This window comes from Amblyomma mixtum, chromosome 1 (assembly GCF_055824585.1).
Source record: "Amblyomma mixtum isolate Tamu chromosome 1, ASM5582458v1, whole genome shotgun sequence".
Classification (NCBI taxonomy): Eukaryota; Metazoa; Arthropoda; class Arachnida; order Ixodida; family Ixodidae; genus Amblyomma; species Amblyomma mixtum.
The window spans coordinates 5,717,917-6,006,274 of NC_143012.1; the positions used below are offsets into that span (position 1 = coordinate 5,717,917).

A 288,358-nucleotide genomic window follows, 5' to 3' on the forward strand; every position below is an offset into this window, starting at 1 on the left:
CAGGTGAGGTGCGGCAGTGCGAAGCACTGATTACTGGTTGTTATGTTAGACAGCTTCTCGAATGACGAAAAATATCGCACACCGGTTGCGGGCATGTTTTACCGCCCCTCCTCGCATTAAGAACGCACCGGCATAAAATACAAGCATCCGGCCCCTACGTTAACCATTAAATTTTTATAAGGTTTGATTCCCTGCCGAGCAAATTGTATCCCGTGTCATAAACGCACCTAAGGTGTACTCTTCTGTCAAAAAATGCAGTGCTAACTTGGAAGGCGACCTCCCAAATATTAGGACCGATTTTTTTTTTTGTGTGTGTGTGAAAAGGTGGATTCATTCCGCGAGTAAATGGGCTATTTTTTCACAATCTGCTGATGCTGCGGCCATTTGCTGGAACGACCCAGCTTCTTCACGGCTAAATCATTACCAGTAAAAACAAGCACAGCAAAGAACACAAACGGAGATCCTGGCATCCCGCGAACTGACCGGCGCCCGAGTACACGCGGGACCTTCCGATAACCTCTACCTGTTCCCCCTTCTTTCAGATTCCTTCACGCCAAATGCACTGCTGTGCCGCTGTGCACAGCTTGCAACGCCACCACATCCTATTCCCCCCCCCCCCCCCCCCCCCCCCGCACCTTTCAACCACCGCCTGCGGTGACCCAGAGCCACAGCAGGATCAGCAGCCCTTATCGCATAGCACGTCCCGGGAACGCACGAAGGACCCAACGGGCACGTGCAGAAAGGTGGGGGGGGGGGGGGGGGGGGGGGGGGGGGGGGGGCTGAGCCTCACTGTTTTAGACTGCGCACCCCCTTCCTTACACTGCAAGCCCAAGCAGGCATGCGGCACCAGTTTCCCAGTGCACGGTACCGTGAGCCACGCGTACCAGGACCCGGCAGTGCGGGAGGCGCTTAGCCGTCGCCCCGCCGCCGCCGCCGCCGTGGCCTAGTTAACCCTTGCAGCAGTTCCTCGCCACCGCGCACTCCTTTGCCACGACCACCTCGCCTCCTCCGCCGCCGCCACGGGTCATTTCCCTGCGCTGCCGAGCGACGGCCACGAGCAAGCAGCGAGGAAAGAAAGCCAAGCAAAGCCAAAAGCAGTGCGCGCTCGTCAACAAAAATAGACAGTGGAGGCAAGTGACTGCAGACGGGGCGATAGAGAGAGAGAGTGATAAAAGAAAGACCGACAAGAAAAGAAAGGAAAAAAACTAAGAAATGAAGAGCTATCCCTCTCGTCTTCGGCGAAATCTGACCGGCACGTCAAGAACCGCTACGCCGCTGCCGGAATGATGCGAGGCTGGCCGAACCCGTTCGGGGACGAGGGAAGACGACTTCTCGCCGTTACAAAGCGGCCTGCTACGTCGCACACATCGGTGGACCGTTATTTATAGCTCGCAGCGTAGTACGTGTATACCTTTCGTGGGCTGCGCACTCCGTCTTTGAGTACAGTCTGCCGCTTGGCTGTTTTACGTTGCTTCCTGTCAGGCCCGATTTTTGTTTCTTTTTTTTTCTTTCTCACTCGTAGCTCTCAACTCTGCTTGTGCTTGCCGGGCCTGCAGGAAGCGGCTGCCCAGTTCGTTCGTTCGACCGTTCCTTTTCTCAGTGTGTGGCCTGCTCCCAGAGGGCATTACTGCGTGTTTTACACGAGCCACGCGGGACGACGTGTGTGTACGACTTTGGGTACTGCGCCTCCTCGGCGTCGTAGTCGCCGCGCCGCGTTCTTGTTGGTCCCACAGTGCACGATGCTTTACGTGCTGCGGTCACATTACGATCGAAGTTGCCGCTCAAGCTGAGATACCACTGTGCAGAAGGTTTCCGTTTACAGTCCATTTCTCTTTGGTTGCCGTGTTACAGTCATACAAAGGGAACTTACTCATTCGATGGTTATCTCGTCTGTTCTTTCGTTCAACAATTTGTAGATTCATTCATTCATTCATTCATTCATTCATTCATTCATTCATTCATTCATTCATTCATTCATTCATTCATTCGTTTGTTCGTTCGTCCGCTTATTATTTCATCATTTGACAACTAATACACCCCGCTTTTACAATAATGCAGCTCGAAATGCATCTTATATTCGCTGGGCACTGCACATCATTCATTCATTCATTCATTCATTCATTCATTCATTCATTCATTCATTCATTCATTCATTCATTCATTCATTCATTCATTCATTCGTTTGCTCGTTTGTTCGTTCATCCATGCAATCAATCAATCAATCAATCAATCAATCAATCAATCAATCAATCCATTGACAGTTCGTTCAGCCATTCATACGTCCGGTAGTTCATCTTAATTATTGGCAGATACTGCGGCCTCAAGGAGACCAAGCAGGTGAGCATGTTTGTACAAACATTTCATTTTCATTGACATCGAAGAATACATAGTGACAGCAAAACCGCAAAGCAGTACGGGACAGAGGCAGGCGACAGCACAGGGCGGTACTGACAACTGAATATTCATTAAAGAATATATTTAGTAATCCATATAAGCGTTGCTGTTTTTCAATAAATGTTAAGTCGTCAGTACCGCCCTGTGCTGTCGCCTTCCTCTGTCCCGTACTGCTTTGCGGTTTTGCTCCTCGCCATCTCCTACCAGCTGCTCTACAACCCCGTCCTTCTAAAGAATACATACGCTCTTGTGCTCGACATATGCAACAGACAACTGACAACAAAGCCACTGCACCACACATTCTTCAACGGAGGCATTGCAGGTCGGGGAATCACTTCCGCTGCTGACTCGCAGCATGGCACCCGCGGGCAGAGTCAACACCACCTAGATTACTGCAGAGTGGCCTCCGAGACTTCCGACTCAGGGCACACTGATCCCACAACGCTCACTACCCGCGGGAGCTGAGTCACGTCCTGCAAAAAGTCCCTACCCAGGTTCTTCTAAAGGGTCACCGCGAGAAAGCGCAGCGAAGGCAAAACAGCACCGAGCGTTTACGAAAACCGCAACGTGCTCGTGACAGCGACAGATGTGATGCAGGGTTGCCATATTTTTGTTACGTGCTTCGCTTTATATGCTGGCGTCCGCGTATTGTTCTCAGCTAATGGCCTCTGACCTCCACCTTTTCATAACATTAACCTGAAGGTGCCACGGGAACCATCACTAACACCTGTCGCCATAAAGGAAAGAAGGAGATGAGAGCCGTCGTCCGTAAGGGCAGACGCGGACTGAATTCGCAACGACTTAAAACTACCAGTTGTCTTGAAGACAGATGCATGTGGAACATGCATTCGCCCCCTGACGAACGTTATGTAGTACATACAAATGGGTGAATGGCAGTCACCGTTACGTGGGTACAACCATTTTCAAAGGCACCTCCCATCTTGCTTTTCGCAATACGTGCGTGTACTTTCTAACGCATTCGAAAAACGAGGTTGCCGTTTCGCCGGACGGCGCTTCCATTGAGGCGGCCGAGGAGTCCAGCGGCACCGCGGGGACGAGGTCAACGACACGCAGTGCGCTGGGTCTTTTCGACCGTCGGACAGGCGGCCGTTGTGCCATAACCGTTTCTCCCCTCTCTTCATTGTTTCGGGCGAAAGCGGGTCAACCACCGCCCGCTAGCCGGTGCCGAGGGAAGCCTTGTCTTTCTCACGATACATGCCAAGATGTGTGTTTCTTTCCCTTTTGCTTCCCGCTATTTCCTACCGCTGTCTGTCCGACCGCGCCGGCCGTCCGTCACCACTGCGGAAGTGCTCAGTCTAGCGGCGAAGCACGACCTCCTTTTACTCCGCGATACAAAATAGTTCGCGCGTTCGTAGACACGCGTTGCGAGCCCTGTGAGTGTAACTCCATCAAGAAAAGCATCATATACCAGGTGCTTCTGTGACGCTGATCACTAATTTTTTTTTAAAAAAAAAAGGCCTTTAGAGTTATGAAGACGGCTTCTGCGGCAGAATAATACCAGTGCCGGCGGACATCAGCAAGCAGGTGAATAAAGTTGGCTCGTTAGCCGGTTAACATATTTCTTATAATTAACTTTTCAACTATCACAGTTACACGCCTGGTTGCAATTAGAGATTTGTAGCTGGTCGTTAGTAACAGCCATATCTGTTTTAATAATTTCGAAAACGCGATTACCCTCGCCGCTATGGCTCAACTAATTTTACTACATCGTGCTAAATACACGCGTTTTAGAAAAGCATGCAGGCAAAACAACACCGCCAGCGTACGCAACTAGTCGGAATAAACATCCTTTGCGGTAACAGTCTGCGCCACCTAACGCTACCCATGACGTCTTGGCTTGTACCCCAACGCCATTTTCAGCTTTGTGTCACGGGGTCAGTGCCGTACAAGCCCATGTCTGGGTCTGAGTGGCTCCCAGTATGAGCAAGTCAAGCCTAGCGTTGTACGCCGTTGCTAGTGTGAAGGACTTCACTTCATACAAACTCTAAGTTAATAAGGGAGTAATTACTCATTGACATCCACCCGAGCGAACCCCGGACCAGGACTATTTTTTCAGTAACTACGAAGTTTCTGAGAAAGCTGTTTAGCTTTCCTCTGTAGCCGCATGGCTGCGCTCGGGTGGATGTCACTGAGTAATTACTCCCTTATTACAAATCTACTCCACCTTGGGGGATTCCCCTAAACATTTGACCAAACTCAAAGTTAATCCGCTAATGCTCAATGAGCCCAATGAGATCGTCAGTTGGAACGCGTCAAGTGAAGCAGACTAGCGAGTCCTTATATAAAAGCCGTTTGCCGGTTCAGTCCTTTAATAATTTAGTTTCATCGAAGTACTGTGTGTTGCTCATACTCATACGCGTTTTGGACAAGCGCATTTTTAAGCGGGAAATACCTTATAAATGCAATTTTTTTCATCCATCGTAAGGTAGCACCAAAGCAATCAATATATGCACATATCCCCCCCCGGCAGGCTTGTATCTTTTTTGTATTAACGTTTTTGCTACCGTCAATAACGTCTCCCATTGGTTTTCTACTGCAGTCTTAAAGGGGCTGCGAAACACTACCTGGGGGAATACCGGCTATACTTCAGGGGGGTTCTTTATGTCACACAGATGCTGACTTAAAAAGAATTACAGGAATCGATGCACAGGAACGGGAGTTATTCAGTGAAGAAATTTCAAAATACAAGCAAACAAAACGCTGCCCTCAACTCGATTTTGGCGGGGCTTCCCACTCCTATTTCGCTCTCCCAATGACGGCACCTGGCGCAACCAATCAAAACAGCCAGCCAGAGCACGTCGCGGAAGTTTGTACTCCATGGTTGCCTGCTCTCTAACAGACTGGCAGCGTTGTTTCCATGCCAGAGCGCCCCTGGTGGTGTATTTTTATTTTACTTCCTTTGCAGGGCTTTTAATCTAAGACAAACAAATTGTTTTTGTTGATCTAATATAAAACGCAGACAGGTGACAAAATGTGTCTCTATTTTTCACACAATTTGCAGTATATTTACTGTTTGTCCGGTCATCAAGCTCGCGCCAGGTGATGTCATATCCGCTGCTAAAAACCCGCCACTGTGTGGCGACACCATCAGAGCCATGAAGTTGTTTTTGGGAGGACATTAAAATATTAAAAAACGGAATGTACGCGGTATTACCGACGCTATTAGCACCATTATAACACACTGTATGCAATCAACAGGCAAAACAGTTAACTAAGATTGTGTTTCTGGGCCCCTTTAACTACTCAATGCGAGCTGCGGACAAACTTTAAAATAAATATTTTGCGACGCATCGGAAGAATGGACCATTCCTTTCCACATTTCCATAAACATAAATTCCAATATTCCAAGGTTGGGCCAGAATTAAAATTCATGTTCATTTGGAACCCTGGACTTGGCCACACCTTGGATTCTTCCGATAACACGATGAAAAACAGATGCGCAAAACACTGCCGACACAGTAAACCTATTAGCGAAAACGCCGCAGCACCTTCACTGCCGCTAAAACGCCTTAACTTGAAGCTGCGGCCTTTACCTCAGCAGCAGAATCCCTCCACCGCTGTCGTTTCCTGGCATTTATGCGATAAGCAGAAGAACGTAAATTGATATTGGGGAGTTGAGTCCTTCCGTGGATCTACTCATCATCTTTGTCCTTTTAGAAGTTGCTGTTTTGTTTGCTTATTGCCTTGATGCAAGCTGTACCGAACCTCTGGCTTTTGGCTTCGGAGATCGCATCTTCCGAATTATATCCCACATTATCATCGTTGTCTTCAGTATCGTGCATGCCACTTATACTGCGCCCCTGGGCGCACCTAATCACAGGCCATTGCGTAAGGCTCCTTGCCTTTTCCGCAACTCATTTCTTCAGGTGCGTTACCGTTGCCAGGCTGATGGACAATCTGGTGTGTAGCCTGTAGTAGACGGACCCCAGCAAATGACAGCACGCAGAAGAAGAAACGACGGACATGCGCTCTCTTTGCTCAGCTATATACCTAACGACACGCCCGCTACTGGGAAGAAGGAAAAACAGCAGGGGTCGGCGGCGTTTCAAGAAGACAATAAAATAAACGAGCTTCATCTTTAAATGCAAAAAAAAAAAAAATTAAGAGGCATGACGTCCATCAACAAGGGCTTATGCAGTCGGTACTTGAGCAGCGCATATAATAAGTTATCTCTGGATTCTGCTGTTGCTTCCTTGATGCAACTCGAAAGGCCATTGTCAGACCCCACGCCCCCAACAAAAATTGGTCCACGAACACTGGGAGCAACGCGGTGCCAAAATACACATAATCACGAGAACGAATGGTAAAAAACAAAAACAAAACAAAACATTCAACCGGGAAGTAGTACACAATGGGCCACTGCAGCTCAGCGGAAGTTCACACAGTCCCGAGTCGCTCCGGGCTCGCATGATTTACAGACACGTTTTTCTTCCTCAGAGGAAAGCTAGCCTTGCGCCTGTGTTGTCTTCTTCTACCCTGTCGTCCCTGTGTTTCTTAGCGCTACTACTATGTCCTCTCAATCGAAAGCTATACAGCCTTCACTAAAACTAAGCTGCCGGAACAAAATTCTTCCTAGTTCGGGGATCGAACCCCGGACCACCGCCTGTCCGGGGCAGTCGCTCTACTAACTAAGCTAATCAATATGGTTAGATAGATGGCAGGGCGAAGTCGATTTGGCCTAAAGCTCGAAGTAGAAAGCGCTGTTAATCCAGTGCGTTTGGAGCAATCCCCTGAAGCTATGGCTAGACTTGAGTGGATGGTTGTGAATATTACCCCGTTATTGCAAATTTACTCCGCCTTGGGGACTCTTCTAAATTTATGAATATTTTTATTGCTTATAAATTTTACATTTGTTTGAATTACATTTAATTTAAACCGCATTTATTATTTTACAGTATTTACAATTATTTGGATCGCGTAAGCTTGTAACGTGGCCCAAATTCTCAGTGCGTTCGCAGCCGTCGTCGGGCGCTTTGGGAAACCACGTCCCTCGTACGGCAATTTGGGAGCCGCTTTCACGTCGTGTACGCGAAGTACGTCGTTAAACACAGAGGTGAGTATAGAAAAAAAAATTAATCCCTGTGCAAAGCCGTCGACTTCCGCGGAAGCCGCTCCAGCGTCGCCAACTACTTCGCATCGGGGAAGAACGTTGGCGGGAGGAGTTCACCGCGAGCGTCCAACATGCATGGGCGTCGTTTATTTGCTGATTGCGCATGCGCGAGACGAGGAAAGAGACAGGAATGGGGCCGCCAGAGGGAAGGCAATGCTTGGGCGACGCAGACGAGTGCGGCGAGGAGCGGGTGGAGGCGCTCGTGTTCCCCATAAGCAAGAAATATGCGGAGGCATACTGCATGTTCTAAATGTATACGCTCGTGCGCGTGCGCATACTCGTACGCCGGCCCCAAGATGGTCGGAGATTAAGCCCCAGAGTGAGTTCTCTCGTTTGGCGCCCCAGCGCAGCTTCCTGAGGTGCGTCTAAGTTAATTAACGTTACGACGATAACGACGCCCTCAACGATGAAGCAAGGTAACGAAGACAGAAAACATGAGAAGTGGTGTGCGCACGTCTGAGCGCCTTTGCCACCCTGGGCAAATAGTGCCGTGTGGAGGGTTGACATTGCGTTCATTTTGAGGAAAATGCCATCAGGTGACGCTATGAAGATTATGGTTGTGGAAGTTGTTTTCCCCGCTTCAAACGTCCTTTTTCCTTTCTTTTTGTTCTCTTTTTTGTTGAAACCTTCCAAGCGTGGAAGTGGATTTTGCTGTAAAAATGACCACACATAGACGTAGTGTGGTCATTTTACAGCCACACTACGTCTTTTACAGGTCATTTTTTTTCTTCCTTTCTTTCTTTCTTTCCTTATTTCTTTCTTTCCTTCTTTCTTTCTTCCTTCTTTCTTTCTTCCTTCTTTCCTTCTTCCTTTTTTCTTTCTTCCTTCTTTCCTTCTTCCTTTTTTCTTTCTTCCTTTTTCTTTCTTTCTTTCTTCCTTTTTCTTTCTTTCTTCCTTTTTTCTTTCTTTCTTCCTTCTTACTTTCCTTCTTTCTTTGTTTCTTTCTTTGTTTCTTTCTTTCTTCCTTCCTTCCTTCCTTCCTTCCTTCCTTCCTTTCTTTCTTTCTTTCTTTCTTTCTTTCTTTCTTTCTTTCTTTCTTTCTTTATTATGAGTGCCTCAATAAACTACGGCGCTTTGTGGTGTGTGTCCTTTCTGTCAGTCCTCGTTTCATTCTCGTGCGCTCGGAAATTTTGAGGTCAATAAACTACGCCTTGGCAGCAACGTAGGCCACAATGAGCGCGCAAATGCTGACGAAAACAAGTACTAATCTTGCCCATCCAAAAGTGAGGCACCAAATTCAAAACGCTGTCCCCGTGTAAGCTCGTGATGTCACTGGCCGAGGTCCCGCCTATCCCGACGTCGTGATACTCCTACTACACCAGAGACGTCACAGGTGGAAGTGGCCAATCACTACAAAGGTGGGCACGAAGGCAGGGCCAGAATGAGCCAGGGCTGCTTACAAGAAAAGAAGAAAAGCATAATAAGAAATAGATAAATATATTGAACATAATAAAAAATATAGCAAAATTTGCGCTAAAAATGGCCCCCGCTGCCGACGACGAATCACTCGGAAAAGCGCTCCATGCGGGCCACGCTTTATTGGACGCTGCTTTAGATGTTCTCAATTACGGCGTTTTTGCTGATCGTATTACAGGGATTTAGCTTAGCGGAGACGTACCAGCGTAGACGTATACCGGTGCACCGAACACCGGTATACATCCATGGTAGTACGTCCCCGGTACGCTAAATCTCTCTATCATGATGCGCATTCGCGAACATGACTTCTTGCATCCTGTCTTAAGGCTGCGAATTCCTCACGCTAGCAGCATGATTTCGAGCGATAATTGACGCCTCCCCACAAATATTTTAGAACCTTGGCACACTGTAGCGAATACCTCATTCTTCGCATGAATTCTGCGTTGAATGGTGTCGGACAACCAAAAACGAACCAAATGTCGGAGTCGATACATCGAAGCCAGAAGAATTCGCAGAATGACGACTAAGCAAGCAGATCACTGGAAGCGCGCAGTGGCTTAGTAACAAAGGAGTCGTCATTCTAACAACGAAACAAAGTATTTAATTCCAAATGGCAAGTCTTTGAGGAATAGCGAGCGTAACATATTATGCGAGCATTCTGATAATTTTTTTAATATCAACACTGTCAGAGAACCCTGGCGTCGGGTACCCATAATCTATGGCTTTAGACCGCTGAGCTGCATTGAATACCGGCCACAGTCGCCACATTTCTGTGGAGACGAAGTCCAGAAGCGGCCTTGTACCAAGATTTTGAAGTTTGTACCTTGTACGAAGAGTAATTCAGACGGTCAAAATTCATCTGAAGCCTTCCACCAATACACCATACCTCACATAGCCGATAGAGTTGCTTCCATGGGTAAAAATTCTCTTATATGATAAGTCAGTTGCGTATCATAAAGTATAATTCATGATATTTTACCGATGCAACGCGGATTTGACCCTCACGCTGCGAAACTAAAGATAGAGTAAAAACTTAACTTTATGTAAAACTAAGCCCTATGGGTAATCCTCCGTCAGGCAGACCATTGTCGGTAAGTCGGCCAAAAACCAACAATGCAGAGGAACGGGAACAAGGCGACGGCGGCGCCCCCGGCCAGCAATCAGCAAAACTAAAACGGCCGAGTACATTATGACCTCCTTGTGGGCGTACAAAATCGTGGCGTCTCAATTAGCCCAATCTTTCACTCCTCCCCCGGATGCTACTCGCCGCCTAATTTCACCGCAGTCACGACACCAGCACTTCTTCGTTTACAGGAAAATACAGGGGCAGCAGCTCCATCCACTATCGATGCCAAAGTACGCTGCCACTACAACGAACATGCATTTCGCAAACGCTCCCTCGGTGTGCGCGTGCGTGCGTGCGGGGGGGGGGGGGGGTAGAGTTGGGATAAAGGCTCTCTGCCTTTCAGGTTGGGTGGTAGGCATGCAAGGCCGAATTCGGAACCAGCACGCTTAGCCCCTCGGCACGTTCTCCGCGGCCACCGGAGTACGCGCGGTTGTTCTCTCGTGTCGACGAATATAGCCACGATCTTTCGGAACGGTTGCCCCGCGGGAACCGATCGCACGCATTTTGGGTGCCAAGGAAGAGCGGATCGAAACGACTCGAGGAAGGGCGCTGTCTCGATTGTGGCGCGTGTCTCAAGAGCTCGCAGAAGGTTCGTGCATGCGTTGAGCTTGGAAGAGATCTCGACTGTTAGCGATTGCTCGTGTTAGAAGGGCAGTGGAGGCTAAATTAGAGTCAATTCTCTTGTTTCGATGATGACGGCGCCGCTGCTGAGCGTTTATCGGAGCAGGAGGAAAACTAAAGTTTAGAGATTGCCTACTGCGCACGGTGTCCCATGGACGAGTCGTGACTGCCTTAATGTTGTTGCAGCGTAGAGGTACGAGTCGGAAGGCTTTTGTTTTACACACGCACACACACGCGCACACACGCGCGCACGCACACACAATTCAGGCAGACGTTGTATGTTTTCGCGGTGTTTCGTGCACTGCGCTGCTTTTTTTTTTTTGAATTTCGTTATGCACAACGGAGAAGCAAAATTAGCATAAAAGGCCCGAGCGACAACAAAAACATCTGCTATGTCGTGTGAATCGTTCAAACATGGCGCTTCGAAACAACTTGCGACAAGCGCTCTCTCGGCGGCATCGAAAAAGGCAGTCTGGACAGTTTTTTTCTTTGGAGTGCGCATGTTCAAGGCCCCGCAGCCTAGCGCGCTCGAAGCACGGCCGCGACCGGCAGGTTCATTCTGCGAGCGGACGAGTTCTCCACTCAATGTAGGTCAACCAGAGCACGAGGATCCCCCTCCCTTCCTTTCCTTCTCACCCTCCCTCAGGTACCACCCTCAACGAGATGAAGTTGGTTCCCCTCTCAACGGGCGTGGTAAGTAGCAACCCTCCGAAACCGGTAGCCCCATCACACGAGCCTGCAAGCGCTCCGGTTGTTCCTCATGTTTCTTTTATTTTCACTGTCTCGTTGTTTTCGTCATCGTTGTGCAGTTTGTTGATGATGTTGCCGCTGTTGCCGCACAACCACGACGTGAGGGGGCTGCATGCGTGTGTACGTTTGCATGTCTCTTTGCGCGTGAGCTGACGTTCCCAACTGCAAAAAGAACGCCGCTCGGGGATGCTGCGGGAGGAAGATTCGATGTGAGCTCGGCTTACTGGCGTGGGCAGTATACAGAGAGACTCCTCAGGTGCGCGCTGTCCAGCTACAGTTTTTTCTTACTTTGTAGTTTCTCGCATTCGCGAGGTGGTTGGCGTCAGAAACAATCGCGTCAACTTTATGTTACAGACGACAATACTAAAGCCGGCGCAAAGCTTTGCCGATTGAATGGCGACGTTCCTGAGCCAGTGACGCCTCTAACTGGCCTGGCTTCGGTTACCTGCAACTTGCTATGTATCCCGCATCCAGACGAATACGATTGGACACCCACACTTTTGTCATATCCATTGCGTCACGTTACCTTGTTGCGTAATGACGTCATTTCACGCGGGCGACGACCCCGAGATACGGGAGAAAAGCGCGAGGGGGGGGCAAGCTGATGAAATGAATATTTCAAGACACTTTGTGAACGCGGAATTTTCTTGGGCACATTTCTGAGGTCGTTTCAAAGGCAGCCGTTGCATTTATTGCTGAGTTTATACCAGCATTTGTCTCAGAGCTGTAGCGACCCAATTTCCATTAACTTCGTCACTTTTTTCCCCCAACACTGCCACTTCCTCCACCTTTAACACCTTTATTGCCCACACCAATAATGTATGCTGTCCTCGAACTGCCAGTGACCTCTGGCCTATCACAGCTCCGTACGGAAAGCGAAGAGTTTGGCAGTTGTTCTTCCGGTCCACCAGCTCGAAAGCCGTATCGCATTTTAATCTTTATATCGTAGCAAGCGAAAACGACTCAAGCAATTCGAAAACAAGGGCATTCCATTGCGGCGGAAGCATCTGCCGTATCGCGGAGCTTCCCTCCGCGCACCGCAGGATTCGGCAGCCGCGCGCCTGGTGGGATTGCCGGGTCTTTCCACTGCCTGCTGCCTTACGCACAACAAGTGCGGGATCGCGCACGGTTCCCAGACGTGACTCGCAGCAGTGGCCGTGCTGTCCGCGTGAGAACGGTGTCGACGAGGCCAGATAGCGGCGCCGAAAGTAGCTGAACAGACGCGAGAGACGTACGCAAACGCAGGCGCTGATCGGACAAGGGTGCCAGAGGCGTGAGGGGAAGCACTGGGCAAGGAAGTGCGAGGGGAGGAGGGACTAATGGCACTCTAATTAGCATACAACGAGCGAGTTTGGATTAAGAAAGAAAGAAGGCAAGACGACGCGAAGGGCAAACGCGGACACTGACATCGAAAGAAAGGGAAAGAAGGAAGGAAAGAAAGAGAGAAAAAAAGAAAGAAGGAAAGAAAGAAAGAAAGAAAGAAAGAAAGAAAGAAAGGAAGAAAGAAAGAAATAAAGAAAGGAAGAAAGAAAGAAAGAAAGAAAGAAAGGAAAAGAAAGACGCGGTCTGTACGAAATGCAAAGCCCCGCGAGAGACCGTCACAGGACGGCCGAGCACGTGGCCGCTCTGACGCGATCAGAATGGTTCCCGATAAGCGTTCACCGTCTAGGCCTCTTGCAGAAATGCTACGTATCGAGCCAGGACACCAGCCTTCGGTGTTTTGCTCTTGCCCTCCAATTTAGTTTCCGAGAGCGTCTTTCCTCGTGCACTGCTTCCTCGCGGTGTGCTCTGGATCTCCAGCAGAATACAGGAAAAAAAAAAAGAAAACAGATAGATTAGATGCGCGTGACGTTCGCGCGGAGTCGGTGCGCGTGCTACGGTCGATGGGGAAGTGGCGAATCTTTCCACACAGCAGTGACTGCGGGGCTTCCAAGCAAAACAGGGCTTTCCGCGAGAGGCCTGAGATACACGCGATGTGCCCTGCACTTTGTTTCTGCGATTGTGCCCAGACGCGCTTCCCCATGGACGTAGGCGCCTAAATTTAGCCCTTCGCTCCAAGGCAAAAAAGGATAAAAGGCCACAGGGGTTAGTCCTTTCGGAGAGACTGCGCTGCCACAACCATTAGTCCCACATGTTTGAATCCTTCTGTTATAGGCAAGAACAAAAAAAAAAGAATTAAATGGGGTGAGAGAATGCTTGCCCTAGCAAGCTATCTCAGGCTTAAAGCGATTAAAAGAAACGAAAACGGGCTAAATAAAGGATAAAGTCCCTCAAAGGAGCAACTGCTACTCTCTCGAGGACTTTACTATTAAAAGCCAGCCACATTTATTAGTCTTTTTGGGGAGTAGCCGTTCGTCTCAAGGACTAAATGGTGCAGTTACTCCCATTTTATCCAGTTTAAGCTTAGAGTGTTCGTTTACTCTTTCCTTTTGCTTTGAACTAAAAGAGATTGCCCCTCTATCATACTATTTTTGTGCGATGTTGCCCCGAGACGGTGATTCGAAAGGAAGGCTCGGGGTGTTAAGGAAACCGAGGCAAAATGTGCTCTCCCTCCTTCTTGGTGCGAAGCACATCTTCGAGACGCTGGAGGGCAAGCCACGGGGTGCTAAAGTTGAGCGAATACGGTAGTGTTAGCTAGATTCCTTTTTGATACAGATGTAGCCCTCGGAGAGCGGAGTGGAGGACACGGGGCGCTAAAAGAGTCAGTACTGCATTACGGGCACTCACACTGTCCGAGTGCGAATTTCACACCGAGGTTGTTGATAGGAAGGGCACGGGGTGTTAAAATGGAGTAAATTCGGGACTATGTCAATCGAGCTTTCGTAGGACAATGTTGCCAAAAGATGGTGGTTCGAGGGAAGGGCAGGGTGTGCTTATATACAGCGAATACGGTACAACGTGCAACCAACTGTTGATAACCACATATTGCGTGCTTTGGATTCCCAGTTTGCCTGCTTTTTGTTTATTCGCTTGTGTCCATGGCCTCATTCGCAAGCAAACAACGTGTCTCACAGTGGGGCGAAAAACTCGCTCTACCAAGGGCGTCGATAACGGTGCGCACTCATTGCTAAAAAGGGTTACAAAGTTGCCAACTTGACTGCTTCGCCAAGTTGGAAAGCTGGGATATGCTTAGGCGGGCGGTACGTAGGACGGCAGCGAAATCCTCGCACAAGTACAGGCCACTGAAATCATCCGGAAGATCAAAGCTCACTGAAGTGGTGATCAAGCATACTGAAGCATCAACTTAGCTGCACGAGCAATAATCGCGTGGGAACCATTCGGTGCACACAGCCTAAGGGCCTGGAATCCCATTTCTCTGCAGAAAAGCTGGACTTCAGCGCGAGGCGTTCAAGAGGCATTACGGTTCGAACAGTCTCTGTGCGTGTCTCTCGCATGGCCTCCCGCTCTCCATATCGCACAGGCTCTTCAAAAGCGCCAGGTCGAGCCGTGCAAACTTTTCCCTTCTAGAAAAGACAGCGCACGACTTCGAGTGCAAAGCTCTTCTCTCGCGATGCCGCGGACCTTTTCGAAGTAGGTCCTCCCGTACGATCGCCACAGTGCTCGCCTGCATGCCTTCACGGGTCTCATACATATTCTTAGAACCCCTCTCTCTTGTATCTCTATGGCGAAAGCACCCCGCGCTCCGGACCGGAAGTGACCCCGAAGGCATTCCTGCTTCATGGGGGGAAACCCGGAAACAAGTTCCGGCCTCCGCAGGGTACACCCACCCCTTCTTCCACTCTCTCCCTCCCTTGCGCTTTGGTTCGGTCGGTTCCCCGAACTGTTGACACGGCCGAGATGCACGCGAAGGAAAACAGCTTCAAACGGAAGACAGGGAAAAAAGAACGTCTCTAATTTTTTTTTTTTACCTTTTGTTTCGTTCTGCCTCCTTTGCAGAGGCCACTGCTATCTTCTATTCAAGGCAAAAGAGAGCTTCGGAGAAGCGACGAGCTGGCCTAGAGGACGATCGGACGGCGCAAACGACTTGCTATATATGCCCACCATGGAAAAGAGCCCGGAACGGCCCGTTGGCCGAGTGACGAATGTCGGCAGCGGCCCGTCCCCTCTCCCCCACACCTTGGCCTCACACACACTTTCATTCGTCTTCCCAGTCACCACGTAATGTTCTGTATACCCCCCCCCCCCCCCCCCCCCCCCCCCTCACTTGGATCTAAGCGCACAAAAAAAGGAAGGCCGAAGAGTGCGCTCTCTCGGCGTCAAGTGACACTGATTCCGTTTTCCGTTTCTGGCGCATGGGCAGATCCTCATTTTTCTTCCTTGTTATTTCTATTTATTCCTTCGTCTGCAACTTTTCTTTGCGTTCAGTTTCGCTTTCACTTCACTTTTACTGCGCCTTTTCTCCCTTTGTTCCTGCCTTCATTTCTCTTCCCGTCACTCCTGTACCCCTTCACGAAGCTTATGACCCAGGAATAAAATCGGTCCCGCAAAGCGCGGCAATGATACAGCGAGGTCCTTCTTTGTTTTCCGGGTTCGGAGTCAAACCGCATCACATGCTTGCAGCGGCAACGCATTCACGGCTGGCAACGGGTTCGCCAACGCCTCTGCGCGTGTTGCCGCCGTCGCGATATTCTTATTTCCTGCTTGCCTGCATCGTCCTCTAGAGTTTTCGTTCTTATACATATCAAGTATGGAGCCCTAAAACGCGCCCTGAAACTGAGCTCGAAGGGAAATGCTGCAGCTCGACGGGACTACGCAGCGCCCAAGTGTACCGTGTGGGACGAAGTCGTTGGAGTTTAATGGGCTGTTTTTTCTGGACATTAACTGTGGCGTAAAATAGCGCATAAAAAGAGGTGAATCGCTAGGATACTCTCTAAAGGGTGATCTCGTTGGCGGAAGGAACGTAAGTTTCAGTGAAAGACGAGAAAAAAAAATGCACCAGTCCTTGCGCGACACTCAACCGTGAGCGTTTTATACATTTCAATTTGTTTACAGCCCATTTGCAGAATTAGGTACTTTGTACGCTTAATTTTATTTGCAGCTCATGTCGCACGATGACACGTGAAGGTTGATGCACAATGCAATTTGTTTACCGTTTAGCCTAAATCCTACGACGACATGCAAATGTGGATGCGCAAGGTGTGCCATGTATACAATTGGATTTCTATACGTTCTAACTCGCGTACAGCCTAAGGAGTGGTTCGATGACATACGAAGTTGTATGCAAAAGATGTTCAATGTGCTGAATTAGATCCTTCATACGGATCAGCTTAATTTCAGCCTCAATCGTACGATAGTACACGAACTTAGAGAAGCTGCATTAGCATTCTGTAATAAACAATCAATCGACTATGATTAGTCTAATAGACTTCAACTGCTCTGAATAATACGATAATCTCAGCCAACCCTTCTGTCCAATCGAGAACAAACAAAACATACGCAACTTGGGTTTGAACGTGTGGCCCAAGACCTTTCTTGAAACTGGCGGCTTCATTCACCGCCATGCTTAGCTAAAATAAATCGAAGGATGAAATTTTCATCTCGTGATGCACGACGGTCATGTTGCAAAGTTTCATAAACCATTACAATGCACCGACCGCGGTGGCTCAGAGGCTTTCCCAAGGTCGCGGGGTCGCATCCCGACTGCGGTCGGTGAAAGCGAAATACGAAAGCACCTGTGTGCTGTGCAATGTCAGCGCCCGTTAAAAGACTCCAGGAGTGGCTTAAAGGGGTGGAGACACCAAATTTTGAAGCTATAAAAAGCCTGCTATTGGATTCCTATGTATGCAAGGGCACTCACAGCCAGATGTTGGACGCAACAAACGTTTAAAAAATATTTTAATTCGCTTCCAAAGATTACCTAAATGCTCATTCTCACGATCTAGACCCATCGCTAGCGCCATCAACCATGACGTCACAAGGGGTAAAGAAAAATTAAAGTTTTAGTGACGTCATACCAAAATACAGTGACGTACGATGAGCGGGGCACAGCCGCGTGAGCGCAGTCGACGCACCAGCGAGCCGCGTTTGCTGCTAACCGCCACTCGCTCGGTTTGCGGCGCGCTGTTGCGAACAGCGTCGCAACGTCCGATCGCAGCTCGTCGCCTGCGTCCGGCCTGCTAGATGTCAACGGCGGGCCGCTCGCGGCAAACGCAACGACGGGAAGCGGCAGGCAATACGAGCGCGGAGAGCGGCAGCATCATGACGACGTATAGGGCGCACTCCTTGGAGCCGGGCGGCCTGCGCCAGTCTTCGTGCCGACCGCCGGCATCTGAAGAACGCGATAGTATTGTTTGTTCACGTTCATAGCAAACCCTGGGATATATGAATATCAAAAATGCATCGTTTCTGACGATCATTGGCAAATACCGAGTTCCTGGTAGAAGTGATGACTGCGATGCAAGCAAATTTCATCCCATAGCCGGTTCGCCTGCCGTCTGCTAGCTCTGTTGCTGAAGACGTCGTGGAAATCGAACATATATTTTATTATGGGACGAGTTCACAGTAAAGGGGTGCCGAGCGGAGCACGTTTCTGAGCGCTGGCCAGTCCCGAAGCGCCCTCAGCTGCGGAGTCAATGCGAAAGCAGCTAGGCCTAGCGACGACTAGGGCAGTCTGGGACCAGCGCGCAGGTCGTCGGCCGGCGTTGCCGCAGGCAGTGTCGCTGCCGAAAGGTCCACTTTTAGCACAGTCATGCTGTCGTATCTCGAATCTAGAAAGCATCCTTTCTGGTAGCATGGCTGTTTTGTATTTTCTTGTGCGGACGTGAAGTACGCCGAGTCTGCCGGCCGGTAGGTCAGCCTGGATACCATCCGCCGACGTCATAAAAGCGAGCTAAAGAGTGTTCTTGACGTAAATAATAAACCATGGGACAAGAAATGTGAAAAAAGTGTCATTTTTGAGGATCGCTGACCAATACTGAGCTGCTAGTAGAGGTAACAACTGTGATATGAGCAAATTTCTCACAACCGCGCCTAGCAGCTGCCGCTGGCGCGACGTTGGTGTCCGGCTCGCCTGGCGCCCGCTCGCTCCGCTGCCGAAGGCGTAGAGGAGATTGACCATACTATTATTTTATTGTGAGATGATTCTGTTAACACTACAGCTATTTGTGAAAAGTAGGCCTTTTATTATAGCGCAGGCGACTTCCGAAGCGCCGGCCGCTTGGTAAACAGGCTATAGGCCTAGCGACGACCACGGCAGCCAGGCAGCAGCAGAGCTCGTCGCCCGGAGCGCCCGCGAGTGGTGCCGTTGCCGAAAGCTCCCAACATAAGCAGACATGCTTTGTCGCTGCTCGAGTTCTGATAACAAGGCGATCTTGTCTTTTCTTGTGATATTTGTACACCATCCCAAGCAGCGCTCAGGTACTGCTGCACGGCAGCGAAGTGTGACACCGCGGTTGTGGGCGCAGTTTGGGTAGAGCGGCGCAGCGATGCTTACTGGCATTTTGCAAAGTGTTTCGCATCCTCACGCGAACCCGCGAAGGCGATATTAGCGCGCGAACAAAAAACAAAAGTCGACGTCCTCACTCATTGGAATGAGATCTGTCAGAAACCGAGCTGCTGGGACTAGACATGCAGTTGTTTGCTTTCATGCGCTGGTCAGCACGTGTGTGAGAAAGCAGACGATGCAGCAGTAGGTGCGTCACAACTTTTGTGGGCCCACGTGACCAAGCGAAGCAGTTGATCTTCCCCCTCTGTGACGTCACTGTACAACTCGGCGTTCCGAAACCGAAACCGAAAATCGTTCACCTAAAAATGCTATAATAAATTATTCACTGTGAATATATGAATCTTTGAGTGTGAATCATGCTTCCTGGAGCCATAAGAAACGTTTGAAACTAAGAACGCGCGAACCACAAATTTGGTGTCTCCACCCCTTTAAGCTAATCTGGAGCCTTTCACTACGGTGTCCTTCACAGCCCATGTGTCGCTTCTTGAAGTTGAAAACTCCACAATTCACAGAATACGTTGAACTGTTCGTCTCTTAACGGGGCCAGAGTTCATGTGTTGCGTGAGAACATGCACTTAAATATAACAATGAAGAAATAAGTGTGAGGCTATGAAAAAGGAAAGGCGCGATATAACAGTCTTGTGGGGGACACGTGGACCTCGCTTTGGATAAACGAGATGAAGGCGGAAGCCTATGCAAGACACCCTGAACAAACACGTGCGGCGTGCAACCAAGCGTTCCACATACGATCAAGGCGGCAAGGTTTCGTGCTTAGACGCTGCTATAGATGGCGCCACTGCGCCAAGTCGACGGCGCGTGATTGCACGCGAGAAAACGGTCCGTGCAATCTAGGGAACGATCGCGAATAACGCACGCGCTCGAACTGCAACACCGCCCAAATGCGGCAACCATCGTTTCGTACGCGCGGCACTCTATACGAACCACAGCTTCCCGGACACTTCCCGGCGAAGCGGCGGCAGAGAGAAAATGGCCAACGACTTTCTCGTATGCTTACGAGCTCGGTCAGCCCAAAGCTATACGAGTATACAGAGCTGGCCGGCTAACCCAGAGCGAATTAGTTTTCTTTCTTCTTCTTCTTCTGCAGCATCACTGTTTCCTCTTTCTTTCCTTCTTCGTTTCATCGTCGCCTTCGTTTGCTTGTTCTGGAGTTGCGCGAGAAGCTAAATGGCTTTGCGGCGAAGCAAGCAAAGTGACCAGGAAGAGACAAAGGAAGCGATATATAGAGACGGCCGCGGCTCACGCGTTCCCCAGGCGCATTTCCCCGTTCAGTGGCCGCGCTCCACTTCAGGAGGCAAGCGTCGGGAGCGAACAATGCCAGTCCCCTTTCCAAAGGCAGCACAGTTTATAACAGGCTCCGAGAAGAGCCAAGCCTTGTACAAAGACTTACAGGGAGTATGGAAGGAACCATGAAAGCCAAGGAGGAATAGACGAGCAAGATTCTGTGCCTGCGATAACGTTTAGCGAAACAGGGCCGGTTACGAGAGGCCGCTACTAGACAGGATGCACACTGCCCCGTCTCTGTACGCTGCACCTGTGCCCAGAGGAAGTCTGGAGTTATCGAATGCTTTGCGCTAGGCACACGAGGTGGACGCGAAGGAAGACGGTACGAGAATTCGGTGAAATGTTTCGTTGTGCTTGTGCGGTACTCCTATGTGTCCTCTTTCATTATCCATCGCAAGAGTCGATGCTCCTATACCCAGATACCGAACACCAGCGCTGAATGGTTGCCACACTTGAATTTCAGCCACATAGTACAATGAACGGCTGAAAGTGCGTAACGAGTGTCCAAGCCCCTCACTGTAGCTGTGGTCATCTTGACAGAAACCATTTGGTAATTGACGACGCAAACTAATTGGCAGGCGGAGGCCAGAAAATATTCAATTGTGCCCTTCTTCCTGTAGATGTAGGTACGCCACGCGGTATTCAGATATCGACAGCGCCAACCTCTTTAACATGATCATGTGTGAGGTCGAAGATAAGCTCAAAGTATCCATCAACCGACAGCAGAAACCAGTAGGTGACGCCTTCAGCACTCAACACTCGCCTTATCAGAGAATAGTTAGTAGGCAGGACGAACGACGAATTGTCAAACTGCCTTCCGTTGGCTTGGCTGTGACTGTCTCGTAGTGTATTCTTTGTGTTGTCTGTTCCTAAGTTAGCGCACCAGTAAGTCATTATTGGCTTGACGTCCATAGAAGGAAAGCAAACTCATAGACAGACGTATAGCCAATGTCTAGTATTAACAGCGCCACGGGATCATCGCTCAAGGCCGGAAGGAGTGTTATTGAGAGGCAAAAAGCCGTAAAACTAATCCCTGTAAAGTACGACGTAGTAAAGTATGACGGCCACAACGGCACATCTCTAACTGAGGCTGCCGTAACCCACAACTCGTTTTAGAGAAGCTGTGCAGCTAAAGCAAGCGACGAAAGAAAAAAACGCCTGTCCACAGCCGCGGCATCCGAACAAGGCAGCCTGAGAGGGAACACGTTACGCAATACCCAAGTAACAACTGCTCCACCTCGCATCTTCACCGGCCTTCACCGCAGACCTTATCTCGACATAGTTCTTGTAGTTAAAAGATAAGGCGGACAGTGAAACCGTAGATAGCTCTACACAGATATAGTCAGTCACGATTCCAGCAACCAAGCCAAAGAAGAAACTGATTTGGCAATACTGCTACATATATGTATAACGTAGTCTCGTCCCCGCGCTCCACACACACACAAACACACTTTCTTTGCAGCAGGTAACTTCGCATTCGGCACACGGGTGGAGGACACGGCCATTTTCCTCTGGCACCGGAACGGAAGAAGAATAAAAAAAATAATGGAAGCCCGATTTCTTTTCTTATCGGCCACCGCAACGGGACGAGGGCAGTCAGGAAGCGGCCGCTAATGGTGGCACCGGAAGTGTTCCACAACAACGGTGCGGCGTCAGTGGCGGCAGTTTCCCTCCGCGCAACCGTTTACTTCCGGACCGCGTGCATGGCGAGGAACTGGCGGAAGAAAAAGAATGAAATAAACAGCGAAGAAGAGGGGAGGGGGAAGCGGTAGCCGCACACTTACACAACAGGGCCGATAAGCCCGCCGGCCATTCAGCCAACCAGCCAGCCGGACACTGCAGGCGCAGCTCATCGAAGCGGCGGTTCTTCCATGCCCGGTGCACGAACGGAGCTCGCGCTACTCTCCACTCGTGTATCCTCCTCTTCCATATCTCTCTGGAAAGCGCTCTTGGAGGGCGCCGATCCATAATTCAGAGGAACGAAAGAGGGTAAGCCCCCCGCAGCGCCGAGCCGCTAGGTCCGGACGAGGAAGCACACACACACACGACCGACACGCTGGCCAATAACGCTCCCCCCACTGTCTGACTCAAGAGCGTTGTTACACGGGATCACGCAATCCGCTTACGAACGAAGATCGCGGACAGCGGTTACGCAATGTGTTCCGGTTCCGGCGGCGATTCTTCCTTCCGCACTTCCGCCGGCGTGAGCGGTGAATGCATGGACAGAGGAAAGTGGAGAGAAGGAAAATGGAAGGGATTTGAGAAAGAGTTTGTAGACGGAGTGGCCCACTTTCATGGCATTGTCTCAGCCGTTCTCACAGTATCCTCCGGTGCTTACAACAAATCTCCTCTCTTTATGTTCGATTTGATGGAGCTCGGCTTGAATGACGTCAATTTTCGACGATATTCCACTATAGTGGAGCAGGTGCGGTACGACTCCGACAGACTGCGGGACTGCTCTTGCCATTCGCGTGACTTTCCTTGATCGAGTAAGGCACATCCCTTTACTTTCGTTTTATTGCGAAAGCAATACTAGTTGCACTTTCAGCCCGTCGCGTAGCGAGGCCGGTAGCTACCAATGACCTTAGCATATTGGATTGGATTGGATTGTATAACCGATGCATCACCACAAGTCTAACCACAAGTACCACCACCAGCTACACTACCAGCTGAACCATGGCGTAGCTACGGATATTGCTTTCGCAATTACCGGGGCTTAACCAAGCTAAACCACAGCCATTTTTTTTGTTCTCTATTCATTCGTTAGTATTTGCCGGGAGAGAACGCGTTGGGTAAACCGGAAATTCGACTTGCGTCTGGCGCAGGCTGCGAGTCAGCCACTGCGCTGAAGTCTTGCCGATGGTGCCAAATATTGAATCGCGTAGTTCGCTGCTCTGACGTTGCTTGGAAATAGAACTAATCGAATTCTGATGTCAACAACATCTGAGCTTGCTTGTAGACTTATTGTTATTAGCTCGAAAGCAATTACGTTGTCGCACAAAAAAATTCCGGCTTCTCCGTCATGAAATTCCTAGGCTGGTTGAGAGGTAACGTGACCTTGTGACGTCATGATGACCTTCCCACCGCGGCAGTTAAATAATGATTGGTCGAAAGAGGTCACGTGACCCTGCGACGGCATCAGATCATAGCCACCGAGGCGCGTGGCAACCAGCCCACCGTCTTGTGAGCTACCTGTCCCCCGTGGCAATGAAATTAATTTAAATAAATTCAATGCAATTGCCACCTGCCCACCGTGGCTGCAGGCATGAGCCATACGGGAGCTCGGGAAGAGCAGCTTGGTTTGCACAAGCCCCGCCGATGGGTGTGTTTGAAACAGTTACTTGCCGGGGTGATGGCGCATCGCTTAATCGTTGCACCACAGCGCCAGCAGTGGTATGAAGAGCAAGACTTTGATTTGAGCTAGTTGGCTGTATACCATGACATGGCTTACGCAAAAAGTGTACTGGCGCTAAAAGACTGAGACAACACACACAAGACAGGACTGGCGCCAACTTCCAACTAAGTTTATTCATGGGGGGAAAAAAAAAACACTTAATAACCACACGAGCGGGCAAAAAGATAAAACCAAAACAGAGACAGGGTGATTGAACAAAGACACACGTGCCAAAAAGGACAAAAGCAAAGGTTATAACGCTGACAGAGACCCACTAAGAAAGCTACTCTCTTCATCTGACAGCGACACAGATGGCTAGCTTATGCAGATATGGCCCCTCTGCTTGATGTAATATGCTTCTATTATTTCACGCTCTAATCTGTCTTTAGACCTTGCAACTAATTTAGTGCTTTCAAAACCGGGACGGCATTTGCAGCTTTTGCAGTGAGTGGCCATGTGGCTGCAGCTATTTTTTTTTTTTGCTTTTGTCCTTTTGGCACGTGTCTTTGTTGAATCACTCTGTATCTGTTTTGGTTGTATCTTTTTGCCTGCTCGTGTGGTTATTAAGTGGTTTTTTCCAGGAATAAACTTAGTTGGAAGTTGGCGCCAGTCCTGTCTCGTGTGTGTTGCCTCTGTATTTTAGCGCCGCTTTTTGCGTAAACCATGTCATGGTACGAAGACTCCCCGCAATCTGTGAATGCGATTAAGAGGGCCGTGAAATCATCAACAACACGTGACCATCGGTGGCATCGCACTGTTTGAGAATCGGACTACCCCCAAAATTTGGAAGTTGTCCTACCCCACAAAAATTCTGGAAGTAGGCCCACCCCCAGAAAATGGATTGGGTTTGATTAGTGGGTGGATCAAGATGGAACCTGCAAAACGAAATCCTTCAGTAAATTCTTTTAACAGCTATTCAATAAATCCTCCTTCTTCCCACTATCTCTGCATCCGCCTGATTAATCAAACCCTTGAGCAATCCTTCAGCAGTTTACTTCTGGAAAAAGTTTCCACTAAGTTGATCCATGTCTTCCCTCCATCTTCACACATTTCTTCAATGGAAGCTTGAACAAATTATTTTTATCCGCCTCCCTTCGGAACTCTTGATAATCCGTCAGTAAATCTTCTTCCTCTCATTCCACCCACGTCTCGTATCACCTTAGGGCTATTCCAGGCTGTCCTCCTGGTTCATACACTAACCTTCAGCATTGTCCGTACGCACCAGCGGTTGCCGTACTACCGCCAACCCTCCCGTCCTACTTCTCTAGTCTAGTTAAAGGGACACTGCGAATAAACTGAAGTCGGCGTGTATGGTTTGATTACCGCGTTCGAATGACACACTACTACTCTCACTGAAAACGGAGTTCTTATAAGCTGCAAAAGGGCAAGCATTCAAATAGAGGTATCGCCGCCAGCGGCCGTTTTCACAAACTACGATGACGTCAGCACAGTTCTTTGAATGCGTATTCCCGAGCAATACGCCATACTGCCATTCGCCTTCTTCCTAAGTAATGGAGTCTCTTTCGGTATTGACATCACGAGTTTGAATTCAGTGGCGAAATAAAATGTTCCGGTTTAAAATCCAAGTTTCTCAGCAGTAAATGCATATTTCGATGCCGACCACACATCAGCATAGCCTTCAAAGAGGCAAACAGTTCACTCTGTCTAGGAGCAAAAAAAAAAAAAAAAATGCACGGAGCTGTACCCATTTCTTCTTTACATGGGTACAGACGCAAAATTTCGAACGCAAACAAATGATATAACTTGTTTCATGCGCGTAAAGAGATGCTTTCTAGCAAGTTTCATTTGCAGGCGTTAAGTAGAACATAGTTTAATATGTTGTTGGATGTTGTCCGGTGAGCCGCTCGGCATTTCTGATCGCGTAGAGTGACCCCAAGATGTACTTGCTCCAATTATTATGGCAAGTACACCTTTCTTCTTTCACTCCCTCCTTTATCCCTTCACATACGGCGCGGTTCGGGTGACCAGCGAGATATGTGAGACAGTTACTGTGCCATTTCCTTTCCTCGGAACCAAAACCCAGAGTTCCTGAATAAAGTAAAGTACTTTTTCTCTATCTGTCTCTTGCAGAACGGTGTTCTCAGTAAAGAAAACTTGCTACGCTGCGCGGCAAAAAACGCCAGATTCTACGACCAAATCGGGTCGTACCGCACGCGGTCTGAGTCGAATAACGCCGCTTGTTATACGGAGAGATGGACGGAACACACAGCGCGCGGACTGGACGAGAGCGGCCGCTTTTCCGCCCGCGCGAAGCGCCTGTTTCGCGCAGGCCGCACCTCGGAGATAGCGCATTCGGCGGGCTACCTACCGCTGACGGAGCTCGACAAGTACGCCCAAGACGAATGGAAAAGTGGGTTAATCGCGCCGACTGCGACCGCGGCGCACGTGCCGTCGTCGGGAGTGAACGACCCGCTCTGGTGCGTGCATGGGGAATGGGCGATCGAGCTGCGCGTTGTTCTGTTCTTTCTCCGCTCTGCCGAGATCGCTGCGTAGTGAAGACCACCACGAAGACCACGTATGGCAGTCCACGAGAGGACACTTATACAGGGTCATGGCAGTATAGGATGCCGTGCAAGGCGGAATTATCCCCCTTTCTTTAATTTCGCCCACTACATTACTTCATTGTTTTGTTTGTTCGGTTGTTTTCTTTCTTTCTTTCTTTCTTTCTTTCTTTCTTTCTTCCTTTCTTTCTTTCTTTCTTTCTTTCTTTCTTTCTTTCTTTCTTTCTTTCTTTCTTTCTTTCTTTTCCTTTCTTTCTTTCTTTCTTTCCTTCTTTCTTTCCTTCTTTCTTTCCTTCTTTCTTTCTTCCTTTCTTTCTTCCTTTCTTTCATTTCTGCATTCTTTCTTTCTTTCTTTTTCCTTCCTTCTTTCCTTCCTTATTTATTTCATTATTTCTTTCATTTCTGCATTCTTTTTTTCTTTCTTTCTTTCTTTCTTTCTTTCTTTCTTTCTTTCTTTCTTTCTTTCTTTCTTTCTTTCTTTCTTTCTTTCTTTCTTTCTTCCTTCCTTCCTTCCTTTCTTTCTTTCTTTCTTTCTTTCTTTCTCTTTCTTTCTTTCCTTCCTTCTTTCTTTCTTTCATTTCTGCCTTTCTTGCTTTTTTCCTATCACTCTGCCTTGTTTTATGTCCCTAATTTTTGTGGTTCTGATCTTTTTCTGCATTTCCGTTTCTTCGATTTTCTTTTTTTCTCTCTTTCACTTGCTGCTTAGTTTGTTTTTTTTTGTTTTCCTTCCCTTCATTGACTTCCTTCTTTGTCTGTCTGTCTCTTACTCTTTTTCTTTCTTTTCTGGGACCATTAGTACAGCAAATACCTCTCCCCTTGAGACCGAAAGGTCCTGAAAGATGAGAACGAGGTGTTTCCCCTCAACATCCAGAGCTTTTGAGCGTTTCCACAATTCAGCCACTACACGGTAGGAAAAAAAAAATGGAGGAGAGACTTAACTTACGCCTTAAAGATATGCCGCCATAACTTAATGGTTTAATGCCCACATATGTAGAATGACCATTCATTACGGAACATTCATACAAATCCCTGGGAGTCCTCATACTCCACAAACAAGAAGGAAGTCACCACAACCGTGTTGTCCGGTCTGTCGACGAGGTTGTGCACAAAGTGTATGCTAACACACATGCTCGCCACACATTAGCGCCCTATCGCTACAAGAACAGCAATTAATTAAATCCAGGGGACACACCTCTTAGCCGCGCGACACCCCACTCAGTACGTGCAGCCGATTCGCCGTTCCCGAAAAGCACCGCCCGGAGGCATCTGTAGGGCCTGTAGCTGGCTCACGCTTATTCTCGAAGGGCTCTGCCGAAGGAACGAGAAACGGCGCGTTTGTATATAGCGGGCCTGGGGACAGGGAAAATAGTCCCTCTCGCATGCCTAATAAGGAAGCTTGGTGCGTCGCGACGCCGTAGCGATGCAGCGGCGCGATAGCCGGAAAGCAGGTCTATAGAAAAGAAACGAAAAAAAAAAAACGACACAAGCGCGGGAAAAGAATTCGAGAAAAGAGAAACCAATAAAACAAGTAAATGGCGAAAGAGCGCGGAAGTGCTGAAGCCCGACGAAGGGGACGACTGTACGACGACAGCATCGGAGGACTTCTTTTTTTCTTTCCATCTTCGTATAATTTCTGTCCCTAGGCTTTCCTGCTCGGCTGTTTCTTTCCTCGAGTTCCGGGCCGCTAGCCGAGGCGCTGAACTCGGCTCGCTGCATGCACACCCCACCGCCTCCACTCGTAAGACTTTGGTTCCCTTTCCACTCCTGCGCCTTCACTTGCATCCACTGCACGGTTTCCGCCTACGCCCCGTGCCCAGTGATGCTGGGAAGCCGCGCAGATTTGTTTGTTGTTTCCGCCTGCAACCGGCCTGCATACGCATTGTACCGTACTTCCCCTTACCCCTTCCTTCCTCTAAATACTGCTCGCGGAACCACGCGTTGACCGGCAGCGGCGAAGAAACCGCAGTCCCATATACGCGTGGTGGTGTGCAGGCTGGAAATAGATTTGTGTTTGCGCCTTTGTTTAGAGAAGGGGAGTAACTCGTCCCGCGGTTTATGACAGGAAGGATTAGACTACTACGTTTCTTTGCGTCTGAGGTTGAGGAAGGGAAGGAGGGGCTCGGTCGCCGGCGCCTGTGTGAACCGGGGAGCACCTTTGGTGACTGACGAGCAGTGGGCGAAGTTGCTGGAAAAACAAATTCGGCGGAGGCGTTTTCGGTCTTCCCAGAGGTGGATCGCTGAAAGCTGCGGAGCAGCTCCGGATGCTGCCTTCGAGAAGATGCTGCAGAGGGCGAGCTGGAACGGGTTCTTCATTCTGCAGCGCACACCTGGTACTCTGCGGATGCGGGCAAATGCAGACAGAGCTCGTTTCGGTTGTCTCTTCTTCCAACCTCGCTGTGCGTACACGTGGCAGAGAAGAGGAAGGGTGAGGGGGACGACAGGCGCAGGGCTTGCGACGCGCACGCAACGGGCAACCTGTCGTCAGCGTCAAGCTACGCAATCCACCCGACGTGAATGTGGGCACGTTGACAGGCTCCACCGCACTCCCCATGTGTCACACGGCTTTATCCGCTGAGGAAAAGAAATACATTTCAATGATGTGTTTGTAAGTCCGCTTGGATCGGAAACGCGGCCACCCGACCGTCGCTGGCCGCACAGGGAAGCTCCGTTTCTGACCCTAGCATAGCGCAGGCGGTACGCGACGAGCTCCGCGGACGTTTAGAACATCCTCCTCTTCGCGCGCTAGGCCTTCCGTGGTAGCCTTCAGGGTCTTCTGCCCTTACTCCGTTTCATACATACCAAACCACGCTGCCAAAGCTAGCGCGCCTGTTCGCGCAGGCTGAGTCCGCACGCAAATAGTAGTTCGCCATACAACCAAAGCGAACACAAGCATATTTCGTTGCGACAAATCTTGTGTCGTGACTGGCACCTCCTGGACTTCGTTTTACCTCCTGCCAGATTTTCGTCCTGCGACTCGTCGAGACTTCGAGAAGCAAGGAGTACACGTGGCAGTATGATACGCGGCTGATAGGGTGAGTCGCCGCTACTGAATCCGCGCCCAAAAAGTAGTTCACACTCCGTAAAAATTATGGTTAGAGAGCCCGAACACTAAGCACCTCACAGCTTCGACCAGGATTTTCAATGCTACAACATCGTTTTATACCGCTCTTTGTATTCGTCCAAACAATGACCGGAGTTTTGAGAAGAACGAAGGATATGTGGCGGAGTAATACGATTTCGCGGACGCACTACTTCAGCAACCTCCGCAGCGTTTCCTGCTATGTATGAAACGGAGTACAGTTTTCTGCTGTTATTATTCTCAGAAATTCATATTGAAAAATGTGTCATTTTCGTAAAGGAAGCGGCACTTGCTACTATTACTAACAGCTAAGCAGGAACTTAGAAATAGGCAAATGAGTCATATTCGTATAACGTTGACTTGAAGAAGTTTAACACTTGACTTTAATAAGCATTAATTTAGGAATTTCTAGCCACGTTGTTTGCTAGAAGACATGGTATTTCGATGTTGCCTCGTGCACTAAGATTTTTTTTTTGTAATTACATGATAGCAATCGAATTCCGAATCTCTGAACGTACGTGAATGAATGATGAAATGCGGGAGAGCCCCTGAGAAACATTCTGCAGCTTTGTGCGCGTATATGCAGCGGATACAAGCTGAAGCAATTATTCTCAATGGAGCAATTATATTGGCTTTACTTGCCAAAGCAGCGCTGTGGGCAATTATCCTTAACTCGTTAATGAAGGAACAGTGCTTCGAGATCGTGGTAGATAAGTAGCCAGGAATACTAAAAGGGTTCTCGTTTTCAGAAGTGTACCATTACTATCCTGGCATTTAGTTTAAAATTTGGGTCTAGTTTGATCACAAAACGTGCGTACTTACAGACAATCACGCAGCGGGCATATAAGGAGCTACAGACACACATTGTGTAGTTAGCTGCTGGCCAAAAAAATACTGAAAAACAATAAGCACCAGCCTCCACCGCTTTTGCACAGCAGGCTACAAACTACAAAATAACAGTGAGGCGGAGGAGAAATAATAATAATGAGAATAATAATAAATTTATGTTTGCCTCAAAAGTACATGGACAGAGGAGCTGCAGAAAAAGCTGTCAAAGACAGCTTGACGAGGCCGCAGCCCCTATTTTACAAAGCAGCAGTAGCAGACAAGCCATGACTCAATCGGCTTGTAAACTTATACAAATGACAAAAGAAAAAATAAATCCCTGTCATTCTCTGATATTTATCTTGAACGAATGACTCGCAGATGTTGGTTTGGTTTTATGGGGGTTTAAACATCCCGAAGCGACTCAGGCTAAGAGGGAAGCCTAGCGAAGGGCTCCGGAAATTTCGACCACTTGGAGTTCTTTAACGTGCACTGACATCGCACAGTACACGGACCTCTAAAACGTCGCCTCCATCGAAATTCGACCTCCGCGGCCGGGATCGAACCCGCGTCTTTCAGGTCAGCAGCCGAGCACCGTAACCAGTGAGCCACCGCAGCGGCTCTGATGTTGTTTGTACGACTTCTGTGCGTATGCCCCCCTCTTTGCATTGAGCCTTCACGACACTGCAGGAATTGCAGCCTAAATGAATAAATAAGACATTATAGTCTTCTGCAAGCACGTCACGACACACCACATATGTCTACCTCCGCGCACACAGAGGTAGACATGTCTTGTCGATGCTATATACGGTAATGTACACAACCGATATCGAGGCCTGAGGCTCGCGCGGTATGCAGGGGAGGGTCTCCCCGATGCGCTGGCTCTCGACCGCGAGGGGCCTCAACCAGGAAGGAAGTACGGCTCCGGCGTCGTCTCCGGTAGCGCGACGACGACGAAGATTGTGACGGGCCCGCGGCGTTTCCGCGCCCGTCAAGCGACACACCCGTTAATAGACCGGCGCCTGCCTGCCTTCCTCACCGGAGAGGGAGGGAAGGTATCTCTCCGCGTCTCCTACGCCTGCCGTCGCGAGATTGTATCCCTGTCCTGCTCTCCTACATTACGTGGAAGTCCGGGCTAACGGGGCAGCCGTCGAAGTGTCCAAGCTGGACGCGAAAATTGGTCGTGGAAAAAACTGTAGTTTCGCTCAAAGGCGGCGCGCCCTCGAACTTGTTCTCGACGTCGTGTTATATAACTGGAGGAGACGCACTATATCAGCGTCGAATTAAACGCGAACAGCGAAGTGGGGAGATCGTAGTTGAGGAAGGCTGAATACTAGCTCGGCTGATTTTCGATTCGGAGGTGCGGAGACCATTTCTTAGAAGTGTTTTGCGGACCCCACCTTATTCCCTCTCCAGCATTAAATAACTTTTTTTTTTGTTTTCGCGTTCGTCCTGTTTGCGCATCATTTGGCGCTGATAGGCCCTTTGTTTTTGCTTATTTGTAGGGTTTTTTTTTTTTTGGAGAGCTTCGAGGTCCCCACGTGACCTGCAACGAGCGGGAAACTTTTGAAAGCGTTCAAGCTATACCGGCCTCGAGAGGTCCCAGGATGAAAACATTGCAAGGATTCGAAGTAAGCAAAAAAATAGAAAAAATAACTTAGCGACAACTATTGACAGCTATAAACACGTACCCACTGCTGAAGTGACCATGTACGGCTTGCACGACACAGACGAACACGTTCAATCGTGCCAATCGCATCTGGATGATGGCAACTTAAATGACGTGAAGCGCCGGTGTGCAGGAAACGCGAAGCACGGTTCCGCGCTGTCAGCACAGTTTCTCGTGACGTGCAAAGTGAGGTGTCACGACGCAAGCACGCGCAGCTTACGCAAACCCCGTGTCATCGACGTCGTGATCCACGCCGTGAGAGCGCAACTCCCGTATCGCAGCCACAGCTTATATTTAGGTCATCCGCGTGCGTAGCGCATGAACAGTAGCGGCGGCAAACAAACACGACACCGCAGTGTGCGCTGACACAGTTGGCAATACCAACTCGCACTCTGGATGGTGGCAGCTCGGCGTCATCCCTTCACACTGGGTCAAGCAGCTCACTCAGGCTCCGTAATAGCCGTGCTTACCACCTGATCACATCATCGTCATCCCACGAGTGTAAACTACAGGCCAAATGTCCCACCAATCAGATCTGCCCACCTGACTTCCTGCCCTTGCGAAAATTGCCTGTAGACAGTATATAGACCTCTTATGGACTACTACCTTCTTTTATATATTTATTTTAGTCTGTTAATAGTCGACAGAAAGAAGCGTACTAAAAGCGAATGGCCGTAGAAAGAGATAGAGAGAAATGAATTTTAATCAGAGGGAAAGATGGAGAAGTCGGCCGGTGGTAACATGGCCCTGGCCTGCTACTCCACACAGGGGAAAGGGAATGACCGTAAATCTTTAGATTTCCTATATTCCTATATACTGTCTGTGGGATTTGTATTGTGTATACTCTAGTTTGTAGGGTTTCTGTATGGTAAATCTAGACTTTCTATAAAAAATTTTTCAAGGCCTTTGCTACTTTTACCTTCAATTGAAAATCCATTGAACTTACCACCTCAGCGGTAATGAAATCAATGTACTTACATGTTCATGTTAAATAACCAAGCATCATGGTCAAAGTACTGCTTTGGAGGGTGCGTAACGTCCACTGACTCCAGTGCACTGTCTTGAAGTGCCGGAGGACCCCAGGAGAGCGAAAATGGCAATCTAATGCTGCTGACACTGAGTGACCAGCTTCAGATATTAGCCGAAATAACGTGACCACGGCTGCAACGACGTTAGACATGTGCCGGACTCGTTTCTATTCATGATGTTAATGAGCTCGCTGTCCACCCATTAACTATTAGTTGTGTACCTCGCTCTAAGTCTACACTTAGCGAAGGAGAAATAGGACTGCCATGGACGCCTAGTCTCTCTTTAAATACAGAATATTTGCGGGTGAACTAAGCCATCCCCTGCGGCTTTTAATTGCTTCGCCATGTCAACTATTGTTGACATTCTTGTTGCAACAAACTATTGGTTGTTACGACCAAACGCACCTACAGTTGTGAAGCGTGCTTATTGTCGTGAAGGGCTGACCGAGGGCGAACTCGGGCCGTTCCTCGGAACCCCATCCCCACTTCCGAGCCCTTCTTTACACCCAGCCTGCTCTTTGCGAATGCAAACGCGCTTTCGGCGGCCCCGGCAAAGGGGCGTCCACCCATGCCTGCAGGTATGCACAGCACAGCGCTTGACGAGAGGAGGAGTCCGATATAAAGGGAAAATGACAAGAAAAACAGGAGCAGACAGACACAAAATAATCGCCGCCAACTGACCCCAGCAGCAGCGGCAGCGAAGCGCGAGCGGCGCGACGGCCGCTTTCCGGTCCACTTCCGTGTCCCGACCCCCAGAGTGTGTTGTGCGCGGCGGCGGCCGCGAACCAGTTGGGCGCGATCTTCTTTCCCGGCCGGCAGCGATCGTTCCGCCATCCGCGACCGCAACACTGCAGGGGCGTGTTTCGGTACCAGCGCCGTTGTGTTCGAAAATATAAATCCAAATAAAATAAACGAACTTAGCCTGGCCGGACAAAGACACTTCGAAGATAGTGCCGTATAGCTCTCATAAGGCTTTCTTTTTCTCACAAAATATATGAGCCGCCTGATGTAACCGGAAGCGCGCAATTTTCCGTATTTATAATCACATCAAACTACAGCTAGGTTGCACGCTAAGTGAGTGGGCCTAGGCTACAGACCACTGATCATATTTACACGCTACAGCCAGCCTACGCAGATGACACTAAATCTGTTGCAATGAACCAGTATGAAGAGAAAGCCGGAATGTCGCTGGGCATGCAATCAACAAATTTCACAAGCAGTGTGACAGAATTAACGAACTTCGGAGCCTCCGGTTAGCCCGCGCTCTGTCCGAAGTGTTCAGTCATCGTCTGAGCGCTGACGTGTGGCACGGGTATACCCGTGCCACACGGACAGATTTAATGCCATTAAGTGCTTACTGCCTTAAGTTTTAATGGAATTCGTGCGGTGCCACACGCACAAATTTAATGGCATTAGCCTTACTGCCATTCGCGACCGACTGAGTTCGCCACAACTCATTCGCCCGTGCAATGTGCACTCTCGTTCCCATTCCACACGCAGAAAAGCATGCAGCTTTGTCAGTTACAACTGCCTAGCCCACTATAAAATGGTTAATTCCTAACTTTCAGCCAGATGAGGCACCTAAACCGCATTTTCGATGTGAAGAGCGCCATTTTAACCAGCCTTATTGACTGGTACTCTCGACTTATGTGCTGACATGCGAGTTTATGGCTACTTTTTCGACTTGTAAAGCAGCAACAGCCGTATTTTCTGGAAAATCGTTTTTACATTACATTTGAACATCATTCCCGATATATTCTGCTCATTAGGAATATTTATATTAAGATGAAACTTTTGACTACCTTGCAAGCGTTATCGTCATCGTCACTTTTGATAATGGCATTAAAAGTGGACGTGTAGCACAAACTCCGAAAATAATGGCATTAACAAACTTAAGGCCTTAAGCATTTACTGCCATTTCTTGTGCGCGTGTGGCATGGGAGACGCCGTAGTGGAGGGCTCCGGAAATTTCGACCACCTGGGGTTCAATTTCTCCTCCAAAGAAATTCTAGCCGCCGCGGCCGGGATCGAACCCGCGTCTTTCGGGTCAGCAGCCGAGCACCATAACCACTGGGCCACCGCGGCGGCGGAGAAAAAAAATGCCACCTGCTGGAACTCTTTTGAGGAACGGAATGTGCGCCAGACATCCGGCTACACAATGCTGTCAAAGCCTTCACATCGCAGCAAGCGATGCTCTTCGAGTGCAAGGAACTGCAGCCGGACTTGTGCCGCCATTGTGGCCGGACCCTCACTGTCACTGCCGCTGGGGAACTTCCTGAATTTCTTAGTACTAAGGATGGGGTCGCGATGGAAGGGTCAAACAACACCTACTCCGGAATCCCCTCCACTCTGTTTCTCACTACACACTTTTCCTTCCCTTGGTTTTTTTTTTTTTCTGCTTCGGAACTCCTGGAAATCCTTCAAGCTGTTCGGGTAAAATAATGCAATTCAACTGAATTCAATCCGAAATTAAATTTTATCTCTGCGTAAGAGGAGCAAGCGAAATACGAGTTATTCGCTTTTAGGGTGAGGAGGAGGAGAGTCGGAGAGGTTAGCCGGGACAGTTTTCAACTCTGCACTTCGAGAAGAAGCGAGGGGATATAAAAGCCGGGGAGAAAAGGGAGATAAGAGGAAAATGAAGTCTGTATGCGAAGTCTTGGCCCATTTCGGAAGCCCGAATCCCTGCACAGTTGTAAATATTGCTATCGCTCTCCTCTGTACTTTTTGCTATCCTCTCCCTGTCTCTTTATTTCCGCCGGCCGCAGCTCGGGTACTTAGCATATTAGATAGCAATTGCCGCGGCTGGCAACATCTTAATTCCTCCTTTTCGTGTTGTTTTTTGTAATAATAAACCACGATAGAGAGTCCGCCGTTCGGCACTGTATGCAGCTCATGCGGAGATATTGAATGCGGGGCTATCAGCCATGTTGCATTCAAGGCTCAACAACCAACGTGTTCTATAAATTTTCGAACAAACTATCCAACATTGTGCACGGTATATCTTTGCACAAATTTCGCATAATTATTTGCTTACCGGTATGACCAACTTTGAGCAAGTTTTGTCATCAAAAGGATCATTTTCGTCATTGTCCAGAGGGTGCTCGCGAATATTATCCAAACTCAACTGATATCAATTATGAACGAACGCTTCAACCGACGGTGCCAATACGTTTTGAGTTCACTTTACCTTTGCTTTTATTCGAGTTAAACGCTCCATTTGTCTTTGCCATCGGCATCCTCCTGTCAAGTGAAAACGCTATGTTTAGAGCCACGCGTTAAAGGCGCATTATTTCCACGCACACCACTTCCATAAGTATACACCTAACAAGTCGAACCGCATATGTTCTCGGATCCCGCTTTTTTTTTTTTTTTTTTTTTAACGGGATGCAGCTTGCCGCGTTCAGTCACACAAGTGATCGCTCGCCCTCCGGAGACGAAGAAATACCCAAGTACGCACGAGTGCCCTTCCAAGGTCGGGCAAATCGGCGTCCTGGCCCTGACACTGCCAACAAACGCTCGAGGCTCGTCAGTCAACAGCAAACATTTGGTAGGCGGTGAAGTTTTCTGAGAACCGATGTAAGCGTCCGCAATACATTCCGTACGCGTAGCCTGCAGCGATAACTGTCAACGCTCCATTCATACAGAGAAGGCTTGCATCTTGCACATAGTCCTCGATTGCACCTCCGCTTGGGGTACATTGGTAAAGAACAGACTGCGCACCGTTTGGAAGAGATAAGCTTTCCAGAACACGTGTCGCTTTTTTCTTCTTTTTTATGACAACCACGTTACTGTTCCAAGAGCTGTCGCATCGTGGCGCGACTGATTCGTATCTCCGCCAAGTCATACATCCATAAACACCAATGGACGCAGACAGTCGAGTATCACCCGGCTAAAGAACTTCACACACGCAACACTCACGCATAAATGCCGAAACACGTGCAGTGATTAACGCAAGCGGAAGCCAAGCAAGGAAGCCGCTCGGGGCACTTACCTCAGGGTCCTCGTCTGGACAGGTCCGCACAGTTGCAGCCTCATTGACGTTCTCCAGGGACATGGTCCAGAAAGACATGGTGGCAGTGAGATACGGACCGTGGAAATCCTCCGGAGGCGATTAACAGGGGCGGGAGGGTGGGGGGCAGCAGAAAGCACACCCAGCACACGACGATCCCAAAAGCGTGGAACCAGTCGCTCGCCCCACAATCGCAAGATAAGAAGCACCGTCGGGATGCACGCGATGACGGCGTATGTAGAAGTGGCGTCCACAAGACCAAAAGATCACACAGTGCGCAAGAGCCACTGCAGAGGGGTCGAAGTCTTCAATCACAGAACCACCACTGGCGGCAGCATGGCGTTGCTTGGCAGGTGCTGCTGTTGTCCGGGCAGTTGTTCGCGGGTGCTGCGGCGACGCGTTGCGATGGCTTCTAGCGTCCTGGAAGAGTCTCGCCTCAGCAGCCGGGCGGCCCGACTTTTCGGTCCGGGTCAGTCGGGCGAGGAGGACGCTCACGCACTCCCCCTCCGCGGAGCGCCGCTTCACCGCTTCACTGCTGCTGCTCCGTGGAGAGGGGGACATTATAAAACCGTGGAGAGGAGCTAACGGGACGCGCCATGCAAACAAGCAAAAACAAAACGAGGGCGCGAAGGGGGGTGCAGTGTGTGTACTGGGGTAGGGGGGCCACGGAAGAGAAGGGGGGGGGGGGGGCTACTCAGCAACCTGCCGCAGGGCCCTCACCGTTCTCAGCGTCTGGCTGCTGCTGCTTGCTGCCGTTGCAGACGCGGCGGCGCCGGCGGCCGCTACAGGTGAATCCAGCAGGTTCTTGAGGCTGGCTGACTCTTCCAACCATGGCCTCCGAGATCCGACGTGGACACGTTGCAGACCATGTCGGAGGCTGTTGCTCTTCTCATAGGGAAGGCGGCTCTCCTCTGCTGTGCTCTTTCGCTGTCTCCGAAATTCGCGTAGCCGGCACGGTCGGGAAGGTGCTCTTTACAGCGTTTGCTCTTGGCAGTAGCCTCAAACGTGTGACGACGGGCATGTAGGCTCTACCCTCGGAGGCCATTGATTTGCACTCTGCTTTCGTTCATAAGTCTGCTGTCCGTGCGTTCCGACGGAGCGCGGACGCATTGTCCCACACGATTCGATGGAAGTCCTGCGATCTTGTGCCCGAACTGCGATCTTGTGCCCGAGAAAACCTTACACTGTAATAGGAAACGATAGAAAGCACAGAGAGAGATGCAAAACTTCTCGTGCCTGCCTCACCGCTCTCTTTATTTTATTATTGCGAAAGTAGTGTGCCACCAAAATTAGTCTTATTACGCTGATTTCTCCTTCTGCTCAGTTCCGTTTGCCGCTTGCTTCCATCCAGAAGGTTTCAGGGATATGGACTTTCCCATCCTGAAGTGAACTGAAGTGAAGTGAAAATACATCGCTTTGCTTTCGATTGTCTTCTATACCACGATATAAAGGACACTAATGGCTAGGGAAAACTAAACAACGCAAAGGAAAAATCACAGAGTGGTTCAAAAATTGGCAGATGACAATTAATTTGGATGAAACTGTTTCTATGCCGATTACAAGGAAAACTTCTAAATCGATTATGCGTACTCGGTGAATAATGTGAATATTCAAGGTTCGACTGAATATCGGCACTTGGGCGTATTGATCCCTTCTTACATAAATTGGACTGTACATGTTCAAAGCCTCACCAGTGAAGCAATGGCCAAGTTCTTCCTTAAAAGGGCCCTGCGACATAAAAGATACGAAACTTCTAGCTTATGTCGCGCTTATAGGACCAGTCTTGGAATGCGCGAACATAGCCCAGTTTCCTTACACCAAAGATAACGCTAGAACACTCGAAATGGTGCAATGAAAAGCCGTGCGCTTTATCTTCACTCATGGTCAAATGTTTAGGGGAATCCCCCAAGGTGGAGTAGATTTGTAATAAGGGAGTAATTACTCATTGGCATCCACTCAAGCGCAGCCATACGGCTACAAAGGAAAGCTATACAGCTTTCTCAGAAACTTCGTAGTTAAAGAAAAATTCGTCCTGGTCCGGGGTTCGAACCCGGAACCACCGTCACACCGGAGCAGTCGCTCTACCAATTGAGCTAACCGGGACGGCAAGCTGATGGTAGGGCGAGAGCGAATTGATCAGTAACTCAAAGTGGGAAGTGTGTTGGTAGGAAGAGTGGATGCCAATGAGTAATTACTCCCTTATTACAAATCTACTCCACCTTGGGGGATTCCCCTAAACATTTGACCAACACTCTTCCCACTTCGAGTTAGTGATCAATTCGCTCTCGCCCTACCATAAGCTTGCCGTCCCGGTTAGCTCAATTGGTAGAGCGACTGCTCCGGTGTGGCGGTGGTTCCGGGTTCGAACCCCGGACCAGGACGAATTTTTCTTTAACTACGAAGTTTCTGAGAAAGCTGTAGAGCTTTCTTTTGTAGCCGTATGGCTGCGCTTGAGTGGATGCCAATGAGTAATTACTCCCTTATTATCTTCTCATATGACTTTTTAAATCAGCAAGCCTTCACACGCTGTCCAGCCGTGTTAAATTACACCATCTTAAATTTTTTATTTATTGTTAATAACTGATTAATGATTCTCTTCATGTTAATCATGGAAGTGCTACTCGACATAAGCATGCACTCACTCCTGAAGAATTTTTTTGCTCCGATAATACTATCCGATGTTCATTGGTGTTCATTTTTTCTACAAGTAGTCCGAGGTTGGAGCCAGTTGCACCCATCAATTGCAGTTCTGCCAACCGTGGACAAATTTACCGAGCTCACGTTCAAGCTCTCATGTTCACTTCGGCATGAATCTGATTTTTTAACTGCTCTGCTTTCTTGCAATGTATTTGTGATATAAAAGTGACATTCTTGTTTTATGACTGGATTCCTTCTTTGTCTGTGCAACATGTGTTGCATATGTGTCATCCCATTGTTAAGCTTGAAACTTCAATGAGTGAAACTGTATTTGTATACCATATGTTCTTGCCCACTCCTGTTAAAATCACAAAAAGGGACTGACAGTATTCCGACATAAATAAAAATAAGTTCTGCCTTTCTAATTTGTCATTTTGTATTGTTAGTGCTTGGACCCGCACTACCCGTCAGCTATGAGTCCGACTGTGAAATAAATTGTTAAATAAACTGTGAAATAAATTGAAATTGAATTGAAAACTCAACCTTCGTAGCGTTGGCATCAGTTTGAAGGTTATTACATTTTAGGGCAAACCTGGGGCGCAGCAGAGCGGACAAAGTCCGCCCCAATGCGCGCCATATACGTGGATGAATCGCGCAAGTCCTCATCCACAGGACGCGCTGGAGCGGCCTGCTTGCGGGAGCATATACAGGAGCACCATAGCCTGCACTGCCGACATATTTGGCCACGTGCGGAAACCACGCACATTGCCAAGAGAGGGCGACTGCCTGAAGCGCATCATGATGCCTCGAATTTACAAGCGTCCTGCACTACATGCTGCACTGGAGCGAGCCTCATCCCATGTCACCTTTCATGGCAGTGGGTCGGACACCAAAGAATCCGCGCCCAGCCCACTACCGTGGATATCCGCTGCCTACAGGATGGAATTATGCCCCGGAACCCTGTTGGCGCCTACGACACTTAGTGCTCGCAACCGTCCGGCGTCCACCGCCGCATGTGACCTCCCTCCCAACTTCCCTCAATAACTAGGCCACCGGGGCATCCCACTTAAAATAAAGGGTTCTAATCAATCCATGGTAAAACAGCGCGGAAAAAACACGAGGACGGAACAAACACGACAACACGAGCGCTGACTTTCAACTGACGATTTATTACGCACATGTGTACATATATAGCATTCCCGCCAAACACTAAACAGAAAAAAAAAGAAAAAAAACTGCAACATCACCGAAAATCTACATATCTACAAATGCATGCTCTAAAAAGGTGATTTCGTGGTTAGCCAGTGATAATGAGGGCTTACTAATGCATGCTGTACCCCCTTTGTCAATGTGATATGCCTCTACTATTTCCCTTACTATCTGATCCTTATGTTTGAAGATGACGGATGTCTGATGAAGCAATGGGGCGCACGTGTGCTCAGGTTGCCTGCAGTGAAGCGCCAAATTCGAACCGGCTGCCTTGTCCAAAGAATTATGGTGTTTTTCTGTGTTTTTTCCGCGCTGTTTTACCATGGATAGTAATAACCAACTTGCCCACCTTTCTGTACTTCTAATCAATAAAATTTCCACGAAGACCGAACAAAATGTATTACATTAGTTGGCTCCTTCGTCCCTACAACCTTCGCAACCACTTTCTGGGGAGAATGACCGCCTGTCTTGCCAGAAAAAAAAAAAAAAATTGACAAGTTTTCTTCGCCACACACAAAAGCGATTTTTTTTTTTAAAGGCGGACGACATGTTTAAATCAGTTTGTTTCGCTCCCTCCCCGCATTCTTAGCGCTTCAGAACCGATCGCGCGACGTTTGCGGCTCGCGAGTGTGAACTGGCCTTAATGGGGCTCTGAAAGGGGCACCAATAGAGTTGCGGTATGCCTGGAATGTTAAAGCAAGCCGCTTCACGAATGCTGTCAAGCAAGAATTTTTTGAATGCGCTCTGTAGAAGCTGAGTTATCTGTAGTCAGAATTTGAATTTCAGCATCCTTGCTCCTTTCTCTCTCCTCCAGCGATTATTTTTTTTTTTTTTTTGCGCACTGGAAGGTCGCCGCTGCTCCGCCGGCCCCAACTCCGTGAGCGGATCTTCCTGACCCGCCGGAGTAGCTGCCTGACGCCTGAAAGAATCGAACCAACAGCCACCTCGCAGGTGCCAGCGACGGAGGAGGGTGCGAGCATGAAAAAGTCTCCGGGAAGGGCTAACTTTCGCGCGTGATTGTGGGTTCTCTGCTGTGTGTAGAAGTGCATTACCTCGCTCACATTTACATGACAACACAAAGCAGTGATTTAGCGAGTTGATTTGCTCTACTCGGAACGTGTTTCAGAGCCCCTTTAAAACCGACGCCGACTGTACAGGTTCACCCAAAGACAACCATGCACGGAATATTGCTGAGTTCTCTACCAGTGCAGTTGGGCTTTTACTGCGAGGACTTATTTTAAAAAGCGTTAGCATAAGCTCCCATGAGCGTGTAGTCTCGCAACGTGACACGAATGACACGCGCGTTGATGCGTCCTTGCGATGTAACAGAGGAGATGTGCGAAGGCTTTTCCTGTTCACTTTTATTACTAACGACCTCCATGGGACGGAATTTTGTTCAAATCATGGATAATAGCTATTAGACGAAACAGGGGGACGACAAGTTACAAAGCAGAAGAGAAACAGCATGACTATCGGTGTGGCAAGCGGCAACGGCTTGCTCCGTGACAAAGACATTCCCTCTGTGTCCAGCTTTGGGAGCCGTACAAATGTCGGGAGCCAGCAAAGCAGCAAAATGCACGGTTCTCTAATTTGAGCGTGTTTTTCTCGGAATGATGTAAAAATTTGCAATTAAGGCATCTAAACAAACGAAAAATACTCCGTGAGCCTTTGCTTGTAATGCTTGGAACAAAATGTCCTTCCCTAAAGAATATCTGCTCCGCATGTGTCTTCGGCGGAAAGGACACATAAGGACGCATAATTTGCGCTGCACTGTTAAGCTACCGTTCGGCGGAGAAACTGCCTTAGCTGTTGGCGTGTCGAAAAAATCCCGATTTGTCAGAGTGTCGCGACGTCACACGTTGAGCTGTGTATTGAAAATGATTAAAACGATTGTGATCATGACTCAAATGTCAATATGACAAGCAAGGATGTAAAGATACCGAATTGTGATATGTCAGAGCACGTTAAAGATACCCAGGTGGCCTTTATTCCGGAGCCCTCCACTCCGGAGCCCTCCACTACGGCACCTTTTTCTCTCTTTCTTCTTTCGTTACCACCTTCCTCCCTTGCCTTACGGCGCAGTTCGGGTGTTCACCGAGATATATGAGACAGTCCATTTCTTTTCCTCAAAACTTAGTTGAAAACCCAGCCCATGACCGTTGCAGTGCCACAGCGCTAGCTTGTTTTAGGCCAGCGCTTTAAACGAGTGAGCAAAGCAAAATAGCAAGGCAAATTCGTGGGTTAATGTGCGACTCAAAGGCGAAGATAACGCCTAATGCCAGCACAGATGCCGACATCAACGCATTTGAAAGACAACGTCACAGTGTTCGACTTTCCGACACACATCCCAGTGCCGCACGTGCTGGCTTCAGCGAAGCTCAAAACGTGCGAGAAGTTATTTTTACTACTGCTCATTATTGACAAGAAACAAGCCTCTTTTCAGCGCTTTGGCGTAAGCGTCCTACAGCTGCTGTACGGAGAAAACCGGGTCTCAAGCCACTGCCTTTCGCACTCCTGACAGTAGGTCTCATTTCTCGGGAGCAGAATAAAGAGTCAAGGCGCGCTGAGTGGGAGAGGATAATCGTTGAAATGACTATGCAGAAACCAGGAGATTCCCCCCGCCCATCTGCCCACAGCCCGAAAACTGGCTGTTTCGAGGGTCGCGAAAACGTCTCCCTTCCTTCGCACTCTTGCTTATTTCTGCTCGGCAATTTCCTTGCAGTCACCTGACAGTCACCGGGCGTCGAGTGGGCTCGCTGGGCGAAAATCGCCGACTCGCCGCCGTAAAAACGCTCCATGTATTCCGTGGAATAATGAAAAAAAAAAAAAAGCCCAGCACCCTGTTGCTCTCGCAGGAATGCAAAAAAAAAAAAGAAAAAGGCGGCTGGTGTGGGACTGCTGTGGTCGCTGTGGTGTGGTGTGACGCTCCCCGAGGACGGGCTACGCGTCGTGGAGCCAGAAAGAGCCGAGCCGAGGTATATTCGGACTGTCTCGAGGCTCCAGTGTGAATAATCGATGCCAGGCGGAGCTGAAGAATGCCAGGGTGCTGTTTCAAAGCCGCCTAAGGACAGGCCACGTGGTGTGGGGACAGAAAAGGTCGCGCTTTCTTGTGGAGCTGTCACATTACGGACGCCGTACTGCTCCACCTCAGCTATCGACAGTGACTGGTCGCGTTTGATTCCTCCCTCGATATTGTTACGAAGAAGAAGAGGGCAATGGCGCGGGACGGAGCGCTCGTGCTAGGCCCACAGCCATTAAATCATATTATCATCTGTCATCATGTCGTCCTCTTCCTAGGCTTGCCACCTCGTAACATTTGGTGTGAGGTGCGGGTGCCTCCTCGTTATCCTGGTCCCTGGAGCATTGCCACCTTCTGCTCGCCTTCGTCGTTGGCCGCGGGGACCTGGACTCCGCCGCCGGCTCAACCCGAGCCCGACCAGACCAGAACCGACCAGTCGCTTTCCCCCGCCCCGTACCCAGCCCCGACCAGAAGACACGACGACCAGGATCAGACGCAGCATGACCCGACGACGACCCGAATCAAGACGGCACCCCCGCCCAAGCTGTCCGGCGAGTCCTTAAAGGTGCCCTGCGACGTAGATAAAGCATGGAGTCTTTATTCTTTGTATGCAGAGTAAGGGACATTGTGAATCCCGAACGCACAATGAGATCACCGAAATCTTAATACTTGATATTTTAATTTTCGCTAGAAATGCTTGTTTCGAGCCGATGGTGTCGTAACGCGGCGGCCATTTGCGGCAGCGGAAATGAGGTGGCATCCAGATAGGGCGCTGCCTTTCTCATTGGTTGGGCGTCCAGTTTGCATGTTGTTCCTTTATACTTGCGAAATGAATCCAAAATATTATGTCTCTGAGCACTGAAAGCTTTTCGCATGCCACAAAAACTGGAAAGAAGCAGGGAAAGCGAACGAAAACTAACAAGAATACAGCTAGGGGCGACACTTTCCATTCCGCTTCAAACCTTCGTGGCGGCCAGCGCTGTTCAAAAAACGTTGGCTCAAAACAGAAAGCGCGCGCGTCGAGACCGGCCGTGACCATACCAAGACGGCAGCGAAAAAAAAGCTAGTCGACACACCTTGTCCAGAATTGGGAAGAGAAAGGCCGGACAGGAGACGGGAGTCAAGTTTGGGGGGGAGGGGGGCTACTGCCGACAGCCTTCCAGTCCGACTAAAAAAGAAACTTCGGGGAGCTTCCTTTGTTGTTAGTCACCCCTGCCCTGACTATGGCGTCGCGTACACGGGGGAAGACGCCGTCAAAATGCGCGGCTGTGTACAGCCGCGACAAAGCAACAACTGCATGCACGCTTCCGCTGCGTGTGTGCTAGGCGCGGTACTGATTGGTCGCGCCCAATCTCGGCACTGGGTGAGTGAAATGGGCGAGTGAAGTGCGTTTTCGTCTGAGCTTTTCATTTCGAATTTTCAGAGTGGAATAACTTTCGTTTGCATGCTCCGATTTCAATAATTCTTTTTGTTCTGGTCTCTGGAAAGCATGACGAATCTATTTAATGATATTAACTGGTACTGAGAAAATCATCGCGGGGCCCCTTTAATCCCTGACCTTCGGCTGGGGGCGACCCACCGCTGGACCTCAAGCTCCAGGGACAACCGTTCATCGGATCATCTCGTTCATCTTGGTGGCAAGCCTTTCATCTTCTTCTATCCTTTGTGATCATGGACATCGCCACCTCATCATTGAAAATTTAAGCAATCGATCGGGACGATCGCTCGGAGGACCCGGGTCGTGTTACGAAGAAGAAGAGGGCAGTGGCGCGGGACGGAGCGCTCGTGCTAGGCCCACAGCCATTAAATCATATTATCATCTGTCATCATGTCGTCCTCTTCCTAGGCTTGCCACCTCGTAACAATATCTTGGATGTCCTGCTTGCGCTTGGGTGCAATCTGCGATGGTCCCGGGATGTACCTCGTGTGGCGAAAGAAGCTGTAAAATGCAAGTTGAAGGAGAAAAAATAATATAAAAAGGCCAGTTTCAGCTTCCTTCCAGTGCTGCTTGTCTATTAAAGGCGTTTTTTCTGTAATGCCTAGTCTCATCAAATGCCGCTGTCTCTTAGCGCTAAAACCAGATCTGCCTCCATTCCCGCTTTACTAGAGACAAGCACCCTCTGACAATTATTAAAGGGACCCTGAAATGGTTTAGTTAGTTAGTTATATTGATTTTAATGGCGCAAAAGCAACTGAGGCTATGCTGCGCCAAACACAATTTTCGAGCCACTGCAAGCAGCGACTTTGAGCAGCGACCATAACTACCGGTTATGGTACAGTGAATTGGAATTGTGGCACGGGCGTGCCGGTATCTGCCCGTACTGAGAATGACAGGAGCGGCCAAAAGGAGAGCATGGTGTGCATTCTTGCTCCCGCCACTCCCACAGCCAAATTCTGAAGTAAAACGAAAAAGTGCTGTGAGAAGACGGTTTTGGTTTGGTTTATGGGGTTTAACGTCCCAAAGCGACTAAGGCTAAGAGAGACGCCGTAGTGGAGGGCTCCGGAAATTTCGACCACCTGGGGTTCTTTAACGTGCACTGACATCGCACAGTACACGGGCCTCAAGAATTTCTCCTCCAAAGAAATTCTAGCCGCCGCGGCCGGGATCGAACCCGCGTCTTTCGGGTCAGCAGTCGAGCACCATAACCGCTGAGCCACCGCGGCGGCTCAGAAGACGGTTTTCGCTGTCCGTATGTCATGCCTCGAAACTAGCAAGCCTCTTCTAACTCGGCGCGAAGTTCTCACGCGCATCACCTTCGCTGGATGCTTGGATGGCCTGGCGAATTTACGGCAGAACCAGCGGAACCTGTCAAAACTAACGGCTGGATGCGAGAGTCCAAGGGTGGTTTGAGATGATCTGGGAAATTAGGGAAGCTGGAACGCGGAGAAAAGCGATCTTCCAAGCAACCTCTTTCCCTTCGCTGATAGCTGCGGTGTGAATGGGCTGGTCGCGGGCCAAAGGGCACGCGACCAAAGTCGCTTGTGACCAAGCAGCAGCTCGACAACACCGTTGTTCACACTTGCAAGCGCGACCAGAGGGTCGCTTTCTCGTTAGATTCTCGTTTGAAGCGAAAACTCTCGGGAATGACGTTGTTCGCGTTCTTTCGAGAGTTTCGTCTGTGTTGGCCGCGCCTCCTGTACTCGCGCTCGGTCGTCTAAACTGCTATTCGCAATGTACTGCAACTACCCGAACGAAGATTAGGTTGTCGTGACAGTTTTGATGTGCACCGCGGTCGTACAAGCGTCATGATGACAGAGGCGCGCTTCTCTGCAGGGTCGGCCTACCAGCCTGCAGTATGCCGGCCGCCGCGGCGTCAAAAAAATGCACCAATATTGCTCGTTCGCGTTCATACCAAGTCCTTGGGTACAGGAATGTAAAAAATGAATCATTTCTGAAGATCGCTGGCCACTACCGAGTTGCTGGTAGAAGTGATAACTGCGACACAAGCAAATTTCTTCCCATAGCCGCTTTGCTGCTGCTGCTCCATGCGGCTCGACTGTTCTTTGTTAGCCCCGCTGCTGAAGGCGTCGCGGAAGTCGAGCATGTCCTGATATTATTATGATACGAGGTCCACAATAAAGCGGTGATGAAAGCAGCATCTTAATTACTAGCGCTGGTCAGGTTCCAAAGCGTCCTCAGCTGTGGCATCGATATGAAACCGGCTAGGCTTAGCGACGACTAGGGCAGCCTAAAGTCCCTTTATGAGCTTTTCTAAAAAAAGCTGATCTAGGGACTTTAGGGCAGCCAGCTAGGAGCAGCGCAGGTCGTCGCCCGGCACGCCCGCGAGCGGTGTCGTTGCCGGCAGCTTGGCTCGCTCGCTGATTGGTTCAGCGGTTTGCGACTCGCAGTCGCGAGGCTGAAAAATCGAGCAGCGAGCGACTGGCCCGCGACTGTCGCTTTTCGACCAAAACAGTCGCGCGACCTCTGCGACACGCAAATGTGAACGGGCCTGTAGTCATCTCAAATCGCACGCTAGGTCCTGCGTTCTTAGTCGGCCATTCTTCGAGTGCTATAATACAATATAGCCGAAAAAAAAAAAAAATAACAGCAGTTGGTAACAATGGGCCGTAATCCGCGGCGTCGCGTATTACTCGCGTACCAGTCACAGTAGCGAATGAAATCAGCTTTTTAATGTTTTAATGTAACAAACAAATCCGAGGAAAACAAATTATTGAACTTATAATTCCTTCTGGTGGTCCGCCTCTTTTTTAGGTATAACAAGGAAAGCTTTAACAGCGGCCTACATTGTTTATTACTGTTTTCTTTTTCACGGATGAATTCTGTGTCGCGGTCGTGGGTGTGGGCGGAGCTTCACTGCAGACTTTTTGAGCACCGTTGCGTGTGGCTCATTTTATTGTTAGACATGCCTGGTTAGCGAAGTTAAGTTTCCACATTTTTCGTTTGCAGATGAAGATGAATACTTTTCCTTTGTTACAGTTACTATATGAGCGATAATTAGTGGTGTATATGTACATGGATGATTTCTTTATTTATGCTCTGCAGATCAATGAATTTAGACACTTTTTTAGCCAGCTCGGAAACCACGAGAACGTTTTGTTATGGAGGCTACTTCACTTATCTATTATGCTGCGTCGTATTGTGTGATAGTTCTTAGTCGTTAAAAGGGCCTGATTTTCGTTTTTTTAATGCTTATTGTGAGTTGTATTTGCAATATATCTGGTGTAAATGAAAGAACTGTTTTCAAGAGCCCTGCTGCTACGTCGTTGCAGTGATATTCAGTTTAAATTTTTTGCTTTTTTTTACACCTGTAGTACGCTGGGTGCCATTCGCTGAAGTTTTTCTGACAGCCATAAAAAGAGGGTATTCCTATTTTCTCAGACTCATCGAGGGACTTGTTCGTCAAACAAAAACAATTGTTCATCCGCTCAATTGTGTGTTTAGCGGTATTTTTAATTTGTGGAATCATTAAGAGACGCCTTTGCAAATAAAAGGCTACAAAGTCGCCTTTAAAGTCTTCTATCCAGAGGTTCATGAGTGTGCTACCAAATGAATAGCGCCAGCTCATAAATTAAACTTTTTATGACAGGGGCAGCTATGGAGATGAATCGTGCGGTTGTTTGAAGGTACACTGTAAGCAGAAAAGGGTTAAATGAGAGTAAGCTGTCTTCTAGCGCTTTTCTGCCCTGTACCTTCTAACCAACAAAGCAGAAAGGAGTAAAAAAGGTGTCAGATTCTTGTTGATTAGCACTTACTGCGTAAAGCAAGCATCGAACAAGGACAAAAATATTTTGACTCGCGATGAGGCGGATATCGGCGGACCTTATGCATGCCGAGGAACACACATTTGACTTAATCCAAATTGCAATTAAAGGAATACAATTGTGCAAAAGGATTGAAGAAGAAAACGCAAGAGGTGCGAGGACAGGACAGAGCGCATTCAAAGTAAATATTCTCTTGCTATTATTATTATTATTATTAAATCTAGCCTGGGCTCACGATAACATTCAGTCCCAACCATACTCGTGATAACGGTTTAACGGTTAGATACATATGATAGATAGATATGTTTATTTGAGTGTACCTCAACAGCCAAGTGGCCTAAACGAGCGCACACTAGGTCAGATATATCAGAATGACCACTTCAAAACATTTAAAAGCAGGTATGAAAAAAACAATTAGGCAAATATGTCCATGTCAATAAACGTTTTGTTATACAAGATTTGTAAACCAGTCATTGGACAGATGGCGTGCAAATCGGGATAAAATGTGTCGAAACATTTTTGCGGCTTTTGCATGCGGCACACGAAAATTCAGTGACATCAGTAAGGTCCCACAGTTAATGAAACCGCGCACGACTTTTTTATTGGGGTTTAACGTCCCAAAGCGACTCAGGCTATGAGAGACACCGTAGTGGAGGGCTCCGGAAATTTCGACCACCTGGGGTTCTTTAACCTGCACTGACATCGCACAGCACACGGGTCTCTAGAATTTCTCCTCCAAAGAAATTCAACCGCCGCGGCCGGGATCGAACCCGCGTCTTTCGGGCCAGCAGCCGAGCGCCGTAACCACTGAGCCACCGTGGCGGGTCGCACTCGTAATACAGTTGTTTAATGAAATGCATAGCTTGCACCGATATCTCATCATACGTACACAGCGTCTAAGTCCAGCGAAGGCTTTGGAAAGCTCGTAGCGATGTTTTAGCTGTACTTAAGTTTGCTCACTTATCCTGCCCTCGATCTACATGCATACAGGTTGCCTTTGTAATCGTTCGGAAAAGGCAACGCCAGGCGGCTACTTTCTTCGTACCTTGTCATTTGTCCGGCACTGATTAGACCGTTTTCGGCGCGAGGAGGAAAATAATTCAGGGGCCCCACTTTGGCTCTCTAAAGTGCTGCAAGGCGAAAGCGTTTCCTGGCGCACTGTTTGTTTTTATTTACTTTATTTTTCATACTCTTTATTTTTGCTCCTATCTTGTTTTTACTCTTTATTTTTATTTTGATATCCTATTTTATTTTGTTTTTGTTTTGCTTATTTTTATTTTCCTTTTCTTGACTTTAATCCTTTTATTTTATTTATGAAACCTATGCATTCACTAGATGCGCCTTTATTCATGCTGGAACCTTGAGCCTTCGTGGCGGAGTGGCAGCGTCTCCTCTTCAAATGCCGAAGGCCCTGGTTCGATTCCCACCCTCGGCGCAGTTTCTTTTTAAGCAGTGACGCCAAAAGGCGGACAAATCTGTCGACACGGCTGCCGACGCGTCTGTCGACATGGCTGCCGACACTCCTGCCGATGCGTCTGCTAAAGACAGTATGAGGCTGTGGAGGCCAGTGTTGAGGTCGCCCAGGAGGCGACCACGGCCACGTTTATTTGAGGCTGCCTTAGAAGAGGTAGCGACAGAGCAGCGGCGGCAGCGTCTGGCCAGGCCGAAGTCCAGAGCGTTCTCTACTGCGCGAGCCGGCGTTCTCCTGCGCGTGCCCACCGCTTCGTCGTCTTCCGCGAGCCGAAGCGGTGGCGCTACAGAGGCCCCCACCCAGCACGAACGTCCGGTTTGTGCGAAAGGGACAGAAAACACGAGAGGAGAGGGTGGAACAAAAGAAAAATATAAACTTGGAAAGAAAGGCCGGTGAGTTCAGGTCGGTAGTCCGGGAAGGCAGTCAGGCTGGAGAACAAAGCTCAGGCGGTCGAGCCTGGCTGCTTCGCAATGGGCGAGGGAGGCAGAAAGCGGAAGGCGAGGACAGGGGCAGCAGACATGAAAAGTCACCCAGTAAGCGTGGATCGTCGTCTAGAGCCGAAGCTTGTTGTACCGTGTGGGATGCACGGCGGAGAAGGTTTGCGCCGAAAAACTTGAAGAAGGCGTCCTTCAAGTCATCGTAAGGGTGTTCACCCGGCGGTGAAATGTCAAGCTGGGTAAAGAGATCGGCGGGCAACTCCCTTTTCACGAGGAGGTACCGCCAGATCTGTGATCGGACGCCGTTCACGTATAGCTGAGCGTCCACTTGCAGAAACCAAACTACAGGGCTGTGCGGGCGGAACGGCCACAGCTGCAGACGTGAAGGGTCGAGAAGCTCGGGTGGCTGCCACTCGTCTTGAGCCAGGTCCTTGTCGAGAGGGCAGGAGTTCGAGGGTGCGGTCGTAGTTGAAGCAACCGGGCCGGAGACGCTGGACTGGGGCGGAAGAGTACTGGCCAGTGACGGTTGCGGCGTGCTGTTTCTCGAGGATGCAGCCGAAGACGAGTGCGATGCTGGTGCGGGCGCAGGCGCTGGCGGTGGCAAAAGCGAGTCCGCCCCGTCATGGAGCGGCAGCGGGTAGTATGATGCGCCGTAGTAGACGAGTACGGCAGCGCGCAACTCGTCGTAGGGCCGGCATCCCGAGGCAGGGCAGGCAAGTCGGCAGAGGAGGTCAGGCGGGAGAATGTCGCAAAGGACTGCGTGTTTAAACGGCTGGATGGTAATTCCGTTCAAGTACATCGCAGCCTCCAGTTGGGCGAACCACCCGCCGACGCCTGCAGGCCGGAACGCTGGAAGCGGGGGGTTGAAATCCAGGTCTTGCCAGCCTGCCATGCTGGGACGCCGCTGGGATAGAAGGCGCGGCTCTCCGGGTCACCACGATGTGGAGGCCAGTGTTGAGGTCGCCCAGGAGGCGACCACGGCCACGTTTATTTGAGGCTGCCTTAGAAGAGGTAGCGACAGAGCAGCGGCGGCAGCGTCTGGCCAGGCCGAAGTCCAGAGCGTTCTCTACTGCGCGAGCCGGCGTTCTCCTGCGCGTGCCCACCGCTTCGTCGTCTTCCGCGAGCCGAAGCGGTGGCGCTACAAGGCTTTCGCCTTAATAGCCTCGAACCGGCGCGCGCGGCACAGCTTCTCCTTCCTCTCCTCCTGGTATGCGCGGGCGGCGAGGTACGCGTTGAGTGACGTTCGTGTCCTGCTGTCTTTTGCACGAGAAAACAGCCTTTACGTGTTTTGACGCTTACTGCGAACGTGAATCGTGAGCCGAGGTCATCAGGATACCATGCGCTGTTGTTGGTTGCACCAACTAATTCGCAAGCGGAAGAAACTAGCCGCAGAGCACAGCATGAACAGCCGCGGCGGGCGGCTGCGACCTGTTCCAGCTTGTCACCTGCAGACAAGCATGGAGGTCACAGAATCAGAGCAGTGGAAGTAGATAGTTCTGATAAGCAGAAAAACAGACCTCTCCAAAATTTTTGTTCCACGCTAAATATGACAAAATGATATGCGATATTACAGCACTGCCGAGTAAGCAATGTTGTTGCAGCAGTGTTGTGACCGCGAACAACTGGTCCTTGGCAGAAGCAAAAGAGCGTGCTCATTGCACCAGTCGTCTAGATACCAAAGCCTGCAAAACTTGTGTGAAGACGCATTGCGTGCTTAACAATGCATGGGCGCAAACGCGCTTGCTAGCCAAAGCACAATCGAGGAGCGGGTGGCGTGACGAATTTCTATTGCCGCGTAGCAAATACCCACGCAACCTCTAATCTAACTTTCATTGTTTAGTGCGACAGTTATTTGGGGCCGCAACACTCTTCTTTCGTGAAATGAAAAGTGGACACGTACGAGAAAAAAAGTGGCGAGGCAGCGAGAACGACCATTGCTCGCGCTCACTCGGTGGCCAAGGCCCCAAGCAAGCGACGGCGACATGCGCGATGTCAACTGGCGCAGACAGTGCTTTCGTTCGGTGCCTGCGCGCTCTGGCTTAGTAAACATTCTCGCACCTACCGCCTAGATCTGCTCGTAGGCGAGCATTTATCGCAAAGTGATAACCCACTGAAACGAAGAGGGGACACCAGGTATTGGCAGCGACAGGATTTTGGCAGCGACAGGGGACACGCTGACAGCTCCGGCTAAGGCAATTTTGTGACTTTTTACAGTTGGCATCGGCAGCGCTTGACCTGCGCGTAGCACCGTGTGGCCTGCTGCAGTCGGCGAAGCCATATCAGAGGACCATCGATTACGAAGCGGACTGACCTTATCATAGCCGTGGTGAAGCCTGCCGGGAGCCACGCCCACCTGCAACACGGACTATAAAGAAGACACGGCACGCATCTGCGGGCATTTTGGCAGCGACAGGGGACACGCTGACAGCTCCGGCTAAGGCAATTTTGTGACTTTTTACAGTTGGCATCGGCAGCGCTTGACCTGCGCGTAGCACCGTGTGGCCTGCTGCAGTCGGCGAAGCCATATCAGAGGACCATCGATTACGAAGCGGACTGACCTTATCATAGCCGTGGTGAAGCCTGCCGGGAGCCACGCCCACCTGCAACACGGACTATAAAGAAGACACGGCACGCATCTGCGGGCATTTTGGCAGCGACAGGGGACACGCTGACAGCTCCGGCTAAGGCAATTTTGTGACTTTTTACAGGTCAGTCTTCTTTTTCTTGTACCGATTGCGCGGCTTTTTTGTTTTTTTTTTACTTTGTGTGTTCTCTGTTGCTGCCAGAAACTTGTGCTGTAAACATGGGTGATGATTTGATATGCTTGACATGTTCAACAGAAATAGACAAGGATGAATCCTACCTGAAGTGTAATGAGTGCAATTATGTCTATCACTTGGGGAAATGCACTGGTATCGCCGAAGCTCAGTTTAACGGCATGAGGGAAACGACAAAAAAGGCATGGCGATGCCAGACGTGCCGAGTAGGGCGATCACGAGGTGCATCGAAGAAAGCTAGTTCCTCAGAGGCTGCAGATGAGACTAACGAAATGTCCCACATTAGTCTAGCTCTTGTGGACATACAGGAAAAACTTGCAACCCTTCTGAGCCTGAAGAGCACCGTCGAAAACATCGAACAAGCTGTGCAATTAATGTCTGACAAGTACGACCAGATTCTCGTGGACACAGCACGTCATGAAACAGAAATCAAGGAAATTAAGGCTAGGGTTGAAAAACTTGAACAGCAGGACACAGAGGGAGTGCAAACTATGCAAGAACAGCTAAATGACCTTGAATGGAGGAACCGTAAGCAAAACCTAGAGATTCACGGAGTCGCAGAGAGTGAACAGGAAAATCTGCTTGACAAAATCAACGCTCTCGCTGAAACAATTGATGTTCCAGAGTTAGCCAAGCATGAAGTTGTAGCCATTCACCGCCTTCCGGCAAAGCCCGGTAGGGTTCCTGGCATTATACTCCGCTTCGCCAGACAAGACACACGAGAAGAATGGTTTGAGAAGAGGCGTGCCTTAAGCACCCACTCATCACAGGTTTACATACAAGAGAACTTGACAAAGCAATCACGGGAACTACTTTTTGAAGCGAAGAAATGGGCCAAAGAGCACGACTTCCAGTATGTGTGGCACAGAAATGCTAGGATTTTTCTACGGCGCAGAGACGGAGAGCGTGCATGGCGCATCCAGGCTTTGAACGAACTGAACAAAGTTGCAAGAAGTGGCCCTCGATAGTTCCACGTTTGAGCTTTTATTTTGTTTCCCTCAGATTCTGCCATGGATACACAATATGTTTCTCTGAATAACTTTGACACATCTGTAGGCAAAGACTTTCACTCGTCCTTTAAAATATTTCATGCTAACATGCAATCTGCTCGAAATAAAAGCACGCCACTAGAGGTTCTGCTCAGTCAAATTAAGACCCAGTTTAATATACTCATGTTGACAGAAACATGGTATCGGCACGAAGATGAGGCACTTTGTACGGCGGAATATCAGGCATGTAATCTCAACCGAAGTTACGGCAGAGGAGGCGGTGTTTCCATGCTGATAAGGAAGGACATAAAATACGAATTGCTGACAGCTTTCACGGAATCAACAACAGATTTTGAGGTATTGTCTTTACGTTGCAACAAGATGGTTCTTGTTGTGGTATATAGACCCCCCGAAGGAAACTTGCCAGTTTTCTTCGATTTTCTTGAGTCCCTTTTTTCTTACGTTAATGACTGCGAACTTGGCCTTGTTTGCGGGGGAGATTTCAACCTAAACATGCTTGAAACAACTTCAGGTCGTATCAAAGAATTTAAGCTGTTGCTTGAAGCACAAAATATAAGAAACACCATTTACCTTGCAACACGAATTACATCCAGCACATCAACACTGCTTGACTTATTCTTAACTAATTACACAGCCAATAAAACTAAATCAGGTGTCCTTGTATGCGATCTCAGTGATCATCTTCCTATTTTTATATGTGTGAAGCCTCTAGAAAAAGGAAAAAAAGTAAATCGCGTAGTTACCTACCAGCAAATTTTACCAGCGCAATTAGACCAATTTCGGGATGAATTAAATAAGGAGGACTGGTCACACGTTCTAGAATCAGATGATCCTAATGTTTCCTTCTGCTTATTCACAGATAGGTTCAATGAGCTTTACAGAAAACATTTTCCTTTCCGAACTATTAGTGTGTCTAGGAAGATCAGGAAACCTTGGATAAACGATCACCTATGGTGTAAAATTAGAGTTAAGAATGACTTGTTCTATAGGTTTATACAGACCCGAGATATGGCTAAGCTGAAAGAATTTAAACAATATAGAAATTGTCTTAATAAAGAAATCAAGAAAGCTAAAAGTGCCTATTTTGAAAACTATTTTAATGCAGTCAAGCATGACTGCAAGTCTACTTGGCGAAAACTCAATGATGTTCTTGGCCGTTCATCAATTTCGGGCTCGGTTAGCGAGCTAAAGATAAATGGCGCGACGGTATCTGGCCATGCCTTAGCGGATGCATTCAACGACCACTTTGCCAATTTACCTGTACCAGCATTACCTAATCATGATCATGCAAAGTCCCTCAATAAAGAATATCCTAGTAGTATTTTCCTGAATCCTGTTACCCCCAATGAAGTGTACTTAACAATGATGCAACTAAAAAATTCAACCAGTTGTGATGTCCATGACGTGAAAATCAAGCCCGTAAAGTATGTCCTCGATGTTATATCACCTATCCTGTCATACATTTTTAATTTGTGCATAAGCTCTGGAGTCTTTCCTAATGACATGCAAATAGCAAAAGTACGAGCTATACACAAGAAAGGTGATCATAACAATCTTAATAACTATCGCCCAGTTTCTATTCTTCCCGTGTTTTCTAAAGGGTTAGAAAAACTTATTCTAATACGCTTTGAAACGTTTTTTGAAAAAATGAATAGCATAACTGATTCCCAGTATGGTTTTCGGAAATTTCGATCTACCCAACTTGCCTTGCTTGACCAGAAAGAATACATTTTAACCAATATAGATAGTAAAAGGTATGTAGTAGGCATATTTCTGGATTTTACCAAGGCATTTGACTACCTCAACCGAAATCTCCTCCTCGGAAAATTAAAAAATTACGGTGTTCGCGGGCTACCATTTGAGCTAATTAAATCATACCTCTCAAATCGCGTACAATATGTTGAGCTAAATGGTTATTCTTCAAGCGTGACTTGTACTAAATCAGGAGTCCCGCAAGGAAGTATCTTGGGGCCATTTTTATTTAATATATACTTAAATGACATTGTGAACGTGGATATGCAGACTAAGTTCGTCATCTATGCCGATGACACTAGCATTTTTTGTGCTTCCGATAAATGTACAGAATTGTTTAGCACTGCAAATTCCGTCTTAGCTAAAGTAAGTGATTGGGCAAAACACAATGGACTAATAATTAATAGCTCGAAATCAAAAGCGATCGTTTTCCGCGCGAAATCAAGACTAGTTCCGTCTGAGTTAAGACTTAAGTTAAATGGTTCGGAGATAGATGTTGTGGACGAATTCAAAACACTAGGGGTTATTTTTACAGAAACGATGTCCTGGAACAGACACACAGAATATATAGCCTCAAAAATCGCGAGTGTAGTTGGGATTCTCCACAGAAACAAATATTTTCTACCGAAAAATGTCATGATGCTTCTATACAACTCTCTTTTTCTGTCTTACTTAAATTACTGCATACTCGTGTGGGGAACGACCACAATGACCGGTATCCAGAAACTTAGCAGACTACAGAGTAAGGCAGTTAGAATCATTACACACTCTGCACATGATTCTAATGTACAGCCATTATTCCACAAGCTGGGCCTATTACACATTAAAGAGATGTACACGTACAACCTATGTCTCGCATTAATTCGAGAAAGGAGGCAAAATAGCAAAATACTAACAAAATTAGCACAACTAGCCGTTAAAAGTTCGTCAGGTCACTTCACAAGAAAACCAGAATACTGGAAAGTTGGCTCCTGCAGAACTAATTACGCTGCACAAACCCTAAAACACCGCATTCCTTCGGTCTTAAATTCCTATTTGTCTGAAGATGTAGACATTTTAGCGCTGAATTCTACGCAGCTTAAGAATATTTTTCTTCAATAAAATGCAAACTGTATGTAACCGCTATTAATATTGTATAATTCATAGAGATGTTCTGTTATTAGTCCTGAAATCTTATGTATCACTTTTTCGGTAACCATGTTCAAATTCCATGTTCAATTAACCATGTTCAATGTACCTTCCTGAGATTTTTTTTTTCAGTATCATGTTTTGTTGCCATGTATTGTTACAATAGGCATTTCTTCATTTAGTCGTGTCAAAACGACTGTTTTTCTGACATGCTTTTTGTTGTTAAATGTTTGTCAAGTGCCACCTGTCGTTTCCATATAGGGGGGCGGGGACCAGTCAAGCTGCGGTTGCAGCTTTTAGCCCCGTCTCCCTCCATCTTTTTTTTGATGGAAAATAAAGTTTATCTTATCTTATCAAGCGCCTGAATCTGGCACGACGCGTCTCTCGCTGAGAAGTGCACTGTAGTACCTGCCTGAAATTGTGAAGTGTATTCGAGTCAGCTTTCACGAAAGGAATTCATCACAGTGAGTGGTCGAACAATAAAGTTCGCGTCTGCAGCCCAGGCGTACTTAAGCAAAGTGAAGTGGAGCTAATCGGTTTGGTTGGTTTGGTTTGGTTTATGGGGTTTAACGTCCCAAAGCGACTAAGGCTATGAGAGACGCCGTAGTGGAGGGCTCCGGAAATTTCGACCACCTGGGGTTCTTTAACGTGCACTGACATCGCACAGTACACGGGCCTCTAGAATTTCTCCTCCAAAGAAATTCTAGCCGCCGCGACCGGGATCGAACCCGCGTGTTTTGGGTCAGCAGCCGAGCACCATAAGCGCTGAGCCACCGCGGCGGCGAAGTGGAGCTAATCATTCATGAAGTGACTTTGCTATGCTGGCCGGTAATTGTAGTCAACCAAACTCAATCAAATAGCACAAAAGAAGCTTGGCGGCTGCAAGTGTCGCTTCTTCGACCGCCGTCGTAGCCAGCGGTGCCACCGTTGCTGTGCACTAGAGCAAACAAACCACTCTTAAACAAATTTCGCTTACCTAGGTCAATCATCGGAACGACGGTGGAAGTGCCTCCGGCCCCATAATCATATGAAATTCCAGCCATCACTCAACCAAACGCGGCAGTCTTGCTCGAAAAGCTTTTCCCGTCACCCAGGCGCTTTTGTAACACACACACACACAAAATCAGAAGCTCCGAAACGTCAAATTGCAACACCGCCGCCCTGCACCGTGGGCATATCACAAATGCGCGCGCGCATATCGGTATGGCGCTAGGGACAAGAACAGAACATAGACGGCGCCACCTTCTTGTGTTTTTATGGGTGTGTCTATCCAGCCAGGGCACCTTTGGTAGGCGCCCGCCCGTTACAAAGGGAAGGCTACATCATCATCATCATCATCATCATCATCATCATCATCATCGACTTTGCGTTTTTGCTCCTTTCTGCACATCTCGCGCTTGCAACTCTCGCGTTATCTTTCATTTCTGAATCGTCACCTTTGAAAACGAAAAAGTGCTGCGCTCACCCAGCGTCGCCCTGATCAGGTCTCCAGTCTGTCGAGGATCGTGGATTTGAGGTCAACATGGGTACGTGCTGTTCTGTCGCCGGTTTGCTTTCGGCACAGCGCGGCAGTGTTTAAAAGCGGCTCGCTTGCCAAGGCCGACGTCTTCACTGAAGTCATAAGGGCGCGGGAATGTCGATTTAGGTTTAAGTTTTTGTTTCTTTACCGTGTTTACGTTGCCGTTCACCAGGCCCAGCTAGCGACATCAGCGCATGCGCCGCCATTACCGGGCCGCTAGCACTATACGGGAGCTTTTTTAGCGTTCGCTCGTAACAAGTAACAAACATGGCGGCGCACTGCACGGCTGCTTCGGACCAAATACAGCGTCGCCGCCGCATTCTTCGGAATGATTTCTCGCTATAAATAAAAGCATTAGCCTTTAATTCGCATAGTTTTCCTCATGCATAGAGGTTTCAGTAACAACTACCAATGAAAAAAACTTACATGGCCCGTCGAGGGCCCCTCGCCGGCAGCGAAGCAAGCCGTCCATGGCCCGAGCTCGGCCAACCAGCTCGGGCCGTGGTTGGGGATAGACATTGGCCTTGCACGAGCCGATCACCGCTTGCCGATGTCGGGCCATGCTCAGCCCTACGATGGCCCGACGATAAATTACTTTAATGCTAGGGAGTACATACGCTAGAATGGCAGCTGTACAAAATACTCGAAAAGTATTCGCAAAGCCTAATTTGCACTTTCTGTAATGAGACTAGATTTTTAGCCACCACGACTGCGTGACATGCGCGTGCCATGAAGGTCATACTTTCGTATATTTGAAAATTTCCTGCCGGCTGTTACATTGTGTTCAGAAAAGAAAAAACAGCGCTAAATTCTACACAAACCACACAGAAAGACGGACAGGACGGGCGCTGACTCCAACTAAGTTTATTGAAAGCCACATGTAGCATATATATGCTACATGTGGCTTTCAATAAAAAATGTAGAATTTAGCGCTGTTTTTTCTTTTCTGAACACAATGTCACACCAACTAGCCCAGCAAAAGGTACTGTTAAACGGCTGTTACACTTACGATCAAGACATGTATAAGTGTTTTCAGCGGCTATATATGCCCTAATTAATCACAATTGCCTCAAAATTTGCCCAAATTGGTTGGTGGCCAGCAGCGGCCCGGCGTCGGCCTGTGTTTGCGTGCCTACGCGTCGGCGGCCAGGCGTTTGCCAGTGGTCGGTTGTTTGCCTTCTGCCTATCATAGGCCGGCAGAGCAGTTGGCCAGCCGTTGCCCGACGCTGGCCCGAGCTAAGTAGGCCGAGCACATCGGCTACCAACACGAGACCAGCGAGTTACCAACCATCGGTCATTGGCCAGTTTCCCTTATATAGCCCATGTTCTTGAGATAATTTGGCGATTTTCGAGCAGTTAAGCCGAACTATATATATAGTGCTCCATCGTGTACACAGCCAAAATAGCAACGAAAACCTATAATGCCATAATTTTTTCTTAAAAAATAAAAACTGAGAATAAAAAGTTTGTCCAGCCCAGGGAGAGTTGACGCGCTTTGACTTACTACCACTAGATGATGCCACTGTGTTTACATCCAAACTATGTATCCAAACATCCATAGAAGCGACGCTGCAGCACGGCAAACAGAGGGGGTCGCAACGCCATTAAACGCAGTGAGGGCTGCGTACTCAAGCTTACTGAGTTCTACGAAGTAAAACTGTTAACTGGTCAGCATAGGCAATGTCCCTAGCTTCACAGGCGCATTTGAAGAGCCGCTGAGCCGGCTGTGTACGTCATTATACGCTCTGAGGTGGCAGCACCCCCCAAGCGCCCAGTTGCGTTTCGCCAGCAGTACGACAGATGGCAACACCTTTCCAGCATCGCCTCCATGATTGCCTCCATCGTGGTTCTCGCCGTTCAAGCTTTGAGCCCCAAGCCTCCACTTCGGTCATCTCGCCCCAGTAACGCCCTCACAATGCAAAAAACAAGATTATTGAAGTGCCGATAGCGTCTAACTGCATAGAAATGCTTGCAATACATCCGCATTTTTGTTTGCAATAAAACGGTAACGATATGCTATAACTCTCTATTGTTTCAGTAAGTTAAAAAAATGAAGTCGTGTACTCTGGCGAGTTGAAATAAGGCCATCCACCCAAGCGCAACCAACGGCTAAAAAGGAAAGCCATACAGCTTTCTCAGCCTTCTACAGCTTTCTCTTTCTCCTAAAAAAAAAACATTTGACCAACACTGTTCCCTCTTCGAGTTATTGATCAATTAGCTCTCTCACTACCGTAAACTGTCCGTCTCGGTTAGATCAACGTTAGAGCGACTGCTCCGGTGAAGCGGTGGTCCCGGGTTCAAACCCCGAACCAGTCCGAATTTTTCTTTAAGATGCGAAGTTTCTGTATAGCTGTATAGCTTTCATTTGTAGCCGTTGGCTGCGCTTGGGTGGATGTCAATGAGTAATTACTCCCTTATTTACAAATCTACTCTACTTGGGGTTCCCCTAAGAAAAAAACATTTAATCGCAGAGTTGCTGCTTATCCCCTTAACCGCCAAAATAATTCCAGAAGAACTTACCAAAATCGCCAACTTTTGCGGGATGTTTGCCTTTAAGGGTCAAATAAATGATGGTGTTATTCAACCGCCGCGGCCGGGTTCGATCCCGGCCGCGGCGGTTGAATTTCTTTGGAGGAGGAATTCTAGAGGCCCGTGTACAGTGCGATGTCAGTGCACGTTAAAGGGATGCTGAAAGGTTTCCCAAAATAATTGAGTGAAGAGATGCACTTTACAGTTTTCCACCCTCGGAATTCGAATTTCTCATCGAAATTAGGCAAAGGAAAGCGGAAACCTATTTTATTTTGGCGAAAAGTGCAGCAGCAGCCTCGGGCCAGCTCGCGCGCCTCGTTGCCGCCTGTGATTGGTTGGGCGCCTCGTGACGTGAACACTGGCGTTGGCTCGGTGAGCCCGGCTCGCTCGCCGCCGATGTAGTACATGAAGCGCGGCGCGCGGTGGTTCGGGCTGTTGGTTTGATGCTTATATCACGATGGAACACATCGAAGATTACCAGGAGGATCTTGGCGTCATCCCCTACATGTACGAACCAATCGCAAAGAGCAAACCGCTCCAAGGAAGCAACGATGCTGGCGCAAGCGGTGCTTTTGGCTTGAACGAAAGCGAAGTGTCAGCATCTCCACGTGTTGGAGATGTCCTTTGGTAAGCATACTTTTCTAGCCAAACTTCATTCAGAGATACAATAAATTAATTTTGAAACGAGCAAATGTATTATAGCACTGCTCCACGAAATTTTGCTAATGCAATGTAAGCGGTATGCGATCGTCGGCGTTGTTGTCTTGCCGCTTCTCGGTGCTGCCGCAAATCTGCTTGTAATCCACACAGACCACTGACATGCGCAAGAAGTTATCAGGCTCTTTTTGCACGCAAATTTTATGCTGGCATCGCTTCATGGTTGCTGCGTGCCGGCTCGGTTCATAACACACGCGTAAAACAAAAGTTCGCGGCGCTTTGCGGCAGAACTCGTCGAGGTGACAAACGTGCGCCTTCCGTTCTGCGTGCCAAGATGGGATATGGCAGTAAATTGAAATCCTTGTTTAGGAGAGTTGCTTCATACTGCAAGCCCTTGTAGGAATATCTCCATCCGTTTGCGGCCGCCTTTATCGTGCTGTTCTCAGATCAAGCGACAAGTGATTTTTTTTCACTAACTCGATGGCCTCGTGCTGCAACCGAGCAGGCCGAATCGCAAGGCTGGCTGTAGCACACGTGGCGCACAATTATATAACGTTATTATTAATGTATGAAGCTATGCTGCACTCGGCAATTTTTTACGACTACATGTGTTATTATAAATGTATTCCTGGCAGAACACTTTACTGGTACGTATTGGCTGCATTAGAACTTGAACAGACTTGTCAGCCTCGTCATCACTTTTAGAAAAGTTCGATGCAGGGTCTTCAGCAGCATCTGCCAGTGGCATTCGACTTGTTTCGCCGTCCTGATTTGTATTGCTGTTTGGTGTGCATTCTTGACTGTCTGGTGGGCAGCCTCCAGGTGTGATGTCATTTTCCATGCACTCTTGATTTGCACTATCGTCTGGTGTGCAGTCTTGATCTTGCAGCAGTTCGGCAATAACCTGAAAGGCATAAGCAATATGAAGTTATTGTTGCAAACAGAGCAAAAGTGTGCTTCAGTATGAGTAAAATCTTCTGGTTTATTTCATAAGCCATTTTGTTGATTGGCGAGCTCCGTGCAAAGTGAGATCATTTATTATATACCAGGTGTTTCTTTACAAGGTCCAAAATTTATTTTTAAAAATGGGTACCTAACTGAGAATTAATTTTATCCCCGGGGCTATACTGGGGGATATGGCAGACACCAGTAATAGGCAGAAGGCTTACATTAGCTCACTAAACTGCATATCTTAATTAAATTTTTATTTTCATATTATGTTGTATTTGCAGATTTGGAGCACCTCCTGCAAATACTATAGCCAAGCAAAAAAGATCTCTTTAAAAACTTACGTCCTGACAGACAACTTCACGCGCTAACACAGCGCCAGCGGGCGCGTCCGACGTAGATCGCTCAAAAAAAAAAAGTGTACGCTTTGGGGCCGGACTGCAAGCGCCATGACTGCGCACATTGGGCGCTGACGAGGCGGCTATCAGCCAGGCCCCAGGCGAATCCAAATTGAAAACGCATATCTGCAAAGAGTTTTCTCGGCGCTCCGAGCACGAAGAAAAATGTGCCGCGTACTACTCCCTATGTTCTCGCCACTGAGGGCTACGCATGAATCCTAGAATATCTGAGCTCCAACATAATTGAGTAAAGAGTCTGCATATAACGTCTTTTCACGTGCTCGCTTACCGAACGAAGTTCTGTGCTCACGCGCGGTGCGCAGTCTCTGGTTGTGAGGCGCACTTCGCGTCGCTCCAGCTCTTGCAGTATTAGTAGCAGTTTAACGATTTTTATTCAGCCAAAAAATTTAAGGCCGAGCTCTGATATGAGTAATCCTGTACGAGATGCATGATGCAATCCTGCAAGCAAAAAAGCTAAGCACTTATTTTGTAAGCTGCAGTTCGCTGCCGTCCTGACGTTCTCATTCCAGCGTCGTTCATCTCGCTACTTCCGAAAGTCTTGCATCCACGAAATTACGCGCCATACACTACACAGAACACCGGTTCGCGCAGTCAAATTCTCATAGAGTTAATACACAAATTCTTACCTCGAGCTTCCGCCTTTTCACGAAAGCTGGCCTCGGTGGCGGTGACGAGCTCCTGTGCGCGACGACAGACTGTATTGCGCCGGGTTTCAGTCGAGCTGACTTCGTTGACAGGCCCAATGAACGCATTATCGACAGGCTCTGGTTATAGTCTTCATCACGAAAGTGGTCAGAGCATAGCACTGTAATCTTTGAGGGCTTGAAATCCCTTCGCTTCACAGCAGCGACCCACCTCGCTGAAAGCTTCTTATTTTGCGGGAAATAATGAAAGACCACATCGTCGCGGCCGCTGGTGTTAGTGCAGCCGAGGACTGCGCAGAACGCCGGCATGATGGTCCACCGCTTCACTCGATGCTGCACACGTTTCTGTACGTCACCACAAACATAAAAACGCACAAATACAGGAACACACGGCAGCTCGAAGCAACTTACGATGGCACGCACGCAGAAACAAGCGCGGTCGCGGAGGCTGCGAGGCGACGGAACACCAACGTTTACGTCACCACCCCACGGTTTCCGGTTTCGGCTCGCATCGTCAGGGTCATCAGCAGCGCTCGGTGGACAGCGGGAGGCGGAGCTACCGCGCAATTTTAAACGGCGATTACGGCGCTCCTAAGTGATTAATCTGCAAAAAAATTTCACCCGCATGATTTTTAAGGTTCCCACATCCATACGTGAGCAACTTAATGAATTCGAAAATCTCTTCAGCTTCCCTTTAAAGAACCCCAGGTGGTCGAAATTTCCGGAGCCCTCCACTACGGCGTCTCTCATAGCCTTAGTCGCTTTGGGACGTTAAACCCCATAAACCAAACCAAACCAAATGATGGTGTTATGCTTTTGTTGTTCGTGTTTTTTTTATTGATTCCTTTTTTTTCTCCCCACCAATGTGAGTCATGTTGAATGTAATACTCCCCCCCCCACCCTTATGTAATCCCCCCAGGGGCCTTTAAGGGTCAAATAAATGATGATGATGATGATGATGAAGATCACTGCCGTCAGGCAAAAAACAAGCGTTAAAGGCACGGAACGCGTTTCATGGTCAACTACCGCCTCTCTAATGTTAACAATTGCAACCAACGCGACCGCGAACCATACCTCGTTTTTGGCGGTGGGAGCAACGCACCATTGGGCCGGATGAATATGACTCGGGTTTGGTAGTAAAATGGGTAGAGACACGAAAATTTTAGTAGTTTATTTTGTAGCGAGAGCTACATTGGCCACAGTTCCGCCGTTTCGCGTACCTCCAACAGGTGCAGCTCTGCGCATGCGCGAGGAGCCGAGTGACGTCACACAGCGCGCATCCGGCGCGCGCCTCGCCGCTCGCCTCGCCGCCGCTTCGACCGCTTTGCTTCGCCAGCTGTGCGCATGCGCGAGGAGCCGCGTGACATCACTACGCGCGCCGCCGCCTCGCTAGCTGTGCGCATGCATGGCGCGAGCTACAGCGCATTTGCGTCGCCATGTAAATGCAGGGTGATACAGCCGCGGGGTAGGGCCGCTTGCCATGGAGGAGTGTCGGGAAGCTGCCGAGCGGCGCTGGAGCCTGGAGAATCTCAACTCGTCCGACCAGTTTAACAACACTTACACGAACATATCCTTCGCGCTCTGCTCATAACTGGACGGTACCTTTCGTACGAACGACGTTTGGCCAGCAAATGCTCGCACATACTCCCCCCACTCTGTTAAACTATTTTCGTCAAAGTAAAGTTAATATTGAAAATGTTAATAAGAAAAAGATACATTCATTATTTCTCTCACAGATGTAATTTTTTTCTGGTTTCCTGCAGTGTGTTCCTCTATGTCTTTTTGTATTTTTGGGGCTTGTTACTATTCACAATTGCTGTTATTCGTTGATCATGTTTATCATTCACATTGTGCCTTTACCTTTAACACACACACAAAAACTGACTTATGTGTAGTAAGAGCTACAATGGCTGTAAATGGGCTCGTACAACTGTTATTGCACACACCTCGCTGTCTTGCCATGTAAAGGGACCCGAGCGCCGTCAAGTGAATTAGCGTTCACTTTTTGTCTCGGGTCCCTCAATTCTTACTGAAATGGAAATAAACTTCAAACTTCAATGACCTCGAGGTTGCGGCCTGGCGGCTGGCCGCCGAGAACAGGAAGAACGAACGGCGCAAGGCCAAGCGAGAGGCCGTCTTTGTGGCAATTGAGAAACAAGCACAACAAAATGTTTGGTCTTTAATGTAGCCACAATTAGACGTAACAGGGGGGGGGGGGGGGGTAGAAACCAAAGCTAAATGACAAGGTGTAACCAAGTTAAACCTGTACCTCTCGCGCCGTATTTCCTGGCATAGCTGAGCTAAGCCTCTGCCAATTTTTTTTTGCTTTCGAATAATACGTAAGACTTTATAGCAGGTTACAACAAAAGAACAGCAGTTGTTAACGCTGAGCCACAGCCCGTGGCGTACTGCATTACTCCGATAGCCAGCCAGAACGGTAAACAAAATCAGCTTTTTAAAAATGTTTGATTTTATTAAACAAGTCAGCTATCAAAATACTAGAGCTTATGCTTTTTTTATTGTGATTAGCCGCTTTTTTATGTAGGAAGAAAAGTTTTAATAATGAACTACTTTTTGCCGTGCAGTAATTATGTGCGGCGGTCCTGAATGTTGGCGGAGCTTCACTGCAGGCGTAAGTTGTGCCCGACTATAGTAAACATGAATTACCGTGTGAAATTCCCCTACGGTCAGTGCCCAACTTGCAGTGGAGTTTCGGTTTTCAGCAGTCGATAGACGGTTGAGAGGTCACTGGTGAGCGCCATGTCACGTGAGACATGCTAAAACTGCAGTATATTAACTCTTTGTTCACTTTCCTCCATTCTGTTTCTGCCGCAGTTTAACGTGAGAGTTGTAATGAATTAAAACGACAAAGCAGCGGTTATGCTGCAGTTTTTGTATGCCTCACGTGATATGGTACTCACCTGTGACGTTGTACCATCAGCTAGCAAATGAAACCGAAACTAAAGATAGAGAGAAAAAAAATTTCAGTTAGAAGTTAATCATTGAGTGCTGAGGAATTCGACGTGGTGATCAGTGTTTACTCATATCGTACACATCATTCAAGAGCAAAAACGCACTCTAAAGAACTTGGTGTATCCGCGCCTTTATTGGTGTGGATAGTGTTTGGAGACCCTTGTACTCACCGTTTTTGCGGCACGCTGTCGTCTGAACATCCGGTATCCTGATATTGGTCGGATACTGCTGATAAAAAAAAGTCCCGGCCTCAGGGAAAGAATAAATGTTGAGGAGTTTATACCAGTGTTTTTCTGAAATATTCTGAACTGTCACGTGGTATTAAAAAAAAAATGTCCACCCCAGCAAGAATCCTTCGAAGAGCAAGAAAACGCCGACAGTAAAAAAAAAAAAAAAAGGTTGGACAGTGCGCTTTTTTCCGAGTCCGATTATTGACATACTCGCGCTCTGATAAAAAAAAAAAGGTGGTGCTCGATTAGCCTACTTCAACTGAAATACTGCAGGGTGGTAAAATGCACAAAACCGAAGATCAAGAACAAAAAGCAAGCACTGACAATTTATGCAGACAAACAAAAATATGCCTCTTGCATAAATAAGAGGCAGCACTGCACCTGTTACAATAATTTTGATGTCCCAAGAATACAAGTCGTTTCTGGAGAAAGTAAAATAATGGCGCAATAATTTAAAAAAAAATTAATAGGTGGTTACATTAAAGACATTGAGAAATAATTGGTATCGTCCGGGTTTTTGTGGGCCAACTGAAACTGATGTGCAGAGTGCTAGAAACCACACATGTTGCGTGGAAAGCTGCAAAATATTTGCAAGAAAGATTTTTGGCTTCACCGATCCTCTCGTATTCTATATTGAACACAACAGCTGGCGCACTCAGACGAAAGTGATAACAGAAAACAAATCGAGTCCAAGCCGTAACTGGAACTGACCTTCCTCTGAACAATGCCACTGTCATCGGAATTCAAGCCTTACGAACTATCGCGTTGTGTAATTGCAATCAAATATATACACTCTGCTTCTCGTCCGTCATCTCTAGACTTGTGACCTCCCGGCTGGAGACAGGGAAAAAGTCGGCCGCCATATTTCAGCCCCACAGGTCAGCATACTGGCACGATTAAATATACACAGCTCAGTTCCAGCTGATTGTGAGAGGCAAATATTTGGTCTCATCACTGTCGTGAGCAGCCCAGCAAGGTCGAGATGGTGGCATCGATATCAGCGAGTCTCCCATGTTCCAGCAGCTGGTCAATGTTGAATCCGAACTGAAGGCAGTCGCCGTTTTCGATGGCCACGTCGGCGTTGTCATGGATGCTCAGCGGAGTGGCTTCCCAGGCGTTCCGGGCTCCGTCGGGGCCTTCCAGATGGTAGGCGAAATTCTCGGCCGCAGCCGCGGAGCCGATGAGCTGCACCACGGGCCGAGAAGACGCGGTCGCCATTTTCGGTGGGGGCCTTGCGCACGACAAGCATGAAGTCGTGGTCGAAGCACTGTTGGACGCGCACCCAGTCTGCGGAGGGTGACGAGCCGGCGGACCGCGCCCTGAACAGCATGCGCTCGCCTGCGAAGAGCGGTGGGGGAGAGAGCGGAATTCGAACGGTCGCGAAACCACAACATGAAGACAGCCTCGCTCGACAGATCGTCTGCCATGAATACGGATCGCCAGCGCTGGATCCAGTTCCATATCGTCGAGGACAGCGCAGAAAGCTATGGAAAGGACAATCATAAGGATTAGTGTGATAGGAAGACAGCAGGGTGAGGTTAGGGAGCCGGTGAGTGGTGATATCTTTGAAGGAAAAGAACTGGCGAGGACACTTATGTTCAGCCTTTAGGGTCTGACGCGATAGCGTAATGGGTCAATTCGCGTATATGCAGAAGGTCATTCTCTACATTCATAGATACCCGGGAGTCCTCATACCCCTCCTGGCGCAGTAATGCAGCGGTTAAGTGATACACCAACGATAACATTCTCCACGCAGCCATCCTCAACACTATGGCATCACTTGGAATGCCCTTGCATCTTTGTCGAGCAATTCATGCCTTTCTTTCGCAAAGAACATTTGCTATCCGCGTCAATGGTAAACCCACAGGCCACTTCATTTCTAATCGGGGTGTACCGCAGGGCTCAGTTTTAGCCCCAGTTCTATTTAACATCGCATTCATTCCTCTGGTACACAGTCTCTCCACCCTTCCTAATGTTCAGGTTCTGGCATATGCAGACGATATCACTCTCTGGTCAACAAATCGCTCAGCTCAGGTGCAGCAAGACTCCCTGCAAAATGCCCTCAATATCCTCCACAACTTTCTTGCCGACACTGGCCTCTCTCTCAACCTCTCCAAGTCTTGCTATGTCCATGTGGGCAATAAAGCTGGCCGCCGTACTTTCAAATCCACTCCGTTCGTGCTCACTATTGACAATGCCCCACTTCCTGAGGTGGAACATACCAATGTTTTAGGCCTGCACGTTCATTCTTCAGGCAAGGGCACGGCTTGGTTGTCAGCCATGCGCAAGAGTGCTCTAAACACACTTGGCCTCATCCGCAGGATAGCCAATCGCTCTGGAGGTGCCCGTTCTGATACAGCTCGTCGACTTGTTCGTACTGTCTTTCAGCCTCGGCTCCTATACCAGGCTCAGTTCCAACAACTTACTAAACGACAGTGGTCCACACTTGAAACACTCAACCACGAAGCCATGCGAGTCATTACTGGCCTACCTCGAGCAACTCCTATTTGTCTGTTGCAGGAGTATGCGCATCTCAACACACTAGAAGATTTAATTACCCAGAGACAAACAAATAGAGCGCGGAAAGTTTCTCTTCGTCCGATGTTCGCACCTCAACCACCTCCATGGGACTACTGTCACATCACATCAAACAAGCCTGCCCGTCATAAGAAGTCGGAGCTCTTCTCACCGCCGTTACCACAAGGTTTTTCTACGCAACATGACAGCTGCGCTCTTTACACAGAGGTCGCCATAACCCCAACAGGAGGATCAACTGCTTTTATAAGCCCGACACACCCTCAACTCTATGGCCGACAAACCTACTCTACTGACACTTCATCATTTCTTTCTTTGGAGCTGCAAGCAATATTAAATGCCATAGCAGCTTTACCTGACGACCCTCCTTATAACCAGGTGCACCTATGTACCCATTCCCAAGAAGCCGTGAAGCATCTAAAGAAAGTCCGCGGTACCCTTCGGGTTTCCCAGGCCATAGATGCTGCTTGTAAATCTTACCCGGTGCCTATACGCATTCAGTGGGTTCAAGCTCGCACAGATGTCCACAGCATCGCACCTGACATATCTCGTGAGACTGACACTCCACAAACTCCAACTGCCTCTTTGCCACCAGATCCACTTCTGACACATCTAACATCTTCAGCCTCCCTCAGGCAGCGTACACGTGCTCTTATTCCCCCGTGTACCTACCCCCTTCCCTCCAACCTATCACGGGTGGAGGAGGTCTCTCTGAGGCGGCTGCGTGTCGGAGTGGCCCTTACGCCTGCTGTTCGCAACCAGTGGAAAAGTGACAAGATTCCTGCGCCGCAAAAATGCCCTCACTGCGAGGCACCCGCTTCCGACACCAATGTCCACCACCTACTGTGGACATGTCCCGGAACTTCACTGGTGCGCGCTCGAGTTCTTCAAGAGGCAGGACTGTCTGCAAACAATGACTCTAGTTTGAACGTGTGGGTAACTAAAAACATTTACGCCCGAAGCTTATGTGACTGTTTACACGCAACCGGGCTTCATGCATTTCTGTAACTTATTCTACCTTTCGTGACTAACACCACGTCTTATGCCGCGCGGCACACTCAGCGTCACAAATAAATAAATAAATAATACACCACTGCTCTGCGATGACGGGTGCTCCCAGTTGTGGGCACTGTGGGACCCAGGTTGCTCTTCCCGAGCGACCAATATCCTGGGCAGGTTGCGATGACACCGCAAGGTCACGTGACCCAGGTGGCCCACTTGCCTCCTAAGTTGCTCTCTGGCGACCGCCTGCCAGAGCCATGTTTTCGCTCACAACGCCGACACCGGATTTTGTGGAAAACGGGGCTTTTACCGCTGTCGCGTTAAAGGTCTGAGGCGATCAATGCGATTCATGTGGTAGAGTATCTGCGTTAGCATTAATGCGTCTCCCACGGTGGTGAGATGCAGTCCATCAATCACCGTGTGACACGCCGTACTCTCTCGATCCAATACTGCAATCTCAGGGGGCCACGCAGTATACTCTCGGCAATCTCCCCACACCGCGACTCTGATTGCGACGGCGGTTTCCCTTTCGCTTTCTCTCCCCCTCTCCGCTCCCACTCGCCCTCACTATGGTTTGCATTCTCTCCTCCTGTGCTTCACATGCCGCCGCCAACGCCGGACACTTTTGCGCTAATGGCGGTTCTAATTCTAATAGGCACTTCTCATGCGGTTGCCGCATCCGGCCGGCGGCTGTGAATGCCAACGGTGAACAAGGTGCAGCGGCGAAGTTAAGAATTTCCATCGCGTCATGACCACCATCGGATCATGAGAGGGATATAACTAGAAGGATAAGAATGGGGTGGAGCGCACATGGAAGCTCCTCTCAGATCATGAATGGCAGTTTGCCAATATCTCTCGAGAGAAATGTATACAACAGCTGTATTTTACCGGTGCTCACATATGGGGCAGAAACCTGGAGGCTAACGTAGAGGGTGCAGCTTAAGTTAAGTACAACGCAGCGAGCTATGGAAAGAAAAATGATAGGTGTAACATTAAGACATTAAGACAGGGTTAATTGGAGATACATGGGAGAGGCCTTTACCCTGCAGTGGGTGTAGTCAGGCTGATGAAGATGATGATCGCCATACACGGCGCTGGCCCAGCAGATAGCACAGCAGGTGGTGGACCACGCAAAGCTTTCACATTTGCGCACGTAAGGAGACTTAAGTGCTCCTGGAAGTTTTTTCAATGCTTCATTTGATGTGAAGTAACCTTTGACGTCATAGCCACAGTTTAGTTGATCAGACCGAAGAAGCATTAGAGACAAAATCTATTTATAAATTATTTACGAGGCGTAGGCAAATTCTGGGTGTAATACATGTATACGAATGTCTTACGGAGCATTCCAAGGAAGAGAACACGGAACCGAAAATTCTGGGCTCATATCTCTTAAAATGCTAATCAAACTGAAGAGTTGTCTTCCTACTGACAACGGAACGTTTCTGCAATGCAAGTGCCTGCTTACAAATTTCGTGTAAGCTGAAGACAGGCCGCAGCTGTTGTCTCAATACTCACCTCTGTATGTACTGACGCGTTCGTGTGAGTTTTCTAGGTGCTGCAATATTTGGCAGTGTGGGCCACTCCACTCGCAGGTTCTTCCGGGGTACGGGCACGGAACGGGCCTGCGAAAGCCAACCAATATATAGGGTTTGCATAGCCTGCAGGAGCGCTAATGTACTCCACTTCGACTTTCCGCAAGCTTATTTTTCAGTCACATCTCGGGGCTTCTCTGCAGGTTACTATAAATAAAGCGCAGTGGTAATAGGATTGCAGCCATCATGGCCATTAGTCCTTCTTGGTCGTGTTCGGTTCGTGCTGCCCTTCTCGCGCTGTGAGCAAGCTCAAGATGAACAACTGTCTCGCCGAACAGCTACCCTCGTAGAATTTGTCCTCCGCGTGTACGCGCTTTGACCATAGTTCTGAAGAAGTTAGCGCAAAAAACGGACAGGGGACAGAGAGAAAGGACACAAAAGACATTCACGAGCCCTTTCTTTGTCTTTTGTCCGTTTTTTGCGCTAATTTCTTGAGAAAATGCATCACCAACCAGCCCGGCAGCTTGCTCTCCTGACCATAGTTAGGTCGGTATACTGACTCTTACAGTAATCACTGATGACCATTAAAAATGACTCAATGTGCTTTTCGCCAGGTATGCTGATGCATACAGTGTACGACGGACGCACACCAAGGCACTGTTAAGTGAACGATTGAAAAACATTATGGCAGCTGTCGCCGTCCTGGACAGGGTTTAACGTACCAAAGCGACCCATGCTATGAGGGACGCCGTAGTGAAGGGCTCCGGTAGCCGGAGCCACTTTTGCAGGTTTTCTTTCCTTTAGTGACTTATGCGCAGAGATGGAAGTTAAGGAAGACGATGGCGTGCAATGCACAGCGTGTGTGTGTGGCAGTGCAACACGAGACGCGATTAGCGAAGCTGATCTGTGCGCGCCGCCGCGGGTTCGAAACCCTAGTTGCGGAAATATTTATTTTATTTCTGCAGGTATCTGAGAGGCTTTAGACAACTATCGGAATTTTCAGGATTGCTAGTGAAGTAGTGATTTCTTTTTAATAAAATAACATTGTTGTAATGTTTCGGTGCTACAACATGTGGAGTCATGGCACATCCGCGGCTCACACAGGCGGCGATGAATAGAACTTCAGGAACGCTCCCCTCTGCGTACGTTAGTGCACTCCGCCACGTGCTAACAAAGGGAGAGCGAAGGCAACACCCCGCTGCTGCTGGCACACTTTAGTCACCCCTGAAGAAGGGACCGAGTTGGTCCCGAAAGGTTGGGCAAAATTAAAATATTGGTTGGTGTCAGTTTTTTCTCTCAACAACATAGGTTATTGTCGTCCGATAGCGTTGCTGACCCCGTGAAGTTGCTTCTTTTCAACAGCCAATGCCGCCAGTGGCTGTGATGTTGAAATGGCACGCGTGATCATGGCTGCTAATACGATAACACCGACCTGAATTCGCAGACGTCTTCGTGCCAGGCATGGTCTTGGAGAGGCAGTTTCAGTGAACATCCGGAATCCTTGTACTTGCACCAGAAGGACATCTTCTCGGCAAGTTTCTCCAGTTTAAGGTTGCGGATATGCCCTGCAAGGGCATGTGATTGTCAATAAACATAGGGCATGCCTGGCCCGTGCTTTTATGCCTCTCCACGGTGCCGGTGCTCACCATCCGCGATCCAAAGGAAAGTGGTTTATTCCCCCTCCCCGCACGCGCGCGCACACGCACACGCACACGCGCACACACACACGCACACGCACACATCATCATCATCATTTAATGGCCCTTAAAGACCCCTGGCGGGGTATTACATAAGGGGGGGGGCGAACATCGAAGCAAGTAATGACATTATTAGGTCAAAAAAAAAATACATATTCAAAAAAGTACAGTAAAACAGTGAAAAAAAACTGAAAAAAGTATACAGTGAAGAAAAAGTATACAGTGAAACAATCGTTGCTTGGAAGAAGAAAAAAAAAAGAAAAACACGTTTATAAATCAGGCAGACAGGTGCAGTAGTATATCAAACAATCATAACATAAAAATAAAACGCAAAGGCAACAGTTACCCACATTGGGATTTCAAGTGCAATGACAGCATTTGACGGAATTTCAGAGCATCGCGTTCAGTGACAATTAATTCGGGTAGTGAATTCCATTCATTAATGGCAAGAGGCAGAAATGACTTGTTAAATGCGTTTGAGGAGCCATGAAGTCTTAGGATGCTCATGGAGTTGAAAAGACGGCGTGATGTTCGGAGGGGAGGGAGCAGAAGGGAGTGTCGAAGTGAGGGAAAACAATAGTACAATTTATGGAATAATGATAAACGGGCAATTATACGCCTATGCGCGAGAGGCTCGATGTCGGCAGATAATTTTATTTTGGTAATGCTAGAGCGGGTGTCATAGTTGGAGGAAATAAAGCGGGCTGCACGGTTTTGGACGGCTTCTAGGCTGGCTATTAAGTAGGCTTGATGTGGGTTCCATATTGGGGATGCAAATTCAAGTTTGCTACGGACGAAAGTTTTGTAGGCTAGGCTGCGAATGGAAGAAGGGGAGAAACTGAGGTTGCGTCTGATAAAGCCGAGTGTTTTAGATGCATCAGCAGCAATCTTCGTGATGTGCTCGGACCAAGTGAGGTTGCTCGTGATATGGATGCCAAGATACCGGTATGATTCGGCTTTAGTAAGGATGGTTGAACTGAGTGAATAAGCGTAGTCGATATTAGTGCGCTTGCGTGATACCTGCATGTATTTGCATTTCGTTACGTTGAGCGTCATTAGCCATGTGGAACACCAGCTTTCAATCCTGTTTAGGTCGCTTTGGAGCAATTCCTGATCATTGTTAGTAGTTATGCGGCGGTACAGGACGCAGTCATCTGCGAAAAGACGAATTGTCGATGAAATGTCGGAAGGAAGATCATTGATGAAGATTAAAAATAAAAGTGGGCCGAGCACCGAGCCCTGAGGCACACCAGAGAAAACTTTTGTTGTGGGAGAATTGTCATTATCGATAGCAGTGAATTGAGAGCGATCAGTTAGGAAGCAGCGAATCCATTTTAATATCAGGGGATCGAGGCATAAGCATGAAAGTTTAGCTAAAAGGCGTTGGTGGGGTACACGATCAAATGCTTTTGAAAAATCAAGGTAAATGACGTCTGTCTGGAATGAAGAATCTAAGTTTAGGTTAAGGTCGGTAGTGAATTCGAATAGTTGGGTTTCGCATGAGTAACCGGATCGGAAGCCGTGCTGATTGGAAAAAAAGAAAGAGTTAGAATCAAGGTGAGATGCGGTTTGTGAATATATAATATGCTCTAATAGTTTGCATGCAATGCAGGTTAAAGAAATTGGACGGTAGTTGGACGGATCATGACGGTTGCCTGCTTTAAAAACTGGTACTACTCGACTTAGCTTCCAGTCGTCCGGAATTAAGCTGGTAGCAATAGATTGATCAAAGATTATTTGCAAAATTTGACTGGAGATTTCCTTGGTGCATTTCAGTATCTTAACTGGTATATTGTCTGGTCCCGGGGCACTTGATACTTTAAGTTTTTCGATGAGGCTTCCAATACCGTTAGCTGTTATAGTAACAGGCGGCATTTGCGAAAATGAAAACTTCGATACAGGAGGAATGTCTGAAGTAGATTCATTGGTGAAAACCGAGGAGAAATAAGAGTTCATTACAGCACTGCGTTCGCCTGATGCGACCGCAGAGCCATCCGGGTTAACCAAGGAGATGTGATGCGTAGACCTATTACCTGGCGTAAGGAGATTCCAGAATTTCTTTGGATTGGAGCGCATGATTTCTAGCAAGTCCTGGTGGTAAAATTTCTTTTTTGAGCTTCGCAAAAGTCTCGTGTATTCGCAAAGACACGCGAAATACTTATCCCACCTTGAGACACTGGGAGAATGCTTTGCAAGACGGAAAAGACGTTTTTTTTTCATTAAAAGTTTTCTGAGGGCATTGGAAAACCAAGGTTTGCTGGCATCACCTCGAATGCGTACGAGGGGTACATATAGATGAATAAGTGATATTAATTTTTGTTTGAAGAGCAACCAGTTATCATTGACGGTTCTTGTGGAAGAGGACATACGAAAGTGATGGAAAAACTTGTCTAGCTCAGCAATGATACTTGGAACATCGGCCTTATTATAGTCACGAATGAATTTAACTGAAGGTTGACGAGTAGCGATGGGTATAGATAAGTTAAACAACAAGGTACAATGATCGCTGAAGCCCGGAATGGATGATAATGACTGGACACATTCAGGATCTGAAACAAGAACAAGGTCGAGGGTATTGTTTAGGCGAGTTGGAGTGTGAACTGTTTGCACAAGGTTAAAGGTAAGAACTAAGTTTAGAAACTCACTCGATTGGCCAGAATGTGCGGATAAGTTGTACCAGTCAATATCAGGAAAGTTGAAATCGCCGCATAGTAAGTAAGTTGCATGGGGATAACGGGTATTAAGGTCGAGTAGTATTGAGTACAGTTCATTAACAAATGAAATGTCGCTGTCTGGAGGACGATAGCATGCAAGCAATATGACTGTGCTAGAAGGAAGCAATAACCTTATCGCAACGATTTCATGATTGCAGATGGGCAAAAGAGGAAAAGAAGGCGTGCTCGATTTTACAAAAACCAATACACCACCTCCTCTCCGCATCACCCTATCGCGTCTGTGGACCGTGAAAGATCGCGTATCGTGCAGCAGCTCTTCATTCGAGATGTCCGAGGTCAGCCACGATTCAGTAAATATAGCTATATCAGTATCGCTATCGTTTAGGAAGGCTTCAACGGCATCTTTTTTGGGCAGATAGCTGCGGACGTTGGAAAGTAGAACTGCTAAGGTTTGATAACTCGGGGCTGCGTATGTCACTTGTGGTGACTGACGAAGTAGGTGTGGCGGAGGCGGATGAGCGGATGGCAAACGCTATAACTTCACTTCTTGGACAGAATCTGTTTCAGAGTTATAAATAAATTGACGGTCATTCATCAGGAGCTTGTCGAAACGGATCTTAAATGTGGTGCTTCTTCCTTGGGCGTAAGAATAAAGCTTACTTCTGGCCATTCGCACACGTTTTGAGTAATCTTCGCGAATTGCAAAAGAAGTATTTTTTAGCTTCGGTCCTGCCGTTAAAATCCTTGATTTTTCCTTGAAACGGGCCAGTTTGACAACTATTGGGCGATTTTTCTCCTCTTGATAACGCCCTATCCTGTGCGCCCGTTCAATGTCATCAGGGCTGACGGTAAGGCTAAGTTTATCTGAACAAAAAGAAATAATCAGAGACTCAGACTGAGCCCAGGTTTCAGCGCGATCATCCTTAATTCCAAAAAAGATCAAATTGCCGCGGCGAAGGCGATTCTCTGCGTCATCATATTTGTCGGCAAGAACTTTAATTTCCGCAGAAAATTTTTCTACATTCGTTTGTGAAGTGCTAGAAGAATTGGGGTCGATTTGTTGATTCAGCTCGGCAATTTTTTCCAGTGCATCAACGCGAGAAGACAAGCGGCTGACCACACCTTCAATATCAGTTTGTGCAGCACGTATTTTTGCGAGTTCAGCAAGGACTATGGCTTGGGACTGTTCTAAGCGAAACAGTGTCTGCGAAATTGATTCAAGCGATACAGGTGTGTCCTCTTCTGTAGGACCAGGATTTAGTTCAACGTCACCCGAGAGGACAAGCAAGAGGCATACCAGGTGGGCGTTGAGACAAAAGTAACATGACAGGCACATTACTCTACGGTAGAAGTCAAGCAGGTCAGCGGGGCACGACACTGCGACCAAGAAGGGGTTGCTAGTACGGACAGAGTTGGCATGAGGTAGGTAACTAACCTGCGCAAAGAGTGGCGGTTTCATGACCACGTTCGTTGCAGTGGCGTGCCCCGAATGGCCCCAGAACGATAGCTGCATTTGTAGTCGAGGCGTGGCTCCTGTGGTGACGGTGGTGTGTGGTTGCCAGGCAGGCGTTTCGACTGTAGCTGGATGTGGCGGATGGAACGTGTCTTCTGCTGTCTTGGCGATGAACACGGGAAGCTGCGAAGCAGCCTCACCGAGGTGACGGGCAGTGGCGGGGTAGATGCTGCCAAGGCAGGAATTCAGCGCAGCAAAGATCCAAATCAGGAAGGCCTGCGCAAAGAGTGGCGGTTTCATGACCACGTTCGTTGCAGTGGCGTGCCCCGAATGGCCCCAGAACGATAGCTGCATTTGTAGTCGAGGCGTGGCTCCTGTGGTGACGGTGGTGTGTGGTTGCCAGGCAGGCGTTTCGACTGTAGCTGGATGTGGCGGATGGAACGTGTCTTCTGCTGTCTTGGCGATGAACACGGGAAGCTGCGAAGCAGCCTCACCGAGGTGACGGGCAGTGGCGGGGTAGATGCTGCCAAGGCAGGAATTCAGCGCAGCAAAGATCCAAATCAGGAAGGCCTGCGCAAAGAGTGGCGGTTTCATGACCACGTTCGTTGCAGTGGCGTGCCCCCACGCACACACGCACACGCACACACGCACACGCACACGCACGCACGCACGCACGCACGTACACACACACACACGACCGCGCGCGCACACACACACGCCCGCGCGCACGCACGCACACACACACGCACACACACCGTGTTCACAACATAGCAACGTAGACGTTTTCACTTGCCAACCGTGGCAACTGATGAAATTCAATGAAAATAATTCTCTAAGTAATTAAGGTCTCAACGCTGACACTGTAGATTCCACGCTATAATGAGGAAAGTATGGCTAAACCAAAGCTATAACAGCTTTTGGTTTTAAAAGCACAGCGCTGTGATGGCTTCCAGAGGCCTCATGTGCAGCCGGTAACTCACCCATGGGTTCCCGGCAGGTGGGGCAGTTATCGACTTTTTCGCGGCACGAGGAGCACAGCAAGTGCCCGTTCGGGCACTGTTGGATGGGGGGCCGCACCAGTTCCGAGCACACTGGGCAGTCCAGCAGGGTGTCCATCGAAAAAGGCGCCTGGTCCGGATCGTCGTACGGGTCCATGTTACTCCGGCGTCTGCTTCGCGTCTTTGTTGCGATACGCAGTCACCTGTGGACGGCAGTACACTGGTTTTAATGCGGAAGTACTAATGCGGAGGTTCAGACCCTAGCAAATTAGTATCTTGTATGTCTTGTAGGGTGTTTGAAGGTTTGAAGGTTTATTTTCCGCAACTGGGTGTTGCGAGGACAGCCAGGGAAAAAGCTGTATAGACAGCTTGAGAGGTCCTGGCTTCCTCTTACAGTGCAGCATTGACGGTGGCGGAATAGGACATCAAACAAAATGTGAGTAAAGTATGTTCGGTACAGAGAAAGAGACATGTACGTTCAATACGCAGTACATTGTGCTTATAAAAGAAAGAAGAACTACATTAGATCAAAGAGCCTATAAAGGCAAACACAGGGAGGAGAAAATAAATGACAGCAAAATTGACAGGTGCACTCAAAGTGGTAATAGGAAGAAAAAAAAAAAACTGGATGGCTACTCTGCAGAGTAGCCATCCAGTACACCCTTCTGGTTAACATCCCTGCTTTCCATCTTCCTCTTTATCTCTCTCTCTCTGTGAGCACCTCGAGGGCATAGAAAAAAAGAGGCAGAAACAGAAATCATATAAATATCCATAACTGGGAGTCGAATCCGAAGCGTCGTGAGTAGAGCAGCTTCAAAGGCTGCTGCGCGAGACTGGGCATTGCACATCCTTGCTTTCGCCTTGATTCGAATGTATTGTGGCAATAGCTGACGATATCAATAAATTAAACAAATAATTTGCGAGGGTTATGCTGGCAATAAAATGGGCATGATCGCACCACGTTAACTTTTTTATTGAACAAAGCGCCGAATGTCTTAAATGTGGGTACCATACTTAAATGAACATTGTTGAAGCAAATGTCTTTTTCTAGCGAAACTTTCTTATTTTTGATCTAAAATTAAGGGTGTTCGATTTCATGACATTAACCAGTAAGCCTTTCTTTTTGTGACCATTCGTATAATTAGAAAGCCCCAAATTCACTGTATCAGCTAACTTTTTACATCGGCTCCTGAGAAAAAGATACTCGTATCGTCAGCATATATTATATACTTCGGAGGGGTAAACGTGTGCACAATATCATTAATAAAAATGTTCTCACGAAAAGGGCCAAGTATGCTCCCCCGAGGAACACCTGGGCAAAGCGCTTTTATTTCTGATAAATACTCTTTATTACTAACAGCTTGTCTGTGATTACTCAATATAATGTATGAGAGATCCTGCGTGATCTCGGAAACCGTAACAATCAAGTTTTCGGATTAGTGGCTTATATTTCAGCAAATCAAAGGCTTTTGTAAAATCTATGAAAATTTAAAAGGCTATCCCATAACTCGAAATATTCTTCTCCCCAAAATATTGAGGGAAATTGCTTTCGACGGTGGTATAAAGAGCCATAAATTTTCGGGAGGAAATCAGAAAGAAAACAGCGCTAAGTCTGGTGCGCTTGGCATGGAATGAGCCTTAAATAAATTTGTTGCTCACGTGCAAGGACGTGTCTGTGCGAGGAGCCAAGCTGCGGGACTGTTACAGCCACGTGGTGTTCACTGACGGTCGGACTGATGGAACACCCGCGTGCGATCATGTTGAAGTTTGTTATCACTGATGGTTGTACAAAGAATGGTGCAATATTGTAACGTGGCGGCCAGCCGAAGAATGAGGCGTGGTGAACGATGGATAAGAGATGGCTTAATGGCAGCTGGCCTAACGCGAGCGCTCCGTCCCGCGCTACTGACAGCTTCGTCTTCGTCACACTACCCGGGGCCACCGAGCGATCATCCCGATCGGTGACGAACAGACGCGCGAAATGGCGATGGTCTTGAGTAGAGGGTTGAACAGTATGTACAAGATGGTGCAGTGCTGGCCGCTACGATGAGAAAGATGAGAGAATGTGTCCCGGTCCACGAAGCATCCGGGCCGTAGGGTGCCAGGAGCTGACGGCCGAGGCCCTTGGACGCACCGAACGGCAGGGGCAGGGGGGCGGTGTCCTCATGTGTGGGCAGAGTCTTGGGTCTTGTAGGTCTTGGGTCGGTCGCGTCTCGGGTCGGTTGGGTCTTGGGTCGTCGTGTCTTGTTGTCCGGGCGAGGGACGGGGCAGGGGTGAGCGTCGAGGGCGGTTCAGGTCGGGCGGGCGGGGGCACGGCCGTGCGGGGCGGACCAGGCACTCACGGCCGACGTCCACGGCAGGCGCAGGACGCCGAAGCTCTGTGACCAGGATGGCGATGAAGGGACCCCAGCACCTAACACCAAATATAACGTGGCGGCCAGCCGAAGAATGAGGCGGCGTGAACGATGGAGAAGAGATGATTTAATGGCCGCTGGCCTAGCGCGAGCGCTCCGTCCCGCGCCACTGCAAGCTTCGTCTTCGTCACAATATTATAGTGAAAGAGGTCCCGAAGGTAATACAGCATTGGGACCTCTTATCACGAATGCATAGGAAAAGTAAAATAGAAGCAGTCGGGCAGTGAGCAAAATCATGTGTCAGTAACAAAGCATACAAAATAACGCATTATTCAAAATGTCAACAAGGGAAACAGCATGTACAAGGAAGGGGAAGAAGTATGGTAACAAATATATATGTTCGTTAAGCTAAAGGAGGCAAATACTGAAGACTCGGTTCAAACTCGCAATACCTCATTAAAGGTGAGAACGGGAGAAGTTTTGGCAGGAGGGCTGCAGGCAAAAATATGCATTGAACAATGCGTCTTATACAGTACTATAACAATATGTGGTGATTGAAAATGTATTGCGTGAAGGATTTCCTGAAAGTTGATAGAGTGCGATGATTTTGTACATGAGAAAAGTTCATTCCATATTTTAATCATGGTGAAACTGTTCATCTTTGGTTACAGACGCGAAAAAAGACACAACATAAGGCAGAAAGACGGGACGAAGCGCCACTCACAACTGATTTATTCGAAGGCAATATGCACAAATGTATACCGTATTACATGCAAGGAACACTATCACCTTCAAAGTTGATATGATAGCGAACGGGTGAAAAAAATTGTTCTCAGCCTTATAGCAAAAATATAGACGCGTCGCTGACAGCTAAGCTTCCTTTCTTTGCAATAAAAAAAAAAGCTTCGATTAATTCCCTAGCTATTGTATCATTGCTTTTTGAGAGTAGCTTGTAGTGTCTACCTTCTTGTTCTGTGTTCTCTGTCTTAGCTTGCGCTGTTGTTCCACCATGAATCCACACCAACTAGCCCAAATGTCTGCTTTGCTACAGTTAACTTTTTGAGAGAATTCGCACAGCGGAAAAAACATGGCTCACAAGAGCTTGACGGGCAGGACCTCATATGCTTAGGGCATATTTGGGCCTTCTTTATTTTGCTCAATGTTTCTTCAGTGTTCCCTGATTCGCTCGCTAACGCAACGCCCAATTTGCCCTATATAGAAGCGGCCGCACGACAGGAGAATTTCATAGACAACTCCTTTAGCGCACTTCATGAACAATCGCCCATGTTTGGTGCCACACCCTCTCTCTTCTTTACGTTCTCTTTCAATACGAGAGCAAAGGCTTCCGAGCTTTTCAGGGGCTGAAAAAACAAGCGGCACACCATGCCTACTCGCGACCTTTTTCAAATTGTGGGCTAACTTGTCCACGTAGGGCACCACCACAGGTCGCACCGCCTCTTCTTGAGGGACATCTTCCCCAGCTCTCACAGCCTTTCTCTTCATCTTCTGTAGCAGGCTTTCGGCGACAGCCGTTACGAGCGAACGAGGGAACCCAGCTGAAGACAGCCTGGCCAGTTGGTTTCGAAAATTTAGATGCATTACGTGAGAGCATGATTTTCGGGGGGTGGATTCGAGGCAAAGCGAAGCAATGCTCCATTTTATTAGTTTGGAATGAGCAGAATCATTCCTTTTCAGCTTTTCTCAGTCAGCTTTTTTGCGAGCGGTGCATACGCCCAACAAACCTGTTCCTCACAAAACTCAATATTATGTTCTAAAAACTGTAAAACATTACCTTCAGGTATTTCAGACGTAAAATATAAGCCATTTCCATGCCGTCGAAATAAGGATAAAACATCTTGAACACTTTCTTCGAAGTTCAGACTTACGCTCTTAGTAAAAATGATTAAAAAATCGTGCACATATATGAACACTTTAAAAACTTTTGCTGGCCGGTAAAACCTGGTGCAAAACTTGATCCATTTGTGAAAGAAAAATATTGCACAAAATAGGTACGTGCAACATATCAGCCTATACATATGCCAGCTTTCTGCAGAAAACACTGCTCGTCAAATGTTACAAAGGTGGATTGTAAGTAAAACTATAAAATAGTTAAAAAATCTTCGATGGATACACCTGCAGTATTTCGAAACAAAATAGGGTCTTTACTTTCAATCCACTCTCTGAATGCAGTGAACAAGGCTTCGTGGGGAACAGAATAAAATACATCTACAACATCTACCGAAAAGGCGCGTCCAAACACCGCGATGCAAATTTAAGAATTCACAAACTCCATCGGATTTTTTGGTAAGGGAGGGGTCTTCTACATCAAGCTTACCCAAATTTTCCAACAAGAACCGGCTGAGCGGCCTCAGCCAGGACCCGTTTTCAGTAACAATAGCTCTAAAGGACATTCGTTCCTGATGCGTTTTTACCGAAAAGAACACTTTCAATGCATTATTCTTGCATTTGGGAATCTGTTTACAAGACGGACTAAACCTAGCTGCTCACACATTAGCGATGACAGCTGTCGCCTCGCTATAGTCTGTGCTCCCTGGCATTTTCCGCGGCCACTTGTGCCGTTTTCTTCACCCCGAACTCATATACTGACGTTCTCTACGTGGCAAATCATGTATTGCAACTTTCTGCGAACTAAGCACGCCGTGACCCTTCTGAAACCGCTCACAGAAATTCGCTGGTTACGCCTTGGTCGATCGAAGCCACTGACGGGGCTCGTGTGGCTCCACGCCACGGCCCAGAAGTGACACTCGTTATCAAGTTTGAATACACAGCCGCTGGGTGGAACTAGCTCACAATAAGTTTCGAGTTGCCCCTCACTTCGATTTATTTATTTATTTATTTTCAAAATACTGCGGACACAAAGACCAATTAGGGTGGGCGTAAAGGCTAGCGACATTACAAAGAAGCAACATTGCAATAAAAGGCACAAATAGCACTTGCTTGTTAGACCTCACGAATTAGGAACTTCGGTGAAATCCTTGAGCTTCAGACCGATTCGCTACTGCTCAGAAATGAACCTCTGCTGCCTCAATAGATTACAAAACCCGGTTTTGTAAACATATCTCTGGAATCTTTCGCCTCTCTATACCACTGGTCGGGTCTGACAGCCTGCAAGCAACGTCGACAGCCGGCTGCTGTTTCGAATACGCAGTTGACAAATGGCGAATAGAATAACCTAGAAAAAGTCTTCGCGAAATGAGACCTCACGTTTTGAATTTTAAAACCTGCTTTCTCGAGCCAGCGGTTTGAAATTGGCTAGAATACGCGGTCATCAACGATTCGGAGTGGCCGACTAAACATCGATAGAATAGCAGCAGCACTGTGAAGGCCAACAAACGGGGATATTTCAAATGAAGCGATGTTTTCTTCTACTTACCTCACAGTTGGCCGCATCCGCACGAGGCCATGGTTGCAGTTCACTCCGGTCGGCAAGGCACCGCACCCAGCAGCTCGCGGGCCGATGAGCTGTAGGCTCGTGCGCTGATAACATGCCGTTTTGGGCGCCTCGTAGCTCTCAGCTATCGCGCTGCACACAAGTTCCGTGTTGTGTTGCACATTGGCGCGCCAACGTATCGGCGCTATCGAGTGTTTTGCTATTTAGAAAGGGACATTTAATCGCAGGGGGTGCTTTAGAGGGGCCGCCAGCAGTGAAGTGCACAGAAAAGGGAAACAGGTAGCTGCTGAACCGATATGTGAACTGTAAGCATTCGAGTCTCCCACTATCCCCGGACGCCTAGCGCCAGCTAGGCGATATCACGAGAGCGAGAAGGTGAGAACCACGGCCACCTGGATCGGCGCGCGCGCGTGACCTGAGCGGCCGCGTGAAAACGGAGACGGGACTGGAGAGAGGGCGGCTGAGGGAAAGAGGGGAGCAGCAGGGAGAACGACTCCGACCGTCATGTGATGGAGATCATGTATCCGAGAATTGCTTTCAATAAAGGTGTTCAGTTGGAACGGGTGTGGTCGATCAAGGCGACCAGCGACTGACATGGCGACGAGGATTATTTAGCGAACCTTCAAGCGAACCTTCAAGCGGACCTTCAAGCGGACCAACGGCAGCCGAAAACGTTATACTGAACTCCGAGCAAGTGAATGAGAAGCTGCAAGTGCACCAGCAATGGCGACCGGCGGGGAGAACGCTTCAAACCCGAGAATCTCAACGCCGATACCGAACGAAGCTGGAAACGGCACACGGGAGTTGCAGACAAAAAAACCTCGGACCCCGGGTATTTTCGGAATGCAAACGCCGCTTAGAAATCCATCGGAAATCGGACTGTCGACAACGCCAGACGCACCTCGTACAGAAACAACGATGCAATCCGGAACTATAAGTGCAACGACGGAGCTCGCTGTGCTCAACACTACGTTACAGATGATGGCTCGACTCCTGGAACGGCAAATGACATCATCTAACCTGCTGAACGACAGCACGGCGCTGCAAATAACAACAACGCCTGATTTGACAGGAACGCTACCGACTTACTCCGGTACTGAAAGAGAAAACTTTCAAGATTGGAAGACATCAGTGGAGTCGATGCTAGATCGTTGCTCGTGGACCGATGCAGCAACATTGAATGCAGGAATATCACGACTCCGAGGGCGCGCATCATCATGGCATCAAACCACAGGCAACCAGTACAACGACTGGACAACCTGGGTATCGGCGCTAAAAGATGAGTTTGACAAACCACTACTCTTCTGCCAGTGGGTTGCCTCAGTTGACGCAAGAGCGCAACGAGAAAACGAAAGCATGACCGACTACATGTACGCCCGGCTCCAACGCATCAAACGTGGCACATATGGCCTTTCCGACGACGATGTGGTTGACTGGCTCATTCAGGGAGTGCAACAAGACAGTGCGAAGCCCATGCTCGCTGCCTTCCACGATCTCCGCCGCGGAACAATTAGTGAGTTCTTGCACTACGTTCAACAGCTTGATCGACGAGATGCTGGACTATCGCAGGATAACACCAAACACCAAGCCTCCCCCAAGACTTCAAAATTCCCTGAAAAAAATTCGGTGGAAGCCCCGAGTGCAACATACCCGAAGACCCAACGTCTACCGCCAGACACCTGCGCAAGATGCAGAACGAAGGGACATCGAGCCAAAGATTGCCCCCAACCAGACACGAGGACCGAAGAGCAAAAGAAGTCTGCAGCGCGCCGCAGAGAGGCAAGAGCAAGCGAAGAGCACACCAACTGCATTGTCAAAGGAGAATCACCAGGAAAACTAATTCTCCTACCGGCAAAAATCAACGAGATCGAAACGTCGGCGCTCTGGGACACTGGTTCAACAGTCTCCTTAGAGTCTCACGCATTTGCCAAACAGCACAACCTCGAAGTGGCACCAGAAAAAGACATTCTGCTCAAGGGACCTTTCGGAACATCCGACATACCAGTAGGCGTCACGCAAGCACGCATCACGATCGGGAAAACCTCAAAAACAATCGAGGTCAAAGTCGTAAAGGACCTACCCTACGGAGCAATTGTGGGAACCGATTGGCGCGAGAGTGTACCATATGACTACATTGAACGATGCGCAAACGGCATTCACAGCTTGGAATGGATTCCAAAGACGACAGTGATGGGAGCAGAAGAAAACGTCGTTCCGCAAAAGCTACCGCCCTATCGGACGAAAGGGACAAATACGACACCTACCGAAGACAAAACTGTCGAACACTCCGAAGCGACTAATGACACCTGCATATGCCCGACATCAACGACATGCGGAGCAGTCACGGACGTCACAACTGTAAGCGGCAGCAAAGAACTTCCATCCCGTGAAGAAATCGTTCAGCTCATCACGCAAGTGAAACCTGAAGACTTCACCACAGATGAAACAGGCAGGTTTCAAGCCATTCTACTTGACAGCATTGAAGTGTTCACAAACCCTGAGAATGACCTCGGACTGTGCACTCACGTGGAACACACAATCGAGCTCTCCGACGACAAACCCATTCGCATGCAGCCGTACACCGCCAGTGAAATCAACAAAAAGTTCATACGGCAACAAACGCAAGACTGGCTGAACAAAGGGATCATACGTCCATCGAAATCGCCTTATGCATCACCCGTCATCGTGGTTGAGCAACCTCATCACGAATCAACTCCTAAACGACTGTGTGTAGACTATCGCTTCCTGAATGCAAAAACTGTCAAACACGCATATCCGATGCCGAAAGTGGACGCAGCAGTCCGCAAAATTTCTGGATCGCGGTACTTCACAAAAATTGACGTGAAAAAGGCCTTTCTGAACATTCCGCTTCGTGAGGAAGACCGAAAAAAAGCCGCATTTGTGACAGAAGATGGTCACTATGAACCGACTCGTATGCTCTTTGGACTATGCACGGCACCCTCAACAATGCAGAGCGTAATGAACGAAGGTCTAAAGGCGCTGATGGACAAAAACCAAGTCATCGTCTACATGGACGACATCTGTATCTTTACGGACACGTCGGAACAGCACATCAAGACGGTGAGTCAAGTGCTGAAAACTCTACAGAACTTAGGACTCAGAGCAGACTTCAAAAAATGCCTATTCGCAGTGCAGTCCATCCCTTTCCTTGGTGCGATAATATCCCGCGAAGGAGTAACAATCGATCCGGGAAGAACCGCAGCTATATCGGGATATGGCAAACCGAACACAAAAACCGAAGTACGATCTTTCCTCGGGCTGACATCGCATTACCGAAAGTATATAAAGGACTATGCGAAGATCGCCAAACCCCTGACAGAACTAACGAAAAAGGACTCCTTGATAACGTGGACTACTCAATGTCAAGAAGCCATGGACAAACTTAAGGAATGTTTGATCAAAGCACCCATACTAGCTACCTTCGACCCATCACTTCCAACCGAAGTGCATGTCGACGCTTCATACACGGCATTTGGTGCAGTCTTGTCCCAAAAACACGGAAACGAAACACGCATAATCGAATATGCAAGCAAGAAAGTGCCGGAATCGGATAAGCACAAGCACTCAACAGAGCTTGAAGCAATTGCAGTGCATTGGGCCGTTACCGACAAGTTTCACCATTACTTACAAGTACTCGAGCACTTTGACATCTACACGGACAACTGGGCTGTCTCGCACATTATGTCAAAGAAAAATCCGAACAGACGTTTTGCACGCATTGTGCTTGACCTGATGTCTTACAACTTCAGCATCCGCCATACATCAGGAAAGACAAACGTAGTGGCCGACGCCTTACCAAGAACGCCTGAAGACGCGCACGGAGTTTTCATTCTCATAGCCGAGGATGATCGACTGAACAAAGCGCAATTCGAACCGATCCGAAACTTGCATCAGTCATTCAGCAAACGCAGCAGCCGCAGGCAAGCAAGTCACAGTACAAGCTTGTCAACGAGAGACTCGTACACGTGACGAATAACGGAGAAAAGGAGATTCATCGCATTATAATACCCGAATCGCTGAAACAAGATGTACTCCAATCGTACCACGACAACGACGGTCATGGCGATGTTACTCGGACACTGTCTAAAATACAGCGACGCTACTTCTGGGAAAACATGAAGAACGAAGTTGAAAACTACGTGAGAGGATGCGAAACCTGCCAAAGATTCAACTCGCAGACGGGAGTGCAAGCTGGTTCACTAAACCCCCGTATGCCATCCTCCAACCCATTCGAAACCATCGCAATGGACCACGTTGGACCCATCAATTCCCAGGACTCCAACAAATATTTTATAACCGCTGTTGACGTGACAACGCGATTCATTGTAACACGTGCCGTACCCGATAAATCAACGGAACATGTACTACGTTTTGTCGAAGAAGATATCGTCCTCACGTTTGGAACACCGAAGACCGTGATAACGGACAACGACAAAGTTTTCACTTCGAGAGCAGCAAAGAGATACTTTGCCGAGAAGAGCATCACGCACGGCCTGACAGTACCTTACGCTCCGGAAACAAACGGTCTTGTCGAAAGAGCAAACGGCAAAATCTTGTCCGCAATGCGAAAAAACGTGAACGGCGACATCGACCACTGGAGCGAATACATGAGAGAAACAACATTTCAAGTGAACAACCAACCTCACTTTGGAATAAAACTCTCTCCATTCGAACTGCTTTTCAACTACGTCCCACGCAAGCAACTGGACAACGAAATGAACATCCCGCAGGACCCAAGTGACGACATCGAAGCAAAACGTGCGCAAGCCAATGCCACATTAACGGCCTATCTACGCAAAATGAAACGGACGCACGACGCTAAACACCGCCTATCCAATTTCGAAATAGATGACGAAGTATGGTACCAAAAAGGAGCAAGAGATGCCAAGCTGGGACCTCTCTACGACGGGCCATACAGAATTCTTCATGTAAACAAAGACACGTTTACGATCGCTAAGGAAGAAAACGGCTACGAAGATACCCGTTTTGCCACAGCTAGACAACTGAAGCACTACCATGTGCAAAAAAGCGCGGTGACACCATCGCCTGAACTACCGGAAGCACAAGAATCGTTCACGCAAGACTCATCGCGCTCAAGAGAACTCGAAGAGGCACCGGAAGACTGTTCAGATCGCCGAACGCGCCTAAGGAAACCGCCTAAGTGGCTCGAAGATTATATTACCGAATAATACGCAGCAGCGACAGGGTCTACGCCATTGCGAGGACGCAATGTTTGGGAGCCCGGTCGTGTAAGCATTCGAGTCTCCCACTATCCCCGGACGCCTAGCGCCAGCTAGGCGATATCACGAGAGCGAGAAGGTGAGAACCACGGCCACCTGGATCGGCGCGCGCGCGTGACCTGAGCGGCCGCGTGAAAACGGAGACGGGACTGGAGAGAGGGCGGCTGAGGGAAAGAGGGGAGCAGCAGGGAGAACGACTCCGACCGTCATGTGATGGAGATCATGTATCCGAGAATTGCTTTCAATAAAGGTGTTCAGTTGGAACGGGTGTGGTCGATCAAGGCGACCAGCGACTGACAGAACTCTCCTGACTGCTGAACTGAGCAGTATCCTTTGGTCAGCGCCGATGCGGACGACATACCTCTAATTTTCTATTTGACAGCAAGCCAGCGCGTCTGGTCCTATGATGGGACTCTATACGCGCCTGTGGGTTGTTGTGTATAATCTCACTTTTTTTTTTCCACAGCGAACTCTCGGGTATTCTTTTTCATTTTCATTTCATTTATTTATACTGTCAGCCCTGATAACGGGCTATATATAACAGTTGTGGGTAATGTGGTACAAAGTACAACAATGCCACAAACATTGAAACCGGCACAAAATTCGGTACATAAAGCGCTCGCCGCTGGTACAAAAAATAAAACTCTGGCAGATAATTCATGTAGACGATAAAACATTATGCAGCTTATCTAAGAGTTTGCTAAGTGATTGAAGTGACAACAGAGTTTGGTAGCATATTCTATTCATTAATGGTTCTTGGGGAAAAAAACTACATTTAAAGCAATCATTCCGGACAATGTGCATTGGTATGTAGTACAAGCTGTGACGATGGCGTGATATTTCTCCAGTTTCAATTTGAAAGTACTTTGATTGGTTTATTCTCAAGCTGTGATTAATAATCTGAAAAAGAAACTTGAGCCTGTCACATTTCATTCTAAAACCGAGCGCTTCCAAATCAGCACGTTTACACAAGGACGTTGGGGAATTAGAATATCGGTACCTATTAAATATAAACCTTGCACCGAGACGCTGAATTTGTTCCAGCTTAGAGCGATTGAATGCAGTGCGGGGGTCCCAGAGAATTTTTCCATATTCGTGGATGGGCCTTATCAACCTCTTAAAAACAAGACAGAAGCCAACAGCCACAGAAACCAAGGGGCACAGGGGATTTTTTTTTAAGTTATTTATTTTGTGGTGTTGATCAATTTAGAATATTACTGAATATGTTATCGTTTAAAGATAACTGATTAGAAAAGCAGAAGAAAAAACAACCACCTGCCGCCGGTGGGATCCGATCCGATCCGATCTTAAAAACAAGGTGTTCCACCTACGGCTTTGCTCAATTTTTAAAAACAGATTTTTTGAGATACAAAAACACTTTTTCCGGCATTGCATTGTCAGCCGTGAGGTACAGGGTCGTCCACTCTTAGTTAGAATGCGCTAGCGCATAGCCGTGCTCTTTGGAGGGTCACTGCGTCCGAAGCGGCGGCGCATCGAAGCGAAGTGGTACATGACGCGAAGCACCACGTCCAGGTACACCTTCTTCCGCGCCACTTTGCTGCGATGAGTGACTGTGTCGCACACGGTGGCCCTCTGAAGAGTGCGGCCATGCGCTAGCGCATTCCAACTAAGAGTGGACGACCCTGTACATCAGAATACAGGTAAGAGGGGTCAACTAGCAGGCTGGTTACCAATATTGAATAGTTTACTTTCAACTATTAGTGTTGGCCTCCCTAACTGTTGAGCGCAGCCCACTGTAGCAATATCCATAAGTTTTTAGAATTTCTAAAATGCGGTCACCCTTGGCGCTGTGGCTGAACAAATTTTGGCTATTTCGACGAGTTACATGAACTGGAGAGGTTGCTTTGCCTGCAAGCTTCTCGAAAGCGCATGTATTTTGTTGCGATGTAACCATTCGGCCTCAACCCCCCCCCCCCCCCCCCCCTCTCTTTTCCCCGGCGTACTTGGTGTCAGTATCGCTTAAACTGCATTGTGCATTATCCCCTTCGGACAATCTGTTCCTCGCTATCTTCCTGGCAGAGTAGCTGTCAACACTCTACAATGCTAATACTGCCTGCAGCTGGATAAAAAGCCAAGAGTCTGTAGAGCACCGCACACGACATGCGGAGTTTGTGTGTTCGTCTTCCTCCGTTGGAATCATCTTTGCGTCAAGTTATCGCACATATAAACTGCAGTGTTGCTTCTCAGACCGCAAAAACAACAAAAATTCACCATTTTCCATCATTTCTTCCTCAAGACAGTTGGCTTCTTTCGTAACTATCCCAGGCAGACCCCATCGCTCCTATTCTTGTCCATGCTTCACCTGTAGCTAACAACTTATACTCAACATCCTGTTTTGTTCAAACCTTTCATCTCAGCGTAAAGTCAAAACTTTGTTACTTCGGTTCGCTCGCTTTAAAGGGACGCTAAAGGAAAATAATATACTTCGAAATATAGATAGAATATTTCTCGGAAACACTGACATTGTTTTTAATGCGAAACATTTAGGTTCTCGTCTTGCAAGAACAACCCCGTCTCTCGTTGACGAAATTCATTGATTGGTGAGTTGGGAGACGACATTATCAGGGTGAAGTGAACCCACATGAACCAATCAGAGAGCACCCCCAAATTTGAAATTCCGAAGGGTTCCCAAAATTTGGCACTCGGCAGACAGCACTTTGAAACTCGAAATTTAGAAGGACCCCCAAGATTTGGCAGTTGTTCGACCTCTGAAAAATTTGACACTCGGCCCAGCCACAAAATTTGCCCTTTGGCCCACTCCAAAAATTTTTCAGGGGACTCACCCACAAAATTTGCCAGGTGGCCCACCCCACAAATTTTACACTTTGTCCACCTACAAAATTTATCGATCGACCCACCCCAAAGTTTGGCAGTTGGCCCACCCACGCTCTTTCGAACTGTTTTCTTCGTCCTAAAACGCGACTCGGTGACAGTGCGGTCTTCGCGATCGACGAATAAGCGCACCGTGTGTCTTTGGATGTGCTCTCGTCGCTGTTTTCAGCAAGGGACATCGCGCAGCGAGCGAGTAGAATGCTTTTTTGTTGGACTTGTTTTCGCATCGAGCCCATTCTGCCACGTCAATTTTTGCAAGCCAAGAACGGGAGTGGAAAACTTGCCCTGGTACGAAACCGGCGTCTCTAGTGCAGATACGAGAACTTCCTGCGCCAGGCAAGAAAAAAATCATGAAATAAAAGAAAGTGCCAGGAAATAAGGTACATCCTGTCGGCGTCCGTTTGCTTGCATCAGCTCGCGTCTGACCCGTTCTTTATAAGTAATGGGCGCAAGCGAATTCGACAAATCCCGAGCTTGTGAAAGCTCGGGATACATCCCATCCGAGCGCATTTTGGGGCGTGCATGTAGTTTTGAAAAAAACAACAAAAAAATTCTCTGCCTCTCCCGTAACCGAGAGTAGAGTAAGCATGAAATGTTTACGGGCCTAATGTCATCTCGGTGGACACCCGAACCGCACCGTAAAGGAAGGGAGGAACGCCGCCACCCGTTCGGCGCGATGCCTTGCCCTTTGAACGCAGCGCTTCTCCCCCGGGCCCCTGTGCGGCTTTGCTTCGATGCGCGAAACCCCTAAGAGATCACGTACGACAACGAAGTGTATCGTGGCATTTATGTGCTTTTTGCACGCGTTATTAGAAATCGGAAATTATAATTCCGTGCATTATCAAACGCACAGATCGACAGATATCTTGATAAACATTGAGAAGGCTCTGGCAGCAGTTATTTTTTGTGACTCCTTTGGAGCCTGGATGACTGGAATTCAGTGCCCGGATGAGTGGATTTCAGTGCCCGGATGAGTGGATTTCAGTGCCTGGATGATGGCTCTCGGTCTCGGCGTGACGTCACCACACTGCCGACAACGGGGGCTAAAAGCATTTCATGCTTAAAACGTGATTATTTGGGATCATACAACCAGAGAAGCATACGCCGTGCTTGTCCGTTCGTCCACTATTTGCGGAATACCTAAGAATATTTCGTTCACCCGAAGTTGCAAACGCCGCCGCGGTGGCTAAGTGGTTATGGTGCTCGGCTGCTGACCCGAAAGACGCGGGTTCGATCCCGGCCGCGGCGGTTGAATTTCATTGGAGGAGAAATTCTAGAGGCCCGTGTACTGTGCGATGTCAGTGCACGTTAAAGAACCCCAGGTGGTCCAAATTTCCGGAGCCCTCCACTACGGCGTCTCTCATAGCCTTAGTCGCTTTGGGACGTTAAACCCCATAAACCAACCAAAACCGCAATTTGCAAACGGTAATAAATTTCACCGCTACTTGCATGCGGATGGCGTGTGTTCGTTTGGGTTTATTCCTCGAAATTCCATGGTCCTGGTGCTTTTTTTTTTTTGGTGTTCTCTTTCTTGTGGCCATGAAGACCTCGTCCTTTGCGCTGTGCATATCAGTGACTATAGACATAGACGAAAACGTCTTTTTTTTATGTGAATTGATGCTGCCCATCAACGCGGATTGGTGGCCAAATGCAGCTGTTTCTGAGTTGGTGTAGTAGCGGCAACACTTTATCGTGACCAGTCACTTTGGTCCCGTCCCTTCAGCCTATTGGGCTCTTTTCGAGAAAAAAAAATTCACTGAGGTGGCGCACCATTTCCGTGGGCGCCGAACGCACGTCTAAATTCCCCGTGAGGCAGCACTTGGGACGTGCTTGCTGATCTGCATACCAGCCTCTCGCACCACACGTTCAACAAAAAAAACTCTGCCTCTCCCGTAAACGAGAGTAGAGTAAGCATGAAATGTTTACGGGCCTAATGTCATCTCAGTGGACACCCGAACCTCACCGTACAGGAAGGGAGGAACGCCACCACCCGTTCAGCGCGATGCCTTGCCATTTGAACGCAAGGTTTTTTTGAGGAAAGGAAATGGCGCAGTAATTCTCTGCCATCTCGGTGGACACCCGAACCGCACCGTAAAGGAAGGGAGGAACGCCACCACCCGTTCGGCGCGATGCCTTGCCCTTTGAACGCAGCGCTTCTCCCCCGGGCCCCTGTGCGCCTGCGCGGCTTTGCTTCGATGCGCGAAGCCCCTAAGAGATCACGTATGACAACGAAGTGTAACGTGGCATTTATGTGCTTTTTGCACGCGTTATTAGAAATCGGAAATTATAGTTCCGTGCATTATCAAACCCACAGCTCCACTGATATCTTGATAAACAATGAGAAGGCACTGGCAGCAGTTATTTTTTGTCTCGTTTGGAGACCAACCGGCGCTTGCATGCCGGTCGCGTAGGAGGGCTTAGAGAGTCTCGTTAAATCTCGTTAAGTCTCGTACGGTGCCCGGATGTTCTCATTTCAGAGCCCGGATGACTGGATTTCAGTGCCCGGATGACTGGATTTCAGTGCCCGGATATCTGGATTTCAGTGCCCGGATGACTGGATTTCAGTGCCCGGATGATGGCTCTCGGTCTCGGCGTGACGTCACCACACTGCCGACAACGGGAGCTAAAAGCATTTCATGCTTAAAACGACGCTGTCGGTTCTCCGACAGTGCTTGCCCATTGCCGCCAAATTAGCTCTGAACGAGAAATCGAAAAAATCGTTTACAGGTGCACTTGCAGGAATCCATTAGTGGTGGAGCTATGTGTGCTTCATTTTTACGTGTTTTTACACAGTTTTCGCCCTTATCAGTGCTCTATTTTCAGTAACAAGGATATACTGTATTGTGCTCTTTTATCGTGAAAACTAACAATTTTTCCCGCGTTAACCGTGATCCCGTGTGCGGTGAAACTCTGCACGGAGCTTGGGTGTTGCGGTACATTTTGTCTCGTAGTAAGTCTGACAGCGGTACTTACCTGGCTTAGCCTACCTGGTAGGTCTAAAGTAGGGAATCAGCAGTCCCGCACATATGGGCATTAGCCTATAAGCGGATAATGCCATTAATAGCCACACACTTAACTAAGTAACTAAGGCGGGGCTTAAGTTTGATTTCACTGATCCCTGAAGCATGCTGAAGACGGCTGAAAACCGAGCCTCGAAACTAAACCGAAGTTTTGAAAACCAAAATGTTAGCGCACTGAATTCACATCGTGTCTGACCGCTCTGAATTGTCCGCAATTTTTTTCGTTCCGCTGCTAGGCTTCTGCAGTGGGTGGGGGCCTCGTGGATGGCAGGGGTACAAAGGTGAAGGTGGGCGGCGGTGAATGCTTGGGCATCCCCTAGAGCTCTCAAGAGTTGGCTGGTGCCTCTGGAGAGTGTAGGTGGGTTTCTACGTGGACACAGGCCACCAACCCCCGCGGGTTCGAGCTTCGCGCGAGACAAGGGCCCCGATCAGCCGTCACCACACACACACTGGGACACCGATGCGGTGCACTCAACCTCCGCTGAGAGGAGATGTGGTGGTGGTGGTGAAAAACTTTAATCAAAGAGAGCTTGAGGGTTAAAAAAAAATAAATAACCCTGCTGCATGGTCGGTATCCTTAGTCCGGGACACCGCATGACGAGGCCCCGTCTCGCGCCCGCTTGACCAGAGCCCTTTGGGACTCCAGTGTGGAGCAGTTGAGGAGGGCAGTCTCCCATGCCTCTCGGGTGGGGGTGGGGGAGGGGGGAAGGTGAGGATTCTGAGTACATGCCCACACCATGTGAAAGATATCGCAGATCTCTCCACAGTGCGGGCAGCGCCCATCTGTGTTCGGATCGAAGTGTTTTGCTATTGCAGGACAGAGAAGGGTTCCTGTCTGCAGGCGCCGCAGAGTTCGCTCCTCCGCCTTACTCAGCCCCTTGGCAGGTGCCGGGTAGAGACGGTGGCTGTCGCAATAATAAATTAGGATTTCGCGGAACCGCAGTAGCGGTTTATGAGCTTCTGAGCCATGAGAGCTAGGATGAGGAGCCCGGTGTGTGAGCGCTCGGGCGGCCGCATCAGCGGCCTCATTGCCTCGTAGACCCTGGTGGCCAGGAGCCCAGATCACTTTTGTGCGAGTTGGATCGGCGAGAGCGCGTCTTAGAATTTGCGAGGCCAGAGGTGATATTTCGCCTGCAAGATAATGTTCACAGGCCCGGCGAGAGTCTGTAATAACCGTTTTCGATTTTGGATCGGCGGCAGCGAGAGCTATTGCGACTTCCTCCGCTCGTGTTGAATTTGGGGCCCGAAAAGATAGCCCATCGACATTCATTCCCCGGTGGACTACGGCAGCCGTGAAGAATCCCGCGGGCGACGGCCCTGTGATGTCCACGTAATAGACGCCCTCTTTATACCCATATTGCCTCTCAAGCGTGCGAACCCGCGCTTGTCGTCTGCCTTCATGTGAAGCCATGTCCATGTTACGCGGGAGCGGAGCGACCAAGAGCATGTGGCGCCACAGCACCGGGATGTTCTCCGTCCCCTCTGGTATGCATGTGTGTTGGATGTGTAAGCGGTTTAGCAGGCGGCGCCCAGGCACCGTCTGCGATAGCCGCGTATATTGGTTCACGAGGTGGGCCTCCCGCAACTCCTGATAGGAGTTTACCACTCCCAACGCCTTCAGTTTGGCGTTGGAGGTAGCCACCGGAAGGTCCAGTGCTTGCTTTGTTGCCTTCCTGATGATGGCGTCAATGCGCTCGTCTTGTTGTTTGGTGGTGCGTAGGTACGGCACGGCGTAGAGGATCCGGCTGGTCACGAAGGCATAGGCGAGCCGTAGCGCGTCCCTGCCCCGCAGACCACCCCGCTTGTTGGAAACACGGCGGATCATGCGCCCTACCTGTTCACCTATGCTCTTGAGTTTCGCTATAGTATAGTCCGGCCTAAGTTTGTTATTGATGAACAGACCCAGGATCCGGAGCTCCGCCACTTCTCTGATGGGACCGCCTGACAGAGATATGTGTAGAGACGTGTTGTCCTTGTGGTTTGTCCTGACGTGTAGAAGCTCTGATTTGGCGGGAGCACATTGGAGACCACAGTCGGCAGCATATGCTCCGACTATGGTGGCGGCCTGCTGAAGGCGGTCCTCTATCTCCCCAAGGCTCCCCTCGGTGGTCCAGATTGTAATGTCGTCTGCGTAGAGTGCGTGTTTTATGCCATCTACCTGAGCCAGTCGGCCGGACAGGTGCATCATGGCGATGTTGAAAAGGAGCGGTGATAACACCGCCCCCTGTGGTGTACCTCGTGTACCCATAGAGTACGGGCCGTACTCCTCGTCCTCGATCCGGAGGAGTGCCTGACGCGCAGAGAGGAAGTCTCTGACATAGGCGAAGACCTTCGCCCCGCAGTTAGTGGTGTTCAAGTTAGAGAGTATGGTGGCATGTTTAACATTGTCAAACGCCCCCTTAAGATCGAGGGCGAGAATGGCCTTGTCGTTTTGTTGCATGGCTGTGGGTCGTATTATGTCCCTGTGTAGTTGGAGTAGGACATCCTGTGCAGACATGTGCGGGCGGAACCCGAACATAGTGTCTGCAAAGAGGCCCTTACCCTCCATGTATGGAGAGAGGCGATCCCGAACCATCGTCTCCATGAGCTTTCCCACACACGAGGTTAATGAGATGGGTCTCAAGTTGTCCGTAGTCACGGCTTTACCTGCTTTGGGGATGAACGTTACAAGGGATGTTTTCCATTCGAGTGGGAGCGGACACCCATCCCAGATCTGATTTATGTGTTGTAGCAAATGGAGATATGCACAGTCGGAGAGGTTCGCCAACAGTTTCACTGTTATGCGATCCCGACCCGGTGCCCCACCTCGGCGCATTTTAGCCAGGGCCGCCTTAAGGTCATGCAACTCAAAAGGGGCGTCTAAATCCTGATTTGGCTTGCCGGAGTACGTGTACTCGGGCCCAACCGGGTCGTTTGTGCGGCAGAGATACCTGTCGCACAAAGCGTCCGCAAGTTGCGCCGTCGTACCTTGGTACCCGTGCAGAGCCCGCCGGAGCTGTTTTTGCGTCTCCCCTTTCGTTTGAGAAGGGTCGATGAGGCTGCGCAAGAGACGCCAAGTCCCCTTCGAGCTCATCTGACGCGCTGCCGAGTTGCAGCTTTCTATCCAATTGGTGTCTGTGAGCTGGGCGGCATATGCCGCAGCCTGCTCCGTAAGTTGTGCAATACGAGCTCTAAGCTTGCGATTCGTCTTGTGTTTCTTCCATCGTTTTGTTAAGCTCCGGCGCGCCTCCCACAGATGCAGGAGGTGATTGTCCACTGCGGGGATCTCGTCGGTGGTGTGAAGTGTTTGCGTGTGTTATTTCTGTATGTTGGTGACCTGTGTTGCCCACTCCGCATAGCCGTCAGAGAATAGTACCGGAGGGACGTCCTGAATTCGAAATTGGTGCCAATTGGTTATTTTCGCCTGGCCCCATTTTTTACGGGCTGCCTTCGCCAAAAGCGTGATGCGGAGAAGGCAGTGGTCGCTGCCCAGGGTATCCCCCAGGTTCTCCCATGTGGCGTTTGTAGTGTTCCTAACCAGAGATAAGTCAGGACACGTGTCACGGGTGACCGAGTTGCCCACACGTGTGGGGCAAGACGGATCCGTGAGCAACGTAAGACGAAGGGTGGAGATGAGCTCCGCCAGCTTGCGTCCCCTGGATTTCTCGAAGTGATAGCCCCAATGTAGACTGGGTGCGTTGAAATCCCCAATGATCACCAGGGGTTCATTGTCAGCCGACTTGAGAGCACGATAGAAAATTTCGCTGAAAGTAACACGCGGCTTATGCGGGGGGCAATACACATTAAGCACATGTATTGACGGGTCGCGGCGCCTGAGAGGCAGAACCCTCACCATGGTGTATTCTTGCTCAGTCTCCAGATCAAGATCGACCTGAATCGCGGTGTATGCTTTATGCACCAGGATGCAGGTCGAGGGGCCCCCCTGAAACGAGCTATACCCAGAGAATTTAGCATCATTGCCGGGCTCTTGCAAAGCAAGAAGCGCCGGCATGTCACCAAGGGACTGCAGGTAGAGCTGGAGATGTGACCGTTTTTTGCAGGCTCTGAAACCCCTGCAGTTCCATTGAATGATTTCGAATTGGTCTAATTTTTTAGCTTTCTGAGAAGGTTTGCCAGCCATATTGATGTTTTTATTTTACAGTGCTGGGTAGCCACTCGGTTCGGAGGCCGGCGCAGCCCCAGGTAGGGGTTGCATCAACGCCGCGGCTATCGGCCCGGAACCGCTTTCTTCCGCTGCCTGTCGAGGAGCTATTTTACGTTTTAGCTGCGGGGAGTCGCAGGAGAGATAATTTTTTATTTGGGAGCTGACCCAGGGCTGCACCGCCTTAAGGACAGAGTCAGTCACTTGGGCCGCAATGTCGGGAAGCATTGTAGCAAATGCGGAACTGAACATGTCCTGAAAGGACTCGCGGACCGCAATCATAATTTGGTTCGGGAGCGCTGCCACCCGCTCCTCCAACTGCTCGGCTTTACGCTCCAGGGCCTCGAAGCGGCCGGCGTCCGCGGGGGCCGAATCGACCACCGTGTCCGCGGTTTGCCGCGAGACGCTAGTTAGGCAAGATGATACTGAGGATCCGTCATCACTATCCTCGGGCTCAGCGTTCTGCATGGGCTCGGACTGCCCGGCCTGCTTAGCTTCTAATTCTTGAATTTTACGGGCGAGAATTTGATTTTGGCGCCTGAGCTCCTCTACCTGCCGCTGTAGGGCGGATTCGGTGGGGGAGGGAGGGGGGGTGGGCCCAGAGACTAACCCACTCCAACTGCTCACCTGATTTTGGCGCGGTGATTCGCCGCAAAGAAATAGGCCTCCAAGTTCACCAAGGAGACGTTTATTCACGTCGTCCTTCAGCAGTACACACACACTCAATCGTCACCCCGTCCCGGGGGCGCGCGAGGAACAAGGCTCCGCTGCGCGCACGAAGTGACTCGAGTAATGCGCGCGCCGCTAGCACGCCGCTGCAGGAGAAAGTCCCCGCGGCAGTGCTGTGATCTCTCGTGTCCACCGTTGGGCCGGTTGCGAGAGAGAGTGGGCAATAAACGCAAGGTACGCCTGTCGGAGGTCGCTGGACCCCGCTGGACAGGCTCGAGCCGCTGCAGGTCAGAGGACACGTGCGGGCGAGCTCGAGTATATGCACTGGTCCGAGCGGCAAAGGCCGGCAGGGACAAACAGTAGCCTACGCACCTTACGCTGTCTCGGAGGGATCTCTCTCTGGGCCCCGCTCGGACGGTCGCGCGGTGCGCGGCCGCCAAAGCGGGTCCCGAAATCCCGCCAAAAGGCACCAATGGCAAAGGCCGTTTGGGAGCCGGGGCGGAGCTGTGGCCAAATGACAGTGATTAGTCACCTAGCCGCCTCTCCACCGCCTGAGACGGGAGCAAGGGAAAGAGGAGAAACAACGCGGGAAGCCGGCACAGCCGCGCAAAGGCAACGGCGGAAAGCCAGGATTCCCACACGGTATAAGGCTACACTTCAACAGACATTGGGGTGTACATAAGAGCTGCTTTCATAGTAACAGAATTGTTTCCTCGTAGTCACGTAATCCATTATCCAGTCCCCTGAAATGTGTCAAGGTGTGAGGGGACGTGTATGTATCCGCGGGGAACAACGTCAGGCGACTGGTGCGCGAGGCAAGTCTGCAATAAACTTTTCCCGATAACACTCGTCCCGTTAATTTCTGACCGCGGTAGTACGTGTTCTTTTATATAAAAAAATAGTGGCGGTTTAGCATTGTTAACAACGAAATATTGTGCGAAAGCTGTTTTTGCAGGCGCATACCAACGCCGCGTACCTAGAAGCGTGATTGAAAGTGTCTTTCCTTTTCTTTCATGACTTGCGCACAGAGGAATGATCATGAAGACGACGATAAGCAATGCACAGCGCAAGAGTCAGCCGCAGTTTAAGACGTGGCATGATCGGCTGCGGTGATAGCATAGTGCTCCTGCGCTGTCGCGACAATATTTTATTTCTCCGGGTTGACTAAGGTCACCCTCATTCAAAGTCTCGTTTATTTCTTGCCTTTTCCCGCATCACGTGAATAATTTCAGAGGCTTCACCACACACCGGCATTTTCCAGCTTATGAGGCCAACAGTGCTTTCGCACTAAGAAGTAATGCGTGATTGGGAAGACACTATAGCGCCCCTGCATTAATTGCGGCTACTTCACGCTCGGAGAAGAGGAAAAAGGCAGACCGGAGCCCGGAGGCTCGAACGGCGCGAGGAGCGAAGCACGAGCCAAGAACAGGCAAGGTTCCGGATGAACGGCTCTTGTGGGCCCAGGTGACCAGATTCGGGAAGCCGTCTTCGCCCGGTTTAGCGCAACCGGGGGCCTGCTGTCTCCCTCCTGCTGCCTCGGAGAGTTGCTGCCCGCCCGGGGACCCTGCCGGTGCTGCAGACTCTTCGTGCCTGCCGTCCCGTGTTTAGGGCCTGCTGCCGTGAGACAAGGTATCTCCCCTGCCATGCCCGGCTGACCGTCGACGCCCTGACGTGAACCGGCTTTAGCAGCAACGTATAGACTCCGCTGCGGGAGTTCCGCACCCGGTTTCCTGCCGCTGCAAGGTCAGACCTGCAGCGGTACTTGGCCCCGTCACCTCTCTAGCAAAGGACAGCTACGTCCCCCGCCGGGACTGCTCATTGGTCATCGGCCGCACTATATTAATCTTAATAGTAAGTGGTTCATTTTCATTAAAGCTGTGTTTCTTTTCCCCTCACAGTGATATAACGTGGTGTACAGCTTTCACAGTTGTACTGTCTCAGCAGAACTCTGGAAAATACGCACTCAGACGGGTTCGTGGCTAAAACGCCAGCAGTTGTTTTGCCGGTGACTTCTGATCCCTGGATGGTGTGGACCTGTGTCGTAATAAAAAGTTTGGCAAGTCGACTTAGTAAAGTTGTTTTTTTATTTTTTTAAGCTCTCTTTCACGGTGTGCACCGCGCGTTGGGCCACGGCGTTATATTGTGAATAGTATGGGGCGGCTTTTACGTGACGCACACCATTTTCTCGGAGGAGCCGCGATGTCACGGCGCTCGTAAACTGCGGGCCGTTATCGGATACGATAATCCGAGGGAGGCCAAAACGCGCGAAGATGCCCCGAAGTGCATCTGCTGTAATTTCCGCCGTCGAATTTCTTGTTGGCACCTCCTCGATCCATAGTTCGTCTGAGCGCCAACCAGGACAAGTGTCATGTACCCTTCGATGGGACCCGTGAAATCCATGTGTAGTCGCCACCAGGTTCGGTCTGATTTCGGCCAATGTGCTAGAACCTGTGTCGCGGGCATGGACATGCACGGTACACACTGCGGGCAATCTTTTGAGAGTTTCTCGATATCCTAATTTACACAAGGACCAAAAGACAGAGCGGGCAAGGCTCTTCATTCCAGTTATGCCGGGATGCGTGTCATGCAGCTCTTTCAAAACAGCTTCCAGCGCTCCTTCCGACAAGTCTAGGCGATGGCCCCAGTAACTCCGTTACGAACAGCTAATTCATGCCGGCGCATGAGAAACGGCTGGAAGTGTTGGCCAACCTCGCAAGACCCACGCCCTCACTTGTTGGAGCATATCATCATTGCTGGTGTGCTCTGCCATTTCCTGTGGGGAAAGCGCCAAATCGTCCAATGCCTGCGCATGCAGAACATAGTCTGCCAGCTCGCTGTTATCGCCCGGCTCCTGCTTAGGCAGAGGCAAACAGCTTAATGCGTTCGCATTTGCATTTAGCTCCCTTTTCCGATATTCGAAGTAGTACTGATAAACTGCTAACAACAGCGCCCAACGCTGAATTCTTGCTGCCGCCATATGCGGGACTGGTTTTTCGGGACCTGTCAGGGGCAAATGTTCAGTGAAGAGTGTAAATCTGTTGCCGGACAGATAATCCCGAAACTTGTTAACTACAAACGCTAACGCCAGTGCTTCCTTCTCTAGCTGTGAATAATTGCACTCTGCTTTCGTGAGCGTTGTTGGGCGAAATGCAATGGGATGAGCTATGTCGTTGATGCGATGGGACAAAACTGCGCCCAGTCCTACTGCTGATGCGTCGCACTCAAGTCTTAGGGGCTTCAGCGGATCGTAATGAACGAGGAAGTTCGCGCTGCACAAAGCGCGCTTAGTTTCCCGAAGCGCAGCTTCCTGAGCATGCCCCCCAATTCCACGAGAAACCTTTACACATCAAGTGGTGCAGTGGAGCCATTGTAGAGGATGAGTGAGGGAGAAATTTAGAGTAATACTTAAGAAGTCCTAAGAGCGACTTCAGCCGGCTTACCGTGTAGGCGTCGGCGCCTCCAGCACTGCTTCCAAGTTGTCTTGGAGCGGGTGAAGGCCTCTGGCATCGATTCGGTGCTCCAAGAATGACACTTCTTTCTCGCGGAACCGGCACTTATCCTGGTTTAGCTTCAGTCCGTTGTCTCGTAGCCGCTGAAACACATTCTGTAGAAGAGGAATGTCGTACTCTATTTACGCGACTATGATGTCGTCCAGGTATACCCTTACACCTGTTAGGCCCTGAAGGACAGCTTCCATGGGACGTTGGAACAGAGCGTGGGCCGAAGCAATGCCGAAGGCTAAGCGGTTGTAGCAATAAAGATCTTGGGTATTCAGCACCGCTAACTTTCTGGCTTCCTCGTCCAGGAGAAGCTGGTGGACAAGGCTGCAAAAATGTCATCAATTTTTGGGAGATGATACTGCTCAAGTTGTGTCGCTTGATTCACCGTGAGCTTGAAATCCCCGCATAGCCGAACTTCTCCGCTTTTCTTCGCCACAGGCACTATTGGTGTTGCCCATTCTGCTACGTTGATAGGAGATAGCACTCCGTCTTCAACCAGACGATTTATCTCGGCGGATACCTGTGCCCGCATGGCGTACGGCACTGTCCGAGCCTTGCAAAATCGAGGTTAAGATATAGCTTCACGGGTGGTCCTTTGCAGCACCCCAGCTCCCGAGGGAGCGGGGATAGGAAGACGTTTCTTGGTTGTTGTTGTTGTTGCTGCGACTGAGAAGGATGAAAAGGAAAGTGCACAGGCCTGCCGACTGGTTCGAGCAGAGCCACCACCGCTGCCACGTGCCGATAGAGGAGAGTTAAAAGATAAGAGGAAAGAGTGAAAGAAGAGACGCGCGTCTCAGCAACCGCGTCCGCTGAAGCGAAGGCGTTGATAACCAGCCAGCGCTTTTAAACGGTAGCCGAAGGAGAGAGAGAGAGAGAGAGAGAGAGAGAGAGAGGTGCAGGCGCTGTCATGCGCACGTGCCGAGCCGACGAAGCCGACGCACGATGATCTTGCGTGATAACGATGCAGTAGAACTGATTTTTTTTTTTTTTTTTTTGATCAGCGAAGTGTGAATTAGATTCTTGAGGGAACCTGCACACAAGCTGAAATCTTGGGCATGTTGGTGTGTTATTACAGCGCCGTTTCGGTGTACTCGTCTCGTCCTAGTGTTTTGAGCTTTAAGGATAAAGAACTTGCTAAAACTGACACTGTGCCCGGTCAGTTTTCCGGCAGCTGCCAACGTTGCAACAGGGCAGAAAGCTGAGCTAGTTGGTACACGTTCACTGTGAAAAATCCAGGCGCTAACAAAAAACGACACAGAGGGGACACTGCGCTGTGTCCCCTCTTTGTCGTTTTTTGTTAGCGCCTGGATTTTTCACAATGAGCTGCCAACGTCATTCCGTGCTGGAATTCGTTCTTTTGGAAGGCTCTGCTTAACTTTTTTTTTTTTTTTTACTTTGAAGAGCATTGCAAGAAGGCCGACATTTCTTCAGCTTAACTCGTCCATTTAATTGTAGTTCTTTAATGTCCCGATGACTCTGCTGCATCGTCATCATTCTCATTAACTAAGTAAACCGCATAGACGGCCTCTGCTAGTGATATCGAATTTTTCCTGTCCTTTTGCTATGTTATCCATGTTGTTTCAACAGATGGATAACATCGTTACATGCAACTGTCAGCACTCCTGAACTTTCCGCTTCTAGTGCCCACTGTGACATATATGCTGCCGCTATACTTTATGGGGTTTCTGGCAGCTGAAAAAAGTAATCGACCTCAAGGTGGTGTAACAGCAATTGCAGAGAATTATGGCCGCTAAAGCGGTGGGTGAACCTAGTTTCAGGAATTATCTCCCTTAATCAGGAATGTTTGTTATTATTATCCACCCCGACGGCAACAGCTTACTGGTCTAATTTATGTAATTCTATTCCTAAAGTGCATTCGAATCCAACCTGTGAATTTCGTTCTGGACCAAGCTGAACTCGCCCTTGCTCTCCTCGACCAATCCTGAAATTTGTTTATACTCATTTTAAATCTAAGCGAGTACACCGGCGCTGTTTCAAGCTCGAGTTATCCGGATCCCTGCGGAGGCATCGCGTAAGGGGATTCGACAGCTTTAGACAGGATATGCATAGGACCGATAATTTTTCTTACTTGCATGAAGGTAGCCAGGAGCAACGCTTTATATCAGGGTGGTAGTAGTAGTCAGCTAGCTGCTATTTCCGGTCGCGTCTTCTTCGAATCTGCTGTGCAAATTTTCTGCTCTCCCGAATTAAACTCCTCTCTGTCTTCTCCATCTCTATTTGACGTTTTTCACTTTTTGCAACTCCCAGAAAATCTTGGTTATCATTTGAAGAGCTCTTGTGCTTGGGGTTTGAGGGGAGTTGCAGGTGCTAATGGTAAGTTCTGTAGCTTCCATGTATTGCGCCCTCTTCTGCACGTGGCTTCCATGTATTGCGCCATGTATGTGCCGTCAAATTTTTCCGATATATTTTTCGGTATATTTTCGATGCTCAAGAAACCCATCCAACCACCAAATGATAAACAGCTTCCCCTAGCATCACTGTAAATAATTTCTTTTGTAATTCATCGGTTTACCTATCATTTTATTTGACTGCTAAATATTTCAAGATTCTCGAACTTCTTGCTCCTGCGAGCAATACGTCTCCTCACTATGGGATCGATGCTAGCACTTATACAACCTGAAAACCTTCTACACTCGCTTATCCGTGAATGGCACATATCCACCTAGCGGATATTTCGGCAGCTGCATATTAGGTGTGCAAGTTTTACTTTGACTCTAAAAGGGTGGTGCCTCACTATTTCTTCTGATTTACATTTCGAAACGTAACACTGCATTCTAGAAAGTTCAGTTCCTCCTGTATACGCGCTGAAATTATCTATCTTTACCGTGCTTTCTCGATTCTACTGCAGAGCCCTCTAAAACGTGTTGATACGCGCTGACCCCCCTTATCTGTGCTATCCTAAGGCGCAGTTTTCGGCAGTTATATTTTGTACCATTTTAATTCAGTATATGCCATTTATCATTATCGAATGTCCTTTTTCCTAACGCTACAATGCTCATACATGATCATACTTTTCTACTCTTACAGATCGAGAGCGCTCAACTGCGTTCCGTCGCATCGAGTGTGGCACCTGGATCACTCGATGCCAAAGTTACGTCACTGTTCAATACCTACACCTCGCGAGCGTTAATGCATGCAGAGAGTTCGACCCCCGTCGCGACCATGTCAGTTGTTTTCTCGACAGGGAGCGCAGTAAGTAAACGCCCTGTGCACTGAAAACGCCCTCTGTGACCGAGACGTACTAACTCATTTCTCTCCTGCGCGCGCTGCGTTGCTGCTGCTTTGCGCCCGGCTCCCGCACGATTGGCACCTGACAGGCTTAACTTCAGAGGGCGCTTCCTCTCAAGTTAAAAAGCGCTATAGCTAAACGGTTAAGGTCACGAATCGCAGTGTCCGCTTTCAAGTTTGAACGTACTATGTGGGCCACGAGTTTTCGACGTGGAAGCTCATAGGCTTGAAATGGGCTTTTCGCGTTTGTTAACTTGAGAGCGGCGGCTGTGAAGCCACAAAGCTAAGCTCTGTTATTACGTAAAATTTGACGGTCCGATTGGACATAATCGTCCCAAGCTTGCAAGCCGCTTCTCTTAAGTTAAGCGAGCGATACAATGGTGGAACTCTTTAGTACATAGGTGCGCTAGGTATATTACCAGTCGCGGTGTGCCGTTCTTTCTTATTTTTAAAAATGTTGTTGGAGCTGTACTGGATTCGATGATAAGTTCTTTCGTAGCATGCTCATAAAGCGGGACCGCTGTCACCGACTTTGACGCAGAACAAGGGAAACCAGAACCTGGGAACGACGACGAGAAAATAGACGAACTGGATCCGGTGCCTACACCGAAAACGACGGCAACGCGGCCACCTAATTGCGAGTGGTCGTACGAAGGTAATAACCGCCGAACGTGTGGGTGTGCTTTGACGTTTTCTTTAAAAAACGTGTGAGGAGTCGTACACTGAGGCCGGTTTAGGTGAGAGCATAGAACACGCACCGGAGCAAAAACCCAGCGTTGTCCAGAAAAACCTTGATTGGCTGGCAAGCAGTGACGTCATCACCCTCATAGGCGTCCCTCAGAGACCTCGAGCGCGCGTGTAGTTTCAGAACGCTGAACGCCGCTTAGCGCAGTGAGGAAGGAAAGCGGCATTGCGCGGCAATAAGGAGCAGTGACATCGTAACCTGAGAAATAATGCATTGAACTGCGCCTTGTGACGTGTTTGCCTGACGCGCTCTACGCAGGCGACGGACCCGCAAAGTGGGGAGACCTGAAATGCTTCGCGACGGAGAACAAGTGCGGCGACGGGAAGAAGCAGTCTCCAATCAAGATCGGGCCCGAGGGTAGCGTCAACCAAACCTTCAGATTCAAGCTAGAAAACTTCTTGATTCCTTTCACGAAGTTCAGCGTGAGCAAGAACCATTTCTGTGAGTGCATTACGAGGGCATCCTCGTGCAGTTCGGAGCACGGTCTGAGCAGCGCAAAGGGCCGCGCTATACTATGTACAAGAGCGCTTGTGGACTGAGCAAGCCGTGTTATGGTCTAGGAGGCCTTCTCAACCGCATTCTTAAAAATGAGAAGATGCGATAGCGTTTAGGTTGTCGCCTACAAGGACTGTATAATGTTCTTGAGATTTTCCCGCCAAAATTCTGGTTGGAACATTTCCATTGGCCTTGTATGGAGTGCATGAGTCACAGCCTTCTGAATGTTCCACTACCTCTCATCTGATAAGATTATACTAATTCGACCCGTTAATTCACCTTAATTCACCCTCTAAACCACTTAAATCCATTTTCTGGGGCGGGCACAGTTCTAAAATTTTTTGGGTCCTTTGGAAATTCAGGGCGTTAGCTCTACTGTTCGCGTTTCGAGCGTCTGTGTTACGCTGTTTCCACGGATAGAATCCAAGATGGCGACCCCCATTGCAACAACATTGTATTATAGAGCGTTAAGCTCTACTTCTCGCGTTTCGGGTCTCAGCGTTAAGGCCCGACTCCATCGACGCTTCTGCGTCCAGCGCGCCGTGGGCCGTGCCACGCCCCGACGCGCAAAAAAAAAAAGCTGTACACACACTCCAAGCGCGCGACGCGCTCCGCTCCTGAAGACACAGATGCAGAACGCCCAGTGATTGGTCGATGCTGGCGCGCCGGAATTAGCACGAGCACTGTCACAAGTAGCGCGCGCCGAACGTCTGGCACGTTGGATCCGAGCGTCGTGGACGCGCTCGGCGGCGGCCGGCGCGTCGCGCATGCGCAGACTTCCTCTGGCCGGCGCGTGGGCGCCCAAGCGCGCAGGACGCGCGCCGAAAAGGGCCCTTGGAGTTGGGCCTTTATGCGTTAATTATAGCACAAATCGTAACCCAGTGGTTGCCACTGTAACCGAGGTGGTTACAGAATGGAATAAAATACTCGTAATAACAGGCAACGGCGTGATGTCCGAGCACCACAACACGAAACTAAACTATGTCGATCCGGTATGCCGGGTGTTTCAGCGAACACTTTAAAAAATAGTATAGTAGCATAGTATTACCAGTGTTGGCGAACAGCAGAAAAACGATGAATCGTATTATGTAGTAAGCTGGTTAACTAATTTTTAATAATTGACTTTTTAACTCTTAGAGTTAGGCGCCTAGTTGCAATTATATATTTGTAGCCGGTCTTTGGTGATAGCCATATCTGTTTTTAGCATTTCGAAAACGACTGACTTGGCCTCTGTGGCTCAACAAAATTTGGCTTTTTTCGACTAGTTACGTCTACTGGAGGGGCTGCTTTGCTTGCTTGCTTTCAATAGCGCATGCATTTTTCGCACGATGCAGCCAAACTTGGTCGAGCCACAGCGCCAAAGATAATCGTGTCTTCGAAATTCTTCAAACTGATATGGCTATTACTAAGTAATGAAATTATTAAAATTAGCTAAGCATTAAATTATTGAAGCTAATTAAAACTAATTAATAAAATTAGCTAACCAGCTTACTACCTAATACGATTCACCTTTTTTCTGGTGTCTGCCAACACTGGCAGTACTATGCCGCAAAAGCCATATTTTTACCCGGAAAAGGCTATTTTTGAAAATTTTTCAAAAGTGTTCGCTGAAACACCCGGTATATGTATCCCTGCCTGGCAGGCGTTAAAGTCGGGCCACTTAGTTCCGACATTCGCAGAAAATTTGTGGGCCAACCTTTTGCCAAAGAATGTTCCGGATGGTGTCATACAATTCAGCGTTTCGTACAGCACAAACTTAGTTAAGTTAGAGCCTAGCTTGCGGGATGAATTTGAACCGGCGGCCTATGTTAGTTGTTTTAACGCTAGATAATTATTTGCTCCCTCAGCGTCTGCTCATTTTTTTGGGTGTGGGTAGCTTTAAATGTTGAGAGTCATCAGATTTTCCACGGGTTGGCCGCCTGGCTAAAGTTGCCACCGTGGGAACGTTATGATGACACGATGACGTCACAAGGTCACGTGACCCCTCCCGACCAATAGTCTTTTTCTCACTTGCCACAGTGGGCACGTTGCTCATAATCCGGAAGGCATTTTGCCGGTTGCCACCTTCCACGGTGGGCAGGTTGGTATCTTTATCGATTTCTTGAAAGCCCTCGACCGAATAAATCACACTACTATGTTAGAAAAACTGTTTTGTTATGGAATTTGAGGTATAACAGCTGATTTGTTAAGGAGCTATTTATCAGGAAGGTATCAGTCCGTTTGTGTTGACCGAGAATTATCAACTGCCCGCGATATTAAATGGGGCGCTCCCCAAGGAAGTACCCTGGGGCCGCTCTTGTTCATTATATACCAGGTGGCCCAGCTAAATGTAACCAAGCTTTTAAAAAACACGGGGTGTCCTAGCCGTCTGAAACCAAATGAGGGTTGTTTAGAGTCGCGTGACCTAGTCTGCAGTATTTTTCGTTCTTCAAGGTTGACTAATTAGTTAAGCTTAATTAACTAACCTTTTAATTATTGACTTGAGGCACAAAGTGTCAATGGAAAAGTTGTAGATCGCTTTGAGAAACAGCTCACTGAGACATTTGCAGCAAAGTAATATTTACGTAAGGTAGTTTTTTTACCGGCCTTTAACCATAGCCCGCCCAATAAGAAAAAGCTTCCACATGACAACTGTGCCGCTTCAACGCCCCAAGACGCGCCCTAAAGAATAAAATCCGTTTTTTCTGAAGTCCACTGTTCGATGAGTCTTTGGGTGCACATTGGGGCAGAGAAGTGAGCGAGCAGCTGTTCACGTGGCAACTTTCTTTTAAGGCCAATAAATGAAGCTACGTAAATCATAACTTGACGGAAACAGCACTACTAGCGGTTTTTCGAGGCGATCTAAAATTTTTCATTGGCACTTTTTTCCTGAAGTCAATAATTAAAAAGCTGGCTAATTAAACTTAACTAATTAATCAGCTTTGAAGAGCGAAAAAAATACTCAAGACTAGGCCACGCGACTATGAACAACCCTAAGTTGGTTTCACTGGACTAGGACACTTCGCCTTTTTTTAAATTTTGGCTACATTTAGCTGGGACACCCGGTATATAAATGATCTCGTAAACATTGAAAACTCCGATAATTATATTATTTATGCAGATGACACAAGTATCTTTTTAACAGGAACAGATGCTAATGACCTAATAAAGCGTGGAAATCTTATTCTGAGCAAACTTAGTGAATGGTCTCTCGGTAATTCATTACTAATAAATTGTTCTAAAACAAAAGCTGTCTTATTCCTTCCGAAATCTGTCCCACGTACCTTTGATGAGATGATACACTTAAATGACTCTGTTATTGAAACCTCTCTGATACTAAATCCCTGGGAGTAATATTTAATGGTTTGGCTTATGGAGTTTAACGTCCCAAAGCGACTAAGGCTATGAGAGACGCCGTAGTGGAGGGCTCCGGGAGTTTCGACCACCTGGGGTTCTTTAACGTGCACTGACATTGCACAGTACACGGGCCTCTAGAATTTCTCCCCCAAAGAAATACAACCGCCGCGGCCGGGATCGAACCCGCGTCTCTCGAGTCAGCAGCCGAGCACCATAACCACTGAGCCACCGCGGCGGCAGTAATATTTAATGAATTTATGCTTTGGGACCATCACACTGACTACCTGCGCACTAAACTCTCGAAGGCTTTAGGTATGCTAAGTGTATGTTTTTTTCTCCCGATCCACCAAAACCGTCTAATATATGTAGCCCTATTTGAATGACATTTGCGCTACTGCCATTTATACTGGGGAAATGGCACCATGAAGGCAATGTATAACCTAATAATAATTAAAAAAAAAGCTCTACGAGTGATTTCAAAGCAACTATATGATGCCCACACATTTCCATTATTCACTAAACTCAAAATCGTGAAGTTACAGAACCTGTGTGACTTTAAGCTACTGTCAACACTTAAATCTGAAATACGTAAAGGCGCACATGCTCTCACAACATTGGGAAATTTGGAAAGTAACACATCTTTACGCTTAATGAGGCACACACAACTGTGGCATGTTCGAAGATCTCGCACAAATTATGGATTTCAGATGGTTCAGTCTAGCATTCCGCAGATTTTAAATAAATACCACCTCGCTATAGAAAAATTGCGAGCACTTTCTAACCTTGACTCCAATTCCTTATGTGATAGAGTTGTTTGCATTTGAGGTCTATTGTTTGCAGACTAGCTTCGCAGTCGTGACATTTGTTGCGTGAATCTGTGCTACTCACCTTTGTCAAAGCGTCCGCTGTCAGTTATTGTGAGGTGGGGCTAGTCAAGCTACTAATGTGTAGCTCTTTTTCCACCTTCCCTACCACATCTCATGCATCATTTTTGCTTTGTGGTAAAATAAACTTCAAACTCCAAACAGTCCGGTGGGCTGGTTTTGGGAGGTCACAAGGGCACGTGACATCTCTCGACCAATCAGAAAATTTCGGGACAGAGAGGCCGGAATTTTTTGTGAAACGACAAGCTAATTGCTATCGCAACAATAAAAATTCCGGGGGCACTTTGTTCACCTAAAGTGCGGTGAGGCGAAAGCCTTAAGAGCGGTGTTGCTGCTTGTGTCACTGATATGTGGTTAAGATGTTAAGCTCCGCCTGTAAGAGCGGAACGCGACAGCGTTTTGCAACGCTGACAGAGATTCCATACAACGCCATCGCCCGTTCGGCTGTACGCCTTGCTCGTCGGTAAATTGGTTTTTGAGGAAAGGAAATGTATCTCTGACACCTAAATAAACCTCGCCGTAACGGGAAGGGAGGAAGATGGGAGTGAAGACACCGTATTCCACTAGGCGCGCCTTTGTTCATTCCAAACCATCGAGATGGCATTGCGGAGTGGTAGCGTGCACGTGTCGCACTCCGGAGACCGGGGTTCGATTCCCGAGCTCGGACAATTTCCTACTCGGTTTTATTTATTTATGTGATCTCCTCCGGCCCGGCGTATGTATGTATGTAAACATACATACATACATCTTGAGTATGTAAACCAACATAAGTATAATATCGTTCTTGGTGGTGACCTAAACATTAATCTTTTATCGAACAGCACGGTGAGGCATGAATTAGATTTACTGTTAAATGTTCACTGTTGTCTGAATGCTGTGAATGCGCCAACGAGAGTAACGAGTGAATCAGAAACATTACTAGATGTTTTCGTTACAAATATAAATCCAGCTCATCTAACATCCGCAGTAATCAGTTTACAAATTAGCGATCATCTACCCATTTTCCTATCTGTGAACCATACTCTTAATATCAAGAGAAGGCCGAAAGAATATTCTTACAGGGATATTAATCCTTCTACACTTTCCAACTTTCGTGAACATATAGCCGGCGCGGATTGGAGTGATGTTTTTTCTGAACGAAATCCCGAGGTAGCGTATGGTAAATTTATTACGATATTTCAAGAAATATATTCTACCTGCTTTCCACACAAAGTACACAATCCCCCCCGGCAGGCTCGCAAACCGTGGGTCAGTCATCAGTTGCTTAAACGGATAAAGAAACGTGACAAACTGTACAGCAATTTTTTGAAAACCAAATGTCCTGACGCATTGAAAACCTTCAAATCATTCAGGAATAAGGTGACAAAGGAGCTTCGAGTCGCGAAAAAACTGTATTATGAGAACCTGTTTCTCTCGTCGAGAAATAGTTGCCAGGCGACCTGGAAGAAATTAAGCTCAATCATAGGACGTACGCCAGAACCGTTCACCAAAATTACTCTTCACGGAGTAGATTGTGAGGGACCCGAACTGGCGAACGCATTTAATGACTTTTTTATTTCCATAGCTGAACCCTCCTCATCTTGCGAAGACTTGCCGCTCAATTATTCTCGCAATAACTCTACTGTTTTTTTAAATCCTGTTTCAGAAGACGAGGTGGTCGCGGCTTTCAACAGCCTTAATAACAGCAAATCTGTAGATAGTACAGGCATTCAGATAAAGCCAGTTAAATTTGTTATTCATGGTATATCAAGCTGTTTGACACATATTTTTAATACATGCATCTCAGAAGGGGTATTTCCACGCAGCATGCAGTCTGCAAAGGTGATAGTATTGTTTAAAAAAGGCGATAAAAACGACCTTGCTAACTATCGCCCAATCTCTATCTTGCCTACCTTCTCAAAAGGTTTCGAAAAATTAATTCTCACGCGTCTTACATCCTTCATCGACCGTCACAATATTTTAAACCCCGCTCAGTTTGGTTTCAGGAAAAACAGATCAACTGAGCTTGCCCTTCTCACGCAAAAAGAGTATATTTTAGAGAATTTTGAAGAAAAGAAACTAGTGCTAGGAGTCTTTTTAGATTTCTCGAAAGCTTTCGACAGCATTAATCACAAAACGTTACTCAATAAACTAGACCGCTATGGTATACGTGGCACAGCCTACTCCCTTATATCTTCTTACTTATCCAGTAGAACACAGTATGTTGAAATAAATGGTTTTTCCTCTGCAGTGCAGCCCGTCATCTCAGGAGTTCCACAAGGAAGTCTTTTAGGCCCTCTTCTTTTTATTCTTTACATTAATGATATTGTCAGCATAGATCCATCTGCAAAATACATTATTTACGCCGACGATACCAGTCTGTTTTTCTCTGGTCATTCAGGTATTGATCTATCGAGCCGTGCTAACACGACCTTAGGCAAAATTGATCAATGGGCATCTAAGAACAGTTTAAAACTTAATGTAAATAAAACAAAAGCTGTACTCTTCCACCCCAAAAACAGATTATTCGAGTTATCCCCACTCATACTCAACGACAGTCAAATAGAAGTTAGCAAATCTGTCAAAACGTTAGGCGTCTATTTTTCAGACAATATGTCATGGGATGCCCATGTAGAATACTTAGCCACAAAGCTCTCACGCACTATAGGTTCCATACGTCGACATCTTTCAGTATTTCCTCTCTCGATTAATATTCTCCTATACAATGCACTTTTTTCCTCTATTTTAAACTATTGCTCACTAGTGTGGGCAACCACAACTGGAGAAAATATCACAAGTTATTACTGCTGCAAAAAAGAGCAATCAGACTAATTTCTAAAGCTCCTTTCACCGCACACACAGGGCCATTATTTGAGCAACTAAAAATTGTTAAAATGACATCCTTGTATAACTACAGACTTTCCCTACTTTATAGACTAGGCATCACCAAGAAGGACGACACGCTAACATTACTAGCGGTGCTTCAACAACACATCAATACACATAACATCCGAAATCCAGAACGTTGGCATATCACTGGCTGTCGCACAAACTACGGCAAGCAGATGCTTCGTTATAGGCTTCCTGTTTTACTCAATCAGCACTCACGCAATAGTCGGAAAGATTTTACAGTTGTTTCCCTGAAACAATTCCGTCAAATGTTTTTGTGAACAGTTTGTCCATGTCCTCATTTAGTGCTATGTACATGATGTACTTTGATTTTTCTTTTTGTGCTTTTTAACTCAAATTTCTTTCAATTTTGATTTATTGATGTAAAAATTCAATCAGTTCATTTATCCTGCGCTGCCAAATGCCGTCAGAAAGGGGGCAGTCACCCCGTCAAGCTGCTCTCTGAAGCAGCTTTTTCGTGGCTGCTCCTTTCCTTTGTAAAAGAGGAAAAATAAACTATTATTATTATTATTATTATCTGACTAGAAAGGTTTATTAGGCTAATTGGTTAAGTAAGCAATTAACTAAACTCAGCCCCACTCACTTGGAGCATCACTATACGATCCCTTTAATTGGTTGCATGGTTAGTAGCCAAAGTACAATTGGCCCCGTTTGAAATTCGCGCACTGTGACGTCACGACAGTTTCGACCAATTGAAAAGCGTAACATTTCTGTCGACAACCCCTGCTTACAACGATGAGGCATTAAATGCTTCCGCCTTAGAATTTTCGCAAAGCGCCTGAAGGACGAAGGGCGTTGTGTCAATTCTGTTCGCCCTGCCGGGCCGGAGGAGAACGGTCACTGTATCCTGGACTACTTTCCGCGACCGATAATGGTTGCGAAAGAGTGCACACATCGCACCATCCCCTTCGCCCTAGCAGATCATCGCGAGTCGACGATTTTGACGTGGTGGTGGATATAACGACTGCGAGTGTTAGGTATCGTGAGTCCTCATTCGGCGACGACATCAAACTGCGACAGGCGTCGGTGGTGCCATCACTAGCGATGCTGTGAACAAGTTCAGAGGTACAGCTTGAGTCGACCAGGGTAAAATGCACTGCACCTATTGTTCTCTGCCCTAAGCTGTTAGCCCTGCCCTTGAATGAGCATCAGTTTTTCCTTTAGAGACTAATGGCTGCGGAAAGGAGGTTAGTTTCCAAAGGGCGAACCCTTCTAGCACATTTAGTCCTATTCCCATGAAAATGCGTAATTACAACTTTGTTTCACCTTTTTTCTTTCTAGGCTCATACGGCGTATTCATGTGATGCATTGTATTCTCCTTTCTTTAACCGCAGTACGGGTGACGTTTGACGAAAGCCTGAAGCGATCCTTTCACGCTCTGGAGATCAACGGCATCGCCCCTGCTAATTTCACCCTGAAGGAGTTGCACTTCCACGCTGGAAGTGACGAAGAGCACGGGTCGGAGCACGTTGTCGGCGATGTGCCCGCTTCCTTGGAGGTGCGTTCTGGACCGGCAGTCGGGAAGGTGTCCACTAGGTGAACACTTTCAAATGGGGCTGGACGCGACCTTTCGCTTCGAAAAACTGCAGAAGCCGGCGCCGTCTACTTCCGGTACAAGCTTCTGCTGTCTTTAAATCGAACACACGCGCTTGTTTCTTCTTTCGGATTCGTCGGCATAAGCTGCACTAGTCTTTAATTAATGTACGTTAGAATATAAAAGCACGTTTCTTAATATATGAAACCAAGCAACAGTCGCTGAAACCAAAGAAGCTTAGGCGAGTTTTTTTTCTTTTTTTTCAATGGGTGTATTTTCGGGGGAATAAGTAGCGGAGTTGTATGCTCCTTGATGGAAGATTGTCTCTAAAAATTGTTACACTACTTATTTACAACTGATCAACCCATTTATTAAAAGAAATATACCTCCCCCCCCCCCCCCTCCTCCTCCTTTGTTTTGCTTGGTTCCAGTCACTGTCGGCTTCTTTCATACGTGTACTGCAACGAGCCCTTCATTTTACTGTTCGTCTGCTCAAGAAGGTTTGGAATATTTCCTCCTGCACTACAATTATTGGTGGTGTGGCGAGTGCAGCTTGAACTGCGAAAATGTAATCGGGAAAAATCTACAGCCGCATGTCCTCACCAACGCTCCTACCAATAGGTGCGTACTGAAGTCGTCGACATTTCAGAATACGCGCGCTGGTCTCTTTGCCTGTGACGCCGCTGCAAATGGAAAGTAATAGCATCACTAAGACCACGTGACTAGGTTGAAAATTCTGAGAGAGCGCGAATTGATATGCATTTCGATTTGTAAATTAACGTTTCAAAGTCCAAGTGATAAAACTTTACATCTTGGTTGTTTGAGCGGCGTTGCTTGCCAGCTGAGAGCCGCTTGAGAGTGAAGTGGGTAGAGCACGGTCCGGGAATGGAACCGGTAACGTACAGGCACACACACAAAAAGATGATGACTCGTGTTTGCGCTCTGCTGTTCAACGCAATGTATTCAGGGATAGCTGCCGCGATGCTGCTGCCTGTGTTTTGCCAATGCTTAAGGCCTACAGTAAGGGCGCACGGTGACATGCCTGGTCCCGTGGCTGGCGCAGTGAGTCCTCCGTTACCGTGACGGGATCGGATGTTGATCGACAACACTGAGTGCATCGGGTAGGGCTCCGTGCATGGAGGAAAAAAAACTGAGGAGGGAGCGTCCGGCGACAACCTTGAAGCCTAGTCTTAACAAGTAAAGATATAGTAAAAAACAGAGAGTGTGTCCCCCCGTGATCGCAGCACGTGATAGCGTGCGGTAAAATCTAGCCTAGCTGCGCGCGCGCATGCGCAGATTAGCGCGGCAGACTGACTGTAGATCAACCTCCTTGCTGTAGACGCCCGCGCCGCGGGTCGCACATACGCGCCCACTAAAACATACCAGAATCAAAACATAGAGGACAGACTCGGAGAGCGAAAAACTGAGGGAGAAAACGGCTTCGTAAACACTCGGCTTGCGAACGCTGGTCGCGTGACGTCACGCTCCCTCCTTAGTTTTTTTTTCCTCCATGGCTCCGTGTAACAGCTCTCAATGTAGAAAATGAAGCTTCATACTCTTCAACCTTTCAAACTCGCCGAATTCAGCGCACGCATTGGCCTGAGGACTCACACACCGGGACCCCAATGCGGTCTCGTCGAGCAGAGAGCCCCTTCAGACGAGCGAGGAGCTGAACACGTACCAAGATATTCTTAGCCATTACAGATTAGGAAGACAGCCGAACCCACTCGCACTAAGCAGATGGCATCCGGCGATCCAAGACCCCAGGTGTAAACAGTGTAATGAAATAGCAGACATGATCCACATGGTGTGGACATGCCCTAGCCACAACGAACCAGACAGGAATATAGAGTCCTGGGAGGCTTTAATGGCCAGCCAGAAAGAAGAACAAAAAGAAGTCATCCGTCTGGCCCTGGACACCGCTGAATCCCAAGGGATCCCAGCCTGCTGAAAGGGGAGGAAGATGACGGCGGTCAAGACTCGTCTTTTTCGCCCTCTGATTCCTTGACGGGTGCAAATAAAGTTATTTCATCATTTCATCATCGCCGAATTCACAAGAAACGTTTCGCTGCGCTTAGCCCAGTATCCTGTGCAGCGATGTAGACTCTCTAGTGCACCGTTGTCAGCGCGGCTGCCGGGTCGAACGCGAGCGCATAGTGGTCAGAGAAAGGGAAAGAATGGTTGGCGAGGATGGGAGACTGTTCGCACCGCCTGTAATCCACCTCAGTAGTCCGTTGCAGCGCTTCCAAAGCCGAAATGACTGCATAAGGGAAGTTCTGACACTGCAAAATGCAATGCCAGTATAAAATGGCCATTTGGGACAGCGTACGCTGAAAAGAAATAGCGTGTTTCCTGTGCAACCTCCGTGAAAGTATACAGCCCAAGGGGTTTGCTTCTAAGCTATTTAGCGGGGCTCCCTAGCATATCTAGCAGTCCAAAGCTTGCGAGGATTGCGGACGCGAGGCCATTGCTCTTTCGAGAGATTACGGTTGCCGAGAATGCATAGCAAGGCACACAGCAGGCATCACAAGCAAACCCCTTGGGCCGTTACTTGGGCGGGGTGTGTGCATGTGCCAAGCATTACTTCAAGTCGAGCCTTACCGTATGCTCCGTTACGTATGCAATTTTTTGTTAGTTTAGCGTGCGTATCTCTTTGGTACGCCAAAATGGCGCCACCCTTCGAAGCAGGACCCTCGTTTCGGACTGAATTTACGTTGTTACTGCCGTTTTCAGTGCGAGCTGTGGCCGTTAATGGGGCATCTGGCTTTCACTTCGTCTCGTCTCGCTTATAACAAAACGTATGAGCGATAAATTTGCTTAATGTTTTATTTAGAGGGGCGATTCTGCCTCTTTTATGTCTAAAGAAGAGCGTTGGTTGGTTGAGAAAAATGGTTCCCGTTCTAACAGCCAGATGGCGCCAGTAGGCTGAGTTTATCGTTAGGTTCCAGTTTGCACACACAGAACTAAATGTTCGAGTGTGACGAATGGCGTAATGTACCGCAAAATGCTTGCGTTTAGCGTACATAAGCGTGCATACGCTCGTGGTACGCAGGTTGGTACGCAGGTAGCGTCGATTTGTACTTTTTTCTCCCCTTCTCTGTGCACGCCGCGTGCAGACAGCATGCAGATGACTAGACTGAGGAACACGTTTAACGCGCTCTCCTCATTGGCTGAGGAGGTCTCTGCCTCCCAGAATGCTGCAAGGAACCTATGAGATGGAGTATAGGATCCGGTTTGTGTGGGAGAGTGTATATGCTGCCGCCGCGGCTTACTTGGCGTTGATTTGCCCACTAACGGACCCGCCTGAGAGCTTTTTCTGCATTTCTGCTCTTGGAGGAGCATTCAAAGTCACTCACATGCGGGTTCTTTTAACTTGGAGCACTCGAGAAAAAAGCGCATATCGTGTTTTCCTAGCTCCTTTCGTAAATACTGTCCACTCGATGTGCAGAGTGGAGACACGTTCATTCTCGCACACAGGTCCAGCTCGTCCACATCAGAGAGGACAAGAGGAACCTTACCGACGCCCTCGCGGAAGCCGGCAGCGTGATCGTTATTGCCGGTCTGTACAAGGTTCGTGACCGTAGATATATGAATCAGCTGAGTACGTTGCCACTCCAGTTTGGAATCAGGCACTGACAGCTTAATTACGTTACTTGAACTGGTACACAATAAATCTACCCGCTTCATTATAACCTTGGCAAAAAGCTTTCGCCTCTATTTCCGAGAATGCACCACCGCCCGACAATGCATTCTCCTCCCTCACTGTGTTTCAGGCAATGACGACCACCACTGTAGGGTTGCTGTTGACTCGTATATAATATAGGAACTTTTCTTCGGGGTCTTTTTTTTCAATATCACAGGGTTATAATCGCCTCCCCCCCCCCCCCCTTACGCCGTTGCCATTTTAGATGACATACAATTTAAAAATATCGCGGCTAACATTTTGTCGCAAGTGTTATGTTGAAGTTGAAGTTGAATTTTATTTCTTTCTTCTTTGTGCACAGTGCCCTATTTATGCTTCTTGCTCATCGATTCCTTCCTTAAATGCTCTCCGCGGCAGCGAGTTTCTATGAAGGCGAAATTCTAGAGGCCCGTGTACTGCGCGATGTGAGCGCACGTTAAAGAACACCAGGGGGTAGAAATTTCCGGAGCCCTTCACTACGGCGTTCCTCATAGCCTCAGTCGCTTTGGGGCGTTAAACACCCATAAACCAAACCTTTAATGTTCTGGCCTGGAGGGTAACTGAATAAATATGCAGTAGGATTTTTGACGCCTATAGACCTTATGCAAAATTGCTGCCATCTATCGGAGAAAAGCAGAACCAGTGGAAAGCGGCCATGTTGGAGGATGACTGAAGCTCGTTTCGCCTCTGCTCCCTGGATTTAGGCCCGCCCTGCGATAGCTTCCTTACGGCTGCGCTGGCTCGAAAGCCCCATTTCCTTTCACTTGAGCCTGTAAACATGACTGAATGGTCAGTCGACCTGTCTCTGCTTCCCAAGTTTCCAACTGACTTCGCAAACACTTACTCGCCCAAAACACTTTCCGAACGTTTTTCACGGAGTCCTACGTCAGTCTGCCGATGCCGAAGACCAAGAAATGTACGAGGCAATTACAGTTTTCGTTTACGGCTAAAAATTTGCGCATTTCGGTCTAGTTTGAGTCAGCTTTTATTTGATTCGATACTTTTTGCGAACGGACGTTCCGCTTGAATTGCTGTTGTTGTGGTAGCGTTTTCTGTGTGTTGCGTCGGCGCCGAAAGCAAACGATAGTGAACCTCACGCTCATGTTGGTAGTGTCGAAAAAAGTGGCCTCTCAACATGCAACGCCTTTCATTTTCCTTGAAAACTTCATGCAGCATTTGTTTGTTTGCCCTAGTGCTTAAGGTTGCCTCGTGCGGCGAGCGGCCAGTTCGTACCAGTGGTGAGCAGCCTTGCGAAGAGCCTCGGAGTGGTGTGCTGCATGATAAGTGAAGTGAATCCTTGCTAGTGCTTCCGTCGAAACAAATATTCGCACTAAAACTAACGCATGTAATCGCTGCGGCGGATAACGCTAGGAGCGACGATTCACACAAAGCGCGACCCGTACCACTGAATAGCTGATCACGATTACTCTCGCGAGGCCGATAATCGCAGCACTTCACAGGAAATCGCAGGAGAAAAACAGCTTTTGTGTGATATTTTATTCGTACCTACAATTGCTTATTTCATTAGCTGCATGGAGATAACGAAATGCGTTGCGCGATGCCTCGACATGTAGCGACGGTTCTGCAACATTTGTGCTGCGGATGTCGGGGATCGCAGTCCAAAAATAGAAATGCGCTCAAATCAAGCGCTTTTTTCCCTGGACGTCTTTGTGACCCGTACAGCAATACACTGAACAGTATGTGGGCATATTGAGGACGGTGAAACTCGAGCGCGCGCGACGAGCGTGCACCGGTGTGTGCTGTGAATGCGGCGGCTATCCTCCAACATGGCGGATCGCGCGCGGCGACCGCTAGATGGCAGTGCATTTCGCATAAGGTCTATAGTTGGCGGTTTCTGTTTTAGTTCATACTTTTCACTTTAAGAGTCTCGATCAGTGCTCCTTAAAAGCAACATTCGCTTTCGAGAAGCTTGCAGGCAAAGGAACGTCTCCACTGCGCGTAACTCGTTGAAATAGCCAAAATTCGTCAGGCCAGCTCCAAGAGTAATCACGTTTTCAAAATTCTAGAAACTGATATAGATACTACTTTCGGTGAGCTGCAAGCCTTTCAGTAATTAAGGAGCCTAACGATTATATTTAAAAAGTAAACTACTCAATATTAGTTAACCAGCCTACTAGTTAGCACATTGTGGAATTGGAAAATTGTGGGAAATGTGAGGTGAAACTACCTGTATCCGCAATAAACTAACTCTACCACGTGAATGCGTTCGCATTCACAGCTCGTATGTGACCGCCGTAGCTTCTTGTGCTTTCATGTTTTACATTGCCAAGGCGCCTAGTCGATTCGCGGCACTGCTGAATCGCTGTGAAGAAAGATCCCTCTGCAGTTTGCGCTACGCTGAAAGCCGTATTCAGCTGCTGGCAGCTGACTAGGCACAGATATGCACTGACGATTCGTGGAATGTGAGCAGTCGCAATAGGAGATGGAGGCCATCATATCACGAGGCGCCTTCGCTCTTCCCACCGACTGGCTGAAATAGCTGCACCGCCAAAATTTAAAGATAATAGCAACACGGATAATAGACTTGGAGTTTTATAAAAGTTCACCTTAGTGTGTTTTTTTTTTGTTTTCCGGATATGTTTTTCTTCTCGGCCAATGGATAGGTTTGCTCGGGAACTGAAGTGTCAGTATTAATGAGGAACGACCTATTGACAGGCGGCAACAGTTCCACATTTATGTGCGTGTGTGAGTGTGCGGGAAGCAGTGGCTGTGTTGAGATAGTTAAGTGGACCACGATTTTCTTCTCCCTTGACACCTCAACGCTACGCGGAGGATGTTGTGATCTTTGTGTCGTCATGCAGCGCTCTGTGATTTAGAAGCTCCCTTTTTGCGATATTTAACAACAGATGGCGACACCCTACCAGTTATCACACCGAGATCCGCGCGTAAAAATTGATGTAGACGCACGCATTTTACCTGCGAAATCGGCCGGTGATGGCTAAGCGTGTATTTCGCTTTAAAGCGAAAGCTGGACTTCGCGACCGAAGCTGCAAAAGCTATCATATCGCCGAAGCCTGATCTTGAATCGACCATATGAGCCTAATGATATTAAATGAATAAAATAAATATTCCCACTACTGGGTTTCGAATCCGCGGCAGCGCTTACAGATGAGCTTCGCTGGCCTTTGCACGGGAGCACTATATGCGATCGCCGTAGCCTATCACGCCTCGTATTAAAACCGCAACACATTCACGCTGTGCATTGCACGTCGTCGTCTTCAGATATTGCTACTACCTAACAACGTCGCCAGACGTGCCGACGACCCAGCACAGCAAAACCATGGGAAAGCCAGGCTAAACACACGCTTTCGCAAGTGTCTACTCAGTTTAACTGCATTAACCCCCCCCCGCGCACGCACGCACACACACACACACACACACACACACACACACAAACACACACACAAACACACACACAAACACACACACACACACACACACACACACACACACACACACACACACACACACACACACACACACACACACACACACACACACACACACACACACACACACACACACACACACACACACACACACACACACACACACACACACACACACACACACACACACACACACACACACACACACACACACACACACACACACACACACACACACACACACACACACACACACACACACACACACACACACACACACACACACACACACACACACACACACACACACACACACACACACACACACACACACACACACACACACACACACACACACACACACACACACACACACACACACACACACACACACACACACACACACACACACACACACACACACACACACACACACACACACACACACACACACACACACACACACACACACACACACACACACACACACACACACACACACACACACACACACACACACACACACACACACACACACACACACACACACACACACACACACACACACACACACACACACACACACACACACACACACACACACACACACACACACACACACACACACACACACACACACACACACACACACACACAGTTTTTTGGTCCTTTCTGGCTTATGAATTCAGCTCTGCGTTTAGCGAGAATGATCTCTTTGTGATTACAGCGCAGCACAGTCGCGGGTAAAAAAGATTAGCACACACGACGGAACACATGAGTGCCGGAATGACAACGCGTGGCGCTGCGGGTGGCGAAGAGGCTGATAACGAGGGTGCCGGGCCGTTCCCATTCTACAGTATTAGGGGGTTCAGTGGACTGCCACGGACAGCAAAATTACTGGCTAAAAGCAGCGCTATCACCTATTGTTCTCGCGAGTTACTTTTTACAAACCATTGCGGACATAAAAAAACAGTAGTAAAAAGAAGCAATCTTTGCTCATGATAACCTAGCCAAAATAAATGCCGCAAGCACAGTCACGTGGGGTCGGCACTTCAACGCTCGGGCGGTGCACGCTTGATAAAGCTTACTTCCTGCCGTCCCCCCCTAGGCTGCAAACATGGAAGCGGCCCGTTAGGCAGTTCTGCGTACCGCAGCGCCGCGTGGTGAGATATACGAATTCCAATCGCCAGTGCTCTGTGCTAATATTTTTTGCTCGCGACTGTACACTGTATATACAGGGCGACTTCTGTTAGTCCCCAGTGTCCCTTTATTCCCAGTGTCCCTTTATGTCCCAGTGTCCCTTTAGGCATTGAACCGCGCCGTGTTCTCAAGACATGCCTTTCTCACCGTTTGGAAAAGACGCGAATGAGCTCGTTCTTGGCTTGCACTTGTGAAGTCGCTCCACTTGACGACTTCGTAAAGGCCGACAGGATGGCATGCAGAATGAGCGGGGCTACTAATTCCTGTATCTCGACAGCAGTCCTCGCCATCCTTTCTAATTTAGAGGATACTTCCCGTCGAAGTAGTGTTAACTCGAGCGCAAGCAATGAACCGACAGCAGCCGGTGAAGAAATCGCTTGACGGGGTGTGTAGGTACCAAGATTTTATCGAAGGTTATCATTACGTATATTTAAACTTCGTCTAATTTTGTAATCTTATCCAAGCGCTGTTCTCGGCCAAAATGACACATTTGCAATATCTCACATCTAATCTCTCAGCCCATGTGTCAGATGACCGAATGCTTTCCCTTAATATCTCTCTTTTGGTGGCCATGGGCGCAATGCCATTCCTTTAATTTCGGTGTTTCCTCGACACGAGTGCACAGTTTGCGTAGAAATGCGCAGACCTCTGCACCCCACGCTTACAGCAATTTCTTTAGATAGTCTACAGAATGTCTAGACTTGTTTTCAATAAAGTCTATAGACTTCCTATAGAGTATCCTATCGAATGTCTATATAAAATCTTTAGATCTATGGCCACATATTGAGCATACTTTTGTCTATAGAGTATATAGAAAGAAATATCTGTATTAAAGCTATAGATTCTATAAGTCTACAGAAAGTATAACTACCATTTCTATACTTCTTCCCAGGCTGCAACGGCAGGCGTGAACGCCAGTGAAGTGGACAATGCCTTTAACGTCATTTTAGACAAAGTCGGTGTTGAGGACGATTCTACGGAGGTAGGTAATGCATTTCTTAATCCATGCAGAAAGTTTGTCCTGGTTGTGTAGCATTTTTTTTTTTTTTTTGCAACGAAAGCGTTACACCAGAGGGAGAGACGCCAGGATGGGAAGAGAAGATATTTGTGAAGGTTTTCCTGCAATAGGGCTATAGTCAAACACCGCTGAAGACCGGAGTAACAGATGCTCCTCAATGGAGGCCCTCCAGTTAATGATGTGAACCGATTTTCGCGATATTACGGTTAATCCGATTAAGCTGTGGTTAATCCTTTTTCATCTGCCGTCCTCTGATGTGAGAGTACTGCAGGTACAAGGGGATTAACCATGGTCCACTGGCTGGCGGTTCTCCGTTCCATTCGTTCTTTAGTTGCATGCGACTATAGCTGGTTGAAGCTGCGCCCAAAAGGCATCTTGAACGTAATCTCCCTGAACAACATCAGGGGCCGGACAGAAAGGAAGACAACACGGGTACGGATTCTCAACTGTTGCTTTTTTAGTGAAATAATGAGGCGCGGGTATTTTATCCGGATATGTTAATAGTTTTATGAGAACTATTCACGAGTGCGTCATGAGTACTTTGTTGCCATACAGTCCTGCAGCAGGCTGCGGTAGGCCGTATAAGCATGGCCGTTGGCGCGTCCGATATCCAACCCAGCGGTCCTCGCTTTGATTCCAGGAAGGTACTCCCTCGGTTAGTTTTAAGGCGGAAGCCTTTAATGTCTCATCGTTGTAAGCAGCAGTTGTCGACAGAAAATGTCACGCTTTTCAATTGGTGGAAACGGTCGTGACGTCAAAGTGCGCGAATTTCAAACGGGGCCAATTGCACTTTGTCTAGTAACCATACAACCAATTGAAGGGATCGTACAGTGATGCTCCAAGTAAGTGGGACTGAGCTTAGTTAATTGCTTAATTACCCAATTAGCCTAATTAGGTTTACTAGTCAGGCCGTATAAATAAATAAAAGCGATTAAGAAATTCGTCGAGCTCAGCAATCGAACCCCGGTCTTCGGCGTGAGAGACGAGCACGCTATCCACTCCGCCATGCCAGCTCGATGGTTTGGAATGAACAAAGGCGCGTCTAGTGAATGCGGTGTCTTCTCTCACTCTCATCCTCCTCCATTCCCTTCCGGCGAGGTTTAGGTGTCCACCGACAAATGAGAGACAGATACATTTCCTTTCCTCAAAAACCAATTTACCGACGAGCGAGGCGTAGAACCGAATGGGCGATGGCGTTCTACGGACTCCTTGGCAGCGTTGCAAGACGCTCTCGCGTTCCACTCTTAGAGGCGAAGCTTAACATCTTAACCACACATCAGTGACCACACTTTAGGTCAAAAAGTGCACCCCCCCCCCCCCCTCCCTTGAATTTTGACGGGTGTCCACCGAGATATGTGAGACAGTTACTGCGTAATTTTCTTTCCTCAAATACAATTTTCATTTTCTTCATTACGGGCCATCTTCGTCTTTCTTCTTTCACTCCCACTTCCTCCGTTCCTCTACGGTGCGGTTCAGGTGTCCACCGTGATGACAGAGAATTACTGCGCCATTTCCTTTCCTCAAAAAGCGTTGCGTTCAAAGGGCAAGGCATCGCGCCGAACGGGTGGTGGCGTTCCGTGGACTCCCTGGCAGCGCTCCAACGCGCTGTCGCGTTCCACTCCTAAAGGCGAAGCTTAAGCGTCATTAATTAGCATTCAGGCATTAATCAGTAATTAACAATTAATTAGTGATTTGCCATCACTTAGTAATTAGTACTCAAATATATGTGACGCCACCAGTGCCACAGAAACAGCGAAGGTGGTGCGGAAAACGCTTCCGCCTCTACCCACTTTAGCAAGTCAAAGTGCCCCCTGAATTTTCTTGTTTGTTGTGAAAGCAACACTACGCGAGTCGCCGAGCCATTTCGCAGAGCTGATGAAAGGCCATACTGCGCATGCGTGAGGAGCGTGACGTAACACGGCGCACAGCTGGCGCGCCACCGCCGTCGCTGCGCAGGTGACTCAGAGGTGCCGCCGCCGCGCTCGCCAGTTGCGCATGCGCAGTAGCGGCGCATAGCTAGAGTGCCGGGGCCCGCCGACGCTGCCGCGCGCTCTCCATCGCCTCTATCTTTCTTCGTTGCTTTCGCAATCCTCCAGGTTTAACCAGAGCTCAACCACTGCCAACTTTTTTTTAACGCGTCTCTCCGAGGCTGCACAGCTGCAGAGTCCGAGGAAGTAGCCGTTGCTCTAGCGGTGGCGGAGGGCTATAGAACCGGGCGGTCACTAACAATACTTACGGACTCTCAAACAGCCTGCCGAAATTACATGAATGGCAGGATAGGTCGTCACGCGCTCCGTATACTCCTCGCAGCGAGTGACAGAATTAAAAACCGGGAAGAACAAAACGACAAGATCCTACACAAAATTGTGTGGGTACCGGGGCACACGGGGGTTGCAGGGAACCGAGAGGCCGACAGGATAGCTCGAGGATACATTACTTTCCGAGCTTCCGACGAGACCGCGGAACTCGCTCCAGCACCCAGGGAATACTCGGCCATACTACAAAACTATAGAGGCAGAAGAATGCGATATCCCCCACCGCACAAATCTCTCAGCAGAGAGGAAGCTGTCACTTGGAGACAATTACAAACAGGCTCTTTCCCAAACCTACATATACTAAACAAAATGCACCCTACGATATACACGAACAAATGTCCCTGGTGCGACGAAAAACCTACACTATACCACATCACATGGGCCTGCCAAAACATAGACGTGGTCCCCAAAATACAAAACCCGAGTGCGGAGCAGTGGGAGACTCTGCTGTCCAGCGACCGCTGCGAAGACCAACAAGGTCTGGTACAGCGAGCTCAACGGGCGGCAGTGGCCAGCGGAGCCCTGGACTGAGGGCAACCGACCACTGGTTAGAGGCGGACGACTTCGACAGAGAAGGCTCCTGGGGGTAGAACCAAGACGTCTCTGAAGAAGCCCCCAAACCGCAGAAGAACCATTACTGTAAATAAAGTTTTCCCTTCCCTAACGCGGTAGCTTCGAGGTTTCTGTTCTGCAGCAAACCGGGCGTCGTCGTTGGCATTGTGAGCGAAAAATTCTGGAGAAATAACCTAAGTGGCCCACCTAGGTGACGTGACCTTGTGCCCTTATCACAACCTGCGCACCAGATTGTGAGCAAGGTGGCCACTGTGGGAGGCAGCAGTTAATGACTGGCCGCGAGAGGTTGCTCGGGAAGAGCAAGCTGGTTCGCGCAAGCCTCACCGGTGGCAGCACCTGCCATCGGTTGCACATCGATTAACCACTGCGCCAGGAGCGGCACGGGCACTTCCAGGGCTTGATGAATGTAAAGTCTAGAATGACCGGTCCGCATGTGTGGGCATTAATCCATTAACGCGATCGCGTCATACCTTTAAGGCGAGCTTAAGCTTACCTTCCAATGTTTAACTTTTTGGTAGTAGTTGCGAATGAATGGATGCATTTTTTGTCATCTCTGGATCAGGGCGACGGCTAGCGCCGCTTAGCGGCGGTGGTTCGAACTCCTGGTCTCCTAGCGCCGCCGCGATGGCCCAGTGGTTATGGTGCTCGGCTGCCGACTTGAAAGACGAGGGTTCGATCCCGGCTGCGGCGGTCGCATTTCGATGGAGGCGAAATTCTAGAGGCCCGTGTACTGTGCGATGTCAGTGCCCGTTAACGAACCACAGGTGATCGAAATTTCCGGAGCCCTTCATTATGGCGTCCCTCTAAGCCTGAGTCGATTTGGGACGTAAAACCGCCGCAAACCTGCTCTCCTAGCGGGTGATTTTTCCTGGAGCAAACAGTTACTCTTTAAAGGGCAAACAACCTTGGCTAATCAGTCAGTCCCCAAAAGGACTAACCACGCAGCCCCTATTTGTCGCGCTCAATCTTAAAAAGTGTAATTAATGCTTACTGCCGAATACGCATTGTTCAGCCTACCAGACGCACTGAGAGAACGGACACACAATTGACCCTTTGTTCGATCGCGCTTAACTTTCTGCCCCCCTTTACCCTTTTCTTTATGGTCCCAAATGTTACACCCGTTGGATCTAACGCTTCCTACCAAACACGCACTTGCGGAAAGGAGTCAGTTTGTTATCCGACACGGCCTTCGTTTCTGGCCGCTCCTAGGCCAGGATAGGGCTAACGTGTGTGCTAGCGCTTGTGTGTGTTTCGTCTCTCTTGTCCGTGTCTTTGTTTGCGCTATAACATTTATACTTCAAGAAGGCTAACGTGCCGGGCACCGATGTTTTCAAAGCGGAAGAGACGCTAGTGCCTCTTCCTCTTATTCCGTTGTTAGTTTGGTAAAAATGCCAGCGTCTCTTCTGAGTGTGCATTTAAGCCTGTTTCGGATGGTGTGACGCAGGTTCTGAATGTACCCCACCTGTTGCTCGATGGCGAATCCGATCGAGTCTTCATGTACGAGGGCTCCTTGACTTACCCGCCGTGCAGCGAGGGCATTAGGTGGCTGGTGATGGAGAGAGTGTTCTTAATTCAAAGCAAAACGGTGGGTGGTGTTCCTATATGCGCCCTAATCAGTCAACCAGACAACTTTTCGAGGAATCTGTTTTCGCGTTGTTTTTTAATTTGATCAGGGCTTTCAGTGCGGATTAAAGAACCCTAGCTGGTCTAAATTAATCTGCAGCCCTCCACTACAACATCTTTAATAGCCCACGTCCAGCTTTTGGACGCTAAACAACATGCCATACGATATCTTTTTTGTTCATTTCATTGTTTTTATACATGGTACTTTACAAGGTTTAGAAGTGCATTGAGTAAGGTGGACAATACCGAGGTATCTAGAAGAGAGAATAATAATACAACATAAAATGCAACGCAAAAAGTAACAACTCAGCGCTACAGAACGAGGACAAGATAGAAGAAACACGAAAACACAGGACGCGGGCGCTGTGTTTTTGTGTTTCTTCTATCTTGTCATTGTTCATTGCTCTGTGTTAATCTGTTTCTTAAAGTATGGCTGCTCTCGGGTGGATGTCAATGAGTAATCACTCCCTTATTACAAATCTACTCCACCTTGGGGGATTCCCCTAAACATTTGACCAACACAGTTCCCACTTCGAGTTATTGATCAATTCGCTCTCGCCCTACCATAAGCTTGCCGTCCTGGTTAGCTCAATTGGTAGAGCGACTGCTCCGGTGAAGCGGTGGTCCTGGGTTCGAACCCCGGACCAGGACGAATTTTTCTTTAACTACGAAGTTTCTGAGAAAGCTGTATAGCTTTCCTTTGTATCCGTATGGCTGCGCTCGGGTGGATGTCAATGAGTAATCACTCCCTTATTACAAATCTACTCCACCTTGGGGGATTCCCCTAAACATTTGACCAACACAGTTCCCACTTCGAGTTATTGATCAATTCACTCTCGCCCTACCATAAGCTTGCCGTCCTGGTTAGCTCAATTGGTAGAGCGACTGCTCCGGTGAAGCGGTGGACCTGGGTTCGAACCCCGGACCAGGACGAATTTTTCTTTAACTACGAAGTTTCTGAGAAAGCTGTATAGCTTTCCTTTGTAGCCGTATGGCTGCGCTCGGGTGGATGTCAATGAGTAATCACTCCCTTATTACAAAGTATGAACCAACTGGCCCACACTAGAATCCTCTTAGAGCAAAAAGTAAAAAGGAACTATTGTAACGGCAAAACTTAAAAGCGAAAATATACGTAGGTACAAGGTGTTGAATCTTTTTCATCGTTTTTGCTGCCCAGTCAGCGGTCTTACAATTCGTCGCTGCCTGGGCAGTGAAGACGATGAAAAAGATCCAACACTCCCGGCCGCTAAATATCAGGGGTTAAGTTCCAAGGGCACAAGCTTCTGGATTGCTCTTGTCCTGACAAATCCAGTGGCCCAGTGGTTACGGCGCTCGGCTGCTGGCCCGAAGGACGTGGGTTCGATCCCGGCCGCGGCAGCCGAATTTCGATGGAGGCGAAATTCTAGAGGCCCGTGTACTGTGCGATGTCAGTGCACGTTAAAGAACACCAGGTGGTCGGAATTTCCGGAGCCCTTCACTACGGCGTCCCTCACAGCCTTAGTCGCTTCGGGACGTTAAACTCCAATAAACCAAACCAAACCGAATCCATCCACGAGCTTTATCTTGCAGGAGCGAATGTACCCATCGGAACCCTTGTAGGTCTCTAAAACTCGCTCTAGCTTCTGCAGCTGCCGTGGCACATTTTCTGCGTGCGCAAGCACGACGCCGCTGGTGCTGAGCTCAGTGGAAAGTTCGTTCTTGACATAGTGAGCAGAACGAAGCAGCAGGATATACTCCTTCATCCATCTCCTCCAGAGGTCGTCTATGAGGCGTAGACCTTGTTTTTCAGCAAGTGTCAGTCTGGATGAGACATTTAACACAGCGTTTTCCGCCACCCCTCCCGCTTGCAGCGTACCACGCACCGTAGGATACGCATGCGCACAGATTGACCTAAGGCGCCACTCGATAGGGTAGAGTGTACGGTAAGGGAGTGGATTCCAAGAAAAGGCAAACATAGCAGGGGCGGCAGAAAGTGAGGTGCGCGGATGAGAATAAGAAGTCTGCGGGGATACGGTGGCGGCAGCTGGCACAGGACAGGGTTAATTGGAGAGACATGGGAGAGGCCTTTGCCCTGCAGTGCGTGTAGTCAGGCCGATGAGATGGGATGATAAGTTTTTATGACTTCAGTTGAGATGTCTTCTTCGGGCATTACAGATTAAATAGGACTTGATACCCGCCCGCGTCTCGAGCAAGTCCTCTCGTTGCGTTCACTCATTTCAGACATTTCTTTAAAGGAGTCGTCGATTCGAGTCACTGTTTTACGTATTCAACGAGGGAACTAGGGGGAACTGGGAGATATAAAATTCAATTATTGCCTCAAAGTCTCAGTGAAAAAAAAAACAAAAAAACGCCGAGTTACTGTTCGGTAAAGCTGAACAGGCGAGTGTAATTATGTCATATGTAATACATTTTTAGTCCCAGGCACAACCAGACCATATGTGAGTGACTTCGCATTCACGTTTTCAGATACCCTCACTCTTCATCCCGGCGCTGTTGCTAGGCAGCGTGCAAAGCTTAGTTCCCAAAGCAAGATCCTAGAGGAAATAAGTTCTCAAGTTCACATTTCGTCAGGTTTATTTTTATTTTATCCTTTTTTTGTTTGCAGCTGAAACGTATTCGCGACGTCGTGCCCAAGCCAAGCTTCCGCCCATTCAGACTGCCACAGAGGGAGCACAACCTTGTCCAATGGTATATGCTGTAGTTCCATAAAAAAGTCATTCTCGCCGATTTAGGCGCTGGTTTTTCCGTTGCAATTTGTCGTGCCTCACGCCGATGCGAATTTAGACACCTTTTGCTACCGTTGCCGTAAGCAGAGAACCGGGAACACGCGCGTCGTCAGCAGGGTTGCCAGATTGGGCTATTAATAGCCAAATTGGGCTACTTGTTGTCCGAGTTGGCGTCAGAAATTTCGTTTTGGCTATGTGGCTACTTTTGGGCTACATCTTTTTCGTGCGTGAAAAAAAAAGTTAAAGTAGTTATAATGTGCTCTGTTACAATTATACAGTGACAGAAATAAAAGGCATGCTGGAATCAAAATGCAGGCTATAGAAGGTTAAAGAAATTGAACGCGTTTGCTACAAAATGACAATTTGTAAACGCTGTGTTCGAGAAAACTTCTACTTCAGGCGGTCAATGATCATGGCCTTTCGATTTCTAAAGAGTGGACACTACGTGAAAGTTGCCCCCCGGAAACACTTCACGGCCTATGGATTCCACTTAATCCGCGAACTAACGCCACCCCCCCCCGCGCGCGCGCGCCACCGAATATAGACTGTTGCCGTCTGCACATGTGAGCGTTCTCCCATTGACGGTGCACCTCGGGGGACCATGGCAACGATGGTACCAGAATAGAGAGAAAACATTAAGAGAACTTAAGTCTCCCTACGTGGTGCGAATGCGTAAGCATTAAATGCTACTGTTTCGCTTCTGTTGCCTGGTTTTGTGATCCTCACATGTTAACCGTTAACCGTAGACGTGGCCTAGTGGTTTGGGCGTCCGCTTCGGCTGCGGTAGGTGGCTGCTTGGAAACCCACCGGCAGGCATGTTCTTTTCTTGTATTGTTTATTCTGGTTCTGTGGACACATTCTGCTCAAGACACGCATGAGGCAAGTAATGCTTACGCGCATTAATAAGGTCTTTTTCTGTTTCTTCCTATTCTCGTGGTGGACACAGCAAGCGTGCCACTCGCAAGAGCCTACGCTTTTTCTGCAGCCTCAAGAGGCACACGTGCAGCCCTCGAGATTCATTGCAAGCGACGCGAGAGCGCCGTGTCCGTTGCGTAATCTGCGTGCACTCATGCGGAGCCATCCTTCGGCGCTGCGCGGATCCCACTATAACTATCGAAGGCGGCGGAAGTTAGTGGCATGACATGGCATTAGATCCGTCGCTACGAGAACTTTCAGAATGGGCAAGTTGGCGATGTAGGTACATCCGGAACTACAAAAAGAAATGGAAAAAGGAGCCGGAATTCAAGGGTAATTGTTTTTCTCATTATTGTGAACGTGCTGTTAGACTGAAGATAAAATCGACATAGATTATCATCTAATGACATATATCCTTGATTTATTCTGAGCTCATGCATATCGTAGAATGTAGCTTCAAGAAGGCGCATGCTCGATGCTTTGAGGCGACGCTCTCAGTGAGAACCTTTCTCTTAAAGCATAAAATTGAAATGTGAGGCTGCGTAAGTATACAGTAAGGTATTTCCACTGTCGATGTGTCTATAATCTGCGCGCGAACATTTAAAAGGTGAAATATCCCTAAACTAGAGCTGCAATCGCGTTTTTTAGCGCCGCCTTTCTTTTCCGCATGCAGACTGGCGGGCGTCACCCGCCTCAGGTGATATGGCCTACTGCCGCGCCTGCAAAGTGGAACTGCGGCTCCGTCTTTAGGACCTGGTTAGCCGCACCTGTTAGCCGCACTGGTTAGCGCGCATTACGGATGGGAAACGTAACAACGCAAAGAACATGCCGTGCGCACCCCCTCAGACATCATCTGCGGGAAATAAATCTAATATGTAAATATTCTTGCCGAAAATTAATTCAATATGCTTAAGAAATGTCGTCAAAAAAATATTTTTGGCTACTTTTGGGCTACGCGAAAATTTCGCCTTTGGCTACGTTTGGGCTACTACGGAGGCCAGTTTGGCTACTTGAGGTCGGAGCCATCTGGCAACCCTGGTCGTCAGTGCGCATACGCCGATCGCCTTGAAACCGCCAGATGGCGCCACGCGCCCTGCAGCTCAGGCGCTCGGCTTTCACGATCCTGCGGTGGACGACGAGGGAGACAACTCCAAGCACAAGAGCGAGGGTGTGCTGCGAACCAAGCGTCGACTGACTCTTTGGTGGCGCACTGTGTCTAACCGCGCGAAACCGCAGAGTCGGATGTGAACGCGGTCGATGAGCGAACTCCTTGCTTTGAACTTTGCGTTTTTTTTTCTCCTTTCTTGTGCGCTTTCATCTCGTTTTTGTTTTTTTTTTGTTTTTTGGTCTGGGTGCTCACTTTAGTGGTGCCCGCCCGTTACAAAGGGTACGGCCTCAAGTATCTATCTATCTGCGCGCGCCTGCCGCATCGGGACAAGCGCTCGTGCCCTGGCGGGGGGGGGGGGGGGGGGGGGGGGGGGGGGGGGGCTCTCGGTAACTAACACGGTACACACTATGCTAAAGGTGTCTGGTTTGTTTAGTGCGAGATGCAAGTGGCCTCAGGCATTTGCGCCTCACTTCTAGTCCCGATAAGCGTCGTTTCGGCCTACGTTAGTGCGCGGTCACTTAGCATCATGTATGGACATTTCCACTGGGGCGAAGGAGACTGAGACACGACCTCTCTTCAAATTGGTTCCTCGGCCGCTTGCACTGCACTTGCGTCAGGTGCGCACAACAGCCCCTCGAGCAGTATGACTGCTTCCAGGGAACCCTTATTGGAAACTGTGTACTATCGCTCGGCAGAGGTCTCGTGTTTTGGACATCCGGCGGGGAAGCACGAGGACGTCCATTCACCTGCTGGTAGACTGCAGGAGATTCATTTCCAGCAGTGTTTGATTACTCAGCATCTACCCCTTCCCATCGACCGAGCTTCGAGACAGCGTGACAGCCCAGCACTGCCCCTGCCGTGGGTGGTAACACCAGCGTCCACATCTGTCCATCCGATTGGACAGCGTTCTTCGAACTTCACTCATTTCAGACATTTCTTTAAAGGAGTTCTCGATTCGAGTCACTGTTTTACGTACTCAACGAGGGAACTAGGGGATCTGGGGAATCCGAACCCTATTTAACTCGGCGGTGAGTGTGGCCGAGAGAGACCTATTAACTCCCGTCGACTCCGGTTGGCGAAGAAGTTCCCTTCCACTGAGAGTCTCTCAGTCGCTCTTTTGTAAATAATTGTATGAAGTTTTCTTTGCCTTCCTCCTAACCCAGTCTCCCATCCTCCTCGTCCCATCACCGGTCCGGCCATGTTATCCGGGTCGCAACAGAGGTAAAAACTTTATTCAAGGCCAGCAATGAAGCCCGGTGAAAAGAGCACTTGCTGTGCTAAGGCATCTGCCGAGCCAAGCGAGGTAAAGGTTAACGGAAGTGAGGGGAGTTCATGGCAGTGTGAATGGTGTGAAGTGATAAATGAGGCCACCGCGGTGGCTCAGTGGTTAAAGTACTCGGCTGCTGACTCGAAAGATGCGGGTCTGCCCATATAGTGCGCGATGTCGGCGCTCGTCTAAAACCCGTAAGTGGTAGAAATTAATCGGAGCGCTGCACTACTGCGTCCTTCATAGCCCTAGTAACCTTGAGCCGGTAAACACCACAAAAACAAAGATTAACAACATGCATCAGTGCAGAATGTGTTTTGTGTCTGCACTCATGTCCGGGCAATTGGTTCTTGAGCTGTATCACGCCATCCTAATTTGCAGAGCATTAGTGGGGTGAGGGGAGTGTTTTACCGCTGTCACAAAAGCAAATTGATTGTCATTCAAAACGAATGTGATTAGCATCTAATGTGATAGATCAGCTGCTACACAAGAACAATTAATATCATTAGGTTCGAATTACGCTCGCCATCGAATGAGTTTAGGGAACTCCTTCGCATTCGATCTCGAACCGAATGTATACTCAGTGCACCAGACACGCAGCAGAGACAAACAACGCAAGAAAATAATGTGCATTTCGCCAAAATTAGAAGTTTTATTTGTTGAATGGTGCTAAATAAACAAGTAAAACTTGGTGTGTAACGGGGACTCTGGAACTTGTTCGGGAGGGGGGGGGGGGGGCAAGTATTGTCTTTGCTTCGTCATCATTAGCCGGACTGGACCCACTGCGGGCAAAGGCCGCTCCCATATTCCTCCAATTAACCCGGTCCTGTGCTAGTTGCATCCACTTTACTCCTGCAAACTTCTTATTCTTATTAATTGTTAATGTTTTAATTCATTGTAGCCGTTTCAATTTTACATAATTGCATCCTTGCTTATTCTACATTGGTATAAGAATGGTTGGAAATTTCATAATTACTGAAACCTGCGGAGACCGCGCAAGTGAGTAAAGGGGTTCGAAAGCTGCGAAAAAAAAAAAACATTAAGATCGGGAGGGGGGGCGCACGTTTGAATTAAGGGCATTTTCTTGTCTACTTAATCCTATTGTAACTCCGCTCGCCACAAACATGGCGCATCTGCTCGATTCTATGACCCCGCGTCATACATAGAATAAGTCGGGTTATGTGCGTTACAGTCAAACACGGCAAGCTCAAATACCTTAAGAGAAAGTATGTGCAGCTCTTGCGTCTGCACGTAACCGACCTAGCGCAGTGAAAGCTTTCACGCCGCAACATATTATGTGAAGTGCGTTTGATCAGCACCTCTCCGACTTCAATTAAACATTGAATCCCCAGCCTGGCCTTATCATATGTGGCGCATTATATCTCATAAGGGGAGTGGGTTCGTGAATGGCAGTATCATATTGTTGCTGATGAACTTCAGCGCAGCGCACATACAACGCCAAGATAGTGCTACGGCACACGTAGACCAAACAGCGTTACCATCTTCCGAGCAGCCATCTTGGATTTCGTCGCTAATATTGCACTCAAATGTTTTCACCGGCATTAAGAATATTACAGAACAATTTCAAACACCTTTTATGCGCACTGATGTCCTTTAATTGTAATTTTTTCACTCATTTTCAGTGCTATCATTTATTGCGAATTACACTATTTTTTGCTGTCTGACGACCAGACGGGCCGAATGACATACGGCGCATAGAACGCCATTCTACTCTAATGACATTAAATCGTCCAGTTCGACAGGGTTATTAGTTTGAACTTAGCGAAGGACTTGTGCTTGTTCCGTGTTGAATGATGGGTGGGGTGTGAGTATTTTGAGCGTTTTTCCCTGATGTTCTGGTAGTGCTTAGGTGCTTCCTCTTTGTGTACTGCGGCATCTTCCGTTGACACTGGATTTGGCTAGCGGATCGAGGGCACCCATACGTTAAAATCGCGGCCCAGGTGACACCAACACAGGCTTGTAGCCAAACGCAACCATAACATTCACGAAGCCGCTATAATGCAAGAGCACAGCACCTTTCCGCCATCCTATTTTAAGGCGAAAGCATTTCTTATGACTCACGAGTAGCGTGTACAGAACCTGTCGGCAGAGCGCGTGATCATAGTGTATCCGCACGAACTGTCAGTCATTCATTATAGGGGTAAATAATAGAATAGTTGATTAAATAAGTACATAATTGGCCAGAGGTAGATAACTCTGGACGCGTCCTTATTCACGCTATCAATCGTGATAGGCACCCTTAAGTAAGTCTAGTTCATTTTGTGAAGCCACTACTGATAGCCGACTGACACAAGTGTCTGCAGAGTTATGCATGTAATACGCTTCCATTATTTTCTAGCCTTGTCCTTGTGCCTAAAAAGAACGTCTGTACCAGAAAAAAAACGGAGTGCAACCACATGAACGACGGTACAGGGCGAGGTCAATGGACGACTTTGACGAGTTATTATCGCAGGTGCTGGAGCGTTCCTGAAACATTTTATTAATTCATCATCCAGTCTGACCAGTATACACAGCAGGGCAAGAAAGCGGAAACTTATAAACAACTACAACACTGCACGAAATGAACTTCGGGTGAGGCTTCTCCTGACACCCACCCGTTTTAACGAAGCTGGTTTTAACGAAACTGCAATCAGTCTTTACTGGGCCATAACTTATTCAGTGGTGCTTCTGAGAAGTTCAGTGCATGCTTGCATTGTTGTGCTGCCGGAGATCTTGAGTTAAAGAATAGCTGGGGCGGTTTCTGCTTAAGAGAAGACCTGGTGTCGTCTCCAGCATGGACTTCACAAGAGCATGGGCTTGTATTTCGAGTACAGTATTCCACTTATCTCGATGGAGTCACCTGTAGCAAAAAGAAATGATTATTCATTTTGACCCCAAAGACGAGATTTCTTATGTATAGCTTTCTGATAGAAGGACACAAAGTACTGGGCTTTAATGAACATAAATGCACACAGTACCTTCCACTTTGACAGTGGAACGAACGATTGAAAGCACTGAAATTAGCGCGTCCACCAGTGATTAATCCTCATGCACATTAATCCTCATGCACGAAGCACTGTTTCATGTATGAATCATTTAAATCCAGCATCCGTTTTTGTTCTTGTCTCCTTAGAATGAATCTCCTTAGAATGAACAGGCTAACCGAATTACATCGTCCACGAGCAGGTTGACGAAACTGAGGGATAACCAGATGAATGGCAGTAAAAAAAAATGAAAATTTCTTGCATGGTTGGTGCGCGAAATTAAAAAAAAAGAATGATTTTGACGTTTAGTACTTATTATCCACCACTAACTTTGCTTGATGCTCATGTCAAAACCAGCGGAAGGTTACAAGTATTCATTTTAAAAAAATAACTGCTGCCAATGTCTTCTCAGTGTGCATCAAGATATCACTCGAGCTGTGCATTTGATAATGCACGGAATTATAATTTCGGATTTATAAAAATCTCTGCCTCTCCCGTAACCGAGAGTAGAGTGAGCATGAAATGTTTACGGGCCTAATGTCATCTCGGTAGACACCCGAACCGCACCGTACAGGAAGGGAGGAACGCCACCACCCGTTCAGCGCGATGCCTTGCCATTTGAACGCAAGGTTTTTTGAGGAAAGGAAATGGCGCAGTAATTCTCTGCCATCTCGGTGGACACCCGATCCACACCGTAATTGAAGGGAGGAACGCCACCACCCGTTCGGCGCGATGCCTTGCTCTTTGAACGCAGCGCTTCTCCCCCGGGGCCCTGTGCGCCTGCGCGGCTTTGCTTCGATGCGTGAAGCCCCTAAGAGATCACGTATGACAACAAAGTGTATCGTGGCATTTATGGGCTTTTTGCACGCGTTATTAGAAATCGGAAATTATAATTCCGTGCATTATCAAACGCACAGCGACTGATATCTTGATAAACATTGAGAAGACACTGGCAGCAGTTATTTTTTGTGACTCCTTTGGAGACCAACCGGCGCTTGCATGCCGGTCGCGTAGGAGGGCTTACAGAGTCTCGTTAAATCTCGTTAAGTCTCGTACGGTGCCCGGATGTTCTCGTTTCAGAGCCCGGATGACTGGAATTCAGTGCCCGGATGAGTGGATTTCAGTGCCCGGATTACTGGATTTGAGTGCCCGGATGACTGGAATTCAGTGCCCGGATGACTGGAATTCAGTGCCCGGATGACTGGAATTCAGTGCCCGGATGACTGGAATTCAGTGCCCGGATGAGTGGATTTCAGTGCCCGGATGATGGCTCTCGGTCTCGGCGTGACGTCACCACACTGCCGACAACGGGGGCTAAAAGCATTTCATGCTTAATAGACTCCTCAATGTTTCTTTTCGGCCATCAAAATTTTATGCTTAGCCGCAAATCTTTCAGCGGCGGAAACATTGTTCTGCGTATGGAGCAGTTGGGAGGACTGAGGTTGTACATTGTAGGTAGAAATGGGACATTGTCCCGTCCCGTCTCTTGGTCTTGCCGGCAAGTAGCAGCAGGCGCAAGTGTCTTTTAGAGACATAACCACATGCGATTTAATTGTTAAAACTGCATATTTCTGTTCAGTTAGCTGGTATTACAATAAAGCGGTCGAGCGAAAGACCGCTAACGTGGAGTTAAGCGACATGGCCAACTTGACAATGTAGAGCAGTTTCTCGCCGATTAGTTTTAATTCTTGATTTCAGGCACGGTTTTGCATTCGGTCATTTTTTTTCACTATTTAGTGTGTCGCTCGCAGTTACTTTAACCGTATAGTCGTCTTGCGACGTTATGGTTCCTCGCGAGAAAGGGAAGTAGGTTTGTGCACATTTTTGTTTAGAATAAGACAGCCTAAATCATCTAAAATGGCGCACTGCTCAGAGGATTGGTCGCTGTTCTTGAGCTGAAAGGCGAAAAAAAAATCCACATAGTGAAAGAGGCACCCCTGCAGCCCTAGCCGTGTATCCTGTATTGCGCCGCTTTCTTCTCCCAGCTATGCTAGATAATTTATTTTCAAGAAAAAATTGTTCACAACACATTGACACCGGACAGTACCACCGATAGCTATTTTTTTTATTATCTTCGCAGAAAGAATTTTCCGTCGACGAGTTTCTTCGCCAGCGCAGAGATTCTAACTGTTTTGTTATTGCAAGACTGAGATGCTCGCAAATACAAGATTTGAAAATTGTTCAAGTTATGGCCGTATTGTGCAAAGTTTATTTCGCTAAAACAAAAATAGTTAGAAATAAACTGATAATCACGTGTCGCAGCTATCACCTGATCATACTCAACAAACTGGCAACATAGGCGATGCTGAAAAATTTCAGTGCACAAACCAACTGAGTGCTCGAAATTCAGAAGCTACGCAGAGGCGTATACAGTGCCCAGCGGTTCGCCACGTTCATTTTTCTTCGTGACAAGTGTCCGAAACGTTGGGCCAGAATCTTAGAATAACATTTATTTGCGAAGCTTAAAAGCACTTATAACTGTGATGGGTGGCCTTATATGTGTCTTTAATAGGTATTTTCATCATATTTATGGCATAATATCAGTGGTGCTTTCTTAATACGTATCCGCCGTCTACTGGTGCCACGCTTTGCTGCAATATTGTGCATGACATCCGCAACGCACAGTGAGCGAACTGCACATATAATTTCCGTTTAGTTTACCGTGTTTGCGCGAAAGCGCTACTTCGCTAGCAAAGCCGAAAAACCCCAGGTATGTGTGAAGCCTCAACGATTGTCAAAGCGTCAGCGGTTGAGGCCTTGCGCTCCTGCTCCGTCAACGCTCGGAACCGCCTCCCCCCACCCCTCACTGCGCGCGGCTGCCGATAGCGGCTGACGACCAGATCGTTCATGCTGGTGCTGGCGTTACCTCTGACGTTCATTGATTCTCCCTTTCAACAGTCTCCATGGCGTCATGTTTTTTTTAAATATAACTACTTTATTAACTTATCGATCTGAACGTCACCGCATTTTGCCATATCTGAGCGAGAACACTTTTTTTTCTCGAAATTTGGACAGCTTCAGATTTGTCGACAATACTTTGAATGAAAGCGTGTTTAAAGTAAGCACGCCACTTCCTTTCTTTCTTCAATCTGCACTCAGATATGTGGTGACTTAAAAGGGGTGGTTGGTTGCTCTTCCGTGAATACGGCATTCCGTCTTGAACGCGTACATGATGTGTGTCCTGAACAATTACGAAAAGAATATTTGCCTTAGGCATTCGTCTTAGCGCAGGACGTGCTCCAGCTACATTACCTTGAGGTTCCGTAGGGTACTTTTCTCGACCAAACGTAAAGGGTTGTTCGACTTGTTGAAAAACTTCCTCCGAGAACGCCGATTCGTTGAAATGTCGGTGGTGTTCCAAGCTATCTAACAAGGTTTTCAAGAACAGCTCCCACCGAGGCATGTAGTAACTGCAAGCGTCAAATGTCCCCAAGTAAGTATCACTCTCCAAAAGGAGGCAGTATTCACAGCTTGTTAAACTGCGATAGGACAGCTGTGAGAAGCGCAGGAGAGAGGACAAGATAGAGCACTCACATTGCCACTGTGCCCGCTTTCACTAGAATTAGTGTCTACGGAGCAAACGCCGCACCGTTTGCTCACGTCCTCTAATAAAGGTCAAAACTCTTTGCAGACAAAATGTGGACTTCTTATTCACTTTCTTTATCGCCCTTTCCCTGCCTCTACCATGACTTCACGAAGAAGTCTACAAAATCATTTCCATACGTATATTAAAAAAATTACATTTGCAGGCTACGTTAATTTAAAGCTGCCATAGCGTGTGTTCGCACCTGCTTGCGTTTAGTGTTCTCGAGATTAAATAAACGAACGCTAGCGACACAAAACGACATTTGTAATACACTCGCACGAATTATTCGCGGTCATAATTCACTATAGTGCTAGAATGTGGGCCTATAAAGCTTCTAGATGACAAAAAGAAAAACGGAGAGTCTGTCCTTCTAGCTGTAGGTGTGGATAAAGGCTCTGGACTTTAAAGAGGCATTCTGTTAACCTTCATCGAGCATACTTCATTGAGGCAACCGAAAGCTCCTTTCCCAAATAAATGAGTACCCGACTGTGGCGCACAGAAACACAGCGGCACAATAAAGCACAATTTTTGCACATGGTAGTCTCGTTTTCTGGCGGTAGACGGCGTCTGCAAACCCTTACAACGGGAACATTGCAAACAGTTACTATAGTAAATCTATGCAACAATAAAAACACAAAGACTGCCACGCCGCCTAGGCGACGTGCAGTGGCAATAATGAGTGCCACATTAACGAAGATGCATAGATTTCGTTGAAAATGCAGTTGTGAGCATTAAGTGGCTTTTGCACGTACTATCATAAATTAAACTTGCTGATTTCTACCACAGATACCAGAAACCGCTTTTGCAGGCGGCAGTGCCGTTCAGCAGCGTAGAGTAAGCCATGCCTTTCTGAACACATTTGAGGAGATGATGAGAATGCATGGTTAAACCATCCAAGAAACGGTGACTAGTTTACAGAGAAAAAAACTAATGCGCATTACGTTTCTACAACAGAAACAAGAAAAATAATGCGACGTGTCGCGCTCAGCCCAATTCATAAAGCGCCGTATATATGAACTCCAGACGACGTACCGGATTACTTTGGGATCCGCGAAGTTTTAGCAACCGCCGACCTCGGCGTGACTTTCTTTGCCAGTTTATTATATAAATTCCTGCCAAGACCGCTAGCCTCGCCTTCGCTGTTGTCTTTATAGGGAAAGATTTAATAGGCTGTGCCAATATTTTTATACTCCCCTTTGGCCGTAGATTGTCCCTTTAACACATATTTCATACCGGCCATTTTTGATGCCATACTGATTTTAAAAATTCACAGTCACAATCTCACAGCCACTTAGACATGCAAAACTGCATTTAGCTCGTTCACTTCCAGCGAAAACTGGAACCAAATCTCAGAAAGCGCGTAGATGCTATAGCACCCTGTGACGATATCTGCGTTTTTATAACGCGTCGTCGCTGGTAGCTGGCGGCAGGTTGCTGTGACCGACGGCTCGTATCACAGGCACAGATAGGCCGCTCCTCATGTCTATACTCTATCTACATTACTCCTGTAGAACTACGCTGGCGCCTAAAAATGCAAACCTTCAAGTATTCAGAGTGGATAATTGTGAATGGTAGCCAAAGACCACGCACTCTTTGCGTGCGTTTTAACGCCAACTGCGATCATGTAGCAATTATGCACGCGGCAACAACTCACCTGCGTATCAGTCCCGACCACTGCTTGGCCGCGTAGTCGCGGATCTGGAAAAGGATGATCATTACGCTCGCTAGCTTGCTCCAGAAGGCGTTAACGAAGTCTGCGATGACGTGCAAATTATACGAAGTGAACCAGCTTACCTCGCCTTTCGGACCCCACAGCGTTATCTGGTTGCGTGCGTTGTACTCATAGAGATCCGACTCCTAGAGCCCACGCGGAAAGGAGAACAAAGGGTTAAAGATATCGACCACTGACCAAAAGGATTCACGACTTTGTGGCAGCAATAAAATGATGGTGCCTCATGTTGTGAGAATTGAGCGCCAAAATTCCTTAGAAACGAGGATGTGTAATTTTAATTTGGCATTGAAAATTGCATAAAGTGCCACCTTTCGGTGAAATTAAGTTAGCCCTTATGAGCGTAGTATTAGTGGGACATAACGCGTCCACAACTAGGTATAATATCAGTGATTTGTTTTAAATGTAGTGATTTTTTTTATTTCACAAGTGCTCACCACATTTTCTTAATGTTTACGCTCTCTCCATTGCTCCCTTCACTGAAAAGCAACGCGCCCTTCTCGTAGACGAAGATGTGTTTTTAACTTCTGTCACCAGATGGCGCCACTGTTTCGCGTTTTTTTTTTCCCGAGATGTTTGCCATTAGGCATAATTAAAAGGGAAAGAAAGTTATAAAAAGGAATGCAAACAAGCCTCGCTTAAAAAGCGGCAAAAGTTCGCGATAAAGCGATTATGGATGAAGCGGCAACTACGCTCCTGATCGAAAAACTCTCGGCAAAAAACGTCTACAGCATTTCTAACAAAACCATCGCGGAATTGAGCACCTGGCACAGCGAGCTTTCCGTTGCGCCGAAAAAAAAAATTGGTGCCTAAATTTCAGTGTTCTATCCCTTTAATGGGCTTTAGAGCAAAAGATTCTAACACATCCCTGCCTAAAAATTACACAGCTGCCCATGTTAACTTCCATAAATAAATGATTTCATAAAACCCTTAACTACTTTGGCCAAATCTTTTAGTGAACAAAGCTCGTGCAGCTACAGATAAGCATGAGATTAACTTCAGCTGGGTGGGCTTTATTCACTTGTTTAAACCACAAGGTGCTCACACCCCACGTAAGCTAGAACGCTGAGATAATGGTCAGTGAGAACTCCATGTGGGATGCGATTAGAGTGAGAGCCAAGAAGAGGCACTTTATTTCGGCTTTCACTGAAACAGACCTATACAAGTGGTGCAGTCCTCAGTTGCAACAAATACCCTTTCACATGCTTTTGGAATAGACGCGTATCCACAAACGTGCTGGGCGAAGCGGGAAGGGAAAAAATTGCGCTTGTATTGCAACTGTCACGTGCTTACTGGCAGCTCTCGCAGGCGATACACACTGCCAGAGCAGATTGCTGCGCACGCGTCAAACGTTGCCACGAGGATGGCCACAAGGAATGGACAGTCTCATATGGCCGGCTGCCACCACGCAGAAACGTAATTCACTAGTAACGGCAAAAACGAGATTTTTCGTTTGCCAGGAAGAAAGAAGCCCTTATGGCCGATATTAACCCGGACTCCAGAGGATACGGCAGGCACCAGAGCCCAGTCTTTTTTTTTTTTTTAGCAAATGATGGTTTGTTCACCAGCAACCAAATTAATGCTATTATTCGATACCCCAAACTGCTCTTGCAATGGTCGTACATTCTTCAAGAAACCGTCGAAATTCTTCTTAAAGAACGATCCCCGACGAGCTTCGCAAGACCCTCAAGGTAGCTCCAATACCAAAAAACATGGATCCCAACCTTCATCGAGGCAGAAGAGAAGCGAGGGCCGAATTCATTGAGAAAACATACGCTCCTCAAGTCACGACCGTGTATACAGACGCGTCTTGGAGAGGAGGAGATACCAAAATCGCTGTAGCGGCGGTGGTCGATTCGTCTTTACGCGAAATGGCCAGCGCGTCTCTCCGAGGCTGCACAGCTGCAGAGTTCGAGGAAGTAGCCGTTGCTCTAGCGGTGGCGGAGGGCTATAGAACCGGCCGGTCACTAACAATACTCACGGACTCTCAAACAGCCTGCCGAAATTACATGAATGGCAGGATAGGTCGTCACGCGCTCGGTATACTCCTCGCAGCGAGCGACAGAATTAAAAACCAGGAAGAACAAAACGACAAGATCCGACACAAAATTGTGTGGGTACCGGGGCACACGGGGGTGGCAGGGAACGAAGAGACCGACAGGATAGCTCGAGGATACATTACTTTCCGAGCATCCGACGAGACCGCCGATCTCGCGCCAGCACCCAGGGAATATTCGGCCATATTACAAAACTATAGAGGCAGAAGAATGCGATATCCCCCACCGCACGAATCTCTCAGCAGAGAGGAAGCTGTCACTTGGAGACAATTACAAACAGGCTCTTTCCCAAACCTACATATACTAAACAAAATGCACCCTACGATATACACGGACACATGTCCCTGGTGCGACGAAAAACCTACTCTATACCACATCACATGGGCCTGCCAAAACATAGACGTGGTCCCCAAAATACAAAACTCGAGTGCGGAGCAGTGGGAGACTCTGCTGTCCAGCGACCGCTGTGAAGACCAACAAGGTCTGGTGCAGCGAGCTCAACGGGCGGCAGTGGCCAGCGGAGCCCTGGACTGAGGGCAACCGACCACTGATTAGAGGCGGACGACTTCGACAGAGAAGGCTCCTGGGGGTAGAACCAAGACGGCTCTGAAGATGCCCCCAAACCGCAGGAAAAACCATTCGTGTAAATAAAGTTTTCCCTTCCTTAAAATAGGTATAGGTAGGTATAGATATTGTTTTTTCTCTTTGCAGAAGGCCTGTTTTGTGCTGTATTTTGCAAAAGACGGTATTTGTTGTAGGAGCGTCCCGTTTTAATCTCAGTGATAGCGCGTGCCTCCATGCTCGGTAGTTCCTTTTCTTTATGTGCCGCCGCGGTGGCTCAGTGGCTATGGTGCTCGGCTGCTGTCCCGAAAGACGCGGGTTCGATCCCGGCCGCGGCGGTTGAATTTCTTTGGAGGAGAAATTCGAGGCTCGTGTACTGTGCGATGTCAGTGCACGTTAAAGAACCCCAGGTGGTCGAAATTTCCGGAGCCCTCCACTACGGCGTCTCTCATAGCCTTAGTCGCTTTGGGACGTTAAACCCCATAAACCAAACCAAACCATCCTTTTCTTTATATGGCTCCAACCAATGTGCGTAACTTAACGGCATTTATAAATTCGCCATTTTTGTTGAAATACAAATTTTATTGACTTTTACATCAGACTCAATCCTTACATACTGCCCTACTTTTGAGGCACCAACCTTCCAATCGTTTTTTGCTAATATCTGCCGCGCGTTCATCGCCACTGCCTTTGTTTCCTCTAAATCCTAGGGCCTCAGGGAGGATGACTGTGCCTGTGTCGACACCTGGATGGGTATACTGTCACATTCTAGTAAAATATGTCGAATTGTTTGTACGGATTTACCAGACACTGCACATGCGTCATCTTGAAATTTACGATTAGCACCACCGCACATTCACATCCATAGAAGCAGCCGATTATCACTGTAGGCACGTATCAGAAGCGCAGATGCTGTCGAGGCGGGCGCGTTGTTTTTCCCGAGGCACTTGCACTTCTTTTCGTTGGGGTAGCAAGAACCGTTTTGCTTCAATATACGGAAGTGTAGCACAAAACGAATTTAACCACTGTACCTGCGCAACTTGTGCATCTGTTAGCTGTCAACAGAATGTGCAGGTTTCACGAAAAAATTGTTTTCCTCCTGCGAGGCGGCCTGTTTACCGGATATGGCGCTTCAGACCATTCCTTCCTCACCTCTTCAGTGCATTGTAGTCTTGGTGGAGTTGATAGCTCTCTACCCAAACGAGAACCAAACCCGATGGCCTCTTAGCATTTGAAAATGGCCGCCACTAGGAACATTCTATCGTGGCTGTCCTAGAACTCCTATGTAACTGTGAACTCAGAAGTTCAAGCGCATGCGCATTGCGTTTTCGACGCTACCCTGCACCTGCACTTACGCTAATATTCAGGTAAGTCTTTATGGCTGGATATGCCTGCGCATAATTTTTCGCATAAAACAAAAAGAAACGAAATGCTTTGCTCGCAATGAAAACTATAAATACAGCTAGTGTGTTCCTCGGAGGAGAAGGTAGAAGAGGAAAGGCAGGGAGGTTAACCGGAAGAATAATTGGTTTGCTACCCTACACGGGGGGGAAGGGAGTAAGGGGATAAAAAAAAAATTAGAGAAAGGAGAGTAGCAGAAAATTGAAGTCATTCTAAAAATGGCTGAGGTTTAACTTGGTTAAGCCTGGAGAATGCGAAGCATCATCGTGTCGCGTAATTTGGAGGCGCACAACCACAGCGACGGCGCGAGGTGGGCCCCCGTTTCTCCACTGTCGTGACGTCATCGTGTCACATGGTGTGACGTCATGTATCACATGATTTGGAGGCGCACAACCACAGCGACGGCGCGAGGTGGGCCCCCGTTTCTCCACTGGCGTGACGTCATCGTGTCACGTGGTGTGACGTCATGTATCACATGATTTGGAGGCGCACAACCACAGCGACGGCGCGAGGTGGGCCCCCGTTTCTCCACTGCCGTGACGTCATCGTGTCACGTGGTGTGGCATCATCGCGTCACGTGGTTTGGAGGCGCACAACCACAGCGACGGCGCGAGGTGGGCCCCCGTTTCTCCACTGTCGTGATGTCATCATGTCACGTGGTGTGACGTCATTTTCTCCACTGTCGTGACGTCATCGTGTCACGTGGTGTGACGTCATGTATCACGTGATTTGGAGGCGCACAACCACAGCGACGGCGCGAGGTGGGCCCCCGTTTCTCTGCTGTCGTGACGTCATCGTGTCACGTGGTGTGACGTCATGTATCACGTGATTTGGAGGCGCATAACCACGGTGAAGGGCTGAAGTGGTAGCTAAAGTAGTATGCTTCGCATAAAAGTCAGTGTTCGTTCAAGTCACAGCCTGTCGTGCAGGCCAGAAGTTCGCAAGAAGCGGAGCAGTGCCTTGGAGACCTTCACCATTCTTCGAAACTAAGAGGAGAAAACATCGTGCTAATTTTCTACGTTGAAAGAATGAAAGAAAGAAAAAAGAAGGCCAAACCTCTTTCGTGGTTCCCCAGCTTCGTGCATCCCTTATCCATGTCCCAAGAAGAAAGTGAGAATCAGAAGCAAGTATAGAATCAAGGTCAAAAAACAGGTCTTTCATGAGCCACGCCAGTTTCCTGCAAATACAAAAATATGAAATTAAATTTAGGCAACCATCTTACAACATCTCAACTAAGCCCGATGAGATTGCGCACGCACACACACAAGAATCTTTAATGTACACTATGTTCAGAGCGTAATTATCGGTTTAAGCTCATATGCATGCGAAAAAAATTAAATACAAACACTACTGAAAACACATTCAGACGTCTTATGGGATATGAAGCCTTCTGTGGCATCGACTACTGCATGCTGAATTGCTCATATCCGTCTCTTCCTCTTTTCCACATTTGCGCGTGAGCTGATTACGGTCTAGCGGAGCTGGGTTATTTCGAAAGTCTGCATTTTTTCCCTTCCTCTGGGTCTTCGGGGACGTGAAGCAACCTTGGTTTGGTCCGGCGCTGCATACACGAATCATTTGTCATTGGTACGGCCAGCGGCCATGACTGTGAAGCTCGCAGCTATGGCCCGATGATTAAACCTAATTGGTGTCTTTGCTTTTAAGGGAAGGAAATGACAGAGGAATTGTCTCACATAGCTCGCTGGACACCTGAACCGCGCCGTATGGGAAGGGATAAATGAGGGAGTGAAAGAAGAAAGGAAGAAAGAGGTGCCATAGTTGAGGTCTCCGGAATAGCTTCGACCACCTGGGGATCTTTAAAGTGCACTGACATCGCACAACACACGGGAGCCTTTTGCGTTCCGCTTCCATCGAAACGTGGCCGCCGTGGTCAGGCTCGAACCCGGGTACTCCGGCTCGGTATAGACGAGCGCCTTAACCACTGAACCACCAGGGCGGTGATAATTAAGGGCATGTGCCCTAAATTTACTACGCTTAGGCATGTGCACATTCTGTGCAATCGGCTGCATTCACGCCGGTCCGCGGAATGAGATTGGGCCTCAAGGATGGTTAATATGAAGGCTCAATTACAAGTACTGCCAAACGTGACGTTTTCAGCATATCACGCTTATACAACTGGGGTTTGCTAGGTTGTGCACGCTTCTCGCGTCTGTCATCGTGCATGCTACTCGACCCCCTCCTCTCTCTCTCTCTCTTCTTTTTTTCTTTATTTCTTTCTCTCTCTCTCTTCCTTTCTTTCCTTCTTTCTTTTCTTTCTTTCCCTTCACCATATAACCAACCAGAGATGTCTTTAGCTTAACGCCGTCGTTTTCTTTCTCAATCTCTCTCTCTGGTTTTTCCTGGTTGACTGCACGCAATTGGTGCTGTACTCGGTGACATTTTTTTTGCGCAAAAAAATTGGCTTTAATCAAGTAAAAAGTATTAAAACTGACTTGCTTGGATGCAGATAAACGCATTGGATCGCGCAGCGATGAGGTGCGGTGTTGGAACAGCTCTAAAAACACCGAGGGGATGCACGCCTATCAGCTTACAGCTGTTCAAAATGAATAATTACTACTGAGGCTGATAATTGTACTGATAAGCTGTTTAATCTAAAGGTTCGCCTTTTATTTCTATCAGGCTGCCGTACGGCGAAGGGAATCATACTCCACATGAAATCATTCCATTAGGCGCTTCTTATGCAGCCCACACTAGATCACCTAAAAATATGATTTACTATGCTACATAACCATCAGCTAAGTTTGCATATCGCCAAAATAGCAGCTTTCGTCATATAGGACAGCCTTTCGATGACACAGTGCCTCATTAACTACGCGCGGAAAACGAACTTCTTCAATTTAACACATGCTTTTTGTAGCTTAGATGTACTGTATTACAAAGGATTTTCCTATAGAAGTTTGGTGACGTTAGAGAAAGAGTACCTTTTTCTGGATCAGTTAATTACTAACTAACGGCACTAATAACTCCGAAGCAGAAAAATCTCGTTAGGTTGCATAGTTTACAGTCGCGTGCATTTGCTTCACACCGGACGTTTCACATCAAGCAAAAGCCTAGCTGCGTAGACTCGCAAACCTCAAGCCTCGTTCTTGAGTCTCTCTCTAATCACTTACCTAAAGCAGCCTTCCATCTTCTTCCAAAAGCAGGCCCTAATTTCCACATAGGTGGTGTCGATGAGTAGTTGAAGGGACTGGCGAGTCACATCAACGAGGTCATATCTGCAAGGCGTCATTTTCAAACATATGTAGAAACAGACACATTACATCCGTCCTTCAGCCTTCAGCCCACAGTAGAATTGAGCATTAGCCGGTAAGGGGCTGCGACTGAAGACATCTTTCAATAAATTGCATCTCAACTGCCCTTTAAATAGTTAAAAGGACCGGCATGACGATAGTGCGTTGCTTTCGTGGAAAATGAAATGGCGCGGTAACTGTCTCACTTCTCAGTGGATACCTCAACTGCGCCGTGAGGGTATGGAGGAAGGTTTGAGTTACAAAATTGAGAAGGTAATAGGTGCCGCAGTGGAGGGCTCCGTAATAACTTCGACTTCCTCGAATCTTTAAACGCGGCCGGCCGCGCCTCTTTACCAATGCTGCACTGTGCCCGGCAGTACTTAAGCACTTCAATTCTTTTCTCAGGCGCGTGCCCGCTCTGTAAGGAGGAGTTTTCGGACACCTACCACATAGTGTGGGCATGCCCTTTGCCCTTCCAATCCTGCCTACCTTCAGCGCTCTTTCCTGTCCCTTCTTCGTTTCGCCTTCGGGCTTCTTTCGCGCTGTTTTCACTCATGTCACAATGAACCAACTAGCCCAGCAAAAAGTTCTGCTTGACTACCTACTCACCCCACCTCACCTCCACCCCACCCGAGAAGACTGGGAAGCTGCCCTGCGCGGCTGCTCCGAACTCCGTGCCCAACAGGCATTGGTAGCCAGAGCCCGGGCCGCTGCGGAAGCTACAGGGATCCCGGACTAGGGATCCCCCTAGTGTTTGTAAGGGCCAGGCCCTTCCGGCTCGCCCCAATGACCTCTCACTGTAAAAAGAGAGAAAAGTTTTTCCTCCTCCTCCTCCTCCTCGCCGCGACCTGGTTCGAACGCTGTACAATGGGTGAACTCTTGCACCGAATGGGGTAGCAAGAACATGATGTGCAGCTGGCGCTACGCAGTAAAACAGATCTATCACTGGGGACAAGTTTGTGTGGATTTTTAAAGCAGACCTATTGTGTTAGTAGACCCCTTTTTTTTTCTCAGGGTCTATTAGGGTTAGAACAGTCACACTGGTGTCATTTTAATCAGCATTTTATGTTCGCTTTATTGAATCAGAATAATTGTTTAATATCTGTTTGATAATTTGTTTTTTTATTACTGGACCGTACCATTTTTAAGCCAAAATCGGCCATAAACATCCTGTGAAAGAAAATTTCTTGCATTAATTTTTGTAATTCTGGTTCAGTAGACTTTTTCTTGTTTTTGTTATGTACTGGGCAAAAGTGATGTTTCTAGCGCTTGAGGTCCCTGAGGAAAAGGGTCAGATGTTTGGAAAGTTTGTTTCCAGATAATTGACTTTTAAGTGAGAAAAAACACCTTCATTGCAACAAACACATTCATTGCATTACCCTCAACAAATGCACGTTGATATACGAATTCAACAGCCATCAGCCAGGAAGTCATCTCCACAATTATTACTTTCCGCATTTATTTGCTGGCTTACGTTCTGTGCCTCTTTTGTGGTCAGCTGTGTAGACTTTTCCGCAAAGTGGTCATTGCCGGTCAGCCTCAAACAGCCAATACCCCATTTATCATCCAGGTGAAACACCAAATGACATGAAAATGTCCATTTGGGAAATGCAGCCACCACTAAAAGTTACCACAGCATTTTTGCAGCACGCTCGCAAACAAAACTGTGGGATACTCCTTTGAGTTTTCTTTCTTTCCATGGAGACATTCGTTTTCTCTTTCTCAGCCAGAGTATAGCCGCGATCAGTAAACACCTTTATCTCATCCGTATGTGCAGCTGAGAGCGAGAATTTCAAAGAACAAGAATTCGTGGTAGGCGCTAACCGTTCTCCACACAGGCGCTGTGCCCTGTGCCCTGGCGGCGTTGCCCGAATTCAAAAGAGTGATGGTAAACATAGGCTGATCAGTGAAAATTCATGGCTTTCAGCACAAATTCCTGGGCGTTTTTTAATTGCAGTAACCGTCAAACTTTAGGCCCAGAGCCGAAAAGAAATCTATACTGCTCGTGAAATAGCACCGAAGCAGGGTAAGGGTAATTCACATCAATCTAGTAGCAGTGCGCCTATAGGTAAATTTGGCACAAAACAAAATGCTAGGAAGCGTTTCTTCTTTTGCCAGATGAACACTAATAATCATTCTAAGCCTGGAGAAAATCAACATACATGTTTTGTTATTCTTTTTTTTTCCAAAACAACAGAGCCACATATCGTGGCCAAACTGGGCCACGGCTCGCCACCACCTATGTTTCTAAAAATGTCACTTTAGTGTAAAAAAAAAATTGTCTCCTCAATGAGAGATTGGATCTTATTCAGAAAAAAGGCGGCAATTTTAAACTGTGAAAAAAAAAAAAATTCAACTTTTTTTAAATTTTACCCTATACCTGTTCCTTTAAGGTGTCCGCCGAGCAGTGAGACAGTTACCGCGCCTTCCATTCATTCCCGGATAACCTTTTTTTTTTGTCCGTACTAACCAGGTGAACCACTTACACTTGCTACTCAGAGGCTTCACACAGACGGACACCGCTGAAACTCGGGGAGTGCGGCCAGAAGCGTTACGGCACTAGAAACACAGGCTTTACTGCCGCTTGCTCTCGCTTAATTTCGCGACTCAAACGGTACAGCGAAAGGATGGTCAAATATACTTTATTTATTAAGGCGGAAGCCTTTAATGCCTCATCGTTGTAAGCAGGAGTTGTCGACAGAAATGTCACGCTTTTCAATTGGTCGAAATCGCCGTGACGGCACAGTACGCGAATTTCAAACGAGGTTAATTGTACTTTGGCTAGTAACCATGCAACAATGAAAAGATGGTATAGTGATGCTCCAAGTGGGACTGAGTTTAGGTAATTAGTTAATCAGTTCGCCTAATTTCAAGTCAGACCAGACAAATAAATAAAACCGAGTAGGAAATTGGTCGAGTTGGGAATCGAACCAGGGTCTCCGGAGTGCGAGACGAGCACGCTACCACCCTGCCAAAGCCAGCTTTTTTTTTTCTTTATTGTACCCTGCCAAGCCAGCTCGATGGTTTGGAATGAACAAAGGCGCGTCTAGTGAATACGGTGTCTTCGTTCCCTCTCATCTTCCTCTCTTCCCTTACGGCGGGGTTCAGATGTCCACCGAGATATGCGAGACAGGTACATTTCCTTTCCTCAAAAACCAGTTTACCGACAAGCAAGGCGTAGAGCCGAATGGGCGATGGCGTTTTGTGGACTCCCTGGCAGCGTTGCAAGACGCTGTCGCGTTCCACTCTCAGAGGCGAAGCTTAACATCTTAACCACACATCAGAGACACAAGCAGCTGGTTTAGTGGTTTGGTTTATGGGGTTTAACGTCCCAAAGCGACTCAGGCTATGAGAGACGCCGTAGTGAAGGGCTCCGGAAATTTCGACCACCTGGGGTTCTTTAACGTGCACTGACATCGCACAGTACACGGGCCTCTAGAATTTTTCCTCCAAAGAAATTCCAGCCGCCGCGGCCGGGATCGAACCCGCGTCTTTCGGGTCAGCAGCCGAGCACCATAACCGCTGAGCCACCGCGGCGGCTGTGACACAAGCAGCAACACTGACACAGCAACACTGCGCTTAAGGCTTTCGCCTCACCACACTTTAGGTCAACAAAGTGCCTCCCTGAATTTTTGTTATCGACAGCTTTGCGATAGAAGTCTCCGCGCTGTTCTTCTGCATCAGTAGGCTTCAGCGGAGCTAGGACCTACTGAAATATTTTGGAGCGCAGCTCTCTGGCGCCCGTTCCTGCGTTTCGCGGCGTCGCCGTTGTCCCTCGTAACCAGCTCCGCAGCCGGGGCAGCGCGCTGCTCTAGCTGCGCGCGCTCCTGGCGCCATTTCTCCCGCACGCCCAAGCCGAAACGCATAGCCGCCACCGTTCGCCATTGCGTGTAACGTAAACGAGTAAAGAACTAATGTGGAAAACTCTCAATCGTGGTGGACACCTCAACCACGCTATAGGGGAATGTATGAAGGTGGTCAGTGCACGATTGAGGGCCCCAGGTGGGCGAACTTATTCTGTTGGCGCCGCTTTTTTCTGTTCATTCACTGCCACCTTCCTCCCTTCTCTTACGGCGTGGTTGAGGTGTCCACCGAGAAGGGACAGAGTTACTGTGCCTTTCCTTTCCTTAAAAGGGCATTAACCCACTAAATATATTATGCCACACCCCTAAGGCGAAGTTTAAGTGCCCCCTCCAATTGATCTTCATTGGAGTAAATAAAAGGCGATTCGTGCGTTGAAACATGTCTTTGTCTTTAATGATAAACAAAGCAAAACCAGAAATGTCCACGCTAAACATAGTAAAACCAACGATGTCCACGCTAAACAAGCAAACAATCAGCACGACTGTGTGACCAAGCATAACATTGCATTGCTTTGCTTTCGCAACCAACCAGGTTTAACCAGAACTAAACCACACCAATTTTTTTTTTGTTTTGCTGGGTCCCGAGCGACGGCTTCGGCGCGAAACCAGATGCTTTTTTACTGACTTATCAAATGCTACTTTAGCACAACGCACTGCTGTTCAAACTGTGTAACAGCGTACCGCGCATTACTGCTGTCATGTGCAACATGCGCAGACGCACTGATCTTCACTTCGAAAATTTCTATTATGATTGCTGATTCCTTGACAGCTTTCGCATAGGCGTAGCAGTGGCACAACACTCTGTTGGTAGCGTAACCCTCTTAGCCTAATTTCTGTTGTGGACTAAGGTGACAACGCAGGATTTAGTGGGTGTACAACGTCTGCCCTCCTGACCACTTTCCAGAGCAGATCTGGTTTGGTTTGGTTTATGGGGTTTAACGTCCCAAAGCAACTGAGGCTATGAGAGACGCCGTAGTGGAGGGCTCCGGAAATTTCGACCACCTGGGGTTCTTTAACGTGCACTGACATCGCACAGTACACGGGCCTCGAATTTCTCCTCCAAAGAAATTCAGCCGCCGCGACCGGGATCGAACCCGCGTCTTTCGGGCCAGCAGCCGAGCACCATAGCCACTGAGCCACCGCGGCTGCTCCAGAGCAGATCTGGCGAAAGCCAAGGTCGCACGCATGCGAGCGCAAGGTAATAAACTGGGTTTGAGGAAAGGAAAGGCATAGTAAATGCCTTACTTTCGGTGGACCTCAACCGCGCCGTGGAGGAAGGGAAGGTTTCTTTTTTTTTTATTTCCTTTCCTGAAAACCCATTACTTGAGCATCCAATGACGTAGCTCGCGCTTCACTTGGCATTTAGCTAATTTCTTTTGTTAGAACGCTGAATTGGACCGACGCTTTTACCCTCAGAAGGCCCTCGTGTTCTCTGCGATGTGCGATGTCAGTGCACGTTAAAGATCCCCACGTGGTCGAAATTATTCTGAAGCCTTCCACCATGGCACGTTTTTCTTCTTTCACTCTCTCTTTCCTTTCCCTAACGGCGCCTTCTTTCCTTTCCTCAAAAACCCATTTTCAGTTTACCCTGAGAAGGCGCCCGTGTTTCATCCATGTTCTACCCCTCAGCAGCATTGAAGGCGCGTGCATATGTGCCTCAACACCTCACGACACTCAGTTCTGTCTCCGTAAGCGGGACGTACGGAATGTATAGCTGCGCAGGAACGGTGCTGTGCAGCATCTACTCGCAGCGTGAGTCATTCGGTCTGCACAGTATCATGCGATTACACATCTGCCCTAAGTCCCATCCCGAGACAGCAGTGATCCACGCGCAGAAGCGCGTACGTACTCTCTCAACAATGGTCAAAGGCCGAAGTGCCTGAAAAGTGTAAATTAATGGAAGAATAGCCTCTGTCTTACCTATGGCCCTCTTGTGCAGTGCTTTCTTCAGGGCACTTGGTGCACTCCTTATAAGGGGGCGTAGATAACTTTAATGGGCTCAAATGTAAATGACCTTTGCTCGATATATAGACGAGAGTTCGGCTTTGAATAAAACCCTTGCGAGTAGCACTACAGTTTCGGGCTATTGTTCGTTATTCCACTGCACCGATAAATCCGTGATACCGAAGTGTACCGTTATTCCTCAGTATTTTCGCTGTTCAATTTTCAAGATGGGCGTTGAAGAGTCCTACCTGAATGTTGCTTGCTCCGCGATTTCTGGATCTGCGGCTGCTTTTAGCAGGTCCCTCCATGCCATGTAGACTTCTGTCGGATCGTACCACGTCTGAGTACCGGGGCGTGAGTGCCAATTTCATTCGGCATGGGTTAGTAAAAAAAATAGTTGAACAATTGGCTGCCATGTACATCCGTTTGGTCACACTGTATACAGCATCGTGATCAGTTTCTAACATGTCGAAGCGGCTCGAAAAGAAGTCACCGCACCGAACAACAGGTATTGCCAATTACTCTATTACTCTGCCGCAGTCAGAACGACCTGAGAAACCATAGATGTTTGCACTTCCTCGTGAAAAAATCATCACAAGACTTCGCACATTAAAGCACTGTGACCCTGTTTGGAAAGAACCAAACAGTTCAGGGAACTTCCTTTTCTAACGCAGTAGAGCAATTAAATATTTTGCCTAAATAAATAAGTGCCCTCATCACCATCACAATGGTAATAATCATGAGTGCCCTAACTTCAGTATATTTCAAGAGCCAGTGGTGACGGTTTTTATGCAACGCCACTTCCTGGAGTCCTCATCATAATGAACTAAGTTGGCTTTACTTCAATTATTCTTGATTTGCGTTAATTGCAGCCGCGTAATTCGAGGTTGTTTCAGAATTTGCTTCTGCAGTACGGTATTGCAGTTGCTTCACAAATAAACGAGTAAGCATTTAAGCTCTGCACGCTGGAAACCTTCACTGATTTCCACGTCGGATCAGAGTATGTGCATATCTGAGCTGCACTCGGAAAGCGCCACCGACGCTTGGCTGGGCGGTGTATCACGAGAGTGACCATTCAAGGCCATCGGTAACACGGCAGGCGAACTATAAAGTCAATAAAAAAAGCAGGAGCGATTATCGAACAGTATTTAATGTAAGGTTAGTTCTCCCAAGTTTGCGTCTTCATCTGGGTCCGAAACAGTGACTCGCTGCAATATTTGCCTTTTTGTCGTCCGTGATTATTTCAAAGTTATCTTCCTTATGAAGGCCATACTATGACGGCGTGCATTCTATACTGGAAAAAACCTTGAAACGTGTCCTGCTCGTGTGCAAATAAGTATTATCCGCCGACAACATGATGTACTGATGCCATGCACGTGAGCAGCAAGTCGTACGGCGCCAAGGCGTTTAAGCGAAGATATGGTTAGTGCGTAACTTCCCACGTTACCGGGAACTTTATTATCCCCAAAAGCATTGGCAGCTTTTACCCCTTTTTCGTGTTTTCACTGCGACTAACAGAAAGAAATAAAAGCGAGCAGTTCTGTCATTCTCGCCCCTCCACTTGTTTATAGGATTTCTTTGTGTGAATTATTTCACTCTGTCAAGCTACATGTAAAATAGACTCACCTTATTTTTGAGGTGAAGTGACGGTCGTACTACAAGTGTGTACTGACCGTGATCCTTGAGAAGGGTTTTAGGATCCAAGTCATAGACGCTCCTCTGGAATGGGAGGAGATTGCAATCAAATAATACTTCCTGTCACACGCTTAAATCGGGTTTTTGCATTTAAGTTTCTCAAGATCCAATCCAGAATTTCAACGTACGTTTTGTATAGGGTTTCAGGCACATCAGTAGCAGCAATGTGGACAGCAGGTTGGTTTCATGCACTATTGCTTTGAAATATCTAAACGCTCTTATTAGCTCACATCACTTATACAGTTATTTATTTGTTAATACCTTAAAGCCCCATTGAAAGGGTGTTACATAACGGAGTGGATTTCTGCCAACGCGATTCTTTCAGTGGATGATTGGTGAATTATGTTACGCGATTTATTTACGCGTAATGGGGTACCGTAGTAAAAGTTGAAGGCATCTGTTCGTGGAGAATGAAACCAGGCTGAACTCACTAATCAACAAGGACGGCCTGAAATGATATGTTCTCACCGCAAGGCGCTCCCATGCACATGAGGCGTTCCCGTCCTTTTTGCCGTATCTTCTCAGAGCGTAGTTGGCTATCCTGCGAAGTGTACCACGAAAATAAGCAGCGTAAAAGATGCGCATGATAGTCGGCTGTTTTCAGCTATGATTTGTCAAGTAAAGTGCGTTTCATCAATAGCAATAACTTTCAACCACGAAATTTTCCCAGAAATTACCTCGCGTGTTTTTTGGCCAACAGTAAAAGGGAATTAAAAATCTCTCTATGTGATTCACACTTGGAGTGCGGTAGCATTAGTCCACAATACCACCAAAAATGGTGGCGTGTGTGAGGAAATTAGCTGATTGGTTGGGAGATGTCAAGGGACCTTGTGACGTCGCCAAAACCTGCTCTCCGAAGCAGGAGGGAATGAAATGAATTATTGGTAGAAAGGGGTCGCGTGGCCTGGTGACGTCATTACAACCTGCTCACGAAAGAAAGGCAGAAGGGGGAAGAAGAAGCCCGGTAATTGCGAAAGCAATATCCGTACCTACGCCATGGTACAGCTGGTAGTGTAGCTGGTGGTGGTGCTTGTGGTTAGACTTGTGGTGATGCATCGGTTATACAATCCAATCCAAACCAATACAATCAAATCAAATCCACTCCAATCCACTCCAATCTAATCTAATCTATTCCAATCCAGTCCAATGCAATCTAATGTAATCAAATCTAAATCCAATCTAATGCAATCAAGGTCAAATGAAGGTCAATGGTGGTCACCGCCGCGGCACGGCAAAGGCGTGAAAGTGCAAGTAGTATTTAAGGTCAATGGTGGTCACCGCCGTGGCACGATGGTGGTCACCGCCGCGGCACGGCAAAGGCGTGAAAGTGCAAGTAGTATTGCTTTCGCAATAAAAGCCATGAAAAATGACGGGAACAACCGGGTTAGAAGCAGTCCTTGGCTTCAGCTACACCAAAGTAGCAATCGTGATCTCAAATGCTATTGGTTGCCAATCTTAAGGTACATTAAGTGTCCCGCAAGTGTTTTACGAGGCGGCAGCGTGTTCTTGATGCTGATGACAGGGGCAGGACAGAGATAATGATCCTGTAAAGGGAAAAAGGGCTCGATTTTCTGATAGGGACATGTCTCTTCCTTAAAATATAAGGACCGTCTAGAAGAGACAAATCTTACAGTTGTCGCATTGGGAGCCCTAATGGCCTTTGATATCGCCGTTGAGCTAACTGAGCAAAAAAATTTGAAGAATTCGATTAAGAAAATAGCTCTCACCAGTTGCTCACGTTGACGGGGGAACTTCTCCACGCGTTTTCATTCATGAATTCAAACATGACGTCATTCTGGTTGATTCCTTCGGGAGTCAAGCCGGTCCCTACCATCGTGGAGCCGTTTGCTTTCGCCGCAATAAACGGACCCTGAGGGACAAACACCCACAACCAAACCACAAATCGCATGAATTTATGGAGTGCTAGGTGTGCTCTGCTCGTGCTGGTGCCGTGGCATCGCAGCACGGAGGCGCTACAGGCGTTATCTATAGCGATGGCGATGATGCGCTGCCTCCACGTTTCTCAGCCTGCATTAAGTCTTAAAAACAAAAAGCACTCTAAGGGCAAGACTCAGAATAGACGGTACGGGCGCAGACTTGCAACTGTTTATTGAAGCAATGCCTCTTTCATTCATCACCAACAATGCGCATGCGCTCTATGCACTCACGGAATCTTCAGACCAAGAAACTTCAGTTCCTTCTGGTACAAGTGAACCGAAGCCTCGCTGACGCACTTTTCAGGGCCATATATTGCTATCTGCAAGGCTTCGAAAATTTCACGGCTTTTTTGTCCTTTGGCCTGCCGATTAACTTGGCATGCTTGAAACGTGGTGTGCATTTTTTGTCACAAGATTGACAATGTTTTGGCAAATGCCGCCTGCACCCAAAGAGTTGATGTGCTCTTGTATACACGCTTAATAATGCAGCGCCCCGTTTGTCTACAAAAGTGCAGTAGCTCTTTGGGTTGGTACTGCGGGCAGCATATGCCAAGACATTGTCAATCCTGTGACAAAAAATACACACCGCTTTTCAAGCATACCTAAATCATCGGCAGGGCAAAGGACAAAAAGGCACGTGAAATTTTCGAAGTCTTGCAGATAGCAAGACTTCGGCCTTCAGAAAGCGTGTCAGCGAAGCTTTGGTTCATTTGACCCCGCAGGAACTGTTTCTTGGTTTGACGAGGCCGTGAGTGCGTAGAGCGCATGCGCATTGGTGTTGATGAATGAAAGAAGCGCTGCTTCAATCAGCAGTCGCAAGTCCGAGCTCGTACCGTCTACTTGTTTCCTGAGTGTTGCCCTTAACGTGCTTTTTATTTTTTTAAGATTTCATGTTTCACCAACTGGCCCCCATGGCACACTCCCGGAAGCCTGTACATGTGGGACGACTTGAAGCGCCGCTCCCCCGAGTGTCGGAGCATCTTTGCTTTTGGATGAAATACATCCCAAACTTCATTTTTTGATGCCTCTCTAAGTCTTAAGAGGCGACTCTGCCGTAGTCAATTTTTTTTTTTCTTGAAGGACATGGTAAGAAAAACAAACGGTTTCTAGTTTCGGCCAGCAGTGTGCATCAGCTTCGGTCTGGACGGTTTGTACTACTTCGTTGAGAATGCAAGTACGGGCGCATTCGTTGAAATTCATTATAGAAGATATATACACACACGCAATCTTACCTCATTGACAGACTTCAGGGAGCCGTACATTCCCAGCACGCCTCCGTAATTGAGCAGCATGTTCCAGATAAACGGCTGACCGTAATACATGGACAACTTCTCGTACGCTGGTTGCCTCTCGGAACTGAGGTCGAGGACAAGCATTTTCCCCTGCAAGGTGGCAAATTAGGATACTACTCATTGCATCGAAAACTGAAGCCCTCACCCGTGGCTGCGCAGCTTAGGGGTTACTGCGTTACAAGGGTGTATGTTCGATACAGGCAGCGGCGACCACGTTTCAAGGTGGACTAACTTCAAGGACACCCCTGTACCGAGATTTCGGCGCCTTTTGAATTACCGCGGATGGTTAAAATTAATGTGGAGCTATTTGCTATAACACGGTCAGAACCCTCAGCGTAGCATTCGTACACGAAAAACATCCAGGAATCTTAGCAGACTCAAAGCATGCACTGAGTGAGTATACGAGAACAGCACCGCAGACTTCACAACACATAGTACTCCCTGCAAAGTTCGAGTAAATGTTTTAAGGCTGAAATGTGATTTGGCGCACTCGTTCATGCGAATTCTATTAGTGTGATAAGCACAAAATGTGGTGCGCAAAAAACAGCCCCACTCGGCGCTCTCCGCTGATATAGGGTGTAAGATATGCCGTCGTCCTGAGTACATCTGTCTCAACTCGAGCTAGATATGAAAGAAACAATATTCAACTCTTCTTTTATTGTCTAAACACACAAAAAAAATTACGCAGTGGCTAGTTTTGAACAGACTACAGACTTATTAACATATTAATAAGAAAATTTTCTAACCTGTAGTTGTGGCTTTGATAATTAGATTTCTGAGTCGGCACTCAGCATGACGTCGCATTGGACTGAACAGCACGTGTGTGAAAGTGGTGGTACTTATGGTGGGCTGATCACGTGGTCACAGGGTCTCTGACATCTGCACTGTGCATTGCCGTCAGGTCTCCATCATGTGAAGCGTGCTTTTTTTGTTTTTTGCAAATGGCGCGAAAATTTTCAAAAAGAATTTTGGCTGTGGCAGTCAGTATTTGGGGGCCGGAAGACTGTTCACACAATTGTCCCACTTCCCAATAACTTCGTGGACGCAATAACATTCTTGCGTAACGAGTGCCGTTACGCAGCTTTGTACTGTATCAAGTTTAGAAGTGTGGAAAAGCAGACATGTGCTGAACAAGAAACAAAAAAGATACTCTCGTAAATTCGTTACTGCTCTTCGGAGGAATGGGCATTGCGAAAATCGATAACGCTTTCGTCTGCACTGTTCTAGAGATAACAGAACTAATTGCAGTTTCGCGTTCTCGGTTTCATTAAACTTTGAAGGGATGGAATATATGAGTTAAAGTTTTACTAAAGGTGGAAAAAGGTGATCTCTAAAACTGCATACGCACGTATATCGGGCAGTTTCATCTCACCCGAGGCACACTTGTCAGCAGCGCTTTAGCTCTCGCGGGAGTCCAATACAGCGGATCATTTATAAACAGCCATCCTTGCATCACCCTGAAATCAGAAATGAATGAATGAATGAATGAATGAATGAATGAATGAATGAATGAATGAATGAATGAATGAATGAATGAATGAATGAATGAATGAATGAATGAATGAATGAATGAATGAATGAAAGGACTGTCTTGAGGGAGCCATGTTGTAGGAACCATGTAAGCTTACTTTAGTGTTTGGGATAGTGTGGTTTTCGATTATAGCACTTATTGTCTCTTGAATCTGTTTTATCAGCTTTATAAAGTGAGGGGACAATAATTTTGTGCCAGTCGCTAATACTGCTTTTGTAAACTTGTTCAGATGACAACACTAATCAAGTTGAAGGTGGCGCGTTGCTTGTTGAAGGGGAATGTTCAGCACTGTGATGCGAAGGCATAAAAAGAGAACATCAAAGAGCAGCAGACATTTCACGAGCACTAGGCAAAGATCTATCGAGGGTACTAAAAAGAATCTGGATAGGAGCGCTTTGTTTTATGCGTAGCTTGGGGCACCGTAATGAGCGTTGTTAAAGCCGGGTGTAGAGTCCGGCGCATGACGTCGTAAGCCTCTCCGCTCAAAATTCAGCAGTGACCGAAGTGACCGCATAAATCCTGGTGACTGAACTTGAATGTGTATGGAAGGAATCATTGCATGGAGGGACGGATGCTAAAACAACGCACAACAATCAGTTGACCGATCACAGCGAACAACCTGAAAAAAGAGGTAGCTTTAATTTTATTGCCACGTGAAACCTTTACCTTCCTGAAAATTTTGGAAGAAGTATTGCTGGTAGTCGTACCTGTGCAAACAGGTAATATTAGAAGCTGCATTTTTCTACACTTATGCTTTAAAGATTGCTGTTTCTCTGTGTACAGAATGTTACAATGTGGTGCATGTCATGTATATTTTTTTTTTGTGGTGCCCCTTATGAATACATCACTATCGTTATGCGCGAGGCTTGCATAGCTTGCATCGAACCTCAAATTTTAATTGTTTTATTTATTTTTTTTTGTCTATTAGAGAAATGTTTATTAAAGACGACAAAAGACACGAGAAGCAGTTATGAGAATACTGTGAGGAAAAAACAAATTCAGTGCAGACACCATTTTTTAAGACAGCAAGCCCTTTCGCAAAAATAATCCTAATGCGACCGTCGGACACTGACAGGCATTTTTCAGTAATTGCGGGAATCGATCTGGAAACAAGCGTACGAAATTCCGTCAGCCTTACCAGACAGCATCAGGGTCTACTTCGGCCAGAGCTGCATACACTGCTTTCCCGGAGTTCCGAACAAAGGTGACATTCCTGAAGAAGAGCAGAGTTTGGTTGCACGAACCGCAGAGGTAACAACTAAAAGATTGTCATGCGTCTAGCTAGCGAGCATGGAGTATGTATAGAATAAATATGACACAAATAAGAAAACATGCAGACAACTGATCTTCATTAGCTCATATCTAATAAGGACTTCATAGCAGCCGCTTCCATGATATACTGTTGAAATTTCGCACTTAATGAGTAATGCCTCTTAATTAACCCTACTTTTACTCCTGATCTTCCTCAATGAATCCGTAATGCTGTAGTGTGTCACTACAGCAGCGCCTATGGCGTTCGTCTCTACCTCGCCCTGTGTTTGCATTTTCCCCTTTTTGTCGTATCACTACTGCTATCACTTTTTGCTCGACGAGGAAGCGAAGTGTGGAGACTTTCCTGTTCCACTCAGTCATTAGTTGTGAAGCACGCAGTATTTAAAAGTACGAAAAAAAAGTAGATTTATGCATTTGCAATGCGATACATGTGCAAGTAATGTTTCTTTTTCCTGAGTGCAGATATGTCTCGATATAACACTTACAACGAAGGAGGGTTCAGCTCGTTGAAAAGGTCGGTGTTGTAGTAGTGGTCGGTGCCGAATTCCTTAATGTACTGAAAAGCCAAAACATCACTGTGCCACACATCGACAGATATAAATCTCTAACGTATACGCACAAGTTAGAATAGATATGAGCATATATATTGAATAGCAGAAGTGTTTCAACAAACTGTTCTGTGGTTTTCATGAGGACGATTGCTGAGGACGATTCAGGCACGAACGCATCGGCCCGACGCTCATCCTACTTTTCGTATTACAGTTGGCCCGGCTGTCTGGATCACTGTCACGGCTTCCCGGTTCGCCAACACGTGCCAACGACTGCCAAAGCAACTTGCTGGCTACTACTAACTTCGTCACACCGGGCCCAGTGGTTACTGCGTCGGCGCATGTGCGCATACTCCAGCTCTCCGGCTGTGGCGCACTGATGCAGCGGGGCGTATAAAAGCTGAACTCTTGGCCCTGGACGAACCATTGCTGAGGACGATTCAGGCACGAACGCATCGGCCCGGCGCTCATCCTACTTTTCGTATTACAGGTCTGTAATACTCTTTACTTGTACACACATTTTGTAGTTTGTGCCTGGGTCGTCCTGAAGCAATGAGTGATGATGAAGGGTCCGGTACCCCGTCTAACACGAAAGAAAAGAGTGAAAAGCTATTCGACAAGGCTCCAACTACTGTGAAAGAAGTTGGAAGTTTTCTTGTGAAGCTTAATAGCAAGTTGGAAGCCTTGGGAAAGAACCTGAACCATGAGCTTGGCACCCTGCGGGGATCAGTCGAATTTATGAATGAAAGTTTTGAAGAATTTAAGAAAGAACTGGCCGAGTCTCGTCGGGAGATAAGCGAGCTTAAGGAAGAGCAGAATTATCTAAAGCATGAAAACAGTGAACTTTCGAAACAGCTGCAGCGTACTAGAGCAGAGCTAACTGAACTTCAGCAGTACAGTCGGAGAAATAACCTTGAGTTAAAAGGCATCCCTACTACTGACAGCGAGTCACTGACAGGCATTGTCTCCGCTCTTGCCACGAAGGTTGGAGCAGAAATAACGGTGAACGATATTGACCTCGTGCATCGAGTGCCAACAAAAGACAGGAACAAATCAAATATCATCGTTAAGTTCAGGTCAAGTGATGCCCGTGATAAACTGCTCGAATCGGCAAAAAAAACTCGCTTAATCACATCGGACCTTGGCATTTCTGGATCAACATCCGTGTTCGTAAACGAACATCTTTGCCTTGAGTATAAAGTGTTGCTTGCTAGGGCTATAGCGGCGAAGAAACTTCACAACTGGAAGTATGCATGGGTATCTCGTGGCCGGATCTTGGCGCGAAAAGCAGACAACTCGGACGTGATCCGAATTTCTACAGAGGCCGACCTCGGCCTTATAGTCTAGTTCACTCAAAATGCTGACTGTACGAACCACTCATAAATTTTTCACGTCAAATGAATCACGCACCATACTGCATTGCAATGTAAGGAGCATAGCTAGAAATTTTGACGGCCTTTGTACGTTTCTAGCAGAGCACAGCTTTCTTTACGATGTTATAGCCATTACGGAAACCTGGCTGATGCCCGGTGAAAGCTATAACATTCCCAATTATGTATTTCTATCCCGTCCCCGCATTTCGAACAATCGAGGAGGAGGGGTAGGTTTGTACATTAAAAAGACCCTTGTACACTGCGAATGTCCGTTTCTTAACGCATCCGTTAGTAGCAGTTCGGAATTTCTATTTGTTGAACTTGAAGGTGTCATGGTTGGTGTTGTTTATAGAGCCCCCCACGCAGATCGCAGTAAGTTTGTGAATGATCTTGAATCTGTTTTTATACACGTAACCGATATGAACAAAAAAGCAATCATCGTCGGCGATACTAATATTGATACTTTAGGTGCCAACCACAGTGAATACACTGACTTGTTATTTTCATATGGATTTACGAATCTTATCTCTACTCCGACCCGAATCGCAGGTTCCAGCTCGACATGCCTCGACCATGTTCTATGCAATTTCGTGCCACCTAGTTATTTGGCTGGGGCATATGATACGGCAGTGGCAGATCACTTCGCGATTGCCTTCTTATACCGCGTAGACGATAGAGATAGACGTAGAACTTCTGACAGCACGTGCGAACATAGGAAGAAAATTGACTATCAAAAATGCGCACTCAGGCTCTCTGAAATGAGCTTTGCAGACCTCGCCGATATGAATGCCAATGAACACTGCTGCAGCCTTGTCGATAGAATTAAAGCTGTGATAAATGATTGTAGTTTTACGCAGAAAAAAACGTACTATACACATCCAGTGTGCCCTTGGATGACAGCAGCTGTGCTAAACATGATAAAAACGCGCGATCACTGGCACACCAAAATGAAACAAAACAGAGGGAACGCATATTATAGTGCTCAGTATAAGATTCATAGAAATAAAGCTGTTGCTACCATGCGTGTACAGAAGAAGCTATATTTTAGTAACCAAATAAACGCATGCGCCGGCAATTCTAAGAAACTCTGGGCTACAGTGAACTCGATAATTCAGCCTACTTCATCAAACCGAATACTTCCTGACCTGGCCCTTTCCGCAGATAAACACGTGCTATCAGATCAGTTTAACGATCATTTCTGCTCAGTGGGTGCTGATTTACGTTTAAGTATGGGTCTCACAGACGAACCTTCTCTGCCTGAGTATCTTGAAAAGACCTTCGGTTTTATAGAAATAAGCAGTGACGAAGTAATGAGTGCACTTAATTCAATGGATGCCACTAAGGCCACGGGTCTCGATGGTATTCCGGTTTCCATAATTAAAAACAACAGTGGCGTCCTAGCTGCCACCTTAGCCTCTTTATTTAATAAAGCGTTTCTGTCCGGCATCTATCCTGATATTTTGAAGCTCGCCAAGGTAGTCCCTATCTACAAAAGTGGGAATCCTAATGAACTCGGAAACTATAGGCCGATCTCAATCCTTAGCTGTATCAACACTCTCTTCGAAAAACTATTGGCTAAAAGAATTACGCAATTCCTGGCTAAAAATGCAATTCTGTCAACGTCCCAACATGGTTTTCAGAAATTTAGATCGACCACCACGGCTGTGCTTTCTATAACTGACTCAATCAATGAAGCACTCAATAATAACAATATTTCTGTTGGTGTATTCCTGGATATTAAGAAGGCATTCGACACTGTGGATCTCGATATTTTATGCAAGAAACTAGAACGATATGGGTTCAGAGGTGTATCACTTGATTTCTTTAGAAGCTATTTAACTGGGCGACGGCAGTGTGTTATTATTGACGAACACGCGTCAAGTTCGCGTCCTATTTCCGTAGGTGTTCCGCAGGGCTCAGTACTGGGGCCTATACTTTTTACACTCTACATAAACAACTTACCCGATTGCCTAATAAATATCCGTGCCATTATGTACGCCGACGATACCTCATTGTTGGTGACTGCTAACTCCGTTGAAACAGCCAAGCATATTTTAAACTCAGAACTTCAGGGAGTCAATAAATGGTTTTTAACAAATAGACTCACTTTGAACATAGGCAAGACTAAATATGTTATATTTGCATCCCCTCATAAAAAATACCAGAATACCTGCTCCGCAATATCGATAGGAGATAAAGAAATTGAAGAAGTTAAAACTATTCAGTACTTGGGTGTAATCTTAGACGCTGCATTAAACTGGAAACCGCATATCGAAAAATTGCGCAGCAAACTATCTTATGCATGTTTCGTTCTGGCCAAAGCTCGGCGACATTTCGAAATACACACACTAAAAACAATATACTTTAGCTTTTTCCAATCCCAATTAACTTACTGTATAGAATCATGGGGGTTCACTTACATCACTTACATTGAACCTGTTTTACGCCTGCAGAAGCGGGCACTGAGAATAATGACTTGTACAACACCGTATACGCCTTCTCGCCCTTTGTTTTTTAGACTCCAAATAATGCCAGCATTGCAGCTTCGAGATTTTCGCGTTGCACTACTCGTACTAAGAGTCCTCTCCGGCACCTCCCCCTTTCCTTTGAACACATTCCATAGAGCCCCAACTAACAGCCGAGCAGCAGCACAGGGAAGATTTCTGGTTCCTACATCTCGCAATGACTATGGCCAGCGCCGCTTCGAGTATCAAGGGGTAAAAACTTGGAATAAAATCCCCTCTGCAGTCTTTGCAACGTCTAATCCTTATATTTCACTGAAGACCTTTTTTCTGTCACAAATAATTACCTGATTTACAATGCAAATCGCTTTGTGATTGTTTCTTATTATTCTCTGTAGTGTCTATGTTGGGTTTGCCATTTATATGTCATTGAATAATCACTTCTAACGCAACTGCGTTTATTTTGTATAAAGAATGCTGTTCCTGCCTTCATGTTTTTTTTTTTTTGCACACTCTTCTATTTTTTTTTGTAGTGAGCCCTCTTGTATTTCTGTAATTTGAACGCTCTTGCTTGTACGCTTTGCATTTTTCCACCATTCTTATGTGTATTATTTTGGCATGCATATAGAGAGCATTTGTCCTCACTAATATCTTTGCTTTTATTGCATGGATCCATAACTAGCCTTTGGCTAAGGATCCAGACAGTGATGTTATGTACTGTGCTGAAGAAATGATAATAAAAAGAATTGAATTGAATTGAATTGAAAGGGCCCCTCTTTGTTTATTATACCGCGTGTCTGATCTCTTTGAGTACAACTGCCATTCAACTGATATTTAAAGCAAATGAACAAGTTATCAGTTATTAGCTTATTATTTAGAAACATTCTGAACAAGGTATCCATCTGGCCAGATAATCTAACCTCGAAAGCGATGCTCCATAGCGAGTTTAGGATTTATATGAAATATTCTCCTTTAATCATATGAAATAGCCGATGTGTCTTACTACCTCCCTGTATTCTTACCCTGCAAAGAAACAAAAGCGTTTCTCGCGCTCAATTAACGCTTAGAACACGAAACAGTTGATGCAGCTTCGACTGGTCGTTATCAGCCGGAAATCACAAGAGATTGACCTCGCTTATGGAAGCAGCCTGAAGACAACACATCGCGGCGTTCCCAGCCACACTCAGGCGCGAATTGCTGTTCATGTGAGCTATCGTCATTGCCACCTGAATAAGGACCACTAGTTGGTCCTCATTCATTCATAGAGAAAACAACAACAACAACAACGATGACAACAACAACAAGGCAGTCGGGAGACACAACTACAGCAGGTGGCCGGTTGGTTTCGGCTCGGCTATTGGCAGCAGGCAGTAAAGAGAAGGAGGCTTGGGCCGGGAACTGACTGTTAAACTAGCATTTTCTAAATAAAATGCCGTAATGAAGAGATATCAAGAAAAACTGATGTTTGCGGCCTGAGGGCTATGGTCGATAATTTTTAATGCGAAGAATTTCTAGTCAGAACACAAAGTTCATGCTTCAAGTGATTGCCAAATAACAGAGTACATGTCGATCTCGTCTCAGTCTTTGACCAGTAGAAATATCTGCGTGGACTTACCTCTTGGAGGAACAGCTTTCCTATGGTCAAGAATAAAGTTTCGTTTGGATAGACAAATGTTGGACTGCAAGGAACAAGAGAGGGAAGGGGAGAAGGGAGGCTGTTGATTTACATGACGCAAGCATTACGAAAATGTTGCTTGCACGGGAAGCTGGTCACACAAGAGGTGCGAGTGCCTCATAACGCAGTTTATGCGCCAGATTTGTATCGTAAAAAAAAATTATGTGCTCCGGTTTGACTGCAAGCTAGTAAAATAATAAAAAATCCGCATTCTTCTACCGAATGGCAGTGCAGTAGAAAACACGAGTAAAACTCACCAGGCATATTCGGCATCAAAGTCCTGCCAACATGTTCTCGTCATTAGCGTGCTTGGAAACAGTCTGCAACAGTAGAGAGGCTAAATTAGGGCTAAGGCTGTGGTTGCGCAGCGATGCAGTGCGCTAGGCCGAGTGAAGCGATAAGTATTGCGGTGAGAAATGGAGACATTATCAAGTGGGCTTCGTTCTCGAATTCATGCTCCAAGGAGCGTGGGCTAGAGGGAGAACAAACTCGAGTTAACGACACGCTGGAGGTAATTGTCGTCATCGTCAGCCTGACTGTGCCCACTGCAGGGAAAAGGCCTCTCCCATGTCTCTCCAATTAACTAACCTTGTACTGTGCCAGTTGCGGTCACTGTATTCCCGCAAATTTCCTAATCTCATCCGCCCACCTAACTTTCTGCCGCCCCCTGCTACGCTTGCCTTCTCTTGGAATCCACTCCGTTACCCTTAAGGACCAGCGGTTATCTTGCCTTCGCATTGTATGCCCTGCTCAAGCCCATTTCTTCCCCTTGATTTCGACTAGAATAGGCAAAAAGGTGATGACGACAAGCGAAATAGGTGTGTATGCACCGTTATGCTCCGCGCCCCGCTTGTACCCTGCAGCTTGGGTGTAGTGTACGAACTGCCGTTGTCTTGCTGAGCTCTGTATATAGGGCATACGGGGCAGTGCCTCAACGTTAGGCTGGGTGAAGACCGTAATTCCTTAAAATATCATTACAGGAATGTTTCTTAGCATGGCCTCGAATGCAGCGAAATATAGGAGCAAAAGAAGTTAAAAAAAAAGTGTACACCGGTTTTTTTTCTAGGACCAGCGCACTTTTCAGACGTCGCGATCAGCGCGTGCGCGAGATTGTGGAGGAGTACCGTATAAGGAAGTGTCAAAATCTGTGTGCCAGCGAGCCCTCTGTTACCACGGCAGACTGTGAAATTGATTTTTTTAAAAAGTCTCCGCTTTGCATTGATGTCTTTTTCAATAACGGGCCTTTTTGCTGAATTGATTCTTCCGTATAGCGATGAGTGGCGCGCGCTACTTACAATTATTTTTTTTTTTTCCCCTTTGACTGGGGCTTCCGAGGAGGGGGTGCTGCTTGTTTTATGTTGTTTTCAAAGTGACATGTATGAATTGCGTGTTTCAGCAATAAACCCCAACTGCGAGTTAGCGCTTGTCTGCACCGTTCCGTTTCCGTCCCTTGTGTTCCGTTTGCGCCATTTTTTCATCTGAACGTTTTCCAACTTGTCCAGCTTTCGGCTTTCCTTAGTGTTTCACGTAACTTGAAACAAGGACTTAAAAAAAGTGGCGCACCATAGCTGGGTGAAACCCCGTCGTGTGGGCCTACTCAGACTATTTTTAATTGCGTTTAATTAGTCATTTGGCTAAAATAAATTACGCCAATTTTTTTTATATTCACTTCAGGGTCACGCGCGTTTCATTAAATTGTAGAGAGAGTTACGAAAAAAAACCGATACATTTTTGTACGAACCTGTTTTCTATGTGGTCCTTTTTTCCAGCATTCAAAAAAATCAAGCGAAATGGAAACAACCACGTGATTGCACTCATCTGCTACCGTATTGTAGCGCTGCCAAGCGTGTTCTGAATGAATGAAAGTTGCGCGCTTTCTGTATGGAAGTGAGCTGCCGACGCCTCTGTCAACACAGTCTTGAAAGTGCGTCAGCACATTCTTCCTGAACATGGAAAGCGTGCGGCACGATTTGCGATAAGTGATAGGCATGCCACCTACAGCCAATTCGGACGGGGCTCTTATTAAGACATCGCGCAGACAAAACAAAAAAGGAAGGGAAAGCACTGCAGGCGCTTATTTCAAGGTAGCCTCCGTTTTTTTTTTTTTAATCATTTTGCACCTCGTCGAATTGATGGCTTATTAGGGTTCAGCGTCCCAAAGCGACTCAGGCTATGAGGGACGCCGTAGTGGAGGGCTCCGGAAATTTCGACCACCTGGGGTTCTTCAACGTGCACTGGCATCGCACAGTACACGGGCTTCTAGAATTCCGCCTCGCTAGAAATTCGACCGCCGCGGCCGGGATCGAACTAGTATCGCTCGGGCCAGCAGCCGAGCACCAAAACCACTGAGCCACCACGGCGGCGCCCGTCGAATTGAGTGGCGGCCGCTAGCTTCGGCACGTTCAGCGCGCACGTTTCGTCCCTTCAAAAAAACGTTTGGGAGCGGTGGAATATGGTAGCGCATGAGCGCAGTCGCGTGGTTTTTTTTTTTTTCATATTTCGCGGGCTTTCCTAAAATGCTGGAAAAAAAGGGGCCCCGTAGGAGGTAACTGCGCTCTTAAAAATATTTTTAAAGCACAACTAAAGCGCTCCCGCCACAGAGCAAATGATGCGGCGCCGCTCGCCGATCCTCGTTGGACGCCGCCGCAGCCTGGCGTTCATTTTGTGAACATCCCCAACAAAAGTCCAGAACCTTCGCCCTACGCTTTCAATATATCGGTATCTCATGGTTAGGAGCGCGTATGGCTGCAAGCAACCATAAATTACAAGTCCTCCTAAATGTTGCGTCTTACTTTTTACAAAGTGACGTCTTAGTGATCTATCACCTAGCGATGACAGCACGTAAATAGTGAAAACAAAAAAAAAATTACACCACGGAACGTTTTTTCGCCAACTTGTTCCCGCAAAAATAAAGCAAGAAAAGTTGCCAGCGTCATAGTTTAAAAGTCTATTCTGTGGTCTTCCATCGGTTTATCTGCAATTTCGGGGTGTCGCCGGACGACAGAGACGATACCTTCCTTATCGCAAAATTTCGGTAGCTGCTGCGAGGGGCATCGCGAAGCTTCGAAACTGTGACAGAGCGATTTGACCCTGCGAACGCGATACGTGCGGAACGGGTGCGCGATTGAGTAGGTGCGCCGCAGGAGCCCAGTAAAGCAGACTACAAGTGGCACTACGAAAATGCTTTAGGTTTCTCGCGGCGCACAGTAAAACCACCGCATGAATGTGCAAAGCAAGCCAAGGCAAGGCAAGGGAAAGAAAAACGAAGCAGTGCGGATTCCATACTTCTCCATGGCTCGGGGGACGTGTCCGGCGAACGCAGGCAGCACGGGTGTCATGCCGAAGTCGCGCATCCGCTTCAGTATGCGGTGCTGCAGGGCGACTTGTTGGACGTGCCATGACTCTGGAAGTGGGCCACCGAAGCCCCGAAAGTTGCCCATCCTCTGCCTGCAAAATGGTGAGCCAGCGAATTAACAGTCGTCGCCAGGACTGCCTACAGCGCTGGAATGGTGTGCTGCGGAAGGAAGGAAGGGAAAACTCCGCGAAATTCACCTCGACGATACTGCAGTGGCACAACTCTTCACTCCATCCGAATACTCAGGTGCTACGTTTTATCGGAGTCTGCTTATTACGTACTTATGAGCGAAGGAAGTAAGGGAAAACTTTATTTTCACTAATGGTTTTTCCTGCGGTTTGGGGGCATCTTTAGAGACGTCTTGGTTCTACCCCCAGGAGCCTTCACTGTCGAAGTCGTCCGCCTCTAATCAGTGGTCGGTTGCCCTCAGTCCAGGGCTCCATTGGCCACTGCCGCCCGTTGAGCTCGCTGTACCAGACCTTGTTCTATCCTGTCGGCCTCTTGGTTCCCTGCCACCCCCGTGTGCCCCGGTACCCACACAGTTTTGTGCGGGATCTTGTCGTTTTGTTCTTCATGCAGGAAATAAAGCTTGATCTTAGCGCAAAGCCTCTGTTAGGGGCACGGTGTTTCTGTTTGGGTGCCAGATCGCGATCCTAGCCAGTGGCTCTGAAACCCAGCGCCTGCTTTAAAATTTATCTTCCTTTGTCACGTAGAGCACTGCTCGAGCGCCGCAGACAAGCCTGCTCATGTCTGTACACGTGCGGCCAATGTATACGGTGCACACTTCTGACCTCGCTTATGGCACGTCCCGAGTCGCGCGTCATACACCGAGCTCCGTGCCGTGAAATCTGTATTCAGGTGCATCAACGTTGAATATTGCCCGTCACCGTGCTTTCGAAGAGGGTTTTTGAATTGGCAACGTACCAAGCCAGAAAAGCTGGGCCAGAAAAGAACCCATCCACTTCAGCCTGCTTCAGACCAAGCTTGAAAAAAGTCTGCAAGAGAAATAAAAAGAAATTGTTCTCGGTCTTGGAGTGTCGCATACGCTCTGGGTGATGACCAGGTTTTGCGTATTAAAGGGACAATGACGACAAAGAGAAGCAGGCCTGTATCCAGAGGGTACCGAATTCTAACCACAAAAGACCACTCTCACTGAATAATGCAGCTTTTAGACGGTAGCAAGAAGCCATAAACGAAATACAGATGTCGCACCACCGGCCAATTTCGCAAGTAAAATGTTGGCGTCAACACCAATTTTTGGGCATGGATCCCAGTGGATGCACTCCAGTCACTGCCAGGCAGTGGCGGCCCGTCCTTTTCAGTCATGGAGAAAAGAAAGCTTAGGGGAGACCCTCGCTATCCGAGCTGCATGACAAAAAATAGGCCAGAAGTCACGTGTTTTCGCAAGGGCCCCTGGGAGTCTTTGGCCAATAGCGCAGCCTGTAGTCACGCTGGGAGCGGCGTCGTCCGCTTCAGTGTCTGCTGCGTATGCGCAAACGCACTGAGACGGCAGCCAACTGGGGGAGGTGACGTAATGGCCTGTCCTTAGTTTTTTCCTTCCTCCATGTTTTCGGCGAAGGCGTCACAAGTTTGAATCAATGGGAGGAGATATCTAAGTCCTGCGATCCCGGCGATAAATGCGTCTTTTGCTGCCGGACAAACGTCAACGTACCCAAAAGGAGTCGGGGAATCAATGTTTACTGAGAACTACAATTGGATCGCGTTTTCCTCAGTGTGCAAGCAATGCCGAATTCTGTGGATTATGGGGTTTTTAACGTCCTAAGCAACTCAACTGTGATGAACGCTGTGGTGGAGGGATCTGGATTAATTTAGCCCAAGCACAGGGCGGTTTCTTATTTCTTCTCCATCAAAATACGTCCGCCGAGGTCGGGATCGAACCCAGGACCTTGAATAAGCAGCCGAAACTCAAAGCCATTGCGGCACCGCGGAGGAGCAATACAGATTTGTAGCGTGTCAAAGCACCATCTAAGTTTTAACGTAGGATGTTGACATGCGGGAATACTTTCATCCGCGGCTGGGGAGCGTACTAACTAGACACGGTAGAGTTAGGCAAGGCTCTTGGGGTTAAAGGGTTTGTCGCTTGAGAGTAGCATAATCTTGCCGTGCAGCGCAATGTGTGCTCCGATGAGGCTGCTGGTGCTACCAGGCAGCTCGTCATAAGCTAAAAACATCAAAGCCCCCTGAGACGGCACTTTCAGGGCAAAGAAAACACGAACCCATCACTGGCATCAATGGCTAAGCCATGACCTCTGTATTGACAGGTGCAGAAAACAAACAACCAAACGCACAAGAACAACAGGATTATTTTCGACAAGGCCGTATCAGTCGCTCTCATATCGTTTTGTGTATATGACATCAGCCATCCTCTACACAATAGTAGATATAAGAGCGCGCACGCTACAATAACAGTAGTCTCTCTAGTAGCGTCCTTGTTTCCGGCACCGAAAACTTTACCGCCCTGGGCAGAGGAAAGTTTTTTCCCGCGGAACATTCAGTGCTGTCTCTGCAGAAACTACAAGCCCGAGCTCATTAGCGCTTACTTTCTTTAACACAGTTGTATAAAACACACCCCATCGCAATTTTCTGCCGTTTGTTCATGATAGAAAGGTAATATTTGAGCACAGGAAGTTGCAATTTCGTGAACTAAACGTGTTTCTCTCCACTGGTGCTGAAATTATGACAAGAGTGATGTCATCAGACAGTGCACAATGTAGCCAGCCGTCAATGACAGGAGGGTCGTCGCACGCAAGGGTTCTTAATAAGGAGCTTTCTTGCAAGCGCCGATTACTCTTCGCTGCTTCCCGGAACCAGAAACTTTTGCTGACAAATCATGGAAGTTCTTCGGTAGCAAATTGGTCGGTAAGGAAACACACAGTGTTGGTGAAAGCTCACTCTGTGCTTGCTCAGTACAGTGATAATTCGAGTTCCTGCGCGGTTCTCAAACACAAGTAACTGAAAAACTTCGCACCGTGCATGATACGCACAATCAACTGCTCGCAAAACTCTCCTCCCTAGGCATTCCTGGTAACCTAATAACCTGGATCGATCATTTCTTAAATGGGCGCATGCAATTCACTTCATGCAATGGTTACCGCTCACCCCTTACCGATGTATCATCAGGTGTCCCTCAGGGCGCTGGATTATCACCACTGCTATTCCTCATTTACATCAACGATCTTTCAGTAAACACAAACGCCAAATTAAGACTGTTCGCGGAGGACTGCGTAATTTACAGCCCCATTCGTGATCCCACCGATTGTCACCTACTACAAAAAGATATTGACATAATAGCCACATGGTGCGACCGATGGCTCATGCCTTTAAACCTAGATAAATGCCAACTGTTGTCATTCTCTCGCAAACGCGCAGTTATTCATCATTCATACAATATTAACTCAGTCCCGATTGCCTCAACAACGTCATATAAGTATCTTGGATTACATCTGACATCTTCACTATCTTGGGTGAACCATGTCCAAAGAATATGTTCTGATGCCTCCCGTGTCTTGGGTTATCTCCGACGTAACCTCAAGTCAGCATCTCCCGAAGTAAAAAAGCTTGCTTACCTAACATTTGTTCGTCCCAAACTTGAATTTGCATCATCCATCTGGCATCCCTCTCAAGCGTACCTTAGCACCGAACTTGAGGCCATCCAAAACCGCGCGACCCGTTTTATCACCTCTGAATACTCAAAAGAAAGTAGCATCACTGCACTCAAACATTCTATCTCCCTCCCCACACTTGAATCACGCCGCATCATCTCACGCCTTTGCCTACTACACAGCTTTTTCTACCATCCGATATCAAAACATCCCCTGCTGAAACCACCGATCCGAACTTCCAGTCGCCTCAGCCACAGCCACCCCATAGCCAGCATCAAGAGTCGTACTTTAGCAATGAGCAGTTCCTTTTTTCCTGACGCAATAAACCATTGGAATGCCCTGCCCAACGACATAGTATCATGCAACGATCGCAAATCATTTCGCGCGAAACTCACCAGTCATTTTCAGAACACGTGAATCATTTGCTGGCCTTTACTTTTTTTCTGTATTTTCCCTGAGTTTTTATTGCATTTTTCTGGGCTTTCTTGGCTTCTCTTGTTTTTTTTTTATATAACCACTTGATACTTTTTATCTTTATTTTTAGTGTTTGCAGTTGCAGTGTTTCTTTTATTGTCTATGTTTTCATCATGAGTGCGTTCACACAAAACAATTTGTAACCCCCTCCTTATGTAATGCCCTCGGGCCTTTAAGGACGAAATAAATGAAATGAAATGAAATGAACCGGAGAATTCAAGAGAATGTCTACCTAAGTACGCAAAAGCCCTTTATGCGGATTTTCACTTCATTAGTACCTTATTGTTCTCGCTGGCACCAAAAAAGGGGCGGAGTAGAATGACGTGGAGACCACACTTTCACTCTGTTAGGTTCACACGCACCAGAATCGTCGCAAATCCTGCCGCGCGTTGTCACCTCGTTGGTTTTGCAAAATAATGCGTCTGATTTTTTTCTTCAATATGAAAATGCAAAGCATTCATCGCTCTACCGTATTGCCCCTTTTCGAGGCCTCACCCTCCTCCAGATCTCTTCCTGGCCAGTGAAGGCCAGCGGCAGGTTGATGCCGTTCAGGGCCATCCAGTCGATCTCCTGCTCCCAGCGCGTCCAGTTCCACCACACCATGGAGTAGCTGGCCGTGCAGACATTCTCGTAGTAACGGAACCTGCCAGAACGGAAGCACGAACGTTCCCTCATGGTTGGAATTGCCGATGACACAATCGTGCGGTTAGCGTGTGTACACAATAAGACTCCTTTCGCGCCTTTTCGAGCGAAAATTAGGAGACACGTAATACCTGCACGCACAGAACTAAGAAACTTCCCCGTCTCCTCAACGCAATATCAAGAGAAATAGAACCGTGATAAGTTTTTCTCTGTCTACGACTGCACCGTTTGCAATTTTAACAGCATCACTGATCTTTGAGAGTAAAGTTTAGTTTTTAGTTTTTGTTTCATGCGCTTGTGCAGCAGCCTAGGGAATCCTTGACACGTACAATGATTATATCGGTGTTTTTTAGTTTGTTTTTTTTTACTGTAGGGAATAGTAACAAGCCTTGTGCGTACTATCGCGACCAAGAGTTTAAGGATCGCGAGTGCGCGGGAAAAAAAAATTATAACGGCGCAGTCACGTAATACACTGGCCTTAAATGTGTCAAGATATAAGGGGACATACATGCTTTATTCTATGATAGCAAGATACCAAGCGACTGGGTAGCAAGCAGAGCTACAGTGTACAGTTTTTCCAGAACACGCGCTGCGCAAAAACTTTTTTGATCGTGATAGTCTACGCGATGCCGCGCTCTTCCGATAGCCACCAGACCGCTTAACAGTACCTTATGCTGGGCTAGTTGGTGTGACATTGTGTTCAGGAAAGTAAAACCAGCGCTAAATTCTACACAAACCACACAGGAAGACGGACAGGACGGGCGCTGCCCTGTCCGTCACACAGAAAGACGGACAGCGCCCGTCCTGTCCGTCTTTCTGTGTGGTTTGTGTAGGATTTAGCGCTGTTTTTACTTTCCTGAACACAACCAGACCACTCATCACTTGAAACCACCGTCTACCAGAGTGTCCTGCTCGGTAAAATTGGGCCTCATATATGTATACCTCGCGAGAAAACAAGAGAAAATACTCTCATAACGCCTGCTCGTTCTCCGTCGCCGTTGATCTATGTCAAAGCACGTCATGTGCATTCATGCGCCGGTCCCTCTAACAGCGCTAAGCTTTTTTCCATGCAGCAGAGTCCGCCTATATCTGTATGTAGAGCGATTACGCTCACGCCGTCCATTTTCTTCATAGCCAGTACTTCAGAAAGAAAAAAAGACGGAAGTACATGGTGGTATAGAGGCTTCTCCAATCTATTTTTGTTCGTTGCTGTTACTCGGACGCTTGGAGCAAAAGGTGGAACTAGCAGCACGGCCAAGGAACCTACTAATTTGGTACAGTTGGTCGTCTCTAGTTTCTTTTTCAAAAATGGATCTGCTCTGAATTTGTGCACAACATGTACCTCGTCGCAGCACTTTCCAGCCCGAAATAACAGCGGGATTCATAGGCACGCATGAAGTCGCAGTTCGTCTCTTTTTTTTCTTTTTTTTGTACTATTAAAATTCATGTAGGTGTCCGACGTTACGCTCTGAAGGCTTTCTGATGAGCAGCTGAGGCATGACTATTTGTTCAATGCATAACAAGTGACCGCATGTATGAAATATATGCAGAGATATGTGGAAAGGCGCTGAAGTACATCTGAGGCAAGGCGTTTAACTGGCCACCTTGTAATCAGCCTCGCGGTCCAGCAGGTCAAAAACTTAAGAGCCTTGCCCACTACAATACGTGGCCTACCTGCCATTGAGCTTGACCACAATAGGCTCCTTCACCAGCGGTGGCTTGCCCTTCGCGGTCTTTGTCTGCGTGCCTGACCAAGAGACGTGAACCTTGCAGAACTTCTTGAGGTAGTAGTAGAGACCCGTGGCCACGGCGACACCACTGGACCCCGTTATGGAGACGGTGTTGTTGAACGTCTCTACCTAAGTGACCGGAAGGAGACAGAAAGAAAAAACACCAAGATGTTTTGCCCAAATCTCGACCGAAGATTTACTAGCAATCGTTTTTAGCTGTCACGGCTGATGTGTCACGAACGCGGCGGAAAGCATTTCTTCGATGTATACGCAAGATCTATCATGCATCATGCAGCTTGGCGTCTGAGCACCCTGCCTGGCCCACCGAAATGGTTACCACACCCATTACCAAGGACAGTAGTTTTTTTTTTTTTTAATAATGGCTACTATTCTCTCCAAGGGAGGGGACACCACGAGCGTTCTGTGAGAGAGGCGAGTGAAAGAGAGCAGTGTAAAAAAAAAAAAGACCACGCATGGTGTGGACAGTTGGCTGACAATCCACGTGTATTCACGACTGTGGCGTCGCAAGGCACATTTTACCCGCCTGCTGAAGACGACTTTGCGTGATAGCCACTACCAATGCGCTAAAAACAATCGTTGGAGGTACTGTCCAAGTGATGCAATTGGGAAATCCACCCTTCCTACACGACGAAGCAGTTGATTATGCATACAGGCTTCGGCTGCGGACGTTCCCTGTGGTTTCATGCAGGTTGTGAGCTTGATCGCCGTTACAGGATGCAAAGCGTACACACCACGAACATGTCCTGCCTCTGAACCTTGGCTCCCTGGAAGACGCGCAGCGAGATCTGTGTCTGCCATTGCGGCACCAGTCTCCGCAGGAGGCCTTCCACGGCAGCTTGCTGGTCGGCGACAGAAGACATTTGGATGGACGCCGACGTGTGTGGCGTGTGGAATTCGTTGCCTGCGGAAATTAAGGTTATATTTCATTTTTAATGCGACAACATTAAAAGCATCAACGGGAATAAAATTTGTCGTCGGCCTCAAAATTCGCCCATTGGCTGAAGGGAAGTGGCATGACGAGACCGGCACTGACGTCACATCCGTGAAGGCATCAACAGCTTCTAACGCTATCGCACCGCCAACATACACGATCATTAGGTATCCCTGTATAATAAATGTGTATATCCTGGCATATGGGTTTCAACCTTGTCCTGCATGGTGCGCTGGGCCGCCAAAAATGCATGCATCCTATCATACGTTCGTCAATACTTCCCATAAATTTTTTTGGCTCGTCGACATTGAACATGGCACTACTTGGCCTATGCGCGTGAGGTCGCGCGAGCCACGTATTGTAATATTGTACTTCATAAACTAGATTTCCTTAGGCCGCAGTGCCGAGAAAGAGAAATAAAAACAGCTGGAAATGCACCTTCGAGTTTCGTCGATAAAGTGGTGAGAGCCATGCGCAGTGCGAGCTCACAAAGTAAACAGCCCCGAGCGCGCCAGGGCAGTTTGGCAAGTGTGTGCGAGCCGGTCGCGTTATGAATTTCGATTTAGGCCAAATTCTACAGGCCAGTGTATGTGCGATGTCAGAGTACGTTAAAGAACCCCAGGTGGTCAAAATTTCCGGAGCCCTTCACTACATCGTCCCTCATAGCCTGAGTCGCTTTGGGACGTTGAACCCCCATAAACCCATATTCTTAGGGCCCGTAAGAATCGTACTTCTCTGCAGCGAAATACGATACAAGATGACAAAATCTGGTGCGTCACTGTATTTAAATAAGAGCGTAAGACGGGCAGATACTTGCCTTCAGCGAGTCGTTCAGCGATGGTCAAATGCCCAAAGAACAACCCTAAAGCCTGCGAAGAGATAAGGAAAGGGTGCCTGTCAGTAAAACAAAAAAAAAATGCAAAACGAGAACTCTCACATTGGCTGTTTAAAGCAATGCTGTATGTTTGTTGCTTTGAAAGCACACTCTATAGAGTCAGAGCAAGGGATGACCACTTTCTCACTTAATTCGTCCTTTCCACATGGCTGCGCACGCGCGCTTTTGCTCATCTATTTCGAGTGGCTCAAAACAAACCGACAGTGAAAGGCGTTAGCGAAAGCTGGCGGCAGCTGTTGCACAAACACGTGTCAGTTCTTAGGCGCAGTTGGCGTCTCACGGAACCGTACCGTGCCTGCGCCGCCCATGTGCGCGTGTTTTCAACCAGGTTTATGGGTAGCTGACGAATTTTCGCGCTCTCCCCAGAGGGCACCACACCACGTGAAAAGGTTTGGTTTGGTTTATTGGGGTTACAGAAATTTTATCAGATAGGGAATAGACAGCTAGTAGGTTTGGTTTATTGGGGTTTAACGTCCCAAAGCGACTCAGGCTATGAGGGACGCCGTAGTGAAGGGCTCCGGAAATTTCGACCACCTGGGGTTCTTTAACGTGCACTGACATCGCACATTACACGGGCCTCTAGAATTTCGCCTCCATCGAAATTCAGCCGCAGCAGCCGGGATCGAACCCGCGTCTTTCGGGTCAGCAGCCGAGCGATGTAACCACTGAGCCACCGCGGCGGGGCCCACGTGAAAAGGGAGGACGGGATGGTATGCATTGCATGATGCAACACTATGCACGGTATACCGGGTATTGATCATCACGTTTCTTTGGGAAGAGAATTCTACCCCGTACAAGGGACATAATTGTTTGGTTTTTTGCTTTTGAAGAAAGGAAACTGCGCATAACTGTCTCAAATCTCGGTGGATACCCGAACCGCGCCGTAAAGGGAAAAAGGAAGGCGGGAGTCAGAGAAGAAAGAGAGAAAAAGGTGCCGTAGTGGAGGGCTCTGAAATAATTTCGACCACTTGAGGTTCTTTAACGTGCACTGACATCGCAGAGCACACGGGTGCCTTTGCGTTTTGCTCCATCGAAACGCGGTTGCCGCGGCCGGGTTCGAACGCGGGAACTCCGGTTCTGTAGCCGACCGCTCTAACCACTGAGCCACGGCAGCGAGTGGACAGAAGCAACAGCGTTCTCAGTTGGGGCGCAAATGCAGTGTGAGGAACTTCAGCAAATTTTCGTTTCGTTGTCTCCTTTGCTAACATTGTTCATTGTATCTTGGATGATGAGCTCGAACGCGACGTGCTGAAAAGAAACCCACTTATTTGCTAAGAATATAGTCAGCGGACCTCACATTTTGCTAACGGGTGGGCGCTTAAGTCTCTAAAGTTCAGACGGCATTGTACGCATTGATCAAGTGGTTGGCTGTGCTTTCCCTGTATACACTCCTTTAGCTGCGAATGCACTTCAAACAAGCAGCGAAGCGCTCCTTACTTTGTAGGGCTAAGGAGTTTCGCAACATAGCTCAGCGATAACTGAGGTCATCAGCCAGGCGACCTGTGAGATTTGACCCGAGCCTTAAGTACATTACGTTAGTCTGAAATAACTGGGCTCAACAGCCAGGCGACCTGTAGGATTTGACCCGAACCTCAAGTACATTACGTTAGTTTAGAATAACTGGGGTCATCAGCCAGGCGACCTCTAAGATTTGACCCGAGCCTCAAGTGCATTACGTTAAGTTGAAAGTATCATACTAACTGCGTTCGTGCTGTGCAAGGCCACCAGACTCACGGAAGCGCACAGAAGTAGCACGGAAACTATATTTGAATTAAGTGTTCCTTGTAAGGTCTCCTTACCTCCAGTGGTAGCGTAAGCTATCAGGGAGCGAGAGAGAGAGAGAGAGAGAGAGACTCTTTAATGAAATGCAGAGAATTTAGCCGGCGTTTAAAAATCGCTGGCATGCTACTCTGCGTAGGAAGGGGAATTTGGGAGAAAAAGACAGAAGGAGAGCAGCGTGGAAGAGGTAAAAAAAAAAAAAACCCCGAAGATAAAATGCGGCCATGAAATGGGTACTAAGGATGCAATGGCGAGTATTGATGTAACCTATGGAATGATGGAGCGCATAGTCCGACAAATGGGCTGACGAAGTTCACTGCATGAAGAATGCATGAAGGTAACGTGCAAGTGAATTTAGAGCTTATCAAGATGTCCAATTTCTTTTAAATATGTAAAAAGAAAGTTCATTGCAAGTCTCTGTTGCCTGAAGCAGGCTAAGGGACCTAAAACTTTGTCCATTGTTAGGGGTACTCGGCAGAGCTTCTGCATGCAATGTTCATAGTACGCACGCTCGTTAGCATACGCAGGGCACACAAGTAGGATATGTTCCACAGTTTCTATAGAGGCACAATTGTCACAATGTGGACTGTTCGTTTGTCCAAAACGGTATCGCAAGCCGTTTGTATATGCAGAATTCAGACGAAGTCGGTGATAAAGTGTTTCCAGTTGTCGAGGAATTCTGGGTGAGAGTCTTGATCTAAGATGTGGGTCGATTGAGTGAAGAAATTGGTACTGATGTGTCGGCAAACTCCAAAGCCGATACGTTTCTTCGTAAGCAAAACTTTTAGCCATTTGTGATGCATCCGATTTCGTGAAAAAAGTTCGAATGTATCTCCGATGTTGATGGCCCTTACGGGCCGCTTCATCTGCTTTTTCATTAGCCAGAATGCCACAGTGAGCAGGTACCCACTGAAATGTTATGCAGTGGCCTGCGGCAATAGCTAAATGATGTATATACCCGATGTCGAGGAAAACTGGCTGGTGATTCGTTTTCTTCAGCAGGTTGGCCAGGATCTGCAGAGATGCTTTTGAATCGGTGAAGATAACCCAACGGCCGGCGGTTCGGCGCAGGATGTAAGAAACAGCTTCCTTAATGCCGTGAAGCTCAGCTGTCGTAGAGGATGTCCTCCGCTACAGCCGGTAAGAAAGGGCATGGTTTGTTGAGGGCACATAAAGGCCACAAGAAGAGGTTTCTTTAGTAGTTGAACCATCGGTGAAGATATGGATGTGCTGCGTATATTCCTCCGTTAAGTAGGCGAGAGTAGTTTGCAGAAGCGCTGCCTGTGGCATGCGGCTCTTTGCATTCACACCTGGAACAGACTTCTTCACCTTTAGAGGAGAGAGTGTCCATGGAGGAAAGGCCAGAGGTAGTAGCTTCTGTGGCTGATTAATAGTAGGAAGGGGCAGGAGATGTACTGCCTGGCCAAAGCTAGAGTTGCTGTGAGTTAGATGGACACGGTGTAGGAAGTGTTTCTTCCCTTGCAGGACATGGCGGAGATGGGTACGCATAGTTTCCTGGGCGGAAATCACCTCTAGTGGGAGACATCCTGCCTCCGCTACTGTTCCTGACGCAGATGAACCTTTTGGGAGGCCAAGACATATTCGCAGGCAGTTGTTCCGTGCGGCATTGAGAGTCTTATAGCTAGATGTAGATAATCTTTGAAGCACTGGTAGACAGTAGCGCAAGGTTCCTTCAACGTAGGCTTTTTCAAGCAGAAGCAGGGAGCGGAATTTATACACTCTCCACGTATACTGCAATTCCTTAATGGCGGCTTTCAGCAATATATTAACTTTTTAGCTTATTACATGAACTTACGTGAACTTTTTTGGGATACTACAAACAGTTTTATAACTACTGTCACAAAATTTCACTGTTATATATAAAAAAATTTTAAATGTATATTTTTCCTGTGTCTTCCACAATGCCACAATGGTTCGACAATGCCTGCATGACTGCTGAGGTTCCCACTGAGTTTAATGCTTTCTGTTAATCTATGAAAGCTATATATATATATATATATATATATATACCAGATGTCCCAGCTAAATGTAACCAAGCTTTTAAAAAACACGGGATGTCCTAGCCGTCTGAAACCAAATGAGGGTTGTTTAGAGTCGCGTGACCTAGTCTGCAGTATTTTTCGTTCTTCAAGGTTGACTAATTAGTTAATCTTAATTAACTAACCTTTTAATTATTGACTTGAGGCACGAAGTGTCAATGGAAAAGTTGTAGATCGCTTTGAGAAACAGCTCACTGAGACATTTGCAGCAAAGTAATATTTACGTAAGGTAGTTTTTTTACCGGCCTTTAACCATAGCCCGCCCAATAAGAAAAAGCTTCCACATGACAACTGTGCCGCTTCAACGTCCCAAGACGCGCCCTAAAGAATAAAATCCGTTTTTTTCTGAAGTCCACTCTTCCATGAGTCTTTGGGTGCACATTGGGGCAGAGAAGTGAGCGAGCAGCTGGTCACGTGATAACTCTCTTTTAAGGCCAATAAATCAAGCTACGTAAATCGTAACTTGACGGAAACAGCACTACTAGCGGTTTTTCGAGGCTATCTAAAACTTTTTCATTGACACTTTCTTCCTGAAATCAATAATTAAAAAGTTAGCTAAGTAAAATTGTCTAATTAACGAACTTTGAAGAGCGAAAAAAATACTCAAGACTAGGCCACGTGACTATGAACAACCCTGAGTTGGTTTCACTGGACTAGGACACTTCGCCTGTTTTAAAAGTTTGGTTACATTTAGCTGGGACAGCTGGTATATAGGGGTTGGTTATATTCTGCGCATTTCTCTGTCACCTGATTGATGGTGTGAATATGGTCTATAGTCGAGTATTCCTTACGAAAGTCTGCCTGATCATGTAGTTGATTGAAGTCTAAGGCTGTACTGATTCTATTAGCGATTACCATAGTAAATACCTTGTAGGCAACGGATTGTAAGCTGATTGGTCTGTAGTTTATTAAGTCCTTGACGTCTCCTTTCTGATGAATTAAGACAATGTTAGTGTTCTTCCAAGTTTCTGGTGCGCTGGACGTTATAAGGCATTGCGTATACAGGGTGGTTAGTTTTTCTAGCAGAAGAAAAAACAACCACCGGCCGCCGGTGGGATCCGAACCCACGACCTCCGAATTACGCGTCCGGTGCTCTACCTCTGAGCTACGGCGACGGCTGTCAATTCTTCTGCTTTCGGGGGTATTTATGTTTACAAGTAACCTAACCTTGAGAGTGTTCATCAGCGCCACCCACGTTCATAAGCGGCGGACGTAGAACGTCCTGAGTTACCGCAGGTGTGACGTAGAACGTCATCGAACGGCGAGGGTGGAAGCTGCGTGAGAACCCTCTTATGCTTCCTAAGGCGTCAAGGCTGCCAGAATCGAGGCCCTCGCTAAGCAATTAAGCAAACAAGCGAAGGGGATGAGGGGCTCGTTATAAATATGACAGAAGCCAACAGCCACAGAAACCAAGGGGCACAGGGGATTTTTTTTAAGTTATTTATTTGGTGGTGTTGATCAATTTAGAATATTACTGAATATGTTATCGTTTAAAGATAACTGATTAGAAAAGCAGAAGAAAAAACAACCACTTTGATAGCCCTGTCGGTTTTATTCTGTCTGTATGGCTATACGCTTTCATTGTTTGGCGTTTTGTAATGCAATGGCGTTTCGTAATGTAATGGCGTTTCGTAGTATTTGTGAATGTACCCTGTTGCACATCTTATTCAGAAATTTTTAACTTTAACCAAATTTTGCTTCTTCGCAGAAAATTAAAAGAGCGCTCACGTGAGGAAAACTTTTTCCGAGGAAAATACTTCGCTGAAACTCCATTCATATAAACTCGAACTAGCCCAATTTTTCATAAGAATCGGCGGTGGTCACTTTTGCGATCTAGAACATTTTGCGTGGAATGATTGGCCCAGTACTTGTTTGTCGAGAGCGAATCTTTTAAAGTTACGCCTTAATGTTCACCAATTTTGTCGGTAACCGTTACCTCAGTACCATATACTTTCCAACGACGGCTGCGCCCCCACCGCCAGGCCCAGATTCTCTTCGGTACAATTGATACCCTGGCGGAACAAATAGGTTATCACGAATCAAAGCATGGTACCACGTCTCAAATATAGCGAGTGATAACATGCCTGTAATCAGAGACCAACCACGCGTTAAAGGTTGTCACGCAGAGAAGGATGTGTTTACTCAATATCACGCAACCTCAGGATCGAAGCTAAGAAGGTTAATTCCACTAGACACAGTGCAGTTGCAAGCAGCTTCGTATGAATCTTAAGGGACCACGAAGCTTTGAAACCCAAGAGAATGACCAAAAGATTGATTTTTTTGAAAACTTGTATCCGCTTGTATGCCTCCTATTTTACGCTGTCCCGAAGGTTCATAGCTGAAATCGACAGGGAAGTACTCTAAAAGAATTGTTTCGTGAACCCTGGCAGCACAGCACTGCGGGGAAATGGTTGGAGAATGGGCGCTTTTCTCCGTTACGGTTTTCTGTCGAGATAATCACCCTGCGGAGCAGATTTCTTCACGACTATTTTATCTATTTTGATCCTGCTCGTTTTGTTGCACTCCTGGACGGTAGTGCACGTCAAGACATTCGTTTTTCAAATTTATGAAGTTTAAATTTCTTGTATTAAAATTTCATCTCACTCTAGTAATGCCATTCTTATCCCCATTCCAGAAAAATAAGAACGGGGTGGAGCGCATACGGCAGGCTCTCTCGGATGATGAATAGCAGCTTACCAATACCCCTGAACAGAAAAGTATACAACAGCTGCATCTTACCGGTACTCACTGATGTGGCAGAAACGTGGAGGCTAACGAAGAGGTTTCAGCTTAAGTTAAGGACAACGCAGCGAGCTATGGAAATAAAAATGATAAGGTGTAACGTTAAGAGACCGGAAGCGGGCAGAGTGGATGAGGGAACAAACGCGGTTTAATGACATCCTAGTCGAAATCAAGAGGAAGAATTGGTCTTGGGCACGGCATGTAATGCGAAGGCAAGATAACCGCTGGTCCTTAAGGGTAACGGAGTGGATTCCAAGAGAAGGCAAGTGTAACAGGGGGCGGCAGAAAATTAGGCGGCCGGATGAGATTAAAAAGTTTGCGGAGATATGGTGGCCGCAGCTGGCAAAGGACAGGGTTAGTTGGAGACACATGAGAGAGGCCTTTTCCCTCTAGTGGGCGTACTCAGGCTATTGATTATGATAATGATGAATTTTAGAACATGATTTTGTTAAAGAATTACAATGCCACATTTCACATCATGCTTAGCTCGTCTTGCTACATTGCGAAAAGAGTTGCCTTGTCATGCAGTTTGATTCCTAGTACGTGCGATATGTACCCTTTTAATGCCCTCATGAAGTCATTGTGAAAAATCCAGGCGCTAACAAAAAACGGCACAAAGGGGACACAGCGCTGTGTCCCCTCTGTGTCGTTTTTTGTTAGCGCCTGGATTTTTCACAATGAACGTATACCAACTAGCTCAGCTTTCTGCCCTGTTGCCTCATGAAGCGTATCGTCATAATGTTCAATGTCTTTTTCTGAACTGCATTGTTTCCTGTGCGTTCACTTTTAACGCTGTGTGCTTTTTTGTGCATAGTTATATGAAGCCTCTCCTGCTCGGAACAGAACACTGGCCTGCAGTATATTCAAATAAGGAGATGAATGAATGAATGAATGAATGAATGAATGAATGAATGAATGAATGAATGAATGAATGAATGAATGAATGAATGAACAAATAAATAAATAAATAAATAAATAAATAAATAAAATGGCATACATGTGCCTGTTATGTCGCATTTGCTTTGTCTTGAAAAGACCTTTAAGCAGCCGTTATCTAAACGCCCAGACCATACCCGTCCCCCTGAGGAATATTGAAAGCTCAGTTTTATGAATTTGTAGTTTCGTAAAGGAAATCAGCTGTCGGTATTTTATGAACAATAATTGCTTTCGCTTTAAGGAACACAGAGACGAAGTTTAAGCTCGAGTCTATGCTGGATTTCACGAATATTTCATGAATAAGAATTTGGAAAAAGTGAGGCGACTACGTAAAAATATCATCTCGCGTAATTAGGATGGTAATCAGTTTTATAAAATTAAAAATATTCGCCTTCAGTGTGATGCACCTGTTATTTTTTATGGCACGTGATAAGAATTTCAGAACATGAAATTCTTACTTTCTCAGCGCTCACCCTGCAATGATTTTAATTTGAGTCGAGAAGGAGCCGAATAGGGAATTATACTGCATGTGAGCAAGCTAACCCGCCAGAAAGATCGAGCAAAAATAAAGATAAACACATTGACGTTTTGGCACCGCTACGCATGCCTTCTTAACAATGACAGCGCACCGACAGCGGTGCGTAAAAGTCCGTCCACTTATCCTCATTTAACTTGGATATGTTCTTGGCAAGTGATTTTTTTTTTCACACTTAATATGAATTTTCTTCGGCATACAGGTTTCCCCCGAACTCTGAATCATGTGGCGCTAATGAAGATGTTTCTTCGTCCTCCGTTCATTTTTTTATTTCTTGTATATCCCTCAAGCGGCTACTTTTAGTAGGCCACCTTTAACTATACGCGCATTAACTGTAACGGAAAAACTGGATTCGTGCCCAAACACCTTAAAGTAGTGAATGCACCAAACTTTTTGGAGATATGCGTGCTCTGGGATAACGCATACGACCTTAGTACACATTGGTCGGCACGGCGCATACGTGAGTGCGCAGTAAATAACTTGTAATGATTTTTTTTTTTTGCCCATTTTCAATTTCGGTTTTCAGTTGCCAAACGATGGTTGTGACGTGACAAGTCAGTATGATATCTCCTGATGAAAGCAAAAACAGGAATATAACCACTGCTCGTCGCTTTAATTAATTCACTCTTACGCTGCTACAGAAGCCAGAATAGCAGCAAGTGAACAAAGAGATTTTATATTGGAATATTTGTGTGCCTGACGTGATATGATGGCTACTTGCGATGTCGCAACTGTTTTTCAACTACTGAAACCGAAACCCAAGCTGCAAGGAAGAATAAATTATAGGTTCGGTACTGAGTACAGGCGAATTTAACGCAGTGATTCATGTTTCAAAAGAATTCGAAAGCAAAAATACTCTTCGAATATTTTGATTTCGTTCGCTAACACAGCAAGTACATACGCCTATAGCCTTTCGCTGTTGGTACATTTGCCGGAAACAGTGCTATCAGCCGCCGAGTCTCGAAAGTTCCGCATTAGTAGCCGGAAATGACACAACCTATCCGGAACTTTGTTTTCGTTTGCTGGGAATCTGTCCAGGCTTTCAATCTGTTTTTTTTTTTTTAATATTGAAAGGGCAAGCAACCCCGCCGTGGTAGCTCAGTGGTTATGGCGCTCGGCTGCTGGCTCGACAGACACGGGTTCGATTCCTGTCCCGGCGGCTGAATTTCGATGGAGGCGGAATTCTAGAACCACGTGTACTGTGCGATGTCAGTGCACGTTAAAGAACCCCCAGTGGTCGAAATTTCCGGAGCCCTTCACTACGGCGTCTCTCATAGCCTGAGTTGCTTTGGGACGTTAACCCCCAATAAACCAATAAACCAACCAAAGGGCAAGCAAGCGAGATTCCACTCGAGCCAGTCAAATACAAAAACAATCCGTGGAGGCGTTCTCTAATGCAGATTTTTTCAGTCGTTTCTTTCCAGTGGTTTACACAAGTAAGAGCACCTGCGAGCATCGAATGTAGTGCTGTGGAGTTGGTCGTTGTTCTGTGAAGCAGTAAATTTTATGGTACAGCACACACGTAGGCAGGAAATTCGTCATTAAACAGTGAAAACAAAAATTAGTTACTAACCTAAGTGGTTAGTGGGCGGATGAGATTAGGAAGCTTGCTGGGATAAGGTGGCCTCAGCTGGCACGGGACCGGGTTTATAGTAGAGATATGGGAGAGCCACTGCTCTGCAGTGGCCGTAGTGAGGTTGTTGATGATGACTACCAACTTGCCCAACTTATCACATTAGTAGGCAGGCAGGGACATATAATGAATGAAGGGTTGTGTGCCCAAAAATAGCCACGCGAAGAGAATGAAGGGGGAGGCAGCACAGCGTTTCCCCCCATCTTTCAGGCCTGCCTCCTCTAACATTAGGGCCACTTATGGCCGGACGACTATGACAGAGGTTTGGTGGAGGATCCCATAGTGATGCCACTTTTGACGAACCATGTATTCATGGATACTCAGCGATGTTTCGCCGCCGTTAGCGCGCCCTGTTGCCGTCATGGAGGCCCAAGCTTGAAGTGGAAAAACATTTGAGTTCATATGGTTCTTCATTGCGAACTTGAGAAAGAGATATAAAAGTGAGTCTCAGGCTACGCGAACGGGTGGCCCGTCCTTGACCCTTTTATACTCTTTCCAAATGGTCGTTCAAGCGCATTCTCGGCACCTAAAAGAACGCTCGAGTGGTTTGAATATCTTGTTCTAAGTACTGTTAAATTTATTTGTTCAATGGAGTATCCATTTTAGAGCAATGAGACGCAGTAGCACGCTGATTCCTCTTTGTGCGCGCCGAAAAAGGGATTTTTTTTAGCGGCTAACCTAATCACTAATTTATCACTTTTTCGAAAACAACGCTATTCTAACGAAGTTAAATTAGAGCTTAAGATCGCTGATCTTTGATCGCAAGAAAAGCAAGTGCCTCGCACCCGGATGAATCTGAACCAAGCAGACCAAGTCGTGGTCTCAAGTGCTGACATCTCTTTTTTGAAATGTGGTCGACTGCGTAAACAAACACCGTGCTCTACCTTTCCTAACCATCATCCCCTGGCATTTGGATGCTGATTTCGCATCGTAAGAGAACTTTTTTCATGGCTACTGGCACATGTGCACAGTGACCTTCAGTGGGGTTGAAAAAGAATACTTTTACGTACCACTTCTTGTTTCGACTTTCACTCTGCGACTCATGTGCACTGTGCGCATAGTTAAAAACAGCCTGTAATATGGTTGCGATAGCTTTGTTTGAAGACCCACTTGAGCACTGGCCTAACTTTTGGACCATACACCATGACGAATTTCGATTAAACTACGGACACCTTGAGAAAACGAATTCCCTTTTGTAGTAGTAGGCAGCGCTTACGTGGGTGCTGATCGTAATTTATAATAGTCCCTTTTCTTTCTTTCCGCTCCACAAAACGATTCTCCTGATTCAGTAGAAAGAATAAGTCTGTGTTGGTCCCCAGGCTCATATGCGACTTTCACCTTTCGCGAAAAAACAAACAGAAATCACAAAAGGTTTTGTTTCTTTTATCAGGTTTCCGAACGACGAAAAAACCGCAAAAAGAAACTGAAAGAACTAGCTTTCAACAGCTCTACTTTACTGATGGTCTGAGCTCCTTCTGCCCCCATTCAACAAGTACCAGTACCAGTCCAAGTTTACTGCACCGGGACTCGAAGAATTGATTCATTTGGAATGCTTAATAAAAAATTACTAGTCAGGATGGATGCACATAGAGAGATAAAGCAAAATTACAGAAAGAACCTCATAAGAAAAATTACGTACAGAAAGTGAAATCGCTTGTACCTAGAACCGTAGATTGCGTAACACGACATGAAACGCGCTGCTGCAATATCGAGAAATAAAACGACCTAAAAAGAAGTTTCAGCACTGTACAAAGTTATAGCGAGAGAAAGTGTGCAACTTTTTTCGCTGCAGTCCTAAACTGCAGCAGCAGCGGAAGCAAGAAGAATGCCGGTAAAGTTGACGTGTATTGCATGTGGATAGCATTTCCATGTAGATTCAGATGTTACGGCGTTGTACCAAGATTTACTTTGATTAAACTAACAAAGTCATCGCAAGAGGATGTTAGGCGCAGAGGGGAAAAGGGAATTATGTTAGGCAAAGAGCAACTCACCAAGCACGGAGCCAGAAGCGAGAACATCCTGGACGCAGCCATGGCGTTACAGTTCCTCGCTTTCTGAGCACCGCCGACAGGCGGCTGCTTGCATGGAAGGAAGGAGGGCGAGGGGAGGAAAAGTTGGGAGGAGAAGAGAGAGAAGAAAGAAGGATGCTTGTTAAACTGTCTCCCCCCACGTGTTTTAGCGAGACGATAGAAAACGGCATCGGAGCGGCGTCCCGGGAGTGGAAGGATGACGGAGGAACGGGATTTTTTTTTTTTACGCTCTTTCTCAACTCTCGAAACACACCGCGACTCGGTCAAGTTTCGAGACAGAAGAGAAGCCACCAAGGACGTCTCTCTCCTACGTACCCTCGACTCACTCTCTTTCCGCCCAGTCCACCACTCTCGTGCTCTCATTACTTTCCCTCTCGAAAGCGCTATCTATGTAGTCTGCGGAATATGTTGGTTCGAGTACAACACCCGCGCTATCGCGAAGAGCGACTCCACGCCATATCAGTCAGAGGGACGGGGCAAGCCCGAAGATTCGACTCGCGTGGCGCTCCGGATGTTGTAGCCTGTCAGCCTCCGTTGGTAATTGCTTAATGACGAGGATACGGAGATAGAAATGCATATGACACAGACAAGCACACATCGAGAATGCCACACGAGTACGATTAACACACGCAACTTTCGGCATATTGCCTTATTTAACGCGCAAAAAGGAAACCGCTCTACGAGAAATGTGCACACGCGCGCTCCTTTTTCTGTGGATCCTATGCGGTCGAATTGGAGTAATCACCCGCTTTGATCCTATTGACGTTGCTTCAATGTGCCTTATGCTCGCTTTGAATGGCCGCGGCACGCACGGCACGGCGCTTGCATTAAACAGAGAGTTTTAGCAAGGCGGAAAACCATACGCCAGATACGGTAACGCGTTGCTGTTTCTGACATTGCTGCAGTTGGCAGGTTTGACCAGCCACATATGCCGTACAGCCGCAGGTATCGTAGTTGCGTGCTTGCGGTATGGCGGTGCTAAAACTCTGTTGCGAAGAAGGATGTAATATGGGCTGCCACAAAAACTTGCGCGCTGGTGTGCAACACCTCCCTTAACGTCCGACTGCTGTCTGGTGTGTTCGCCCTAGTTTAAAATATGGTGCTTTAGACGATTATAGACCACAATATCTCAAAGTTGGATCGTGTTATTTTGCACATGGTTCCTTTCTTCATTATCGCATTGTTTCCTGCATGAGCAAGTGTCCAACGCTTGTTTTCGACGTTATCATTATGTGCCGGTGCGGCGTCCAGCGCGTTATCCGGCTAATTGGGCAAGTTTCGCGATTACACTGTTGTTTACCTTGGCTCCGTATCGGCTCAGAAGATAAATTCCTGTCGAGAGCGCATGAGTGGTCACCTATGGTTCCCTTATTCGCAGAACTATGGGATTCTTTTTATTTTCCTCTTCTTTTTCGGTGCGTGTGCCCTCGATCGAAACAAGCGAGCTGCGGTACCTGCAATAGAACACAAGAAAATTATAATCATATTTCTTTTATCCCGTTTGCACAGTGAAAGCGCCCGTTTTATTGACATTAGATGAAAACAATGAGTGTCATGAATGCAGCTGAGACTTCCCAATCCCATCAGGCCGCTTACGATGGATCCCATATTCTCCCATTGTTCGGTGTAATTTTGCAACGGAACACCGATAACATTGCTCACATTAATCCTGCTCTCGTTGGTCTAAATTGTGTTCCATACGCTTGAGTAGCGCTGTCAGATTGCGTGCGTTGGCATGCGTTCGCTACATTTGCCACATCCGCCGTTCTATGGACGCAACAGGGGCACGGGAAATTAATCACGAAAGGGTATGATTGCTGCGGTATGTTGCTTCTAGCCGCGTTTAACTGCCACATCGGAGCTGGGTACGCTGTAGTTGACGGTTTCGCTGTGCGTCAAGATGTTCTCTGGACATTCCTTTCACAGTTTTCGGTAACAGCTGATCGTCCTCCTTCACGATTGGACATTTATCAAGAAGTAGCTTTAATTGTGTGTGGAAGAGCACGGTGAGCACGGTGAGGTTGTTATAGTCAGAAAGTGCTATTATTATTAACATATACAATGTTTAAATGGCTTGTATCTGCCTTATCTTCATGTAACGGGAACTTGAGTTCAACCAATATGCCATGCTGCTTCGTCATCTGCTGGTTTACTTGCAGAAGTCCACAAAAACGGCATTTGGAAAGGGACACCTCCCTCCGGCGCGGACAACTTGCTTGGGAAAACACGCAAGGAGTGTTACATCCGTTTTGCGCCATCAGATAATTCGCGTCTTGAAATGCGGGAGAGAGGAGGTCGACAAGTGTGAACTAGTATTGAGGAACAATGCCGTCCCGACGCGATTTCCGATCCTTCACAGAAATCCAAAGCCTCTTGAAAACGGCGATCTCCAAATGGTACCGAGTTTTCACGAGCACAGAGCCCACGCCGGAGCCAGTGGCTGTTGTGGTGAGCTTGTCCACAAGCTGGTCACAGCGGATACAAAAGACTCGCGCATACAGAAACCTCACTACTGGGTGCATTTTTAGATCTCGGGCATACGTACAAGTACGTTAGGTGCTTCCCTGAAACCTGCTTTAGAGCAGGCGGTCCACCTGCCATTCTTTCGTGGGCAACCTGCCAGTTGGGTACATTTGCCAGGCCTTCACCCGGATGAAGGCCTGGGTGAAGGGTGCACCTCGGCGTACCGTTTTTTAGGTCAAATTCTTTCGTGGTAGATGCCTTTAGCTGAAATACCTTTATGGTAAAGCCCCTTAATCGTAATTTCCTTCATGGTAAACGCCTTCCGGGTAAAGGCGTTTAGGTCAAAAGCCTCTATGCATAAGGCCTTTAGTGGAAAGACCTTTAGGTCAAAGGAGGCTCTCGCAATCACAGCACGTCAGGATGTTAAGTGCACCTCTTAACTAGTGCTACTGCATGATATTCCGCGCTTAAAGACACTAAACCTTCTACCATTTCTTTTTTGTCACTACTATTAACATTGCCTTTGAAAAAGTCCCGGTATCGAGACTCTGTCCATGTGAGGATGTGACTGCGTTGTCGCCATATAGTGGCTGCGCTAAGGGCAACTGAGTGGATTCCAAGAGAAGGCAAGCGTACCAGGGCGGAAGAAAGTTAGGTGGGTGGATGACATTAAGAAGTTTGCGGGGATACGGTGGCCGCAACTGGCGAAGGACAGGGTTAATTGAAGAGACATGGGAGAGACCTTTGCCCTGCAGTGGGCGTAGTCAGGGTAATGATGATGATGATGAGTCGCTGCGCTTGACGAGCTAACTTGCTTCAGCGGATGGGAAGCAAGAATGCAAAAGCATCGCCAGAACTTGGCTGCCTGCTTTCTTATTCCAAAAGAAATCACGTTATTAAATAAACAATTTTCCTGCTGTCAGCCGTTTAACACGAAAATTGAACGCGAAAACTATGTCTCTAGTCCTTACTGAAACTGCCGCTGCACACTGCGACTGTGCCTCCAAAGTGGACGGTTTCAGAACCGTAGCCTTTCGAGCCTCGGAAAGAGCTCGTCAACGAAGCGGGGGGGAGAGGAGAGGAGAGGAGAGAGAGAGAGGAAAGGAGAGGGAGGCGACATTCTGTTAACAACATGGCGACTCATAACAAGTGGCTCAAGTGCTGCTGGCTTTCCGCAGCGCCTTAATGAATTTATAGCCCGGCTCATTCACTCTCATTTCGTGACCGACATAAGCTTTCTTACGCAAGCAAAGTACCAAAAAATTGACAGCGCATTGGGAGCGCAAATGAAAAACAAACATCTCGCCTCACCAATGGTTCTGTCTCTCTCAGTAGGTCAACAGTATGAGTTAAGGAGTTTTTTTTCTTGCACTTTGATAGTATTTAAATTCAAAGTGCCTGACGCAGTCTATTTTTCGTCGTTTTATTTCTGCCCCATATTCGCTGCAACTGCATGGGGCTTGATAAGAACGTCCAAATGAGGGGAATGAATCTCGTAAAATGACATAATAAAAAACGCTGTATAAAGAGACGCGTTGAGGATTAATGTCTAGTGAGGAGAATCGTAAGCCAGCAAACCGGACCGTTAAAGGATGATGCCGCGCAGTGAAGAATTCGATACCTTCAGGAGACGTCTTAAATGCAAAGTAGATAGTTGAGCATTCATAAAGAATTATCTCAAAGAATTAGAGTAATTAGAGAGAAAACGTCGGCACTGCTGATATAAAATTAAAAAGTTTTTTTTTTTTTTCTGTAGAATGTAGAGAGGTTGCACTGTTCGAACTTTCTACTTATCTCTACTTCACGCAAGGGAAAAGAGATATGGGAAAAAGAGGAATTAGGGAGGAAGGACGAAATACCTGCTGCATGGGTCACACTGGATCCTAGCAACGTATTCTTCTAAAGGCATATTGATGCACTCGTGAACAGCGGTACGGATGGTGCATTACGTCTATGACTAGGGCAAAGTAGCAGTTGATTCTGGCCAGGCTGAGCCAACTTTACCTGACTGCAGTAATGGGGACAGAGTTTGCAACAGGAAGGCGATGCAGGTAGCATTTTTAAGAGTGAGTGATTGGTATTTCTTTTCATCAAACTTCCGTGCCTCTTATCTCCACATGAATATAAAAAGTAATAAAATTGATGGCTAGATTTTTTCCACAATTTAAATCAGCTTTTCCTCAATGTTTCATTCTTTCCGTTAATGCTTACTCACCCGGAAACTCGCTCGGTCTAAAAGAAGAAAGTTGTCGTCTAGTCACGGGGGAGCAAGAATCATCAATGACCATGTTTAATTTCTTCTGCGTAGCGCCAGCCATGACTGCCCTATCCCAGGGAACTTCCCATTGTCATGTACTCTTCTACTGCGGCCTTGGGCCACGTTTTTATTCCTTTAATACACAGTCCATCACAGTAATCAACAAGCTGTTATCAATATTGTACATTAGGTGCCCTGTCAGTGTTCATTTGTTCCTTTCAACTGCCATTCGAATACCTTGAGTTCGAGTTAATTTTTTTTTCAAAATTCACCTGTTGCATTCACTTCAACCGAACAACTATTACGTTCTTTTCCGTCGCTTACGTGCTTATTCTGAGGGTCTTTTCATTACGTATTTGCACGCATATGTACCGTCTTTGCCAAAAGTAATCGAACAACGGCGGTTTGTGTCTCAGCCGCGTAACGAAGCACTTATGGCAGCTCATGAGGTCTAAATCTGTGTAAAGTAAGCTGAACCTTTGTCCTCACGTTTTGACACTTTTTGGTCTTTAGGGGTGCCGTAAAGGCTCCGTTATGCGTTTGACCGGCAAAAAGGCTTCTTGCTCGGTTACTTTTGTCAAGGGGGTATGTACACCCCCTGTCAAAAGTATACAGCCCAAGGGGTTTGATCCTAAGCTGTTTAGCTGGGCTCCCTAGCATATCTAGCAGTCCAAGGTTTGGCAGGATTGAGAGCGTGGTGTCATTCCTCCTTCGAGAGGTTACGGTCGCTGAACATGCATAACGAGGCATGCAGCAGGCTTCAGAAGCAAACCCCCTGGGCCGTATACTTTTGACGGGGGGTGTACATGCACTGAGGTTGGTGGCTAACAGCTTCGCCGGCTACTGTACCCCCCGGGTGTCTTTGCTAGCATCTAAATTTTGACCGCATGGCGGACCAAGAGGCGTGTGCGCCTGTGTTTTTTGTGCTCGTGTCTGGCTCTCCCCTGCGAGAACTCGTGTAAATGAAAACTGCGCGCATACGTCTGAGAGACGTGCAGCCTAGCAGCGTTCGCGGTTTTCAGGCGGCTTCCCACTGTTCGAGAGGTGTCAAAGAAGTGTGTTTGGGTCTGGACACAGTCCTTATCTACTCGCCGTCCTGGAGGCGGCGTTTGTTATCGCAGTCTGCCGCGGCCTACTTTTATCATCGACTCTAGGCTATTGCTTTCCGCAGGTCCCGAGGCACCCTGTGCTGAGCTTAACAGCTATCCGATTATCGATTATCTTGTTCCGCCATTTGGTTTTCTTTCCAGTTTAACTTAATTTGCTCTTTTTTACATCCCCCCCCCCCCCAACCCCCCCAAAAAAATCAGGTTGCGTGCAGTCAAGTTGCCCGAAAACGTTATCCATTGCGTAAAGTAAGAGCAACTTAAGGAAATGCGCCTGCCTTTTCAAGCGCACTTCCGCGACAAGGCTTTGATGTCATGGCTAAGTCACTCCTAAATAATATTCGACAACCAGGACAGATGCAGTTGTGAATCTGCTGCAGGACTCTAAGCAGCCTCAGACGAGGAAGCCTGCATGCGCCTAGTATAGGATGTTGCTTACTTGAAGATTGTGACCAACTGCTAGTGCAGATATAGCTGCGTAACCACTGAAAAAATGACGGTCAGGTAGTTATCAATAGCCCAGAAGTCGGCAGTGTGAAACACGTATGCAGGCTTGTGCGCCAATTTCAGGATTTATGATCGCCCAGCAAGCTGATGGCAAGTTGGTGACGATCTTCCATAGTTACAGCGCAAAAGACAGGACAAGAGAGGAAGACAGAACACAGCGCTGTGGTCTGTCGCCCTCTCTTGTCCCGTCTTTCTCGCTGTAACTATGGTATGATCGCCCGTATTCGCGTCCGCTCTCCGTTTCGACGATGCTATGCTTTGGCGCAGTCAGCTTGTGCCGCTCAGAATGGGCGAGTGAGGTTTCACTGCCCTTCTGGAAACGATACACGAGCGTTGGCTTATCCTAGTCGTTGCAGCCGCCACAAGCTGATCTCGTGGGAACGGGCGCCGCTTTTGTCAACTTCCACCAATGCTGTAGAGGGGGAGAGGCAGGGAAGGGGAGGGGGAGACTTCCGCTTCTTCGCAACGTCAGCTTCAACGCCAACGCGTCGAGACCACGCGCGCCGTCGGCGTTACACGATACCTGTTGGCGCTCATGGGAATCGACGCGACTAACCTGGCAGACTAAACTAAGCATTCGGTTTCCGCTAGTGGAAACAAGGGCACAAGAAATATGCGGAAAATGTTTCTAGTTGTACTTTCTTTGCTGCCCACTCGAAGGCCGCGAGGTGAATGATGTACAGTGAAAGTGAAAACTCCTCTGCTGCTGTCTCTGATTTTTCATGGCAATTAGGTAAGCGCGAACGCACGCTGCTCTTGGTTTCTAAAACTAGACAATTCGACGAGTTGAAAGGACGCGAAGGATACCGATAAGTTAGGATATTGAACGACTCTCTGGCCAGGATGCCTTGAGCGGATTGCGGCTTAACTACCGGCCACTTTTGTGACACCCCAGCAGAGACACAAAAAGCGGAGCCCAGAAAGAGGCGAAGGTAAAAACGGAGACCTTGCTCGGGGCTCACAGCAGGAGTCCGCCTCGTATTACGCTCGGCTGACGCTGCCAGAAACGTCCTGATTCAAGCCGACGCCTTCTGTTACTCTAGATTTCATTCGGTTTCATGTCGTCGGGCTGCCCCAACACAGCGTAGCGCAGATGCCTTGTTACAGTTGCAATATGAACGCGCTATGACTACTACTGAGACGAAACTGGCAGCTAAGAACTACTAAGCAAGAGCCCCCAATAGCGATCCGCTTTGCACATCTTGAATCTCATACAAAGGGCTCGTCTTGACTTCATCTGACGTCACTCGCAATACCTTAACTACGTAGTGAATTTATTTATTTTAACTTAAAAATGGAATTTCATTTCATTAAAGGTAGTTGAATGAAATGTAGTTCAATTACCACTTGCCACCGTGGTCATCGCGGCCAGAGGGTGGCTAGCGTGGACGGAGGGGGACATGTCGAGCGCTCAGGAATGCACAGTCTGTGGGTGGTTGCACTGCTGACTGCAGGGCATGTGGCCAAAACAAATGACCTTTCGCTGATTCCAGCGCTAAGTCGTTAAGGATAGCTCTCCTCAGTTCCTTTAACTGCGGTTGCGTTTGTGTCCCAGGGCTACGTCAAGCGCATTCCAACAATTCGCGCTTTCTAGCCTTAATCTTTCATTTACATTTTATAGCTCGTCATTGTCATCACGACGTTGCAAATTTGAGAGGGAGCAATGGAAGCCGCTGTTTGTCGGGTGGCGTAGCTAAGAAAACCTTTTTTCGTAAAGGTTCGGAAACGCGTGCGTGGTCTCCAGGGTCCGGGCGGTGGGCGTGAAGAGGCCCAGACGACAGTACGGCGTAGGCCGTTTATATCCAGCACACAGTTTTCCTTTGTGACAAAATATGAGATAAACGGGTTCATAAGAATAGCACAGAGTGTCAAGAACCCTTAACTGGAACTGTGGTTGGATAAAACAGTGCACAGTTACTGTGAGGCACTACCGACCCACTAAGTTTCCGTTTTTAGTAAAACCAAACAATACAGAATGAAAATCATGATCACCCACAATCTCTATGGTGTATTTCAAGGATTTCTGCAGACCCAAGTTCTGTTTAGTTGGAAACACAAAAACTTACCACAAATCAAGTCGCCAGGTATTATCTGTACTGCTATTCGAAGCTGTTGTTTTGTCTAGTGACGACTGCACCTAAGTATTAACAATATTATCTGTAATTGTTGATGTTTTCGTTGGGTTCACATCGTGTCATTAACGTACCACAAGTTTTGGTCGTTCTCGCACCCACCACATTCGGTTCGTTGGGTTCACATCGTGTCATTAACGTACCACAAGTTTTGGTCGTTCTCGCACCCACCACATTCGGTAAGAATTACGTTATATTTTGTTCATGGCGCACACGTCAAGATTTTCAAGACCGTTTGTGCCGCCGCGGTGGCTCAGTGGCTATGGTGCTCGGCTGCTGGCCCGAAAGACGCGGGTTCGATCCCGGCCGCGGCGGCTGGAATTTCTTTGGAGGAGAAATTCGAGGCCCGTGTACTGTGCGATGTCAGTGCACGTTAAAGAACCCCAGGTGGTCGAAATTTCCGGAGCCCTCCACTACGGCGTCTCTCATAGTCTTAGTCGCTTTGGGACGTTAAACCCCATAAACCAACCAACCAATCAAGACCGTTTGTCACACAGCAGCGCCACCGGCTGATTGAAGGTCGGAATCGGTGATCTTTCACTTCCGCCATAGAAGTAAAACACCAGAAACCGGAAACAACTTCCAATTAGCAACTCTCAGACTTCTTATAGAACTTTTACTTAATTTTGAGCGTTGCAACTATGAGCAAAGCAGCCCATATCTCTGATACAAAAAAAATATTTTTTTTTATGGTGGGGAGGAGTCGGAAGCTCGGTGCATAAAGGGCTTCCACGTAAACGAAGTCAGCGGTTTAACGAAGAAAAAAATTAGAACCATGCCCCTGCAAGTGTCAACCCGGTGCTGTAATTCACGGGCGCATAAATGAGGCAGGGCATCTCTTATATCGCACCAAGCAAAGTGTTCGCCTTAATAATTGCTTGATTGACTGAATGAGTTAATGCATGAGTAAGTTAGTGAGCGACGAATTGATTGATTTATCGATTGATATATTGATCAGTGAAAATTAGTTTCAGGATGGGTGGCTTAAAGTCAAGGAAGTGACCTAAGGATATGATTTCAGGAGTCAAATCAGTTGTACCAAAATATCATTGAAATTTGTATTTTGAAATTAAGGAGCATTTCGATATTTTGATATAGTAGTTACCAGGTCGAATGTAGTGTTATAAACACTAGGATCCAAATTTAAGCATGGAGGCACAACAAAAGAAACGTGCAGGCAATCGTGCGAGGTGACGCGACAAACCTGCGTTGGAAGTATTGGTTGTAGGTTGTACCGTCTTTGCCAAGTGGCCAAGAGTAATCAGCAGCCACGACGGCGGACGGAGCTGAGTTGCAGCCGAGCACTATAGTGTTCCGCTCACCGGCGCTGCACTCCCTCCCCCTCCCCCTTCCCTCCCCAGCTGACGCTCTCCTTCCTTAGATGATGGTGATATGTGTGGCGTGGGTTTTCGTGCCTTTGGAGCACTGTTTCGCCGGGCGAGGGCGCTGTGCGCAGTTGACAGTTGGCAAGCGTGCGGTGCGGATACAAGATTCGGCGCTCTTGGGATTGCACATGGCGACCGGGACCAGACGAACTGACAGCGAGAACGGCGTGGCAGCGTCAAATACACGTATCCCGTGCCGCGGAGGGCGAAGCGCGAAAGGCGCCCTTGTGTTGTGCGGTGTCATCGCACGTGAAAGTACCACCGGTGGTCTCAATTAATCCGGAGCCCTCTGCTACGGCGTCCCTCATTTCCCACGTGTCGCTCCTCCTCGCAAAAGTCTGTCTACTTATCAGTGTTTTACAACCTTATCAAGGGGCACAATATCTTTTTATTGTCAGTTCCTGTTCTTGTCAGTTTAATTGCTTTTGGTGAATATTCGCTATGCTTTATGGAATAATTACTGCAGAAGCTGGCATGCTTAACAACTCTCTCAAGGGATTTAATTTTAGTTCAGCTGTAATGAAAAATGCAACTGCATTGCCAATGTTTTAAATGTGCAGCACTACTGTAGTCTTTCTGCATGTACGAATTATACTCCAACAAGCATGCACCGAGACTTCGTGGCTGAAAACCTCTAATGTGCGTCAAGAGCCTGGATGTGCAAGTGACATGGCAGCTATTCTAGCAGTGAGAGGCGTCCACTTACTGCGGCTTTGATGGATGCATATGAACTTTGCTCATGAACAAAATTAACCATGCATAGTTATGCTCTGCAACTGCACTGCAATGCATCTCCCATCCTGCATGGTGGTGTGGGATATTACATGGCATTTACATATAACTTCAAGTTCTGAATGTCAAGAATTTCTGTACTTGATTTCCAAATGCTGGTTGTTGCACTATGTAGATGAAAAAAATCCACAAAAATAAATGATTTGTTTCGTGTCATCTCTTGAACGTTCAGTATCGTCAGAATGCATAATCAATGTGGCTTCCCATCAAGGCAGAGGAGAGCCTGCAGCCATTTTGCTGTCGTGTACTTCGTGCTCTGAGCCTAGTTGAAGGAGAACCACCAGCCTGTGTATGGACAGATGTCCCCAATGGTTGGCACTTCACCTGTTGATGTCTAGCTATGTACAGAAATATTGCAATGCATAACTTAGGCATTGTATGTACAGTGTTTAAAGGTAACGTAGGTAAGTAACAGCCCTAGCAGGTAGGCAGAAGATGAGATTGCTTGTGTTTTTCCCAATGAAAACCTAAATCCGAAGCAAGGCATCAAAACCTGCTGCACAGCTTGGCTGCAGGCCCCACAGCATAAACAATGTATGGCACAAGGACGAAACAGTAAGAAAACTGCAGCCAAAAGTAGAACAAGCTCTTGACATAGGCAGCTTTACTGCTGAACTGCAAGAGGAGCAAGTTTCTGAGCTGTTAATGGGAAACTGTTCGTGTCCTGTGGGTAATAAAATGTGCTCTTTGTCTTGCAAAAACTTGCAGAACATTTCCTACAGCATCTAATAACTGAGTTTAACGCAGGAATCTTGAGTGACAAGTAGAAAATTATAATAAATAGCATGATCGAGCTTTAAAAAAATCATGCTTCGGCTTTTGCAGCACACACAGGAGCTTGATCCCAGTTGTTTTTAGCATTCCCTGCAAGTTCTTGTTACTAAGTCTTGTGCAATGTTATAAAGGTATTCACATTCAGTTATAGTTTTGGCGTTAACGATGCGGGCCAGCTTGCATGTTATGTGATTTTAATAAACCATCCCTAACACACTAGTGATACTGGAATGTCTCTGAAAACAATGTGTTCCTCGGGTTTTTAAAACTAGCAATCTTATAGCATTATTATTACTCTTGATCCTTATGGACCCAACGACGACCAGCCTCTGCCTTCCTTGTGGCATCTTGCACTTGAAATCACCATTGTCCTTGTCATTTAGTCAATCATTAAGTGCAATATTCCTACATGCAAGTATGTAATGCATCACATATGTAAGCTATAGATGTAGACATTTATTTACTTCACATGCATGTTCAGCACCTAGACAGTTTGCAAATGATGCTTTGCTGCACTCATTTGTCTCAGATGTCAATTCTTCTAAGTTCTGTACAATTACAGGTGAAGAACAGCTAGACTATGTTGGCTGCTATTTTTTTATGTTATCCTCAAGTGAAGCTTTTCACAACTTACTGACTCAGCTTTATGAAAAGTGTGGGTTTCTACGTGGACACAGGCCACCACCCACCGCGGGTTCGAGCTTCGCGCGAGCCAAGGGCCCCGATCAGCCGTCACCACACACACTGGGACACCGATGCGGCGCACTCAACCTCCGCTGGGAGGAGAGCGATTCGCCGCAAAGAAATAGGCCTCCAAGTTCACAAAGGAGACGTTTATTCACGTCGTCCTTCAACAGGTACACAAACACTCAATAGTCACCCCGTCCCGGGGGCGCGCGAGGAGCAAGGCTCCGCTGCGCGCACGAAGCGACCAGAGTAATGCGCGCCGCTAACACGCCGCTGCAGGAGAATGTCCCCGCGGCAGTGCTGCACCCACCGCGGGTTCGAGCTTCGCGCGAGCCAAGGGCCCCGATCAGCCGTCACCACACACACACTGGGACACCGATGCGGTGCACTCAACCTCCGCTGGGAGGAGAGCGATTCGCCGCAAAGAAATATGCCTCCAAGTTCACAAAGGAGACGTTTATTCACATCGTCCTCCAGCTGATACACACACACTCAATAGTCACCCCGTCCCGGGGGCGCGCGAGGAGCAAGGCTCCGCTGCGCGCACGAAGCGACTCGAGTAATGCGCACCGCTAGCACGCCGCTGCAGGAGAATGTCCCCGCGGCAGTGCTGTGATCCCTCTCTCGTGTCGGCCGTTGGGCCGGTTGCGAGAGAGAGTGGGCAAACAACGCAAGGTACGCCTGTCGGAGGTCGCTGGACCCCGCTGGACAGGCTCGAGCCGCTGCAGGTCAGAGGACACGTGCGGGCGAGCTCGAGTATGCACTGGTCCGAACGGCAGAGGCCGGCACGGACAAACAGTAACGTACGCACCTTACGCTGTCTCGGAGGGATCTCTCTCTCTGGGCCCCGCTCGGACGGTCGCGCAGCGCGCGGCCGCCCAAAGCGGGTCCCGGAATTCCCGCCAAAAGGCGCCAATGGCAAAGGCCATTGGGGAGCCGGGGCGGAGCTGTGGCCAAATGACAGTGATTAGTCACCTAGCCGCCTCTCCACCGCCTGAGGCGGGAGCAAGGGAAAGAGGAGAAACAACGCGGTAGGCCGGCACAGCCGCGCAAAGGCGACGGCGGAAAGCCAGATTCCCACAAAAGAAAGGCAGTAAATAATTCTTATCACTTTCTAATGCGATCACCTTGTCTGTCATCCTCCCTCTGCGCACACAGGAAACGAAGAAACATAACTGCAACATGCGGGTCCACACAAACAGGGAACTTAAACATAATAGCTTGCTTAATTATAATTTTCCACACTTTCTGCATGCTCATGTCGACTACTCTTTTGGTGAAAACGCGTTTCAGTTTGAGCATGAAATTAGCGAATATGTTCTCATATAAAAATTTATAATTCTTACAAGTGCTCGTAAACATATCTTGACACTGCGACCAGCAGTGCCCGGGAAAGAAATGCCGCTGTACGTGGCCGCGGTGTCGCCCTTTTGGCAGCTGACCGCAGTGACCACACACGCCTTAAGTGTTAGCTATGGATTCGAGCTACTCGAATACAGCAGATATGTCTGAGGAATAAATCGTTCTGTCCTTTAACATCTTGTCATGCTGTACTGATGGAGGCGGAACAGAATATATTTGCAAACACAGCCAGCGCGGTGCTGCCGCCGTCATGCGAGAACGGTTTAGGCACATAGGAGAAGTTGTTCGAGCGAGAAATTGGCGCTCCTCAAGTAAAGGAAGCAGCCTACTTAACAGAATTCTTCAACTTCCACAACGCTCTCAAACTTTGCTTCCAAGAAAATGCTCGAAGCAAAGCCTAGGGTTGACCGTCGCAGACAGTCTGCCAACGGATCGCAACGGCGTACTGCTTGTTTTTGTCTTTCCCTATAATTGGATGTTCACCAACCTGTTCCAGCTGCTTTGTTGTTCAGGTTTGTGCATACATGCCTATTAAATGCTTTCGCAGCGATAATCGCTTTTTGTTGTTGCTGCCTTGCCCACTCTGCATTGCGAACGTTTTATGTGATGTCTGTGCATTTCAAAGGAATTTATTAGCATGCGGTGATGTTGAATCTAATCCAGGTCCAACACAAGAAGAAATGTTGCTTCAGCTTCTTTCTGGCCAGTTCAATATGACTGCCTCTATTACACATTAATTACGCAGCAGAGTGTTCTCGAGAATAGAAATGGCGGTTTAACTGAGCGCATTACCAACCTAGAAGCCAAGTTATTATGCCTTGCGACATTGTAAACATTGATGACTCAGCCAAATACGTAATGTACGCAGATGACACTAGCCTTTTATTTAACTGGAACCGATGCAGACGACCTTGTGAAAGGAGCAAACCAAACACTTAGTAAATTATATTTATGGTCACTTGAAAATTCATTACTAATCAATAATTCCAAAACCCAAGGGGTCCTTTTCCATGCGAAATCAGCGTCATGTAATACCTCCACAATAGTGGGTATAAATGACTCTGTAATTGAATTTTCTTCCCCTGTTAAATCACTTGGAATTTTTTCCCATGAGTTCATGCTGTGGGACCATCATACTGATTTCCTGCGCACTAAACTTTCTCGGGTTTTAGGTATGCTAAGAAAATGTCGACATTCGCTTCCAGCACATCTCATGCGCTTACTATACAACGCACTTTTTCACTCACAGCTGCGTTACTGCCATCTAGTCTAGGGAAACAGCACAAAAAGAGCTCTTCAAAAGCTGGTCATCACGCAGAAGAATGCCCTAGCGCAGTTGCAAATCAGCCTGATCATGCCCACACACATTCACTTTTCGCAAAATACCAAGTAATTCAAATCGGTATGCTCTATGCGTACAGGCTTCTGTTAAATCTCAAGTCAGATATACATAAAAGGCGCAAAACCCTACATAAAACCGCAAAATTAAGAGAAAACAATTCGTCGCGCTCTACACGATATCCAGAAATTTGGTTCGTACGGACACCTCGCACAAACTACGGCATGCAAATGATTTGTTTGTCTTCCACAAGCACTAAATAAACTACACCTCACTGCAGAAAACCTGCGTAAATTGCAAAAAAAAAAAAAGCGTTATTAGCTGGGATCGGATCAAGCAACTGCGAATGATGTTTCTTTGAGTGCATCATTTTTCTAACCGTATGTCCAGTTCATTTTTTTTTTCATTTTTTTTTTGCGACTACATGATATTCTGTTGGTGATTTCTATTTGGTGATGTTTTGCTGTTGATGATACTCTTTTTCCCTGCTGCCGCTGTCGATGTAGAAGATTCGTTCTGTGGGAGGTGGGGCCTGTCAAGCCACAAAACCGTGGCTTTTTTCTCTCCTTCCTTATCACAGTTTGCTGCACAGGGTTTTTTCTCGTATGTTTCTATGATATAAAATTTTGGCTGTGGTAGAAATAAAGAAACTCAAACTCAAAAAAAAAAAACTCGAACTCAAATTGTCATTAAAATTCGCCATTTTCTTTCACTACGGTTTCCTACACTTTTAACCTTATGTCAACTCTGCTTTTCAGCCACCAATCGTCCAATCGCTTTTTGCTAACTTCCATCGCAGATTTATTTACAAGACCATTGTTATCTCAAACGCTAAAGCCTCAGGATGAGTGACTGTACCTGCGTCGGCATCCGGATGGATGCCATCACATTTTTTTTTAATGCGATGTTGATTGCTTCAGGGCATAAAACGGCATGTAATGATCGATGAGGATGCCTAAATAAATGAGAAAAGGTTCTCTGATGTAATGAAATCGAGCAGTGAACGATGATGAGGTCCTTGTGTCCAATCAGTGTATGAAGCACTATTGTCAGGCGAAAGACCCGCTGGCGTCAGGTGCCGAATTCTTGTCGGCTTAAACGCCGGGCAAACCCACAGCAGGTGGTAATTGTCAGCAGGTGGTAAATGTCAGCCTCAAGATTTCGGTTGTTGCAGACTGGACACCCGGTGCGGGTATATACACCTTCGAATTGCGGCCACTTTCGTGTCACGGCTGGAGTTAGGGCAACCCCGACCCGGATCCTCCGAAGCTCAACCTCCTCTGCACGGGCAAGACCACGGGTGAGGGTTACCGCACACGGATAGATTAAAGCACGTGTGCGGCGCCGGAGGTGTTCCTTTTTTGTTAAAAGGAGGGTAGTGTCATCCAGAGTGAGGACTCGAGGCGAAGACGAGGTTGGGGTCGCAAGGCGGGTCGCAGAATCTGCACGGCTTTGCGAACTCAGGTGGTCTCCTGGGACCCACTCAATTCGGATTAGTTGTGGGATGATTCCACGTGACGGTGGATGTTCTGGCAAATGCCTGGGGTGCGATTGACGCGTCGTAGTAGGCGTGTGACTTGAAGGGCGTCGGTGCGGATGACAATGCGAGCCATTGGTAGTAGGGTAACGGCGGCCACTGAGCATAGTGCCTCTTGAACGGCAAGCATCTCCGCACAGAAGGAGGAAGGAGGTTCTGGGAAGCGAAACCTGGACGTTTTGTTCAGGGCAGGCTTGCAAGGGCAATAAATTGCAGTAGTGGTTTCGCAAGCCTGGATGCCTGCGTCAGCGTATAAAACGATGGAGCCATCCGGCAGATGGGCGTCTTGTTGTGTTGTATAATTGTTTCTACAGATGTACCACACATAGCACATGTGTCATCATCTTCGTTAAAATTGTTTTTGTAGCTGCGCGTTCTAAGACACCCTGACCTAGCTTCAAAGAGTAGGGCACTGCGTCTTGAGTTACCATAGAAAAATTCTTTCCTGATCTGCCTTTTCCACTATCGATATAGTTCTATACTGCGCTTCTTTTCCGTTGAATTAATCCAATGTTTAACTTCCGCGTTTTTAACCTGTCGTTTAATGCTCTTTCTTTCTCCTTCCTCGTGTCCTGCATACTTACTGGTTAGTTTTCTAGTTATTTTCCGCCACTGTGAGTCAACGCTCTTACTGTATAAGTTTTTAAATACCTTAGCTTCCCACCTGTTATCTTCCGATTTCCTCGGGCATTCTTCATACAGCATTTTACTCTCAGCTTCCCGTGCTTCGAACGATGCCCAGCCCTTATCCCCCAGTAAGTTCTAGTGCTTTAACAGAATGTGAAACGTTTGTAAATGTGAGACGTTTATAATGGAGTTCCCCATGCATAAATCAAAGTTTTGAAGAATTACCCGTTGCCTGGGGTGGAATATGACTGCTTTCGTTTTTTGTGTATCTATAATTAGCGAATTTTCTTCACTCCAAACCCTCAGTTTGTCTAGTGTACTGTTATATTGAATTAGGAGTGTCGCCTTTAAAAAGCATAGTAGTATCGTCTGCGTATATTACGTATTCCGGTATGTTGTCGATGTTCGTGATGTCATTTATATACAAAAGAAACACTAGCGGAGCTAAAATGCTACCCTGTGGAACACCTGTAGAAAATCAGTTACCTCATGCCCGATACCTTCATCTTTTAATATGTTCCACAGTAGTTCCATGTTCACGTTCTCGTATGCGCAGGTTATGTCCAAAAAAGGCTAAATACAGAGGCCTGTTTTCCGCCTTAGCTATTTCTATGCATTCGGCAAGCACGAACAGGCTACCATCTAAGCGCCTGCCCTTTCCCTTCTGAACCCGTCCTGAAGTTCGCCGAGCATTCTATTAATATCTACCCATGACCATATTTAAATAATTTCACCACCTGCATTGCCAGTCTGTATATAACAGATGTTATCGTAATCGGTCTGAAGGATTTTATGTTCATCTTATCTCCTTTCCCTTTATAAATCAAATTCATTTTACTCTGTCTCCAGCTGTGCGGAATTTGCTTATTTTTTATTACTGTCTCCAATGCTTTTATCAGCGCTTACTTCTCTCTTTCCTCTTTAATTCCCCTCATTCCCTTCCCCTGTGCAGGGTAGCCAACCGGAATCATTTCTGGTTAACATCCCTGCCTTTCCCCCCCCCCCCCTCTCTCTCTCTCTTTGCTTCTTGGGCCAAGTTCATTAATCAGCTTAATTGGAATTTCGTCTATCTTTGCAGATGTGGTTTTAGGAATATTTGCTTCCGCCTTTTTCCAGTTAAGACTAGTCAGTTCTAAGCCGTTCTCTATTTTGCTGTCCTGTGTTGCCGCCTCACTTGCGGAGATTACCCCATTGTCTTTGCTAAAAGACGCAGCTATAAATGACGTAATGTAGTTCACAGCATCGTCTCCCTCTAAACATTTTCCCTCAGCATCTTTAATCTGTTCCTTCTTTCTTTGATTCGTTTTACTCAGCCAGCTTATATGGTTCCAGAATTGTCTTGGCCCCCCCTTTATTTGCATCTCCAGTTTCAGCCAGCCAGTGATCAGAGGACCTGAAGTTACTGTTTCTTTCGTCGAAAAGATTCCCATTTCTGTCCTATTTCCTCTTCAGATAACTGCGCCCTCTTTGCTTCTCCGTGTTCCTTTGAAGACACCCGTCGTTGTTCGATGGCCTCCTTAATTTCCACAATACACCAGCTTCGTGGCTTCCTCTCCAGCGGTTTACTCCTTTTACTTATTTCATTTTCGTACTGAGTAGTAGTGCTGATTATAATCCCACTTTTCCATGGGGCGTTTCTCGATTGCTTCCTCTATGCCGGCTGCGATTAGCGCTCTCAGCTTCACCCTTATATACTCCTACATATCGGTGTCCGAGCGCAAGCGAGCGCCAACGGTTGCAGCGTCGCGACCATGGAGCGCAGCCGCTCCTGGCCCATTCACAGCGGCCTGAGGTCTTTCGACCAAGGCTGTACGTAGGTGACAAGATCCTTAATCGGTTTTGGTGAGCGGAACCACATGTACGGAACAACAGGATTCTCGCTCGTGTGGCAACAACGACGTGTTGTGACCATTATCTCTTGCTCGCCATGGTTACCTGCGTAGGCGCATAGTTTAGTTGCCGTCACGTGAATGCACGGAGGTCGCGCGACTCGATTCATCACGGAGGACAGCGGAATCGGGCATCAAACATGTCGCTGGCAACTCACTGGGGTCGCCCCCTCCATGACGATTCGAATGCCTCCGCGAGTCACCAGAGTGAATTAGCCTTTAGTCAAAAGTTTAGAGCTCTGCGGGTTTCCGGGTAGTAAGGTTCCTGTAGTATTCTAGACCATGAGAGCCGAGCATTTTAAAAACACTGAAATGAACTGATTTTCCTTAAATTATCTCTTTCTGTTTCATCGTCACTTCAATTTCAGTTTTGCAGGTCGGGCCGGGCCCGGGCCGGGCCTTAACTCGGGCCGGGCCCGGGCGGGCTTAGGTTTCTTCAGTCTCGGGCCGGGCCGGGCCTCCGTCAGTAGTGTAGGGCTCGGGCCGGGCGCGGGCTGAAATTTGCGGCCCGTGCACAGCTCTCGTCAGTGTACCGTGCGGAACAGTTGGGAATCACACGCCAAGGGCTTTTGACGTCGTTGCGAAGGCTCTCTGCTTCTGCGTACTAACTGTGGTTTATTAAAGCGGTGCGTGCTCAACGGTGCGAGCGTAAAATGGTTCATAGGCTGCGGCAGGCAGCCGGCAGAACAACTTGAGCAACTGAGAGCAACTTCAGTAGGCTGAAGTCTCGCCGAAACTTGGGCTTCCTCCTCAGCGTACACGCGTGCCAGTGCAATCGATATGCAAGACAGAGCACGCGAACGCATGCCGACGCGAGCCATTCGCGTTCCTTCTGCTGACTCAAAAATGGAAGGCTTCTGTGATGTCATGAAAGGGAGCAACTTTTCATTCTTTAGAAAACAGTGTTCTAGTCTTTCTCATACTCCTCCACACCTTCATCCATTTCCCCCAGTGCAGGTTAGCAAATCGATATCCTCTCCCGTCTAAGCTCCCCGCCTTTCCTTCTCTCTCTCTTATCGGTGGGTGCGATACCGGTAAGAACAGTGCTTCTAATTCCTAAACCTGAAATACTCGCTGGGCGACAACTTCGTTGCTTACTTTCCTCTTTCTAGAATAGACGATCGTGTCTGGGTGGTGTGCTTTTGTCTTCGGCTTTTTGGGGTTTAACGTCCCAGAGCGACTCAGGCTATAAGGGTTGCCGTAGTGAAGGGCTCCGGAAATTTCAACCACCTGGGATTCCTTAACGCGCATTGACATCGCACAGTGCAAGGACGTCTAGAATTTCGCCTTTCACTTCTAGATCAGCAACAGGTCTGCAATGCGTTTGTCGAGAGTGCTGGAGCGGTCTGCTGCGGAACATGCAAACTGAAATCTTCACTCAGCTCAACTGTTGCTGATACAGTGCAATTGCCAGGGCAAATTATGTGTCTATGTTGCTTCGTTACACCGCAAGCAATCTGTCTAGAACCGTACGGCTGCCTAAAAATTTAACTTCCTTTCATTTTCATCACCCCTCAGCTACACATCAACGCAAGAAATCTCCGGGGTAAAAACAGGTCGTTACGGTGCCTTCATGTCTTCGTAAGTGGGTTCAAAGCATTTTCTACGCTAACAAAAGCACTGATCTTGCAAAACTCGCGAATTCAGTGATGTGAGTTGCAGAAATGACCAATTGTAATCGTACAACATGAACAACATCGTACAAAGCCAAAGAGAAGAAAGGGACGAACACAGCGCTGACTGACAACAAATGTTTAGCATCAGGAATAAACATTTGTTGTTAGTCAGAATTGTGTTCGTCCCTTTCTTCCCTTTGGCTCTGTGCCGTTGCGCTGCTTCACTAGATACAATTGTAATCGCACTTACCATTCTTGCTGCCGCAAACCAAGCTTTGGGAACGCTGCGTCCATGTGGGCTGAGTTCGCCCTTTGACTAGGCGACGCCGACAACACCGCACTTCGATGGCAAGCTGGCACCAGTGACACGCACCAGTGGCAGGAGTTCTTTCTCGCGCGATTAAAGAGGTGATCTCCGGTGTTTAGCGATGAACAGGTAAACAGCTGGCGCGAACACAACGTTGTCAGGCGGCGACAATAGCTAGACCCTTTGATTTTGTGTCTGGCAATAACTTGACGGCTATCCCAAGGCCCCAGTTCACACAGGGTTAAAGCTGGCGTTAGAGTTCGACGAAGGGAGCAGGAGGGGTTCATTAGTTCATTAAGACAAGGACAGTATCGAATGTCATCACGTATAACATCGAAAATGGCACCCGAACACCACTGAAAGGTCGAAGCCATGCTGCCGCCGCATCGCTACTGCCCGGTAGACTTCGGCCTAGTCTTGTCGGCTCTCGTCCGTCGTGCCGAGAAGATGGTGGCCTTATCTTCGATCTTAGTTCGCATGTCTTCAAACTGAAAGTGCTCTTTTGTTTTTTTTGTTTTTTTTTTTTTGGCGCCATATCACATTGCTTCCCCTAGATTTTGTGCTCTCGCCCTATCGCGCTCGACTGCTTGGCTTTTTTTTTTTTTTTAAACTGCGGCATGTAAGTGTCACGTCATCTGTTTATCGCGATAGGAGCGAGGGCAATAGAATATGGTTGGCTGCCGCCGCAAGCGCTTTCAATTGACCGGGAGTCCTGGAATGTGTCAATAATAATACGACAGCAGAAACAGTAAAAGGAAGCATGCTGAGAATATTTGCTACATCCCACGAAACGGCTCTTGCCGACCTCTAGCAGTTGACGAATTAGCATTTCTAGCTTCACGATCACTTGCCCTAAAGGGTACACCGAAGGTAGGGCACCAGCTATGCCGATATATTTTTCGGTCTTCTGGTAAAAATAAATTAAGCCAGAGCACTTTACTCGAGTATGCGTTAAGCTCGAGAGAGAGAGAGAGAACTTTACTGTGACGCAGCACCAGGCGTCGAGTGTACCCTGTACTGGAGTCACCAAGCGATCGCCTTCACATTGATCCCGAGTCTACAATGATCGCCGAAATCTTGCATTCGCTAGGGTGCCAAGTCACAGTTCCTACGATTTCTAGAACGAACAATGCCGCGTTGTTCGAAAGGCGAAGGCTAGCACGTTGTCGACGCTCGCAGAAACGCTCCCAAGGCGGGCTAAGGACGTGCAAGGTATGAATGCTGAGCGGTCAGCGTCGGATTTCGGCTGCAGTCCACCAATGGTCCGCGCAGCGAGTGTAGAGAGAGAGGGGGGAAGTGGATGGTAGGAAGGGTAACCAGAAGGCTATCCTGCACGGATGGAAGGGAAATGCGGGATGTAAAAGCGAAGAGAGGGATGGGGTGAGTACTAACGACGCCGTATGCGTGCTGCCAAATCCAAACTTATCGCACAAGAATGACGCTATCAAGTACCGAACACAGCAGACACACATTGCTGCTGGGGGCCGGGCCAAACCATAGATATTCTATAAATCATAACATCGGCAAGGTCAGGTCTAAAAGCAGAAACTAAAATGCATAGATGACTGAACAGAAACCAGAAAACAGGCTAAAGATGCAAAAATTCACATGATTTAACAGTAGAAGCAAATTAAAGAAAAGATAGAGAACTACAGGTACGAGAGAATGGAGCGAAGGAAACTACGTTTGATTCCGTCGCATTTACCCTAGCTTCTTAATTTTCATTTTGACGAATTGCTTTTTTTCTTGTTTACTCACACGACCCTTCCAGTAGTCTGGCATCTGGACTGTACGATTTGACCCTGCCCCTGCCAACAGTCTACTCTGAATCTGCACTATTCCGTAGTTTAATTTTCTTAAGAGACAGTAGCACATACTAGGGGTATATTTTGTCTTTGCTTTACATAGACATTCTTCCCATTTCGCTTCCCATTAATTATTTATTTACTGCGCCATAGGCCATGGGTCATATATGACCCACGTTTTGGACCTGCAACCAGAAATTCGACTGCACTCCAGGACAAGCTGCCCTATCTCTTTTGCTTCTATAACATTAATTCTTTGGTTTCAGTTCTGTTTTTTTTTTTTTTCTAGCACGAGAAGACGACGTTAAAACTGAAACTTTGACCGGAGACAGTCCGCCGGTCGCCGATGTCGGCGTCCGTTTCGCCGCGCGCTCCTCATACGCGAAAGGCTACACTGAGCAGCACCTCGGTTCTTATGTTCTCTTTTTCTTAAGAACAGTAGTGGTGAGTTAAACAACCAAGTGAAATGGTCGGATTTCAGTTTTGATAGCAAGACTTAGTCTCAGAGGCCCGGGATATCAGCGCGTGCTCGCACGTGTTTCGGTTTCCCGTTCATGGTGTATTTTGAGAACGCGCTTCATTTGTAGATGTCGAGAGTGGTTTTATTTGGTGCTTTAGGGTCTTTGGAACATACTGCCAAGCTATTTTACCAAATGCGCCAGCAGATTTTTGATTATGATGGTGTCAAGGAAGGCCTCGCCCCGTGAATGAATGAATGAATGAATGAATGAATGAATGAATGAATGAATGAATGAATGAATGAATGAATGAATGAATGAATGAATGAATGAATGAATGAATGAATGAATGAATGAACTTTATTCCCGTTATCATGGGGTCTTGCGGTCTGGGGGCAGCAATTAGGAGGGGGTGCCTCTCAGCCGGCTCTCAGCACTGGAGACCGCGGAGAAAGTCTTGTAGTAAGCTGTCTCCGCCTGACGGATATGAGTCTGCTGATTCGGGTCGTGGCTCCGGATCAGCTCTTCCAAGGTCTGGGATGCTATGCGATTTACCCCTAGGAGAATCCTGAAACTCCCAGATTACGTGATTTTGCGAAGTCACTCTGCCGCAGCTACTGCAGAGCTCAGGCTCCCCAGTGTCTTTGTCATGTACGGAAAGAATCTGTTGACGTGAAGCCTCCTCCATGCCCTACACTCCTTTGGAGTGAGTGACCTATGTGACCTGGAGTGAGAATCTTCTCCTATCCAGTCTAGGTGTATCAGTTACTTCTTTATACGTTATGAGAGGGTCTTTATTCCCACTCAAGGGTACCTCCAGAGCTGCTCGGATGTATAATTCTTGCGCGAGGCTGTGAGCAGCCTCATTACCCGGAATGCCCTCGTAAGCAGGAACCCATATAAGGGAGACGTCTCTGCTTCAGGGGTATCTTAGTAATTTCTCGGCTTGACTGCAGACCATTCCCTTACAAATATTGTGAACAGCTGCCTTATTGTCAGAAAAGATTATCTTGGCTTTGGTACTGACGCACGCTAGGGCAATAGCCCCTCCTCTGCCACTAACGCATTCCTAGTATTAATCGATGCTACAGGCCACTTCTCCCCATTCGCATCAAAGACAACAATGACCGAGGCGCCTTAGGACCCACAGACTGCATAGCAGAAGGCTATGTTCCCCGGCTGGTGCCGGGCAAGATTATTCATTATTCTTCGAGCTCTGTCTTCTCCTTTTTTTATCATGCTCCAGGTTCATGTTTTTAGTTAAACTGGCAATTTTCAGATGCTTCTGTATGTATAATGGGATTAGCTGTGCAGTATACGGGGGTTTCCTCTCTCTCCCCCCAGATCATTTAGGATCTGCCTGCTTGCTATTGAGGAGCTAAGCCTCCAAATTTGCGCTTCTCTTACTGCCCTGGTGATCTCCGCACAGGTATTGGGGACTATCATGCTTCTCCGTTGAGGAGTTCGGTGGGATGCTGAGAGCTCTTTTGTATGCATTTCGTATTAACTTGTCTATTTTCTCCTCCTCTTGCTGGCAGATTCAGAAATGGAGTCGCGTATGCAATCCTACTTACTATGGCCGCGAATTGTTGTAGTGTTTGTTTCATCATTCTTCAAAGCTGCAGGCACATCGCTTTATCGTTTTTTGTGATGCAAGACGCGCCCAGATTTATCTTGATTGATCGCATCCTGGCGGAGCTGATCCTACGCGTTGTTCCAGAATGTTCTAGTAATTTCCATTCTTTATCTCGATAGTTCTCTATCAGCTTTAAAATGAGCACGGCCGAGAGCATCAGGCATTCGATTCGACGACCGCCGAGCACGCTTGTTTCTGCGCCGCCGCCGACTCATTCAGCTCTTGGCGGGCGTAAGTCAGCCTAAGTAGAGTTCTGTTTAGAAGCCATTTTCACCGTCTTCCTGCTCTCCGGACTGCAGTCACAGTGACACTATGAATGCATGTACTAATCTCAGGAGACAGAGCTCTCGCAGGCCTTTGTTTCTGAGGGTGGTGGTGGTGAAAACTTTTAATTGCTGAAATAGAGTTTGGGAGCCAGAGTGGCCCCGCTACATGGTCGGCGTCCCTATAGTCCGAGGGAGATCCACATAAAGATACCTATGGGCGACATAGGTACTAAGCTTCTTGACAGTGGTTGTGTTGCGTCCGTTCTTCTGAAGAAAGCATCCAAGGGCTCTTATTATCAACCCTAGGTACTAACCTACCGCCAACAACAACCTCTATCGGGCCGTATAGGTGAGGGAAGCCAGTCTCTTTCTTCGTATGGTCTTTGGTATTGCGAGTAGATCTCGGATTTTTTGAGGGGAGAAGGAAAGCCCTCTTTCCACAGCATGATTTCAGAGGAACCAGCGTAAAAAGGACAACTAACAAGAAAGAAGAAGGACGACACGGAGGGAGCATAATTTTCAACTACTCCGCTGCCTGCCGTCTGTATGAGATATCAGCGTTCGTTCCCCCGCTGTCCAAATGATTATATTGTCGGTATAAATGCTGTGTTTTACCCCCACTATTTTATTTAGTTTGTGGAATACTCCCCTCACGGAAAAATTGAAAAGCAATAGAGAGAACGGAACCTTGAGGGGTCCCCTTTTTCCGCATCACAGGCCCGCTTTGAACCTGCCGCCAAAAACTAATGTCGAGGTGATGATGATGATGATGATGATGATGTAGCCTTCCCTTTGTAACGGGCGGGCGCCTACCTTTGGTGCCCTGGCTGGATAGATACACACATAAAAACACCACTATCAAACGCGAAGCGGCAAACACACACGCAAATACCGATGAAACAGTACTGGTCTAATGTCGCACCAGCGTCCACCACTCTGTCAATCGGCGCTTCGTCGCTGCAACTGCCGCATGGTTTGCCGCATCCGCTGTGCAGCCCTCGTTCGAAGAACGGAAACCCAGCGCCTGCGGAAACGTAGCGCCCTCGTGCGGTGGCGTTGGCAGCTTCTCGCAGAGTAGGACGATGTGCTCCGTTGTTTCGTCGTGCCCTCCGCGGGCTCGGCACTGGGTGCATTCGACTGTAGTGTCGAAGCGCTTGCGGTACACGAGCGTTGGCATGGCACCCGCGCGTGCCTCAAACAACAGGCGGCTGCCTACACTGTTGCCGTAGAAGCTCTCAACGCAGATGTCCTGCTTGGCTGCCCGGTACACTTCCAGTGTCGACTTCCCCTCCATGGCAGCCCTCCACGCCTCTCGCTCCTGCGCATGCACTTGGGTATTAACTGCCTTGGCCCATTTCCTCGCGTTGTCGGCTTGTACTTCATTTCTGAAGAAACCGAACTTGCGACGAAGGTGTTGGAGCCGCTTCACCCATGTAGTCCGCAGGCAGTATTGACTTACATAGTCAAAGACTCTGCGCGCCCATCGATTTTTGTGCATCAGGCGCAGCCGGCCGTCGTAGGCTATTTTGCTTCTTGCCTCGCGAGCCTCGAAGGTAGACCAACCGAGGTCTCCCTGCACTGCCTCGTTAGCCACCCGCCCATGACACCCCGGCGCCAGACGTCCCACCGCTCGTTGACCACGCTCGACATTCCCTTGTGGGCGCTGTCACGCAGATAACTGAGTTTGCAAATGACAATGCGGGCACATGAACTGCCTTCCACAGCTCGCGGACCATAACAAATCGATTGCAGCCCCATAGGCACCGCCTTCTCAATATGTTTCCCGCTCGCTGCGAAGCTTGTTTCAAGTGTTCCTCATGTTTTGCAGCATATTCTGGCTGCGTGCTGAACCTAATGCCGAGGTATCGGTATTCCGTTGCCATCTCGAGGACGTCCCCGTTTGGTAGGTGGACCGGCTGCTCGGCGTCCAGCGGCGCTGAAAAACACAGCACCGCCGACTTCTTTGAGTTGAAGCTCAGGCCAAGTGGCGCCATGGTCTCAGCGCATATGTTGATGAGAGCCTGGAGGTCCGCATTGGTCTCTGCCATTAAAGGGGCCCAGAAACACAATCTTAGTTAACTGTTTTGCCTGTTGATTGCATACAGTGAGTTATAATGGTGCCATTAGCGTCGGTAATACCGCGTACATTCCGTTTCTTAATATTTTAATGTCCTCCCAAAAACAACTTCATGGCTCTGATGGTGTCGTCACACAGTTGCGGGTTTTTAGCAGCGGATATGACATCACCTGGCGCGAGCTTGATGACCGGACAAACAGTAAATATACTGCAAATTGTGTGAATAAATAGAGACACATTTTGTCACCTGTCTGCGTTTTATATTAGATCAACAAAAACAACTTGTTTGTCTGAGATAAAAGCCCTGCAAAGCAAGTAAAATAAAAATACACCACCAGGGGCGCTCTGGCATGGAAACAACGCTGCCAGTCTCACAGAGAGCAGGCAACCATGGAGTACAAACTTCCGCGACGTGCTCTGGCTGGCTGTTTTGATTGGTTGCGCCAGGTGCCGTCATTGGGAGAGCGAAATAGGAGTGGGAAGCCCCGCCAAAATCGAGTTGAGGGCAGCGTTTTGTTTGCTTGTATTTTGAAATTTCTCCACTGAATAACTCCCGTTCCTGTGCATCGATTCCTGTAATTCTTTTTAAGTCAGCATCTGTGTGACATAAAGAACCCGCCTGAAGTATAGCCGGTATTCTCCCAGGCAGTGTTTCGCAGCCCCTTTAATACTACATCATCGGCAAAGACTAGGCCCGGTAATATCCATCGGTCCTTTACACCACCGCTGATGTAGCTTAGCGTGAACCCCAACTGCGCTTCCAACAGCTTGCGCTCCACCCCTGCAGCGTACAACATATACAGGAGAGGGGACAACGGGCAGCCCTGCCTCAACCCTTTCTGTACGGCCACTGGCTCCGAGCTGACGCCGCACACTGTGGCCACCACTGTGCAGCGTGCATAGAGGCGACGAACACGTCGATCCAGGCGGAGGGCATTTCCAATGACTCTAGGCGTTGCATTAGAGGCTCATGTGGTACGCTGTCATACGCCTTCGCGACGTCCATAAAACAGCAGGTCAGCCCACGAGCTTCCCTTCTTGCAACTTCAATACACTGGGTGAGGACAAAAATATTATCCTCCAGCCGCCGGTCTCGACGAAAACCATTTTGGAGCTCCGTCAGATGCCCATTTTGCTCCGCCCAGCCACTCATCCGCACTTTTAACACCTGCGTAAACACTCTGTACATTACACTTGTCACTGTCAGAGGCCGGTAGTCACGCAGAAGGCCGCTGTCCCCACCCCTCTTGGGAATCAGTGTCACTCTTGCACGAAGCCAGACTGCTGGTATTGGTGCACCTTCCAGAATGCTCCCGAAGATATTCGCCATTTGTTTTCTTGACTGGGCACCGAGGCACTTGACGAGGCCAGCGGGGATGCCATCCAAACCGCAGGCTGTACGCGCGCTGATTTTGCCAATGGCCCTGTCGAGGCTTTTGGACAAGCCGCGCCATCTAGTTTGCTTCTATAACACCAACTTTTGGTTTTAGTTTCCCTTCTTTTTAACGCGAGGAGGCGATGTGAAAAATGAAACTGAACGCACGTACACCAACACAGGAGCAACCTGCTCTAAGTCCCGACACCTGTGGAAAATAAGTTCTCTCTTTCTCTTCGGTCGCCAATTGTGACGTCTATGTTGCGTTGCGCGCCCCTGAAAGGCGAAGAGCTCCACTTAGCACTTCTTTTTTTCAACAGTAGTGGTGAGTCAGACAACCGTGTGGAATGTTCGATTTCAGTTACGAATGCGACTCTTCGTCTCAGAGGCACGTGACATCAGCGCGTGCGCGCAAGTGCCGTTTTGCCGTTCATGATGTATTTTATGTCGCACATTTGATTTGCAAATGTTAAGAGTGGTTTTATTTGGTGCTTCGGGGGTCTTTGGAACATAGTGCCAAGATATTTTACCAAATGCCCTAGCAGATTTTTTATTAAGATGACGTCAAGGAAGGCCTCGCCCCGTTTTCCACGTCACAGGCCTGTTTTGAACCTGCCGCCAAATTGTTCAGCGCTTTTGGACAAGCTGCGCCATCTAGTTTGTTTCTGTAATATCATCTCTTTGGTTTTAGTTTTCATTTTTTTGAACAAGTATAATGCGGAGCACATCCCACATTTCCTGCCCTCACGCGTCTGCTTTCTTCGGTGGCACACCAGTCATATTGCCCAACTTGAAAGGCCATGGAAAGTGCAGTGTATTATGTGCGCAGCTGAAAATCGCAAGAATGAGCTAAGAACATGTGCTAAGTTTTGTATATCTTAAGTTGTTTGCAATCAATTTCCGGATCAGTGCAGGGGCTTAATTTAAGAGCATTAGCTCTTACTCATCACGTTTCGAGATTTCGTGGGGTCTGCTACCACCCTGAAATCACAGCGCCATCTATGGCACCAACTCGAAAACAGCACATTTCGCATTGAGACTTGTAGCGCTATGTACTGTAGGAACAACCACCTGCTGCGTGCCAATGTCTAAGTGAAGAATTTGATGAAGGTGCCAGTGAAGATGTACACATTGCAACCAACACAAATTACTGTTGAACAAGTGAAATGTTTGTGTTTATCACATGGGAAAATAAAAGTACAAATTCGTATTTGGTGTACCTCTCTTTAACCTCATTGATATCAATTCTAGTAAACCAAACAGCTAACGTTCATTACTGCGTCTTCCAGACGGTGGTGGCCTTTTTTTTTTTTTTTGACCTAATTCAGCTCCCAACTTCCAAGCAGTGGGAGCTGTGCTGCTCAGCTCCGACCCGGAGATCGAACTCCGGGCAGTGGAGCGAGCCAACGAGGCCGCCGTAACACACGTGCTGACGGCGATCTAGCGCGACCAAGACCTCACCTTGAACAACTTCCTGCTGGTGAATAAATGCTTTCCAATCCAATCAAATTGTTTTGCTTTTACTCTTATTGTGTGTTACCAGCATGTTTAACGAATCAATTTTGTAAACGTTTCGCACACAAAACTCTTGGCGTTTTAGTGAAAAAGTGCAACCTATAAGCTAAAATATCATGCATTGCAATACGCGATTCTCATTGATAAAAAAAAAATCTCAGTACACCCAAATTCAGCCTTTGTTGTGCAGCAAGGAAGGAATTGACAGGAAGCCTGCACTCATGTCTTCCTTTTTCCGTGCCTATTGATTACTCTATTGAGCCTTTTTGTATGGGATTGAGTTTTCTTTCTGCAGGACAAATGTAGTATAGGTACACCTCTGCTGCGACTGTATGAAGATTGCCCAGTCCACTGCTGCAACTTCGTAAAATTTAAGGCAAAAAACACCATGCTATGTTTCTTCCACCAATTTCTGCGTAAACTGCTCAGGATATTCTGCAGCAGCAGGTGCAACCAGAACACAGGACGACACAGCCGTGAAACATTGCCCATTTCAACATTACCTGTCCTTCTGGAAGACAGTCTTACATCTTATTGGTCAGCTTCAGTTCCGCACTCAGCGGGCAAGTTTAATTATGCTACAGAGAGGCTATAGTAGTGTTCTTGTATATGCAGCATATGCATACAACCAGACAGTGCATAGATACCCCTACATAACAGGGCATACCACCATTCATGCTTGGAGCATTCAGGACATGGTGAATAAACACCCCCTCTGCAGACTAAGAAGCCAGTTTCCTAGCTGCAAGCCGCTCTTGTAGCTTTCGTCCTAGCAGAGATTGCATGCGCCAGAGTGCCAAGCCAGAACACAAAGTGAAACCATGCCAGTGCTGTGTCAAGGCAACGCAAGGACAAATGCAGTACAAAACTACAGCGTTTCCAGTGTTGCAATGTTAGCAGCATCTATCTATGCGGTCGTGCTGAAATAGCACGGTGGCTCGCAGTAAACAAGGCAATGAATTTGGTCGAGTGGGGCGATCCACTATGAACCCCGGTTTTCGTAATTTGTGGCTCACAAGTGCCACCCTTGGAAGGTTGGAAATAGTGGCTTGACAAAACCATACATTATCAGACCAGCTATCTGAACAAGTATTACCACATTACCGTGCAAAGGGCAGGCATGCAGATCAACATTTTGCAGCAATGCTCGCTGCATTCACAGGAGGCATTTGCCCTGGTGGTGGACAAGGGGCCTGCAAAACGCATTGCCAGTGGACACAAGGGGCTTGCTGAAAGTCGAAGGATAATAATCTCGATAACTGCAAATTATATCTCCAATTACGGCAACATGCAGCATTCATATATAGTAATATTTAGTCACTGCTCCCGTATGTGCCCTGCGTCGTGTCGCCTCGCATGGAAGCCTGCATTTAACTAGGGGTGTGCGAATATCAAATTCTTCCAATACGAATACTTGGCTACGAATATCGAATCGAATAATCAAGGATAGACGCATTTAACCACTACAAAACCTTTTTTTGAGCACAAAAGGTGTGTGTGGCTGCACAAAAAGTATCAAAGTCTCGAACATTGTTTTTAGAAGAGTGGAAATATCATAGAAGATGGCTGGTACACGGCATTGATCAAGGCTAGCTTGCCATAAGCACAAAAACGCGTTGCTGGGATGAACATAAAGGGTTGTCGTGAAGGAAAACCGGCTGCTCCACATGGTCAGGCAGTAGTAGTTCCCTTCTAGCTGAAACGACTTCTCCAGCCACAGAAAATGCCCTCTCAATTGGCACTGAATTGGCTCGTATTGCGAGGTATTTTGTGCACAGCTCTGACTATACCAGCTTCACAGGTATAGCCACAAAGAAGCTCACCAGCGTAGTCAGCTACGGAATGGCCCTTGGAGGAAGGAATGCGCATTGCTCTGGGCGCCGCCTTGTTATGTCTCTGTCAATAGAGCTTGCCGACCGAAATGAACGCCGGTGCTCACAATGAATATTCGGCTTGATACGAATATTCGTGTCGGGTCAAATATTCGAGACAACACGAATACTTAGATTTCGAATCGAATTCGAATACTAAAAATGTAATATTCGAATTATATTAGAAAATTTCGAATATTCGCACACCCCTACATTTAACAGATTGAGTGCTTCTCTCTGAAGGTCTTCATCACTCCATGAATTCCTTCTGTTCGCCTAAACTGCATAGAAAAAGGCAACTGGAAAACCACCATGTTACGTTTCCAGCATACCACTAAATACTCCTACCTCAGACGAGTAATGTGTCGGGCACGTGTGCAGCAATGAGTGAAAATACTCCAGTTTTATTGAGATGGCTGCTTGCAGTCCCCTCTTTTTCTCTCAAGGGCGCAGGTCAAATACACGGGCCTGCTGCTATATGTACACCATGGCTTCTCTGGCCTCCCGAGGCTCCCCCATTAGCTGTAAAGGTCATCGTCGTCTTCTTGGAAGTTCGATGCCTGATTTGGATTGCTCCCACTGTTTCCGCCTGGCCCAGATGGCTGGCTGGGCGGAAATCTGCAAGAGAAAAAAGAGCGCCACAGCTTGTTGCAACACATGCCACACTAGCACACAGCTCATCGCAACAGCTGTTTCCCTAGCGCACAACTCATCTCAGCTAACGCCATACAGTCCTGCTGCTACAACACTGTTGGGGACAAAAATGCCTAGGCTGCACAGCACCTGCAAAAGACGTTATCACTGGCAGCGACGCAATATACTTCTTTACAACCATGCCCTTCCTGCTAGAAGGGACATTTGTTAGGTTGGGGCAACCAAAAGGAAATAAAAATATGCCCCTGCCTGCACCGCTTTGCGAGAAGGGACAGCTATCTCAGGAAGTATCAGAGAATGCTCTAGCAGCAAGCAGCAGAAGGCCGTTGGTAAAACCCAAAAATAAACGAAAGTTGCCGCCACCTTAGACGAGTGGATGCATATGCCAGAAGTGCATGAGTGTCGACTCATCAGCAGGGCCGCTTCTAATCCCAAGCCCAAGTGAGGATGAGCAGACACTTCCAGAAAAGCACCCCTGGTGCATGAAAGGGACACTCCAGTCTCACACCACTAGGTAATGCAGCAATGCATATAGTACGAGTCGGTGGCCGTGTGTCCAGGACACTTCTTTTCCCAACAGTACACAGTAGGCATAAGTTCCTCTAATGACGATAAATTTCGGTCCTGAGAGCTTGAAAGTGGTCACAAATTTCTTGATATGTGCGTCCTGAGTAATATACACTCTTGCTTCAGTCAAATTCTAGAATTTGCCTTAAAACAGCCATGAGCTAAAGCTAAGATATTTACACATATATAAAATATATATAGAAAAAAAGGGCAGTTTCAGACCCCATGAAAATAAGATGTCATACATATACGTGCATATACATACATATAGGAAATAGTTTTTGTATACTCTTTGGAGACCAGGTTTTATACTGGTCTGCACAATTCAAAGGGCTGTCACTTAACAGGAAAATTTGTTCGCCTTGAGATATTATGGGGAACTGCTTTTGACCGGTCAATAAAAAGCCACAAATACTGTGCAAGAAATCGGAGAGGGTTGAAAAACTCTGGCGCACTCTGCATGAATGACCCTTGTGCACGTGGCATACTCGGTCGCAAGCCCTACCACTTTCAGTTTTCACTGCACCTAACTCTGCGGAGAACGACAAACCTGCAGGCGCGCACTGTGAACCCACCTGCAGTTGGGGCTCACCTGAAGTTTGTGCCGAAGCCCCGGCTCTGCTGGAGTGTCTGGGCAAACATCTCGTACTTGCGGATGTCGTTCTCACTCACGGACCGCCGGGCAAACTTCATGGCTTCCTCAAAGTGGTCCTTGCGTATCTCTGGCACTGGGTCATCCTCCACGACATCCTGTGGCAGCGGGAAAAGAAATCAGAGGTGGGGTCAACGCCCCCTTTCAAGACTGGGAAGCCCCAACCGGCAGCAGCCCGGTGGTAAGGCGGATTTTGCTCCCACTGGGGCAGGTGGGACCACCACTGACTTACAGCGGCCTGATAACAGCCACAAAGCCACTGCAAGCACTGGAACAAGCAGAGGGACACAGCTTGTGCCTCCTGAAGCCTCACGACATGCACACTTGTTTATTATTTACAAGCGCTGCAGTCCCATATGGGATTTCAGAAGGGTAGAATACATATCTCCCATTAGTAATGAACAAACCATGCAAAAGCAATGCAAAATTCGAATCAAAATGCACCAGTAAAAAAAAAAAAAAAACACGATGGTGACAAGAAAACAATCTTTTTTTAAACTGAACCAGGTGAAAAAAAAAAAAAAATTGTTTTGAGAAACCAGTAAAACTACACTGTTACTTTCACTACACTCAACTCTCCAAGAAAAAAAGTTCCGAATGGTTATTGCAAATCAAGAGCTTTCAAGAAATCTTGCTGCTGCAGAGAACTTGCTAAAATGCGTGCTCATTGTTTCTCTCAACATCAAGGAATGCAATAAGGGTAAAATTATCCTGCCTATCATAACAGTTGAGTTATGGGGTTTTGAAGTTACCGCTTCAGAAACAGGAATAAAAATATTTCTCGTTTTTTAAACCTTTGAGTGTCCGGTTTTTACAGGGAGTGATGCACCCACAAAGAGGGAGCAGTTTCAGTGGCCCGCACAAAGTAAAAACTGAAACTTATAAACGAAAGATGAAAAAGAGATGGAAGAAACATGCAACGACCTTGCTTTGCTGCTTATAGAGCGAATACTTGGAGGAGTAGTGGCATGCTCTCCACAAACTTAACGCCCTGTAGTGGACATGGCGAGAGAATAAAAAAAAAATTGCTACGAAGTTACAACAGATGACGGAACAACCATAGAGAATGTTTGCGTGGTGTTTTATGGCAAATAAGTAACTGAGGCTATCATGTGCCAAGCACAAGGTTAGAAGTGCTGGACTGGTGCTCGACTGAGTCATGCACGGTGAGCCCCAATGACGGAGATGATCATGTTCACTGGAAGGCACCCCACATCCGCCAAAAAAATAGATATTAAATCTGGTAGAATGAAGGTTGAAACTGCCTTGCTCCTATTTAGAAGGTCCCTTGAAAAGCATGCTTTGCGATACACAAACATTGTGATGGGGACAGCAGAACCTTCGTGGCACAACCCTACGTGCTCTCATCGCAAAGAGCGAAAAGGGTCGGCCTACTGGCGGATTTAATTAAGGAATTGATCAATTACTATGACAAGGCACTGCGTGATCACGACAAAGTTGAAAAGATGCAAGAAGCCGTGATGGAAACTTTATCACACAACGCCCTCCTATAAAGACCAAGACCACAAACTTTGCCTTCAAGGAGCACAGAGTTGGTGTAAACACCAGGCTGCAGAAGCAGAGGGCAAACCTCTGCCCTCCCGTAAGTACAGCCAAGGCATGTCGCAGATAACATTGCTGCCAGATTACCGGCAACTTTCTGATGTCCAGCTGCTCAGCCGTTGTCTTGGAAAAAAAAACCCAAAATGCTACTGAAAGCCTGTTTGGTTTAGTTTGGTTTATGGGGTTTAACGTCCCAAAGCGACTAAGGCTATGAGAGATGCCGTAGTGGAGGGCTCCGGAAATTTTGACCACCTTGGTCACTTGGTCACTGCTGTCAAAAGAAAATGCATCTTTGCTTGCAACAGAGACTGCTGTCAACGAGGCAGTTTGCAAGTAGAATGCAGCGGCCCGCCGTGCATGTGCAGAATACTGTGCTAAACTTGGGCTGCAAACTCGCCAACATGCTCTTCGCAGAGCAGCGGAACAGAACATTTTTTGGGGAAAAAAAGAAAGGCAGCAAAAGCACTTCAATCTCGAGGCAAGGCATCCAAGAAGACATGTTCAAAAGGACACTAAAGACTACAACCCCGGTGCTTTGCGATAAGTGAAATAAAAGATGCAACTTCAGGAGCCATTTTCGCAAAACTTCCTTTTTTCCACCTGCTCTGACTATTCTACTGATTTCTTCGTGACTGCTTGGGCGATATTGACTTTTTTTTTTGCTGCATTCCTTGAAAAACGGGTCAGGTCGTGACATTCTTGGTTTTCTGGCATGCCGTTTGCCGACTTACTGATTCGACTAGTTGTTTATGCTCTAGATACCTGTTGTCATTATACCTGTTTCTGTCACTTGCCATGAGCTAAATGAAGCCACCCACTCTCCTTGGAGGGTACAGTTTTTAAAAGAGAAAACAAAAAATATTTTCTTTTAACATCTTGAAGATTACAGGCAATAAACAGGGTTTCCGTTCAATCAAATTTTAAACTAATTTCAATCGAGAATCAAATCACTTGAGCTTGTTGAACACACAAAGCCCTCACCATGTTGGCCTCGGGGTTCTGGGCCCGCTCCTTCTCTCTGCGAATCTCCTGCTCAATGGACTCCCGGATGGCCAGCTTGCAAGCCCGCTGGCAGATCTCGGTCAGATCGGCACCACTGAACCCTGGGCTGATGCTGGCTATGAAGTTCAGGTCCACGTCCTGCAAGGAGACGATACGGTCAAACCTCTCCGCACGTGCTCAATTTTGAGGGGACAGGGTAGGCCATATCCTTCCCGTGTATTTTAGGGAAGGTTTCGGCACATTTTTCTCAGCAACAAACGGAGATAGTGCTCACATGTTCATATCATTTCATCGCTGCTTTATGCTTTTCTGACTAAACCAAAACTATCTAGCACAATTAGAAAATTTATTTTTCTTTCAGGGACTAGATTTAAGGCTGCTTTTGGCATCCTCTCTCAACAAAATCAAAACAGATCACTGCAAAATGCCTAACTTAGGTTCAGCATGTTCCCACATGCTCACATAAAGTACAGTCAAAGTAATGGCCTTCTGCATTGTGCAGTTTTTAAGGGGAGACGCTCCTCGAGTAAACATTTTTTTTTTAAATAATGAAGTTAGAGAGCTGAAATTTGCATAGCTGGTATAAATTGAGCTCCTCTTATGGTGTAGGTGTATGTAATCAGTTTTTTTATGGCCGCAACAAATTGAATTTCCATGCTCTATAAAATGTCAAATGAATTATCTTTCAATTTTTCTTAGTAATTATAGTAAAACCTCGTTGATACATTCCTGGTTTGTACGCACAAAATCACGAACATTCAAAACGTCCCATAGAGTTACACTATATTTCTCCCGGTTAATATGTTCCCATATAACAGGATCTCCCGGCTACTGCCGTTAAAAATTTCGACAAATTGTGGTCGTATAACATGTTTACTGACCAACCACAGATGCTAGAAACATACAAGTGAGCCGAACTTGAGGGCACACGACATGAAAGGCTGAAATGCAGCGGCAGTCACCCGCCGTAGTGGTTTCTCTGCAGTGATCAGGTGCTAGGACCTGAAGCACCACCACCACAAACAAAACAAAAATAAAAACGGCACAGTAGCATTCAAGACAGCCCTTCTAGCTGGGATGTGACATGTAGAGAAGAAACGGTGAGGTTTCTCTACGGGTGCATAAAGGCAAGGGGGAGACGCATCTAAGAACTACAGTGATACACTTAAAAATGCGAGAACAGTCCACCACCGAGGTGCCTTCCCTACAATACTTAGGTACAAAAGGGTGAAGCATCTGAAAATGATGAAGATATTTTGGCTACTTTCATCATTGCCACGGACAGACCGGAAGTGTTACGAAGTTCCTTTCACGCTTAGGATAGCGCTAAAGTGGACTGAATTCTGCGAGCACTAGAAAAGGATCTGGCGAGATCTCGTGCCAACAATTGCTAATCTACCTTTTTATGAAGTGAAATTGCTGATAAATGTCTTTGTACCTCATTCAACAGCTACATTTTTCAAAATTAGGCAGTTTGGATCATACGTCTTCCCGGGTAATACGTTCTTTCTCCGCAGTTTCTTACACATATCAACAAGGTTTTACTGTTCACTTTACTGAGCACTTTAAAATAGCCAGGGTTGTTCAATACAAACCACAGAATGTTCAAATCTAGGTGAAATAATTATACCATTTTTTTTACGACAGAAAAAAATAATCAGAAGTAGTGCTATTTTCATTTCTGTGGAAGTCTTTTGTTATAAAATTGTAATAAAGATACAGTGAGTTATTTAAACAAGATTTGAGTACTTCATGCTGCAGCTGCAGTCAGCACAGACTCCGCAGGTCAAGGAAGCTGTACACCCTCCGATTGGAGGGATTTAGCAAAGCATGATCCGCTTCCACCTGCTCCAGCATACACAAGGGAGCACAGGCACGAGTCTGGGCTCTGGTTGCATGTGCGCCACGTTTTTCACACTTCGCCTCCAAGTGAAATGCAGCTGGGACTAGTTCCCACAACCGCACTTCCCAGGACTGAGTTTACATTGCAGATTTCTCCTTCAAACTCACGGGTGCCAGCGGAGACTTGCGCAGGTTGGCCTTGAGGATAGCAACCCGGGACTTCTCGTCGGGCAGGGGGATGTAGATGAGCTGGTCCAGGCGGCCAGGCCGCAGGATGGCCGGATCAATGATGTCCGGCCGGTTGGTGGCCCCAATGATGAAGACGTTCTTCTTGCTGCTCATGCCGTCCATCTCGGTCAGAATCTGGTTGATCACCCGGTCTGCTGCGCCACCTGTCCACAGTGAGAAAAAGGAGGAAGCACAGAATGCAGTCGCGGTGAGCAACACTGCTGGGTAGTGATGGAATGAGAGGAACAAATCAACCGACGCTCTGAACGCAGTTCACCGAGTTTGCAATCACCCCACATGCCCTCGGCCCCTCGTCCACACAGTCATGCTCAGTACTACCTGCAATATGATTTGCACACTGCATCAACTGAGGGCACCTGGATTAAGGGGGGACACTGGTCTTGAAAAGAAAATTTTTATTAATGAAGTCACAGTTATGAAATTTCCAGGGCACATGTATTTTTGTGCGCTGATTCTAGATATGTCATTTAATTTCATGTAAAACAATTCCTTGAGCACTTATGCACTTTTTATGCAAGTATTTTGCGGAGAGTTTTGACGAAAATTTGCTGCAGGAAACTCGCTGAAATGTATGCCATTGGGTTCTCTTGACACCAAGGAATACAATAAGGGTAAAATTATCATCCTGGCTCTCATAGAACTTGAGTAATAGGGTACTGAAGCTGCCACTTCAGAAACAGGAATACACACTTTCCTTCTCATTTCTGAAGCGACAACTTCAAAACTCTATAACTTAAGTTCTATGATAGGCAGGAAGACAATTTCACCTTTATTGTATTCCTTGATGTCAAGAGAACCCAATGACATACATTTCAGCGAGTTTCCTGCAGCAAATTTTCTTCAAAACTCTCCACAAAATACTAGCATAAAAAGTGCATAAGTGCTGAAGGAATTGTTTTACATGAAATTAAATGACATATTTAGAATCGGCACACAAAAATACATATTCCCTGAAGATTTCGTAACTGTGACTTCATTAATAAAAATTTTTTTTTTTCAAGACCAGTGTCCCCCCTTAACACCATTAACAGAATGCTACAATTTTGAGTGGCTGCATTTTTTTTTCTTTCCCCCTCCACTGGGCTCGCATAATGTGGGAAAGTGAGCTTCAATCATATTATTCCCTGCTGCAAGTCACATTGAGTGTGACAGTATCTTGTGAGTTTCAGCATTGCATCTATTGCCAAGTAGCAGTGGCAACTGCCAATCCACCACTGTTGGTCACTCACCAGCATCACCCACATTGCCCCCTCTGGCCTTTGCAATCGAGTCCAGCTCGTCAAAGAACAGCACACAGGGGGCTGCCGCTCGTGCCTTGTCAAAGACATCTCGCACGTTGGCCTCAGACTCTCCAAACCACATGGTCAGCAGCTCGGGGCCCTTGATAGAGATGAAGTTGGCCTGGCACTCGTTGGCAATGGCCTTGGCCAAGAGCGTCTTGCCACAGCCAGGTGGTCCATAGAAGAGCACGCCCCTCGACGGGGTCATGCCGAATTTCAGGAACTTCTCAGGATACTCCACAGGGTACTGCGTCCAAAGAGCAAGCGCAGAAAGCCACGTCATTGGAAAACGTCAAAGCTATATTTGCAGGCATGTACGAATATGCTGAACAGTAAGGTGCTCAATATGAGATTCGGTTCAAATTTAAGTATTATCGTTTTGAGCAAATAACGCTTCTGGAACTCTAACTGCGTGTGGTTTCATTCAGTTCAGCATAACTCCTCTGGAATGGCACCGCGGTGTGCGTGGTACACCCAAAGCCCCAAATCTGCACCGAGTGACCGTACTGCCACACATAAACAGCAATTTACGCTTATCTTTCCTTTTACACATGCAGTGCAAGAACTGTGAGAAGCCGCTGTACAGTTCCTTATTTTTCTGCAGCTATTTTTCTGCAGCTAAAGGGACAAGGTAAAAAAAACCTTGCGGTGTTTCTCTTCATGTATACATTGGGAGACTTCCAGACTAAGTTTTCCGAGGTTAGCCAATGTGCGAAGCGCATGCACGCCCACTAACGCCTGAAGACAACGGCCCGGTCAGGCCGGAGGTGCCGTCCACAAGAAGATGGGGCCGAAGTGTTGTGTTACTTCTGTCAAGGGACCTTAAAGGTCCAAACGCTCGGCTTTGGCTCAACCACCAGGATCCTTTTTTCTTCAGACATGGCTGAGCCAAGCACAGCTAAGCGCGGATGCTTGGATCCCTGGTGGAGCACTGCTCACTATCATCCCCCTGCGGGAACGACCGTGCGGGTGCTTGGGAAACCGCGGTGTCGCAACTCACTATCATCCGCATGTTGCAGATGCCCCTGCGGGGCCCAAATTCCAGCAGTAAACCTTAGCAAAGCCCCCCCAATATGCACAGACCTGGATCATCTCCTGGAGCTCCTTCTTGACGTTGTCCAAGCCACCAATGTCCATCCAGGTCACGTTGGGCACCTCGACGACCGTCTCCCTCAGGGCACTGGGGCTGCACTTGCCCATGGCCCACTGCACAGGACGAGACACCACATGGGGAAATGACGGACAGGAAGCTACGCTCGCGTGACAAATCAGCTAAGTGGTCTCCAAGACCGTATCTACAGCCACCTTCTACTTTGCACTTGCATGCTTGCCCCAGGGACATTAAAATGTTGGCATCTCCTAGCAGTCGCAAAGGTTTAGCTACACCAATTCACACTATATTCATACCCTGGATCAAAATAACATGAGGTCTTTCTAACGCATTACTTCATGTCACCTGCAGAATTTCACAGATTCTGTGTTTCCAATTCACGGAATTTAATATTTTCTGCAACATAAAGTTAAGGGCCTTTGACATAGCACAGTGTACTGTGACATCAATTCTCAACTAGTCACCTGAATCATGAATCAAACCAGCCTGCTGTAACTGGGCACTAACTTCTGCCAAATAAAAACTCTCCAAGCAATTTCCATGCACAACATAAATATGAACAAGCACAAGCAGTTCAGAAACTCTTGGAGATTATCTAAATGGATTAGCAGAACAACGATGATTATTAACCCACGAACCCAAAGCAGGTAGTGGAGCAAGCCAAGTGTTCTTCTACCGATATCGCTGCAAGTCGGCCGCAACCTTCCACAGGTGACTCACCCGGAAGTTGTCCATGGTGACAGCCAGGGAGTTGAGCACCTCGGCGTCAATCTGGTCGTCTTCCAGGTCGATGAGGTCCATCTTCTCGCGGATCTGCTGCAGGGCTGCCTCGGAGCAGAGCGCTGCCAGGTCGGAGCCAACGAAGCCGTGCGTCTCGGCAGCAATCTTGTCCAGGTCCACATTCTCGGCCAGCTTCATGTTCTTGGTGTGGATGCGCAGGATCTCCAGACGGCCCGTCGCATCCGGAATGCCAATGTCCACCTCCCGGTCAAAACGCCCTGCAAAACAAAACAAAACGCCGGACACCAGCCTTAGTGACAAACGCCACGAGCGAAGGCAACTTCCACGTTCACACAAAACATACAAAGCCTGGTGGCAATTCGCCATCCCTGCTAATATACATGCGCGACATCGACAGCCAACCAAAAGTCTCCCGTTCAGTCACGCGGTTCATGAGACCAAAAAGCAGCATGCATTTCGCACAATTTTGTTCCTTTGTTTACCACATCCAAGGCTTGCTCATGACCGACCAGAATATAGAAATAGCCTGAATCGTGACTTTTCAAACGAAACAAAATTGGTGCCATCGCAGCATACACCGTATAAACGCGTGTGAGGGCAGCACTTTCTCCCAGATTTAAGAGCCAATTTTCAGGGTGTGGCCTAGATACCGGATGAGCGAAAAAATATTCTAAGTAAAACTACACCTTAGCATTGTGGGTTTTTTGCGCAAAAGACACGACACAGAAGAAACGAGGTAGACAGGACAAGCGCTTGTCCTGTCTACCTCGTTTCTTCTGTGTCGTGTCTTTTGCGCAAAAAACCCACAATGCTTAGGCACCAACTAGCCTGCAAAAACATACTCGCAAAACTACACCGATCGGGAAATGAACGGCATTTATTCTATGCTCAGTTGTCACTCGCGGAGTCTGCAGACTCCAAGCTGGTGCTGTGCTCTGGTGCATGCTCATCCCAAAAGAAGTTGCGCAGCATGTCTGTTATCATTGCGTAGCCACTGTCCCACACTTCCATTACATAGCAGAGCTTGCTTGCTTCTGAAAGTGCACTTTGTGCAGCCTGTGTTGCTCAATGCATGCTTTTGGTTGCACCACAGTCAGACGCACTCCTCGTCCACGTTGAATTTCTTGCCTGCCACACGCTTGCAGTGTTCGAGAGCAAACTCCCAGCCGTGCAGCTATTAAGGTGCTTGCCCACTGTGCCAAAACTAACGCTCGGTGGCAGCGCATGAAAGCCACAACAGTCAACTACCACACTTCTAGAACTCCCGTGCCTTTGACAGTCACAAAAAGCTGGAGCTGGTGATACCGATGCCCTTATGGACAGCAGCAGCTCGCAGCGGAGAAAAACGATGACGACGATAATTACCCATGGGCTTTGAGCACCATCCGTGGGCGGCACTTGGAAGCTCATGTGCATGCGCATTTCGAATGCTATTCCCGCGTGGCTCGTGGAAAGTTTTGGTGCGGCCATTAGGCAGATCCTTTTTTTTAACACTTCCTTTGGGAGAACAGGGTGCGGCCCCTAGCATTTATACAGTATATTTCTTGAACTGCGAGCGAACAAAGTTCAATCGATTGACCTCAATTAAAAGGGCCACGTGCGCAGATTCATGTCTTTGGAATGCTATAGGCAGTGTTTTTCAATGAAAATTTGTAAATAGCTGTGGAAAGACTGGGAAGACCTCAGGATCATGAAAAAGAAAAGAAAAATCAGATTTTTTGATCAATTTTCAGCCGAGTCTCACTCTCCCCCCTGCCTATTTCTGGCCGAGGATATTCGGCTTACGCAACAACAGAAAGTTAGACACTTCCCTCTGATCATCACCGTCAACAAAAAATGAGCTCAAGGAACCATGCAGCGTTGAAATTCGGGCTTGTTGGTTCATACTTCGGAGCAGTAGCGCAAACAGGACAAAGGACCAAGAACGAGTAGACATACAGCGCTGTGTGTGTCTACTAGTTCTTGGTCCCTTGTCCTGTTTGCGCTATTGCTCCGAAGTATGAACCACGCAGGTAAATGCTCCCTCACCAAAGCGGCGCAGGGCTGCGTCGATGCTGTTGGGTCGGTTCGTTGCAGCCATCACGATGACGTGGGCGCGCTGCTTCAGCCCATCCATGAGGGTCAGCAGCTGGGAAACGATGCGGCGCTCCACCTCGCCGTGAGTCTTCTCCCTCTTGGGTGCAATGGCGTCCAGCTCGTCAATGAAGATGATGGAGGGCGCGTTCTTTTCCGCCTCCTCGAATGCCTTCCGCAGGTTGCTCTCAGACTCACCAGCCAGCTTGCTCATGATCTCGGGTCCTGAGAGAACACACAAAGGGTGCTGAATGAAAGCTATGCAACAAAGTCCTCTCAACCTGGATGCAATCTCAATAAGCAACACTGCACTTAAAATTGCCTTTCCTTTGACGCTTAGGTTCTGAGTAAAAACAACCAGCCACAGATAAGCTGCTGTGATGTCAGAAGACAGTTCAACGATTCACCAGCCGGGATATTTGATGAGATCAAATAAAATTCGTCGATCAAATTAACTGAAGCCCAGCATCAGTTTCCGAATATAATATTGGCGACAACTATGCAGCGTCAGCAATACAAGTTTCGTCGTACAAATGCAAGAGCAATGAACAAACTTAAGCCCAACACACCCAGCGAGGGGCAGCCAAGCAGAACTGATCCTGCGGCACTTGCACACACCCAAATCTGAACTGTCGTGTCCCTACATACACACCCCACACAACATGGCCCACCCAGCAACTGGTCAAGCTTCCGTAAGCTACAGAAACACTAGCCACAAGCCTGGCTACAAGGTCAGGACCCCAGCTCTCACCTAGGGGGGAGAGCATAAGAGTTAGACTTACCGCGTTTATGCGTGTAATCTGTGCACCCCTAATTTATTAACCATTACATTATTACATTAATTACATTACATTAATTTATTACTCTTTACATGCCCAAGAATCATAGCAACCTCATTCTGCAATGTCCCTACCAAAATACCTAAATTAAGAACATCGAAATAGTGCCAGTCCACGACCTTGAGCATGGAAAAACACCAAAACATGGCAGCGGGCAACCAAAGAGCCCCAAGCGTACCGTTAATGAGGAAGAAGAAAGCCCCCGTCTCGTTGGCGACAGCGCGGGCAATTAGAGTCTTTCCTGTGCCGGGTGGTCCATAGAGCAGGATTCCACGGGGTGGCTTGACGCCGATCGCCCTGAACAGGCTCGGGTGGCGCAGGGGCAGCTCAACCATCTCCTTGATCTGAGCCAGCTGCTTGCGGCAGCCGCCAATGTCGTCGTAGCCAACCTCGTTCAGGGACTCCTCCTCCTCCTGCAACAAACACGGACACACGATGAAGCAGCTCACACTTCCCCCTTCACGAAACAGAGGACTGCATCTGTCTAAGGAACCACAGTGCCCACATTCTATTCCTTCAACACAAGCAGTAGTGGCGACTGAAGTCACTGCAGGGTGATAACAGTCTACTCAACAAAGAGTGCCTGTACAGAAGTCAACAATGCAAGAACAGATTGCACAATGCTCCCAAATAAAGACCTACAATCCCAGCGTCTTCACACCTTTCCCTCTCGTCACTTTTTGCACACTGAAAGATCGGCGCGCTCATCTGTCGGCTTCACTGCCAAGGGCGGAGCTTCCTGACCTGCAGGAGCTATGCAGCTTACTGGCCACGGACATGGCAGCTGCCTGACGTCTGAAAGAATCTAACCAGTAGCCCCCTTTGAACCAGTATACGCTGCTCGCCGCGGCTTCCTGCTGACACTACAAGCTTGGCCGAGATGCGCACGTATCATCTGCTGCCCGTGGGTGTCCCACACAGTTAACTCTGAGGCAAAAACATGCGCACGCCATTCACAATGCATGAGAGTGAAGCTGTATCTGACGTTATATCCCACAGGGATCATCTTGTTTGTCGCAGTCGAGCATCGTTGAGCCTTGCTAGAACCAACACGGCGCTTTTTCCATACCTGCTGGCTATTTTCAGATGCACACCTGTATGCTGACACCTAACTTCTGCTCAGGTCCTTTTCCAGACTGCATTAACTTTCTCAATTTTGGTTGAATCAAGGTGAAACTGCCCAACTGCATCCAGTTTTTTCAGCAAATATGCTATTAGTTTTCAAATAAATTGATACACTCAAGGGATAATTTAGAAACCATTGTCTATTTCTCAGAGCCACAATGGGAAAAAAAATAGCTGCCTAACTTAAACGCAACGCCACTTTCTTAATCACAAGCAACTGTGCTCAAAGTCCATCACACAGTCCTTGGCGCGGTTCTGATATTCCAGATATAGCATCAAGTGATGTTATCAACAGCCGCAGCTGTCAGCTAGCGGAAATTGGTTTTTGAGGAGAGGAAATGGCGCAGTAAATGTCTTGGACCGGCATCGTCGCATGTGGTCGGTAGCTTCCTGTCCGCACAGCTTGCTTGTGTGCTGACGTGACCGAGAAACTGGCGGCCTTCTTGTCAGCATTTTCTCTCGGATCACTTGCTGTAAACACCACTCATGAAAGCTGCGAAGACCTGTGTCCGATGCTGCCGATTACCATCTTCGTCCGACTGCGTGCAGACGTGGCAGTTCACGGTACGACACCACACTACGCTATCACCCGTTGTCATCAGCACTGACGACCGCAGGTCATAGTTTTCCTTAGCTCTGCTGCCTATTTATGTATTCATCGGCGTTGCAGGCTCCTCCCTTCTTAGTGATCCTGACTGCGATAAATTTTCAAAATGGCGGCACCTAAATGCGACTGCAAGTGGTGGGAAATTCAAACCAGCCAGTAAAAAAGCACCAGATCACCACGTTATATAAGGCAGCCAGTCGTGAGGCCGCGCCTCCGTTTTAGTTTTTGGCGCTTTTCTCTGCTTTGAACAGGCTCCGCTGACCACCACACTGGCGTGAAAGAAAGCCAGCAAGCTGCACTATCAAGAGAGACCAAACAGAGCGCATTATAGCGGCTGGTTTTGAATTGCAGTGACATAGAAAAAGGGGTGTATTTCAATGCATCCTCGCGAGCTCCTGCGCCGTGGCGGCACATTTATTGGACAATTTCTCAACAACTGCACAAGCTCCAGGCTCCAAACTTCTTACAAGTGGAAAACAACCTCGCGAAGATCTAAGAAAAGAGGGCGGGAAATGAAACACGTACCTCGCGCTTGATGGGTTCGCCGTCACAGTGTATAACAGTGTCTGGTGCCACAATGCAGTAGGGTGATGGGTCGGTTTCGACCACTTTGAACTCGACGGCACGCATGCCGCCACGGACGAGGAAAAGGTCCCCCTTGTGGATGGGCCGGTAGGCTTCCAGGAAGTAAGGCTTCAGGTACACCTCGAACAGGCTCCTGCAAAGGCGCCACCAATTACAGTCCCCAAACTTACATGCAACACAGCTGGCTCCAAAGGGATCCTGTGTCCTAGCATTACTCCATCACCAACCTGACTATGCCCACTGCAGGACACAGGCTTCTCCCATATCTCTCCAATTAACCCTGTCCTGTGCTAGCTACAGCCACCTCATTCTTGCAATTTTTTCACCTCATCCGCCCACTTAACTTTCTATCGGCCCCAGCTACGCCTGCCTTCTCTTAGCATGTGGTAGTGGCATTCAGTTCTGGGTAATTACACTCTTTGTTGGCCCACAAGAGAATCTATGCCCTAGGAGAGTGAGTTGGGGCTAACCACTACAGAACTATTACACATGTAAGGCTTGACGCAACACCCATTTGTCATCTACTACACCTCAAGTTACAATGAACTCACCCTGAGAGGCCTTCAACTGTGTCGTCAATGGGCAGCACATGGATCCGCTTGCCATACTTGACATCTGGGCAGGGCTGGATGCTGGAAGAAAGGGAAAGACTCTTCACGAGATTTGCTCGGCAGAACTGTCACGACACACTGGCAAGTGCTGTGTCTCCAAAGAGTTCCAAGAGAAAAGCAGTCAAGTCGCTCTTGCACCCAAAACAATCTATTTGCTGGTACCTACTAACCTTGGATGACTAAAAAATAACTCCAGTCAAAAGGCTTCCTGACTACACACATCGGAACGTAGCAGAAATTACTAGTAATGCCTTTGCATTCAAGGTGTTTCGCAGCACAACTATTGGGTTAAAATAAGTAACAAGAAACAAGAAGGCACCAAGAAAAGGGGGAAATCCAAAAGTATCAGGTGCCCTTCAAGACTGCATGCTCCAAACCGCCGTCCCCGACACGCAGCTCATTGACCAGACTCACCTGACCACGTCCCCAAGTCGCACACGCAGGTTGTTGCGGATGCAGCGGTTCATGCGGATCTTCTCCGACGGGCAGGTCTCGTCTGAGAGCACAATGCACACCGTCTCGCGCCGCTTCTTGCCCTTGAGCAGCACTGTGTCCCCACGGAAGAGCATCAGCTCATCCATCTTGGCCTGCACAGGAAGAGGCAGGTGTGAGAAAAGGTCCACACAGGAAGCACTTCCAGAGATAACACAGCGTGCCAGAACCACGCTTTCCAAGTGGCCTTCCAAGGCGAAGGTGGACTGACCTCGCCTATCTCACTGCACATGGAGTCAAAATGATGCCAGCTCTAGTAGCTTCATTACACTTGTTAGTTAACGAAGATGGCAAAATCGGCAGTTCACTTCGCAACTCTGATATTTCACTACATCGAAATTCGTCTTCTAGCATGCTAAGAATCCGCCAAACACGTGTTGCAGATAACTCAAGGGGAAAAACCATTTGCGAGTAAAATGGTCCTTTATTACTGCCCTTTCTTCGCGAACAGCAATGGTGTTGCATGCGTCTTGCTTACACTGAGAGCTCGTGAACAGCATCGGCACATCGCGTAAACCACCGTAGCGTGCCAAGAAGGGGACGACGCAGCCGTCTCGAGTTTTAGCTTTTCTGTCATAATCATCCTCTTGTCAGCACTAAATGCCAAAAGCGAAGCAGAGTACAGTGACATAAGGGCGACCTGGCAAACCTTCACGCAAGAGACTGACCTGCGACAAGGAGACTACCGAGTTGTCATCGTTGATGGCCTCTTCGACGAGCAGACGGTTTGGCTTCTGCTTTGTCTTCAAGATGGCTGTGGCAAGGTCGTCTGGACTGAAAGTAAGAAAGCGGACATCTCGAAATGAAATCAGTTCACAACATTTCTCACAGTGGACCACACAAGTGTGAAACCCTTCCCTGCCGAAGAATTAACAGAGAGGTCATCTGAAACCCCACTAAAACCCACTTGGCTTTAACGGCTTTAAATTTGAACAAAGTTTGAACAAAACATAGCACCAACGTCTGCCCTGACTAGATTTTCTTTGCCAATTACAAACAAATTCATGCCAAAACTGCAAGTTCTACACTCATTATTGTCAGCATGGGAAAACATATACAAGAAAGAATATGCCAATATTTTATACCCATTTCCAAGAGCTGACTGCTCCTTAACCCTTTATAAGGAGTAAGCTGTGTGCACATCTAGAATGATTCTAGGAATTGAATGACACATTACTTTCAAGTCATTTCAACTACTGGTTTTGTAGAAGAAAAGGGTACATAATTGTACCAATGACTTCATTAAAAAAACCTCTAATGTAGTACATATCCTTACCTCAGTCTTTTGAATGTATCAGACAACCTCTATTAGAATTTAAAATGGCTTCAAGAAGTATTATGAGGCAGTTTATGAAAAATGCTGAAGAGCTTAATTTTTATAAATTTCTTTTTACACGGCTGGCATGCGTAATTGCATCGACAAAAACCAGTTTTACAAAATCACCACAAGACTCATTAACTGAACACCTGACTGCCTTGTCCATGATTTGCAATGCCCAGCGTGTCGCTTTACAATGCTCCTTGTTTTTGTCCAAACCCTAACCAATGCTTCTGAGAAGTTTGGTTTAGTTTATTGGGGTTTAACGTCCCGAAGCAACTCAGGCTATGAGAGACGCCGTAGTGAAGGGCTCCGGAAATTTCGACCGCCTGGGGTTCTTTAACGTGCACTGACATCGCACAGCACACGGGCCTCTAGAATTTCGCCTTCATCGAAATTCGGCAGCCGCGGCCGGGATCGAACCCGCGTCTTTCGGGCCAGCAGCCGAGCGCCATAACCACTGAGCCACCGCGGCGGGGCGCTTCTGAGAAGTATGCGTGATATGTGACCAAAGAGTGATGTGCTACGACGGGTGCACTGCATACATAACTTCTACAATGGTGCACATAGAGCGTGAGATTAAATTTCCTTTCTAACCTGCCTAGGTCACACAAACATGACAACATGGCTTTCGCATACACAACATGACATAGACAACATGGCTTTCGCAAGGGCCTCTCAAGTGATACACAGTTAGCATCATTTATAAATGACATAAGCTCTAACCTAGACTTGAACATACCTGTAGACGCGCTGTTCTTAAGATTTCAAAAAGGCCTTCAATAAAATTCCCCATCAAAGACTACTACTAAAACTCTCAAGATTGAGCATTAACCCCCTTGTATTAGATTAGATTTATATTTTTCTTACGAGCCGAAAGCAATTTGTGTATGCTAAGAACCGCTCGTCTTTTTCTCCAGTCCTCTCCGGAGTCCCCCCCAAGGTACAGTACTCGGACCATTGCAGTTTCTAATTTATATTAATGACCTGCCTAGTAACATATCCTCTAACATCCGCCTTTTCGCAGACGACTGCATACTTTATCGTCCCATCCATACCAGCTCCGACTATAGAATTTTACAGGATGACGTTAAACGGATTGAAACTTGGTGCGACAAATTGTTAATGCGCCTAAACGCAAAGAAAACGTCTTTGCTTTCTTTTCAGCATCGGAAAAACTATCAGGCATCCAGTTACACCATTTGTAGCTCCGTAATCTCATCTGTCCACTCTTACAAGTACCTTGGCATCACCCTTTCAGATACAGTGACCTGGTCAGAGCATATAATGAACATTACTAACGAAGCCAATCGCACTCTTTGTTGCCTCCGTCGAAACTTGCGCCTAGCCTCTGCATCCGTGAAAACACTTACTTATTTTAGATTTATCAGACCTAAAATAGAATACGCATGCTCAGTCTGGGATCCCCATCAATCTAATCTTTCTAACACTCTCAGACTACTCCTATCATTCCAGTGTCACTGCACTCAAATCAGGGGCTAATCTTACTAATCTTGAAAAGCGACGCTGCATTTTCAGGCTGTGCCTGTTTCACAAGTTCTACCATACGTCACTCAATGTTTCAGCAATCTTACCAGTTCATCGACAATCAAGCCGCACCAGCCATCCTAAAGCCGTCTATCCGCCCCCAGCACAGACCCCAGCCATCTTTGTTCGTTTTTTGTTCAGACCACTCGGGACTGGAACAAACTGCCTGTCGACGCTGTGCACCACTCTGACCCACATTCCTTCAAAACTGCCACTGAACCACTCTTCACTTGAACATTATGCCCATCCCTCATGTAATACCCCACACCAAGGGGCATTTGAGGTACTAATAATAAAAAATGGCAAACATTCTAGGTGCCTTATTCTCAGGCTCATATGGTCATCACGAGCCAAACCCATCTTAACAATTCTTAAAGGGTGACTGTGAAGGTATTAACGCGACAGCATTAAGGAACATGTGTTGCAGAAAATCCAGCATCGTTGACCATGAGCAAAAAATCCAAAAAAAATCCCCAGAGGCAGGTGGGCCACCTACGCCACCACAGCCTGTCTGCCGCACTGTGAGCAAACTGACTACTGTAGCAGGTGGCAGTTAAATTAATGGTTGGTCCCACAAGCCCCACAGGTGGCAGCACCTGCCATTGCAGGACGGTGGCACATCGCTCAACCACTGAACCACTGCTCCAGGAGTGGTATTAAGACACCCAGGGATCTATGAATGTTAAGTAGAGTATGATTAACCCAGCATATATCAGGATTAACCCACTACAGCTATTGCATCACACCATTAAGGTGGAGCTAAGTGATGCCCCTCCCAATTTTTTTTCACGGTAACTATATTCTAGAGTGCAGGTTTTTCTGTTCCAGATTACTTCCACAAAGTTCAGCAGCCATGCAGTATTTCATTCCAATGAAAACTGATTTTAAAATTTGCAGTTTCCATGGCCTTCAATCAGATTGCTTCTACGGTTAACACGTTTTTGCCACCACAAACACTGCCCACACGTCATTCCTTGCTTCACCAGAAAAATGCTGCGGCTTGTATTAGGTCATCGCAGATATTTCCTCAAAGGACTCATCGTTTTCAGTCACTACTCCAGTCAATCAATATGCATGGGAGTGTTCTTCCAGTAATGTTTGTGGCGTCACTACATCACACAAGCCATTGTCCCTGGCCATGGACATGAGTTTCGATTTGCATTTTTAAAACCGTTCCACACAGTATTCAGAAAAAAAAAAAAAAAATGGTTTATGGGGTTTAACGTCCCAAAGCGACTGAGGCTATGAGAGACGCCGTAGTGAAGGGCTCCAAAAATTTCAACCACCTGGGGTTCTTTAACATGCACTGACAACGTACAGTACACGGGCCTCTAGAATCGAACCCGCATCTTTCGGGTCAGCAGTCGAGCACAATAACCACTGAGCCACCGCGGCGGCTAGAAAAAAAAAAAAGTTGGTTGTGGAAAAAAGGACGACCCTGCGAAATGTGATTTGTCCAACTTACGTTCGAAAAACCCCTGGAGTTGCGCTTTAAAGGGTAGAGAAAGAAAAACTTTCGTTGTATAGTTCTGCTTTCGAATGATGTGGCGAGGTGTTAGTAAGCAAGAATTACCGCGCAAAACGCGCCTGTGCTCAGCAGCCAACTTATAAATTTATTCTTCTATGCAGTTTCATCAGTTGAAAGACAGTTGCAACGCTACAAGTAAGCACCGGATCACGTCAGGCATACAAACACTGCAATAATAGCTCTCTGCGCGGCTCATAGAGCAGTTTGCGTTTGCTTTTCAAAATGCCGCCATCAACCGTTATCTGATCAAGGTTAGCCAATGCCAGTAAGCGTCAGCAATCACCAATTAACGATATAACACCTCCTAGCTTGCTTCAGAAATTTGAGAGGCCGCGTTTCATAAATGGCGCGACCCGTGAAACTGCAAGTAAGCACTGTTACACCGGCACTGCCGGGGGGCTAGGCAGCCAATCGGGATGCTACAGATCCAATGCAAGTTAAGGGGCAACAAAGCCCACTGGCTGGACGCAGTCGTATCGCTAAGATTCGTACGCGCGGGAAGCCTGACACTGGAAGCGGAACTCTTGTCCTTGTAGACACGGGACAACCGTCTCAGATAACGCCACCTAGACAAAACGCGCACAAGGCACGCATCTTTGCGTCGCTGGCCTAAACTTTTCAGGAATAATTAAAATATCAGCTCAGCGACAGCTTGGCAGCTTATCGATAGGCCAATGACATCATCTGGGGCAAATCGCGACATGACGAAAGCGCGCAGCACAGCTGACGTAAATAGTTGCTAGCACAATTCAAAGCGACGAACTTTACCCTCAAAAACACAGGAAATTGAAGCCCCACCTTTGAGAAACACGTTGAAAGCATAACTTTAAACCTGGCCCTAACAATAAGGAGAAACCAGTGGAGGCATTTTGCAAAACAAGATCGCAGTGATTGAGCACTCGGTAGCTATGTCCGTACACTACGTGTTGGTTGTGATGCGTCGTCATAGTCTTTCACAGCAAAATAAGTCCCACGAACACAACACTTCGAGTCTCCATAGCCAGCTGCGACCTCTACAATGCTCTTCGTTCAATTTCGGAGACAATATTGAATGAAAAAATGCGATCAACCGGCGAAATAGGAACCATGACTAGCGAAAAAAAGAAGCCGGCATTTAAGCCTAACTTCGGCGACAAATGCATATCGCTCGCTAACCTGCCTGGCCTGTGACTTCGGACGTTTATCCGTATTACAACGACTGAGAATGCTGAAGAGAATGCTCACTTTTTCGCGGCCATGTTGACTTTCAACGAGGTTGACGACGATGAACAAGGCTTTCGCACCCCGGACCCAGCACAGAGACACAGAACTTCGGACCACCACAACGCCAGCAACGCCAATGTACCGAACGACACGACATTAAAGGACCGCACTTAAATGTCTTAATAAGTAACTAAATTTGACTTCATTATTATAAAATAAAATCACAAATAAGTTCAAAAGATGTAGAGTGCCAGAGTATAAATTAACTTTTACAAATATTTACAAAACGACATGCTGCGGAGCATTGATCGAAGTTGGCTACCATCATGGCGGGCATCAAAGGTACGAAATGAGTTCTGAGCGCTTTCGTTTTTGTCATTATCGTTTGTTTTGGTTGCATTAAACGCATTTTTCTCGTTTAGACACGTTTATAAATGCCTACAGGTACCGTAAGGAGAGCACTCAATGCGAGAAAAAATTTTAGGGCTAAAATTGGCGTCATACACCGACAGCGCTTCTATAGCAGATCAATAAAACCATTTTTGTTTTGACGCGACAATAAGGTCGTTCAAGAAACTTTGCGCCCCTCGAGTTTTTGTCTTACCTCAGATCCGGACGTAAGTGTATAGATTCCTTCAAACTTGTGTCTGCTCTGTTGTGCGTATTTGCTGTGTATCTTAAAGCTTGTCTGTTGAAGGGCGTACAGTTTTCGCACAAAACATGTTCCTTCATTCGGCGTGAACGTATTTCGTGACTGTTTTGCTAACGGAGAACTCACCTTTTTCCGTTTCCCTTTCCGCATGGTATCTACCTCTACCTGTCAACGACAGCGTGAGTAATCATTTTCTTTATTCCTGCCGTCGCTCCTGAGTGCGCATATGTTGTGAAGACGGGTTTCTTCGCTGTGTGGCGAAGCGCACGAAGAGAGACCCTCTTTCCGGAGTTGAGCGTTATCATTGTGCGCGTAATCTCTGTAACTGCCCCTCAGAGAAAGACAAGAATATATTGCCTCCTCAGCCGTGTGGCTCTGTTTCTGGTTTGGGTGTGCCGCTGTCACTACATCTATCGCCTACGAAAGGCGTCAAAGCGTGATCTATAGGGGTAACTTAATGATCGAATACTGATTAAAAATAGCGGGAGTGTTTGCATTCAAGCATCGTTTCACCTTCTTAGTGCGTATCGGCCAGCTAGACTGTAAACAAGTTGACGCTGACGCATGCCAATGTTTACACTGGTGTAAACATTGGTGTAAACATTGGTGTAAACATTGGTGTAAACTGGTGTAAACAAACACTGGTGTGACCGGCGCTTCATCATATAGGTACCGTATTTACCCCCATAACAGACGCTCCCAGTACATTAGCGGATAAAATTTTAACTGACCGCATTCTATATTTGCCCCTCCGTGCCTTCCAAATTAGCATCATTTTGTTTTTACTAAGAAGTGCATTCATTTTGTGAGTAAGTACAGTAATAGCTGCTTAGCAAGCACACTGATGTATAAATGCCCATGAATTGACATTCGGAGGAGGGGTGAGGATGATAAAGAAACTCTATGAGCAGAAATTAGTCCGAAGTTCAGCATAAAGGCATGCCTATTAGCCCAGAAGTAATCTTTGGTGTGCGACAGTTGATTAGTATATTTGCATTCGTTAAAGAGGCCTGCATTGCCAACATGAAAGGAAGCACAAGATTACTGCTTTTATGAAAACTGTGGTAATCAGTTTGATTTAATTTGGTGTAGACATCTCAAGAGAACCTGATTTTTTTTAAGAAAGGACAAAAAGAAAACTGCAGATTAGGAAGTGAAGGAACAAGTTTCATCGAAATTGTAGGGAGTGACAGTGCAGTGTGGGAAAAGAGATGAACCTTTTCTCTGTGCGCCCCATACTCTACTTTTGCCTCTCGTTTACGTGTGCATTTATACGCTCTCTCGGACACCAGTTTTGCAACAGGTCAGCCAGAAAGGATACCCTCCGCATGAGATTTCAACTGCATTGGTGGCCGTTTGCTTGCTTTGCTATTTGTAAAGCCTATGCATTGCTTTTATTTTTTTGGCACTGTATCGGTTAACAAAAACTAGTGTGGTTCCCTCGCTGCACTGGGTAGAAAACACCTGCATGCTGTAAAACTTTTGTAAGGTAAAATGCAGCGTAGTCTAGGTAACTGTTCTGCACAATTGCTATTCAGGAAGCAGACTGCAATGCAGAGAGCTTTTCTATTTGCTGTTGATTGGTTTGTTTCTAGATTTGTAGCAGTGATTCCTGGGGATCATAGAAGTATTATAGGGGTGATTCAGGAAAAGAGAAAGCTGTTCTGTTTGCATGAGATAAAGCCAATTTATGGGGAAAATCAGGTACACCTCAGGTACATCCCTTTGAACTAATCACTGGCCTGCTACTTCAGTTTTAAGTGTCAGCAATATTTGTGCACATAAAAAGATTTGGAAAAAAAAATTTTTTATTTGTGGTAAAGGGTTATCAATTTGTTGTCATAGTGTGTCTTCCCGAGGACATGCCGAACAAGGGTATGCGATTGTTGGAATATGTGAAGTGAAAACTATGCATGGTGCAACTTTGCTCATAAAGAGGCAAGCTAGCACTCATGTCAGTTAGGGCCAGTGATAAGAACTTAGCAGACGTAGGCAACATATGGCGCAAGCTGCAGACGTTGCTAGAGTCACTGGAAAATTTGGAGTTCCGCATTCCTTTTCCCGGTGGAGAGGAATGCGGTTTGTCAAACTTTTCTAGTCAATCTAGCAACATCTGCGCCATCTGTTGCCAGAACAGGAAGCACGAAAATTTCCAGGGAATTACACAAAGCTGTGGCTGTCCAAGACCTATGTACAAGTCAGGTACATGGGCACCACAGAGGAGATAGTAGTGCCGGGAGCATCAGGCAGCGGCCAATATACCTTCTAGATCTGTTAGCGTGAAGAGAGGATTTGCTGTACTCTGAAAATTTTTCCTGTGACTCTAGACGTTGCAAAGCACATGTGACTGACAAACAAGCAGTGAATCCATGCTAATGTCGGAACTGAAAAAAAAAAAAAAGTTAAGTTAAAGGGGTCTTCACATAATATGGCACGTGTCAACTATATGTGTGGTGCAGATTACAGAATGTGCATGACTCATTAATGTGAGCAGTGCTCACACGAGTCTGGCGACTGATGACAGTGGTTCATCATGTGATGGCGTCATTTCGTATGGACAATGACCAAGAGATCTGTGGGGAAGGGGCCTGGCAATAGAAACTGGTGCTATAGAAAACATGGATCAGTGCTTGCTGATATCTTGATGACACAGTGCAGAGAGTAATAGATAGTGATTAGTTTTTGTGGTGACGAAGACTATTGTAACGGTTGTTGCGGAATAGATGTGAATGAAGATGTGCATGGGAGGAATGCAGTAGAGTCATTATATGTATAATGCCAATAGCAGGCACACGATAGGTCTTGCTTGTATATTTGTTTGTGTTGATATTTCTGTTTGTGGTTTCCAGACTGGTCGCCCTTGCCTTTTCGGGGTCAGTGGGCATGACCTTGCTGGTGCTGGGATGTGCCCTGCCGCAGCCCAGGTGAGTCAGGTGAATCTACTGCATTCACTTGGTCCACTTTTATTCAGCTTGAACCAACAAGCCTTCGGTCGGTGGGTAGCGTGTCCTCCTCTCACTCCGAAGGTCCTGGGCTCAGTACCTACCCAAGCCCAAGTTAACTCAGTCTTCTTTTCAGTTCGGTTTTATTGTTTGCTTTCATCGAAACTTTTCACTCTTGGCCGATGATGTTAACGACACCGGCTTTTCTGCATTGGAGGACCCTTAACACCATTTTGTTAAAAGTTTAAAGAAAGGGAAGCTTTCTATCAATATTTCACGACTGTTTTACCTCTGGCCTTGCTCAAAATTTCTCTCGCCATTGTAAACAAGACCACTCTAGTAATGTTACGGCATGAGACGGACCCAGCGAATCTATTTCGCCTCATTACTTTACGGTCGGATGGTGTAATGGCACCGGTGCATCGCCCTTGGAAAATTTAAAACTGCCCTGGGGTGCTCCAGCCACATGTTATGACATCAATAACATTAGTGGTAGCACTCAAAAGTTTGGTTTGTGATTGAACTTGAAAGCATGCACATGTAATAAGTGCGTGCACCTTGCGAAGAGAGTGCCAAAGGCTACCTGCCAAAATTCTGCTGATATTGTGTATATTGTGACAATTGTGTATAAAGCCTGCTCACAGCTGCTTCTGAGGCTGCAGTACACCTGGCAGTGGTTTCTGTGTTTCAAGTGAAACCGGCAATATTCATTACGGAAATAGGATTTTTTTTTTTTCTTTGCTAGCAAGTGCAAGGAGGGTGTTCCACATTTTAAAACAAGCTAATTGGCCTTTCTAGGCCTGCATAGAAGAGTGAATTTAAACTGGAAAATGCAAGCGGCGTCTGAGAGGGTTAACAGTTATGGGGGCTACTTTTACGTGCAGCAATTGGTACCCGTTCTTTGTGGTGCTCTTCTACGTGCTGTCGCCGCTGCCATCGTTGATAGCGCGCCGCTACAAGGAGGACGTGGCAAGCTCGAGCGCAGCACAGGAGCTGGCCTACTTCATCACCACGGGCATCGTCATCTCGGCCTTCGGCCTGCCCCTGGTGTTGGCACGGTCGCCAGCAGCACCACACGCTGTGGTGAGCCCCCCTCATGTTTGGTAGTGACGTATCAAGTCTACCCAGTCATTTTATTTTTTTTTTATTTTCAAAATACTGCAGACCCTAATTTGGGTCCAGGCAGGGAGGGCAGAAAAACACATTCACACAACACTGTAGCACATATACAATCTAAAATAGCTCACAAAGTGCATTGTCAAAATCAACAGCCGATATCACCTGTAGAGGCAGGGCGTTCAATTCGTCAATAGTTTTCGGGAAAAAAGAAAATTTAAAAGCGTTAGTATGCGCGAAGTATGGTGCTAAAGTGTGATTATGATGACGAGTTCTACGCGTTTTAGAAAACTGCACATAGGGGGCTGGAGAGATGCCTAGTTTTCCGTGGATTAGTTGGTGAAGGAAAGATAGACGGGCTATCTTGCGTCTGACGTGGAGAGGTTTAATATTATTTGCTGCCATTAACGAGGATGGGGAATCAGTTCTGTTGTACTTATTAAATATAAAACGTACTGCGCACCTCTGTATTTTTTCATGTGGGTGAAAAGTTTCTGTTATTGAAAAGGGGGCTTGGCCTTCATTGACATCATAATAAAAAAATCTACTGGTGCATTTGGTAAAATATCTTGGCAGTATTGTAAAGACCCTAAAGGACCAAATAAAACCACTCTCATCATTGTAAAGACCCTAAAGGACCAAATAAAACCACTCTCATCATTAACAAATCAAGCACACTGTGAACCGTAAAACGAAACATATGTGAGGATGCGCTCATGTCCCGGGCCTCTGAGACGAAGTTTCGCAATCGGAACTGAAATCTGACCATTCTATGCGGTTGTCTAACTCACCACTACTGCTCAAAAGAGAGGAAAAAAAAAAGGCAGCATAAGAACCGACGAGTGCTCATTGTAGCATTTCACCTTTGAAGAGTGTGCCGCGAAACTCACGCCATGATCGGCAAGCACTGGACTACATTCGGTCGACGTTTCATTTTTCGCACCGCCTCCTTGTGTTAGAAAATGAAAAAAAACAGAAATGAAACCAAAGAGCTGGTGTTATAGAAGCAAACTAGTTGGCACAGTTTGTCTAGGAGCACTGTTTTGAATTTTTGGTGGCAGGTTCAAAACATCAGTCATGTATGACCAATGGCCTATGGAGTTAAACAGTACATTTTGTTAACAGATGTACAGTCGGGAAGAGATGTTTCTGGACCGCGTGTTTCGTAAACGAAGCCGAGAGCTCAATTATAAGCCAGCGGCTGAAGACCACACTTAATAAGGTGAAAGTCGAAATCATGTTCTGTCACCTCTGCAAGTGTAGTTGTCAGCCGGCGGCTAATAAGAGAGATCGTATCTCACCATCGAATTGGAATCAATCCAAAATCGTGCAGCTCGGTTCATCACTTCATGTTACTCAAGAGAAGCCAGTGTCACCGCCCTCAAGCAGTCCCTCCGTCTCTCAACACTGGAATCGCGCCGCGTCGTTTCCCGCCTATGCTTACTTCATACATTTTATCATAACACAAGATCACGGCACGCTCTATTAACCGCCCCACTACGAACGTCCTCCCGGCTTAGTCACGGTAACCCGATAGCACGCATCAGTGGCCACACGTCAGCTTACAACAACTCATTTTTCCCCAACGCAATAGCACTATGGAATTCACTGCCTAACGACATCGCTGCATGCACTGATCACAAAACATTCCGCGAGAAAATAAAAATTCACCTCACATAAATCTTGATCACTTCTGCGCTCTTTGTAGCGAGTATTGCTTGACATATCTTTATTAAATGATGTATCACCTGCTGGGAAACCCTGATATGACTGCAACCCCTTTTATGTTTGTTTGTATGTTTGTTCTTTTTATTGTTATGCATGTTCAAATCATCGCCGTTGGAAACCAATGTGCCCCCCCTTATGTAATGCCTTCGGGCCTTTAAGGGATCAATAAATGAAATGAAATGAAATATCATCTTCCTTGGCGGAACACATGATCAAGAGAATGTAGTACCTGCATTTGACATAAGCAAGCTCTACTGTTGCTGGTATAACTCTGTACAACACCGCTGCTTGACATCCTTTGCAGATCCAGTGGAGCGCATGCGGCCTGGTTCTTGCAGGCAACGTAGTGGTCTTCATCACCATCCTGGGCTTCTTCCTGGCCTTTGACAACGACGAAGTAGACTACAACATGTGGTGAACACTGCATCACCGCCAGTGAAGAAGCGGGAAAGAAGAAGAAGACTAGACGACATCACCGCAGCAGAACTGCTGTGTGTGTGCGTGCATGTGTGCGCTTGTGGCGAACTCATAGTGCACACTGTAAATAGTGTGTGAATAATGACAATAAAAAAAATCGCTCCCTCCCCTGCCCTGCGGCTTAGCTAAGCCGTTTTCTCAAGTGGGATGGATGAGCAATGTGTAGAAAACTGAAAACAGGTTGTTTCTTGGTGGCTGGCTAAGCTGTAAAAGAAAAACGCGGTGTTGTGGCTGTTAACACACACAAAAAAAATGCGTGCTTTTTAGAAATGTGGTGGCCATCATGCTTCGTGAATGTCACTTCTATCCATTTCATTGCACAGCATGAAAGCGGTGTAACCAGTTACAGAGAGCAGTGCTAAGGTCTTATACAAGATGCTGTTTAGTTATATTTGTATTACATGTTAGGTACACCTGTTGAGGTGTTTTGAGATGTGGTGGCTATTTTGCTTTTGTACGCTGAGCATGTGAATAATGTTGTGGCTTCTGTTTCCTTGTACAGCATAGAAAGAAAAGCGGCGACAAACATAAAAAAAAAAAAAGCTGCTGTCTGATTATTGGTAAAGCCGGGCGTTTTGAACACACCTATTATGCCAAGTCTATTGGAGACACGCTTGGCTATTATGAAAACTTATTGAAAATTTCGTTGTATTACTATTGTGCCAATTAAAGTGCTTTGAATTAGAGCTACTTATGAAACTGTTGTAGATGTCCACATTACTGTCGGCTACAAGTTTAAAACTCTGACACTTTAGACTTTATTTGCAGTTGACACAGTAAGCGGTGCTTCTGTTTGTTGTTAGCAATCATTTTGTGACAGTAGGTGTTTTCTGTTATTTAATGAGCACGCATTCCCTTTCGACCATTCACTTCTACTAACAACAGAACTGTAAATAAAAGACTTGTAACCCATAGCCAAAAACAATAAAGAACGTGTGTGTCAAACCAATGGCACGAGCATCCTTGTTCCAACATAAGTGCGGGCAGTGCAGACAATTCTGAAGGCCCTTTTAAAGGGAGCTCCAATCAGTGGCACAGTAACAAGAACCTCATGCAATGCTTCACCTGCTACCAAATGGAAATCTGCAATGTCAAATTTGGATTCTCTTCCACTAGAGTTGAGCACTGAAGACCTTTTGATAAAGTTGACATTAAGGTGTGACAGAGTATGGTAAGGAGCAGTAATGCTAAACTTGCACAATGAAACCTTTTTGTGCTTATTTCTGCTGTTCCGTGCTGAGGAGAAAGTATCATTTACACAAATGTAATGGAAAATTTGTTTTTTTTCACCGAAAATAGAAAGGTTACTTCTCACAATATAATGGATTCCTATGCAGAGGCAGCTACTTACATATTGGCCGATACACGATGGAGGCGAAATTCTAGAGGCCAGTGTACTGTGCCATGTCAGTGCACGTTAAAAGAACCCCAGGTGGTCAAAATTTCCGGAGCCCTTCTCTACGGCGTTCCTCATAGTCTGTGAGTCGCTTTGGTACCTTAAACCCCAATTAACCAACATTGTATGGGCCTAGCCCCCCTACTTCGGGAACAAAAAGAAATTAACCGGCAGAAGGTCCAAACCGCACTACCACTGCGCGTCTTATATCAGAGTAGTGGCGCAGTGAGAAACTATTCTCCGGAGATGGTGTGTTTTCACACTGATACTGAGCGCATGTTTGATGCTTCATCCCAAACACGAGTCTTCCATGATCCCGAGGAATGCGCGATACACCCTGCCAACGCAACTCTGCCAACATTGTATGATAACGGCGGTAATCTGCTTCAGGTGCTTGGAAAGCTTGGTATTGCAATTGCACGTGAAACGGCACCCTTTCAACTTTACTCGGTATCGATATGCGACGCACTTTTTTAACGGCATTGAGCTCACTCGCACCATCACGCAATTTTTCGATTGCTCCACACATATGACGGTGGCTCTTTCAAATGCCGATGAGAACGGTCACCGACACCCGGGACTCCCTGGAGGCATGACGGGAGGCCGCGGATGAGCGACGAGGCTGCTAAAGGGCACAGTCGACACAATGGCGGGCTCTATGGTTTTCTTCGCATTGGTCTTATCTGATCTTTTCCGCGGCTCTCTAAAAAAGGGAGCGCCTGAAACCTTTGTGCGATAATGGTGGTAGCAACTACTGCACTCGAAAGCAGCCTTTGCACCGCAAGGCACATAAAAGCAAATTTCAGGATTGCATTTGTTCATGACCTTCCACCCAGCTTTCAGTGTAAGCACACTCCTCGCATTACATTCGTGCACTTTTTTTTCCCCAGTTTTGCGCTCGCAAAAGCCACCTTCGCATTGCAATGGCAGTGGTGCTACTTTTGGGTGACAACAACAATTCCACATTTGACAAAGTCAAACATTTGTTTCCGCTCATTTGGAGCAGCCTTTAATGCATTGGCTTAGAATGGCCATTATCGCAAAAAAGCGCCCGGCTTTGGCACGTGACGCTTCGGCCGGCAGAAGGCAATGAGGTGATGGGGGGGGGGGGGGGGGGGAAGGGGGGGGTACGGCACATGCTGATTGGCGGACTGGATCACTCCACCTGCTCGCACGTTCTGAAACATTTAGCGGCTGCTCTGCCCAGGGAGAACACTAATGCTAAGCATACTCTGCCACATTAATCACACTGATCATCTGAATTTTCTTCAAGCTATGCTAGTTCGCATTAACTGCAGTCTAAAGCAGTGCACAGTAAGCAACATACAGTGCTACACGGTAGCTGTTGTTTCGTTTATTGGACAAGTGAATACAATGTACTGATCAATGATGTATAGAAACAAGCAGAGAAAGTAAATAGACAAACAATAAATCTGGCCACACTATGCCTCTATTTCTGAGCATATTGACATCTTCTGCATTTCAGTTTTAAAGCCAAGTCAAGTCTTCCATATGCGTTTCTAGACAGCCCCGCAAGATCCACAAATAAAAAAAAACAGCTACCTCACAGCTCTTCCTGAGTGGGTCATAATCATTTTCTAGGCACACCTACTGAGCAGAGAGGAACCACATATGCATACATAGAACAAAATGCATCACATTCACCGGTTTCTAACACAGGATATCCTTGAAGTATGCAAGTACTGTACCAATATTTGCCCGCAATGTCACGCACCCTTCCATTTTCCATGCTGCAAGAGGCTACAGTACAATATGAGCACACAGGCTGTGCAAAAAATTATCTTTGCTAGTTGCAAAGCTGGCAATGCATTCTACCTCTAGTTGCATGCCATACACAGCAACACTTTTTTTTTAGAGGGAGAACTGGTGGTAAAAATAAAAAAAATTTGCTTTTAAACTCCTTGTCATGCAACAGTACTTTACAAACCAGCACAGATGATGCCAATCTCAGTTATCAAAAATGCATTCCTTTCCATGTCCTTTACAGGCACGTGACAAAACCAGATTGGTCCGATCTCAAATATAGAAGTGCAAAGCACAAGGAAAGGGGAAAGGAAGGGAGGGCGCCATATAAATGCCGCGCGGCACAGTAAGGTTCATAATGTTCACAGCGTCCAGGTTATGGCAATGGTGTCCACAAAACTTGTTGTCCAAAGTAGCTAAAACTCAATCCCTCAAGCCGGGTAATAATCTCGACTATGCAAAACAGCTAGCAATGCCAACTGAGGGACGCAGGCTCTCTGGTTCATTCTGCACATTCAAAATGCTTCGCAACACCTTCAAAGACCTGTAAAAAAAAACAATATGCTTCCTTATTTCGTGCACATCAATGACATCATGAGAAAAAATAGAGTAAATCGGGACATGCAGTAGTATACAAGTTTGTATAAAAAGTCTTCCTTTTAACATGCAGATAACTTTTAATAGAAAATGGGCACACTGTTGGAATAAGACCAAAGTGGATTTACTGAAAGCCATTTCAAGCAACGCAATTCACTGCACGTGTGTTCCAACCAAAGAACAGTAATGAAGTTTTTTTGTAGCTGGATTCGCAGATTGTTCATGGCAACTCAATGCCCAAATTATTTGTATTTCAGATTATTTCAAATGATGTCAAAGTTCCTGCTATTCGTTTTTGTCTCAGCGAATCCAAAAGTTGTTTAATTTGGAAAGTGCTATCCATTTATTCAAGCTTATTACTTCTTCATGAAAGAAAGTACACAAAATGTAACTTTAGCAGCCACTCTACACACATCCAACAGACATTCATAGAACACAATATAGTCATTACATCATGGGAGTTCCCATTCAAATGAACAGAAGAAAAAAATAACCCCTCGATTTACTTTGTTAAACTAAATGCAACACAGGTGCACTAACACAATATGTATGCACCCTTTGCACAGGTTTCTTATGACGGTTTTACAGACAATCTAAGCGACAGTTGTGTGATATTGACATAGTTCCATTACAGCTTCAATCACCACTTTTTGTTAATCTCGCTCAAGTTAAGAGGATACCCCATATACAAGAAAAAAAACAAGTCGGCAGAGACCCTTATGACTGCTTACATGTGAGAAGGCGTGAGCCGTCTCTCGCTTTGTCCTGTTTTTTCACGCTACTTAAGTAAAAGTCCACACTAACTCGCTTAGTTTCCTGTTCTCCTTAAAGGGGCCGCGAAACACTGCTTGGGGGGATACCGGCTATACTTCAGATGGGTTCTTTATGTCACACAGATGCTGACTTAAAAAGAATTACAGGAATCGATGCACAGGAGCGGGAGTTATTCAATGAAGAAATTTGAAAATACAAGCAAACAAAACGCTGCCCTCAACTCGATTTTGGCGGGGCTTCCCACTCCTATTTCGCTCTCCCAATGACGGCACCTGGCGCAACCAATCAAAACAGCCAGCCAGAGCACGTCGCGGAAGTTTGTACTCCATGGTTGCCTGCTCCCTGTAACTCGTTCTTGCTGAGACTGGCAGCGTCGTTTCCATGCCAGAGCACCCCTGGTGGTGTATTCTTATTTTACTTGCTTTGCAGGGCTTTTATCTAAGACAAACAAGTAGTTTTTGTTGATCTAATATAAAACGCAGACAGGTGACAAAATGTGTCTCTATTTATTCACACAGTTTGCAGGATATTTACTGTTTGTCCGGTCATCAATCTCGCGTCAGGTGATGTCATATCCGCTGCTAAAAACCCGCCACTGTGTGGCGACACCATCAGAGCCATGAAGTTGTTTTTGGGAGGACATTAAAATATTAAAAAACAGAATATACGCGGTATTACCGACGCTAATAGCACCATTGTAACTCACTGTATGCAATCAACAGGCAAAACAGTTAACTAAGATTGTGTTTCTGGGCCCCTTTAAGCACTTACCACATCGGGGTCATTACAACTGGTGTCAGCTCTCTTGACCAGGTTGAGTTTGTCGTAATACTCCACTATGGGCAGCGTGTCGTTCGTGTACGTCTTGAACCTGCACATAGTACCTCACCATCAAAACCACACTACAGTGTCCCTCACAGGTGAAGGCACAAAGAAAACCCCTGTTTCTTTTTATTTTCAGTTCACAGAAATGCCCCACTGAACACTGCCATCAACTCACCCAGACAAGGCACGTGTTCCCTTTTTACCTGCTCTAGCAAAATAGTATTTCCTCGAAACTTTGCTACCTTGCCATGAAACTGCTGCTTAACAACAATAGGCAGCTTTGTATATGACAGCTATTCGAGGACACACCCTTCTGTTTCAGAAGAGAGACCTGCACCATTCTATGCAGAGAGACCACAACCTCAGAATCATCAACTTCTTGCCCTGAAACCACACACAAAAACACTAGGAAAGCAGACAACCTGCGTCTGGCAGCACTTTTCCTATTGAAAAAATATAAGAACGGTAAACTGGGCTAGTTGGTAGGAATTCATACTGAAAACTGCGCAAAAAACGAAGACACAGAACGTGTCTTCTCGTTCTGTGTCTTCGTTTTTTGCGCAGTTTTCAGTATGAAAAAATACCTTCACAAACTTAACTTCCTAACTGCATTCCACTTTGTGACCAGCTTTACTAAACTAATGCTTGCTCTATGACACCAGCGGCTGGTTCAGTTCCTGCGTGAAAGGTCGAGAGAAGTTCCATGACCAACAAAGCTACTGAAAGATCTTAAGTAGATTAAAGTCAAGTTGATGCAGGGCTCAATCGTGTCGCAAAGCAATCATCAAATGAAAATCACAATCCCAGGTAAAAGTGACTGCAAGGTTGTCATTTACCACAAAATAATGCCTGCATATCATGACGCCTGTGCATCAAGACACTAGCACCGTACTGCTGTCAGTTGAAGCATTTTCAATCAACGGCGATACTAGGTCTGCAAGCTTCAATAAGGCAAAGATGGAAAACTTGAAATTATAATAATGCATGCCATACTGCTGTCAAGAATAAGGGTGCCAATGCATACTGTATGGGTGTCGGCGTCAGTTTAAACAAGGCGAAGGTTTTCGCCGATACTGACCTCTTGCGGAGGCTTTCAATGTTGTCATCTGTGCGGCCACTGCCTGCCTGACCTCTGTTGAGGCACCTCTCCACACAGACCTGCAACATTCCAGCATGGAAAGTTTCTACAACGAACCTAACAACCCAATCTTCCTTGCTTGTAACCTCCCCTCTGGTCATTAAAAGTATCTTAAAAATATCAGTCATTTATACCCAGTTAAACCTGAAGCGTCAACCGCTGTTCAATATAGCAACAGTCAATTGTACTTACATGGCAGCGACGCAAAACGCAGTTCAACCTCCCAATTATGAAATCGTGCCCCTAGCAACCATTTAGTTGACTCAGTACATGCTTGTGTTGCAATTTTTTAGGTTCATGGGGGTTTAATGCCCCACAGCAACTCGGGCTATGAGGGGCGCCGTAGTGAAAGGCTCTGGAAGTTTCGACCACATGGGGTTCTTTACCTGCACTAACATCGCACAATACACGGACCTCCAGCATTTCACCTCCATTGAAATGCGACCGCCATGGACGAGATCGAAACCGCGTCTTTTGGGTCAGCAGCCGAGGGCAATAACCACTGAGCCACCGTGGCAGCTTGTGTTCTAATACTGTTCCATATTTTATACTTAGAGCATACTTCGTCTTACTGAATGATGTTTCTGTGAAAGGTTTGCGCAGACAATCCAAAAGCAGTGATGTGATTGGCCAAAGTCACTTTGGAGCAACTTTTGGAGCAGAAAAAGTGTGTTTTGGCGCATATATATATATATATATATATATATATATATACTATATAGTGTACAAGTCCTTTTTTTTTTTAGGATTTCCTTCGGTGCAACTTATATGCAGCAAAAGATGACGCAAAAACCAAGCACTATCTTTTTCCATTCCTTGTAACTAAGTATGAAAAGAAAATCTATGAGTAAATGAAAAAAAATACGGAGTTATCTCAGTTTAAGCGCAGCACGATCCGCTATTGTGATCCGCTTCCATGGGAACCTACGCCTGTGCAGTGGCAGGTGTGTGCTTCTCAGCGACCTGCCGCAGCGGCTCAGCGGTTAGGGTGCCCGGCTACTGAGCCAGAGTTCCTGGCCTAGAACATAGCCGTGACGGCCGGTTTCGATAGGTGCCCCCGTGCTGTGCGATGTCAGTGTCCCCAGGTGGTCGAAATTATTCTGGAGACCTCCACTACAGCACCTCTCTTTTCTTCTTTTACTCCCTCCTTTATCTCTTCCCTTATGGTTCAGCTGTCCATGAGATGAGAGACAGTTACCATGCCATTTTCTTTCCTCCAAAACCAATTTCTCATTTTACATTTTTCCTCAGGGCCATCTGCGCAATGCACAGATAGCTCACCACAGGTGCGGTTCACGGTAGTGGAACCCAGAGTGCGCTATGCTAAATCAGTATTTTTAAAGTACTCTCCTATGGCTAGAATTCCATAATCTAGCAACACCGAGACTGAATGCAATGGTGGCACAAAATGCGCGCCACCACCACACCCAGTCAGTTGTATTCTCAAAAGTTTCAGTTTCAGCGTTATATCCGTACAGCTTCCCACGCGTCATGCGTTCTTACTCAAAATGATGCTGCCTGAGAGGCAAGGAAGCTACGATGCAAAATTGAAGTTGCGAGCCTTTGAACATGTACTGGATAACATGAACCATGCAGCAGAGAGAGCTCCATGTGAGTGAAAAAAATTATCTGGGACTATCTGCATCTTTTTGGAAAAGCAACAAAGCGACACCGAAAATCGATGCCCACCGAGAACTTCGTGGTAGTGTGCAGTTTCTCCACTTCAGCCAAGCAGGACGTGGAAGTCGACATTGGCATCATTTGTAAATGTTTGTGCTATGCATTTCTGGCGTGCCCTCCAGGCAATGAGATGACCGGAGTAAATCCCTGCGTGCTGCAGGCCTATTTTTCTTCTGTTTCCATTATACGGGGTGGCAACGAATACAGCCAGAGTGATGCTTACCCGCATGTATATAATAAAGACTGATTGAAGGATTCTCAGAAAAAGTTCATTTTATGCTAGTGCTGCCTAACACTGAGGCAGGATGACACAGAGCGCCTGCCGATTTCGTTCATAAGGAAATCCAGAGTTTTGGCGCAGGTTACTCGTAATTTGTCGTAATGTAGCAGCATGTAGCAGGCTTTGCCTATTGGCACAGTTTGGCGCAACTGACGCAGCAATTACACCACTGCAAGAGAGGCATATTTGGCATCAATGCTGCGCAAAAGTATTTCTGATACTGCTTTATATGTTTGCATGCTTACATGCCAACATTTACTGAGAGCTGCATACTGTAGTCTAAACCAGCCACAATAGAAAAATTCTGAGCAGTAACATTAGAATGTAACATACAGTAGCGAGAAGTTGAACTGTTCAGCCAATATGGTGGAACCATTAACAGCAACCTTGCTGGCTGACCAATTGTACTGGGAACCACCAAACCCAATCACCGCTCAGCAGTTGGCGTTGTCTATGACGCCACTCAACTGTTGTTCCGAGCAACTACTGTTGAAAGTGCTCATGCAACAGGACCATAATGTTCAATCAATCACTGTGCTTTACCTGAGCTATTCTCCAAAGTACAGGAAACTCTCTTGCGTTCAAACTTGAAGGGACCAGAAATATTTGTTTGGATAATCAGAAGTGCACTTAAATGAACCAAGGCTAAATGTGATTTGCTTTATGGATATCTGCGCATATGCACTAACATGTTTATTCAGCCAGCAAGCTGAAAAAAGTTATCAATAATACACTGGTTTCCCAATAGTGTAAAGCCATGTTAATTGAGGCCTCAAGGGACTGGAACAAATGTCCAAATTATCCAAACATCCAATAACTGTATAGCTATAAAAAACTTTCAAAAAGCCACTTCGCACATTAGCAAATTTAATATGCAAGGTTATTTCACATGATCCCCCCGCTTCCCTATTGAAGCACCACTGTGGTCAAGTGAACCTATGAGCATGAACTCAATGGCATTGAAGTTATCACCACAGAGTCACTGACATAAAGTAGACAAGCATACTACTGTAGTGATGAATGGATGCCCTCACCTCCTCGGCACACTCGAGGAAAAGCACAAACTGCAGGTTGACTCGGTCAGACATCTCCCGATTCCAGCCATCCAAGTTGTCCTTGTTGCGTGGGAAGCCATCAATCAGGAAGTGGCTCTTGCCACTCGACTGCATCGCCTATGCAATAAAAAGCAATATAATCCAGTTGATTTTAGTACCTTGCTGATGTGTACAATGGAATGGCTCACATTTTGTGCCAATAGCTGCTAGACTGGTGCTTAACTAGCACGACAACATAATGCTAAACTATTCTTTGCTAACTGCATGCAACAGTGCAAAAGTCAAGACCTGTCAAGCCATATTAGGGACCCTAGAAGCTGTCCAAAAAGCATTATCCACCTTTTCAATATCCACTGCAACGATCACATGTCATCACACCTGCTGTCTGAAGTTCAATTTATTCGCAATCACAGAGTCAGTGTGACCAAGCATTACTCTGCGAGCCTGTGCCCATTACTTCATTGGCAACCAAAAGCTTGGTAACCCTGTCCATAATTTGCAGTTAACCTACTCGGTGACTTCACGCAGTGACGGCTGTTAGGGCACAGAGTGTGTGCATCAATCATTCTATTAAGCAAAAAAATTTTGATATACAAAGTCTCCTGTAATCTTCCAGCATGGCCTAAAATAGAAGCCTGTCATAAACACGCATAGCAAATGTGCACATGATGTGAAGAAAGACAGAAGGGATGTAAACCAGCCTACCCGATCCAGCAGGCGGCAGGTGATCTCCACGGGCACAATGGTGCCATTGCGAATGTGGTGGTCAATGACTTCCCCAAACTGGGAGCCCGGGGTTCCTTGCTCCTGTCGTAGGAGGTCTCCCGCAGAGAGGTGCTTGTAACCGAATTTCTGAGCACAGACAAAAATTCAGGGGGCACTTCAGCTCTGCCTTTAGGGTATGACGTAACAGCGTTAACGGCCCGTCCCTTCAGCAGTGCGGGGTCCTCTTTGCACATCACTTTGCAGACACAGACACTATTCTTTATTTGTATTGGTTTTTAACTAAACTTTTTTATTCACCAAAGACACACAAGGCCTCCCCTCACCAATTTAATTGAATGTACCTCAATGGTCTAGGAGTAGCATGTCTGAGCAAGGACACAAGGGTCCTGGGTTCGATTCCCATCTCACTCCAATTTTCTTTTCAGTGCCATTAATTTATTTCACAATCTTACATGTCATAATGACATTTGAGTCACATAGGGACCTTATAACCGCAATTTATCTGATGTTTTAGTTTAGTTAACTCTGTGTGATGACACAACACAGTAGACCGATGAGGAATTGTGTGCGACATCATCACTGTTGCAATCTGATTGTTGTAGGGTGTTTGAATTACCCGCGCGAGGTCGTGTAGTTATGATGTCACGATCCTCAAAAAAAAATCTTGATTTTCGTCACAGGACATCGGCGCTTGCTTTGCACGTCAGCTCTAACGCTCTCATGTTAAAAGTCGGGAGAGTGAAGCTTGCAACCACAAATGAGAATATGAAGCATCACACAATCCTCAGCGGTGACAATGTGGCTCCTTTGAACCACTGTCATTAGTGTTGCAAAGATCCAGAGAGCTAGCCTGCAACTAAACTCATTTATTCTGTCAACTCTAACTTTAACCTTTTAGGCCCGACGTCCTACAGCCAAAGACCAATTATGGTCAGCAATTTTCAATACAATAGGGTGGCAGTTGTCCACAAAAGACGTCTTGTGCCTATAGCACATGTTTTAAGCCGAACAACTCATTTTTGCCGGAAGCCGCCTTAAAAATTTGGCGATTCAGGTATGTTCTCTTTTGGGAATTAATTTGGCAGTTAAATGGTTAATGCCAACGTCTTCCACTTCTGTTCTAACGGCTATCCTCCTCAACACCATCTCTGGATGCTGGGACACTGTAAGTGTTGCAAAGACAAGGCGGCGAAAGAAAACCTCAACTTGGAGACTGCTGGCTGGCTATATCGGGCAAATGCCTCAGCAGTTGAGACACGCTTATATTACCAGTAGGAGTTTCCTTTGACCGTTGCCATTTATTACGTGTTGTTTATAAAGGCACCAAAAGTCATCACAGGGACAACTCTTGACATGACAAAAAAACAATGTAGCGATAAACTAAGAAAATAAAAGCAGAAAAGCAAGGCAGAAAGTTAGGCCTATGGTGCAAACCACAATATACTGGCGGCACCAGACTGGAATGGAAAGTTCTATAATAATTATTAAAAACTGGTGCTCAACTAATGTATCAGGTACAAGCGAGGGTCAGTTTTGATTAGTCTGTAAAGTCGTAACTTCTTTACATTAATTGCATAAAACATTTTTACATCTTTTCTTGCGTTCTATACTTCAATACATTATTTTATTAAGAGAACTCTCATAAGGGCCTTCAAGGAATCGAAGAAACTAATGGAATGAAAGGCTTTTATTCAAACAAGACAAATAAACTGGGAACAGCAAAATGAGAAGATTTTAGCTGAGGGAGACTGAATATTAGCGTAATTGATTTTGACTTCTAGGGTACCAAGACCGGTGCATTGAAGTGTTCGTGGACCCTGCCTGTATTTCTTCTTCAGCAGCTGATATTTTTAATTAATATTTTCATTTCATGTCTCAGTTATCCTGTTTGCATTTTATCTGATGATGACAGTACATTCCAGCAATTTTTTTTTCTTTCCGAATTTCCTTCAACTTACTATCTACTTTTTTAAATGCCAGCAGTAACTGCTCAATGCAAGGGATATACAGGGTGCTTCACCTAAGACTTTATACAATTTTTAAAAAATAGGCTTTCTGAGTGCTAATCAGCATGTCTTAGCTGTATTCTGATGCACTACACCGCTAACAGTGCTATGCCAAAAGAAGGGCTCTTCTCAGCCAAAATAAGCTCTTTTTCAAAACTGTGTAAAGTCTCAGATGAAACACCCTGTATGTAAGAGATATATGGGGTCACTTTGTGGGTAAAAAATTTTAATAGCAGAGACAAACAGCAAATTAGTGGTCTATCGTAAAAACCATATTGCTTTATCCTAATCAAAGTGTTAAAAGCACATAAATAAACATATCTTTATATTTTTATTTTTAAAACATCTACTAAATATATATCTGACATCACCACTCATAGCTTTGATTTAGTTCATTTCAAGGCTAATTCCTTTTGCAGTTATATACATAAAGATATGGGCAATGCTAAGAAACAAATAATTATGATACCATGAATTGTCACTCTATAACAGTGGAATGACGAAAAAGAATGGTCTTCATACAGGCATCTTTATGAGAAAAAAATGCAGCAACAAAAAAAAAATTACACGATTTTACTTATCGTGGCCCATTGCACAGCTAGATACATAATAAGTGTACAAGGTTGCAGTAAAAAATTTTGTATGGGAATAAATTAGGATTGGTCATGTAAAAAGCAATGGCAAAAAAGTGTGAGAAAAAAACGGCAAAGAAGGTTCACAATAAGTACAAATGCCATAAAGCAACGCTCCAGAGGCTTAAAATCCTCCATATTTGTACCTTAGCTCCTTCCTGCTCTTGCACTTCCTTACTTTTGCTTGTGTCAGAGCTGACTTTTTCTTTTTTTCTCTCATTTCTTGCCGCATCAGCAGACCGACAGGAAGATTTCCAAAAACGTTATTGGTCACTGTCAGGCAAGCTTTCAGTGTGTACAGACCAGATTTGATCAAAATGCAACTCAAAATGTCTCGCGTCCCTGTGTTGCCCTTGTTGACATGACACATGGCATCATACAAACCAAACTTCAGTGTTGGTAGGATGACATAGCCATGTTCGAAATGCCTTGCACCACTTTTGCGAGTGTTTCAGTTAGTAAATCCAAATAAAAACTAACACTGAGGGTAAGAAACGATTATCAGTAGTCTAAACTAAAAAATGATGAAAAATAACCTATTCTGCAAAAAGCCGGTAGCTATTTCGATGTAAGACTGTTAGTTTCAGTTTCAAGGTATGAGGCCACTTTGAAAACTGATTTCTGAAAAAAAAAAGAATCAGTTCTTGAAATTTTGTTTCACCAAAGTTCCCATTCATTTCTGAATGTACTGCACCGAAAATCATTTCTAATTAACAGTATTCTAAAGGTGCAGCGAAGGTTTGAACCCCCTCTCCATTTTGAAAAATCGAAACCAAAAAGTTTTAAATAAAAATAACTACCTACTTCTTGAAGCATAAGTTATTTTTCTTTCTCCCTTTTTCAGTTTAGACTAATGATAATTGTTTCTTATCATGAATGTCAATTTTTGTTTGTAATCAATAACTCGACCGCCCACAAAACTGACACTAGGCATTCAGAACTCAGTGCATGGTTACGTCAGCCTACCTATCAGGGTTTTCAGAATTTTATTAAATCTTGGGACTAACTGCAAGAGGCTGAGTGCACAACATGCCAAATATGTTGCAATGAGAGATAAGTAACATAAAATTCACAAGTTAACACCTGGCACCACAACAGTGTGAACCTGAGCAGTCTTTATGCATATAAGGCCATGGTTCTACAACTCGCTTGTTTAAGCGTAGAGGCACCTTTTCCGTTCACAAAGTTAATCCCAAGAAAGTGTCTGAATCGGCGCATGTGTCTAGAGATACCTGCTGCATTTAGGATAAACTGTCGTTGTCTTACAGTGTCTTCAGCCGAGATGCACTGCCTCTGCATCGATGCGCAAGAAGTGGTGTAAAATACGACACGAGTGGCACGTCCCTTTGTACACCAACCTAACATGCGAAACATTCACAGAATTCCGTTGCTCCTTATGCCCTCTGTTCGCTGTGGCCTCAGAGACTCTAAAATCTCACGGGCCATCCATACGAGCGGCCAACACATATGACCGCAGTTAGCAATTTGTACAATTAGAAACAAGCTCTTCAGTAATAGTGCGCGGGAACATCCTTGAACTGGACACTGATAGAAACGCAAGACCAACGAGCACATTCACGAAATGTTGCGATTATAGTACGTGGTGCATGTTTCTCTGACACCTCACCACGGCGTTATGCTTGCTGGATTCAATGCATAAGCTGTACAGCTTCAGCTGGAGTAACTGCCAAAATATCTGTAGACGATTCTAAACCCAATTTCAGCTCGCCACATCGTAACTTTATTGATATCCTTCAACATGTGCATGTGTTGACAAAAAGTACAATGCTAAATTGCACACATGCCAGATAAACAGGATTAGCCATCCGCTACATAAGCTAAGGTAGGACTACCTGGACGAAAAATATTGGCAAACCTTTATTTTTTAAAAAGGCCAAGGTACATGGCCCATCGACCGATGGCTCGAGATTGCAGTGCGAATATATGCACTGGAACTGCTATCACATTCAACATTTCTTTAAAACATGCCCATTTGAGATGCTTCAACCGTTTTTTCTCTTCGTTGAAGCTTCCTATCGGCCAGTGTAGTGAGCAGTTCTCTGCGTCAGCAGTGTCGTCTATTAGTGCGCGCTGCACGATGGGGTTGCAATGCACTCCACCGTCGGCCTCCACGATGGCGTGCACGCGTGTGGTGCTCGTACCAGCCAAACGTACGGCGCTGCACAAGTGGCATCCAGCCGAACATGGGGCACCACACGAGTGCGCATAAAACCCCAGGTGTGCCATCAGCTGAAGACACCATTAGACTTCACACAGAAAGTATGTATTTAGTGCATGTAACAGATGAACCTGAACACACAAACTTCATCCATCATAGTAAGGCCCCTGTATTCTTTGTGCAAAGTCTATATTTATCCACTTGCCGCACCTGGAACACCGCCAAAAAAGCAATCCCCGCTAGATTTCACGCCAGCGCGTGAGAGTAACCAGCAGCAGGTCTTAAAATTTTTAGTTCAAGCCTGCCCATAATAAAGTTAAGAGCCAACAAAGTACCCACAAATCAAAGAAAAAAACTCAGGCACAACGTGAGGCCACCGGGGCGTTCGGACACGTCGCATACCTCAACCAGTTTCTGGCACTGCGTCCCTTTCCCAGAACCGGGAGGGCCCAGGACGAAAACCACATACGGTTTAGGACCAGGCATAGCTTTCAGTGGGCCCCTGTGAAGGAAAGGGCAAAGCGTAGGTTTAAAAACGACTGAAGCGCCTCGTTGGTTGTTCATTCTACCGGCAACGCGGGCAAGACAGTTTCTACACCAACTCTAGCAAAGTAAACATGCACTACAAATTAAGGTCTGCCCTCCGCGATCGAAGCGGAAACTACAACTATAGTTCCGTTCTTCTACGCCAAAATGCAAACAACATGCTGATTACCCTCCCCGTCAGCAACCGAGGTGCTGGGTGCCTATACGTTTTACACACACTGAATGGGCTCACATTCGAAGAATAAGCTGGGCCGAAAGCTGGAAAGAGAAATGCCGCGGGCGCGGGGATTGCGAAGATGCCATGCGAATGAATGAACAATCACGAACCACGCCTTGCTGACACGTGTCAACAATCCCGCCACTGGCGCGTAGCGTCCAATTGAGAGACTTCTAATAGAGAGAGGCACACGCATCACTCGGCACACGAAAGAAGACGACGCAGTACAACGAAACAAGACGGGCCATGCTGCGATACACCGATGACCGCAACTACCGCAACCACACCAACACGAGCGAGCGAATCACCAGAGGCGCCCCGGTACAACACACCTACCTGCTTCGGCTCAACTACAACTCCGCGGCTATCGGCTAGGTTAGGTGACCTGTCAGGCAAGTGAGGTTGCGAAAGGCCTCCGGGACTATGTTTCAACCACTAAGCGACGCAGTACTGCCCAGTTGGCTGGTTCTCAAATCGCTGCGCGCGATTTGTTGTAATTCGTTTAGCAGAGTTAAGAAGCGACGATAAAACAGGTAGCGCAGAGCTTCGTTAGCTAAGAAACAAAATGCAATGGACATCAACACGCCTCCTGACACCTAGCCAGAGTTCAAGGAACTAACTCAAGCAGGAAGCACTGAATTTTAAAAACTTAGCTTTTATTTGCACAATTTTCATGTTTTAAAATTTAAATCTGCAGTTAAAAAGCGTCAAAGATTCCCTTCACTACGTTCTTTGCACTTTCATGGTTTTAACGGATCGGCGATGTCAAGCGCGCGGATCTTAAAATGGTTACAAACGTCTGTGAAGGTGTTGCGGCGCCAAGAACAAATAAGCAGCCTTGCAGCTTCAAGACTGCTGACCAAACAATTAGCGCGATAACTTGAAAACCAAATAAATATTTGGAGCTTCCTTTACCACAGCTCTTGGATGAGGGACAGCAGTTTGGCAGCTTGCATTCTCATGCGTCGGACTGTAGCGCAGGCAGCATTTCATCGCCTACGGCGTCATGCTCGCGGATGGCTGGGTTTCTGCTGAAACTTGTGCGCCACGAAGTTCGGTGCGTTGCCGCTGGAAAGCGCATTGCCGATAACGTTCGGCCGGTTCATGTGTGAATCGACGAAAGGCATTAGTCGAAGTTCCTGGCCTCGATAAGCAGATCGATGTGCCGTGTCACCACCACAAGTTCAACGCGCTACGTGTCTGATATTGCGTTGCCAGTCGCATAAACACTTAATGCTATGATAGAATATGCCGCTGAAAAAAAAATAAGCCTAAACGGACGCTCACTACATTTATTTCATGTACTAAGCAAAAAACAATGCATCTCCAAAATAAAAATGCATCTTGCATGCCTGGCCCTCAGAATTTAGTTAGTTTTCAGGGTAACTAACACTTGCCGGTGCCGTTCAGGTAATGATGGACGTCGCCTGACGCTCGCCACCATAGCTTGTCTTTTCTCTCGGCTACGTTAAGGCTGGTTCACATGCAAGCGAATGAGCGACTGATCGGCGCGTCACCGCGAAAATTTCCATCTTGTTGGAACCTCGCCGCTCACCACCGCAACGATTCAAAAACGGTTTTTCCTTTTTTTGCCGCGGCAGCAGAATTTGCTAGCGTTTTCGCTTCTATGTGAAACAGGCTTGAGAAAAAACACAATGCTGGTCAGTGCATGTTATGCACAAAGAAAAAAAAAATTGACGGACGATTATGATAGTCGATAATGCGAAATTTGGGCGTAGCTCTTCACACGCCGCCTGCCACAGCTGGAAGGTGGCATACTGCTAGCTACACTTCAGCTATATCTTCACGTGGCAGCCACCTTCCTGTTGTCTATTCCTCCGCTCTCACTGTGGCAGGTGGCGTTTCGCTCGCCTACTACCTAAAGCCCCTCGATAATTTGAAAGTAGCGACACTCTCCTCCACTCCGGCGTTTTCCTCCTCGAATATCCTCGCCCGCCGGCTGCGCGCGCTGCACACGGCACGCTTTTTTGGCCATCGCTCGCTCGCCGTCCGGGCAGTTGGCTGACACATTCGCGCGCTCTCAAGTTCGCGCTTTTTCCACGCTCTGTTATTGAATAAAAACACGAGAAAGAGATGCGACACGCGTGACTACCACGAGCCACATAAATTAGCGTCTCGTACGCGCAATGAAAGTGCCAATTACGAGCGCTTGCGGCACGAACAAAAACCCTTGCTGCATACGTACATCTCACATTCTTTTTGACTTTTCAATACCGTCTCTCTCAACACGGCATAGTATATGAAGCATAATATGTACAATATATTTGAACATTCCTGAATATTTTCAGCATACCAATGTTTAGTTAAATGTAGATTCACTTCGAACTAATTATCGCGGAAGTACAGTTCATGAAGTTGTTCACGAGTGGACTTTCAGAAGTGGGACGGTTGTTGGGAACAAGCTGGGGCATTTGCTTTGATGGCCGTCCTAAAATTTTTCATTAAGGTTCAGTCTGAGTATGGCACCGCGCAGTGCACATGCAACGGCTTAATCGTTTTTGTAGTTGAGAATTTTTGCGGCGGCTTAAAAACGAATATGAACTTTTTTCTGTTAAGCATGAAATGACTTCAGCTCCCGCTGTCGGCGACCTTGAGGTGATGTTGAGCCGAAGCCGAGAGCCAAAGATCCGCACACCTATTTTCCGTCATATTAAGGAAAGTGTCCGCACCCCAAAATTTGGCCCTCTCAACCACCGAAATTTGACCTTGTCCGAATTTCATCAAAATTGGTGTCAAGCCTAATTTTAATATGACCAATTCAATGATGAGCTCCAAAATTAGGTGGTCTATCCCCAAAATTTGTCTTTCTGGAACCCATAAATTTGAAGTCGTCCATATTTGACCAACATTGGGGTCCAACCTAATTTGACTATGGGAAACTCAGTGTTGGCTTCCAAATTTAGGTAGACCACCCTCAAAGTTTTGCACACTTGGGCATTTTCCGCCCACATTCTATTCCTTTTTAAATCCGCTTAAAGATATGTTACGTTAGGAAAGAAAAAAACTGATAGCAACGACCGTGACAAAACCCAAGAGAAAGTTATAGGGTCTTAGCAATTTGGTAAGCCACAGTCAAGGCTATCCTAAAGCAAGTGCCTGACTAATATAAGTCTTGAATATAAATACAGTCACAATATGACACACAGTTTCTCAGATGCAATGTTTATTACAGATGAGTCGTGTAGTTTTACGCCGAAAATATACATAAAAACCACGAATAAGCCAGCTGTGGACATCTGTCACCCGTTGGGTGCAGTCCTCAAAACAAAACACAGAAAACAAAAACATACTTAGGGAAATGAAACGGCTCAGATATACGCCTATAGGTTTTGAGCAGATGATGTATTCAACAAAAGGCTACGAGACCATGCTCAATTAAAGCAAATGATCCCAAACTGTAGCAATGAATATACAAAAATGGCATGAATTGGATATTTACAATACTTGAGTACATTCAGGCAACAATGGAAAGCACTAAAGTGATTAAAAATGAATTATTTATGTGAATGCAATATGAGGTCTTTTTCGAGAATGTGGCATTGATAATCTCACCTGGTAGAAGCGGAACGGCTCAGCAAAACAACAAATAAGCGTAGATCGTTAGACAAGTTGCATTCATAAAAAAAAATCTAGGTTAAATCTCGCTCCGGACATGCGCCGCATTACTGCGATGTGCACCATTACCAGAGGTTCGAAAAATTTACCGCACCGCGGATACCGCTGCACGCATACCAACAATTTTGCTTCCACACTTGCTAACACATGCACACACATTGTATGCATCAGCCGCCGCTATTATAGCACGTTGAGCGGAACCATGAAGTGACGACAATAACACGCATAACGACGCAAAATGATCAGTGAATTAAGTGAGGTTGTTGGCTTTCTGATGCGCATGCATGCAGTTTCAGTATACACAGTCGCTTGGAAGAAATGCACAGTTGCTCGCAGAGGTGGGCAGTCTTCGTCGGAGTAAAGTTCTTGCTGCCGATGTTGTGCAGCCGCTTTTTTCTTCTAATGCTGTCTTTCTTGCCGCTCGAAATCGCGAAAAGAACAAAGGCTATTTCACCCCGGCTTGTGCACTGAAATGCGCAGCAACTCGGCATAGTGCCGCACTAAAAGAGCGCGAATAACGCGAAGTGCAAGCGCGCAATGCCAGGGAGCTTGGTCGTAGCAGCGGCGGCTGGCCAAAAAATGGCGCCGACGAAAAATGAAAACACAAAAAGAGCGAACTTTCCGCGCGCTTTTCCCGGAGACCGCCCGCGGAGCCAATCACCGTTGAGAAAAGCGCCGATGGGAGAGGTGAGAGAGGAGGATCGGCGAGGGTGTGCGGCGCGGCGGCATAGTTCACAGAAAGACGCTACTTTCAAATTATCGAGGGGCTTTACTACTACCTAGGGTGCCTCGATGCGCGCGCATCGAGGCACCCTATACTACCTGCCACGGTTGTCAGGTGGCGTGTTACGCCGACTACGCCGAAAATGCCGACGCTGACGACTACGATGCGGAATGCACTAACGGGCGCCTAAGAACTGGGCTCAAAAAGAAAAAAAAAACTGCTCGTATAATACCGCTCGCCTGTGCTATAGCTTCTATAGCCCATCACATTTTGTCATACTTTCCTTAGCCCCATCACAACTTGCTTTCGGTAAATTAATGGGCTGTGTCGATGGTCAAAGCACTTATACTATATGTCCCGCCGCAGCAGTACATATTTTGCGACGTGCGTGTAAGGAATATATGTCCCAATGTTTTTCCAGTGATTCTGAATTTCGCGTCCTCTCCGACTTGCGCCTAAAGCGCATGCACACCAAAAAAGAGGTAATTATGTTGATAACGAATACAGACACACGCGCACCGTATATAGTTGCGCTTCGGTGGGTGCTAATTAGTAATTAATTGTTTCACGTGTTGTGCATGCTACCATGAAATAGGTTTTACGGGCTAGAGAGTACCATGAGAAGCCTTTTAACCCATGTGTAGTGCATGCTTGTTACGATACAACAACTAGGCAAGTGGTGCAATTAACTACAAGGATGAGCAGTCAGAAAGGAACGCCAACTAAAATGGTCTTCAATGTACGCCCATTAAATTACTTCTAAATGTTTCGCCGCGCGTTTCTCAGATGGCGACACCAGTATAGTAGATGAACCCATGAGACGGGATGCTAGACGGGACTTGAAAAATTGATTTTGAGGAAATGAAATGACGCATTAACTGCCTCACATATCTCGGGGGACAACCTCAAACGCGCCGTGAGGGAAGGGATGAAGGAGGGAGTGAAAGAAGAAAGAAGTGCCGTATTGGAGGTCTCCGGAATAATTTCGGCCACCTGGGGATCTTTAACGTGTGCACTGACATCGCAGCACACGGCCGCCTTTTTGCGTTTCGCCTGCATCGAAATGCGGCCGCCGCGGTCGGGTTCCAACCCGAATACTCTGGCTCTGTAGACAAGCGCTTTAACCACTGAGCTGTCGCAGCGGTACTTTCCTCTCCTTCTCACGTTGTTGGTCACGAACTGTTATACGCCGTAATCCTCGCCCCAGATTACCCCAAAGTGTATAACCACCACTGCCACCAAGGTAAAGACGTCTGGTTGTACGTATAGTAAGGAGCGCAGCTGATAGTTACATGGCGATAAGTCGGTGCTGTGTGCGCGCGCTCAATAAATGCGGTTTCTCCCGCAATGAAGCCGTATTGGCACGATGCTTTCTAATGTGCGTATACAAGCAAGTATTAAAAGAAGCCGGCACTAGGCTTCACTTAGCTTGTGAAACGAGTTGCAGTCAGATTTATCCTCTATGAACGAGGCCGCACGCAGATTCGGCTACGTTATTCGAGGCTGCCGCGCCTTATCTCGAAAGTTCGTCAGCTTTAAACTGATTATATAGCAGGACTGCAGCGCAGCAGGGGACGAGGGCACACGACGAAGAAACGAACAACATGACCGCTAACTTCCAACAAATCACATTTATACGCCAAAGACATGCTATCACTTGTGTTAACAGTATCTATTGCCTCGGAAACCAAAGTTCTTTATCACATAAAACTATAGATGGAGTGCTAACACATGTCACGCCTGTGGGGTTTTGATTAGGGGGAGATAAATACGTTCTCCCCGTTTAACTGCGGCTGACGCGTTCAGAACCGCGTGGACCCCATCCCGTGGTCGCATACGCTACCCAGCGCAAGCCGACCACGGCGGGCCTTGCTCTGAGGGAACAAAGGAACGACACTCTGGCTGAGTAGCGTGGCTTTTTGGGCTTGTTGGTACATACTTCAAAGACACTGTAGCGCAGCAAAAGACGAGGACACAAGAAACGAGAGACGAACACCACGAGCGCTAACTTCCAACAAACTTTATTCTCCTGAAGCATCACACTTTTATACACCAGAAAACAGTAATCACACGTGCGAACAGTATCAATTTCTTAGAAAAACGAGCTCTTTATCTGAGAGGAGAATGGAAGGTGTGCTTACACACGAGCCTCCTGACCTATTTATCTTTTCGGCTTCAATGATTTCGCGCGTTAACCTTTCTCTACTTTTTCCTATTACCAGACTTTTATCAAAGTAAGGCTTACAGGTTTTTGACTTGCATGCAAGAATGTGGTCAACCAGCGATCCGCCTTGCCCGTTTCTGACGTTGCGAGCGTGTTCCATTAGGCGCTCGTTCAGACATCTCCCCGTCTGGCCGATATAGTGTTTCCCGCATGACAAGGGAATTTGATATACAACACCTTCATCGCACGTGACGTAGGGCTTCTGGTGCCTAGTTGCGCAACCGCGCGCTTTGTTGGTGTTGGTTTTTCCCAGTTTGCACAACGTTGCAAGTTTTTTCGGCGCCGAGAACACGACGGTCGCATTCGCTCGTTGACCAATTCTTTTTAAATTGTGGAAATCTGACGAAATTTTAGACTTTGTTCGGTCCCGCTCTGATGACAGCATGGTTGCATTTTCTGTAGATGTTAAGGATCTATATTACTCGCTGCCGAATGACAAGGTGCTGTGCTGTGTAGAGGAGTGCATAGATGAGTTTGGGTGTGTTGCTTTCCAGAATGCGGCGGGTGTGTCGGCGAGCAGTTTTTTTAGAAATTTTAGCTATTTACTTGCAGTCAACGTTTATTAACTGGGAAGGAAAACCATACCTTCAGAAAGAAGGGATATGCATCGGGTCGTGCATAGCGCCGATTTTGAGTAATCTGTTTTTATCAAAACTTGACAAGGCTGTTTCCAGCCACCTAGACAGCTTGGACGTAATCAAGGTCTTTAGATTTGTTGACGACTTTTTTATTCTTGTTAAGTGTGACCACGGCGCACTTGAGTCAAAGGCTCAGAGCATTTTAACTACCATGAGAGAACATTTTAAACCGCTTGTTTTAACATGCGAATTGCCCATCGATAACTCCATTAGATTTTTAGATATTAACTTCATCTTTCACGCTCATCACATATGCTGGGCCTACCAGCCGCGTAGTAACAAGCCGATGCTGCCATATCACTCCGCTCATTCAAAACTGGTAAAAAGAGGTATTGTCAATTTATGTTTTCAAAATGCTCTCCAGAAATCTTGTCCGCACATGATGACCGATAGTTTTCAAGAGCAGTCCAAGAGGCTGACTAATGCCGGGTACCCCTCTCATGTTCAAGTTTCTGTTGCCGAAAAACTTGTTAAGAGAATGAAACCAGAAAATCAATGTAACCTAAACCCGGTTCCTCGTGAACGAAAAAACCTTGGTGTAGTACCTTATCTACACAAGATTTCCCACAATTTAAAAAGAATTGGTCAACGAGCGAATGCGACCGTCGTGTTCTCGGCGCCGAAAAAACTTGCAACGTTGTGCAAACTGGGAAAAACCAACACCAACAAAGCGCGCGGTTGCGCAACTAGGCACCAGAAGCCCTACGTCACGTGCGATGAAGGTGTTGTATATCAAATTCCCTTGTCATGCGGGAAACACTATATCGGCCAGACGGGGAGATGTCTGAACGAGCGCCTAATGGAACACGCTCGCAACGTCAGAAACGGGCAAGGCGGATCGCTGGTTGACCACATTCTTGCATGCAAGTCAAAAACCTGTAAGCCTTACTTTGATAAAAGTCTGGTAATAGGAAAAAGTAGAGAAAGGTTAACGCGCGAAATCATTGAAGCCGAAAAGATAAATAGGTCAGGAGGCTCGTGTGTGAGCACACCTTCCATTCTCCTCTCAGATAAAGAGCTCGTTTTTCTAAGAAATTGATACTGTTCGCACGTGTGATTACTGTTTTCTGGTGTATAAAAGTGTGATGCTTCAGGAGAATAAAGTTTGTTGGAAGTTAGCGCTCGTGGTGTTCGTCTCTCGTTTCTTGTGTCCTCGTCTTTTGCTGCGCTACAGTGTCTTTGAACTCTGGCTGACACAAACAAGGCATTTATTGCTACAACAACAATAACGCCAGCTAGCAACAAATATGCTGAGGAATCGAGGACGTCCGAATCACCAGCAAGGTTACGAGCGAACGTTCGCCCACGCTAGGGCAGAGGAGAACTCCGAGGAAGGATGGGACGAGCTGTGGGAGAACGTTCCCCCCAAGAGGCCTCGCCATTCGCCCCGCCGACGAAGAGCGGAGCGTCGCGCATAAACGTCAGCGCGCTTCCTCGGTCCCGAGCAGAAGAGGGCCGTCTCCCCCCCCCCCCCCCCCCCCCCCCCCCGCGCGCGCAGCAGTCACGCCATCCGTGGCGCTCATGTTGCTTATGTTGCTGCGACGCCGGCGCCCTCCCTTGTTAGGAAAAGTAACTAACACGAAAAGTAACTAACACGACTAAAGAGAGTGCATTGCGGGGAAGCAACACGACTAAAGAGAGTGCATTGTGGGGAAGCCAACTACAGGGGGACGAAGTCCCCACATCCCCCCAACCCACGCGCCTGAAAGTACATGCTACGGAGGCTTCTCCTGGTCCTCATGTCCTTGAGGCAGGTCTTCCAGCGGAGGTCACGCCGACAGCGTCCACGCAGACTTCCGCAGTATTCCGAAGGTGGCGTGAAGGTCTCCGCTGGGACGACACGCATGGCCGGTGGACTAGGTGTCCGCAGGGCCGCGAAGAGAAGGCCGGTTGACAACTGTGGCCATGATTCTGCAGTAGCCGCCAGGCTAACAGCAGGCGGAAGTGACTGCTGACTGGTGTCGCCACGGCTGCCCCGGATAGATGCGCCAAACAAGATACCGGCAGCTCCGTCGGAGCAGGCGGCAGCGAGACGATGTGCACAGGACAGCAAGACTGGGTGGCTCCCCTGGATCTGCAATATTTTCTAAACACACTCCGCATGCCTTTAACACAGGTCACGGGAGGGGAAAGGGCGTCCGCAAGGGCCTCGTGTCTCAATGCTTAACTCGCTAGGAAAACGCTAGCAAAGTGCCCCCCTCTCAACCGTCTCAACGCCACGGTCCGGTGGTCGTGTCTCTTCCGAGCGCAGGCAGCTTTGAAAAGCCGTACTACCATTGTGACAACGACCCTAAACAAAATAAAGACCCGGAACGGGTTGCGTGCGCTCAGCCGCGAGGAGACATCAGCTCTGTGGGGTGGTCCTACCCCGCTCACTGCACGAAGCAGCTTCTGAGCTGTCGGTGCCCACCGTATCGGACGGTGTCGGAGCGCCCGGTGCCGAGCTGCAATACCAGCGAGCTTGTAGCAGCACCCGTGGCCCCAGGCCACCCGGCTCCCGGAGCCGCGACTCCTAGAGTCGAAATAGAGATAGTAGAGAAAATATATACAGAAAACTCGGACCACCCATGCGGCTTCTGTACTCACTCGCTTCGGGCTCGGCAACTCCGCAGGCGCTAGGCCTCGCGCTCCCTCGATGCGGACCAGGTGGTTCTCGTGCCTGAAGAAACTCACGGGAAAACTTGCCGGAAAATGTGCTGAGCATGTCGAAAAATTCAAACATGCTGCAGCGTAATACACCTCGCACTCAAGAAAGCATGGTGCAGGTCCTAGCGATCAAAATTCACACTAGGCCTAGCACTTGTCAAGTCCGGACAAAGAGCGTTCCTCGAACCGAATAGACACTCGTTCAATGTTCCAAGAGCAGGCCCCACGTTGGGCTGCCAGGTGTAGGGCTTTAATTGAGGACATAAATACGTTTCCCCCTTTTACCGCGGCTGACACAATTCAAAACCGCCGGACCCCACCTCGTGATCGCGTACGCTACCGAGCGCACGCAGACCACGGCGGGCCTTGCTCTGAGCATGGGCGTCCGGAAGGGGGGCAAGGGGGCATTTATTGCTACAACAACAATAAGGCCAGCCAGCCACAAAATACGCTGAGGAATCGAAGACGTCCGACTCACCAGCACGGTTACAAGCGAACGAACGTTCGCCCACGCCAGGCCACGAGGGAAACTCTGAGGCCGGACGGGACGAGCTGGCGGGAGCATGTTCCCACCACGAGACCGCCCGCCGACGAAGAGCCGAGCGCCGCGCGTGAACGTCAGCGCGCTTCCCCTTTCCCGAGCCAAAGAGGACCGTCTTCCCGGTGCGCGCGTGCAGGAAACACCGTGGCACCGTGGAAACACCGGAGCGCCATCCGTGGCGCTGCGACGCCGGCGCCCTTCCTTGTTAGTTAAACTAACACGACGAAGGAGGGTGCATTGCGGGGAAGCGAACCACAGGGTACGAGTAAAGCGCTTCCCCACACACCTGAAGCCTTTATCCTTTTGGCTTCAATTATTAATCGCGTCGTCATGTCGTTGCTTTTTTTCCCTATCACAATAGTATTTTCAAGAAATGGCTTGCACGTTTTCGATTCGGATGAAAGAATGTGGTCGACGGGTGAATTCCGTTTCCCTTTCTTGACGCTGCGTGCGTGCTCCATCAATCGCTCATTTAGACATCGCCCCGTTTGGCCAATGTAGTGACCCCCATGTTAAAGGTATCTTATATACGACACGTTCAATGCAAGCGACATACGGCTTCCGATGACGAGTTGTGCATCCACGTGCTCTATTGCTGTCCATATTTCCTATCTTGCACAAAAAGTTTCCTATGGGAAAATGGGAAATTTTTTGCAAGTAGGGCACAACAAGGCGCTTCCTTTCACCGAGAAAATGAGGCAGCTGTCATTTATCTTCATTCAGTTTTCTAAAAGTATCTCGGAAACAGATATCTGGACACCGGCGAGGTAACTAGCATTAGTCAGCCTCGTCAGGAACTCTTTCCTTGACTCACCTATTCCTTTGGCAAGACCGCTGATTCGGATCATGAGGGGTAAATAACTAGAAAGATAAGAACGGGGTGGAGCGCGTATGGCAGGTTTTCTCAGATCATGAACGGCAGTTTTCCAAACCTCAAGAGAAAAACATACAACAGCTGTACCTTACCGGTACTCACCTATGGGACAGAAACGCGCAGGCTAACGAGAAGGGTACATCTATGTTGGCCCAGCCCTGGGATAGATATCAGTCTCTAAAAATACGGAATACTTACGGTTGGCAGCAGAAAAAGATTCCCCCTTCAAAAAGTGCGAAGTTCTTGTAATTTCCAAGATACCAGCCGAGGTTTCAGTCTTGTCTATTTGCTAACCTCAAGACCCCTGGTCTTGAGGTAAAATTCTTCTTCCCCTGTTAACCGCTTTGCGACGGGGATATGGCTCCGCTGGTAACTGTGAGTATCCTGTACATTTAGTGACCGAAATCTCCCTCGGGACTTGGACAGGATACCCTGCCCCTAAAAAAAAAATGCTAAAAGACGGGGTTTTCTTTTTTTTTTTTACTTCCGTATAGATTTTTCCAGTTCAGTGTAGAGCGAATGCACCAGACATGCGGTGGTCCCAGATTCGAACCCCGGATCAGGACGAATTTCTCTGTGAAAGCTGATGTACAGCTTTGTTTTGCAGCCGTATATCTTCGCTTGGGTGGATGTTAACGAGTAATGACTCCCTTATTACACATCTTCAAAATGGGAAATTCCCATAGCCAATGGTCAAATAAGAGAAGGGTGTTGCAAAGGATAGGGTTCACCGCATCTTTGCAGCAGGATTGGGATGCTGTTCCCAGAAATGTAGAGATATGTTTTCAGACCGCACTGGTGCGTGTGTCGGGGATTTGGGACGTTAACAGAATCAAACGCATGCCTGAACACAAGGGTAGCTGGATGTCACGTCGTCTTCAACGTTTATTATACAAGGTAATACACCACTTCATCTTGAAGTAACACAGTGTGCACACACTGCACAGCATGCAGCCAGTTCTTGACCACCGCGTCACACGATCTGACACGCCGCAAGCCGTTGCAACATTAAATGGCGTAACAGCCCAGAAAGCAACCCTTTGTGTCCTTCAAACAATAGCTGGCACCACTCGCACGTTCAACAATGGCTGCGCGTTTCACTACCGTTCGATGGAAGCGCGCTGCTATCTGTCCTGCACACTTTTTCAACTGATGACAGGTACAAATGGGAAACACATCGATTAATATCTTGGTGCGGGCTGGTCGGTGATTCATCTTGGAAAGTGGCAGCGCAAAAGAAACGTGGACGACGGGACTTGTCCTGTCGTCCATGTTTCTGCATTTTCGCCCCCGCTTCTTTTGCGCTTCCCCATTCTATGGGGGAACATGCCCTTGTATACTGCGGGAGATCGCTGGCTTCTCGACTGGCGATTCGCGCGCAACATTCCAATTCAACTCAGGCGGCACTATGGAGGGGCAAGCACTGATTCAGCCGTCATTGGACTGTCCACTTCCATCAGCACCGCAGCAGAACAGGGCCGCGTAGGCTCTCCGGTAGTCGCGGCTCATGGCCACATAGACAAGCGGGTTGACGCAGGGCGCGGCGTAGAACAGTCCGTACACCACCAGTGGCGGCGTCTGGTTGAGGCCCACGCTGACTAGCAGCGGCAGGTAGCAGATGCAGAAGGAGCACAGGATGGCCCCCAGCACTCCCAACAGCTGGTGCTCGCGACCGCGGCCTGCGCATATCGAGTTCGAGCGCGTGGGCGGGTGCATCGGCTCCCGGCTCAGGTCCGGAGCGCTGGTGCAAGGCTGCAGCGCTAGTGATCTGCGGCAGAAATATTTTGTTATTAATTTACGAGCTCCGCGATTTACTACCGGCCAGTAAAGCTGGGAATCCCCGAGGGTTTGACTAAGTGCGTATAGACTCCGCGAAGTACAAAATACAGTGCGACAGACAGGACCAAACTATAGCCATCAACGTTGTCTTACGACTGACAGTCAATTATTGCGGCATGAAGAATATACTTGCGGTAATACAGGGCGTACTATGTCCGCCGCTATGGACGAGGTTGGCGCTGGTGAACACCCTCAAGGCTCGGTAGCACTACACATAAATACCCACGAAAGCAGCAGATTAGACAGCCGTCGCCGTAGCTCAGTTGGTAGAGCACCGTGCGCGAAATTCGGAGGTCATGGGTTCGGATGACACCGGCGGTATGCGGTTTTTTCTTCTGCTTTCTAATCAGTTATGTTTGAAATAATTATCCTATTAAGCTCTCATTGATGAACACCATAAATTAAAACAAAAAACATCCCCTATGCTCCTTGGTTTCGGAGACTTGGCTTCCGTCATGTCTGACAGAGCGTGAGATATTTTTCTTTCCCTAGCTTCTCAGTGGTGTACTTTATCGTGCAAATATGGCCACTACCAAACACACACATTCAATCACCCGTCTCGGTTGTGGAGTATATATAGATGTGAGCACAAAAAGCGACGGGCTCGACACAGCCGTAGATGCCCCCACTGAAAAACCGCGAAAAGCACTCGATGGTTAGTAGCTGGCAGGTTGAAAACGAACCCTGTCGTGGAGGGGCCCCACGTAGCTGACCCTGAGTTAGGTACTCCTGTCTCCGGCGGTCGGAGCCCGTTGCGTTTGGTGGGTGGTCGGGCATCCCGTGAGCGGGGCCGCACCATTGGGCAATCTCGATGCTCTCCCTGCCCTGGCCATGGAGGCAGGCCAGAGATGGAGCCGAGATAATTTAAGGATCAGGGCAAACAACTCGCTGTCCCCATTCCCATCCTCAATTTCCTAACCCATTTCCTGACAACCATTCATCCCATCCATTTTTCCCATCCTTTCCGCTACTTCCCAGGGGAGATCAGGGGAGTCTCCCCGGGCCCGCTCCCCCGGCTGTGGGTCGCATAGAAGCTTTCGCTTATTGATTTCTTTCCACCTTCGGGTGGCAAAATCATAATTGCCTACGGGCCAATTCTTTTATATCACCATTGGGTTTACATACCTGCGATACAGTAGTGGTGCGGGAGAGGCTTATTTATTTATTTATTTATTTATTTATTTATTTATTTATTTATTTATCATCATACCCACAGCGCCATTGTCTGGCATTACAGTGAGGGGGTTGAACAAAAAGTACACAAATGCTACCTCATGCAGGTGGTTACATAAAAAAGATAACAATGAGATAGAAAGAACACGGAATTATTATACATAAAAAATGTCACAGCATGAAAGAAAATTAATCATTTGATAATATGGACACTACTTCCTCAGGCAGCTTGTTCCATTCCGAAACCGTTTTAGGGAAAAAAGACATTTTAAAAAGGTCAGTCCGGCATCTGTATTCTTTAACTTTAAGTGGATGATCTCTTCGTAAAGACACGTAATCAGGACATGTAATCATTATTTTCTTATTCATTTTTATGCCTCGACTATACTTCGTGTATACTCACTGCAGCGTTCCCAGGTGGGAGGTGAGCCTCCGGCGCGAGTGCCGCAACGCCAGGAACAGGCGCGGGTAGCAGGCGGCGAACAGCAGCAGCGGCAGCAGCGCCGAGCTCAGGTAGAGCACGGGCCGGTACACGAGGCCCGGCAGGATGGTGCAGCTCTCCAGCTTCTCGTCCCAGCCGAGCCGGGCGCCGGGTGCCGACAGCGCGGCCGGCAGCAGCAGGGCCGCGGGCAGCAGCCAGCAGAAGGCGGCCATCAGCAGGCAGCTGCCGGGGCTGAAGATGCGCGCGTAGGCCCGCGGCCGCACCACGCTCGTGTACCGGTTGAGCGTGATGAGCTGGATGCTGGCCAGGGAGCTGCCCACGGCCACGTGGCGCATCAGGGCGGCCGCCACGCACAGACGGTGGCCGTGGGTCCAGCCGCCTGCGTGCACAGGAATCGAAAGGTGACGACGACGACGATGATAGTCTGCTTTTACAGCAACAGCCGTTGTCAATTGGTAGAGCGACTGCTCCGGTGAAGCGGTGGTCCCGGGTTCGAACCCCGGACCAGGACGAATTTTTCTTTAACTGCGAAGTTTCTGAGAAAGCTGTATAGCTTTCCTTTGTAGCCGTATGGCTGCGCTCGGGTGGACGTCAATGAGTAATTACTTTCTTATTACAAATCTACTCCACCTTCGGGGATTCTCCTAAAAACATTTGGTCAACACTGTTCCCACTTTGAGTTATTGATCAATTCGCTCTCGCCCTACCATAAGCTTGCCGTCCCGGTTAGCTCAATTGGTAGAGCGACTGCTCCGGTGAAGCGGTGGTCCCGGGTTCGAACCCCGGACCAGGACGAATTTTTCTTTAACTGCGAAGTTTCTGAGAAAGCTGTATAGCTTTCCTTTGTAGCCGTATGGCTGCGCTCGGATGGACGTCAATGAGTAATTACTCCCTTATTACAATAGCCGTTGTGTTGCGTAAACTGGAAGCGCGTGGTAAGACGTCACAATTGATACACATCATAGATCTAGCACAGCCTCCTGTATTGAAGACATAGGAGGATATGGCTCGAGGCAGAGCACCTACGCTCGGTCTAAGTCAGTGAACGTCTGCGTAGAGTTTTCAAGGAAAGGTGCGATCGCCGTGAGGATGCTAGATGAAGCCAATGGCTGGTCAACTCCGCACTAAACTTTACTCCGCACGCTTCTGTCGCGCCGGGAACAATCAGCGCGTGCACACAGTTATTATTGAGAAGGCATTACTAACCCCATTACGAGAAAAGCCGGTGGCGTGTGTTAGTATGTTAGTGTATGTACTCGCAATTGGTACGGAAAATCCCAGAGATGGCAATTTTTGATTGCAAGAAAAATAGGGTGACGTCATCAAGAGGCCACATGACGCACACAAGCCGAGCACAGCCATTTCAGACAATCATATACATGTCGTTCGTCTATACCCGCACTGGCTGACCACCATGTGGCATCCAGTTTTCCCGACAACATTCGTACCAAAACTGTGATGCAAACGTGTGTCGTACAGCGTTCCCGGTGGCGTCATACGATTTCTCGTTGCATATAGCTGTGGGTTGGACTTTTAGGTTTTTATTTTTCGAAAATTCCGCGAGCCTTTTTTGGTGTTTATTTCAGCACGCTATTTTTGTTTTGTTTTTTCGGCGAATAATATTTTCTACACAGGAATTTCCGGGTT

The 288,358-nt window shown here is 47.3% G+C and overlaps 7 protein-coding genes, 1 long non-coding RNA gene and 1 pseudogene across 11 annotated transcripts in view; 2 read left to right on the plus strand and 7 right to left on the minus strand.

The window, feature by feature from the left end:
- LOC149365329 (tetratricopeptide repeat protein 39B-like) overlaps window positions 1–37,000 on the minus strand; it is a 107,742-nt gene extending 70,742 nt beyond the window's left edge. Inside the window, exon 1 of the mRNA XM_089541950.1 lies at window positions 36,654–37,000. Coding sequence (XP_089398076.1) covers window positions 36,654–36,731 — 78 coding nt within the window. The 5' untranslated portion in view covers window positions 36,732–37,000. The remainder of the gene's footprint in view (window positions 1–36,653) is intronic.
- A 30,071-nt stretch (window positions 37,001–67,071) lies between these two features.
- LOC149365330 (E3 ubiquitin-protein ligase Siah1-like) lies at window positions 67,072–81,095 on the minus strand (annotated as a pseudogene). Its single transcript, XR_016282638.1, has 5 exons — window positions 80,805–81,095; window positions 79,128–79,348; window positions 73,755–73,887; window positions 72,306–72,412; window positions 67,072–68,591 (listed from the first exon to the last, which is right to left on the minus strand). The product of XR_016282638.1 is annotated as an E3 ubiquitin-protein ligase Siah1-like (transcript).
- A 195-nt stretch (window positions 81,096–81,290) lies between these two features.
- On the minus strand, window positions 81,291–87,282 carry LOC149365331 (uncharacterized). Its single transcript, XR_016282640.1, has 2 exons — window positions 84,894–87,282; window positions 81,291–81,558 (listed from the first exon to the last, which is right to left on the minus strand). It is a non-coding gene; the product is annotated as an uncharacterized LOC149365331 (long non-coding RNA).
- On the plus strand, window positions 86,268–134,031 carry LOC149365332 (carbonic anhydrase 1-like). Its single transcript, XM_089568335.1, has 11 exons — window positions 86,268–86,360; window positions 86,847–86,915; window positions 87,885–87,992; window positions 107,404–107,540; window positions 108,117–108,259; window positions 108,608–108,790; window positions 117,288–117,451; window positions 120,965–121,057; window positions 126,672–126,761; window positions 131,130–131,270; window positions 133,914–134,031. The coding sequence occupies exons 1-11, from the start codon at window positions 86,268–86,270 to the stop codon at window positions 134,007–134,009; spliced, it is 1,317 nt and encodes a 438-aa protein (XP_089424461.1). The 3' UTR covers window positions 134,010–134,031.
- A 5,770-nt stretch (window positions 134,032–139,801) lies between these two features.
- Naglu (N-acetyl-alpha-glucosaminidase) lies at window positions 139,802–195,920 on the minus strand. Its single transcript, XM_089542001.1, has 23 exons — window positions 195,833–195,920; window positions 184,079–184,130; window positions 183,062–183,231; window positions 182,254–182,438; window positions 180,433–180,580; window positions 176,765–176,835; window positions 175,771–175,932; window positions 172,743–172,805; window positions 172,426–172,489; window positions 166,913–166,983; window positions 166,294–166,368; window positions 164,997–165,081; window positions 163,565–163,714; window positions 162,123–162,265; window positions 160,864–160,936; window positions 160,327–160,419; window positions 158,949–159,040; window positions 152,774–152,878; window positions 150,699–150,819; window positions 145,689–145,751; window positions 145,549–145,592; window positions 143,561–143,718; window positions 139,802–140,184 (listed from the first exon to the last, which is right to left on the minus strand). Exons 1-23 carry the CDS (start codon window positions 195,872–195,874, stop codon window positions 140,126–140,128), a joined length of 2,289 nt encoding a protein of 762 aa, XP_089398127.1. The 5' UTR covers window positions 195,875–195,920; the 3' UTR covers window positions 139,802–140,125.
- A 32,118-nt stretch (window positions 195,921–228,038) lies between these two features.
- On the minus strand, window positions 228,039–249,393 carry TER94 (Transitional endoplasmic reticulum ATPase TER94). Its single transcript, XM_089542010.1, has 14 exons — window positions 249,266–249,393; window positions 244,316–244,421; window positions 243,570–243,742; window positions 243,096–243,176; window positions 242,485–242,677; window positions 240,406–240,640; window positions 239,344–239,613; window positions 237,295–237,572; window positions 236,547–236,669; window positions 235,413–235,710; window positions 234,103–234,326; window positions 232,072–232,230; window positions 229,468–229,625; window positions 228,039–228,272 (listed from the first exon to the last, which is right to left on the minus strand). The coding sequence occupies exons 1-14, from the start codon at window positions 249,277–249,279 to the stop codon at window positions 228,173–228,175; spliced, it is 2,412 nt and encodes an 803-aa protein (XP_089398136.1). The 5' UTR covers window positions 249,280–249,393; the 3' UTR covers window positions 228,039–228,172.
- Window positions 249,394–252,525: 3,132 nt separating this feature from the next.
- Window positions 252,526–257,108, plus strand: LOC149365335 (leptin receptor gene-related protein). The gene is made up of 3 exons (XM_089542035.1): window positions 252,526–252,820; window positions 253,723–253,921; window positions 255,987–257,108. Exons 1-3 carry the CDS (start codon window positions 252,780–252,782, stop codon window positions 256,098–256,100), a joined length of 354 nt encoding a protein of 117 aa, XP_089398161.1. The 5' UTR covers window positions 252,526–252,779; the 3' UTR covers window positions 256,101–257,108.
- Window positions 257,109–258,894: 1,786 nt separating this feature from the next.
- Cmpk (cytidine/uridine monophosphate kinase Dak1) lies at window positions 258,895–272,524 on the minus strand. 2 transcript variants are annotated; one of them, XM_089542025.1, is made up of 7 exons: window positions 272,311–272,524; window positions 271,614–271,713; window positions 266,374–266,520; window positions 265,648–265,785; window positions 262,594–262,673; window positions 261,462–261,561; window positions 258,895–259,863 (listed from the first exon to the last, which is right to left on the minus strand). In XM_089542025.1, the coding sequence occupies exons 2-7, from the start codon at window positions 271,695–271,697 to the stop codon at window positions 259,822–259,824; spliced, it is 591 nt and encodes a 196-aa protein (XP_089398151.1). In that variant the 5' UTR covers window positions 271,698–271,713; window positions 272,311–272,524; the 3' UTR covers window positions 258,895–259,821. The 2 variants fall into 2 exon arrangements, with proteins under 2 accessions (XP_089398151.1, XP_089398142.1); XM_089542016.1 differs by lacking the exon at window positions 272,311–272,524 and adding an exon at window positions 272,085–272,301.
- An 11,590-nt stretch (window positions 272,525–284,114) lies between these two features.
- The window catches only part of LOC149365337 (G protein-coupled receptor moody-like), a 12,285-nt gene continuing 8,041 nt past the window's right edge, over window positions 284,115–288,358 (minus strand). Inside the window, exons 2-3 of one of the 2 annotated variants that reach the window (XM_089542056.1) lie at window positions 286,673–287,090; window positions 284,115–284,936 (exon numbers count right to left, since the gene is read on the minus strand). In XM_089542056.1, the coding sequence (XP_089398182.1) occupies window positions 284,714–284,936; window positions 286,673–287,090 (641 nt within the window). In that variant the 3' untranslated portion in view covers window positions 284,115–284,713. Of the gene's footprint in view, window positions 285,026–286,672; window positions 287,091–288,358 lie in introns of both variants that reach the window. The other variant, XM_089542051.1, reaches the window with a different exon arrangement.

Bases quoted from the DNA above. Each gene is read 5' to 3' on its own strand.
- Naglu (XM_089542001.1), bottom strand. From the start codon at position 195,874: ATGGCTGCGTCCAGGATGTTCTCGCTTCTGGCTCCGTGCTTG. The intron at 145,593-145,688 runs GTAAGCTGGTTC...ATCCTTTTCCAG, and splicing joins TGTGGGGTCCGAAAGGCGAG to ATCCGCGACTACGCGGCCAA. The intron at 143,719-145,548 runs GTGAGTTGTTGC...TGACGCTTGCAG, and splicing joins TGGTCGGGACTGATACGCAG to TTACTACATGCCTCGGTGGG.
- TER94 (XM_089542010.1), bottom strand. The intron at 239,614-240,405 runs GTACGCTTGGGG...GTGTTCTCTCAG, and splicing joins TTTCTTCTTCCTCATTAACG to GACCCGAGATCATGAGCAAG. The intron at 237,573-239,343 runs GTGAGGGAGCAT...TTTGTTTTGCAG, and splicing joins CGCAGCCCTGCGCCGCTTTG to GGCGTTTTGACCGGGAGGTG.
- Cmpk (XM_089542016.1), bottom strand. From the start codon at position 272,170: ATGCGTGTGCCTCTCTCTATTAGAAGTCTCTCAATTGGACGCTACGCG. The intron at 262,674-265,647 runs GTGAGGGCATCC...GGAATGTTGCAG, and splicing joins TCCTCGAGTGTGCCGAGGAG to GTCTGTGTGGAGAGGTGCCT. The intron at 261,562-262,593 runs GTCAGTATCGGC...TACTATGTGCAG, and splicing joins ATTGAAAGCCTCCGCAAGAG to GTTCAAGACGTACACGAACG.
- LOC149365332 (XM_089568335.1), top strand. From the start codon at position 86,268: ATGACCGACTACATGTACGCCCGGCTCCAACGCATCAAACGTGGCACA. The intron at 108,260-108,607 runs GTAATAACCGCC...CGCTCTACGCAG, and splicing joins TTGCGAGTGGTCGTACGAAG to GCGACGGACCCGCAAAGTGG. The intron at 117,452-120,964 runs GTGCGTTCTGGA...TCTCGCACACAG, and splicing joins ATGTGCCCGCTTCCTTGGAG to GTCCAGCTCGTCCACATCAG.
- LOC149365335 (XM_089542035.1), top strand. From the start codon at position 252,780: ATGACCTTGCTGGTGCTGGGATGTGCCCTGCCGCAGCCCAG. The intron at 252,821-253,722 runs GTGAGTCAGGTG...TTTTACGTGCAG, and splicing joins TGTGCCCTGCCGCAGCCCAG to CAATTGGTACCCGTTCTTTG. The intron at 253,922-255,986 runs GTGAGCCCCCCT...CATCCTTTGCAG, and splicing joins CAGCAGCACCACACGCTGTG to ATCCAGTGGAGCGCATGCGG.